We start from the raw sequence: 227,010 nt of genomic DNA, 5'->3' as shown, positions 1-227,010 counted from the left end.
GAGGTGGTGTGAGAATGCCCTAGCTATAATTACCCTAGACTGTAATCTCAAAGCTCTGTTGTCTATGTATGCATATGCAATTTCCAGAAATACTTTGCAAGTGAACTGTACCAGATTTACTCTACTATGTGTACAGGGTCTTCTTGGGGTTGGGATGTGTGGATATTCTGTCTAACCTTGAAGGCAAGCATTGTCAATTCTTGATTTATTTGAGCAAAAGTGTTAAGGAGCACTCACACACGTGAAAAAGTAACTTGCCTTGAGACTTTGTGCCCAATGAGAGCACAACACAATGTGTGCAGTTTTTGTTAACCATTAGCTCAAGCTCCTGAAAATAATGGGAGCCTTGGCCAACAAAAATAAAGGCTTTAAGGGAAGTACAAACCGCTGTACTAGGAATGTGTCCCTTTCTAGAGTGTTGCTCCCAAAAGGAACACTTTGTTCTGCAGAATCTGTGGCTGAAGCCTCAAAGTAAACTGTAGTTACCAAGTAAATAAATCTCTTGGCACCCAACTAAGCTTTTACATTCTAGGAAAATGAATATTAACATCCTTGCTTGTGGCAGCGTGCCTCTGATACAGCCTTGACCCATGCTAGAAAAGATTAAGTCAGAAGACTTTTCAGCATCTGCTAGCTAGACAACAGTGGTGCCAGGACTCTGGGCAGACGTCCAGGACCCCACTTGGCAAAATGAACAAGAGGGCTGGCTTACCACATGTTGAAGTAAAAGCCCATTAAGGACAGAGTCTAAAATTACCTAACCACCACTGTTCAACAAGTGCTGCCTTTTGCAAAACACAGGCCCAATCCTTCAGAATATGATTGAGCAAACCGTTATAAATTTGTGTCATTTGGGTAATAAGCTAATTATTTTGCATATCTATGTGGGTTGGGGAATTAGCTATGTCTTTCCTGCTATCAGGATCTCTTCCTTTATATTCCTCTTGATTCTAGTGAGTTTGTGAAGACTGCCTGCTACTCCTATCATCTTCCTAAACCTTTTGTCAGCTGCACTTCCCAGACATACCAAGATGATGATGGTGATATTTTGCCTCCTGCACATTTTCCTTGAAGTGTTAACACCTTACCCTACAACGCAACATTTTAGCACTTCTGCTTAGGTATTGTGTTCTGACACATCTTCTGTCGGCTAGAATTTATGTGCATGTAAATACTTTTTGGGACGCGGGTGGCACTGTGGGTAAAACCTCAGTGCCTAGGACTTGCTGATCGTATGGTCGGCGGTTCGAATCCCCACGGCAGGGTGAGCTCCCATCGTTCGGTCCCAGCTCCTGCCCACCTAGCAGTTCGAAAGCACCCTTAAGTGCAAGTAGATAAATAGGTACCGCTTTATAGTGGGAAGGTAAACAGCGTTTCCGTGTGCTGCGCTGGTGCTGGCTCGCCAGCTGCAGCTTCGTCACGCTGACCACGTGACCCGGAAGTGTCTTTGGATGGCGCCGGCTCACGGCCTCTAGAGCGAGATGAGCATGCAACCCTAGAGTCGGACACGACTGGCCTGTACGGGCAGGGGTACCTTTACCTTTACCTAAATACTTTTTAATTGATGTATTAGATTAATTTAGGGGAGGGCAACTTTTGTTGGGCCAAGGAACACATCTGGAAATCTAAGAAACTTGTGGACACCACACAATATTGCTTTCACAGAAGAGAAACTGACACTGCTCAGAACTCCCACTCCAAAACCAGGCAAATCACACAAACACACCAGTCAAAACACAAAAAGCAGGCAACAACAACCCCCTCCCCAGAGGCAAACCCCTGCAACCAAACAGCTGCCACAAATACACCAATACAATTCATTTAAAAAATTGACCAGGGGACTGGTGGACAGCAAGGGCAGTGCCATCATGGGACCCCAGATTTAATAGTTTGTTATATAGTGTAGGTCTTTGTTTATGGAATGATATTTTAGGTGAACTGGATTAATTCATTGTTCTAGTTGTAATTTGAAGCTGGTTTGAATAAGTTGTTGCTGAGCTGGTGAGACGACATGAAATTCTAGCTCACCCCAATGTGTGTACAATTTCCAAATCATCAAGACATACCACTGGTGCAGGAAGTATGTTCTAGCTGTAATTGGTTAGTTTATCCTTTGATCATAAAATATTACAAAGAACACAGGTGCAGTATATTTTGGCATATGATTATTTTGGTGAACAGGCATTTTTCCTTCAAATTTGAATAACACACTAAGTGGGAAAGAATTGTGTATTTAGGCTGCTTATGTGTGCTTTGAGTGAACTTGGGTTCAAAGAATGACTCCAAAATTCACTCTGAGTGAAATTGCATGGGACTATGAACATTCAGAATGTTGTAAACTAGATGTAAAATCTCACTTTTCTTCTGCTCCCTGTTGTCCTCTGAAGTGTTATTGCCTTCTATCACACGTTCATTATAACTGCTTTGAACTGATTTCTTTAGAGTGTATCGTATACAGGGAAAGAGAGCAGAGAAAAATAAATCAATCAAGATGAAGAATTGACAAATTGAAAGAAATGGATTACAAGTCCAAACTAATATTGAAGTGTATAAGTTAAGAAAGGAGGAAATCATCTTTTATCATAAAAATAAGATCTGTATTTAGATATTAAACTCAGGTTTCCTTCAATTGTTACTATGTATTATAGCCATGTATGATTACATCTTATAATTGCTGTTCATCATAGTGCCTGACAGCTGTAGGGCTTTGAAGGGTTCTGAGTTTCCCTGACGACTGAGGCAGGATCCTTCAAACCCAATGCTGGATTCTAAGAACATAGTCATAAAGGCAGTGTCTGTCCCAAGACAGACTCACTACAGATACCGGCTCCTTCAAGCACAGCACCCAGAATATTATGCTTCTCCAAGCTTCACTTTTCACCATATAACAGGCAGTTCCAAACTCACTTAAATCAGTTTTTGTTTGCAGCTCTATGACTTCCAGAAATGCTCAGTACTTCACATGTTGCTTGAACACATGAAATGACCCATTGTTCAGCTTGATGAATTTCCCATTAATTAGTGGGTCTAATCTTGAATAGCTTCGGGGAGATGACAATGACCCTATAGTATTTGCTTTGTGATTACTTTTCTCGGTTTCCATAGGAAAGGAAGTGTAAGTATGTAGCGTTTTACAGCAGATCGTGACTTTATAAAGAAAGCTCTTGTTAATGGCTTCAGTACCCTTTCTTAAGGGCTTAAACTACCCCTCTTTGTTCCAAAACAAGAACACTCTTACAAAGCATTGCTTGCACAATGGTAAGCCATGTCACTTTCTCAACCTCTTCGCCGCGGCACAGCTAGACTGTCATCAGCAGGCATGCACCAATCAAATTGGATCCTTGCTGTATACATAGTGAACATTTATTTTTGATACACACACAGAGTAAATGTCGCCATGTTTGCTCATAAGGAAAATTCCAAAGATCATATTAAGCCAACCCAAATGTCATGAAATAGCATGCAGGTTCTGGGAGACTTCAAAGCTTACGTGCCACTTTGATCGCCTTAATAAAAGTGTTGCTCTGATATAGACTTTGGAATTTATTCTAATATTTGCCATTAAAAATGCACACAGAGTTGCGGACAAGGCCAAATTATCCATGGTGCAACTGAAGCAATTTCACCAGGGCCCATGTCAGCAAAGGACCCCAGAGCCTGAGCTTTCATTAAAACATAAATAAAAGTAAGTGTCTAGCGCTCCCAGAAAGTTTTATGAATCAAAATGTGCAGGGTACCAACCTGACTGGAGATAAGATTTCCCTGAAGCTGGGGACACAGCTTGGTTGAGGTGACCAGCTAATTAAGAACAATCCAGCTGGATCAGACCAAAGCCCTATCAAGTGCAGCATCCTGCTCTGTGTGACCAACCAGATGCCTATGGGAAGTACGCAAGGAGGACATGAACAGAACAGCCCTCTCCCAGCAACTGGTATTCAGAGGCCTAGTGGCTCCAATTCTTGAGATAGTACACAGTCATCCTGGCCACTGATAGCCAAATCCTCCATGAAAAGTGGATTGCTATTACAACAGCTTGCGGGAGTGAATGCCATCATTTTAACTATGTGCTGTGTGAAGGAGCACTTTCTTCTGTATGTCCTGAATCTTTCAACACTCACCTTCTTTAGATGACACCAGGTTTTAGCATGATGTGAGGGAGGGGAAAAAAACCCTTATCCAGGCATGGCCAAACTTGGCCCTCCAGCTGTTTTGGGAGTACAACTCCCATCATCCCTGACCACTGGTCCTGTTAGCTAGGGATGAGTTTGGGAGTTGTACTCCCAAAACAGCTGGAGGGCCAAGTTTGGCCATGCCTGCTCTTATCCTTTCCCACACCTGTGTAATAGTATAGACCTCCATCATATACTCTCTTTACTAGGTTTTGTTTTTCTAAACTGAAAAGCTCCGAATGTTTTAACATTTCCTCATTTATTGGGCAAGGCGTTGGACCAGCTTGTTCTGATTGTTCTATGAAGAAGTTCTCAGATGTGGGATAAAAAAATGCAGGGAAATTAAACTATGCTTTCAGACAGGAGTTGCTTAGAGAAGTGCAAGGTCCTTGCTAGGGTAAATGTTACATGATATCTATTCCTTTGGGCTGTCCCGTCATTGTGTCAGAACGAATGTCATCCATTGAAGATTGTATTAGCGGATGAGATGCATTTGCTCTATGTGGTACTCACATTCATGGTACTTGCGAGACATTTGCAGTGAGCAACCCAGCACTTACTAGAGCCAATCTTTCCTTTCTTGTTGGGCAATAATGGTCCAGTTTAAGAAGATCTTACAGGGAAGGAATGTTAAAAACTGACCAAAGCTATAGGAATAATGAGAATGAACCATGCTTATCAGTCCCTTTTTGGTGGCCCTCCACAACATTTGATGCTCCCCCGCAGCCCTTGTCTACCTTCCCAAAGCTGGTAAGCCAGGTGCTGGGCTTTGGGAAGAAGGCGTGAGGGCTCTGTCAGGGTCCTTGAGTCCTCATGCCTCCTTCCTAAAGCCAAGTTAGTGCTTTCCCAGCTTTGGGAAGGAGGTGGGGAGGGCTCTAGGACCCTGCCAGAGCCTCACACCTCCTTCCCAAAGCCAAATGCTTCACTAGCTTAACTGGGAAGGCAGCCCAAGGGCTGAGGGGGGGGGTGTCAAATATTCACACTCCCCTCCCCACAAGGCAGTGTGCAGCCTGTGGGTTCTGTGTTGAAGTCCTCTTGCAACCCACTTGGTATGAAAAGTTGGGCCACCCAGCTCTAGACATTGCCCAAACATCAAACACTGATTTGCCTGAATGTAATTGATTTGGAAAGAGATTATAACCCAGAAAAGTTTGAAGTCAGAATATCACCAAGGACAAACAGGCTGCCTCAAGACATGTCATCTTTATTTATTTGTGCCTTACAGAAGAGGAGGAAAGAATGTGAGCAAAACAGTTTCTCTTAGTTCAGGAAACTATTGCAGTGAAACTGATAGGACACGATGGTTTTGTGTGATCAAACCTTGTGGCAGGATGCATTAATGCAAACACATCACAATAACACACAATCTTCAGCTTCTGCAGAAAGCAAATTCTGCTGGCAATTTTAAGGCATTGAAAGAAAATCCACACTAGTAAGTTCTATATAAAACTTGGCACATATTCAAATGGTAGACTGAAAAGGTACACTGAAGGTTAGCAGATCCAGATGGAGGATTGGATTCTATCTTATCACGATTCTTTTTTGAGAAAATAGTAGGTGTGAATCTTTCCTCCTGTGACTCTACTTGTTTGCAAACATGTGAATTTAGTCTGCCAGTGTCTTGAAATGGTCAGAATTTAATTAATCAGTCTACAGCACCAGTTTACCAAGCAGAAGTGATTCTGTGTATGTAGCTGCATCATTTCCAAGTCTGGCTGGCAAGGCTAACAAATATGCTCCTCTAAGTCTATTAGAGAAAAGTCAGAAGAACCACTACAATTCACTGGTGAGGTTATCATGTGGCAGTGAGTACATTTAAGAAAATACATTAAGAAAAAATACCTTAATAGTATGTTATTAACAAACTTTGTCTCTAATACAGCACATAGAACCCATATTGCTTTCCATAATAGAGAAATAAGCAGCTGGCATAATTCTACACTCCTTTTCTAATGGTGAATCAAAAGCCAGGATATCCATGGTTTGAGTTGCCGATTGTGGCAATAGGAAATAGCAGATATCTAAGCTTTTGAAACGACGTTAGGAATCTGTGCTCTAGAAAACTCAAGAGAGCGGATCTTTTTTCTTTTAGCCTTATTTTCATACAAGGCTAAAGCTAAAATCTAGGAACTGATTACAACACACCTGTTTCCTTTATTCTTAAATTGCTGGCACTACTGATTGTAAGCAATTACTATTTTAAATCTACAAATATGGCACAAAATGAAATGGACAGAACAATGGTTCACAATGTAATCACAGAAATGACTGTCCATGCTTCTAACAGAAAAACAGGGCTCTAATACTCCAAAAAAATTTATCATGTAGGTTTTTTTAAAAAAAGGAAGAATGCACCAGGTTTAGCTAGTGAGATAACAAAGATATATTTAAGTGCATCTTCACTATGTGCTATCATATGACAGAGAGCTCCCATGTGCATTGGTACAGAAAGTTGGTCCACAGTTATTGTGTGGCTTATTATTTATCTTCCTAAAGACATTTGCACCTTATAAATGTCAGTAGCTTCCACCAAGTATTTTTGAATGCATTGTGCTTCTTTCTAGAGTACACCAACCACACAGCAAGGCAAACAAAATGCCCTGTTTTCTCTACCCCTGTGGTCCAGAAGAACTGGAAACAGAATAAATCATCTAATTACTTGCCTTCAAGAGGCGGGTAACGAAGATTAATCTGCACTTCCCTGACAAGGTGCAATTGCTGGATATTTTGTATCTTACCTGTGAAGGAGGTTCACTTTTCAACTGATTCTGAATAGCAGGTTCAGCAATTAAGTCAGACATCATGAAGGAGCCCTGAGTCATTAACTATAATGTGTAGGTTTTAACTTTTTCTACTAGCTGCACTTCTGAGACTTCCCTCTTTGCTTAATTTAGAAATTGTGAGATCTGGCTATTACATAACTCTGCAGTTTGCCAACTAGTTTTCCTATAGAGTCCCTCCCCGCCCCCGGAAAATAATCAAACTTTGAGCCCCCTCCCCTTTCTTTCCTCCTAGTGATTCTGGATGTGGTGCTCTTACTAAACTAGTCTAGTGATGTGAAACATTAGAACTTTATGTGTACATGAGCTGGTAAGCACCTTAATTCAGGCATAGGCAATTTAAAGGTCTAAGCTATATTGTTCCCTCCTTAAAGGTTCATTGTACTTAAGGTGAAAGGTTACACTTTTTGGTTTGCAGCACCCCCCTCTTCCAGATTTGTTCGTTCAGTTTTCTTAGTGGATGTTATGGTCTCCTCAATCATTTCAGCAAAGGCTTCCCCTACTTGGCTTGATGAGATTTTTGAAGCCAATTTAGCCTCTTCTTTCTCCTCTTTCTTAAAAGAGAAAGTGGGGGATATTTTGGAACTGCTGGCCATAGAGGAACTGAAGAACCTGGGCTGGAAGGAGTAAGTGGGGTTGGAAGGGGGATTCATTGATGAAATGCTGATGCTTGAAGTGCTAAAACGTGTCTCCTCACCCTCCAGCAGTTTCCTGTAAACACCAGAGAAGGAGAGATTATTATTATTTGGGGTTCAATCCAGGATTAAGCACATTTATGAAGAGGTGGGACCATTTCTAGTCCCTATGTTGGTTAAAAGCAGGAGAAGACTAAAAGAGGGGTGAGTAACCAAGCATTTTTTCATGCCCCAAAGACCCACCGGAATTTGAAAATATTTGCAGATTTAAAAAAAATCCCCCATGTTGTTTAACATCTATATGAAATCACTAAGTAGGGTCACCTAGAATCTTGAGCATGTAGTCAGGAATATTCAGATGACCCAGAGCTCTACTTCTCATTGACATCTACAAGTGTGGCAGTAGATGTGTTGGACCAATGTCTTGCCTCAATAATGGACACTCAATTGAAGTTCATTGCAGATAAGACTGAGGAACTGTTAGTGCGTGGTTCCCTAGACTGGATGAATTAGAGCTGGCCTGCTCTTAATGGGGTTACACTCACTCTGAAGGAGCAGGTACATAACTTGGGATCCATCACTGGTGCTTGAAGCTCAGGTGACCTCAGTGATGTAGAATGCCTTCCATCAGCTTATGTAGGTGGCTCAGCTATGCTCCTATCTGTACATATGCTGTCCACACTTTGGTAACCTCTAGGTTAGATTACTGCAGTGCATTATATGTGGGGCTGCCTTTGAAAGGCAATTTATAAACTGCAGCTGCTGCCAAATTTAGTGGCAATCATGAAGAATACAACTCATAGGTGCAGTGTGGAGTTGGGTAAAAGACCTACTGTCAGGCATGATCAAATGAGAGGTGTCAGAGGCTGTGGCATCTGTACATATGCTATTTCCTCTACTTAAGGGATTCTGTAGGAAGACACAGCAGCTTTTAAGAGCATAAACTATACCCTGTTACTTACAACCACATCTTACAGAGGGGTGTTCTTTTATGCTGCAGCAGACTAAAAGTCTTGTAGCTGCTTAAAGACCAGCAAATGTATTATGATATAAACCACAGGTAGAGAACCTATGGCCCTCCAGGTATTGCTGGACTATAAGCCATGCTGGCTGGGGCTGATGGGAATTGGAACCAACTTCTAGGCGGCCACGGGTGCCTCACCTTTCGTATAAGCTATAAAAGCTTATCCCACAAAAAAATCCATTATTATTTTAGGTGTCACAATATGAACTAGAATATGTTAATTTGATTTATAAAATGTATACTGAAAACACCTAGTCTTACTATACTTTATCTACTTTAAATACATTGCATTACCATCAATGCAAAATGATGGTAAAGCTTCCTAGTGAGCAGCGCTAAATTGACTCCCACCAGCCACTGGGATAGGGTTGGTTTTCATCACAGCCTATTTTGGTGCTATGCTGTTTACATAACCAACAGGCAAGCAGGGCTTTGATAGTCACTGTTACCTGTATGCTGCTATCTCTATATCCAGGGCCATTTTGACATTGAGCAAATCTTGGTATTCTCTCAGATGCCGAGCCATTTCACTTTTTGTGTCTCTCAGGTCACTCTCCAGCTGATTGACAGTGTCCTGTAATTCAGACGGACAGATATAAAACTGATATTTTAAAGCCAAAGATGTTGCTGGGTAGCTTCTTTTCCTCTTAGAATGGAACTGTGGCAAAATCAGCAATATTGTATATGCATTTTCACAAAACAACATGCAAATTCAGGTCTACCATTAAAACATGTATAAGCCTGCATGACAGCTTTTTGGGTATGACCACCATGAAGCCCTATGTGGAAAACTGGATGGGATTTCTCTCAGTGTTCCAGAACACAGACACAACCCTCTCCTATATGAAGCTATTCAAGTATTATTATTTATCCTTGGAGGACTTTCTCTGGATTCTGCCGCCCCCTCCACAAGCACACACTGCTGGAGGAGAAGTGGGTGATGATCAGAGATAGCTACCCTTACAGCTATAGTGCACCAAATTTGTAAATTCAGATGAAGACCCCAGCCATTTGGGATCTGTTTAAGGAATAAGGTTCACACCAGCAATGTATAAAGGGCACCTTTATTTCACATATACCAAAAGCTCAGCAAGTTTGGAAAATTCAGCAGTGGCCAGAGGATTGGAGAAGATCAGTCTACATCCCAATCCCAAAGAAGGGCAGTGCCAAAGAATGCTCCAACTACCGCACAATTGCACTCATTTCACATGCTAGCAAGGTTATGCTTAAAATTCTAGAAGGAAGGCTCAAGCAGTATGTGGACCGAGAACTCCCAGAAGTGCAAGCTGGATTTAGAAGAGGCAGAGGAACCAGAGACCAAATTGCAAACATGCACTGGATTATGGAGAAAGCTAGAGAGTTCCAGAAAGACATCTACTTTTGCTTCATTGACTATGCAAAAGCCTTTGACTGTGTCGACCACAGCAAACTATGGCAAGTTCTTAAAGAAATGGGAGTGCCTGATCACCTCATCTGTCTCCTGAGAAATCTCTATGTGGAATAAGAAGCTACAGTTAGAACTGGATATGGAACAACTGATTGGTTCAAAACTGGGAAAGGAGTACGACAAGGCTGTATATTGTCTCCCTGCTTATTTAACTTATATGCAGAATTCATCATGCGAAAGGCTGGGCTGGATGAATCCCAAGCCGGAATTAAGATCGCCGGAAGAAATATCAACAACCTCAGATATGCAGATGATACAACCTTGATGGCAGAAAGTGAGGAGGAATTAAAGAACCTTTTAATGAGGGTGAAAGAGGAGAGCGCAAAATATGGTCTGAAGCTCAACATCAAAAAAACGAAGATCATGGCCACTGGGCCCATCACCTCCTGGCAAATAGAAGGGGAAGAAATGGAGGCAGTGAGAGATTTTACTTTCTTGGGCTCCATGATCACTGCAGATGGTGACAGCAGTCACGAAATTAAAAGACGCCTGCTCCTTGGGAGAAAGGCGATGGCAAACCTAGACAGCATCTTAAAAAACAGAGACATCACCTTGCCAACAAAGGTCCGTATAGTTAAAGCTATGGTTTTCCCAGTAGTGATGTATGGAAGTGAGAGCCTGACCATAAAGAATGCTAATCGCCGAAGAATTGATGCTTTTGAATTATGGTGCTGGAGGTGACTCTTGAGAGTCCCATGGACTGCAAGAAGATCCAACGCATCCATTCTTAAGGAAATTAGCCCTGAGTGCTCACTGGAAGGACAGATCATGAAGCTCCAATACTTTGGCCACCTCATGAGAAGAGAAGACTCCCTGGAAAAGACCCTGATGTTGGGAAAGATTGAGGGCAGAAGGAGAAGGGGATGACAGAGGACGAGATGGTTGGACAGTGTTCTCGAAGCTACAAACATGAGTCTGACCAAACTGCGGGAGGCAGTGGAAGACAGAAGTGCCTGGCGTGCTCTGGTCCATGGGGTCACGAAGAGCCAGACACGACTAAACGACTAAACAACAACAAAAAGCTCAGTGTCAAGTATTTGCAGCAATGATTCTGTATCTCTGATTGAATCAGAGGCTGCTTTTCTGCAATGCTTAAGTCACACATTTCCCCTAACAAATTTGCATTCAGAATCTTGGCCAAGTAAATGCTCCTGCTACACCTGTACAGTTGCTAACTAGGGCCGCCATTTGATTATAGAAATCTTAGTTGATTAATCATAGGACTTGTAAGTTATTAACTCGTTAAATTTGCTTATTAATATGGCAGTCTTTCTTATGAAGAAAGCTTCCCCCGTTTAAATGTATTACAGAAGATTGCCAAATAATTGGGGGGATTTTTTAATCATCACAATTTTCAGCCCTAATTCTAGCCCTAGCTGTTGATATGTATGCCTTTCAAACTAATCAACAGACTCACCTGCATAAGATTGCAATCCTAGAATTCCTCTTTTAATGCAATATAGCTTCAGTTTGCAATATGTTAAAGGAGGAGCGGTGCAAGCTTAACTTAGATCGTGTGTATCCTTTATGTAGCCAAAACATTACCTCCCATGCACAAGAAACTTATAGATGAAAAATTCCTAAAATTTCCCCCCAACAGCCCAATGATGACAGAGCATTTTCAGTTGCCAAGAAATGCTGACTGTCCAAGAGGGAAAAGCAAGGAGGAGTAAGAAAAGTAATGGACTATCCTGGAAGATCCAATGTCTGGCTGGCACCCTGAACAGAAGCATACCATATTTTACCATATTTTCTTACTGGCTCCACTGATTGCAATGCATCTTGTTCAGTACCATGGAGAGAGACATAGTTTCCTCCACTGTCTTTTAGCTTCAGTTCAGGCTGAGCCCTACTCTTCTTAAGAAGCAGGGAGATGTTAGTAGAGGTATAATTCCTCACAGATTAGAGAGAGGGATGTCCCAAGGCTGACACCACCCTTTTCACTATTCAAACCCAGGAACTGTGAAAACACTAAGCAGGCACAGTATCCAGATGTGGAAGTCTGTTATTCCTCAATATGAAACCAGTGCACAACCAGGGGTGTAGCCAGGATTTTTGGGTGGCTTTTGTTAGGGTGGGAGCAGAACCTCAGATTTGTTTTGATTTGGGGGCAGCTGCCTCCTGCCCCCTCTGGCTATGCCCATGTGCACAAAGAATTAACATGAGATTGGGGGGACGGATGGATACACAATCAAAACACTTCATGGATAAGAGATTCTGTTTATGGGCCCAACTGCACTACAGTCAGGAGCTCCATGGTAAGCTGTTAAGAGCTTTCAAGGTGCCCAGGGAAATAAGCATGCAAGTGATACCCTCGCACAGTGAATGGCTTTTCTAAAAGACTCCTGCACAAAAAGCAAAACTTCTAGCGTGTTTTAATACCCCACCCCGACGGAATGTGTTGACAGACTTTCCCCCCCTCTCCTAGCAGCCAGCTAGCAGATTTTTGGAAACGAGATTCTCAAACGTCTAAGGGCAGCCGGAGGCTTCCAACCACTGGACTTAAGTCTGCTGTGAATTCAGCACATGACAGGCGACAACTGTCATCCTGAGCCAACCCAGAGATCCGTTTCCTGCAGCTTTCTGCGGCTAGTGATCGGAAGCCACCGGGGGAGGGGTGGGTGGAGAAGCGGCGCTTACGTGCGCGATAGGGGGCGAGCGCGCTAAGGCGATCGACAGCGTCTGGCCACGAGGTGTGTCCTCGGACGCGGTGCGGAGAATGACGACGCGGCGCCTGCGCGGAAAGGCGACCCCCCCCCCTCCGCCCGCGCGCGCGCCCTCACCTGCAAGCCGACGGCCTCGGCGTGGTGGCGCTCCTCCATCTCGTGCAGCTGCCGCTCGAGGGACTCGTTGGCGCCGCGCAGGCTCTCCACCTCGAGGGTGCGCGCCTGCAGCTGGCGGCGGTACTCCCCGATCTCCTCGCGGCTGGCGCGGATGGCCTCGTTGCTGCGCGCCGCCTGCTCGCTCAGGTTGGCGAACTTGCCGCGGTACCACTCCTCGGCCGCCTGCAGGTTCTTGGCCGCCAGCACCTCGTACTGGCCGCGCAGCTCCTTGAGGGCCGCCGTCAGGTCGGCCTTGGGGGCGTCCGGCTCGACGGCGGCCAGCGCGGGCGCCTGCAGCGAGGCGCTCAGCTCGGCCAGCTCCTCCAAGTGCACTTTGCGCACGAAGGCCAGCTCGTCCAGCAGCGCCTCCACCTTCTTCTCCAGCGCCAGGCGCGCCAGCGTGGCGCCGTCCACCTCGCGCTGCTGCGCCCGCAGCGCCTGCTCGGCCTCGGCCCGGGCGCGGGCCTCGTCCTCGCAGTGCGCCCTCAGGCGCTGCACTTCCTCGGCCAGCCGCTCGCGGTCCAGCGCCGCCTGCGCCCGGGAGGCCTCGGTCTCCTCCAGCTGGGCGCGCAGCTCGCGCAGCTCGGCCTGGAACAGCTCGGCCAGCCGGCTGGGCTCGGCGTGGCGCTGCCGCAAGGCGCCCAGCTCGGTCTCCAGCAGCCGGTTGTGTTGCTCCAGCTGCCGCACTTTCTCGATGTAGCCGGCGAAGCGGTCGTTGAGGCCCTGCAGCTGCTCCTTCTCGTTGGTGCGCGTCAGGCGGAATTCGTCGTGCACCGCCGCCGCCTGGCTCAGGTCCAGGCTCTCCGCCTGCGCCAGCCGGTACGAGACGGCATGGCTGCTGCGGGACAGCGACTGCGAGCGGTAGCTGCTGCCCGCCGTCGAGCTGCCCAGGCGGGAGGAGTAGCGGGGAGGCTCCCCGAAGATCTTCCTGTAGGAAGAGGCCAAGTAGTGAGAATCCGATCCGAAATTCATCCTGGAGGCAGTAGAGAGGCTCCCTGCGCCGTCCGTGCTTTATATAGGGAGGCGGGTCGCCCGTCGCGCCGCAGAAAGGCGGGGGTGGGGGGAAGCTGCACTTTTAGGGCGCGGTCGAGGGGAGGAGATGGGGATGAGAGGGACAGGCGGGGGATGAGGATGCTGGGGCGCTCCGGCAGTCCCCTTGGGCGTAAGCGGGAAGGGAACGCAGCGGATTTGGGGGTGCGGGTGGGAGAAGGGCTGCTCCACTACAGGGTGATAGAGCTTGGTATATTTAGGAACGATGGTCATTGCTTTGCGGAGGTAAGCGGAGGTGAGAAACTTGGGCTCTCTCTGACTAAGACGGAAGAAGGCAGAACAGACAACGCCTATCGGGGAATGGGAAGCAGCTGGCGTTGCTGGCTGAAATCTTGGGGCGCACGTCTGAGGAAGGATAGAGGGCTTGGAGGGACCTGGTAGTGGTGACGGTGCATCTTTCCGGTCCTAGCTTCGCATTCCCAACTGACTTTGCTAGGAAGCATGACAGGGAGAAATGCTGATGGAGCTGTCCATTTTGCCGCAGTGCTGATGTCAGTTCTTCCCACCGGCTGCCGCTGAAGGTTGGGGACGGTTCCACCCAGCGCAAGCTGTTTTGGCTCTTGGAGATAGACAGTTATGATATACAGAACTGCTAGGCTCCGTCTCCCTTAACCAGCTTCCCAATGCTGTTGTTTCTCCGAACCATAGAGCCAGTTTCCTTCTCAGGGTAGGCCTGTGTGTGTTAAATAATGGAGCTCTGCAATTCAGTCAGAACGTTTGCTTTGTTGTACTGTGCACAAACAGTAAAGAAGACTGGAGGGTAACACTTACTGATTGCTGCAATGAGGAAGAAGAGAAAGACAGGAGTGTCCTAGATTTGCTAAGGGAGTGAATTTAGGGTGGGAAGATAAGAGTATATTAAACATACTGCAGTGTAGTAGGACCTTGAAGATCCTGCAAAACTGTAGTTGCATCCTGTTTTCATATTGCGATCTTAAACCAGGGGAATATGCTATTTCATTACAACAACTCAGTCTGATAAGAATATGTAAGTGTGGTTTTTAGAATGAATTTCAGCAGGACTGCAGGAGTGTTCTTAGGAGGAAGTGTTTTGCTGTAGATTACTTGTAGTACCAGTATTAACACATGCAGCCACAGTTTCCCTGATCACAGCACCAAGTAAAGAAGGTGAAAACATTTGCATCCATGACTCTGCATGACACATTGCCCCTGCCTAACATGAACAGTCTTTTACAAATATTGTTTGTGTTCAGAAAATACACTACTAAAATGTGTGATTTAAATCCTATCATCTCAACATGGTATTTAGTCTAGCATTTCTCTGTGGAGATGTACATATTCTCTAGGTGAGGCCATACCCCCAAACCTGGAATTCAGTTCTCTGTAGAAGGGTTGCAGGAACTTTTTCTGCCCCTGGGCCACACTCTCTTGTGAGCAACCTTTTACTGGACCACTGTAGTCAGGATGTCTTGGTCCAGAAAAGGTTGCAAGTGGCATACCAGCTGAAGCTGGCAAAAAGCACTCCTGGTCTCTTGGGTCTCTAGTGACAGAGATGGCTCAAGTAGTAGACCCAGTCTGCATACCTGCTGCTTCAGAGGGAGAGAAACCCCATCCAAAACAGGCAATTGACCACTCACCCACAAAATCTCCATTTTTATCCAGGATTTAAGCTCAGTTTTTTTACCTTTATCTAGTCCACCATTGCGAGACACTAGTCCAAGACTTGCACAGCCTCTCCTGACTCCATGTTGGCATTTAGGGCTTCCTACCAGAACATTCTGACTTTCTTTCAGTCACCTGGTTGGTTGCTATGTAGAATTGTCCTTGAGTTCCTTCCAGGATACTTGATTTCCTTGCTGTTTTGGCCTTTGATTTAGCTGCACTTCTTCCCTTATTCTGGATCTGGAGTTATGTGCTTTTGGCTGTGGGGTATTTTTGGTGCACAAGTGGCCGTATTCTTTCCAGCTTTTGAGACCTGATGGCTGTAGACCATAGGCATGTTCAGTGACATAGCTACTGACACCTTCCAGTCAAGGTGGAAGCAGAGGCTCACATGGAAGCCCCACCCCAACACCCTCAGGCATGTCCTCCTCCACCCTCATTCTAAACATCTGCATGGAACTTCTACTTGACTTCATTTGGATGTGGGTAGAACTTTTGTGCTTTCTGGGATCCTGATAAAGAAGGTTCCCTAATCATGTGAGGGATTCCACTCATGTCCAGGCAAACACAAGTAGAAGCTCCAGTGCAGGTTTGCCCCATGAAGACGTGGAAAGTTGACAGACAGGGAACTGATGTGCCCAAGGATGTGGGGAGGCTTGTGTGTGTGATTCTGCCCCTTGCCACACTTGCCTTTGTCAATTCAAGTTCTCCCATTGACTTTTAAGCCAAGTCATTCAGTGACCCCAGCAATTCTCCAGTCACCCTCTATTCTTTTCAGGTCTTCTTCCTTATTGCTGTCTACCAGGAACACCAACCAACATACCAACTAGCTAACTGCTGGTGGCCAGCACTTGGCCGTATATACACTTCTTACGGATCCCTATTCTAGTCCCAGTCAATCAACGCTATCTAACTATGAATTCTAAACATGCAGTTACCCATCAGAATATGAAATTCATCAGTAAAGCATTAATTGATTAACATCCTGTCCTGTCTGACATTCAACAAGGCAGCCCAGCATCACAGAATCCAGGGAAGCCCAAGTGAGCAACTTGTTCTAAAAATATCTGGAGCTTTGTCCTGGATAGCGCCAGATCACCCCTCCTAGGCTTCCACCACCCCACCACTTCTCAGAGGATAATAAGGCCTTAAAGCGGCAGTCCTGTGGTCTGGTTCTTAGCACTCTACCTGCTCTCTGTTAGTTCTCCCTAGGTTTGTTGTTGGCATTGACTGCCAGGCATGGGCTTCTGGCGTGAACTGGTTGGACACAGAAGAATGATGGGAGGAACCAGCTGGGGAACCCCCAGTAGAAGAAGGCTCAGAGCCATGGGATTGGTGGTGGGATGACGATGAGTGGTCAGAGGGAGAAGACTGGGAGGACGTGCTGGAAACAGAAGAGATAACAGTGCTTAGTGAGTGGAGGGAATCTGTGGCAGAGAGGAGTCCAGAAGTTGAAGCAGGAGAGGAGGGAGTCCAAGAGGAAGAGATGAATCTGGCTGGTGGAGGCATGGATGTCTCCCCCTCCTGCTGCAACAAGCTTTCCTCCCCTCCCCCCGATCTCCCAGAACCAGGATAGGCATGAAGAGGGTGGAGGAGAAGTTAGCTTCACATAGGTGCAGTCTCAGATTGTTTGGGGAAACCATGGAGAGGTGGGGACTTAAGCAGCTGTGGGAGATGAGGGCCTTCAGTCTCAGCAACTGCTTCATAGGGGCAAGACCTGCTTGAGTTGAATTGCTGTGCTCATTAGGCCTGACACTCCTGTGTGAATCCCATTTTTGGTAATAAACACCTGCTGGCTCGCTCCTGTCAGCTCTCCCCCCCCCCTCCGTGTGTGTGTGTAGATCACCACAACATACATTCTCAGGAGTTTCTTCATCTGGAGATTCAAATTCAGGAGTCCTTGTATTGATGGGTCCTGGCTTATGAGCTCTCTGGTGTAATGTTGCTGCCTGGGTTGGTGTGTGCCACCTCTGCCTCCTGTGCTGCTGTTCCACCTTACCTGGCTGGTCCCTCCTCACCTGTCAAAATTGGAAAACAGCTGTTGCTCAGGGTGAGGGTCATGACACCTACCAATTAAACTAAATAAAGCTGGCAATTCTGAAATATTTGTGATCAGCACTGCACACAGTCCACTTTCATGTGGAGCTTGGTAAAACCGTACATTACAACCCTCCTGGCTCTGCTTTTCTTGGTTTCCAAATGAAAAACGGAAGCTTTCTCTTAGCGTCTTTTACCGCAAATGGGCTCTGTAACGCTCATGCATTTTTCAGCATACTATTAAACCAGGGCTGTAGCTACATGTTTTACCATCTGACTTCATGCTGACCACTTACATCAGAATTCTCTAAAGGTGGTTTCCCTTTTGCTCAACTTGGAACACATTTCAGAATAATCGTGAGTACGATGATAATTATGAGGATCTATCTGGGATCCAGACTAGTCTTGGCAACTAAAAAGAGTCCACAGTGTAGAGAACAGGAAATTAATCTCACCCTTTGCTTCTCCACCTGGGTCAGATCTTGTTAGTTGCTACAGGTTTTCTTTATCTCCCCCCCCCCCCAGCTTTTTAAAGGGAGACTTAGAGGTGGCACAAGCTGGGGAGCACTGTCATGTCCTGCATCATCTGTTAGTTTGTGAACTGATTTCCAAATATCCTCTGGAAGTTACCGATTGCTGGGAAATACTACTGTTCTTCAGTATCTTCCCCTCTAATCTTGGGTAAGTGCTTCCTGTGTTGTGCATATTTACTCCTGATTTATGCCTGCAGCTGAGTACCTGAAAACAAATGCACTCATATGTGTAACCGATGGAACTGCATATGCAAGTAGTAAAAACTTTGATTTTTTAAAAACTTACATGGAACACATACAATTTCAAGAAATTAAAGAGAAGAAAAGAGCAACCAAAGCAACACTTAAGAGTTCAAGGACATAGGCTGGTTTTTCAAAATATGTACTGAAATAAATGTTGGATGTTGATTCCTAGAAGCCTCATACAAAGCATTGCTCTTTTGATTGTTAAAATAAAATGAAATATGTTATATTACCATTCTCTCTCTCTCTCTCTCTCTCTCTCTCTCTCTTTTAAATGTTGGATAAAGATTTGTAATTACTCACTAGTTTACTCCCTGGATGCATGTAAATATCTACCTCTAGACAATTGGACAAGCCTGCTTTGCTGTTGGAAAGCTTCCAAGTGCTGTGGAAGTTCCAGGGACACAGCACTTACCCAGATTTAGTTTTCTTTGGAATGAGGTCACTGGAGGCTTTTGCTGTTTTGTAATATTTTAATTTATTTGTAAGTACACAGATTGAGCAAGAGGGACAACTTAACATTCCAACAGTCAGCCAAATCCACTGTGCCACATCAGATCTCCAGATTCCCTCTCCAAATGGTACTTTCTGGAGCTTAACAAGTCCTCTGTTTATCTTTACCACTGTCTCCAAAAATTGCAACCTGCCTCCTTTATTCACCTTTATTCACACACGGAGGCCTAGAATACATCATTTGTAGCTAGACAAGGAAGCATTCTCCCATTGCTCCCTGTCTACCTCTCATAATTTCCCCCCTATTTGCAATATCCCAGGCTAGTCCTGTGTCACACAGTAATCTTTCATATGGCAATTAGCTCTCATAAAGACATGTCACCTGAACATCTCAAGCTATTTACACTCCTTTGTCAAGTCCAACCCACACTGGTAGTCCTATTACCAGAAATATGATAGAAAACCCATAAGGATATTGCAAGCTGCCTCCAGAAGTTAGGTTAGTAGGCAGGGAGTAAATACAGTATTCAAAACAACTCTGTACAGTGGTACCTCTGGTTAAGAACTTAATTTGTTCCGGAGGTCCGTTCTTAACCTGAAACTGTTTTTAACATGAGGTACCACTTTAGCTAATGGGGCCTCCTGCCGCCGCCACACGACTTCTGTTCTCATCCTGAAGCAAAGTTCTTAACAAGAGGTACTATTTCTGGGTTAGCGGAGTCTGTAACCTGAAGCGTCTGTACCCCGAGATACCACTGTATAACACTGCAGCCTTAAATCCAATAAAGGAGAGGTGACTAAACTGTAGCCTTCCAAATATTGTTGGACTCTAAATCCCATCAGCCCTAGCCAGCATGAACAATAGTCCTTTCAGGAATTCTACCTTCAAGTAGTTACACTTATGTGAGAAAGAGATTGCAACCATGCTTGCTGGGTTCTAAATCATATAGGAAACCTATGTTTATGTATAGCAAACCTCCCAATTCAGATATTCCCTGTTGAATGCATGAATGGCAGAAGACAGGACCAGTGAGGATGCAAACATTGGGGGTGGAATTGTGTGAGGGAAGAATGTCCCAAAAGAACATGTGATACACATTAAGGTGTAATGAGCACAGTACAATGGATGAGAAAAGGCAGAACACAATCACTTTGAAGTCTTAATTAACTGTATCTTTTAAATTCAGAACAGTTAATTTAATTATAACAAATGTATTGAAGAAGCAATTGTAAATGCTTTGCATGCAAAATGTCACAGGTTCAGCCTCTGGCATCTCCAGGCAGGGCTAGAAAATTCCAAAATAAAACATTGAAGAATTACTGGCAGGCAATGTAGAATAGACAGTACTGATCTAGATGGACCCATGATCTGACTCAGGAGAAAGCATGTTCCTGTTTCTGTCACAGTCTGTTGCCAATGTTCATGGTTCCTCTACTTTCTGACTCTTTGTCCATCTGCTTCCTTCTCTTCCTCAGCTTCTCAACTTAGTTGTTTCTCCTTATTCTCTTCAGCTGCTCTATTTTAAAAAGCTGCTCAGCTTTGTCAAGTATCTCCCAAACCATTTTTTACACACACACACACACACACACACACCATGCAATGTCCTTCACTAAGGCCACATTTTATATCCTTCTAGCATTACAAAGGCTTAGTAACATGTTTGGGATGCAGAACATCTCAAGTTCATTACCCAACATATCTATTTAGAAATGATCTCTACTAGCAGGGCTGGAAAAGGTTTGTGCTGGAGACCTTCCTTTAATCTGCCTTCAGAACCTGAACTTTCAAAATATATTTCAGGGACTACTCATTTTTTGAATGATGCAATTCTATGTAGCAGTGCCAGATTTTTTTATTTTAATATGTTTATTAATCTGAGGACTGTTGCAAGTCCGTCTACAGGGACCAGTATAAGGGATGTTCCTAACATTCTGCAGTCTCTGTCTAGTATTGTTGCAGTGTGAGGTTCTAAGGGTTCCAGACACTCACCCAGGATTCATGTTTTCCTTTTGCCAATGAGGCACAGCAGAGATTGTTGTGTGTTTATGATATATAGTTTATTTACACATGTATACAACCTGAGGCTACAATGGATGGGTTCACAGCATTAACACCCCAAAAGGATCTTGTTTCTGTTACAGCTGCAGCCTTGGATTCAAACAGAAATCAAACATCATGCTCTGCTTCTCTGGCTTTTCATCCAGCAGCTTTTACTTCTAGCTCATATTACACACAGACTCTAAACTCTGGCTTTTGTCCTTCTGACTATCTAAGAGCTGGAGGAGGGGCCCCTCCTCTTTGCTATTTGGCTCAGAGCTTTTGCCTTCTTAATGGCCTTTCCCTTTGTTCTCTTAACACTTCTTGAGTCCATGGATTAAGTGTCTGGCACCCACAAATGCATAAATGTACTGTTGGGTTTAATTTTGTGCCTCAAATTCCTCTTTAAAAAACAGAAACACTGCTTTGAGTAGTGTACTTCAAGTTATGTAATCTGCTTGGGGATATATTTATTTGTTTTCCTCAAAAGCAGGATTATAAATATAATAAATACATGTAATAAGGAAAGTGTTGCTTTTAAAAAATGAATGTGATGGAAACAGCTTTAACAAAAAAAGCTTTCGTAATATGAACATTTTTAACTGGAGGGTCCTAAGTATTTGCCAGTATTATCACACAAACCTGAACTTTATTCTGTTATTTCATAATAGCTACTAGTATGAGAAGCGCGTGGGAGGCTATTCATTGTAGAAACTGTCAGATCTGACTCTGTGATCCAGCTGGAGCGATACCAACTATACCAATGCCCAGTCAGTCAACTTCCTTCTTGTGTTTTCATTTGCTAGACCCTTCTCCTCCCCCTTGCGCATGGCATGTAGTCTTTAGTTTGTTCAGGGATGGTACACAAATTACCAGCATTTTTTCTTCCTTGCTCTTCGGCAAGGAAACTGCATGAGAAAACAGGTTCAATCACACATCCTGAAGAAACTGAAAGGGTTTGTTTGATCTACAGTGCTTTTGAGACAGGTTGAAGGAATATTGATTCTGGTTTTTTAACAATAGAAAACATAAATAAACCACTACAGCTAATGCAGTCCGATTTGTCCAAAAAAGTTTTAAATGCCTTTAAATAATCAATGGTTCCAAAATGGACAGCAATGGCCTACCTCACTGATTAGCTGCGGCACACATGCAACCAGAGCCACAGCTATGCTATAAGCAAGAGGACAGTACACTTGCCTAGCTAAACATTTTTCAAAAAGAAAAAAACCCTCCTTCCTGCCACTGTTTGGTGATCTGGATAAGTGGGAAGAATAATGGTGTGACCAAGATGGCAGGGGCCTGAGAGGGAGAGAGCAAGACAGCAGCAGTGGAGGAGTCAGAGGGACCTCTCGGGAAAAGACTTTTGCAACCCCATTTGCCATTGAACCCAATGTGTTTTGACTATATGTGATTTTGGCTTTAGGTGCAACCCCCGGAACGTAATCCCCTCATAAATTGCGGGCTTACTGTAATGCAACAGGTAGGTAGCCGTGTTGGTCTGCCGTAGGTCAAAACAAAAAAATTCCTTCCAGTAGCACCTTGGAGACCAACTAAGTTTGTTATTGGTATGAGCTTTCGTGTGCATGCACACTTCTTCAGATACCCTGAATATCTGAAGAGGTATCTGAAGGGTATCTGCATGCACACGAAAGCTCATACCAATAACAAACTTAGTTGATCTCTAAGGTGCTACTGGAAGGAATTTTTTTTTATTTTGTAATGCAACAATCTTTGATCACCTTTCTCAAATACAAAGCACACAAATCATTTTGAATAAGCTGTATAGAATTGTAAAACCCCTCAAAGGTCCCTTTGAGGTCTGTGCCCATGGCACCTGCCTAGTTGGCCTAATGATAGCCCTGGCCCTGCCTCTCCACCACCCTGGCTATGAGGACCAACTACTTCCAGCTGTCTCTTCCCCACCCAGAACTACCTCCTCCACTCCACCTGGTCATTCTTTTAAGAGTACAAAAGCCCTGGCGCTGAAATTTCCCTGGTTTTCCTCTTCACTTTCCAATCCTTTTCCCTTTTGTATCAGGGATATTATATCATCATCATCATCATCATCATCATCCCATCCTTCATCCTAAGGTTCGAGGGTGGGACTGACAACGACAGATGATGTTTGACACCTGTCGCTTCTATTGCGCCAACGTTTGGTAAAGGTTTGTCCGGCTGGTTCAGTGTTTTTCCTCGCTTGTTTCTAGTTACCCCCAGCTTCACTGTCAGGTGGTCGCCGATCCGTAAAACCTGAAAAATGTAAGCTAACTAATCAAGTAGAAGACAAAAAAACTTTGTCGCCCCCCTCCCGAATGCGTTCAGCCGCTGAGTGCGGCCTACCGGCTTCCTGGCGGCGTTTGCGGCATTGCTGTAAAGCGTCACGTTCTCCTCGGTCCCTAACCGCGGGAAGGGGGAGGCAACGAAAGGGCTAGTTCGCGCAGGCGCGGTGTGCGCGAGGTCCAGTGCTGCGGCAGTTCAGTTGTGCGATTTCTTTTTCGCGGAGAGCGAGGGGCGAGTGAGAGCCGCACGCGCGCTGGGAGAGGTGAGCGGGACGGAGGCCGGGAAGCAACGGACTGGCCTCTCGCGCCCCCGTGGCGGCGGGGGAGGGGGGTGGCGGGAAGAGAGGCGAACCCCCCCCGCCCCCACTCCTGAGGCAGGGGAAAGAGGAAGAGAGCGCGTCGTAGTTCTGTCACGAAACCCCCCAAATGACGCGGGAGACGGGTCTCTCTCTTTTCCCTCACGGAGGGAGGAAGGAAGGACCCCGTTCCCCACCTGGCGTCACTGCCGTTTTCCGCGCCGCGGGGAAATGAGCGATTGAAATCCCATCCTGTGGGAGAGGAGGGAGCTGGGGAAGGTGCCTCACGTTGGCCTGCTGGGTGGAAGCACTATACAGTAACTTTCTTTCTCTGTTTCTCTCTGTGTATGTATGTGTGTGTGTGTGTGTGTGTGTGTGTGAGAGAGAGAGTTTGTGAGTGTGTGAAGTATGAGTGATGGACTTGAGTAGAAAAAACCCCAAGCTCCCATTCCAGAAAGGGGCAGGATTTGAGTCGGGGGAGCACCCGCTCCCCATTTTTAAGTGATGCTTAAAGTTAATAGGGTTCTCCGCCCCCACGCCCCGTGAGTGGCTCTTGAGTATTTTCTCCTCTCTTCAGTATTTCTAGTGCAGTGGTGCTGCCTCATCTTCTTCTCCTTACTGAATGGTATCCATAACTCTTAACTAGTGCGGTGTTAATAACAGGAAACTGGAGACACGTAGCTTCTTCTTTTTCTTCCATTGGGGAGAGAGACAGAGTGAAATTGTGGTGCTTGCTTCCTATGTTCTGTTGAGGATTGAGTAGAAACACTCTCTCGTGGCAGCACAAAAATGATCTTAGTGAAAATTATTTTTTCATCCCACACACCCCCAGCCAGATGTTGACATAAAAATCATCTTTTGTGTAAGAAGGTGGGCAGTGATTGTGGAAATCAAATTTCTCTTTCTTGTCTCCACAAAGGCCTGTGATTTGTGCGGCTTTCTTTCCCTAGTTTGGCACCTGATAACTCTTGACAGGAACAACACTTTTAAAAGAAGATATTGCTGCACGATTCAGACACCAATGTCTGTCTTCATCAAATCCCTTCCATCTCATGCTGCAGCCTGAAAGAGGTTGCTGCGTCCAGCTGCATGGCACAGCAAGCCTTTACAGTAATTTGTACGTTTTGTTCTTCTTACTCCATCACTGCAGCTGTCTTTACTTACATTCTGTGAAACTTCCATTTCTCTTGCACAGTCACTGAAGGGCTGCATTTTCCAAAATTCGAAGAGGGGAAGTTCTTGAGGTGGGGGAAGTTCTTGAGGTGATTTTTTTTTTTTTTTGGTATGTAGAAATCACTTGGTGAGTATGTTTGACTCTGAGTGATCTGCAAAACTCGCTGAATAGAAAACATGCAGTCAAGATAGCTAATTGTAGGGGTAGAGATTGGCATTTTGTTAAAACCAAGGTTTTAGTAGTGCAGTTACTTACGTACCATGAAATCTATGCTAAAATCCACTACATTTGGCCCTTGTCCTGAGATTGAACAGCAGTTTGGAAAGACTGCTGACATTTTCTTCTTCATGTCACTTCATTATACACAATCATGAAATCTGGTGGATAAAGAGGGGGCAAATTCTGTATAGTGTTGGCCTGGCATTATGATAGAGGCAGTTGGTCTACCGTTATGTCATATATTTCAGGAAACCTTCCATAGGGATTGGGATTCTATTTTCTTTCACTTTATTTAAATTTTGTTCGCTTTGGCACCACCAACCAACAGCAGAGAAATGGCTGCCAAATTGGCAGATTTCTCTATCCATTCAAGCTTTTAAGAATATCAGTCATGAGTGTTTTGTTGCAACATTTAACAATTCTGCTGTAAGCATGCATTGGCCAAATGACCAAGTATGTCTTATTTGTATTTTTGTAATATTAACAGCCATTCCTGGAACTGCAAATAATTAAACTCTCAGATGTGCCAGTAGTTGAACTTAGTGCCCTCTGAAAATGCCATCTGGCCTGCTCACTTTTGGTATTGTGTTCACCTAGACAAAACAGTGTTTAATTGTTAGCAGAATATACCACAGAAACATGCATCTAGAACATTTTGAAAAAATGCTTAATTACCTGAGTATATACTGGTAGATTTAGAACCAGCCCAAACTTTCAGTACTTATGCAAGCTTGTGATCCACTGATAATTGGTGGATCAGTGTCTAAGAAGGTTAAAACTTTGGTATAAATGCTAGTTTGTTTGTTTTCCCCATGTTTCCTTTTTTATGATACTACCAGGAAAAAAGGATGAGCCATGGGGGATTATTGTGAAAGCCTGAAGCAGTTGTGTGTTGTGGTAGGGAATGCTTGGAGATACATGCTCTACCCACTGAGCTATCCCATGTATGTAGGAAAGAGAGAGGATAAGCAGGTCCAAGGATATCAGTTATCCTGCTGAATGTGGAGAGGCCATGGCATGGCGGGTGGGTTGTAGTAGTGTTTATAGATGCATGCATCCTGTCCTTTGCTGTGTCCACCCCATCTTTGATATCATCCACTGTGCCCAATAGCCTGGTTTTGTTCTTGAACAGCAGGTTTCTTCATAATAAGACTGTGTTGATCCATGCTGTTATCATGGATGAACAGGCTGACCTGGTGGGGGAGCTGGGTGGGTCTGACCTGACACAGCTTTACCCAGCTGGGTACTCACTGCAACACCAAACCAGACTAGAAGTCTGGCGGGGAGGCATTGCCATTGTTCATAGCAGCTCATTCTCTCACTAGGAAGCCTTTCCACTTAGGAGCTCGACTGGAGGGCCTGTTATGGGTCACGGATATAGTCTGGGGATGCTGTTGTACCACCTACCCTACTACCTCCCTGATCAAGCTGACTGAGGTTGTTTATGGTGTGGTGTTGGAGGAACTAAGGAACATTTTCCTCTGCTGGCTAACAGTTTTGTTAGCTCCTTAGGAGCCAGGGATAGCTGTCCCAGATAGTTCATGGAGCAGGGCATATCCTTGATTTAGTATTCACCCAGGTGGGGAAAAGGATGGTCTGGATATAGGAGTGGCGTTTGTAACCCTGTTGCTATGGTTAGACCACTTCCTAGTGAAGTTTGGACTTTGGGCAGCAGCCCCTTCAGGGGAGGGGACCAATTTGGATAGTCTGCCCTTGGAGACTAATGGAATTGTATAGGTTCCTGACTGCTCTGTGGGATTTCCCAGTGGATAGAGCCCAGTGATCCTGTTGAGGCCCTGTTGTCATTGTGGCATGGGGAGATGATGAGGGCTGTTGATGTGATTGTTCCTGAGGGTTCTGTCTGATGCTGCAGGGCCTAAACTGTGCCTTGCTTTACTGAGGAGTTGCAGTCAGTGAAGCAAGCTGGAAGACAACTGGAGCATGTATGGTGGAAAACCTGCTCCAAAGCTGATCAAACACTTCTTACATTACACAGTTCTGCCTACTAAAGTGGCAGTCAAAGAAAAAAGTTGCAGTGAATAATTACCTTTGCTGCCAGTATTGCTTCCTTGATGACCCATCCAGCAAAGTTATTTCAGGTTCAACTGTACTAGAAGTAGTAGATGCATCTTTGGAGCACTTGGTAACATGCTGTGAGCAGCTTTCATGGCACTTCAAGGATTAAGTTGCTCAGTTCCGTAGTGCCTTAGGTGCAGCAGTTTTTGCAAGTCCAGTCAAGGTGTCCAGTGCAGCACCTTCTATTTCATCATAATATATGAGTCAAGAGAGGCTGAGCATGGTCTGGAATATTGTCTGGATGCAGTTGTGGAATGGATGGTGGCTAATGAACAGATTTGTGAACTCTGAGAATATGGAGACGCTGTTGGTGGGTGGTTCCAGTGTCTGGGAGGCTGGCCATTTTCCATTCCTGAGTGGGGTTACTCTACCTCTGAAAGCACAGTTGCATAGTTTGGGGGGTATTCCTGAATTCATCTTTGTCACTTGAGGCTCAGTGGCTAGGCATGTAGTCACTACAGCTAGTGCACCAACTGTGGCCTTTTGTGGACAGGGATAGCCTGTCTACAGTAATTCATGCATTGGTAACTTCATGACTCAATTATTTCAATGAGCTCTATGTGGCCCTTGTGCCTGGTCCAGAAGCTCCAGCGGGTGGGAAATGCTGCAGCTGGACTACTGATGGGGAAAGATTACCGCCAGCACATAGCTCCAGTTCTTAAAAGCTTGCAATGTCTGCCCATATGTTACTAGGCCAGGTTCAAATTCTTTTATTAATTTACAAGATTCTTAACAACATGGGGCTAGGATATCTTAAGGACTGTCTGATATATGCCTGATCATTGAGATGTTTAGGGGAGTCCCTGTTGTTAGTCCCCCATGGCTCAGATGCATAGCTATACATTCAACATAGTGGGCCCAAACTTCAGTGGTTAGTCACCCCTGATGTAAGGAGTTACTGATCCCTCTCTGTTCTTTTCCCACTCTTATTACATATAACAGGATACATTTGCTTATTTATTAAATGTATTTCTAACACACCCCTTATTTCTACAAATAGCATGGTGGGATATAAAAAGGCATGAAATAAAATTAGACAATTTATCAGGTACATTTAGTTGCATTTTTATAGTTATTGATTTGTCTAAAAAAGAACACTCTTTGTTAATAAGCAGAAATATTTAAAAATAATGCTAAGACCTGTTTGTGAAACAGAAGCCCTAAACTTAGTGGTGCTTAGAACTGTTGGTTTCATTGAATTTTGCATGTTTTTTACTGTAAGCTTCTGTGAGAATCCTTTGTGTTAGTTGGCAGGGTATTATAGGAATATACTTTGAGGTTGTATCCTTTAATCAGTAAAATAATATTCAATATTTCTCAGTTCTGTTTTCATTTCTGCTGATGAAATGTTAAAATAAATTATCTGTGTTGGGATTATCTGTGAGCTAAGGAAGATAACATTTACTGCCCCCTATTGGTGCAATGAAGTTTCATTGATTGTAAGGTGCTGATCCCAATAAGATAAACAAATAAATTGAATGCCTTTTAGTGATGAATTTAATACAGGGACTTGGAAATACAGTACTCATAGAATGTTAGAAGCCTTCCGCTGTTTATCTATATATGTGTGTATATATGTGTGTGCTCTGGGTATTAAAACTTTGCTTTTTTTGTTATGCAAGCTTATTGTGAAGGAACTAGAAAAAGCAGGGTCATCACACATCTTTTGTTCTACCACCCAATTCTGTTAGCTGGTCAGGTCAAAGTACTGAAACCATGCTAACTGAAAGGAGGATGTATACAAAAACAAACAAAAAAACCAAAAACCACCCCATCCAATTATAACAAGCTGCAAAAATATTTGAGCTCTGTGTTCAAAAAATAAGAGAACTGTCTGGCAATTCCACCTCTCCACTTTTTAACTGTCAGATCTCTGTGGAAAGCTACTTAATTTGTCAGCATTTGCAATATTTAGTTCAGTGCTGTGTTAAAAAGGGGGGAAAAGAATAACCTATAGGTGTTGTGTTCTATTTTTGAAATGTGCATTGCTTGCATACAGACACCTTCTCATATGCATCATGTTAGCCTGAGAAAAGGCTTTATACCTTGAGCATGCAATATGGTAGAAGTTCTTTGAAATTATCTTTGGAGCAGAAACAGTCAGTTGCTTAGTTATAATAGTGTTAGGAGCACTGTAATTGAAATAAATTGCAGAAGGTTGTTTCTGATGTGCTTGGCATGTTTACAGGTTTCTATATTTATTTGAAGCTATTTACAGATGCTTGGCCTTTAAAATAAGTTTTTGTAATTTAAGAAAGGTGCCATAGACTTTATAGTTCAGAATTTTAGCTGGCTAGCCGCCTATGCTGTTAACATACTTATCCTACTGACTTACAAAAGTATGTCAGGGTTCAGCTCAACTTATTTTTAACTTGTACCCTTTGCATCATTTGAAAAGAAACATTTGTTAAAGTAAACAAAATCATTAACCCAAAGGAAGATCAGTACTGTACAAGGTTCCTGCATCCTCCTTTCTGATTCATCATAGCAGCTTGAAATCTGTATTGCGTTGTGTCAGTTGGTATGGACAGAGGTGAAAGCAGTAAAATAACTTGGAATGGAGTTACATTAAGGGATTGGATCCACTTTATTTACACTGGTACCTCGGGTTACAGACGCTTCAGGTTACAGACTCTGCTAACCCAGAAATAGTACCTCAGGTTAAGAACTTTGCTTCAGGATGAGAACAGAAATTGCGTGGCGGCGGCAGCGGGAGGCCCCATTAGCTAAAGTGGTTCCTCAGGTTAAGAACAGTTTCAGGTTAAGAACGGACCTCTGAATAAAAAATAAATAAAAAATGGACCTCCAGAACGAATTAAGTTCTTAACCCCAGGTACCACTGTACTGAAGTAAGAATTCAAGTATGACCCTATGGAATTTTTGGTAGAAGTCATAATCCATTTTCATCACTGGAATTAAACCTCTGTACTTATTGATCCACTTTGGTACTTCAAACTTAAAAGAGTGTTGCCATAGTTGAGGCACCAATTTATTTAATTGGCTAATACTATTTTCTTTTGCATCATTAAACACATTATTTTCCATCATGCCAAGCATTACAAGATTCATTGACGAATTTTAGGTCCAGTTCAGACACTTACCAGGGCTGAAGGGCTCTATGGTGAAGGAAAAAATGTGTGTAAACTTATAATATCTTACTCTGACACAAGGATTCATATCATGTAATTCTTTGAATTCACAATGGGAAGAGATTCAGCCTTCTGTGTGTTTGGGTATTTGCTATTTGGATCCCAGTGTCAGGTTTAAAGTTATGTTTGGAGGGGGAGAGGCACTTGCCAACTAATGTTCCATTAGTTGATGATTTTTGGCTGAAGTAAACTGCTTGTATGGAAAAACTGTGCTTCTAGGGAGCTGAAGGTTCTTGAAAAACATACATTTTTATTAATTTATGTATTGCTTGTAAACAAAAAAAGGGCTTCCTTACATATATGGAACTGATGTATGAATTTTAATTACTTCTGTTCGCTTCTCCCCATATGTATTCCTAACCATCTCTCTTACTGAAATGATGAATGGAAAGGAAATTTATCTCAGTCCTTTAATGCATTCATTCTCTCTGTTGGCTGGGGCTGCCCCCACCCCCAAGGAATTAACATGTCAGTTTAGGAAAGTTTTAAATGGCAAAATGCAAAGAGATTGAAAATTGAGCAATTTGGGCCACATTTGTCAGCACAGCTGACCTAAATTGATGGTTGTAAAAACTTTATACTTTAAGTCTTTCCTGTATTTAATGATTTACAAATCATAATTGTGATACCATAAGGATATTATCCTTTTATTAGTTGCTGCTGGAATGATGGTGGCTGGAGACTGGAAAATGTCCTCAGACTTTTCAAGAGGCAGTTGATGGAGAAGCCAAGTCACAATATCAAACAGGCCAAAGGCCAAGTCAAACCTGATACATTTGCAACTGATGGTTCCTGTTTCTCCCTTTCATCAACTCCTTGTCTGACAATTTAAGACCATTTCCTGCTTGTGCTGGTTTCTGGAGAAACTGCTTCAGTATGCCTTGTTTATAGTGCTTTATCTGCTTGCTCCTGTACTCCCTCCAAGTGTGTTGTTACATAGAATGAGACACGAGAGACCTGCAATTGTTGGTCTGTTGCTGTTGATTCTTTATTGTAAATGTTAAATTGTGTAAATAAGTTTGATATTCCATTAATAAATGGATGTAATTTAGGTAGGTTCTTTCTCTTTCCATAGTACTCATAGAAACATAGACTAGATGACTCCTGATGTACCTAAGCAGCTCTTGATGCAGGGTATGCACTACTACAGCATCCTTGTTAGGTGACAATCCAGTCTTTCCTTTGAAAATTCAAATGAAAAGGAGTCTATCACATCCCAGACAGTCTTTTCCACTGTCAAATGGCCCAAAAAGTCAAAAAGATCTTCCTAAAATTTAGTCTAAATCATTTTCCTTTTAATTTAAATGGCTTGCATCCTATCTTCTGGAGCAGCTATCATCATCTGTGTGATAGCTCCTCAGTTATTTGAAGATGGCTATTTTATTGCCTTTTAATAATCTTTTCTTCAGGCTAACCACATATTCAATCTTTTCTCCAATGGCTTGGTCTTCAGGCCTCCTCACCAACTTTATTGACCTCTGCATGCATTCCAGTTTGTTCATATCCTTCTTTAATGTTGGTTCCCAGAACTAGACATGAGCAGAAGAGAGCTGCACCATTGTTTACCATGATCTAGACCAGGCTTCCTCAAACTCGGCCCTTCAGATGTTTTTGGCCTGCAACTCCCATGATCCCTAGTTAGCAGGACCAGTGGTCACGGATGATGGGAATTGTAGTCTCAAAACATCTGGAGGGCCGAGGTTGAGGAAACCTGATCTAGACACTGTACTTCTGTTGATGCAATCTAGAAGCATTCATTCAGATTGCACAGCATTCTTGTTGAGGCAAGCTTGTTGAAGTATGCATACTGAAGTATATACCCCCACATGTATGCTAGAGTCTCTGTTTTGGGTTTTTTGTTTTTTTTTTACAACTAAGATAACTGTTTTTATCAGCCACTTGCTTTCCCCCAAGTATTTATGACTCTTTTTAAAATCAGGGAGTGGTGAGACATACATTACAAACTAAAAAAGTGTCTTCATTTGTTGTTTCAGAATTAAGTGACAATTGCACAAAGCAACAACAAAATGACAACTTCATGGAGTGACAGACTGCAAAATGCAGCAGATCTTCCTGCAAATATGGATGGCTATGCTATGAAGAAGTATCGTCGGGAAGCATATCACCGGTAAGCTCTTTATGTAAGGAAAGCATTTTACTGCAGGAAAAAGCAAAGTTCCAGAGCCCTAAGGACCACATTCAAATATCTTCACATGGTTGAGAGCCAGCTGGCATTGCTTTCCCTTCCACAGGCCCCTGCATCTCTTACTGCTGGTTTCTCTCCTCAACTCAGACGTGGCTTCTTCTTTTTTTACTATGCATGTCTCTGGCAGTGTCATTCAATCTGTCTATTTATATTGCATAACTTGATGTTTGCAGGATTGTGTTGCTTCCACCATTGTGTTATTCATTCTTAGGCAAAGAGGAGGTAGAAGGGATGCTTGTTTTTGTGAAAATAAAAAATATTCTTTCTAGTAGCACCTTAAAGACCAACTAAGTTAGTTCTTGGTACGAGCTTTCGTGTGCATGCACACTTCTTCAGATACACAGAAGTGTGCATGCACACGAAAGCTCATACCAAGAACTAACTTAGTTGGTCTTTAAGGTGCTACTAGAAAGAATATTTTTTATTTTGACTATGGCAGACCAACACGGCTACCTATCTGTAACTATCTGTAACTTGTTTTTGTGAGTTGTGGTATTGTTACCCCTGCTATATTGCAACAGTGTTATGACCCAAGATCTAAACAACTGTTTTATTTTTTTTATTTAACTGGCATATACTTAATATTTAAATTGATTTATGTAGGCTTTTTCTGCTTTTTAAGATTAGAAACAAATTTTTAAGGTTAAAAAGGAGAATTCCCTGTTACTTTACTCTCCACAAATGAGTGAATAACGTCAAAGTTGGCATAATTAGAGAGGGTTTGGGCTTGTAATGTTATGAAATAGAATTACCGTATTTTTCGCCCAATAGGGCGCACTTATTTTTTTTGGGGGGGGGGGAATAAAGAAAAAAAAATTATTTCCCCCCCAAGCCCCAAAGAGCAAAGAAGCCATGACAGCGAGCGGGATGGATCCCGCTAGCTGTCTTGGCTTTGTTTTTAGCCTCGGGGCTGGGGGTCCGGGAGTGATGGCGAGGTTGCGCTCAACCTCGCCATCGCTCCCGGAGCTTGCTGCTATCTGAAGCCCGGGGAGCGCGGCGCTATAGCCTGCTGCGCACCCCGGGCTTAGGGCAGCTATCCGCAAGCCTGCACCAACCCCTCTCGCTCTCCAGGCTTCAGCGAAAGCCTGCATTTGCCCCATAGGACGCACACACATTTCCCCTTCATTTTTGGAGGGGAAAAAGTGCATCCTATAGGGCGAAAAATACAGTAATTAACTTGGAGGGGAAAGTAGGAGAATTAAGAGAATGTGACAATAGATTAAACCTAAGTTTAATTCTTTGCTAGTATGGAGAAGAGACAATCAGTTGGTGTTGAACAAAGCCTAAAACTGTCAACAGGTGGTTAAGAGGAAATAGTTATACTTGGTTGTCATCCCTATATTATTTTTGGCTCATCTGAATATTAAAAATAGCCTGTCCCTACTTGTGCGGAGGAAAGATTGATGACAGACTTGGTGGATGTAATGGAAAATATTTTTTTTCCAGCTGTTGCTTTGCCAGTGCCAGTGGTGTCAAGACAACAATAATAGCCCTGCCACATTGCTACATATTCCATGGATGTTTCATAAATATAGATACACATATTGAGGACATGTGGTTTTTAACAGAAGAAATTAATTTTATATCAGTGGATGTCTTCTTGTGTCAGATACAGATATGTGCATATGGTATAAGAGAATTCTGAGTTTTAAAAGTTGGCAAGGAATGAAATAATTTCTATAGCTTTAAAAATGTCCACCTTGCGAGGTGGTCAAATGACCTGGATGGAGTCATGTTGAAAATCTCAATAATTCATATTTTTTAACACTATTTTCTAGCTCCTCCTCCTCTTTTCTTTCTTCCTTGTAGTTCATGTTACTTCTCTAGGTCTCATTGATCAGTTTCACGTTTGGAATCTTCTTGAAAACTGAGCTTGACATTTCTGAAGCCTCAGTGTTGTGACTAGCCTTAACAGTGCAGTTCTATACAGTGGTACCTCAGGTAAGTACTTAATTCGTCCTGGAGGTCCGTACTTAACCTGAAACTGTTCTTAACCTGAAGCACCACTTTAGCTAATGGGGCCTCCTGCTGCTGCCGCGCCGCCGGAGCACAATTTCTGTTCTCATCCTGAAGCAAAGTACTTAACCCGAGGTACTATTTCTGGGTTAGCGGAGTCTGTAACCTGAAGCGTATGTAACCTAAGGTACCACTGTACATACGTTCCCAGTAAGTCTCATTGACCTCATAAGTTTTTACTTTCAGGTTAGTATGTATAGGATTGCAGTCTGACAAAGCACTCCTAATCTCCAGATTTGTTGGCTGAAGGGGGTTAGGATGGAGCAGAGATACCTCTCTGCCGACTTTGTCATTGAAAGGGCTTGTCTGCCACAGATATCCCACTGACCGTGTCCAAGCTATAGTTTTCTCCAGGTATAGATTTTTCTGTTGGTGGTTCTTTTGCCTTCAGGGGCCAATGTTAGTCCCTGGTGTGATAATGATCTTGAACTTACCAGCCGCTGGCAAGCCTGAAGTGGATGTAACTAATGAGAGACTTTGAAAAATCTGCAGGGGAGAAAAAAAGTAAGACTTCCCTCCCACATCTCTTGCCCTGGTTGGTAAGTATTATTGCTTTTTGAAAAAGGCAACACACTCCTGTTTTTAGTGGTGATTTATGCATACTAGCAAAAGGCAATATGATTTTAAAAGTGGCGTTGTAATGGGTTTAGGGGTTGCTCGTGCGTAAGTTACCGCCACTCCTGGCGAGGTTACCTGGTTAAACCCTTTCTGACTGAACAGCCTCCAGCATCGTGACTGTCTCAGTCGCTGGCAGAATCCGTCAGTAGGCATTTCTTAAACTTCTTCCAGCACAAAAGTTCCTTGACGCCAAGTCTCCTCCTACTCTCCCTGCGCGGAAGTCTTCTGCGCAGGGAGGGTGTGGGCAGCGGAGTACCCGTACTCTCTCCGCTGGTCTCCGGCGAGGAGTCTTGGAGCCTCCTCTCCGATTCCCCCATCTGCCCCCCTTCTCTACTGGTGTTACGCTGATTTCCTTCCCCAGCGGACGGGCTGCCTCTCTCGCTACTGGGACCCTCTCCACCATCCCTCTGGAGCCTTCCCTCCGCCTCTAGCTCCGATGGCAGTTCCCTGACAGGCATGATTGTACAAATTAATTAAAATAGTAAAAATCAAAACAAATAAGGCTGCAATCTTATGTACACTTATTTTGGAATAAGCCCCATTGGATTTAGTGGGGCATACTTCTAAGTAGACATCCCAGAAGATTGCACTGTAACATTTTTGGAATAAAGAAGGAATGGCTTCCTCGCCTGAATCCACACAGCCCTGGGAATGGGAGCCCTGATTTACCATACTTTTCCATGTATAAGACTAGGATAGTGCATATGCCCATTTTCTAAATTTGGGGTCCCCAAAAATAGGGGGCATCTTATACATGGGGGCGTCTTACACACGGGAAAATATGGTACTTCAGTGTTAGACTGACTATCTGATAGGCTTTTGACAAGAGGTTATATTTAAATTAACTAGTTTTTACATAGAACTTTTGAGCATTCAAAGCACCTTTTTTATTTATATTTCACCATGCGTGGAATTCTCAACCAATAAGGTAGGTCACACAGATGATATGAGGCACTTAACACATTGCATCAAATTATGCCTCTTCTTAGGCCACCATTCAGCACCCAGGACAATTAGCTGTCCAAATAAACATAAGCAATCAGAGTCATTCTGGAGCCTGCTGTGGTAATGGTGTGTGAAAGAAATAATATAATTTTGATTAGTAAAAATAAAGTGAAGGTCAATTTTCTAAATATTTCTCTTTTCTATTAACAAAATGCAAGGAAAAGGTTAAATACTAAGGCCCCCAAGATGATAGCCTTTTCCAGGCCAAGTACAGTTGTACCTCGGGTTCCATACGCTTCAGGTTCCATACGCTTCAGGTTACAGACTCCGCTAACCCAGAAATAGTACCTCGGGTTAAGAACTTTGCTTCAGGATGAGAACAGAATTTGTTCTCTGTTGTTTTTTTTTAATAATATTTATTAAGAGTTTAAAAGTTACCAAAAGAAAAAGAAAAAGAGTTAAACAAAGCAAAGAAGCAAAAAGAAACAACAAACAAAAAACAACACAATACAATGCAAGACAAATAAAACAAAACAAAGACCATTTTAAACAATTTCAATGTCATATCTTTCATTCGCTTATTTCCACGACTTCCTCACACCTCCCTTTTTGTATTCCACATCAATTAATTATTTCAGCAATTCCTTTCCATCTTCCTCTGTTTTCTATCCTATAATTATCTTAACACATTCTAACAGAAATTGTTCTCTGGCAGCGCGGCGGCGGCAGGAGGGCCCATTAGCTAAAGTGGTGCTTCAGGTTAAGAACAGTTTCAGGTTAAGAACAGACCTCCAGAACGAATTACATACTTAACCCGAGGTACCACTGTACTGCATTAACCCATGGCCAACCCTCAAAGGGTCATATGACAAAGTGGGTGTGGCTAAAGTGTAAAAAGAGGGTGTAGCCATTCAAGGACTAATTTGGGGAAACCATTTGGCCTGACTGAAGTACTGCAGAGGATTTGTGCAAATGAGCATTAAAAAATGGGGGGGGGGGATTTGTGAAGCCTTGTGGACCTGCAATTTTTTTTCCATTTTAAAATTATATTAAATGAAATTTAATACAATCACCACAAAAATAATAAACACAGCATTACGATTGTAACATACTCTTACATAATCTTAGGGCATTAATGGTCAATATAGACTCTCCACGAACATGTTTGCAAAACTGGTGGGAGAAATTGCTACTTCCCTTATGAAAAGAAGGGGGGGGGTCATCAAAGTTGTCTCTCTTTATAACACTGTTTGCTACTCTTCTAAGCCCAGATAATCACTCTGAAATAGCCATGTCCTAGATATTGTTGTTCCATACCTCAAGAGGTAGCTCAGCCTGGGATTTCCAAAAATAGGCTATCACTAAACCTGCAAATAACTTGTTGGCATCAGAGTGAAGGTGCCTAAAGTATCTTGTTCTCACTCTGTCCTGCAACAGAAACTGAATGTTTCTACTGACCAATCTGAATGAGGATAATGTGACATCAGACTTGTCTCCTTCCGTGTATCCTCAAGTTTGCTTCATCCCAGGAGCTGGCAGAAGCTGCAGAGGAGCAGCTAGCTGACCTGGAGAAAAGTCAGTTTAGACCAACGTTGGCCTTCTGATCATCCCACTGAGAGAATGAGGTTTTGGAGTGTCCACGTTCACCGGGCCTTGCATCACTTCCTATTCAAGTGATTGACAGCATAGCTCATCACCCCAAGTTCTGTTGGTGGATCTAGCAGGTTTTGGTACAAGGAGTGGGGATTGGTCCCTCAGATAGCCTTTCTGGGGCCTGCTTTTTTCTCCTCAGCCATGGTCTGAGGCTTGGTCCCAGGCCTTACCTCAGGTTTTGGTGGGAGAGAGTGCACAATGTCTACTTTAGTGGTTTGTTGGGATCTCAGGGCTCCTCAGTGACTCCAGCCTCTCTTGCATAGATTCATTTCTGCTCCTCTAGGGGGCAGGAAACTGCCTTCTTTCCCCCCCTCCTCTCCTGGGTCTAGTGATGCAGCAGCTGTGGCAGAGTTCAGGGGCACTCTTGCCTTCACGGGCATTGGATCATCTCTGGGCAGCTGGAAGAGGAAGTCTTGATGCCACCAACATGTCAGGCCAGAAGGGAGGGGGCCAGTGCTGCTCAGAGGCCCAAAGGCAAACTGATTCCTCCACTCTCTGCCTCAGCCTCTGCCACAGGGTGGCAGTGCCAGGCAAGGGCTGCAAAGCAGGTGACAAGTTTGTGTGAAAGCTTATATTTGCACTAGGGTGGATCCAGATCTCTGACACTGCTGCGGGAGGTAACACATCTGTTCAACTGGGCGGAGAACCACCTTGCATCTATCACTGTGGAACATGTATCAGGTGCTTCAAATACCAGGGCAGATTGGCTGTGTCTCTCCAGGACACGTCTTAAGCAGAATTCAGTCATCTGCCCATGGTGTTAGAACAGATGGTGTTACACTTCAGTCAGCCCGGTATGGACCTATTCATGACTCAGCAGAATACCAATGTGAATAGTGCATAAGGAACACTGCGTTTTTTACCCGAATTCAATGATCCTGAAGTTGGACCCTATGTTTGTTCCTAAGGTTAACTCAAGTTTTGATAGGAACTAGGATGTCATGTTACCTGCTTTCTGCCCCCACCCTAGATTGGACAAGGAGAGGGAGAGGCACTCTCTTGGACTTAAGACGAGCACACTGCATGTCTGTCTAAAGGGAATGGAATCCTTCCACTTGTGTGATTCCCTGTTTCTCTCCTTCCAGCCCCAAACCATGGGAAAGAAGGTTTCAACTGCTACACTTTCCAGATGGCTGAGAGGATGCATTTCCAAGTGTTGTGAGGTTTCTGTTCTGACTTGTCTGCTGGGGTCACTGCTCACTCTACTAGGAGTACCTCTATTTTGGCTGCCTTCAGCATCTCTGGGGGATATTTGTAGGGAAGTCGTCTGGTCTTCTTTGTCTACCTTTGTGAGACATTACAGGATTGATATATGTGCGTCTGCCAAAGCTTCTTTTGGTTGGCAAGGACTACAGCCAGTGGTTCTCCAGTAGGGATAGGAGGTCCATAGCTGGTCCCGCCTCTCTGAGTAGCTGTGGTACATCCCATTGGATGATCCCCTCCACCCAGCAGGAAAATGTGACATTGGACCAACTATGAAGGTTCATTTTCTGCAGGGGATGGAGGAATACTACCTGTCGTAAGCTAGTTTTGGTTATTGGCTGTAAGTTGGACAAATCTTTTTTATATGTGGGTTTCTTTTGGGTGTTTGTTGTGTTTTGCTTTGCTTTTTACTGGATGTTCTTCTTCCTCAATAGTTGCAGTTCTTGCATTTTGTTCAGCTGGCATTTTGTATCCATGGGATGCACTGCTTTTCTCTGAGATTAACATGATATTTTCTTCTGAATTGGATTATCTTGTCAGTTGAAGGTGTTGTCCACCCACAGTGAGGTAATATTTGTCTAATTTGCATATTCCTGCCTGTGGAACAAGTGAGAGGGAAAACCCATCCAAGGATCTCCTCAATCCCCTGTAGAAAATGGACCTTCATGGAGGTCCAATGTCACATTATCCTCATTCAAATTGGTCAGTTGAAACATTCCATTTCTGTTTCAGGGCTGGCCCTGCCATTAGGCAGCGTGTGAGACAAGCCACTTTAGGCAGCTGATTTTGGGTGCCATGAAAGGGCAGCAAATTGCTAGATATTTAATTTATTACTGCAATTTTTCTCCCAGGGTGCAGAGATTGTGGAGTCTTTTTAAAGTTCCAGAACAACTGATTAGTTTTAGGTAGTTGTTATTCTGTCCCAAGACTTCAAAATGTCTTGTGCAGGTCCTGTTCTGGATTTCATATGTTAGATTATAACTACAGCATCACCACCACATCTGTAAAGACACTGTTTCAATCAAGAGAAAATAATTACTTTAAAAATCAAGAATACTTTACTGATACTAGATCTGTGGTATGTTGTTAGATCTTTGGTATGTTTTAATGCTATACAACTTCAGGGCTTAGATACTTGAGTATGTGTTAGCTATGATAGCTAAAACTTGGAGCTGAAGAATTCTGTTGATAAATGTTTTGTATTGAACCATACTGGGTGGAGTATTGTGTGTAATATTTTGAGACTTGTTTAACCAGTGTGGTGAATGCTGATTACTGACTTGGTGCCAGAGACTGAAACTGCATAGATACATACTTTTATATTTCCTCAAAGTTTTTGAAATATGTTTAACTGACTGTTGTTTTACAATAATTGTATTACTGTAGCAAGTTCTGTGTAATGCTTACTTATTGAATAAAAGATCATTTGGAAAACTAGCTTATAATTAGGATGGCAAATACTGACTGTAAATTCAAGGAAGATAAAACATGAGACCCAGGAAAACATTCATAGCCTGCATTTGTGTTTTATCTGTAGTGTGCACAGTACAAGGATTCCCCCTACCCCCCCATATCATGCATTAGTAGGCTTTAGACTAATAGCTGATGTCAACTGCACATCTTATTATATCTTCTTCTAGCCTATTTGTGGGAAATGCCTATGGTATAAACAAAAATAGGGACTGAATTACAGCTACTTTCTTACTGAAACATTTTGTAATAAGACGCTGCCTATCTATAAGCAGTTATTGATACCATAATCTTCAAAGTGGAAATAACATTGATATAACATTGTTAGGAAGCTCTTCTTCACTGTATACAAGCAGAGTGCTACTTCCTTACTTCCAGTCATTTATTTGGCTTGGTGATAATTGTGAGGCTGGTCCCATTGTAGGAGTACAGTCATGTACTGTGATTGTAGTTAGACAGGAAGGAGGTTGAGCATGAGACACCAAATTGCTATGATGTCTATTTTTTCACTCTGAGGGAATACTTCTAGTCACCCTTTGGACTATTGCATACAGTTCTTTGGTTAACAGCTGTGATTAGTAAAGGTTAAACAATGGAAAAAGTTGGATTTCCGTTCTCCCTTGATACTGGCAACTGCCAAGAAACAGAACTCAGGTATTTGCATTTATTTTATACAATATGTTTATAATTCATGAGTAGCAATTTTTCAAGGTAGTAGGAAAAAACTGTTCCCCCCCCCCTTAGAAATCCGTATCTTTTGTGGATCACTAAGACACAGGTGACATAAACCATGTTGAAGTGCTTCACCTTTCCCTGTTTTCAAAAGGCAGCTTTACCCATAGGGCAGGGGCAAAGGTCTAGAAGTTAGGCCTCTAGTTTAGAATTCTAATACTGTCTCTATATTTACTTCGGCTTTACTTTTGACATATAGTCTATATTTGTATCATAGGTTTCTCTGAACCAGTATGATGTTGTAAAGTGGTGTGTCCTGTTGGGGTCTAAATTAGGCACAAAAAGATATTATGAATTGATTAGTGCTTTGCTTTGCTTTGCTTTGCTTTGCTTTGCTTTGCTTTGCTTTGCTTTGCTTTGCTTTGCTTGTGAAGAGACTGTGAGGTGTGGAAACACAGGTGGATCAAGCTAATGTTTTAATTGAAATAGTTCTTGGATTGCAAAAAGAAGCAGGATGACTAAAAATAGATGATTAAGTCCCCCCCCCATCTGTTTAAAAATGTGTAAAATTGTAAATACATAGTTGTTCTTAAAAAAAACAACTAGATCAGTATTAAATATAGGCATGACAGTCCTATTGTTAGTCTGCCGTCCTCGGATCATAAATCAATTGGTCATAGCACTTACATTGGAAGGGCTAAAAAGTTAGTGCTCTGGGGCTTGCCAGAAAGCATTTGGAATCTAAAGGAAACATGAGAGCCAGTGTGTTGTGGTGGTAAGAGTGCTGGACCAAAACCTGGGAGATCATAGTTCAAATCCCCACTCAGCCATGAAGCTCACAGGGTGACCTTGGGCCAGTCACTGCCGCTCAACCTAACCTATTGCACAGGGTTGTTGTGGGGATTAAATGAGGTGGGAAAGAATCATGTCCGCCAGCTTGAGCTCCTTGGAGAAAGAAGCGGGATATAAATGCAAATAGCTCTCTAGGTTTCCTGTCACATCCCCAAACCACCAGAAAATTTTGCCACACTTCTGAGCATGTCTAAACCTCCCCTTCCCCCTTTCTTCCCTCAACCACATGTCTGCCCTTCAAGTTTGAGCCTGGCGGGAAGTGGCTGAAAGGCCTTTGGATTTCATGCATCCCTTATTTTAGGATTGCAGCCCTGGAGTTGTAGTTTGTGCTAGTCCTACTCAGAGTAGACCTTTTGAAGCTAATTAACATGTTTAACTTAGGCTCATTAATTTCAGTGAGTTTATTTTGAGTAAAATATAGATACAACCCTTAATCTCTAAACAGAACCATTGCTTCTGCTAGATACATCCAGGTAAAGGAGATTTATCAGATACGAATATTTAGGTGCCTGTGTATAGTAGGTAGAGGGTTTGGTAGGCAGAGTATACTTCATTGTCACCTGATAAAAACAAACTGATCTAGTCTACCCAATTAACTATTAAACCTTGCTTTGACCTATGAGTCATGGGTATTTTATTTTTGTTTGCTACTTTGTTTTGTAAGGGTGGAGCTAGCCCAGAATGAAGTAGAAAGGAGCAATACTGGAAAGAAGAAAAGACAAAATTGCCCAGTGTGTACATACCTATTCTCCTACATTTAGGCAGCAATCCTATACCTAACTGGTTGGGAGTAAGCCCTATTGAACTTAGTGGGATTTAATTCTCAGTGGATATGTATAGGACTATGCTGCTAACTTCACTGTTATGGGTGCTGGTTTTAATAGAGAGACCATATGGGATTTTTAAAAAGAAATTTCATTTCATAGGTTTAAAAAAGGAAAACATACATATGATGAACAGATACAAGGTGTGGTTATAAGCATGAAGCAGCAGTATAAATAATGTCAATAAAGATGAGGGTGAGAGTATTCTTTGTTTCTTCCTATATGTATCTTTCATTTCTGTGAAACATTTTTTTAAAGATGGCTTTAGTATTATAATTTGCACAATTATTTAAGAAAAACTTGAAGAAATGTTAGTAGGAAACTTGAAATGAATTAACCTTTTTCTTGATTTGAATCAGCTTTTGTTTCTTCGAACATTCTCCTTGTATTGCTAATACTAGAATTTGGGTTTGAATTTGGGAAATACAAACTAAAGAGATGCAGCAAAATCAAATTAAAATCTAGGATGTCAAGCAAAGATAGGCTGGGAAGTCTTCATATGACAGGACGTGACTAGAGATGTTCTATGGTTGTAATAGATGCTTACTATTGTATTAGATGTTGTACTAGATGTTTAAAAGAAGTGATCAGAAAAACTAGAAAGAAACAAATGTATGCAATGGAAAAATGCAGTTATTATTATTTTATTAAAAAGAAATATTTTCCCTTTCGTTTTAGCACTGCATCGCTGCTGATGAGGTGCTCTGAAGTCCTGACTTTGGGACTCCAAAACCCAGCCCGAACTAAGCACCTTTCAGTGCATTAGAGTTTCCTGCAGGGGACCAATGCTTGGGAGGTCACCTTCTTAGTGTGGCATTCAGTGCTGGGCTTCTTTAAAGAATACCTCTAGGGAGGAGAAGCCACTTTTGTCTCCCAGTGCTGCATATGGAAGCATTTGCAGCCTAAGCAAACAACAACTTTCTGACCCCAAACATTGGGGGTCAGAGTTGAGGGCAAAGTCAAAGTTTTCCCAAGTCTCTCTCCCCCCACCCCATTCTTGGAGAGGGGAGATGGAGTTGCTTGCTTTGGCTGTGCATTCCTGTTTTCAGGAGGGTACAGGCACTTACAGCCAAACTGATCTTTTTGCAAGCAGCTCCACACTGCTCCTTTCAATTTCTGATTTTGGAAGTTGAAAGGGGCTGCAGGCGCTGCTTCGAAAAGCAGCACAGGGAAGAAGATGCAGTTTCTACTTTCCCCTCCTTGAGCCAGAAGCACTCCCACTGCCTATCAGCTGATGGATCCTGATTGTCTGATGTAGTGTGTGTGAGTGTGGCTTCCCTACTGTGGCTTAGCAGTTGTAGACGCAAGGGTGGCGAATCTCCGGCCTGAGGGTCAATCTTGGTCAGCTAGGGGAGCCAAGATGACCTGCAAGACCATATCCGCCTAAATCACAGCCACCTGTCCATCAGCTGATGGCGCTGGTAAATGCCATAAGATTCCAGGGTGGGTTACAATATTAGAGTCTTCAATTATTTTTTAAAAATAAAACCATTAGAATTACATAAGACAGTTTCAAATGGTACAGAACAGTATAAATTCAGCAAAAGAGGTCGGTTCCACAAAAGAAAATACTTTAGACTGGCAGAGGCCTGAGTAAAGTGATGCCGTGAAAGCTGTACAGTGAAGATGCTAGGTGGTAGTAAAGAATTAATCACATTAAATAATCATGCCACATTATTACAGTGGTTAGAGTGTCGTTTGACTGCTGGCACCTGGGAGACCAGGATTCAGATCCCCACACAGCCCCACAAAGTTCACTGGGTGGCTTTGCACCAGTCACAGCCTCACAACCTAATCTACTTCACAGGGTTGTTGTGAGGATAAAATGGAAAGGAGGAGAAGTATGTATGCCACTTTGAGCTGCTGGGATTAAAGCTGGGATATGAATGTAATAATACACGGGGAGAAATATTGATTGATTGGTCGCCTTTTCTTACACAAACTAATATACTTCTGTATATCTGGAGAATCCTACAAGTATACAGAAGCCACCACTTAGTGACCCTCTTTTTCTGCCAAACTGAAAGGCACTAGATGATCCAAATTCTATGTGAGAAGAGGATGATTAAATATCTCTGCTTAATTTTAAAGCAGGATATTCAGTGATGCTGCTTTTCTCTCTATTTCCAGACAGTGTCTTCAGTGAATCATGAAATATTTGCAAGAATGTTTATTCTGTTTGTTTCCCCCCCTAATATAGTATGATGCTGGCTATTATGTAACTTTTAAGATTGTCAACTTTAATTCCCCGTCTGTTACTGCCCCCCCCCCGCTGTACTTTACATGCTTCACTGCCAAATAAGGCAGCTTGCCAGGAAACTGTGACTCCTGAAGAAGCATGGAAAGTTAAGGGTAAAACATGCTATAGCCAGAGAAACTCTATTCCAAATGGACTTGTGTAGAACAGTGATATCCAGTGACTTGTTAAATTAGCCACGGATGTTTATTATGTAACACTGGCTAAGGAGATATGTGGTACCTTCAGTCTTGTTTCAGACTTCGTGCTTCAAGTCAGACTGATGCAAAATTATGTATAGATGAAGAAAATTAGGTAATGTGATTAGGCAAGTTTCTGAATTGGATAGCTACGCATTTTACAAGAGGAGCATCCAAGTGAGATGAGGTAAGATTACTGGTGCAGAAATAGGATAGCGTGAGCTTGGATGTTAAGAGTTTGCTATACAAATATTCACTTTCTCAAATTTCGTTTTAGGGATGCTAATTGCTTTTTCAGTGCTTGGTTTTGGGAGGAAAAATATCTTAGAATATAAGTAATAGATAGCTCTCCCTTTTTATATGTATTTGCCTGCTTCCTTTTTACATCTGTTCTCTCAGTTCTGTGTGAATGAAAGGTTAGATTAATTATCCACATCATATTAGCAGTCTGAATGGAGCATCCAAGCAAAGCCTTAAGACGTAACGGTGCATGCTTATACTTATACTTGTATACCACCATTTTCTTATCAATGCTGAAGACATAAATTCAGAATGTACTGAATTTATCCATTCATCAGATATTAGAAATAATTGTAATTTGTTGCCTTGCAGCTCACTCTAAGTAGAGTATTAGACTCTTAATTTCAGGGTCGTGGGTTTGAGCCCCACATTGGGCAAAAGATTCCTGCATTGCAGGCTGTTGGACTAGATGACCCTCTTGGTCCCTTCCAACTCTGCAATTCTATGATTCTTCAATTTGTCAACTTTCCCTTAGTAAAGGATTTAAATTGTTGATGGCATTATGCGCAGCATTCCTATGTGCAGCCTGAAATTAAATCTGTATTTTGAAGTATGCAGCTAGGTGAATTCAATCTCCCCTTTTAGATATTAAAGACCTTTTAACATAAAGGGCATTGGTGGTTGTAATTTTGGTTTCTGGATTTTTTAGAGAGGATAAAAGTGACAGAACTACTACATTGAGTAGGCATCTAGCTGGTTGTCCAAGGGACAGCAGAGCATGAGGGAGAGGGACAAAAGCTCTACCTTCCAGCTACCCCATACTTGCTGTTTTCAGACAATTCATAGTTGAAAGTCCTAGACTGATGCACTGCTTACTCGAGATGGGGTACAAATTTGCTGTGATGTTGTGCACAGGTGAGTGGTGAGCCAGTCAGCATCTCTGTTGATAGTCCATGGTTCACTAATTGTCTACTGTTGAATTGTATGCATGAAAATACTTGGTGTAACCATATTCACAATCAAATATACCTGACTTTGTAGTTTTCTCTTTAACAAGTTAAGTTGAAGAGCAGCACTTGTTTGCAGGATCAAATCTCCTTCCTCCTCCTCTGTTGTGCCGTAAATCTTGGCTCGTTCTGAATCTGGATATCATCCAGATGTCATTAGGGTATGAGACGAAGAGGAAAGTCAAGAGCAAACCATGGATCAGAGCCATGAAATTAGAGATGCATTGCCAAAGAGCAGTTTTTAGAGTCCAATCAAATACAAGGACAGGTAGAAACACATGAAGACATTCTAAGGGAGACTGGTAGGAATGCACGAAGGCAGATGAAAACAAATGAGTTGTGATGTTAGGGACAGCACACAGAGTGTTGTTGGCAGAACAGATGTCTGGAGGAGGAAAAGGAAGAGCAGATAGTGGAATTTCTTTAACAAAAAAATTCCTAGCTTTGGCATGGTCCTCAGGGCCATCTGCTACCAGCTATCTTGTGGGTAGGATTTTAGGAGAAAGAGGGAAACAAATTCTGATATCAGAAGGTTTCCCCTCTCCCCCCAATAGGGCTACCTACCACCAACTGCTCTGTGGGAAGGGTCCTGATGGCTTGAGGTCCAGTGCAGAGGGCCTTCTGGTGGTTTCCTCACTGCCAAGTTACAGGGAACAAGGTAGAGGGCCTTCTCAGTAGTGGCACCCTCCCTGTGGAATGCCCTCCCACCAGATGTCAAAGAGAACAACAACTACCAGACTTTTAGAAGACATCTGAAGGCAGCCCTGTTTTAATGTTTGATGGACTACTGTATTTTAATATTTTGTTGGAAGCCGCCCAGAGTGCCTGGGGAAACCCAGCCAGATGGGTGGGGTATAAATAATAGATTATAATAATAATAATATATTATTATTGTCATGTTTTGATATTGTGGTGATTTTATTAATGTATCTTGCTTTTACTTGTAATCCTTGGAAGGATTTAGCATCCTGAAAGGTGGGATATAAATAGCAACAACAACTTGTCAAGTCATGTGGTCCATTGACAAACTCCTTAGCAATCCTTGGACACTTTAGGAACTTAATTATTACATAGGCTCCCTTCAGATTTCATGTCAAAAATGTTTACCATTGGGTTTCTTACTTTCCTTTTACAGGGTTTTTGTGAACAGAAGTCTAGCCATGGAAAAAATAAAGTGCTTTGGATTTGATATGGATTATACATTAGCCGGTGAGTGTATATGATGAATATGTATATTATCTATAATTGAACCTCACATCTACAGGAAGCAGAAATAGATTGGTATTCCTCATGGTAGCAGGTGTTTTTCTCAGTAGCATTCATTTTAGAGTAGGGAAGAGCTGAGTAGCGCACAGATGCTGGGGACATGTTGCTGTCCTGATAGTTTTGACAAACATCTGGAGAAAAGTTGGCTTGTCTTTGCCATAAGGCACATAGAAACGTCCATTAAGGGAGGTGTGTTGCCCATTTTTGCGAAAGTCTGTTCACTTTAATTGATGAACCCTGCCACTATAGATAAATGAAGTCCCTTAGGGCTGCCATCCTTTATATACATACCTGGGAGTAAGCCCCCCAGAATACAGTGGGAGTTACTTCTGAATATATGTGTATAGGATTGCGCTATAAATATCTTTAAAGTATTTCCTCCTAAAGCTTAATCGTATTTTCTTTTTCCTTTGTTCTGGGTAGTGTTGCTTCCCCTTGTTCCCAAATTTGCAATATTGGTGTAGTTTCCCCCCTCCCTCCAGATTAATTTTACCTAAGGTCTCATTATAATCCATTAAACATTTTAAAGATATGTCTTTTTTCCTTTCAGTTGATACCACTAAATTATTGCTCCACTCTCTTAATGTTTGCTATTGAATACTGCAGTTTCTTTGTTTCTTCTTTCAAGCCACTTTTGCCTGTGTTCCATGCCTTCTGTGTGTCACTTCAGTAATCGAATTTATTTACAATGTTTATTTCACTGGCTTCCTCTAGCTGTAGCTAACCTTTTTTGGGCTGGGGATCGCATTGAGACTGCATGTCAACATGGATGAGACCAAAGTGTAGAGCTGGGTGTGGTGAGAACTACAGTTCTCAAGGCTATCTTCCAAAAGACACTCCCATTCTACACTATTTTAAATAATTTTTTATCATTATTTATTGATCATTAAATTTAGTAATAAAAATTAAAAGACAAGTTGTGGGGATCTTGGAGGGTCACAAATTTATTGCATCACAGAATCACAGCAGAGGAACCTTGGAAACAGTTGGTAAAATGTTTAATTTTTCTAAAGGGACAAATGGTGAGCAGGGGCTTGGAACACAAAGATATTGGTATTACAGCCCTTGCAGAAGCAGTCAGCAAACTAAAAACAATAATGATTATAAAAAGGGCATATTTAGGGCAGTCCTTAGAGGGTGATACCTTTTGGTATCACAGTGGGTGTCAAATAAATTAACTTTTCCAAGACAAGCAGCAGTTTCAGACCTCCTCTTTCTGCAGGAATGCTTATCTCTAGGCCTGAAGCCCAACACCTTGCATTGTCAGACCTTGACACTTCCATCTATTGTCTCCAAAGACCCAGATCGACTTACTGTCTACTCACCCATTCCTCCCACATTTTCCTTCAAGCCCCGCCAGTGCAACATAGGTTCCTCATCTGGGGTTTGCATGCCACTCTATTGGCTCTACAATGACCTCCTTTTCATCCGCTCAAGTTGGTCCTGCTAGGCTTACTATCCTTTAAAGTCGTGTTCCTTGTAGCCATTACCTCTGCCAGATGCATTTCAGAACCACAGGCACTGTCAGTCATGTGTGATTTTTTTTTTAAGGCAACCTTTCCTAGTTTTTTGCTGGCTTTAAATAACCTAGGAAAGCTCATCCCAGCTATCTGCCATCTCCCATTCCTACCACCCTTCTGAGTAATACCCCTCCCCACCTTCTCACTATATAGAAGGATCTGGCAACTTCTGTTTCAGTGTATCTGAAGAAGTGTGCTTGCACACGAAAGCTCATACCAAGAACTAACTTAGTTGGTCTTAAAGGTGCTACTGGAAGGATTTTTTTTATTTTGACTATGGCAGACCAACACGGCTACCTATCTGTAACTAGGAAAGCTGGTCTGCCATGAGCAAAACAAAACTAAAAAACTAAAAAACCTAAGCTGATGCTTCGACTGGCTAGATTTGTATTCTGTGGAGCTATATGTAATAGTGGAGTATTCTTTTTACCCCTTCTCCAAAATTGGAGCTTAGACTAATTTACTGTGGCTCCTCAAGCTTCTCTGATAGGGTAGCACTGAAAACTAGGTATCTACAAGCTTCCTACACCTAGAAGTTAGCTTCTAAGTTATTACAGGATTTGGCTGCTAGCACACAAGGCCCTTAGTAATCTGAGCTGTTGCTTTAATTAAATAAATGGATATTGCTTTCTTGTGCTTTTCCTTAACACATTTTTATCTGGTGCAGAGATACTTTATCAACTAGGGCTCCCTGTAGCTCATAGGTGGCAACTTCATATTTCTATGGGTGAGATCTAGCATTGCATGAATAGCTTCTTCTAGTACAATGGGTCTTCTTCAAGCTCCCCAAATCTCCTCTGCAGATTTGAGGCACCCTCTGGAACAGTTTTGGGAGGCATGTGTGGACTGAAATATGGAGGAGAGAAACGGGAAGAGCCATTTTGCTATTGGAGTTCCTTTTGCACAAGTGGGCAGACATTCTGGGATCTTATCCCAGGAACCTGGCAAACCAGGCCTCTGGATTTTTTAAAAAAATATCTAACTAATTTTCTGTACTTGGGCATATTAGCCAAAAACAATAATTCTGTACCAGAGGATATTTCTACAAATACATAATAACTTCTGTTTTATTACATGGTAGTACTTTCATTGAAAGATTCTGAGTACAGTGGTACCTCGGGTTACAGATGCTTCGGGTTACAAACTCCTCTAACCAGGAAGTGGTTGCTCCAGGTTAAGAACTTTGCCCCAGGATAAGAACAGAAATCGCTTGCCAGTGGCATAGCGGCAGCAGGAGGCCCCATTAGCAAAAGCACGCTTCAGGTTAAGAACGTTTCAGGTTAAGAACGGACCTCTGGAACGAATTAAGTTCTTAACCTGAGGTACCACTGTACTTCTGTTTATGGTATCTTCTGTTCTGCAAGTATATTCTGTTAATGTGTCAAGGGCTGACTATACAGTTGTTCAAAGTCCATCAGGAAAAATGTTAATTAAAATAGTTTAGCATTCTGGCTTCCTAAATACATTCTCTTTATGACAGAAAAGCATCTAAGCCTGCATACTTCATAACTACTTATATTCCCTTGTTCTGTATTGCTATATTGTGCTTTGTTACTTGTGTTTAGAGATTTCCTCCTTCGTAGGGAAAGTTATTTAGGATGAGTGATTTGCATGAGTGATTTGCAGTTCTTCCCCAGCCAATGTTTTTGTTTTTCACCAAATGCAGCTGCAGTCTATAGAGGAAGATGAATTTGAGGACTTAGACATTTTCACCTGGGTGCTTTTCCATTAAATGTCTCTTGTACTAGAGACAACTGAGTGTTCAAAATTGGTCTGGGAAGAAGGGTTTAGCTACCCCTTCCACCATTCTTCCAACTGACATTGGAACCTTCAATAGCAGCATTTCATTATAAGACACACCAAAACAATCCAGGACTACTGAAAACATTTCTACTTCTAATGTTTCATTTGGTGCTTTAATACTGACAAACGAGAAAGGGATGTATATCAGTGAATTAATGTAAAAAGGAATTTTTTTGTAACTTCAACATTGTCAATATGAAAATATGTAACTACCTTGGGTGGGTTCATTTGGGAAGGTGTCCTTGTACATTAATTGCTCTCGTCACTTTGGATGGCAACTAGTTGCTGAAGTGTAACTCATTTGGAAGTCATATAAACACACAAGTGGGTAATTTAAAATTTAATCATTGTGTTATATTAGCTAGCTTCATGTTTCAGATGCTTTGCCTTGTGTTTAATTTTGTTACCCTACATCACTGGGTTAGTGATGTTGCTGTGTAAATTTCAGTTTGCCAACATTGTAGTAATAGCAGAGAGTTAAGTTGGAAATGGTGTTTCGATCTTGGTTAGTTTCTGCTTCTTAATGAAGAGCTGGATCATAGAGGAGAATTAACTTGTAGACAGATGCAGGCAGGACATTGTATTTAAGTTTATACATTATGGCACCAGTAGGATTTACTCATGAGGATTTACTTTTGAGTAAGGTTGCGTGGAAGCATACTTATAAGTTAGCTAATCTAGAAATATTTTAATATTTCCTCTCCTTCTACCCACAAGTTTATTCCATTAGCTTTTGGAAACAACTGTCTCAGATTCACCATGATATTCATTAGATAACCTTACATTAGTCACTTGATGAGCATATGTCACAGTGTTGTAGTGAGGGGGGAAATGGACTCCGCTCCATAAGCAACCTGGATGAAGGTGAGATACAGGCATGACTGATAAATACAATGTTTCCTTGTCACTCTGGACAACCTGATAAATTTTTGGTTAACCAGAAATTTGATTTCTTTGGAATAATGAACTGATTATCTATATGAGTTTCTACATATGTTCAAGCAAGTACAGATACAATTTCAAAGGTTTTGTACAGGATTTAATAATTTTGGTACAGGAGGACTTAATAATTTTGAATATCTCATTGCTCATTTTCTGTATTCTGCACGGTAAGACCAATGTATATGTAAACTTTCCAGGAGATGGAGCAAATGGAAGATAATTAGTGTGTGTATATTGTTAATAATTCTAATTATTAATTCTAATAACAATTCTAATAACAATTCTAATAACAACCTTGTATGGTATGCACAGTATTCTTTATTTAACCATGCTTCCTTCAGTATTCTTTATTTAACCATGCTTCCTTCAGAAATCAATTTAGCAGACTCGGCAAATTTGTAATGTAGAAATTATGTGTTTGGCAGTAGATGTTGGTGTCAACACATAGTTCACAGCGGAAATTATTTGCAAAAATGTAAGTATAGATTTTGGTGGGCAAGGGTAAAACAGGAGTCAAACACCGAAGAACACGACAAAATATGCTGTGGAATACGAACTGTCTAAATTTGGAGTCAATTAAGGAGATTGATCCCTTAATATAGCGGTGCCAAAGAAAAGGAAAGAGTATGTCATCTTGACAGTGTCAAATGTATCAAGTAAAATGTTTTTCTGATCTATTCCAAGTTTAGAAATATTGTCTGTTGTTGCTGTCAGATACCTGAATAGATGCTGGTAATATTTAGTGCTATATTTATAAGATACTTTGTGCCAGGGGAGTAGTGATTCCTTCTTAGCTGTCCTTAAGAAATCAGGAACACTGCCCCGCTCACCTTATTCTTTGAGTAATTCCCTGTGGCTGCCTTAATAGCAGTTAAGGAAAATGCTGAGATGAACCATAACCATTTTTATCCTAACCAGCAGTGGCTGCTGGTGCCCACTGAAGCCAATGGAGATGCTTGGAAATGATCTTTGGCGATCACTCGTTGCCAAGTAAGATTGTCTTCCATAAACACAGTTTTAACAGTGGGTTCGTAAGTGACTAGAGAGGCCAGTTTTGGATCCACACGTACTTCCACTGTGAGGACATAGGTTTCCAGGCAGGAGTTGATCATGGTGAGGGTTTGCCAAGCGTGCCTTCCTCTTAGTACGTTTCTCCCTTTCATCCTGAGTTCGAGCATCTTCAAAGCCCATGACACCTTTGGTAAAGGCTGTTCTCCAATTGGAGCGCTCGCAGGCCAGTGTTTCCCAGTTGTCGGTGCTACATTTTTAAAGATTTGCCTTGAGAACATCTTTAAACCTTTCCATTCTTGAGTTGGGAATAGAGTAGTTGCTTTGAAAGATGGTAATCTGAACAACATGACCAGTCCAACAAAGTTGTTTAAGAATCATTGCTTTGACACTGGTGATCTTTGCTTCTTCCGGTACAGTACACTGGCATTAATTCTCATTGGACCCATCCCCTGCAGCTTCTTTCTTTTTGTATCAGAGTTTTAAATTTTCCAAAGTGTGTTATAGTTTTTTGTCCTCGCAACAACTCTGTAAAAGTAGGACACAGTACAGTTTTAGTGGTTTTGCAGAGAAACAACTGGACATGCTGAACATTGAGGAATGATTCTGATTTGTCTTACTTGGGTTCAGAAGCAATGCCCAGTTTCCTTTGGGGGGGCACACATATGTGTTATGCTAATTTCTCTGCCCTGGTTGGCTGAATTGCTGGATTGCCTTTAAGGCTGCAAACGAAGAAGGGGGAAAGAGCAAAAGTGCCTGAGGGTGTCCTACCAGTTACTAGGTAAATATATTCTACTGCCTTGAGATGGGTTGGAGGGGTCTCCAGAGCACAGCAGTAGTTTTGGCTTGGGATTGGCTGAGCAGTGCAAATGGCGACATAAGTTCAAAACTGAGGAGTGTGGATGGAACAGAAAAAAATGTTTTATTTTGAGAAAATGTTTATTTCTTTGTGGACATATGGTCAAATAGTGGTACATCAAATCTTTTCTGAAGAAGTTGTTAATTTGCTATTTTTAGAAACTGTATTAGTTTACTTGGATGACAGATTTGGATGCATATATGTTTTTTATGATGCTGCTTTAAAAAAATAGTTCATTGATGGTAGTTTAAGCTGGAAACATGCTTAAAGTTTGTGATGGTGCCCAATGAATTTTGTACTGTCATTAGACAAGAGTGTATGTCTTACTGTTGCTTCTCATTAAATCATTAACTAACAGACTACTAATTTGTGAGACATGGTTTGCTGAGGAATTGGACCTGGACTGAAACTCCAAAAAACTGCAGAAAGCAAGCCTAACAGCAGAAAAAGCAGCAGGATTCTCTTTCCTTAATCTGCTTAATGATCATTGAGCACCTTAAAGTCAGTGGGTGATCTTCAATTGTTGCTCATTGGACTAGTGGAAACATCCCTTCTTGGGAAAGGCAATTTTGACCAATTACCCCTGCCCACTCTAGCCCAATGTAGCTCCATCACCCTCAGCTGGAGAGGTTATCAAATGAAAGATGCCGCATTGTCCAACAAAAGGGCCTTCCTCTCATACAGTAGCTACTAAAAATCTAACATGTTAGATTGCTTCTTCTGCCTGAATCAAAGCAATTAATAGTGATAAGTCTTGTTTATCCAGCTATTTATGCTGGTTATTGTCAAGAAACCTATGGTGCAAGAAAGAATAACTTCCCAGATTGGCTATCAAAATTGTGACTGTTGCAGAAAAGACATTTTTACAGGGTATGGGTGCTGCTGCAAATTTTGAATTGGTCAGTGGTCTGCAACAGAATATATGTATGTTTTTTTCTCATAATCTTTAGAACTCTGTTAAATAGATTTATGGGGGGAAAGCACATTTTCTTTTCTTTGTATCTTGCCTTCTGTCGTGGCATTGTATATGTCTTAGCTTCTGTAAGGCGGTGACCTCACATACACTCAGACTATACTTTGGAATAAATACCTAAATGCATGTGTACTAACATGTGGCAGGTATATAATTAGATTTTTTAGAATCACACAATGGAAAACATGGAGGTGTAAGAATAGCTGAAGGCTCCTTGTAATCTTTGAAGGGCCAGATGTGAGTATAAGACTAGATTATTTCAAACAAAGCAGAACCATCTCTAGAGTTCCCACATCTTGTGCTTTGTTGTGACCTTCCCAACTTTGTTAAGAAATATTTTCATCATATCATAGCTAATTCCCCAAAGGTAAAGTTAGAAGTATTCAAACCCCAACTCAAAGTTGCTTAATCATTGAATTTTATACTTACAGCAGTGTAAGTGTTACCTAGAGATTCTAAGTAAATAATTTATTTACTGACATGGAGATTTATTATGGGAATATTGGAATGTAGTTAATATTGCAAAAATGTGGTTCAAAATATAGTTTATAGCTGCATTTTAGTTAGTTACAGCATATAATCCATTGCATATTTACCAGAAGTAAGTCCCACTGTGTATCAAGAAGTAATGCCAGATACGCATTTCGCAAGATAGCTCAGTTAGTAGAGCATGAGTCTTTTAATGTCAGGGTTATGGTTTGAGCCCCATGGCATTGCAGGTGGTTGGACTAGATGACCCTCATGGTCTCTTCCAACTCTACAATTCTATGATTCTAATATTGCAGCCCTATTCGGGTCTACTTAGAAGTAGATTCCATTGAGTTAATTGGTGCTTACTCCCAGTTAGGTGGCATAAGATTGCAAGTGTTGCTCCTTTTCAAGCCATTTGTGCAGATTTGTAGACTTACTAGCTCAACTGAATCATACCCCATGAGACACGAATCTCGTATCTATCTTTCCTGCCTTTACTGTAACATGGATATTTGCCCATTAACAGACCAATCCTTTCTTTTAGAGGTTAAAGAATATGCCTTATAATATACATGACCCACATTACATGTTCAGGACTCTGGATGGATTATGTGGATGTGAGCCTGTTGCCTCCCCTTCACACTTTACCACCTTGGGGTTGCCAATGCGTAGACCTAAATCAACAAGTGTAAGGAAAAGGGCTGTCGCTCAATGGTAGAGCATCAGCTATGCTTGCAGTAGGTCCCAGGTTCAATTCCTGGCATCTCCAGGTAGGGCAGGGAGAGATCCTAGTCTGAAACCCTGGAGAGCTGCTGCCAGTCAGTGGTGACAGTACTGAGTTAGATGGACCAATGGCCATACTTGGTATAAGACAGCTCCTGTGTTCTTATATACTACTTAGAGCTATTAGTTGATACACTCTTTTGGAATAGCTTGGTGTATTTCGTTGTTATATTGGATGCTCATAGAAATGGTTCAAAAAGTTAGGTTTAAGTTTCAGTATTGATTTAAACACATTTCTTAGGAAATATGTGTTTACATTTTGTATTCAGTATTGATTTAAACACATTTCTTAGAAAATATGTGTCTAAATTTTGTTAATGTGCCATGTTTACTTCTTACACAATGCTGCTATCCTTGTTACCAGCCCTCACTAAAATAGTTATATTTTGGCAGGAAGAGCAAGGAGTACTTAAACATACCAGTTAAACCATAGCACATGAATAGATATTTGATACAGAATTTATAATCTAATATTGTAATTTGTAAGTATTTCTGTTTTTGCTAGAATAAGATTTCAAAAGATCCAGATTTTCATCAGAAGTCTAATTTCTGATCCACATTGTACCACTCCGTTCTTATATACAGACACAACAACCTCTGCCTGATACCTGCAGAATATCCATTTTGAAATCTTGATCTGAGAGATTTTTTGTGGATTTGTAGATAATGACAAACCATGTCTGGTAAACCAGTATTTGGTCTTTCTGAAGCCAATAGCACCAGCAAACGAGCACACCATTGTTAGCACACCACCACTGTTGCAGTTTTAAAGTCAGTTTGATTCTTTCTTTTTGACAGGGGAGTCCAGTGTAACTCCTTCAAGACTGGAGTGACACTCAGCATCTGCATCTGCCTCATGTGAGTTAAAATCTTGGCAGCAGCATTTTGCACTACCTGGCGTGGCTGCAGATTTTTTTTTTATCTTTTTCAGAAAGACTATAAAAATGGCTACTGTACCGGACTTGGCAGCAAAGGTAACACTAGCATGCATGGGTATTCTATACCTTACAATATAGCTTTCTGTGCAGAGTAGCTTCTCTAGTGACATGCTTATTTCTTAAGGAAACTCATACTTTTTGTAGGATGAAAGTAATTTTGAATGCAGTACATTTATTTTGGTATTGTAGTTGATTTGAACAAAAATTGTGTATGTTGTCGGCAGGTTTCTATCTTCAAGCTTTGCCCTGTTTGCCAAGGTACACACACACACCACCCCAAACTTGAGAACACAATTTGTTTCCATATGTACATGATGATTTCAGTACATCTCTCAGTAGCCTTACTGTCTTTCAGCTGTATTACACTTGTTTGAAAGTAGTACATTTAGGGTAACTGCACCAATCTGATTTACTTCACAACAGATTATGCATGGCAACATCTCACTTGCCTGTTGTTGTTGTTGTTGTTGTTGTTTAATGCAATACTGTAATTTAATTACTGTAACTAAGGGTTTGCAGTTATTCATCTCACTGTTAATTAGCTTTCTCAATAATCGAGCAGTTGAGAACTGATCATTTATTATCACCAGTGCTTTTTTTTCTGGGGGTACGCATATCCCTAAACATTTTGTGAATCTTTGTACTTTTGTCTATTTACTGTATTTATTTCCCCTGATTTGAACTATAAAATGGTGATTTCCTTGAGTCAAAATTAGAGTACCCCTAAACATTTTTTAAGGAAAAAAGCACTGTTTATCACTCAAATGTACAGTTTACCTGTACATTAGTTATGGATGCTTTTTCCGTTATGCTATTCCTATTTTGGTACTCAGTCATTCATACTGGCTGTAATTTGCTTGGTTGGGAGCTCATATTACCTAAATGAGCACTTGTACAGCTTGCAGGAAAATGTCAGGAGCTTGTAGTTCATCTTGATTAATCTAGACTGCTGTGCAGAGTGTTGTCAAGTAGGGACATGTGCTCTGTGAATTCCAGCTCCATTCCCAGTTGTCTAATTAAAGGAAAACTTATATTGAACTATGTCACAGTAACCAGAGTGTGATGTTTGTAATCTATTTTCATCTTCTTAGTTTAATGTACACTGCAGATTCATGTTATATGCATGAATAAAAAATGCTCACTCAAGTGGGTTACTTAAGTGAAGTAGGGAATTTTCCCAATTATGCTTCCTTCTCTTCATTAGTCATATATACAGTATTTGAGTAAATTTCAAAACTTGAGTAATCTAGAGGATGTCAAATATGAAGTACAAGTTCACAAAGTGGGCTTGAGAGATCACCTTGATGAAACATGGAATGGCTTCTCTAGGACTCAGGAAGAGGTAGGTCTTTTTTAAAAAAAAGTTTGCATTTTTGGAGTGGAATAACTCCATAATGTATATGCAAATTTTGTATGGCAAAATTTCAATTAAAAAAATAGTTCAATTTAAAAAAGGTCAGTTGGTTTGAGCATGGTGCTGATAATTCCAGGGTTGCAAGTTTGATCCCCGTATGGGATAGCTGATATTTCTGCGTTACAGGGAGTTGGACTAGAATGAGAGTCCCTTCCACCTCTACAATTTTATGATTCTATGGATTGAGTCAGAGAGCAGATCTCAACACCAGTAATTATTTGCCAGTTATTGGACTGTATTTTAGGTGGGTTAGCCTTAGGATTTTAAAAATATATGCATTCTCTTTTAAACCTGCCCCCCCCCCCCCATGCTGATAACTCCCTCTTGTTTCTCAACAGTCTATGGGCATTTAGAGGGGTGAGCAGCAGTGAGAGAATGTATTCCCTATCATTATAATGGGAATATCAACTCATGCCAGAAGTTGATGAAATTTGCAGGCACAGTAGCCCCATTTAAGGAGATGAAGTCTGCCAGATTTCAGATAAATAGGTGCTTTGAGTTTGTTTCAAAGGGTTGCCAAACTGGCTTCATGGACAATTTGCATTGACATGACATACTTTGTAGATGCGATCCAATATAAGTTTCTTTTAAAAATCTCAGAAAGCTAAGTGAGTAAGTTAATGAGTTACAATGGATTAAATAAGAGTATTTGAGGCTTTTAAATTTGTTTCCTTTTCAAAATTGGCACTGGAGTTTCTGTGCAAAGTTAATTAGGACAAAAGTAGATATACGGACATGTGACAGAGGTAGGACTTGAACATCCAGCGTTTCAAGTAAGCACCAAGCTCTCATGCACAAGAGTAAGGTGGGACGTATGTGCACCGCTATTGGTATCAGCCACTGTCACCTTATCAGAGAGGTGGTCTAAGTATTTCTGGAGATAGAGAAACCGAGGGTTGTATGTTTACTAGGCACAGTGGCTAGATCACTGTGGAGGAATAGAGCACTCACTGCAACATCAGGGTTGAGATACTGCATGGAAAAGAGTACAGGCAAACAATGACAGCAAGATGCAGCAGGAGTGCTAGATATGCCTGTGATTTGACATTCCCAATATACAGGAAAGGGTTTTTTTTAAAAAAAACCTCATGGTTGCCTCAACAGTTTGAAAGCCACTGTTTTAATGGGGAAGAGAATGCTGGGGGGGGGGGGGCGATACAGAATGCAAGCATTTAGAGGTGTGTTTTTGCAGTTGTAGTCAGCTTTTCATTTTCATGGCACTTTCTTAAGAGTGCTCATTTCTTTTGCAGCCAGAATAGTCTTTTCTCTTCTGACATTGTTAATAGTTGCACTGTTAATAGTCAGTTACAAGTTTTCTTGGTATTTTTGAGTGTTCAGCTTATTCTACCTACCTAAAGCTCATACATGCTCTTAATCTATTCAAATCAATGTGTCTTTTCTATTGTGATACAAAATAATTGTTGGTTTCACTTTGCAGTCATTTTCTCATTTATTTTTTTTTGAAACAGTGATTATTAACACAGTAAATTAACATAACCCACGAGTAAAGTGCAAATGTTTACAGAGGGTGCCTTCATGTAAACAGTTGCATGTGCAAATGTTTATTTGTTACCTGGAACCCAGCACAACTTGGGGCTCCAGGTTTCATCAAAGTCTCTACATGTACAGATGTACACAGATAGACTTCTTCCATACAGATATGCTGTATGTGTGGGTGTCAGGTGAAGGTTAGCTGACATGTGCAATGCAGATGTGGCCCTACTCACACATTAATCTCTGTAAATGTCTGAATAGGGCTATGGTTTCATGAATCTTCAGGTGAAATGACTTTAAAGGTGCTTTTAGTCTGTGAAACAAATCAGTGCCTTGGACAACAGGCCATGCTGGAGTCTTTGGGATCCCTGGTTTTTTGTGGGGGATCTATCTGAAGGAGACACTAGGAAGTTGGTAGTGGTGGGTCAAGGCCTTTTCTCCCAATTTCTTTCCTTGACTGGGTAAGGTGGAAGAATGCTAACCAACTTCCATATAATAGATACAGTGTTGGTGGCTATGTGGAATGGAATGCTTTATGCGGGTCCAGCTAACATGCGAAGGGGGTCTGGAACATATTCCCCACGCAAAATGAGGATTGCCTGTATTACCTTCAGCTACAAGGAAGAAGTAATAGGGTTTCTCCTCTTGAAAACTAGCAGAGCTGTGTTATGCATGTCTGCAGTCTCCTTGTGTCTGGAACAGAGACTGCTGTTCCTTAAAGTTCCATGACAGCTGCCCACATTACTAGGGGCCATATCCAGCCTTCCACGTCCACTAATGCAAGAACTCTTGCACCAGCAGAAGACAGAGTTTAAAGGTAATCAAATGCAACACTTACACTAGTGGAAAATTATTACACAATAGTGGATTCTTGTTGTGCATTCTGTTGCACAACATCTTATTATTATTGTGCAATCCATTGTACAACAGTCTTTGGTTATCTACCTGTGTTTTGTTTTGTGCAACAACTTTCCACCAGTACTACAATAACTTAGTACGTACTACATTTTGACAATAATTTCATACTACATTGGAAACAACTTTAGGATTGGATAATCAATTAACACTTTCCATTCGTTAAACAGGATGGCTTCATAATGGCAGTAAGTTGCAAATGATCAGTAATTTGACTGAATCTTAGATAAGGTGCAGATGTTTATACGGAATGAGGTGTAATTGGATAGTCATGTATGTTGCAAAAAAAGACCAAGGCGTAATAGTGAATCACATGTGGAACTGAACTACTGAAGGTATTTGGAATAAGACAAATGCACTATATGTATTTCTAATGTAAGCTTTATATCACTCTCTATACTATTTTTGCACTAGTTTGTTATTGTGCTGTTTTCAGTGGATCTTTCCCAAAGTTCTAAAGGCAGGGGTGGAAGCAGGAAGAAAAAAAGGGGACTTGTGTCTGTAGTAAATTATTTTGGGGGGGTTTGAGGCTGGGGGTGTGGGAAGGGTATCTCTGTGTGTGACAGTATTAGTCCTTTGGTGACAGACTGGGGAGAAGAGAGAGCCGGAACTGAGGATGGGGCAAGTGGAATTGGGGGTAAAGATCGCGTTCAGAGGAATAGGGAAGTGTATGGGCAGTAGGGAGGAAGGTAGGCTGGGTGCGTGTGAGAGAGAAAGAGACAGAGAATGTGTGTTTTAGGCAGTGGCAATACCAGAAAAAAATTATGGGGACAGGAGGGGCAAAGTAAATTTCCAGGTGGGTGAGTTGTGTCCTACATGTTAAGATACCTGAAAGAAAGATATCAGTTTATGTTAAAGAGAGGAGTCCAGCAATGGGTGGGAAGTAGAGGGAGGGAGAAACTAGTTTGGGGAAAGTCTTTTGCCCACTGACCCCCTCTGGCACTGCTCATGGTTTTAAGGATCTGGTAATAATAAGAATAACAACAACAATAATAATAATAATAATTTATTTATATCCCGCCCTCCCCAGCCAAAGCCGGGCTCAGGGCGGCTAACATCAATGGTAATAGGCAGATGGAAGCAAATTGGGTTGAAGAGGGCATTTTCAGTGCTGTGGAGGAGCAAGAGGATTGGGAAAAAAGAAGGGGAAAATGCTAGTGTCCCTCTCTTCTCACCATACTCATTTTTCTCCCTCTTCTATTACTCAGCAGCCTCATATGGGAGAGATAAAGGATGTGGAGCTCTTACGTATTCCACAGTACAGTGGTACCTCGGGTTACATACGCTTCAGGTTACATACGCTTCAGGTCACAGACTCCGCTAACCCAGAAATATTACCTCAGGTTAAGAACTTTGCTTTAGGATGGGAACAGAAATCATGCTTCAGCGGCGCGGCAGCAGTGGGAGGCCCAATTAGTTAAAGTGGTGCTTCAGGTTAAGAACAGTTTCAGGTTAAGAACGGACCTCCGGAACCAATTAAGTTCTTAACCCGAGGTACCACTGTACTCCCAAAATCTACCATGTGTTGTCTTCAACGTGAAATTCCAGATTCAGTGTAGTAAAACAGATGTTTTATTAACAAGCAAACACCCAGATAACGTAGAACATCCATTGACTGAAGTTAACTTTCTCTAACTGAACTAACTAACGGATATTAACATTAAAGAGACAGTAACATATATCATCCTAGGGTGTGTGTACAAAGGGGTCTGTAGAATAGAAGAAAGGAGGAGACATGGAAATGGGGGTAGTCTGTGTGCAAAGGACAGTTGGAAAAAGGTCGGTAGGAAAAAGGGGGTTAGGGTGTTAATGGAGTGTATGCAAAAGTAGTTGCAAATAGGGAATAGGAGGCATGGATGTGGGGGTGAAGATGAAAGGGGAACACACAAGGGGTTGCAAAATTGGAGAAGATGATGGCTTCATAATTGGTTAGAAGGTGAAGAGGGTGCTTAGTAGCTGCAGGTTACCATAAGGGTGGCAACCTATTACAAGCTAACCTGATAGCTGGCCTTTAGCAAACGGCAACTTAAATTATTATCTTAAACACCTCCTGACTAGATGCTTGATCTGAAATTAGGATTCATAATTGCATTCTGACTTTCACCAGTGGCCGTAAGTTTCATGCTCTTTTGATGTCTGTATGTAGAGGTGAAATAAGGTGAGTGTGTTAATGCTGTTTGGAATATATTTCCCCTGAGGCACTAACTAATGCTTTATTTGATGCATTCTGTCGCTGAAATATGAACTGTATTTCCACTCTGCAGAGCATTCCTGGTAGAATTAAATTTTAAAATCACTGGGTGGAATTCAACATCATCCTATTTTAAATGTTCCACTTGCGCAAGCCTATCAGCTTGTCAGATGGAACAACCTCCCCGTGCACACTGTTCTGGGGGGTTTTCTGATACCCCCCCAAGCCAATTTCAGGGAGAGAAAGGGGAAAACCCTGCTGTACAAGCAGAAGCCTTTCTGCTGATGGGGTTTGTTTGGTGAATCCTGGCAGCTATGTCTGTCAAAGGTCATGCTTGCCTAACATACTAAGCCAATGGTTCCCAATTAGCTAATTACTGAGGACCCCATTACTGCAAAACAATTTTTTTGAACAAAATGATATCTGGTTTTCAGCATCATGATATATCAGCAGCTAAACATTGCAATATTCCTATATATCACAATGTCTGAAATTGGAGATCAGGCGTGGGGATGAGGGAAGGAACAGTCACAGAGATCAGGTGTGAGGGGGGGAGAGAGAAAGTGAGACACCTCCACCACATGGTTTTAGTGAGAGGGGATGGGGATGGGGGATGCAAGTCTACTGTGGCTGCTGCTGCTTTCCTGCTGAGAAAAGCTGCTCCGCCTCAGTGCCAGGGGAAGATAGTGCCTTGAAGTGAGGGCGATCAGCTGCCCTGTTCTCCCTCAGCATGAAGAGAAGGCAGCGCTTTGCAATCGGCTGCCCTGTTCTCCCTTTATATTGCTATGTATTGCCTGCTCAAAATAGTTGTCGCAGTATGATTTCAAAATCGATTTTGGCCAATATATATTTAAAATTGCAGTGTGTTAAAACAGACCATAAAATTTGTGATATCACCATGCAAAATGACAAAAAAAAAAAGTTTTGGGGGGAGGAGGCAAGGGATGGGGACGCGCACCCCCTGGCTGTGTTCCGTGGACCCCTATTTGGGAACCACTGCTCTAAGCCAAACCACAGTGCAAATGTGCTGGCTCCTGAGGAGGAGATCAAGCAGTTTTGCTTTCCCCCAGGCATCATAGGTTAGTGCAGTAGCTTAGCATGTGTCCAAAACAAGGATTTTGGTAAAGGTTTCTGCATAACTCCAATCTGTAGCCAAGATTTGTCCTATGGTTATAGGTTGCCATTAAAGAGGAGGTAATGTAACCATGTTTCTGGATTCAGATGACACACCAAGCCAAACTTTAGCTTAGCTGCTGTCCCACATTGGCCTAAAATACCCAAAGAAGGCAAAGCAGGTGTGAACTCCTAGCTGTGAACCAGCATGTTTGCAAAGTCCCAGTATGTCATACTCTGGCTCGCTGTGAGATGTGAATCAGACCAGTGTTAAATACCACTCTCATTGTATGTCTGCTGAACTGTACATTTAACCAGAGGAGAATGGCAAAGTTAATATACATTTTCTGCCTTGCTTAGATAAGATGTGTGTGTTGCTTGTGTTTTCTAACCAAAATCTTCTTCACATCTTCTCACAGTATATAAATCTCCAGAGTATGAATCCCTTGGATTTGACTTGACAGTTGAACGGCTAGTATCAATTGGGTACCCTCAAGAGCTGCTTAGTTTTGTCTATGATCCTACATTCCCTACCAGGTAAATAATTGTACTGGTTTGTTTGTTTTTAAAGTGACCTATTTTTAGCATGCTGTTGTTCAGTAATACATAAGCAGATTTAATTGCACGAGGTTCTTGCTAGTTGAAGTGGATTTGTCAGCAGAGAATTTGTCTTAAGAAACCCAGTGGTAAATGTATTGGAAGTGAAATGCATACCAGGAAAACCTGAACATGGTTAGAAACTGGGGAAAACAACCCCTAATTTATGCAAACATGAATTTCAATTAAATTCTGGGTTGCTTAAAAAGTCCTGCATTAAACTATTTGAGGCAGAATATTTGTAGATACGTATAAAATATGTAAGGCTTGGCAGATTTTCTTTAGGCAGTTCCTTATATGTACTAAGATTTTCCTGTGTTTCTGCCCACAAGGCAGCACCTCTTCACATTTATGTTAGAGGGAGCTCCTAAGTTCCCCTTGAGTTTTGGGAGAAGCACACTTGCCAACCCTGGGATTCTTTTTAAAAAAGAGCCCACAGAAGTTGTGATGCATGTGTGGAGCTTTCCACACTTCTGTCTTGCATTCCGGCCAGTTTTTGCAACAGAAGCATTGTTGAAACATGCCAGTGAGTTTAGCAAAAGCTGAAAGGAATGCAGAACTATTTATGGAATGATTTAGGGAAAAAGTCAACAAATTTTGGCACCTTTAGTAGACTCAATTCACATGCTTACTTTTGAGAAGGCCACTTGTAGTGATCTTTGCAAGGCTTTTTCAGAAAGTTAAGCAACAGAGAAATTCATTCACAGTTCATTCTGTAACAGCACAAAATTAGCATGTGAATTGAGCTTTAGTAAGTGGGCCATTAAGGGGCAAAATGGCAAGCCCATTATGCTGATACATACACAAAATTTGTTGTATATTTTTGTTTTATCCAGTCATTGCAAATGCTTTTGAAAATTATTAGTGGTACAGTAGAATGTGGGCAAGGGTTGGGGGAAAAAGTGACCTAGGCTCATTGTGAAGCACTGGCACTACTATTTCACCACCTTGGACAGCTTAGGCTATCTTCACTGATGAACATGCTTAGAGCTGTTTATGTTTGCCCTTCCAAAACAGGCTAATAAATCTTGGTACAGGCAAACAGAGTCACTTTGAAGCTTGTTCTAAATCTACTTGGGTTTCTTCTTACTTGTAAGGGCATTTGCTGACTTTAGAACAATTAGCACAACATTTTATTTAACTACTTACACAGGAATGTGCATGGAATGAGTGGGCTGACAGAGGAGGGATAGATTGCGCTATCCCTTTCCTGCCATCTTGATCTGCTTCCATGCTGCTTCCTTCCTCCCTGGCCAGCAATGAAATCAAGTAATCTGGCAGGGAATGAGAACAAGTTATCTATCACTTCTCTGTTGGTTCATTGTGCTTCTGTGCTGGATGTGCAGAAGGCGAAACTGCTTGCATAGAAACAGTATGTGCTGGACGTGATAGGAGAGCGCAATTCATTCTTTCACTATCTGGCTGCTCTGCATCTGGAATGGGTGCACAGTGGGGGGGGGGGGACCCTTCTGCATGTTCAGCACAGAAATCAGGTATGCTGGAAGTAGTGACAGATTGATCCATCGCCCAGTCTTTAGTCCACTGTGCCGGACATGCAGGAGAAAAAGCATTTTCCTGCACTCTCAACATAGAAACTAATCAGGCTAGCAGAGTAGCCAGGAATCATTACACTTCTCATCTACCAGCCTGCTGTATTTCTTGCCAGCAACAGTTTTTACTGATAAGAAATGCTGGTGAAAGGGAAATCAGCCCCTCTTAGGAATAAAAACTTTTATAAGCTAGTAACTTTTGGAAATTTATGAACAAGGTTGTATTAGCATTTGAGGTTACTTGGTATGGCTGTTGCTTCCTTGCTGTCTCACATTCAGGGCCAAACTACACATTGCTGCAGACATGGGCCAACCGCCAAAAACTGTCTCCCTGAATCATGTTCTCACCTCTCTCCTCTGAATGTGCAGTTTCACTTACCTGAAAGTGAAACTAACAATGCCATGCATTTCCTCTCTGCTGTGCCAAGCAGCAGCTAGTGATGTGGAGTGGGGGCAGAGAAGCACACCATGTGACAATGTCACATTGTGGGTAAGTGGAAAAAATTATAAAGAAATGGGAGAGAGGGAAAATGTGACATGGAAAGCTCTTTCTAAGGAAGTACCCACTGTGCAAACTTGGTAGACGGGCAACTTTCCTCAAGGGAAAGGAGAAGTGGTGACTGAAAGTCTTAACTGCCACTTACTCACTGGCAAGAGGATTGCTTGGAGCCAAACTAAATAATCCCTATGTGAAAAGGGTGGTGATGTCTTAAGGTGTTAGAGGCATGAGTGATGAACTCTTCCTCCATTTGCCATTTGTGTTCCAGCAGTCCTTCTCCCCAAACTCTTTTCATATAGCTTAGCTGAGAAGTTCTACATTCCTCATCTCCTACATTCCACACCTCCTTTCCATGCAGTTAGGACATTCACACACAGAGAACTGCCTTAGTTATGTTTAGTTTTTCCTGTTTACTGTAGCGAAAGCACATCTCGTGTCAACTAACCTTTTATAAAGTTTAGTCCAAAAGGTTTTAGTCCTTTAAAGGAATAGTAATAAATATATAACACTTGTATTATACAGTTCACAGTGAGTTCACAGTGCTTCACAAACATTCTCTGAGTAGTCTTCTAACAAGCAGGTAGGGTGGACAATCTGATATTGAGGTGGTACTTAGTTTTAAACAAGACAAGTCTGATTTGACAGAATTTTTTGTCCAATGAGACTTCTGCCAGCTCCAGTTATGTAGTTACTCTTCTTGGTCAGTTGGGTAGGTGGGAGAACTAAGGTTTTTATTTTTTTTTAAGCTATGCACCTGTGCCTGCTGATTGTGTAATTCAGCCTTTTTGTTAAGATAAATGAGCTAATGATAAGAAAAGAGATCAATTGTACATTTGAACTGGGCAATGCAGACTATTTTTTCCTCTGCAGCTAAACAAAAGTTCAATGGGACTCTGTCAGCAAAGTGTCCTCCTTAGGGTCAGATTCTAGTTTGGACAGAACATGATAGAACTGGCTCAGGTATGCCATTCCAATAGACTATCTTTCAAAGTCTTGCTGTCCACTGCTTGGTATACCATGCTTATATCAATCAATGCACTTCTTTATTAATAGAGGCCTGGTATTTGATTCCCTTTATGGAAATTTGCTGAAAGTCGATGCCTATGGGAACATCCTAGTGTGTGCACATGGCTTTAACTTCATGAGAGGGTAAGTACTGTGAATATAGGCAGTTCACATAAGGAAGGCTGCAATCTGTATGTACAACAGGGGATGGTATGTTCCACTGAACTTGGTAGAAACTCTGAATTCATGTATAGAATTGGGGCTTTCAGGGATCACCTACGCTGTAACATTTCCAAATCCTTATGCAGGCCAGTTTTTCTTACTTTGGAGTCTTATAAATTCTAATGACTTCAGAAACTTGGTTAACCTTTGGAAACTAACTTAAGTGAAAATGGAAAAAATGCATACAAACCTGGTTCAGATGTAACAATCTCACCTCAGTGCATCAGTTTATTGGGCCAAGAACAAGCCTTGTGCCCACATATTTTCTTCTTGGCCCTTGAATGCACAACTTTGTTAAACTAATTTCTTGTGATATCCAAACGGGACAACTATGGTTTAAGTGTTGTTTACAAATCATAATATGAGCTGGGACTAGACCATTTTGAGCCCAGATATAGGAACATAGGAACCTATTATACTGTGGTCTATCTTGACTGGCAGTTGCTCTCCAGAATTTCAGGCAGAAGTTTTTCTCAGCACTACCTGAAAATGCTGGGGATTGAACCTGAGATTTTTTGCATGCAAACACATGCTCTACCACTGAGATGATGATGATGATGATGATGATTCTGCCTTTTATCAAAAGATCTAAGGGTGGTGTACAACATTAGAAACACATTACAGAACATCAGTGATAAAAACATAATAAAAAGCACAATCGGGGAGCCACCACAGAAGAGACCCATTCTCTTGTTGCCACCCTCTGAACCTTTCTGGGAGGGCAGACATAGAGAAGGGCCTCAGATGACAAGTGCAGGGTCCAGGCTGGTTTGTATGGGGAGAGGCAGTCCTTAAGGTATTGAGGTCCTGAGCTGTGTAAGGCTTTATAGGTAAACGGGATCCATTTCACTAGTCTGTCTTTGGCTGTATGATGACATGAAATCTTACTAAACATTGAAACATTGCTGCTGCTGCTACTTCTTTTTATGTAGAATATTATGTGTGAATTGTACAGAGTTGTTGATGGTTAGTTGCATGCTGTCCACATGAAACACAATTCTTGTTTTGTTTTGATCACCCCAGTTCTTGAATTCTTCTGCGATCAGTTGAGCAAGCAAGAGCTGGAGGGAATAGGCTCCTCTCTATGGATGAAGTTGTGTGAAGTACCGCATTTTGCTGTAGTAGAAAAGAAGCCATATTATATTTATTCCAGTGTTCTCATTGAAACCTTTCCTTGAATCCCAACATTTTAGGAGATCTTTCTCATTGGTCTCATTGGTCTTATTGACCCAGTAGGAGTTAACATAGCTGTTTAGAGAAACTATTACGATTAGACATCATTAATAGGCATATTCCCTTGTCCCTTACCTTTTTCAGGCCAGATATCCGAGAGCAGTACCCTAATAAATTCATCCAGAGAGATGACACTGACAGGTTTTACATTTTAAACACACTGTTCAACCTACCAGGTGAGACCTTAAACTCTAATGGGGATGGTGGGGATTGTGTCATGACAATCCTTAGGTATATTACTGTTAATTTCAAATGACAAATTAGGAATGTCATTTTGGTTTAGATTAATTACATGAGTGTCTCTTTATCCAGTTCTTCATTTAATGTATATTCTTTGCTTCTTTGCAGAGACTTATCTGTTGGCTTGTCTGGTTGATTTTTTTACGAACTGTGATAGGTATTCAAGGTGAGCATGTGTCTCATGTGTTATATGAAATCCAACATGTGACGCTATAGCCATCATTGTCTCTCATTGCAAGTGTACAAGGACAAATTCAAATCTTCTTATCTGTAGCTTGATGACAACAGCAACCACAAGTACTTTAGGGATTGTTTATGTTGGTAAAGTTGGTGATTTAAACCCTGGCAGGGCTCACAGGGTCCATCATACACAGGTGAATATGACCATTTAGCACAAGAGTGGGCTACCTTTTCAGGGATTAGAAGTTGGGGTGAAGGATACCGGCAAAGCCATAAAAGTGGGTGGAGCTACTCCTTTTCTCTGTTCATTTGTACATCCGTTCACATGTCCCTCTCCCACACCCAGCTCCCTTCTTCTGAATCTTCAGCTCCTCAACTTCATCTAGCCATCATCCGTGTATGTTCATTCTCTCTTGCATGCAGAAACACGTACCAACCTAGATTCAGACATACACACATCCTGCCTATACCTTTATCTCATCCCATTTCCTGCCTGGTTTGGCCTCTGAGAACAGATGCCATGCTGATTAGACAGGAAATGAGATGATATATCTATTCATGAACTGGCACAAAACATACAAGCAAGAATCCACCTAACATTAGTGGGATTAAGGTTTGGTTGCTTTCAATACTATCAATGTAGCTATCAATACTGTTGGTGTTTCCAGTTGTACAGTGATTCCCAGGCCTTATGCACCCTCCTTACTAGCTGTTAATCTACTTTTACAACAATTCCGTGCTTTTTTCCTTTTTTCTCACAGCTGTGAAACAGGGTTTAAAGATGGAGACCTCTTCATGTCCTTCAGAAGTATGTTCCAAGATGTGAGAGATGCTGTGGATTGGGTTCACTATAAGGTGACTTGCACTTTGGGATATTTTTTTAACTGTAGTCTGTTTAATTCTTAACATTTTGAATAAATTATAGTGTGAGTTGAACACTTATATTTGCTTTGGCAGCCAGTGAATAAGTATTAAATGCCAGCTAGCATGCCCATCAATATGATTGGAAACGGGGGAGTGGTAAACAAGGATGATAATTCCTTCTATCACCACCATCCTGCTGCTTACTTTCATTCCCCCCCCCACTCCTCCCCTCCCCTCTTGACAAGACAGGCTGCTGCTGCAAGCCACCTTAAAAGCCATCACTGTTTCACTTTATTATATTTATGCTATTGTTTTCCCTTCCAAGGAGCAGTTTCATGTGTTTTCAGGTGATAACTCATCCGCACATTGCACAGGAATCACACCACCCCTTTGCTTCAGCAACTGAACTCTGTCACCATGTGTTTTCTGAACTATTCTGTTTTGCACTTCAAGTTTACTTCAGAATATACTTAATTACAGTGCTTCAATGGCATCTTGTCCCATGTGTTTGTTTCTCATATGGTGAATGAGCCACAGGGTTCTCCACCCCCAGGTTGAACCTATCCAATGCTAATCTCATGACACATGAAACTCCACAAATAACTTTCTGCCTCTAGTGTCAGTGGTGCATCTTTCTACAGTACGATGACAGCATGGAAGCTGATACTATAAGGCGAAACCTGACTAAGATTGCTAGATCATTGCTTCTGCTGTGTCATGTGGTTTCTCCTGTTGTTTCAGGGATCACTGAAGGAGAAGACAGTTGAGAATCTGGGGAAGTATGTAGTGAAAGATGTAAGTACGTCAAGCCTTTCCTTATTGAAAGTGGACCAGTCGGTTTATTTCATGCAGTCTTAAAATGATAAAAAAACAGAATGGAAAGTTCAAACTCCCTTGTTCACAATTTTTTTTTTAAAAAATAGCCATTAAGTGATGTTATTGTTGCTTCAGCAAATTTTGCCTTTTTTGATGAAAAATAATTTAGTACTTCCTCTTTATCTCCCTTTTGTTAATGGAATTCTAAGCACCCGAACTTCAAGCAGGGGCAGTTGGTTTCCCCACCCCCACAATATATGGAGTAGTAAGAGAGTGCATGTCACAATAGAAATGTGAATATTCCAAAGCATCTTCCATGTCTTGATATCTTGAGGGGCATAAAGTTAAAATTGTGCATTTTGTATTTCTTTAGAGGGATTCCTTTGATTTTCACCTAGCATGGGATACTTTCTGTTTCCACATAATGCTCATGCTACGTACTCACAGCACATCAAAGTGGCATTTTGTTCTAAAATTAGTAAAGAGTCCTTGCTGCCTGCAGTCTCTCATTTTCAAATCATCAGGTTTCTGGTTACATATTATAGAACAGCTTTCAACATTTCAGTTTTTTTTAAAGTATATTTTAATACTTGGTCAAATAGGACGTTAGTACAAATTATAAGACATGACTAAGATGCAGAATTTCAGTTCACAGCTGAGGCATCTAGGATTTTAGAAGACATTTTAATCAGGCTGAAATATTCATTTGGCATTGTTCAAACTGGCAGTATGTACAGATAGCCTGAGATATTTATAGACCCCCCCCTGAAGGTATGGGCTTCAACTGAAAACTGTATTTTATGTAAATCTTTGCCATTTTAGGGGAAACTGCCTCTGCTTTTGAGCCGCATGAATGAGGTGGGAAAGGTGTTTCTTGCCACAAACAGTGATTATAAGTACACTGATGTAAGTACTCCTGTAACATAAGAATCTTCCTCCATCATTCATTCATTCATTTAGTGTTTCATATATGTTAGGTGTCATATTTTGAATTTCTATCTTGGATTAGGGTGAGCAACCTCAGTCCCAGGAGCTAAATGCAGCTCTGTAGGCCTCTCTGTCCAGCCTTCTGGCCTTTCTCCAGGCCATGCCTCCTTTCCTAGGTTATGCCCGCCCCCTTCCTCTGAACTCTCCTCAAGTGCTTTTGCCTGGCTGGAAGGTGCCCTTAAGCTGTGATGATGCCTCTTGCTTGTCTGGATGGATTCATATATGAGTGTTGAAATCTGTGTGACTGGAATGTGGCATGCATTACAACAGTAAGTTACATCCATTGTTTTTACTTCCGGCCACACCCACCACTGGTGTGAAGCCCTCAGAAGTTTCCAGATGAATGAATGTGGCACTCAGTCTGAAAAAGTCTTCCATCCCTGCCTCAAAGCAGAGCTGGGGAACCTTAGGCTCCTCAAGATGTTCTGGACTACTACAACTCACTGTTTCTTACCATTGGCCATGCTGGCTGGGGCTGATGTTCAACAACATCTACAGAGCCTTAGGTTCTCAAAGCCAGCTGTAGAGAATTAGATAAGCTCAGTATAATGAAAGCATGAGCTGGAGGCACCAAAGATTCTCCTTGAATCTTGGTTGCTAATTTAATGAGTCCTTGTACCTAGCAATGTGTCTGTAATTTAGTCTCCCCAAGTTTTTGGGTAGTGGGGGAAGAAATATTTTTTAAAGACCTTCTGTTTATCATAAAATGCATGTTTTTTTAGAAAGCCATGAACAAATATACTGGGAAATCCCCATGTTAATATGAATGCAGGATCCTCCTGTATTCTGTGACAATGAACTTTTGTTCTCCAATCCTATGAACACTTGCTTCAGAGTAAGTTCCACTGAACTCGCTTCCAAATTAACTGTACATAAAACTGAGGTGTGTATCTTGCAGAGCTGCATATCTGTCAGAGCTGGAGACATGCCTTTTGTTGTCATGAAAATCCTAAAAATAACATCATAGGGTTCTGGAATGTTACTTTAATTCTCACAATGCCTGTTCTAGATTTGTATATCTGAAGACTATTTGTATATTTAAATGTATTGTTTAAACATAATTAATAAAATAGTTAATTTATCCAGAAAGAAATTAAGTCTTGCTCCCAATTTGCGTTTCAGAAAATTATGACTTACCTGTTTGATTTTCCACATGGACCAAAGGTGAGTGATGAAAAGTGTTATTGCATTAATGATACCTCTGCCTTCCCCAACTTGGTGTTGACCAGATGTTTTTGACTACAACTCCCATCCAGGGTTGGATGAGAGCTGGATTCCAAAAATCTGGATGGCACCAGTTTGGGGAACGCTGTGTTAGATGGTGTATATTATTTCTTCCTAAATAAATCAAGAATAGGAGTCAAGTATTTGTTGATGGGGACTGAAGAAACCAGATAGTTATTTAATTTTCTATTTGTAAAATTCAGCCTTTGGAGGCATAGTGTCAAATGCCTTATTATTTTTATTGGAGAACAGGTGGAAATAATTAAAGTCGGCTTTGATATGCCTGATATGCAGCTTCTAGAGGTCACTAGTGATTAAAAAAAACCCACTGAATTTTCAAATCAAAGGCATTTACTTCCACCGGTGGTGTTTGCCTGTCTGCACTTGCTTGAGTAGAAGTTGCTTGCTCAGATACAAGGAATTGCCACTTAGCCACATATCCACTAATGCATTATAACAGTGCTGCTGAAATCCTTCCACGTATAATTAATAATTTTTCATAGCTACAAGAAAATGTACTTTTCAATTTTAAGGCTTGGTTATGGGTTCATGTACTTACTATGTGTAGTAGAAATCAAAAGTTTAATATAAATACACAGACTGTTCCCTTTTGTCCCTTTCTCAGTTGTGGCCTCTTCTTTGAAAGCCCTGGATGTTCTGCAGTAATTGATAAATGCCTGGATCTTTGTATTAATATTAGTAGTAGTGATATAATTGCTAACTTTTATTTAAATTATGATTAAACGGTATATAAATCCAGTTAAACAAAAACAAAATTTAAAATATCTGATAATTTTCCTTTCCTGCATTGTTAGGATTCTCAGGTATATTTACTGAATTGAAGTGTTGGGGAACTAAGATGTTTTGTATATGATGTCAGGCTACATATAGAAGACAGTTATCAATCTCTCCTGCAGAACTAAAATAAGCCAGTTTCAGTGTGAACAAGTAGAATTTGTACCTTTTAAAAAGATTTTCTTCTGCTTAACTTTTCTCTAGCCTGGCAATTCTCACCGGCCATGGCAATCATACTTTGACCTCATCCTTGTGGATGCGCGGAAACCTCTTTTCTTTGGAGAAGGCACAGTCTTGAGACAGGTGGATACGGTGAGTGATACATAGAATATATAGTTAGGCTTGACTGGAGGAAAACCTGGGACAGTTTATTTCAATAATTAGAACATTAGTGCTAAATTCATAAGCTCTTACTTTGAAATTCATTGAATACTTGGAATATGTGTTTCTAGCTATTTTTGGGTTACCTGAATCACATAGAAAGGAAATATGAGAAGGAGCTGTGTTCTTTAAATAAAAATACAGCATGTTTTTTGAGTGCATCATTAAATATTTCAGCTAGATGTACTGAGTGGAATTAAATTAAGAACAGCATCATATTGAAAATATATGGAGCCTAATAATGCTGTGTTTCATTAGATCAGTTTCACTGCAATTGCTGGTTATCTAAAAAATTCACTGTGGCTGCAACATAACCACCTGCTTTGTCATTCTGTGGGACTGGTCTTTATTGGGAATCTATTAGGGTTTTAGCTGAATCTGTGCTATTGATAACTTGTTGGCCCCAACAAAATTCTTAGCTTAAGCCTGACCTATAGGCAGATTCAACTGGCTCATAAAAGGCAACCAACACTTTAACTGTAAAATTTGGAAGTAAAGCTTTAAGCAGGTTTTTGTAGCATCTGTATGCAGGCCATGCAAAAGGGTTGTACGGAATATGCTTCTACCAGACTAACTTCACTGTTTTCACCTGGCACAGATACATTTGAGGCACGAAACAATTCCCAGTGTAAGAGTGTTTATAGCCTCTAGGAATAGGGGACCAGCTGCATGCCCCTATGTCATGCTGCTTTTAATAATTAAAGGGGCTGCTCAGGAAAAATATAGTGCATTTGGAGTATGCAAACACCAATTGTGCTTTTTCCTCTGAAGCATATATTGAACAGCCTTTCTACTGATTTATCAACCCATTGATCAATATTAAAACTGAAAATTGGGCTGGAGAGACCTACAGTTTCATTAAATGAATTTCTCTTTCTGTGCAGGTTACTGGCAAACTGAAGATTGGTACTTACACAGGCCCCTTGCAGCATGGTATTGTTTACTCTGGAGGTAAATTAGAAATGAGACTTGTTGTTTAGTCATTTAGTCTTGTCTGACTCTTCGTGACCCCATGGACCAGAGCACGCCAGGCACTCCTGTCTTCCACTGCCTCCCGCAGTTTGGTCAAACTCATGCTGGTAGCTTCGAGAACACTGTCCAACCATCTCATCCTCTGTCGTCCCCTTCTCCTTGTGCCCTCCATTTTTCCCAACATCAGGGTCTTTTCCAGGGAGTCTTCTTTTCTCATGAGGTGGCCAAAGTATTGGAGCCTCAGCTTCAGGATCTGTCCTTCCAGTGAGCACTCAGGGCTGATTTCCTTCAGAATGGATAGGTTTGATCTTCTTGCAGTCCATGGGACTCTCAAGAGTCTCTTCCAGCACCATAATTCAAAAGCATCAATTCTTTGGCACTCAGCCTTCTTTATAGTCCAGCTCTCACTTCCATACATCACTACTGGGGAAACCATAGCTTTAACTATACGGACTGTTGTTGGCAAGGTGATGTCTCTGCTTTTTAGGATGCTGCCTAGGTTAGAAATGAGACTAGTGAATCTTTATCAGGAGCTGGGACGGAGATTTTCACTTTATTCTACTTTAACATGGGGTTTGAATAACTTTTGATTTCTCCAAAACTGTTCTTCAGGCATGATGTTAAGAAAAAAAGCAGGGAGTGAGGGAGAAGACTGGATATGATTTTAAAGCCCCCCCCCCCCAATGTCTGAAGTTCAATTTGTCTTAAGTAGAGTGCCAGATATATTATGCAGATGTAACTAGATTAGAATGTTTTAGGTGCAAAATAGATTTCAGATAGTATCAAAACTTACTGGAGCAAGGGAACAACAGTGGTTGTACCATTTAAAAAAAAATGCATTAGCAGTTACTCAGATCTGTTTGTAAGTGGAACATAAGAGTCCCTTGTGAAGCAGAGTCTTTATATAAGTGAAGACGGAAATTTAATTGTAGGTGGTACATTAGGTAAAGAGTCAGCAGAAGCCAGAAGTGTAATATAATCTAGTAGCTGCAATGAATGTACCCACCTATCCAAAGTTTGTAACCCCAAAGGTTAAGTCCCATGGTGGTAGATGGGTAGATGGTAGATCTTCCTCAAGTTTTAAGATCCCTCTTGGTATTTTCCAAAACTATATACTAAAATAATATATAGCTGTGTTGGTACTTTTGTGTATGTGTGTGTATTTGGGATGGCATCTAAAATGCACGTCTCACATGCTACCTGATTTGTGTATTTTAGCAGCTTATCCCTTTTTTTAAAAGAAAGGAAAAAAGCAAGAGGTGATTTGATCATCACTTGCATTTTAAATAGATAGGTCTCAGACACCTGCAGCTCAAAAAATGTTCTGGCAGCACACAATATAGCAGGCTTTGCCTGAATGGAAGACCACCTGTGAACCATATATTTGTATGCTGTAGTGTATTTATTTTATACTCTGATATGTCTGAGTGTGCAAAAGCTGCATTATTTGAAAAAACCTTATATCTATCAGATTGGGAGGAGGTACATGATAATAATGGAAGTTTATGCACTGAACCCATGGTTTTTATGCTGAGAAACCTTTTCTGATTGGCCCTTCTGCCTTCCCCCTCCTCCTATTAGGCTCCTCTGATACAATCTGTGACCTTCTGGGGGCCAAGGGTAAAGACATCTTATACATAGGTGATCACATTTTTGGAGATATCCTGAAGTCTAAAAAACGCCAGGGTTGGAGGACCTTCCTAGTGATTCCAGAACTGGCACAGGAGCTTCATGTCTGGACAGACAAAAGCTGTAAGTACTGACTCTGTAGTTCAGTGGTTCCCAATTGATGGTATGCGGACCTCCCGGGGGGAGGGTCCACATAACCCACCCAGGTGGTTTGTGGCACCATTCACATAACAAAAACTACCATAGAGATATCATTTTTAAATTTTTTTTAAGTAGGGGGGTCCATGGTTTGGCTTTTGAAGAACAAGGTGTCTGTAATACTTAACTGGGAACCACTGGTCTAGTTCATTCTTCTTCACTTTTTAATTGATGTTGCTTGGCTTGACAGAGTAGCTGGAAAATCACTTGGCTTGTTTCCCATAGGTTATTTGCATTGCCTTTGTGCATCAGAGACTGGGAAAGCAGCAAGTGTCTGGATAGTTTGGTGACTTATTTGTAGATAGTTGGGTTTCTTTGCTTTGGACTGAGGCTTTTTTGGGGAGACTTACCACCACTGACTGCTGGTTTGAACAGTTTACAAACCTGTGGCTATGCTACCACTTGTCAATACGGTTGCTGACATCTGTCAGTTATTTATTTCTTTATACCCTTTTAATTAAAATGCTCAAGGCTGCCTACAAGAACTGTTAAAACAAATATTATAAAAGCAGTTGCACTGCACTAAGTGTGTAGAAGAGTGAGGTTGATATTTTCAGTTGCACTTTCCATGAATGTTTTAGGATCTACTGGAGAGCAAGAAATAGAAGCTGTAACCCTAGAGCAATTTCCCCCAGCTTCATGCCCTCCAGATGTTTTAGACTGCAACTTCTAGCAGTCTCAGCTAGCTTGGCCAATGTTCAGGGATGATGGGAGTTGTAGTCCAGCATGTGAAAGATACTCTGTTGGGGGAGCCTGTCCTAGACATTGAGAGGGCATTTGACACACTGCAAACATATTCAAAAGACTGTCTGCCGTGTTCCACTATAAGATTATAGATTCTGTTCTTTTTAGCCACATGGCTGCTCCCACCATTCACAAAGTTGAAATAAAGGGCTAGGTCTGAAACTTCTACACCATCTGAGTTGTCAGATGAGTTTTATCAAAGCATATATGGCAAAAAATGTAGGATTGTATTCTAAAGAGCTGTTTGACAGTGGAACAGACTCCCACAAGAGGTGGTGCACTCTCCTTGGAGGTTTTTAAGCAGAGATGGTCATCCATCATGTATGATCTAGTTGAGATTCTTGCATTGCGGGGTTTGGACTATATGACCTGGGGGTCCCTTCCAACTCTATAATTCTATAAATCAACAAATAATAATGCAATTTGGAAAGCAGATAGAATCCTCAGTCTGTTGCCAGATCTGTTTTCCCATATTGTAATATTGTGATAAGTAATAGTCTACGTAGTATTTGTTTCAGCTGATCCACTGCCATAATATCCTTTTACTTTGCCTTCCCTTTGCTGCTTAGGCCTTTTTGAAGAACTTCAGAGTTTAGACATCTTTCTTGCTGAGTTATACAAGTAAGTAATGGATTTTTCTCTTTAGAATATAACCCAATACTCCATCCACTAACTCATTAGAGGGAGTGCTTCCTTTTTAGTGGACAGCTGCACTCTGTCAAAGGGCTCCACATTAACTTAGAATTGGGGGTGGGGAAGAGAGTATTGTTGTGCGTATCAGTTTTGCCTGATATAATCAACTTTTCTCAATTAGTATTTGCTTTCCCACATCCACCCTCACATCTATCTTCCATGTGCTCTGTTGATATTGTTTTCTTTCCTATTTCAAACAGGCATTTGGATAGCAGCAGTAATGAGCGTCCTGACATCAGTTCCATCCAAAGACGTATTAAGGTAACTAGTAAATGGAATGCTGGGGAACGCGGGTGGCGCTGTGGTCTAAACCACTGAGCCTCTTGGGCTTGCTGATCAGAAGGTCGGCGGTTCAAATCCCCGCGACGGGGTGAACTCCCATTGCTCAGTCCTAGCTCCTGTCAACCTAGCAGTTCGAAAGCACGCAGTGCAAGTAGATAAATAGGCGGGAAGGTGAAAGGCATTTCCGTGCCCTGCTCTGGTTTCAGTGTTCCATTGCGCCAGAAGCGGCTAAGTCATGCTGGCCACATGACCCGGAAAAACTGTCTGCGACTGGACTTAACTGTCAGGGGTCATTTACCTTTACCTTTTTTAAAAAACAGAATGCTATTTTGCTCCCTTTTCCAGTGCAGCAATCTGTGCTAACTTCATTAGAGGGAGATTTGAGGGGACGGGGAGGTAAGGAGCTGGACAGGCAGTGGACCAAAAGAGGAACCTGAGAGAAGTTGGAAGAGAAAGATACAAGACGGGGAGCTGATAAAAGGAGGAGCTAATGAAGTGAGATGCTTGTTGGAAAACCTCCATAGGGCCTAATGGCTGAGTAAATCTGTACTGATAATAAATGAGGGGGGTGTTGGATAGTTGTATTAATCAAATAGACTTGAGTCAGAGAAACGTAAGATGATGAAACAGTAGGCAGAAGAAACACACTGAAGCTGCTTACATGGCAGATGCAGGTAGTAGTCTCCCAACCTATTTTAAAATGAAAAGCAGCCTTGGGGAGGTGCAGTCCTGAGCAGAGGAATTATATGGGTCATAGGGTTCATGCTGTTGGCTCAAACACAAAACCCACACCACCACTCATTCGCATACTCTCTTGCAGGTTTTTAAGGCATAAACCCCTGTATGCCTGGAGCCCTTTTGTGTTTTGTTTGCTTATCCTCCCTCCCCCCCCTTTTTTTGTCAAGTTCTATTTTTTCCCCCATCTGTCATGTTGCTAAGGAACACAAAAACTTATTCTATGGTGGAATGCTCCTGGAAGGCACTGTATATTGCTGGTGTTCTCACATTTGGGACTTCCAGTTTTTGCCTCTTTACAGTCAATGCCTCTGATTCAGAAACTTGTGTGTGCTCTAGTGTACACATGGTGCTCTTGCACCTGCAATAGTTTTTAAGTATGTAAAACTGCTCCTTCCCCGAAGTGACCAAATGTCTAATTTGCCTTCTCATTTTAGAAAGTGACTCATGACATGGACATGTGCTATGGAATGATGGGAAGCCTGTTTCGAAGCGGCTCCCGACAGACACTCTTTGCCAGCCAAGTGATGCGCTACGCAGACCTCTATGCAGCATCATTCATCAACCTTCTGTATTATCCCTTCAGTTACCTTTTCAGAGCTGCCCATGTGCTGGTGAGTTGAAATCCATGAAGCTGCAGATGAACAGTAACAACATTCAGAGAAGTACACGCACTATCCAAGTCTGAATAGAGCGAGGGACATTCTAATGTAGCTGGTAGCATTAGACTCAAAAACTTTTTAAATGGATGTGGCAGATGGCTACATTGGGAGACACTGGCTAGGGTTAAACAATTTTATAAATTTTCTGTGGGGTAACAGTATAATAAGTGGTAGAAGTCAGGCACTCACTGTACTAGCATACGCATGTGCTGTGAAAAATGTGAATTCCATACTAGGGATCATTAGGAAAGGAGCTGAAAATAAAATTGCCACTATCACAACATTATACAACTCTATGGTGCAATTGCACTTGGGTACCATGTACAGTTGTGGTTGCTTCACCTTGAAAAGAATATTGTAGAGTTGTTAAAAGTTACCAGAAAAAGTCAACCAGAAGGATCAAAGAGATAGTGCAAGTCCTAAGAGGAAAGGTTGCAGTATTTGGGCCTTTTTCGTTTCGAGAAAAGGAGAGTAAGAGGTGCCATGGTAGAAGTTTATAAAATTATGCATAGCAAGGAGAAAGTGGGTATAGAAGCATACCCCTCTCTTGTAATTCAGGGATATCCAATGGAGCTGAATGTTCTAAGATTCCTTTGTCCTGAAAATACTTTTTCACAAAATGCATAGTTAAACAGTAGCATTTGCTCCCACAATCTCACAGTGATAGCCACCAACTTGGATGGTTTTAAGAGAGGATTGACAAGTTTGTGGAGGATAAGGTGGGGCAATATATTTCTAAGTACCTGTTGTGGAAAATTGCAGGAGGGTAGCGTGCTGTTGTGGGCTTCCCATGGGCATCTAGTTGGCTACTGTGAGAACAGGATGGCTGGACTAGATGGGCCACTGGCCTAACTAAGCCAGCTCTTCTCATGTGACAATGCTAATCTTCTCTGAACAATGGTATGTATCTCTCCATGCAGATGCCACACGAGTCAACAGTAGAGCACACTCATGTGGATATCAATGAGACAGAGTCACCTATGGCCACCCGAAACCGCACATCAGTGGACTTCAAAGATTCTGACAAACGGCACCAGCTGACCCGTTCTGTGAGTGAGATTAAACCACCCAACCTCTTCCCTCAAACTCCCCAAGAAATCACACATTGCCATGATGAGGATGATGATGAAGAAGAAGAGGAGGAGGAGGAAGAGGAAGAAGAATAGAAATGAAATCTGAACACAACCTGCCAAAGCGTGGCTATAGCAGTGATTAGCAGGAACAGAATCCCACTAGTCCTGGGGTATGGGGTGGGGATGACAACAAAATTAACACTAATCAGAAACCCTTTATTCTTTACAGACTTATTCCAACTGTAAAGGATTTTGCACTGAGTGAGGGTAGGACCACATACAGATGCCTAACTGCGTTGCTTGCTCTACCTATAGAACATGGGAAGGAAGAGCTGCTTGTGGGTCCTTTGCTCCTCTTTCTTGTGCATTTCAAAACTGCCTCTAAGACATGGTTTGGAATTGGTGCAGTGAGCCTGCCATGGGTCCTGCAGCAATCACAGTAGCCCAATACCAGTTCCTCACAGCTGATACCCTTTGACCCTTTTGGGGGAAAGATGTATCCTAATATATAATACTGTATGCATGGAAATGGTGGCAATTCCAGGGTCAAATTGAACCCCATCAAGCACAAGTTTTGTTTTTGAAATGGTTTAATCCTCTAATCTCCTTCTAGTGCAGTTCTGCTTCTGCTCTTTCTGTTTGGGGCTGGTTCAAGAAAGACTATCATGCCACAAATTCTTGATCTGGCTGATAGCTAGTTCTTCTCCTGCTGAGATCCCAAAGCTTTTATCATCCCTAGTCTTGGCATGTGGTGCATGTATTATACGACCTTCAAATGGGTCCTTATGCCGTGTGCTTGTTCTACACTCTGAAATTATCTCTGCTAGTAAGAGATAATGTCATGCTGTATTTTGATTAGGTCTCAGTTAAAGATTAATACTGTATTTCTGTCTAACCCACAGTGATCAAGAGCTATACAGTTTGTGAAGAGAAAAGGTTTGTGTCACCTTTCCTAGCCTCTTCCTGTGGCTAACAATTTAGGCTCAAATTAGGAACAACAACCTGTAAGATGCAATGTTTCAGCTGGCAGCCGTTCTATTCTCTGATACAGAGTCATAGGAGATGGGGTATGTGTATATGCACAGGCCTAGAGCCTTCATGTAGAGGAAGAAGCCCCCTTCAGCAAAACATCCTTATTGCTGCCACTCTGTGTTACTGCCATTCCTAGAATGAAAATGGTTGAAGGGCTGATCCATATTGTTTGTAAATGGTTCTGAGGGCCTGGCATAGCATTCTGGCTGTAAGTGCAGGCTGTTAAGTTAAAGCACATTTTTCTCTTTCTTATTCATACAAGCAGGCAGTAAACTGTTTCCCAAGATATAGAGTTCCTTACTTCTGTGCCATTGAAGTTTGAAAGACTGAATAGAGGCCCTATTTTGAAGTATTAGAAGTTTTATTTTGAATCACTTGATTGTAATTAGTTCTATTCCATTATTAAAATACGGTGAACTGTAAATCAGCAGGAGAAGCTGGTGCTCCTGTGATGGACCTGCAAACTAAATAAATCATGAGGTTTCATAATAAGCTGTTTTAATGTCTGTCTAATACTGACGAATCTACTTCTCTTAACCCTCCCTTCATACTGCTTGCCTAACACTTGTTATAACTAGAAAAGCCTGTATGCAGCGTGGAATACAATGTGCTTTATAATCTTCTCCCAGCAATGATGGCTGGGAGGCAGACAGCAGCCTGACAGCATAGAATCTAGATATATGCATTAAATGTAGATATACTAGAGTAAGGTGATGCCATCAGAGTTGTATGGATAAGGTCCCCTGCCCAGAAAACGGGAGCAGAATTGGAGAGCATTAGTTAACTTGACAGTGGTCTAGCTGGTAACTCTATTAGTGATCTGGTGTTGAGCTGGATACATACTGGTAAAGAACAGCAAGAGCAAAATAGTGCTCTTCTCTTAATCAATACTGGAAGATATCCTGGCTATAGGCAAGAGATCAGTGTTCTCAGATGTCTACAAGTTCAGCCTTACAAATTGCACCCCCACAGCAGCCAGCCACAAGAACAAACATATGCTGTTTCATAAATGAGTAAAAGGCCTCCCTACCTGAAACCAACTTGGCCTTGGCTTTCCAAGCTAAGAAATAAGAAGACTTTTTTCCTGCTTTTATCCTTCTGTTGAAGCTAGTGAAAATGGACAGAAAAATGAGCACCGACAAGTGAGAGATAAGTGAGGAAAAGAACTGGAAAGTCAAGAAGCAAAATTAGACCATGAGAAGAGGCATTTGCATACTACATCAGAACAATACCCTAGTTCTTACATTTGTATCAGCAAAATTTTATTGTGTCAATCTTAAATTTCTAGCAGCACTTTTAGGGGAAATTTGGAAACAATCTGTAAAAGGGTTGCTGCTTTTCACAGAATTGGAGGAGACCCTGAGGGTCATTTAGTCCAACCCCATGAAGGTGCAGAAATCTCAACTAGATCATATAAGAAAGATTGCCCTCCAACCTCTGCTTAAAACCCTGCAAGGAAGCTGAGTCCACCACCTCTTGTAAGAGTCTGTTCCACTGTTGAACAGCTGTTACTGTCAAAGTTCTTCCAGATGTTTAGTCAGAATCTCCTTTCTTGTAAATTAAATCCATTGGTTAAAGTCCTAGCCTCCAGAGCAGGAGGAGAAAACAAGCTTTCTCCATGTGACAGCCCTTGAGATACTTGAAGACTGCTATCTCCTCTTAGTCTCCTCTTTACCAGGCTAAACATACCTAACTCCTTCAACTGCTTCTCATAAGGCTTTGTTTCCAGACCCTTGGTCATCTAAGTTGCCCTCTGCACACAATCCAACTTATCAACATCCTTCGTAAACTGTGGTGCCCAGAACTGGACACAGTACTCCAGGTGTGGTCTGACCAAGGCAGAATACAGTAATACTATTACTTCCCTTGATCTGAACACTGTACTTCTGTTGATGCAGCCTAGAATAGCATTAGCCATTTTTGCTGCTGCATCACAGTGTTGACACATGTTAAGCTTGTGGTCTACTCAGACCCATAGATCTTTTTCACATGTACTACCAGCAATCCAGGTGGTTGTGAGGATAAAAGGGGGAGATTATGTATGTATACCACTTCAATCTCCTTAGACAAGGAAGACAGAATACAAGTGTATTTTCAGGCTCTTGCAAAGGTGCCAAGCAAAGAGCCACACTTTCCCAAACACCTTAAGAAAATTGAATTCATTTATGACTGTGCAGAAGGAGCACTTGGAACATCGCAAAGACTGTTGACTACATTTTACTTCTTAAGCATAACATTATTTATCTGGCCTCTTTGACCATCCTTCCTTTGCCTTATTTTTAAGTGATACTAACTGCCACTGCTGCCGCCTTTAACTTAACTTTGTCAGCATACAATAATATTTGGGTCTGTGACATCAACTCCAGCTGAAACCCCTTCTGACTCCATTCTACCTCAAACATCTCCCTTCTTTGAGCTGTGCCAGAGGGCCAACACAGTGGCAATCCAAGTAAGCCTTTCGGGCAAAGTTGCCATCAGCATATTACCACCCTAGGCTACAACATGCTCAAAGAGTCTATGTATAAGACTAGTTTTATACATCTTTTGGAAACTGTTTGGTTGACTGAATATCACCAACTGTTTACTAATTTCTTAATGTGCCTTCCCAAATCCTGCTGCTATACTTGCATTCAGCGTATTAGGACCAAACTGTGGTAAGGACCCTTTACCATATATTATGGAGAACATGCTTTTTCAAGTAGTGTACAGACTATGCTTTGCTATTCTTTCAAACAAAGTAAACAGCTCTACCAGACAAGATTGTAAGCCTGAGAGCAGGGACTATCTTACTATAAACAGCAGGAGTTGGCTTTTTTTGCATGAACAGTGTGGCAAAAAATACTGTGACCCATTGGTGGGGAATCTTTTTTAGTCCGATCCAAGAGGCACATTCCTTCATAGGCAGTCTTCTCAGAGGGCTATATGCCAGCAGTGGACGGGCAACAGGTGCAATGCTTACATCCAATCATGAAGAAGTTAAGTTATGCTGCCTTCATATTTTCCCCTTCCCCCAACCCCATTTTATGATTCTGCTGTTATTTCTCAATTATCTCCCTGCATTCCCTTAGTCAGAGCACTCAGATTAGAAGAGTCAATAGATTGATGTTTTGGCAAAGGGGGGGGGGAGACACCTGAGAGTTACTCAAGAAATCACTGAGTAAGCTACAACACTCACAAAGCAGGTTTTTGGTGTGTGCAGAAGTTTTTTTGCTGTTCTCTACTTAGCTACATTCTAGCTAATTAGTAGTACGAATCTCAAAAGTTTACATCTTCCTTCCACAAACAAGCCTATTTTACAAATAGATGCCAGGCATGTTCTCCCATATACACTCCTCTACCCAAAAACAAACAAACAAAACCCATGTAAAATAAATAGAAACCATGCTAGTGTATATTTTGGATATGACACGTCAGGAACGAAACACTTGCACTGGTTATTCAAAGTTATTCAAGAAAAAATTAGTGCATATCCATCAGAATTCCTGCTCCCTACAACAGGAAAGTAAAATAGATAATCTACAAGGCCATTGCTAACAATTAATAAAGTCAAACCAAACATAAAGAACACATCCTTTCAGGGCTCCTTTACTCAAAACTGCTAATTAAAAAAAAAAAAATGTCACCAACGCACACCCCCTTGTAAATAAAAGAAAGATGAAGTATGCAGTGGGGGGACCACTTAAACATGAAAGTTAAACAAGAAAAAATCATTTATCTAAAGGAAATAAACTTCCCCAATAAAATCACAAAAATATACAAATTAATGAGGTTCAAAATAAATAGAAGAAACTGGAAATCTGCAACACCACTAAGTATTTATATACTCCAACAGGATATCAATTGGCTTATGAAATGTGTACATTTCATTTGTGCTTTTTCAGGGTTTATACAAACAGACAGTGTGGAATACTGTTGGCAGAATACTACAACTTTGGAAGAAATATGATACAATTTGACAAAGATCCCAGAAGACAAATCTATAGAAGCTTTGGAATGCAGCAATATATGGAGACAGATTGTAAGGCCTTAAAAAGGCATAGGATAAGTACTGGGAAAATTGTGCGGCATACAAATATTTACTGTAAAGGAAAGCTTGGCTTGAGACAAGATTCCAGGGTTCAGCTAATTCCCTTGGGCTGGTCTGACAGCAGAACAGAGAACTCTGTAGCCTTCCAGATAGAATATATTTTGTTCACTATTGGAGCTCTTCCGCACACTAAGCTTAAGCAGTATTTTATTGCTCTAAGAAATTAAGAGCTTCAAGTTTCAAGCCTCCAAACATCCTTCAACAGTTTGTGTAAACCTAAGTGTGTCACAGTTTATATCTTGATTTGATGGATTGTAGGTGTGTCGTCCTGTCCAAGTCAGTGAGTTACAGTGAGCAGTAAGTTCTTTAGATAGAAATATTGGATGGTATTCAAAGTAGTACTAAGGAGATTGCTTCATCAATGCAAGCAATTCTGATTGCTTGATGATCTCCCCCCAACCACATGTTGTTCGGGGGTGTGTCCTTCAACACCCCCCCAGAGCTTTTGGAGGGGAACTATTTTGTTGAATCTGTTCCAATACCACCGCTTATTAACTTGTCCAGGCAGTTAAAACAAGTGACAGTAGACTTCACCTAACTATGCACACGAGATAAACCAAATTTGCTGAGAGTCCCTTGCAAAACTATAGTCTCTCAGATTGTCATAACACACCCTACCCTCTCACTGTGAGATGTACCAAAGGAGAGAAAATGGTCAAGATTTCAGTAACAAGCTACTACTCACAGTGACACCACATCTGAGAGCATCAGTACAATCCTGTATGCAGGAGCAAAGAAACGAGAGAAAGGCGGCAAAAACTCAAGAGACAGCTGCCACCACTTCCCAGTTCATCCCAACATTTAAACAAGAATGACCCGAATTCCTGCATTCCTTATATCATTATCTTCAGGGCTTGAGGCTTTTTGCGTAAACCTAGTTCTGTAAAAATGTACTCTAGAAGATTATCTGTGCTTCAAGCACTTTGCTGAAATGCTGGTGTTAGCAGCACTGTCAAAGCAGCTACACAGGCACTTCTGCAGAAAGAATTTCAGCCTTCAGCATTGTGACAAGGTAAAGAGGACAATCATTTGAGGCATAGGTGGGAAAGGGTTAGAGGAAGACTATGTGGATGTAGAATAGCCTTGTGTACAAGCAAAATGAAATACACTTCTGGGGGACCCATTTCTTTGCAGTACAATGCCATTGGTAACTTGATTCATGCATGCATTTTAAGAAGCAACTGACTCACAAAACTACTGGCAGAAATTACAGTTGGTTAGGAGCCCAATTCAATAGCATATAATCAAGTCCATAGAAAGAAAAAACAAACAAGTCTGCAAATCACCAGGGATAGGGAACATGTGGCCTTCAAGATGTTGTTAAATGTTCATCAGCCCCAGTCACCATTGTAAATGATGGGAGTCTAACAACACCTGAATCCCATTGGTGTTGCAGACTATCCATGTGGCTGCTCATAATAAAAGACCTCAGTTGGAATAAGCCCAGGAGTGGGGAGAAGCTATATGAGGCTCATCATGTGCGCATTCCAGGAGAAGGTAAGAAGAGAACCGCAGTAGAAAAATGATAGGAGAAGGGGATGCAGTTCCGTGTGCCAGAATAAACAAACACCTATTTACCAGTTACTAAAGTTGTCCCAGTAGGATGTGGTGTTTTGAAGAACCCAGAAAGTGCTTTATCCCAGAGAGCAGGCATTCCTGAAAGCAGAGCATCAAGCAAATTGTTTTCAATCTTTGAAGCTCATTTTATCACAGCAGACCAAGGCACAGAGCAAACTATTTCACAGTGTTGTGAGTATCCTGCCAATTGGACATCAGAGCTAACAGAATAAAGCAATTATTATAGTCAAGTGCAACCACTCAGACGAGCTACTGTTCCTGTGCTCTTCAGTTCAATCAAGCCATGCCTGACACCAGAGAACTCTTCAGATAAAAAACAAACAAATCTTCATATGTTGACTGAGAATGTGAGGGAAATGCGATCATGTCCTCAAATCTTGATGTGCCGGCTAGCTACGCCCCACTGGCACCCACATACAAGCATTAGACGGAAAGGATTCTAGACATCTATAGTTTTAGGTGTATAATTCTCTTCTGAACAAATGTTCCAGGGGATAAATCAAAATACCCAGTCATGAGGAAGACTGCATATATATGGACAGCTTTCAGATTAATGCTGTATACATGACCATTGCAGGGTGTGGCCATTAAGTGAATTGGAATTAGGTTTATTTTGTCTGCACAACCCTCAGGTAACTAGCATATGGCATAACAATGCTAAATGCCCATGGAGTATTATCTGCAAGTCACCACCTCTGTGTCTTATTTCACACAAGAGCCACTGTGTGACAACTACTTGAAATTACATGGCATGTTGTTTCAAGCCCTCCAGGTTCAGTGGTGTACTATGTAGTTAATTATAACCTACAGCAGTGTTTTATAGCAGCATGCAGACAAACCATGTGGTCAGTGCACAAATGCAGCTCACCACATGGCAGGCACAAGTTTAGAGCATTTTCCATGCAGGAGGTCTTGTATGTGAGGTGGCACCCAATCGTACCTCAGCACATTCTCCAGTGCAATGACAGCAAAAGCAGAACACTTAATGCTCAGAGATCACATGGAGCCAAAGTTACTAAAGTAGAGCAAAACCGTTGTCTAGGTGACATTCGGGCAGACCCAATGACAATACATTTGTTTCCCTGGATTCCCCAATAAAGGTTCTGTCAACTTGCAATAGCCAAGTCCTGACTGAATGACATAGTCAAGATCTTTATTGCATGGAAGTGAAGAGCTCATCAGGTACATTATCACACATTTCCTGCCAATTAAAATATCAAGAGCTCCCTCTAGTGTTAGGCTGTGGCAAAGATTGGTGAGGGCATGGGAGAGGATGGGAAACAGGTAAACTCTTGCCACTTTCTCCATTCACCTGAAAGGGTCAAATAACTATATTTTTATCTGGATGCAATTCATAGATACCTAGGCATGAAGGTGCATTTAAAAAGAAAACTAGATAGGAAAAACAGGAAACATTAATGAATAATGTCAAACCCATTAAGAACCACTAACCACGTTGCACGTTACTTACCAGGAATTAACAGCTTCTCAGTGCATGGTCCTGAATCACTCGCATTTGTCTCCAACCTCCCTGGTGCCGGGAGCAACAAACCATGAGCCTTGATTTATTGTGACGTGCAAATGTTGGCTTACTTTCATGGTTTATTTGCTTGGCAGAAATCAAACCTCAAGTGCTAGTTCACATGTCCAAGGCTTCTGGTTATTGCTCCTGAGTGGGGTGCAGCAAAATGGGAGCGATTCAGCAGCAATCACCAGCACATTGCTTGTTCTTGGTGGGGCATAAAACATGGCTTCCTATGACATGTAACGGAGCCCATTCGTGCAAAGACACGTTTTGCATACTCAGGGTACCCAGCACTTCAATTCTGCACTACAAGCTCCTTCCCCAAATCATGACCTGTGCCACTTGGGACACTTCTCCAGTAATCCTCAGGATTACCTTTGGGACTTGGGAAAACAAATCTGTGAAGTGAATTGTACATTTTACTACTTCCATCTTCATTTGTTCAGCCTGAGCTCCAGCCATACTTTTTGATTAGTGCTTACCTATTCTAATGGGTCTGAGCTTTTTGGCTGGGCAGTTAAATAGCAGGTGGAAGAGTTCTCTGCAAATCCTAGGCCTCCTTGAGATAGCGAGCTTGGAAAAGGAGGAGGAGGTGCTACCTCCCTTGCTCCATCAGTGTACATGCTGTCTGGGCCAATGACACAACTCTTGTATTTGAAGACATAACAGTTATCAAGAACAAATTCTCTCTTTAGTAAGGCTTGGCAACACACAGGTACAAGGTCTCCAATTCACAACAAAGAGTACAAAATTAATTCAGACATTTAAAATATTGTCAAAAACCTCACCTCAAAATAAATTTTGTGTAAAAGCTGCATCTAATTTCACATTAGAACATGAAGATTGAATGGCTGCTACCAGCTACTAAATTGCTGACTACACTTGACAAAAGAAACAGAAACAGTGAAAGCAGGGTTCTTTCCAAGGTCACTTTCTCAAGTAATGCAAATAACATATTCCCCCACAAATGTACCTGTAAAAGCCAGTGAAACAGTTGTTCTAAAATATAACATGAGAAGCACAATTTTTAAATAAGATAAATAATATTTCTAGAGCCATGAAGAAGATCACCTGCCAGAAAGCAGAGGACAACTGCTATGTAGATGTTGACACCAAGGAACAGAGTTTCATAATGCTGTACAAATTAAGAGGCATATTTGAACTGAGAACAACTTCCTATGCCTTGACATGGGCTGGTGACCTTTAATTCACATGGCCTGGCCCTCATTTTTTTCTGTACTACAAAATGTTCAGGGAGAGATGTTGCCCTCCAACTTCTAGGCCGGGGTGCGGAACTTGGGGGTCTCCAGATGTTACTGGACTACAGCTCCTATTATCCCTGACCATTGAGCTTTCTGACTGAGGCTGATGGGGAAGTCTCCCCCACCCAAACAACATCTGGATGACCATGGGTTTTCTACCCCTGGGCTAGGCTATGGAAGATTGCCTTTACCCTGCAAGCTTTGTATGGTTTATATTAGGCCTAATTAATAATAATTACATGAATTTAAGATAAGCACTGAACCCTTTTAAGAAAACTAGTAAAGCCAATCATGATAAGCCAGGAAAATTAATTTGGGTCAGCACCAATGTGGTTGTAGAATCCAACATGTGTTATAGGGAATAAAACATTTTGCAAGACAAAGAGCTGCTGCTTGAAATGCAGAAACGAGCAATTGAGTATCCCATTCTTGATCAAGAACATTCTCCACTTCCCATCTGTTGAAGTGTGCTGGCTATAATGACATCATTTCATTCAAAAATTTGAGTTTATCTTTGTTCTACTGCTTTGGCAGGAAGCATAACACTTTGTGGGTTCTTTGTCTCAGAGGCCTGTCTGCCTTCCTTAAAGCTGGCTGTAAAGAGCAGCATGAATAAAACAACTACTTTTAAAAAGATGTATGCTAATAAATTAAAAGGTCCAAATTTTCTAATTATACTGAATGTCATAACTGGAGATGCCTCTTCACTTAGGCTCTTCATAAAGAACTGATAGGCTTAATGGGGATTTGGGGTGGGGTGGGGTAAACTAAATTTCCTCCTTACCATTCCTCTTTTTATGAGCAACCGTGGAACAAAGCAAGTATTCGCCTTACGCAGACTAAATTGCTGAATAAGAAACTTTCCCAAAAATAAAATGAAATATTTGTCTCCGTAAACTCATCCAGGAAGGTATTGGAGGGGTAAAGGGGGGGAGGGGAGCATACCTCTCCCCAGAGCATTTCCATAAGGGGAATTCCATAAGTGGGGAATTCACATTAAGCTCATCCCAGCATGCACAAAACTACTTCTGCGTCACAGAATCGGAGGCATCCCTATCGCCCAGGATTCTGGCAAAGCAGAAATAATGGGGGTGGAGCAGAAGAAGGGGGGAAATCGAGTAACGGAGTCTGGAAGTTAGCTCAGAGACTGTTGTGCAGAACAGGCCCATTCAGCAACCAATTAATATTGTTTTCACAGTCATATTTCTTATAAGCAAGAAGAACAGACAAAAGGCAACCCAGAGTCACAATGATGTCAAGGCAGGTTGTTCAAATTCAGAGAACCCCTAAAGGAACAGTCCTCCAAATACTCCCACAGTAAATATCAGCGTCCTGAGGTGTGGGAGCTGAGAATGTCCTGAAGGCATTCCTGGTCCATCTTCCATGCCCAAACAGCTGTCCCATAGAGCTTATTTAAAACAGTAGGTTAAAAGGGTGGCTCCTAAAAGGGAGAACCAGTAGAAGAATAGGAAAGCTTTCAGATGTGCCTCTCCAATACCTTCACTGAAACAGACACCATCATGGCCACACATACCATCAAATATAGGTTGATTTTATACGGAAAAGCTTTTGTTATAGGGAATAAAACATTTTGCCAAACCTAAAACAGGACAGCATTCATAGTGAAGTGCATCTTGCAGGAAGCAAAACTTTGGGACGATTTACTTTGGCTCTCAAGCATAGCAGCGTAACAGCAGCATCACATAAAAGGTTTGAAGTCACTGGTGGACTAACATCTCTTACATTCTATCCTGCTTATATTATGTCATCTCAAAGTAAGGAGCACATTGACTATGATGGCGCCCCATACTCTGAAAACATAAACAAGTTAAAGTACATACTCGGCTCAGGGGAGGTGGTAGGGATTGCTATCATTACTCCCCCATAATAAATAAAAACTCTATGTAATTCTCCGGGGGAAATTATTACCTCTGAAAAATCAATCATCTTCATATGGCACACACATCATTTTCTGACATTTATGAACTCTAAAACATGGCCTTTGGGGGAAAAAAAATTTACATTCACAACCCCAAAATACCTCCTTCCTTAAAGGTTAGACAAGAGAGAATACCACCTTTTCCCCAGTCTCCCAACTGAGATATGCCAGAAATTCTTTAAGTTTCATTCATTCTTTGTTCTTTAGAAAACAAATACATTCTAGTACCAGTCTCTCATTTCAACAAGGGGAAAACAGAACAATATGGGGAAAATGGGAGCACTGGAGCAAATTCAAGAAAAATACAAAAGAACTTAACTGGGAAGGTCCTGCAACACTTAAAACTGCAAAATACTTCTTTTTTAAAAACAAAACAAAAACCATGATCTCTCTTTTGAAAAAATAAAACGCAGCTTTAGGTTTAAACTGTTGCATACATTAGAAGGATCATCAATACAGCTGGAAAAATAAACGTGATTCTACTCCACTAGGAAGAATTTTGCCATTCACCCCAGAAGGGTGGCTCACCGTTCCCAAGTTTTGCTTCGGTGTTGGTTGCTTTTCCCTCTTTGCATCCACCTCTCACTCTGAGCTCCTTGTTCTTGCTTCTTTTTCTGCCCTCAGGATCAGCATAAAGTCTTTGGTCTCAGAGCATTGGATGCAGCACAGCTTAGTAAGCACATACTAATGGTGTTTGCAGTCAGGTAGAAGGCAAGGGGAAGGAATGAGGCCTGGTCCTGATGAAGATAAGGATTGGGATGGAGGGCAGAGGAAGAGGAAGATGCTATGTGTCAGCTCCTAGATGGCGCCTTCACTGTGCATACTGTGGTTGGACTTGTTGTGAGTTACACAGTTCTGTTCGTTCAGAAGATTTGCCGTCTCATCCGGCAAACCATCATGCAGTTCTGTAAGAGTCAGTTCTATTTTAGTGGTTTCACTGTCCGAGGACTGAGGTGTTTTATCCATCCGGGATGCCATTAGGGCATTTTGGTACTGCTGCCTTGAGATCTATGCCAAGCACATGAAAGATACAAAGTCCATAATTAAATTAATATTTGTTGATACAGAGAACAACTGTATCTACTGTAATGTACAGTAATATCTACTGTAATGTTTTCATACATCTCAGCCCAACCCGACTTGTCCTTGTTACTTCAAAATCAAGTGTAGCAACAGTAAATTGTTTCATAATGCATAAGAACAGTAAAGATATGTTTGACAGGATGCATTTTCTAAAAGGCTCCAAGTAATCCAATCCCCCTAGTTCATAGTGCTTACTATGCAGTTTTTAAGAGACTCGTCTTCATTTTAGCCAGGGTCTTCAGCAAGTGGCACAGAAGTATTCGGAAACCAGAAGTGAGCAATAATTCTCATATAAACAGAGCTCAAAGTTTATCACTCTAAATTAAATCAATGAGTTGCATCTGAATCTTTACACTATACGACAAATTACCACCTGAAATGACCTCATTTACAATTTACAAAAATGCCCATTTCACACATAATGCTCAGCCTAACAAAAATTGAGTAAAAGTTGTGGCTATTTAACTCCTCACCTGGTCCTGCTGCTGTTGCCAGGAGGCTTGTCTCATTCCAGACAAAACATGAGCTGTAAGCAAGATTTGTGGCTTGTTTGAAGGAGACAAGCCATGAGCATGGGATCAGACATAGTACTAAACCAAACCAAGTCTTAGCTCTGGTTGGCATGGCAGCAGAAGGACCAGGACAAGAGCAAAGTGGACACAAATTTTAATGTGAGTTACCCAGACAGTTGTGCGGTCACACTTAGCCCTGGTGCATACATAACACTAAGGCAAACCATGGTTAAGTGCAAGGAAAACAACAAGTTCTTATTAACTTATTGAATTTGGATGCTGGGGATGGCAAGGTAAAGACAGCAAGGAGATTCTTTATCTTATCAATTTCTTGAGTAATACGATTTTTAAAAACTGGTGAATTTGGTCAATTTAGTATATACTGTGGACAGCAGCCTTTAAAAAGGCGAATAACCATTCTAGAGATATTTTCTGCTATTATTGTTATTACAGTGGTACCTCGAGTTACATACGATTCAGGTTACAGACTCCGCTAACCCAGCAATAGTACCTCGGGTTAAGAATTTTGCTTCAGGATGAGAACAGAAATCATGCTCCCACGGCACGGTGGCAGCAGGAGGCCCCATTAGCTAAAGTGGTGCTTCAGGTTAAGCACAGTTTCAGGTTAAGAACGGACCTCCGGAACAAATTAAGTTCTTAACCAGAGGTACCACTGTATTAAGTTATTATTATTATTATTAAGCTATTATTATTATTATGTAATAGTGGCTAGGGAAACCCAGGCAGATGGGCAGGGTATAAATAATAAATTAGTAGTGTAGTAGTAGTAGTAGTGGTAGACACATTTCATGTTCCTTTGCACGGATGTGGTCTGCAAAATTCTACCGTATTTACTCAAGTCTAATGTGCCATCGAATCTAATGCACACCTCAATTTTCAAAACCTTGAAACCAAAAAAAGTACTTGCTGGCGAATGTAAATGTGCCATCAAATCTAATGTACACCTTAATTTTTGCAACATAACTTGGCCAAAAAAGGTGAGCATTGGATTCGAGTAAATACGGTAGTTGCCGAGAATAGATTCCTTGGGGAGTTTTCATTAAACAAATGCATACAAGCAATCTAAGTTATACTGCAGTACAAAAACACCTATTTATGGAACCCCCTTTTTCAGTGGCCCCTCCCCCCACCCCATTGTGGAATGTTCTCTTGAGGAAAGTTTGCTTAGTGCCAATGTTGTCAGTTTTTCAGCAAAGGCATTTGGTCCTTGAGGTGGTTTGGTTTATTCACTATTATAGTTTTGGTAGTTGGGTGGGGAAGGATATTATCCTTGTTATTTTATTACTGAGAATGAACACTATTAGTATTTTTTCATGATTTGATATTTGTTGCATTTTTGTATTTTACCTATTTTCTTAGTTGCTTTGAGACATTTTTGTTGCAAAGAGCAACAAATTGAATAAATACATGCAGGTTCTGCACAATGTATTCCCAGGAAATCATTAGGAGAGTGTTTGCATAATGAGCTGATGATGTCCATTATTTCCTATGGGAACATTTCTATACTGTGATCCCTCTCCTCCTCCTGCCATAAAATGGCTGCAACCAAACAGCAAAAGAGAGACAAAGGAAAAACTTATTTGTCCAATCTCTCCTGCTGTCTGATTTGTCCCTTCCCTCCCTGTGATTTCCCTCTACACTCCTACTCCCTATTATTTGTCCAAAAATGGCTGCTGCTGACCAGCAAAGCACAAACAAGGGAAAATGGGCAAACTGATTGTTAAGATATCTGAATCTGCACTGTGTATAGTGAGGTTTGGGTAGAAATCTTTGTGTTCAGATTAAGTGATTTTTTTGCTGAATGAGCGAGCAGATAGTGGGACCTGCGTCTACACATTGTTGAACCTTTTTGAGAGAGGGCCACAATCCATAAATACTAGATACTGAGATGAATACAGAGTTTCTCTTTTACTTGGGAGATAAGAACAAGCTGGAGCAGCACAATATCCAAGAATCTATGTATTTGAAAGAGCCTTAAGTTTCATTTGCTCCATTAGCATGTTCCGGAGAAATGAGAAGTGAACAGATGTCCTTATTCATTTGTGTAATATTCCCTAGGCTATGCAGCACTACCTCTCTCAACTTTAATATGCATGTTTGTTGGCTTCCATCTGTCTCGAGCGATAATGGAGTGGGGGCCTCTGGGGATGGTCAAACTGCTGGATTAGCAGCACCAGAGTGATCTCCTGGGGGGCCTGGGCAGTGTGTGTGGAGGTCCTGGGCTTCCTAGATGACAAGACCCCCTCTCGTGAAGGCAAACTAACTGATGCTCCATCTCATAATATGAATGGGACATGCATTTAGATGGGTGCCATTAGAACATACAAAATTGAAGGCTATCAATTCATTCAAGATCTCAAATTCATAACTGCCCAAAGTCAATTAACAATGTATTGTATAATTTAAAAGCACATCAGAAGCCCAAAAAATCAACAGCTGCTGAACTTTAGAATGGAAATACATATTAAGAAGCATAAATATTAATTCCCAATTGTGTGATGAATGTGGGCAGGGAGCATGTGACTGCTGACCCTTCTTTATAACAGCATCCACACGTCATTCATGAGCAAATACAGTTGAGGAATATGCCTTGGGTGGGGTGCAGAATAGATCCTCCCTGGGAGAGGTGGAATAATATGGTACCTCACAATGAAGAAAAAAAAGAAGAGTTTCAGCAGTCCAAAACAGCTCCTTCCAAATTCTGAATGCTTTATCAAAGTAGCATTAGGACCAGTTGCCAACTATTGGCTATGGGCAGCCAACCAACCAAAAATATATTTTGCTGGTAGAAGATAGCTACCCATTCCCCTTTTTCCTACCTTGACATATTGAATGTCTGAGATAGCTCTCACTGAGTAGTCTGGAACATAAACTTGAAGAAATGAGTTCAACTGGTTGTTGCTATTTCCTATCGTTGGTGTCACCGCATCAATGCGATCCCCTCTGTTAAGAGAGTCTGAATGATTCAAGCCACAAGGACGAGGTGGTGACTTGTTTTCAGCTGGGGAAAAAGGAAAAGAAAAGATGCTTCAGAAAAAATCATATATTAAGAGACTCACATCTGTTCATGCAGATCCATGTTAAATTTTCCTATTGAAACAGCTTTTTGCTAGAGCTATAATACTACAGTGTACACTTTCAAACAGATCTCACTACTAAAATCCCAACTCTGAGGTTTCTTATCTTCATCTGTCTAGCTTCAGACCCATTACAGGTGACTTTGTATATAAAGGCCAATTGAGACATAGCAATTCTGTTCTGGTACCTATAATACGCGGGTGGCGCTGTGGGTTAAACCACCAAGCCTCTTGGGCTTGCTGATCAGAAGGTCGGCGGTTCGAATCCCTGCCACGGGGTGAGCCCCCGTTGCTCAGTCCCAGCTCCTGCCAACCTAGCAGTTCGAAAGCATGTCTAAATGCAAGTAGATAAATAGGTACCACTCCGGCGGGAAGGTAAACGGCGTTTCCATGCACTGCTCTGGTTCGCCAGAAGTAGCTTAGTCATGCTGGCCACATGACCGGAAGCTGTATGCCGGCTCCCCCGGCCAATAAAGCGAGATGAGCGCCGCAACCCCAGAGTCGGTCACGATTGGACCTAATGGTCAGGGGTTCCTTTACCTTTACCTTTACCTATAATAAGTAGCATATCCTGATTTACAATCAAGAATCAAAGAGATTGTGGCAATAGGGCCAAAGACCAAGAAGTCAATTTAAGAGGATAATATTAAAGTCTGACCAGATAAAAAAATAGTTTTCACTTTACGAGAGTCTAAGAAAAGTGCAGCTTTCATTTCAATTCAATTATAGCCAGTTGCAAATTAATAGCATACTACAAAATACTCATAACACATTGTATTTAATACCACTTCTCAAACCTTTCTCTTTAGCCAATTATGACCATTCCCTGACATTTCCCATCTTACGTTTTGAAAATACATGAAGGAAGGTGTTTAGTAAATAGGCACAGTTACACATTTTTGTACAGTGGAATAGATCTGAAGCTTTGCAGATGCCAATTTCTTCTGCTATGTTCAAACATCTTAAACATCTGAATATTCCCATGTTACAACATACCTGTGGAAATGTTAACTATTTCCCTATGCACATTTTAAGAATATGATATCAGAAGTGTAACACTGAACAGTTTCTACAAACTTATATGCTCACACAAAGATGATTTCAAGGCACCATTGTGCAATATTGTGAACAGGCAGCAAACAAGGTGGTGGTGGGTATACCAGGAATTTTTTAACACACAAACAGAGCACAGTACGAAAGACTGCTATTGTGCTGGCCATGCAGCAAGACTGCTTTATTTAAGAACGAGGAGTCCGAGTTGTAATGTTTCTGGGCCCAACAGAAGGCACCAACAATATTTATGAAAGAAGCCAAAACTAGAAACAACCAATTCAGATGTTCAAAATACTGAGCATCACTGAGCTATCAAGCAAAAGCTCCTCTTGTAACCTTTTCCTCACTAAGGTCCTATCTAGCCTGTGCATTACAGTATCAATCAGAACAATTGTGTTTATTTGCAGAATAGCCAGTTCATGTAACAATGCAAATAAACAAGTGGCTGCAGCAAGGAATGCATATATGATAAAAGGAGGTGAAGACGGCAAGGAGAAATATCCAGGCTCTATCACATTTATGCCACAACAGCTCAGTGTCTAAAAATACCATTATATGGGGATCCTTCATTTCCTTACAACAGCATGCAATAATACAAATTAAGTACATTTATTTCTGCCACCAATAATATAGACAATTTCCTTCTCCCACTTTGATACCCTATGCTGATCAGATAAATGTTAATTAATGGAAACAATTCAAGCTGATCATGGGGTATTTAATTCAGATAATGGGCCTTCTAAACCTACTTGGTTTCACTTGCATTGAATGAACATGGTTTCCTGAAAAATAACAGCTGGTCCACAAATCTAGGTACTGGCACCCAAAAGCAAGGGCTGATTAGAAGTAATTTAGAGCAGGGGTTGCCAAACAGTGATCTGAGGACCACCAGTGATCCACAAGCTACATTCAGGTGGTTCACAGTGGTGTGTCTGATAAAATACAATTAAAAACCATAAGGTGTCTGGTGCAGCACATATCAATTGCTACAATAGGCAGAAAAGTTATTCAGTGGCCTGCCAAGACAATAAGCAATTTTCAAGTAGTCAGTGAGAAAAATAAGTTTGGGAACCACTAGCTTGAGCACCTTCAACTTTTTCAGCACTGAGGTCAATACTTACTTTACTTCATGACTGCCTGCCTCAAACATGCTTTATGTTTAAGCATGCTAATCTACTAAAAGACAGCAAGACTTGAAAAGCTAATACGTTGCAGTTGAAAATGTGCTTAATTTTAATTTCAAGGCAGTATACTAAACACAGGTGTGGGGGTACTAAATCCTCAAATGACTGCAAGACAAACAGCAGGCAATTAAAACCTGTAGTGAGAATCTCCTTGTAGTTTGTAAAGCAAAAAATCAGGAGGTAAGAAGACAGGAAGTATATTTGAAAAATAAGCAAAACAAGCACACATTTTTCCTCCTGCTGATTAATTACAAAAAGAAAATTGTCAATATTGGGGGAAATGGGTTCCTCCAGAGAATAAACTATACAGAAGCTTTAACTGCACTATCAAGGCAGAGCACATGGTTTTAAGAGAATTCTAACTGCAAATTATCTCGAGTCAAATACATCTAACAAATATATAATTCAAAATATTCACTTTCTTAATTGTTATCCCTGACAGATGTTATATAAATATCATCTTTTTATTAAAAAAAAAACCCCAATACCTCAATGTCCCTGTACACAAATCTAAGGATACATAGCAATGAGAATTTTACTTACAAACATTGTGCAATTTAAATCTGTTCTGCTGTAACTTAAACTCATTGATTTCTTTATCCTTCACTCAGTCCTGGTTACAGTTGTACTTCTCCCCCTTCTTCATGACTATGTTTTAGCTATTGGGCAATTGCTATCACCTGTGTAGCTTTCTAAGCAACACACCCATCTCCCATTAGAAGCATGACACACAGAATGAATACAGAGTTACTGTAGAATGGGGGGGGGGGGGAATCTAAAACAAATGACAATATTGTAAATATAAAAATCAGTTGTTTTCAAATCTAAGGTTGATGCCTAGTGTCAAATTTGAGGGAGCTTTGAGCAAACTGTCCTCTACCCCTGAGTGTCTTCCACACCAAGGAAAAGAAAGATAGTAGCTGGAGCTGCCAATATTTCACTTGCTGCTTCTCTGTCCTTGCTGCTGCCTACGCCTGCACCTTACCCTGACCCCCAATCATATTTACCAGACCAGGCAATGCATGCCTCTGGCAGATCAGCTTCTGGGGTAGTAAAAATGGCAGTCGCTGCTGCAGCATCTATAGGCCCCAGCATTTGTCTCAGCATTCAGAGTGGTGCTGCTGGGTCTGCTACAATGTCTCTATCTTGTTCTTAGCCAACAATTAAAGTTTTAAAGGTGAAAGAATTTGAATGAAAATTCTTCATCTACATATTATTAAATAACAATAAGCATGAAGTTGTATCCCAAAGGTTACAAAGGTTGAGCAAGAGGAAAGAAGATCAAGCAACCAATTTCCCCCTTGGTCTTCTCCCCCTCTACAGCCCCCTGGACCCCCTAAAACCCACCTCAGAGGGCAACTGTTTCTATTGAAAAATATTGTTTTAGGTGATGTGAAAGAAAACTGCTGAAAATTCCCCTCAGCCAGACATAGTATTGAAGAAACAAAGCCAGCGCTTTGCTGCTCATGTTCAAACCGCTGACCTTAGCACAAAGATGGCATAAAAAGTGGCATATGGGCAGGACTATAACATTTAGACAGATTAAATGAATTAACAATATTTAATTAAAAGGTGTCATTAATTGAGCAAGTTATTTTTTTAAAAAAAAGACTGTTGAACATATTTACTAGAAGAACTTACAAAATCTATAGGTAGAAGGCACAATCTTAAAAAAACAACCTATTCCCCCTTTTCCTCACACATCAGGAAATGTCACTTCCAAGATGGTGCCTGCTATAACATAGAATCATAGAATTGTCCCATATGGGGATCAAACCTGCAACCCTGGCATAATCAGCACCACACTCTAATCAACTGAGCTATCCAGGCTAGCTAACACCTAACATGTAGGAACATCGTGGATCATAAGTACTGTTTTATTCATATGCAAATTAATGTAAATGTAAATGGTTTCATTTACTGACATATGATTAATCAACTAAAATTTCTTTGAATATATAGGAGAGAAAACCTTCAGGACCCACAACTGCAGGGAGCATAGCTGCAACCTGAAATTCATATCAACGATGTGGAAGAGCCCATCAGGCCCAAGAGCCTCTCAAACAGTACTGCTGGCTAAGGCAGATAGGGACACACCAGGCCTGGTGCTGTGAAGAAAGCACATCAAGACCACAGCTGCTCCTATCAAAGTGACTGAATAAATTCAAGTCAGATTGGATTTCTTCCCCAGGTTGGAGCTGCAATACTATGTAATTTCTTCCATTCTGTAAGGAAGTGAGAGGTCAAATTCCTACTAGTTATATAGGAACAGAAAAATCTGGACGATTCTGTAGACATGCATTATGTAAAATATTTTAGGACTCTTTTTGTGGGGAGGGGGATGGATGCCCATTCAAACGGGTTACAATATAAAGCAGAGGAAATGAGGGGGGAAATGTTTTAAACTAGAAACAACAAAACAACACTCCTCATATAATTTAAAAGAGCCCCTAAAAATCATATTTCAACCAACCAGCCAGTAAAGCATCATGCCTTGAAGGCTAGTTGAAAGAGATAAGGCTTTCAAGGCCTTCTAAAAACCCTGTAGTGTGATGATGTCAGTCCAAGAGAATGGAATTCCAAATCTTTGGGCCACCACAGAGAAGAACTTCTCCCTGGCCACTGACCTTTCAGCTCTAGTGGGAAGACACACCAGAAGAGATTCCAAAGCAGATCTTTAAAGTGTGGGCAAGATGGTACAGGAACCTGCAGCTGGGTACAAACAATTTAGGACTTTTAAAGGTCAAAACCAGCACCTTAAATTGAGCCTTGAAACACTGGTAATTAGTACAACTAATATAATTAAGCTGTCACAGACACCAACTGTCTAGACCCTTGTAGGATTCTTGGACCAGAAGAAGTTTCTGAACCATCTTTAAAGGCAACCCCATGTAGAGCACATTTCAGGTGTCTAGTCTGGACATGACCAGAGCATGGATCACTGTGGCAAAGTCACAGTGGGGTGGAGCTGAATCTTGGGGAAAACTCTCCTGGCCGCTGACACCACCATTACTAATTACCACTGTGCACTTTCAAAAACCTCAAGCTGTTCTGAGACAATAAAGGGTGTTATATTGCTGAACAAAACTGGATTCCAATTTGCAGAACTCTGTCTTGGTAACAATTCATTTTGCTCACCTTCCAAAATGCCTACCTTTGCACAACCAATACAGAAAGACAATCACAATACAGAAAGATAATCTTAGCTTCTACCTCATAGATGATCGCTATTAATACAGAGAAGGGGACTGTATCACATTGAGCGAGACAAGGTAGATCCCAAGGAATTGGTCCTTCATTATTGAAGGCTGTTATGTCTCTAATCAGGCTGGTTGTCCTGCTTCTTGGGAAGCATCTCTGCTGTGACTGAAGTGGTATGTTGTACAGGATTAGGAGATGCTTAGAGAAAGGTGGTTTTGGGATTTGGAAGTTCTTTGAGTGCCCCAAAGTCCACTTCAGTTATGATGCCTTAGAAGCCAGACACAACTGGAAGAACTAGATGCTGACATGTTTGAGACTGACAGTGGCAGACGCTGGTGAAATGTCAGCAGGCATCTTGGGAGGCCTGGAAGCCTTAACAAGGAAACACCTGGAGAAGGGGAACAAGAGAAGGCTGCAGGAGTTGGAACTTGGGAGGTCAGAGCAACTTCCACTGGTAGCATGGATAGGGATTGCTTGCCTCAAACAACAATACCTGTAGCTGCAAAAGCATGTTTCCACATGATGAATTGGAATTCTCTAGCTATTTAAGAAGGTTTTTGACCGGGCTTGCAGATATGGCCTGTATGACAGACTGAGGATCAGATTAGAGATGTTTATCATGTTATTTCCTTCACAAATACCCAGTACATGGGTGTGGGATAGTGGGTCATACTGGGATGGTGATAAGAGGGGCCTTTAACCCTTTGCCCCCGCTGTGATCCTAGGTTGGATTGGCCTTCGCTTTACCTGCTATTAATAATGGAAGGAAAGCCCCCTTTGGAGCCCATGGGGGATGGTGTGGGGTGTGTAGATATTGAACGCAGTGGGGGTGGGTTAAATGCTCCCTTTCCTCATCTCATGGTTCTGATCAAGCCTGGGGCCTCCTGTGTGAGCTATTTGTGAAAGAAAAAACAACTATACAAAGGCAATAGTCACATCTAGTTTGGCCCATTCCTGACTCTTTTTGTAGAGTGCCTTACTTGTCAGAGGTGGCTGTGCAAAGGACTGGCAAAGACATCTTTCAGAGCCCTTTACAAAGGAGATCTCTGTCTCCTGTGTGCAATCAGAAAGAAACTGGGCAGGGAGTGATCTCCTTCAACAATATCTTTAATTGTTTTAATTGTTGTTAATTGTTGTTTTAAAAAGTCTTCAATGTTAGCAGTCAAGGAAAGATTCTCCATGACTGAATATATTATGTGGACTTCCCACAGGCATCTGGTTGGTCACTGGGAGAGCAGGATGCTGGACTAGATGGGCCACTGGCCTGATCCAGCAAGCTCTTCTTACGTTCTTATAAAAGAAGCACTGATTTTTGTTTCAGTGTCCTTTTGCTATTAACTAATCGCAAACATAAGCTCAAGCACCTACCTGTCAGGCATGATCTTGCCTGCATTTCTCCAACAAAATGGGCATCTGGTAAATGAAAGCTGTTGCTGATTCAATAGAGGGTAAGTGCAGTGACAAAAGGGTGAAGAAGAAACGTGCAAGTTTACCTGGAGTACCTGCTGCTAATAATTCTGTTCTGCTGACAACAAAGGTACGAGACAGGGACAAGGGAACTAGACGAAGGAGGGAAAGAAAAAAAAACCAGATGAGGTCAGGATCAATGAGGGTGCTGGTATCTATAATCAACAGGAGAGAGGATCAGTTGACACATAATAGAGAACTAAAATACAATTCAAAATTAGAGGAAAAAATAAAGGGGTAGAAAATAATGAAGGGACATAAAGCAATGAAAAGCTGATCAGAAACTTACTAAAATAGTACAAGAAATCAGGAGTTGTGCAACTATACATGTTCCCTGTTTATTAACCATAAACATATGAACAGCTTTTCATTTAGGAACAATAGTTCATTAGTCCTCTTGGGGACCCAGCACTTACTAACAATGATATAAAGCAATGTTTTAGTAATATATTGTTTGTTTGTTAGACTGTACACAACTCAGAGATTTTTTTGAAATATTAATCAGTATGTTAATGCTTTTAAATAAAACTATATGACAAAAAATAAGGTGTGTGTAGCACAAGGCGTCAAGATATGTAATATAAAGTAGTAGTATTTTCACAAGCTTATCCATTTTGATCGTATGTTATAAAATGCAATGGTAAGTCCAGCTCATCCCACTTCTTTAGTCAACATGGGCCTCATAAAATTCAAAACACCACATTGCCATCATTTTTTCCAGACAAGAACAACGTTTCGTTCTGTAAAGTCTTTTGGCTGTCATCAAAGACAGCTGTTGCAGAGTGAGCTGCAACTTTTATTTCTTACAACTATGAATTCCTTTAAGATTTCATCCTATTCCAGGCAGTCTGGAAGATATCCGGCATCAAGACAGTATAGAGATTGAAATGGTTTAATAGGAAAATACAGCAGCAATACAACAAGGATCAGCACCACACCTCCTCCAAGATGTAAAAGGCATTGCTCTGGAGAAGTGATTATTGCAAGCGAAAGGCTCAAATGGCATCTGGAAGAGGGATTATTCCCTCAAATGCAGAAACATGGAAAGAAGTGGGTGAGAATGCAGCACCAGCATGCGATACTAAATCAATCTGAAATGGAACATATTGCAAGAGCAATACTTTCTTTTCCAGTAGAACAGTTGCATAAGAGCAATGCCACAGAAGAAACCAGGGCTTGTCTCACCTTGTCTACCTTCAGAGGGTAGGAAACCCTCTGGAGCAGATTGAGGGGGCACTCAGAAGACAGGAGAGGGGAGAAGAGAAACTGGAAGTCCCATTGTGCAAGTAGATTTCTGTTACACAAGTGGGCAGACACCACTTGGATTTTGCCCTATACAGTGGTACCTCGGTTTTCGAACAGCTTAGTTCACAAACAACTTGGAATTTGAGCACCACAAACCCAGAAGTAGGTGTTCCGCTTTGTGAATTTTTTTTTTTTTTTTGAATCTGAACTGTTCCGTTTTGAGTGTTACACTCCTTTTTCAGTGCCACACTTCCGCTTTGAGTGCCCTGACTCCTGCCTGCACGGGAGTAGAAGCAGAATCAGGGCAGCTCAGCTGGGGAGCACAAAGCCTCCGCTTCCCAGCTAAGACATCCCCACCCCCACTCCTGCTTGCACAGGAGTAGGAGCTGGATCGGGGCTGCTCACCTGGAGAGGTGCAGGCTCCTTCACACTTTTCCACTAAGGAGTGTGTGGCTGTGTTAATGATGATGATGATAATAATAATAATAATAATAATAATAATAATAATTTATTATTTATACCCCGCCCATCTGGCTGGGTTTCCTCAGCAACTCTGGGCAGCTTCCCACAAAATATTAAAATACAATAGTCCTTCAGATATTAAAAGGTTCCCTAAACAGGGCTGCCTTCAGAGTAGAGAAGTTTAAAGGAGTGTATAGGGTAGCAATGCGGAGACAGCCCGACAGCTGCCTCAGGAGCAGTTTAGGGGCTCTCAGATGCAGCTGCCGGGCTGCCTCCACCTTCACCACCCCAGCAATTATTCTGCTTGGCTGCCTTCAGGTGGTGCAGGGGCTCTGATGCTGAGCTGGGGGCTCGTTTAATCTTCTCCCTTGAGGAGAAGGAGCCCCCAGCTGTGATCTCTCAGCTGGGAAGCAGAGGCTTCCCACTCCCCAGCTGAGCTGCCCAATCCAGCTCCTACTCGCATGCAAGCAGGAGCAGGGGTGTGGATCTCTCAGCTGGGGTGGAGGCTTCGCACTCCCCTGAGCATTTAAAATTAAAAATGAAACTATCCAGAAAATAACAAAGCCAACAAACTTGCAACTCATGAAAAAGCAGCAACACAACAAAATGGAAAAAAGCAAACAAACTGCAAATGAATCAAAATCACAAGAAAACATAAAACAACACTGACCCTAACCCTAATTCCAATCCTTACCCTAACACTAACCCAATCCTAATCCAGAAATGGTCTTGTTAGATATTAAAATTCATGTTAAATTGCTGTTTTAGAGGTTGTTTTTAAAAGTCTGGAAAGGATTAATCCATTTTGCATTACTTTGTATGGGAAAGCGCGCCTTCGTTTTGGAAAGCTTTGGTTTTAGAACTGACTTCTGGAATGGATTAAGTTTGAGAACCAAGGTACCACTGTAACTCTAGGCAGTTGTAAATATGTATCTTAGCAGAAATACAAATAAATCGCTACAGCTACTGTACACCTTAGCCTACAGAAAGAATGCATTGTCTCCCACAGATGAAACGCATAGCAAGTACTCTAAAACAAAGCAAGTTTTCCAACAGGGAACAGGCATAGACATGCTCACATAATCCCAGTGGAGGCTGATCCATTTGGGCCAAAGGGGCACTGCCCCTCCAAACTCAGTCTGCCTTCATCCAGCCCCCACTGGCTGGCCTTCTTACTTATAATTTATATACTTTTATATTGCACGTCATCTTCCTCCTCCTTGGGATCAACACTGCCCTTGCAGAACTCAGCAGGGAGAGCCATGGGACAAAACTAGAATTACTTGGCTCTGCCCAACATTGGCTCCACCTACTGTTCCATCTCCCTATCTTCCAGCCACCACTGCATAATTCCACAGCATGGTGGAGAAAAGCTTTATTATAAAGACAAATATGAACTAATCAAACTCTGGCAAAGGCCTTCTAACAATCTGAACTTCAGAAAATCTGAAGTTCTGTTACCCAGGAAGTTTTCATTAACCAATGTGACAGTCATTCCACTAGGCTGCATAACAAAGGGAGAGAAGTAAAAAAGTGCTGTTGCACTCTTGTTGAGAGATCAGCTGCCTGTGGCTCTCCCCGGCTGTCATCAAGCAGTCATTCCATCAGGCTACCTGAACTGTTCTCATCCCAGCTGTTATATGAACTGTAACAGTGCCCAAGTGTTTTTATCCTTGTTCCTTTCCCCCTTGTCTGTCATGTCTTTCAGATTGTCTGAGGGTAGGGACGATCTTTCTGATTTTGAAAATGAGTTGGGAGCCTTTCTGGTGAAAAAAAACAGATTAAAAATGCTTTAAACAATAAAATAAAATAAAAACCAACTGTCAATACCACCTGATAGGAGCGAGATCAAACTTATGATAGCCTACATCATTATTGAAGAGTTGTACCCCTCACATAATGCAAACCTCTTATTTATATGTTGAAGTGTCAACTACTTGACTACAATTGTTCTGACACCTTAACAAGACATCATTGCTGTTTCTTCTACCCCTTAACCTTGAAGCAATCTGATACTGGCATAGAACCTGAAAGAGACTTATTTGAATGTCTGCTACATCTCCCACATTCTTCCTTAACACTCTTACTAAATAAGATTCATGGTACTCCTGTCAGCCAAGTTTTTTTTCTCTCCCCACACTGCTTTGCCATCTAACTGAAGAGGAGTTATTGAGAACTTGAAGGCTTGCACACTATTTTGTGATGTTTTGGTTGGCCTAATAAAAGGTATTGCTCTAGTATGGATTTCTGAATTTTTAAAAGATTAATTTATTGATTTGAAAAAAAGATTTGCAATGGTAGGCAGACCTGATCTCCAAGCAGCTTATTTTCTTCTTTTGTCCCGACAATTTTTCAGTACAAAAATTAACAAGAAATGTTAAGCTACCAAATCTAAATACTGTGCTAGATTCGTGCCAATAAACATTCTGCGGCATTCTAATTAAACACTTCTGATGGCTTAAGGTTTCCTCCATGTCAAGCTGTTTATGTTGACAGGGCACTGTTATGAACTGCTTCATCAGATTTAATCAAAAACTAAATTTGTTCCTCTAGCCCTCAACACCCCAGCAGTAGGGGATGTTTGTTCTGGAAGGAATTTCAAACAGAGAAATTAAGAAATTACCTGGTGATGCTGTGAGAGCCATCACTCCATAGTAAGAGAAAGCACCAGCCTCAAACTTCATTCCCTCTTTCCCAGCCTCCACTTCCACTTTCCCCTGTGGAGAAAAGATGACAATGTTCCTAGTGGGTTCAAAAGTATTCCTGCTTTGAGTTAATGTTCATCCCTCATTTGAAGTTCAATAAGATCAACATGTGAGGCAGATAAAGCTTTTTTTTTTAAAAAACCACAATTTCTTTTTCCATTCATAGTCAGTGTTCTAGATACCGCAGTTTCTCAATCATGCACAAATAAATCACAAATATATGGGTAAAAATAATTCTTCAAGATTCTGAATACTTGAAGAAGGCTACACTACATGTATAATATAATCTTTTCAGGGCCTCTGTATAGTTTCATTGCGCAACATATTGTCATAGAATATTTCAGGTAGCATTTCATGGAAGAGCCCCGACACACACACACATTGCAGATCCATCATCTCAACTTAGTACTAGATGGTTCCCTGTTCTGCTGCCTTATCACCCCATTTTATATGAATGACTAGCAAGAATGTACACATGCGGCACTGGTGTGGTTAGAATTGCTATCCTATAAAATATCCTGTAACATAACAACAGGTGAACAGGAATTTTGAACTAATGCCAACATTCTGCTACTGTAGGAGCCATTGTAGGTGGACAGAACAGATCCTACTGTCATCCAGCTGTGTATTTTTCTTATATTATCTCCAAATTAAAACTGTACTGCATATAACTATGCATTGATTTGCATTTTTTCTCATGCAACATCATAATATTTTCATACTCAGATAACAATGCAACTTCCTGAAAGCTGTAGCAATGCAACTCTTGCCAGATATATTATTTCTAAGAAAGACTAGATGGGTGAGAGAAACAAGCAAGTACCACTCATGCATGCCAAGTCCAGTTACCTAACCCAAGTGAGGAGGGTGAATATTAGATAAAGGGGCATGCTATTCAGCAGCTGACAAAAAGCACAATTCTAATGAATTAAACCTGCCCAATTTATTTTCAGAAATATGCATTGCATCCTATGCCAACAGTAAGGACAGGTCTACACAGGTACATCCCACGCTACTGGTTCAACATACTGTAAAGCCCATGGTGTGAGAAGGAGTACCCAAAAGAGGCAGCAAAACATTATGCACAATTCTGCAAACATTATAGGCTTTGCCACTTATCCCCACAGCACACCATTTAGGGAATGGTTGATTTCAGTGTGAATGAGGACAGATACTATTGGCCTTGTAGAAAATCAGCTAATCTGGGTTCTAACATTATTCTCCAAGTAAAAGCAACCTGCATCATGCAGACAGCCATTTCTATATTGCCCTACATATAGGGATCCAGAAGAAAAATGCTATTAACTAACCAGTTTACCTTATTTGTTTCAGTAATTGCTACTCATTATACTCACAGTAATGCTATAACAACTTTTGTAGTGTTAATCAGGAAATTATTCAAAGCAAAAACAGACAATGCTACACCAGGTGTGGCTACTCAAAATGGGTACAATTCTCTCTCTCCCACCCAACAATTCTCTCTAATGCTTTGGCAGTCTAACTTTTGCCATGACATCATCTTGTTGCGTGTTCCCAGTCCTACATCACTGGCTGTTGCTGGTGGGGGCAACAGTGATAAGTCTGGCAAAAAGCTGCCCTTTTGGACATATGCTCCCTTTCAATAATCATTTCTAATTTGTCTCCAAGAACATTTAGGGCCTTAACAGTTCTTAACTGACTAGTAGAAAAGAAAATCAAGGCCATCTGTGCTATCTCACATACAAGTTCTGCAGCAACCCAGCTTGATGAATGTTTGAATGCTCTAGTAAAGAAGCAGATACTTGTTCCCCTCTCCCCTAATAGAATATTTTGAGTGTGTGTGTGTGTCCATCTCCACCTCCCCACTAAGTACCAAAGAAATCAGTAGGAAGGGGAGACTGACACAGAAAGCAGGAAAGTGAGATGGATTGTATGACTGAACAGCAACACATAATTCACCATTGGGGCGGGTTTGAACTATTGCTATCCTGACAAATTCTTTTTATGTTACGCATCACATTCCAAGAGAAAGTTGCTATTGTTGGAGAATGCCCACCTATTAGCTGATGTAAAGAAAAGTGGAAGAAGTGTTTTTCACATGAGAAAAAAAGTAATATACTAACTGACTAAACAAAGTATCCGAAAGGAACAAAGGATGCATTCCTCATTTTAACTTTTGTGACCTTGCCCCCAAGAAGCTTGCGGAAAAGTAGGCTAGACATACACCACATTCCACAAGATTCACATAAGATGCTACACAAATCACCTCCTTCCATGAAGCAAAGCTACACAAAGTAACTATCCATATAGTTATAAGTGCACAGGATGACTCCTATAGTTAAGGTGAGTCTGTCATTATAAGCCTCAATATTCTTTAGCTTATAAAATGGGGTATATCTGGCTGATAACTTCAAACTTGCCATACATGATATAGCTATGAAAGTGCCAAATTTCAAACCGATAAGATTCAAATTGCCACAGACATAGCAAGTTTTAAAAGTGCTGAAAACTGAACTTTGACCGTTATTACCAGTTAACAATAAATCACCACCCCACCCCCCAATTTTGCTGAAAGCCATGACTGATTTAGTCAGGCTTGTTCAACATCCCACACTTTTGTTGGTTTGGCAAAGTTCTAATCAGTGCAAATGTTATTACAGTTTTCCTGACCCACTGAAATCTATGGAAAACAAATACTGGCAAACTATTACCCTGCACGACAAAGCAAAAGTGAAGCTAAGATTTTGCCAGAAGTGCAGTGTCTGCAGAGGGAGCCACCTAATTTTAATAGGCATAGCACCTACTTTGGCACCACCTGCAATGCCTATTCATATAATTATAAAATATAACATCGGGGTACAGATGATAGATGAGGGCTTGTCAATTCATGTTGGATCTCTGGGTGCATTTGAAAGCATGGGTGACTACATACCACAATCATGCAGACAGCCCCCACAGCTCCCCCTTCCTATATGACAGTGTGGTGCAGTGGTCAGGAATCATCAACCTTTGGGGGTCCACAGACATATTTAGAAACCCCACAAATGCACACACTTCACTGTAATCCAATCACACTGCAACTCTATATATACTTGAGCCCACAGTGAACGCCACACACTGAATCTCCCCTCACAAATATCCTCGAAAACACACTGAACCCCCATTCCCACAGGAGGTTTGCCAGGACAGTGACCCACCCCCAATATTGAATCTCACAACAACCGTGTGAGGTCGACCATGTGCAAAAATAGTGATTGCATCAATGCGACACACATGCCAGCTACTAGAGGGGACCACATGCCACAACCACACATGTATTCTGCACTGCAACCCTGAAGAGCGCGGACCCTCCAGTCCAAGAGCTGGATGCAAATTCCCTGCTTAACCCTGCTTTTTTGCTTTATAAACGTTATTGGAAATTTTAAAAACATGTACCAAACACAAAACGTTTTCCAAGAGAAATATATGTACAGATGTTAAGACTTTTATCCAGCCATCCACATGGCATCAAAACAAACTTGGAAAACCGTTTTACATTACAAATTCAGCTCACATTTACGATGTTAAGATAATTTCTGAATAGTAGCTGCTCCAACTGAGACAGAAGGCAGATTACTGTACTGCAGTTAATAAACAATAAAACTTAACCCTACTTAATTTTATCCAGCCTGAGAACTTCCATGGATTCTTCACCACTGAAATGGTGAGCAAAGCAGTGGCTCAGGGAAAATGCCAACATTGCGCGAAAGAACCACCACACATGGAGCCTGGAGGAGGAGGGTGGCTATAGATCAGACCTGGACCACCAATACAGGAAGCAAAACAAAGAAAGAGCAGATGTGGAGGAGGAGGAGGAGGAATAGACTGAGAGCTGCAACTCCTGTGGGAGTGGAAGAAGAAAGCCCAGGACAAGAGGACTGAAGAGCCATCAAGGCTACCTGCTGCTGCATCAAGCAGGGCACCAGCTTCCCATTCCTTCCTACAGCTGTGAGGGGCAGGGTGAGATGATCAGTCTTCTATAGTAATCATTCACATGTAAAGCAAAGTGACCTTTGCTTCAGATGTGAATACATTTAAGGGCAACTTATACTCCAAGGGCAAAGCAGAACAAGACATTAGCAAGTCAGTAGGTGGTGCTGTTCTCTTAGTAAATATAATCATCCAGAAATGATGGTAAAAGGCAATGCTAGGCTTCAGCGCTGACCACACGTAGCAAACCACCCAAAAAACCTTTTGCCCAGCCTATATGGTAATATACCTTTTGGGTAGGGAGCATATTTTGCAAAACCTCCCTTTGAGCTTGTTTGCTTCTTGCTTATTTCCAATCTCTTCCCTGCTTTGGTGCCATTTTCATTGTCTAGTAGGACTTCACTCTCTGGCTGGGATCATGCAAGGAAAATCAAGGATCATGCAATGAATCCAGTTACAGATAGGTAGCCGTGTTGGTCTGCCATAGTAAAAATAAAAAAAATTCCTTCCAGTAGCACCTTTAAGACCAACTAAGTTAGTTCTTGGTATGAGCTTTCGTGTGCAAGCACACTTCTTCAGATACCTGAAGATATCTGAAGAAGTGTGCTTGCACACGAAAGCTCATACCAAGAACTAACTTAGTTGGTCTTAAAGGTGCTACTGGAAGGAATTTTTTTTATTCATGCAATGAATGTAATTACAAGCCAATCAGATTTGGTTACATGATGATGTCATTAACAGTAACCAAAGACAATTAAAAGTACAGTTTGTACATCCTCACGATCAACCAACTCGATAACTATTAGCCTTTACTTCATTTGGACCAACAACCCTTTTCCAGTGCACTCCCTAAAATTGCCAAAAGATGGAGCTAATTTTTGCCACTGCTGGAACAATTCACAAAAGCACCTTGTATCTACCTTGTCCCTAGTAAATACTATTTGTTTGCTTTCCATTATTTCCTTAGAAATTTTAATTACACATATATCCTTTTTCACTTCAGAACTTACTAATATTTAATACATGCCTTCACTAATTTTCATCAGAAACTCCAAGCAAAAGAATTTGAACATAAATACTACTGTACTAAAGGAAAGTTGAAGTGCTTCACTTGATGGCTAAGTGGAAAGCTAGAAAGCACACTAATAATATAATCAGCAGTTGTTTGAATGGCTTTTAAAATGTAAATCGTAGACACAGGCTGTTGTGTAAACTCTGATTCACGCAAATAGCAAAAAAAATGCTACAAGAGTCCCAATCCAAGTCAGAGGTTCTGCACTGGCTACTTGTTTTTGGTTTTTTTAAGCCATTCACGTTTCTAATTTTACCCTAGTGTACTTCATCTAGTTTTGTCCTGACATGCATATCGCAGTCAGGCAGAAAAAAGCAAGCCAAGCTAGGAACCCTGGCTCCCTTCCCATTACAAGCTCTAAGCCAGCCTTTACCAACCCATGGTTCTTTAGATGTTGAACTACAACTCCCATTATCCCCAACTATTGGCCCAGCTGGTTGGAGCTGACAGGAACTGTAGTCCAACAACATCCAGAGAGCTGAAAAAGGCTACTCTAGGTAGTATATAGAATATAGTCACTGTTGCTGAGATGTTGCTCAATTTTGCTGCAGGAGAGAAAGATGCTTATATATTCATAGACCTGACCTGTAAAATTAGAACGAAGTAATCAACAGGCTTGTTTCGCTGATAGAGGTAGCATTCAGGGGCTTTCTTGTTCTTCTCATCATACTTCAACTCCTGAATCACATTGGGATGCTTCAGTAGCCTTAGGAGAATCTTTTCAGACATCTGGGATGGGCCAAATGCTTCAACCTCTGAAGACATAAACACAACTTGACATTTACCCCACGGTGCATTAGATGACTCACGTGGATCACTACTTTGTATCCATTACACAAAATACATTTGCAGACCTAATTTTCGGGTTTTGAAGGCAAAAGTGATCCCCTTATTAAACTGCTCGGTAATCCCACAGTTAGTCTAGTGACCACCTCAGAACATATCCTAATATTATTTTTATCATGAAGCAAATAATCACAAAATCAGCCCAGAGACCAATTTTGTGATGCACATCCAGTTCAAAAAAACACATAGTTAATTTTAGCCCCAGAAATGCAGACTTTCTCTTTCAATTAAGTTAATTTCCAGATTGTGGTAACAGCAGTTTCAATTTAGAGAGATGCAACAATATGAAAATGGTATTAAGGCTATTTAGAAAGCCGGAATCACTAAAGCTTCTTCTTGAATTGTGAATGAAAGTATTTTCTGCAGTTACTGGAGGCTTTTAATATTTGCTTTTTATAGGCCTAGAAGTCCTATATGTGTTTACTTCAGCTCAGTCACCACACAAAATAGAAAAAGGGGCCAGTGAGCCTGATCCAAATAGGTCTGTGATCCAAACAGAATAGCAAAAGTGAGACCATTTTCAAATAACTAGGATTACAGTGGCTGTCGCACAATGCTTTCTCCAGTTTTTAAATCTTACTATTTGACACTTCCACAAGGATAAAAACTAAAATATTCTCAACATGGGGCATAGTTAATAGTTAATATATTGAAATGCAAAGCACCAATCTCAACATTTCTGCTATATATTTATTCATATTGCTCAAACAGTCTAAATATACTATCTTAAATGGCTCTGAGCAGAATTAATATTTCAAGTCTAATACATCATATCTTCTTACAAAAGCATACAAGCACTAGAATCATAAAGACTGCTTTTGGAATCCGTGTGTAAGGCACGGACCATTCTGTGCAAATTAGTTTAAGAAAGATATTGTACATTTATTCTCTGTAAATGCAACACTCCCTCTCTGGGGAGTCTTCCTCTTGAAGTTGCATTAGCAAATGGGTCCCAACTACAAGATTCCTAGAACATAACTGATACATAACTTCAGCCAACATACTCTCATGTGAATTGCTCTCTAGAGCACAATTTTCTAGAATGAAAGTGATATTCAGAGACAAAAGCTCTTCTAATCCCTAGACTCACTGCTAAGGCTGCCCAAGAATCAGCCAAACTTCTGGACAATGTTAGACTGCAGACAACTGCCCATTCAAAAGAGGGTCAGGATTCCTTTTTTAGTCTAATAGGCTACTATCATACCCACTGATAGGAATTACAAACTAATATTACAAATCTCCTGAACAGTAGGCATTTAAAAACACCTATAAATCCAGGAACAGCTTGTAGATAGAAGGTTGCATTCTCACTCTTGATTCCAGATGCTCTTCCAATAAAAGACACTTAGCATCACAAACTATTTAATGAAGGGTCCACGATTATATCATTTCCTGAGCTATTTCTTCTGAGAATCTATTTGCTAGAAGTTAGGGCCTGTGTGTGTGTGTTACTTGTAGTTCTGGGTAACTCATGGCCAACTTTTTTATTTAATGAACAAAAGAAGAGGAAGGACAGGAAAGGATGCTTAATTCCCTTCCCATTGGGCATTTTATTTCTCTAAATTCCTCAACAAACTCCTTTTGTCCTGCAGGATAAGAGAGAGACGCAGAAACAGAGATTTTGAAAGGAAAAACAGCCAGTAGGGAAGGGGTTAAGTACCCCTTTCCTACCCACCCTCCGCTTCTGTTTACAATACCCAGTAACAGCTTCTCATTAAATTGGTTCTGTTGCCAGTTTTACTTGTGATTGCTGTTAATTTTATGATGCCGATTGGTTTATTTTGTTTCAATTTTTTATTGTTAATGGTGATTTTAATGTTATTGTTTGCTGCTCCGGTATTCTTGGCTGTAGGGTTGTTGGCATCTGTCTGTCTCGAGAGACAATGGAGTGTGGGGGTGAAGTCAAACTGCTGCACTAGCAGCACTAAAATGACTCCCACCAGAGGTACTACCCCTCCCCTAACACTCCATACATACCCAACTGACTAAAGGGGGGGACTGCAAATAATACAGTAAATAAATAAAAGTCACAGAAAACTTCCACAGATTTATATAATTGCAGGGTTGGAAGGGACCCCAAGGGTCATCTAGTCCAATGCCCTGCATTGCAGGAATCATGGCTAAAGAATCCCTGACAGATGGTTCTATGTAACATGAAACTTGGCCTTCAGTCTGTTGGAGTCAAAACATGTACAATGTGGCACTTCTACATATCCCCACCTTCCAGATCCATTTTTAATTTAAGTTACTGACCCTCCTTCTCATTAGTGTCCTGGAGAGCAAGTGTCAAAACCGAATAATGAAGGGAATTAAAACCGGGGGGGGGGGGGGGGAGAGAGAGAGACACAACAATGGCATGGTTTATCACTCTCTAGGACCCATCCTTTATGTCAGCTTGCACTGTCCCACCCACCGTATCAGCACACTCTACTAGCAATCAGCTCTTGGACCCCGGAGTGATCAAACTGTGATAAGCCACACTTGCCTGTTGCTAGGAAACGGTGCATTGCCAACAGCAACTGTGGTGATATTTTAACCTTCATTTCGCTGTCTGTCTGTTTGAAGGCAGAGAAGTCCTGCTTTCTCTCTCGATGGGCTACTTTCTTTTTGGTCTTGTTATCAGCTGGAGATGGAGAAATAAAACAATAATTCAATCAGGGTCCAACATGAACACTGGGTGACACTGTTTAGAAACAGGAATAAGCACACATACATTACGCCATTCTCATAAAATAAAAACTCTTGAAGTTACGAGCACAATCACTGCAAACTGCAATCAACAGCACAGGAAGAATCACATGCACCTATGTGAAGATCCATTCATCTACTTACAAGATTTTGGGGTTATTTAGCTCCTAACACCTGAATAATTGCAAGCATTTAAGTTCAAGTTATAGAGTGAACAAACTTATGACTCTGTTTTCATGCTGTGCTCAGAACATAAAAATCAGCCAAAAGACTTCCTGTATCAGCACAAAGGGACACCCTGTGCCAGAAGTCATCAGTGTTGCTCTATAAGCAGCACTGTAATGTCCTTATACATTACACAATAACTCTACAATGGAAGTATTTTGGGAAAGAGTTGATGTGAAAGAAACAACTCACAGAGCCTGAAGATCATCAGAAGTGGATTTATTGCTCTCATACTTATAAATATTTAGTGCGGACAAGAAAACTGTATCAGGTTAGGTGAATTTAATAGATTTTATGAACCAACTGGAGGAAAGTTGGCCCTGCTGCCTATTAGATTAGCTGTGGAACTAGTAGAAGTGTCTACAACAGCAGTGAAATGGCTAGCCGGGACTGAGATATTTACAGCAATATAGGAATGCTTAGTAGCCAAGTATTGTAAAAGTCCTATGATTTTATTTTTTAAAAATGTTGTTGGCATCCATTGATAAGACAGTGGGGCGCACCTTGGGGAGGTGAAGCCAAACTGCTGCATTAGCAGCACTGAAGTGACCTCCCTGGGGCGCAAGCTTAGACAGTGTGTATGGAGGTCCTGGGCTGCCTATACGACAAGACCTCCTCCCCTTTCAGCCTCACTGATGTGATACAAAGGAAAGAAAAGCAATGTGCTTGGCAACAGGATTTGCCAGACGGCGGAATACAAGGCCCCATCCAACCATCTTAGGGACTCCACTCTGGATTTGTGTGGGGTTCACTCCTTAGCATTTCTTCTCCCAAAGATATCCTGCAAAGCAGTGGAGGTTTAGGATCAGAGTTTTCCTTCTCCTAGATGGGCTACCTTCCCCTACAGCACGTGCAGAAAATGCATTCTTGACCATTGGACCTACTATTGGTCTTGTCCGCTCAATCCACCAGAGCCTGTCTTCATATGCAGGGATGTCCCTAACTTATTGAGGGTTTGAGACCCATTGGTTACCCTCACCTGGTTTAGCCACAAGTCGAAGCCTTTTCATAGTGCTGCTGTCACATGCTGACAGCTTTTAGGAGTCACAGGTGAGAGCTGAGTGCAGGATGAGGACCAAAGATGGACAAACTATCCCAGAAGGAGCATGACATGTCCTCCACCAGAGGTACCACCTCTCTCCTAACACCCCATAGGAAATGAAGAATGAACCAAACAGGAAATGAAGAAAGTTGTAATGGACAAATGTTTAAAAATCAAAATAGTTACAGAATAATTGCTTTCTCTTTATGGTAAAATCAAACCTAACATTTTTAAGTGGAAACCCATGATAATTCACAGAAGGGCTTCCATCTTTTCCTGCATCCTACACACACAGGAATTATGTATCATACAGATAGTGAAGTTCCATTTATGCTTTTTCCACTTCCCCTGTAAAGAGTTCTGCTGAATGACTGGAACTCAGATATAGCAAATGAACAATTCCTCTCCTTATACCCTCACTTTTTCCTTCTTTTTAAAGTTACAGTGGGGTGAGGGACAAGAGATCATGCCAATAAGAATGAACCTTCTTCCCACCCATCCCCTTGTCTTCCAAGGGGAACAGGCAAAAGATGGAAGAGGAGTGATGGATCTCTTGTCTTATTTCAACATTCTTTATTAAGGGAAATGTCTGTAAAAATAACACAAAATTATATATGCTAAAAAGATAACACCCAATGTGATTATATTTAAAAACACTACAATATTTAGCCACAGTATACACACAGTGCATGCAAATTAAAACAGTCACTTTAAACAATACTTAACATCCAGTACAATAAAATACACACAAAAATATAAAGAAAAAAACATAAAAATATCACAACCATAGGAAAACTTACTAAATGCTGTTTGGTACTTTTCTACCACTGCTTACCTAAACAGATTAAAAAGTGATATACCCAACAGGGTATATATCTGGTTATCCCCTAAACCAGCTGTCTCTAACTAAATTAAATTTTAAGAGACCAAATTACAACTCCACCGTTTTAAAGCAAGTTTTAGGTTTTATTACAAATAGATGTATATATGCTTAAAAAGTGATAAAGCAAAAGGGGAGATATTCTGTGCTTTTCCCAAGTAATGGTTTTCATGTAATAATGATGTTTTGAGTACCAACAGTTTTTATTATTTATAATCGTGTACATAGTTTCTTATAGTGAGTTTTAATGCTGTCTAGAGTATAGGGATGGAGGATAAGTTCAACTAGTCAGCATTTTCAGCAAAGTGACACAATTTACTTCTCCAGGAGTAATATACAGATTGCAGCATAATTATTATTTAGATTTTGTATGTCTCTGACTTTGGCAAAGGGGTTTTTGGCTCAAGAAACACATCAAAATGCATTAGAAACAAAAACGGTGTATTTTAGGATAAAATACATTTAGAAATGTAGGTTCACATTTAAATAAAAAAAAATTATGCAGATTCATGTAGAAATGGGCTGGAAGAGACTTATGAAAAAACATATGCAAAATTGACACAGATCAGATATCCATTAATGTGTCCATCCCAATTTGAGGGTTTACACTGTATACATTGGCTTTGTGTATATTACAGTTAAATGCTGTACTATTTGTTTAAATAAAATTTTTAAGCACTGAGTTTTTTCTTTTTATAGTGTATTATTTTTACAGGCACTTTCCTTCATTTACTTGAAGTGTGATAGGAACTATATATTGGGCAATTGCCCTATTTTGGTGCTGTATTTTTCTAATGTTGTTATTGATTCTCTCTATTTGTGTTTCTGAATCGATCTCCTTCCTATGCTGCGGATAGATTCTTCTTCCCCCAAATAATTGAAGGTTGCTTAAAAGAGAGGTTGCTGTTGGGGTGTTTACACTCACTCCACTTTTGCCTCTAGTAATGAGACTTTGGAATTGTTTCAAATACGGGCAAAATTTGTTTCACCAGAGGTAACAGTGCAACAACACTCTTGTCTGTCTCTAGCCTATAGTATAGAAGTTTGGAAGAAATTGTTAAGATTGCTGAGTGGAGCACTATTCACCCCAGAGAATGCCTGTCAGTAGTAAAATGTTCTGATAGGCTAAAAGAAAATGTTAGAAAAGACTGCCTGTCTTGACAGAGGGGTCTGTGGATGACAAGCACTTTTAATTGGAGTGAAGTTCCAATTCTACTTCATAGATCTTAAGCAATTTATCTCAAAAATAAACAAGATAGGGAACTTTATTTGAAGGAAGGCTCCAAACTATTTTGAGGGGGGAAATCATGGGGATTAATACTCACTGTACAGATCTGTTTCATCTAGAATCTCAGATTTGATGATCTCTTCAATTACATCTTCCAATGTAACAATGCCCAAGACTTCATAAAAAGGATCCCCTTCCCCTTCATTGTTCACCCGCTGCACTATTGCCAAGTGAGATTTACCTGCACAGAGTAGTAGACCAAGAAATTAGAAATTATAGCAGAATCACTAGCCAGCCGCTGTCAAAATGACATGGATGGATCCTGCAATGAAACAGCAGATGGTTAAAGGGATACTGTCAATCTAAAATACAGTTATATCTGAAAGTTCATAACGATTATTAGAATCAGCATAAAGCTGTTTACAGGTATAACTTGTATGTAGTTGGTCCAAAAATTATAACAGGTGATATTTATAAAAACTCAACCATTCTACGACAACCTTGTATTGCGTTAAGCCTCCAGGCTGTCAGCTGGGAAGAGCCCTAGCCAGGGGTGAAATACTGGCCCCTGGACTAGCAGGTCTTGACACAGTGGCAATGGCCACCAGCCAGGCGCAGTCATAGTCACCAGATCCAGAAATCATGGACCCCATGGCCAATGGGGGCCACCAGAATCAGCTCAATTGTGAGTCTCTGACCCTTCTTCACCATTTGTTGGAACTCGCAAAATGGCTGGGAGGCATATAGTAGGCTAGCTAGTGAAATGGATTTTAAGACATCTGTTCCCCTGGGTAGCTGCACATGGCAGACACATGAGATAGACCTGCAGCTGAGTATTTTCAGGTGTGGCAAAGAGAACCACCACTGACTGTATGCCCCAAACTATCCAGCAGCATCTAAAATGCCCTCAGATTCTGTTGCCACTATGCTTCATTTATGATTCTGCAACTCAACCAATCTGCCATGGTGTACTTCAGGCCTGCTAACTGTTCAGCTTTCAAGGAGAGCAGGTTGTATTCAGCACAACTGAAAAGGCTGTTGGCCTCAGTACCCAAGTCCCACCAGTTCGTTTACATATGCGTTTGCCAATGTTTTGTCTGTGTGAACCAGCAAGTGCATGCCCCTGATCTCCAACATCAAGAGACTTAGACTGAGCTGAACTGCACAAAGTTCACCAAGTTCCAAGACACTGATATTCAGCAGGGACTTGTCCACATTTCCTGAACCACTTGACGGCTGATGCGAGCCCCCACCCCATCCATAAACAGAAGGGAATGAATAGTCAGACTCTCTCACATACTCCCTAACACCATAGCCAACAAAGATGAGAAACAGAGCATAAAAGCGCATGAAAGGAGAGTAAAAGGGATGGTAATACATGGGGCAGCTGAATACCCAAGAGGACCCTAACTGTCTTTGACCGCAGGCAGGTTCAGACTAGGAAGGAGGCAAAAAAAATTCTGGGCTCTTCCTGTCAAGTACAGCAAGAGGAGTCATCCTCATTCACTGCCAACAGGTAAATTTCCAATTTGCTTTGGGAAATTTTCTGATGGCCCCTGTGATCTGAATTAGCGTGTTTATTTTACTTGTATTTAGTAAATAGAGGTAGAAATCTTGAAACTGCCAAGCTTGACTAATATTACATTTCCAGCTGCAATCCATTCATTATCACTAATGAACTTATGAAATAGAAAATGTTTCACCTCACCTCACTGACTGTAGCTAAGATGATAATTATTCCTAGTTTACTGACATTCCACATTAGCAAACACCAGATGTATTGTATTATACTGTTCATTTGCAAACAGATGAATTCAATCATATGCAGAATTAAAAGCAGCGCAATAACTTATTTTAACACAGGCAAGTGACAGCCAGTATACTGTCAACTACCATAATCGAACAAATAAGCTTAGATATGCCACTCTCAGACATTTTTTGTTAGACCTATTTTTTATACTACAAATAAATCTATTGATTATACAAATGGTGGGAATTTTAATGCCACAGTTTTACAAGGGGGAATCTTCATTACAACAAACATAGAATCATATAATTGCGGAGTTGGAAGGGACCACAAGGGTCATCTAGTCCAACCCTCTGCAATGCAGGAATCTTTTGCCCAATGTGGGCCTCAAACCCATGACTCTGAGTCTCAGGCTCTACTGATTGAGCTATCCTAGCTGTCAATGATCACTGGTAAACCAAAGACAATCCAAAGCTTATTAACCATGCAGCAAATTGCACTAAACTATAGTGTCAGAGAGTTCACTAAAGAACAGTTAAACTACCAATTAAAGTCTAGCTAGTCTCACTTCAGATGATTCATTTTCCTAGATACTAAAGGACTAAAAAAGAAGCAAACAAACAAAACATCTGCACATCATTGTGTAAAGAATTGCAGGGCTGTAAGGCTGTAATCCTGCACATACTTAACCAAGGAGTAAGTCTCACTGAACTCAGCGGTACTTCTGAGAAAATACCCATAGTCTGGGAAGTAATCAAAACAGTCTGATTGACTTTTATTAAGCTCATTTGTAGACAAGGGAAATTGGTGGAAGAAGCTGAGATTTACTAAACTAACAAGCATTCAAAGTATTCCATCCAAACTCACTCATGGTCAAAGAATGAAGCTATCTTGGAAAAAATAGACCAGGGAGGGGACCCTAACAACTGACATGAACACTGCATCAGGTCAAACCAATTCAGCTTGGTAAGCTTCACATCTGCTTTCCCAGGGACTAACATAATCAGTTAAAAACAAATTCTTTGTGAATGCTGTCTGTCGAAAGCTAAATACTTTTGCTATTCCCAGCTTGTGATCATTTAAAAGGAATTTTCCAAAGCAAGGTCTAATATTAGACTCAAAATGAAGTTTCCATTCCACTTACGCGATATTCTCACCAAAGTAACTACTACATAATCTGATTGTCTTGGAGCTACTCGTTTAGATGCAGATGGACATACTTCAAATACCAACTCCACAGCACCAGCAAGACTTATCTTGAAGAGACCTTGTTTTTCAATGAAGATCATTATTAGAACAATGATTTGTATTTTTAATTATGCACATGCTAATAAACAGTTCCAAAGTATGGAGGATGGACAAATTACTTCCTTGCTCAATTATAATATTACCAATCTACATTCCAAGTACTGAAAGTTCTAATCAAAGTTTGTTATGTGACTGTAGATCTAATTTTTACCAGCCTGATCATACACCACCAAAGTCAGAAAATATTTTACCACCAGAAGACTAAATGACAGTTGTGGTAGTTTTGAATATCAACTGCATTTTGGTTTTCACATGGCTAGATAATATATAATATGTAAAGTAAGTACAGTATGTCAGACAAGCTCTATTAAGTTTAACCAGTCCTAAGATCTTCCATATTAAATATGAACATTTCAGCATGACACTTCTGTGGGTTTTTTACCAGCATAAAAAGGCAAAGTAAGGAAGACCAAACATTTATATTTTATTCTAACCCACAATCTCCAATAATAATCACTTCATTTTGTTACTGTGTGAGCTTCAGCTCTTTCTATATCAGCTACAACTTATACATAGCTCTGTCAGTAGAGAATGAGATACTTAATCTCATGGGTCGTGGGTTTGAGCCCCATGTTGGGCAAAAGAGTCGCGCATTGCAAGGGGCAGGACTAGATGACCATTGTGGTCTCATCCAACTCCACAATTCTATGATAGCTTTCTAGGAATCAAAACACAATGTGTGTTAAGATACCATTGTCTTTTCCATTTAATTACAAATATATTATTTTTGTAAGAATTACAGGATTATCAGAACCAAAGGTCACAAAATATATTGCCATGCTAATAATTGTGTGTTGAGGTTATTGCTACAGTTTGTGTATGTTGTACACTGGTACCTTGGTTTACGAACTTAATCCATTCCAAAAGTCTGTTCTTAAACCAAAACCATTCTTAAACTGAGATGCGCTTTCCCTAATGAGGCCTCCCGCCACCGGTGCCCTTCCACCATTCGGATTCTGTTCTTAGACCAAGGTAAAGTTCTCAAACCGGGACATTATTTCCGGTTTTGCGGAGTTTGTAAACCAAATTGTTCTTAAACCGACTGTTCTTAAACCAAGATACCACTGTAACTGGTTAGTGAGCTAACAGGAGAGTGGTGACTTTAGATGACTACACCTGATACAACAATGTACACAGCAGGAATTCTCTGCACACTTGAAACCAGTGGGGCTTAATTTACAAGTTCTTATGCATATGATAGGATGCTCATAATGTAATTCAAAGACTCAAGAACAGCAAAATTATGTGTGTGTGAATGTAGCTGAATTTCAACGTGACTATGTAGGATTAATTTTGGTTTACAACTTTTAATTGATTACTATCTTAGACGTCTTTAGGAGAAACAGCAAATTTTGTTCACAGGACTGAATTATCTGCTACTACAGGATATCTGATAGGAATCCTACCATCATGGATCTGAATGGATGGTTTCAAGTATTATCTGAATATTAACTGACAACTTCCAAGTTCCTTTTCTTTCAATTTTTTTAGAGTCCCTCATATTTATCTAAGTTAATGAGTTTTATAAATTATTTATTATAATTATATTTATTTTTGTGTAAAGGACCCACCAGGCCAGTGCCTGTTGGTCTGTATAAACAGAGGCACAATTTAGAGACTAGCAAAGAAAAAGACAACATTCCTGATTATTTTCCAGAAACAAAGACACCAAAAACCAAAAAGAACCTAGGCCACTAAAACTACCAGTATCTAAGTGCAACACGAGAAGCTCCAGTTATTTAAATATGTTTACATATGGACTATTTCCCCCCCCCCTTCCATTTTTTTTATCCTGTACATGAAGAAAGCATAATTCATTCCTTTATTATAAGATGTCATCTCTTCTGGGCATATAGTCACTGGATTTAGATGCGTGTTTCACTAAGATGTGGGAAACTGCAAAATGAATGCAGATACCACTTTCAGCTTCGATAGAAAAGCCTTTCATAACTGATACAAGCATTCACATTACTGATTTATATTCTTTTGGTAGAACAAACAATACCAAAAATTCTGCACCACTGAAAACAGTAACTGAGGAGAAAATATGGTTCAGAAAGCATTGGTCAAATTATTTTTATGTAACTGCAACAGCCTGTGGAAAGCTTCTAATTTAACAGAGCAATCCTAGACATCTGCTCAGAAGAAAGTTCAATGGTGTTTACTCCCAACAACTTAAGCAGCACAAGATTTCAGTCTAAAAGACATAGTTGATAATGTAGGTTGCTTAAATGACCAACTGCTTTAAACACAACAGATTTCCTACATGGATAGCAGTTCTAGATATGAAAAGCATTCAAATCAAACTACTTGTTGATCTTAACTTACAATCTACATAAGGTTTTCAATACAGGAGTACTTTCAAAGTAGCAAAAGTGTCACATATGAACCAACCTTAGCCTGCTAGGTAGGCAAATAAATATACACAAGACATACATTGAAAACCAAGGGAAAAAGAGAGGCAAATGTACAAATGAGTGTTATATGGATAATTTATTTGTTAGAATGCAAATGCCACAAAGTGTTGTCACAAATATTTCTTCAAGAACAGATGTTCATGGAAACCGATGTTCAACACAAATCATGCAATCACAATGCAGTTCATTACTGTCATGAATTGTGCTCATGAAAAAGAACTTCAACATTCAAAGTAAATGAAAATAATGCTACATAACACATCACTCATTTCATCAGAAGATCAACAGAACATGCAAATCCTTTATTATAAATAATACATTTACATTTGCCTTCAAATATAATGTAACTGTAATTTGCATTCTAATAAATGATCCACACATTTTGAAGTTTGTCACATTGCTTTCTATTGACACTCTCTGAGGTCTGCCTCCCTCTTCCTTTTAGTGTTGCACTTCTTTCCTTCTAATTTTTACATAAACCAACATAGCTTTCCTGCAATAGCATAAGGGGGAAAGTAGTGTGGGTCCATAGATCATCACAATATTAAAGGAATCTTCACCAGGTCTTCTACATTAATCAATGATAATTATCATTTTGAAGCTAGATAAAAAGCTGTTCACCACTGTTAATCACCAAGGAAGGACAGCTGCATGTTATTGCCTTGCAGGGGTTGGACTAGTTGATACTCAGGATACCTTGCAACTCTACAATTCTATGAAGTCAGCTTCAAATCTTTGCAAGTTCTGAATACTTGTCAAACGTAGGTTTGGCTGACTATAGATTCATCCAGATTTGTCTGGATGAAGCCACGCAAAGTATGCCAGCAATCACAAGTATTTGATATATGTTCCACTAGACAAAGGCATCAATTTAACTCCTGCATCACATGCTACAAACAACAGTGAGACAAATGGAATTTGATGCTACTTTATTTGTCATGCTTAATAACAGTGCACTGAACAGTATAGTACGACACAGAACAATGGAGATTGCTCCAGTGGATAAAGTTACCACTGCAATGGATCTTTAGTAAAGGTAAAGGGACCCCTGACCATTAGGTCCAGTCGTTGCCGACTCTGGGGTTGCAGCGCTCATCTCGCTTTATTGGCCGAGGGAGCCGGCGTACAGCTTCCGGGTCATGTAGCCAGCATGACGAAGCCGCTTCTGGCGAACCAGAGCAGCGCACGGAAACGCCGATTACCTTCCCGCCGGAGCAGTACCTATTTATCTACTATCACTTTGACATGCTTTCGAACTGCTAGGTTGGCAGGAGCAGGGACCAAGCAACGGGAGCTCACTCCGTCGCGGGGATTCGAACTGCCGACCTTCTGATCGGCAAGTACTAGGCTCTGTGGTTTAACCCACAGCGCCACCCGCATCCCTCAATGGATATTTAGCAGTGTTTCAAACAGTAACTGCCAGCCACAGCAAAAGGGATTTGTCTCTTTTCCTACTGGTCTTTGGACTGAATTCAAAATATAGCCTGCATTTTCAAGAACCATAGCAAAGTAGAGTAAATTATCAGTACCAGTTGTTGCACCCAGGATGTTATCCTATTTGAAACATCTGTAGAATTTTAGCGCAAATTAAGAACTCTCTATCACACTACCCATAAACTTTCGCATCCATTTCTGGACAGCTGTCCTGTTTGCCAGGACACAGGCCTGATATTTGTTTCATCATTTCTTTTGAGTTCAGGCTGAAGAGTCACTTTGGTGTTTCATGAACCACATCTCTGGCAGGGAGACAATGTAAAATTTCTTTCCTCTGCCTTTCCTTCTCTTGCCATATTTCTTGAGTGATGGGTTGTAATCCTCAAGTCAGACACTTTGCTGGAAAAAAGCACAGAGAAAGTTAAGTGACAAAGAACAGTAGATATTGTCTCACATACTCCTAAAAAGTAAGGAAAAACTAAAGATGTCAACATGACAGCAAGTAGATGAACCCAAGGGACACCTTCTGCAACTCATATGCATACTTCTGTTCAAGGACAGAGATGGAAGAAGCAGGAATGGGTGGGGGGGGGGAGTGAGGTGAAAGTGGAAGAACAAGGCAAGGAGAGCCAAGTAGAAAAGAAACTCAGCTTTGTGAAGAAATAAATGGTGAGGGTATATCAATGAGACACAAAAACAAGTAGGATAAATGTGGAATTATGGTTATTCTGATTCAGATATCATCTGCTATCATATTGTGATATCATTATGATTCCTCCCTCCCTTCCTCTCCTTTAATTATTTCATCCCAAAGCCATATATTATATGTGGTCAAATGTCCCTTTCCAACTGAACATTTGGTACAATGGAACATTTGGAACAAAATGGTAGTTCATGACAAATATAGAAGGTTAAACAGCACAACATAGTTTTGCTTACCAGGAGTTAAATATCATGAGCAGTGCTGTCTCTTGTGCTGGCCTTCTCTGTCTTGTTGCCACCTGTAAAGAAGTACAATGCTAGCTGTCCAGGTCTTAGGGTTCTGATCTCTCAGGAACATCAAAGAGGTAGGTTCTTTGAAGAAATGGTCTCCATGCTTACACTAAAAAGATGCTCAGAAAAAGTATTTGTACTTGGCTTCAGAAGTTACAATGATGGCTGTCCCCGGTGGCTATGCAGTGGTAGACAGTACTTTCAGTGCTCATGCTTATACAGTTTCTATGAACTTGCAGACAAAATTAGTATATCATAGTCTAGCAGAAGCTAGGAACCCTTCTAAAGAGGAGCTGCTGCCTGCCTGACAGGCATTGTTACAGGGGAGAGCCTGCAGGAACCATTAAGGACATGCTTTTCCACCTGCTTTGCCCACCCACCTCCAACCAGGCAGAGCCAGCACAGCCATTGGGCAGGGTAAGGCACCAATACCACCAGCACCAATTTCAGGCAAGATCACATCTCACCCAAAATGGCATGATCTTGCCTCAAACTGGCGCCACCTGACAGAGCACATAGCAGCAGCAGATCAGGTGGTATTGGCAGCAGCAGGCATGGTGGTGGAGTGAGTAGTGACAGTCACAGCAGCAGTTTCCATTTCACCTGAAATAGCAAAACAGGATGCGCTGCCCCTGCATCCTTCAGTATTCTTGCTTTCTCTTAATATTTTTGTAGGCAATGTTCTTTGCCTTTTCGGCAGGAACACAGATGTGTTTGGTATTTGTATCATTTGTATTGTGCCACACAGCAGTAGCACAATGACTCCCCTTGTGACATTCCCAAATCCTAGACACACAGTGTAGTCCCAGCCTTTATCACCTTCCCTCAGGAGACTGTAATACCTCATGGACTGCCTCTCCCCATATGAACCAACCCAGACCCAGAGCATCATCTGAGACCTTTCATCGTGTGCCTCCTCCACAAGAGGTCTGGAGGGTGGCAACACCATCTTTAGTGAGGGAAGGGGAAGGAATTGACTATTGACGAGATTGGGCAAAGAATTCAAAGTGTTCCATGCCCTTGTCCTTCCAGCCAGACAAAGGAAAGGGCATGGTGACACAAGTCTCAAATAAGGAGTATGAAGGAGGGAAATGAAAGAAGCCAAGGTTTGTTGATTGTTTCGGGGGCAACTTGTGGTTTATGTGCGGTGTGTTTGCAGAATACACTATGTAACCTTTGGTTTGGTATGATGTGCAAACCAACCCACAGTCAAACACTGCTTCATATAAAGAAAGACTTACAGATTTCTGCTCCGTAACAAGTGATCAGAAAAATAAAATAAAAATACAACCAGTCTGGCAAGATAGGTATAGGAGAGGGTTGCATTTGCATTTATGTATATGAAATTACTGGAACTATTAACAAAGCAGAAACCACTAAGATAGAATTCAGAATGACAAACATACATACATTAGTGGAGACACACAGTAACTCCAGGAAAATACAGAAGGCTATTGTTGTTGTTGTTTAGTCATTTAGTCGTGTCTGACTCTTTGTGACACCATGGACCAGAGCACGCCAGACACTCCTGTCTTCCACTGCCTCCCGCAGTTTGGTCAAACTCATGCTGGTAGCTTCGAGAACACTGTCCAACCATCTCGTCCTCTCTCGTCCCTTCTCCTTGTGCCCTCCATCTTTCCCAACATCAGGGTCTTTTCCAGGGAGTCTTTTCTTCTTCATGAGGTGGCCAAAATATTGAGCCTCAGCTTCAAGATCTGTCCTTCCAGTATGCGCTCAGGGCTGATTTCCTTCAGAATGGATAGGTCTGATCTTCTTGCAATCCATGGGACTCTCAAGAGTCTCTTCCAGCACCATAATTCAAAAGCATCAATTCTTCAGCGATTAGCATTCTTTATGGTCAGGCTCTCACTTCCATACATCACTACTGGGAAAACCATAGCTTTAACTATACGGACCTTTGTCGGCAAGGTGATGTCTCTGCTTTTTAAGATGCTCTCTAGGTTTGTCATTGCTTTTCTCCCAAGAAGCAGGCGTCTTTTAATTTTGTGACTGCTGTCACCATCTGCAGTGATCATGGAGCCCAAGAAAGTAAAAGCTCTCACTGCCTCCATTTCTTCCCCTTCTATTTGCCAGGAGGTGATGGGCCCAGTGGCCATGATCTTAGCTTTTTTGATGTTGAGCTTCAGACTATATTTTGTGTTCTCCTCTTTCACCCTCATTAAGAGGTTCTTTAATTCCTCCTGACTTTCTCCCATCAAAGTTGTGTCATCTGAATATCTGAGGTTGTTGATATTTCTTCCGGCAATCTTAATTCTGGCTTGGGGTTCATCCAGCCCAGCTTGTCGCATGATGAATTCTGAATGTAAGTTAAATAAGCAGGGAGACAATATACAGCCTTGTCATACTCCAATCAGTTGTTCCATATCCAGTTCTAACTGTAGCTTCTTGTCCCACATAGAGATTTCTCAGGAGACAGATGACGTGACCAGGCACTCCCATTTCTTTAAGAACTTGCCATAGTTTGCTGTGGTCGACACAGTCAAAGGCTTTTGCATAGTCAATGAAGCAGAAGTAGATGTTTTTCTGGAACTCTCTAGTTTTCTGCATAATCCATACTGCTTAAGCATGCCTTGGAGAATTTTAAGCATAACCTTGCTAGCATGTGAAAGGAGCGCAATTGTGCAGTAGTTGGAGCATTTTTTGGCACTGCCCTTCTTTGGGATTGGGATGTAGACTGGTCTTCTCCATTCCTCTGGCTGCTGCTGAGTTTTCCAAACTTGCTGGCTATTACTACTGCTCTAATCTTCCCACATGGCCTTCAATTTCCAAGATAAATTAAACTGTTTGGTAAGTTCAGAAAAGATGCATTTCTCCCCACTGGGAATTTACATGTTAGTACTTCCATATTTGTACAAGTTGTTCTTCACTTATCAGCCATCAATTTACCAAGTGAAACAAAGCTAAAAATCAAGACCATCACCAGTAGAGGGAGTAGGAAGCTTTCTTTTGATTTTTTTCAATACAAAAAAAGTGCTGTAACGTCTAAAGCTGACATCAGGAACTTGAATTGAATGTGAGTCCAACAACAATTAGTTAGAATACTACATGTTCAAAACTTTAGCTACAAATAAAAGCAAATGAGATAAGGAAGTGTTTATCAAGGACTGAAAAGAACCAAGCGCTGGATTCTAACTGTGTATCTGGTCAAGGGTAACCACAATAAAGTTAATCAGAGGAGCACTAAACAACAAATATAGTACTGTTTTTGATAAATGTAAGACTAACAAACTAAATGGAGAACAAGGAAATAATCAGATATAAACGTATATAAATAAATTGTCATCTATGTCTCAAAACTGCTCAGCATATTCATTTAATATGGTTACATTTTTCTGCTCTTCATATATGATGGTGATGATTTAGAATACTGTATAGAGTTCTGGTCACCTCACCATAAAAAGGATATTGTAGAGCTGGGAAAAGGTCATAAAATAGCAACCAAAATTGATATTTCCCAACAAAATTAGAATTCCCCTAAAGGGAAAGGTTGTAATATTTGGGACCTTTTAGTTTAGGAAAAAGGTGACTAAAGAGAGACATGACAGAGATGTATAAAATTCTGTATTATATAGAATTCATTTCCACAAAGTGTTGGGACAGTCACCAAATTGGATGGCTTTAAAAGCAGATTAGACAAATTCATGGGTGATGAAACTATATTAGGCTACTAGCCACTGGTTATGTTCTACATCCACTTGGAGGTTTATGTCTCTGAATACCTAGGACTGTTGGTGGATTCTTTTAGAAATAGAAATGGGAGCAGAAATTGCCACAATTGCTTGTTTGGAGGTCAGGAATAGAAATCATTCAAGCAAATACAAGCAATATTCACTACATTATTATTATTATTGATCTGCAAGCATGTAAATAATTATATGATTTTCTGCATTATCTTTTAAATTTCTTGTCCACTGAGCTGTATTTATATTTATTCCATAATTGATTCCACAATTAATTACAGCAGTTTAGGCCATAGCAGATAGGAAGATAGACAACATAGGTTTTAGCAGAATCCGAACTGTAGTGGAATGAAAACAACACCAACTGCAATGAACGACCAAATACAAAGTGCTGCTTAATTGCATCTGTATGAATACCAGTGCCTAGGAATCACAAATGGGGAGAGTGCTGTTGCTCTCAGGTCCTGCTTGCCAGCTTCGTATAAGCATTTGGGTGGCCACAGTGAGAACAGGATGATGGATTAGATGGGTCAAGGTTAAATGAGCCTTTGGCCTGATCCAGCAGGGCTCCTCTGACATTCATTATGTATTGTTTAATATTTGTCAGTCAAGTCAAGGCATACTGAAGGATTGGTGAAGCAACATCAGTTCCTTAATACGGGTCACACAAACAGGCCAAGTAATTCTAACAAATAGGAAATATTTCTCAAGTCCACAGTGGGGCTATGGTTTATTTCTGCACTAAAAAAAGGATTCAGATTACACAGATAGCTATTTTACCTTAGTGTCCCAGCAGAACAAAACACATATTTTCCACTCATATTTTCCCCACCACTAGAAAATGTGACAAATATTTCTAACTGTTTCTATAAAAGTAATTGCAAAGTACGCTTGGTCATTTACAGAAATATGAAGACAGAAAGAAAGAGAATGTGTTTCCAATTTGTAATTTATTTCTTGAGCTTAATTATGTGATTGTGAACTTAAATAAATTCTATTATGCCTTACTCAAGTGATTTTTGAGGCAAAAGCACATTTTTCTACTTTGTATCACACAATACTCAAATTATGAAAGGCAGGTACTCCTAAATAAAGTCCACAAGTCCCTACACCTGCTCCTCATTTTTAGCTAGATAATGCCCCCCTGCTGTATAAAAACAGTAGCTAAGAAGGGCAGGGACAAAAGTGAAGGTCTGGGGGCTACATCTCTGTAATTTGAGCCTGACATAATACCTTGTTAGCCAGAGCTTTCCAAACTTTTCATGTTCGTGACACATTTTTTTTCACGACACAGTAATTCAGTTTTACTAGCAAACCAGAGGTTAAACTAACCCATTTCCAGCCCTGGGAGGAGCGTTTGCATTACACATCTACACACTGTAGCAGACACACTAACACGCTGCAACACAGAGTTTGGAAAGCTCCGCTGTTAGCAATGCAATTTCCTCCTCCTATGGAATTCAGTGGATTTTAAAATTGAAGAGCAGAACTATTAAAATTTTACAGAAAATGAGTCCACATTATTATGTGATAAGGGATTTCTACTATGCGGCTGCTAGTCATATTACTACAAATGCGGTCAACTTTTCTATCATGTGTTCAAAGGTATCATAAAGGCCAATAACATCACCATATGATATTCACCATATGAAGTAGTAAGGCTTTGCCATATTTCAAACACTGTTAGATGGTTATCTGTGCTAGTAGCCTAATCCTTTCAGTGATGAATGGAGAATAGGCTTCTGCCATTGCTAGCAAGACTGCTGTTGCAGAGGGATGGTACGGTGGTACCTCGGGTTAAGAACTTAATACGTTCTGGAGGTCCGTTCTTAACCTGAAACTGTTCTTAACCTGAGGTACCACTTTAGCTAATGGGGCCTCCCACTGCTGCCGTGCCGCCGGAGCACAATTTCTGTTCTCATTCTGAAGCAAAGTTCTTAACCTGAGGTAATATTTTTGGGTTAGCGGAGTCTGTAACCTGAAGCGTATGTAACCTGAAGCGTATGTAACCTGAGGTACCACTGTATTCTCTTCCCAGGCTTTCTCTTCCCAGACACAAGGCTGAGGCACTATACTAGAAATAAATTCTACCTTCCAAAAGCTGGGAGGGAAAGCACAGGGGAAAGCAAAATTCCAAAATTTGAAACAGATTGAAACCAATTATTCAGTTTCTAACTCTCCTTTCTTAATTTGAGTCAACACATAATGACAGCATAATAGAAATAGGTAAGCAGGGTACTTAAATTATAGCTGGTCACATTGAACTATAACCATGGAAAGATGGTAGATATATGCTTGAAAAACTGAGCAATCAACGTAGTTGAAATGCAGAAGCATAATGCAGAAAATAGTGTCCGATAAAGTTTAACACCATTTAAAGACAACATTTTACATTCAAGAATGGTTTGAATTTGATAGAAATAACTACCCACTGGGTTCCTACAAGCTGTTCATGAGAAAGTCTCCTGAACCCTGGGGACAATGCAAGCCACCCATTTTCCATCATTCCCAGAGTATTTAAAGACTTGCATTTTCCCATCTTATTTTGGTTCATCTCCATTTTCCTATAAATAAAGATTCTACATAGGACATCAATCTTTCCATCTTTTCTGGTGCTAACATACACATGCTGGAATGTTTTTCTAGTAAATGATAAGCAGTTTGAGACAAAGGATTATAAGGCCTCGAGCCCAGACAGATAGAGGAGATGGGAGCCTTCTCATCTTTCCCAAGAGACAGGTATCTTTTCTCTAGACCAAAAGGTTGTGTTTTGGAAACAAATGTATCTATTTCTGTCATTTCCTTTAGACTTGCAGTCTTTGTGGGGTAGATAAGCAAGCCTGACTACACTGTCTGAGAATGGCTCTTGGGCCCCCCAAAAGTATTCTTAATCTAAATATGAGGCTTTCAAAAGGAAAATGTGTGTTGCTTATAAACTTACCACAGTGGAATAACGCTACAATATACAAGTTTTACTCTCGAGGGTCTTATAATCAAGTTTCTGTGGAGGATCAAGTCCTTCTTGACCTCAGTTCAACAGATAATTCATAAGGAATCCAAGAACTAAACAGTGAAGAAACAATGGTAGTTCAAGATTCAGGTAGGTAGCCGTGTTGGTCTGATGCACTCAAAATATATAAAATATATTAAAAAAAATTGTCCAGTAGCACCTGAAGAAGTGTGCATGCACACAAAAGCTTATACCAAGGACAAACATAGTTGGTCTCTAAGGTGCTACTGGACATTGTGTGTGTGTGTGTGTGTGTGTGTGTGTGTCTTTCGAATGGTAGTTCAGTTGGATAGAGCATGGTGTTGATAATGTCAAGGTTGCAGCATATTCCTGCATTGCAGGGGGTAGGAAAAGATGATCCTCAGTGTCTCTTCCGACTCTACAATTCTATGAAGTGTAGACATTCAAGTATGGCAACAATGATTATCTACCATCTAAATATTATAGGAAATGCCTATATGAACCGGTGGTGCACCTTTATTGATTGGGCAAACCCCAATCTCCTAGATATTTATGTTAAGTTCTTATGGAAGACCCTTCTCAGCATCTCACCTCTGTAAGTTATCATGTGGGACATGTGAGAGACCCTTCTTTGTGCTGGATTCTTCAAGTTTATGGAATGCACTCCCCTCTGAGGTAGGGCTGGCACAGCCACCATTCTCATTTTGGCACCAAATAAAAACATGCTTGCTTACTCAAGCATTTGGGAGTTGTTATTAGCTGCTCAGCTTAAATTTGAAAGAGAGACTGTTCTACAGTTCTAACATTGGCGTTATTTGTTGGTTTTATATGTTCTCTCCATTATTATTAACAACTTAAATGTTGGGTTTTATTGTACCCCACCCCAAGATTATTATGATTAAGTGCATGCAATAAATATTTTTAACTAAATGAATCAATAAAATTTGCTAGAACAAATTCTTTCTGAGGTTTCTGATTCTTGTACAGCTAAGCTGTCACACTTAGCTGTAGTATACACATTGGGACTTAAACAAAATTAAATATAGTGGTATGGCAAAAGACCACCATCAGAATTTCAATATAGCTAAATATCAGTCTTGCAGAAGACCTTTGCATTAATTCTTTTCTTAAAAACAATAAAACAGGAATAGATGTTTGCCCTACCACCACCAAAAGCACAAAGTTCCACTTTGTCCATAGTGAAGCATAATAACTAGGAGCCGACAACTTTTGTTCTTGTTTATATCCTAGGAGGGAAAGTGGATTGTTTTAAGGTGTGTACACAAAGGCACAAAGATCTCACATGAGAATGAAAAAAGTGATGAAAGGTGGGGGAAACGACCCCAAAACATAGCATGGAAACATTCCATCAAGGACTGTCCATTGGTGTGAATAGGAAACAACAGAATGCCTATGAAAGATCAAAGATTAAAAGGATTAAATGTAAATATAATACTAAAAAAATGAGTGTGTGGACCACATGCCAATTGTACATCACATGAAAAAAATTGATCTAGATGACCTGCATCATTGCAGAGTAGCAGTTTTTGCAGTTTGAACAGCAAAAGTTCAAAAAGGCATTCAAAAAAATAGTTTGTTGTACAAAATGGTATAACCAAGGTGGGGCACTGGAGCACTGATCTGTCATTTGTGCATGTGTGAAAGAGGCTTTTAAAACTTTGACATATCAGCTTCAATTTAAAGACTTTATTTTTTAGTGTAAGTAGTGCTCCCCCAAGGGGATGCGGGTGGCACTGTGGGTAAACCACAGAGCCTAGGGCTTGCCAATCAAAAGGTCGGCAGTTCAAATCCCCGCAACGGGGTGAGCTCCCATTGCTCGGTCCCTGCTCCTGCCAACCTAGCAGTTCGAAAGAACGTCAAAGTGCAAGTAGATAAATAGGTACCGCTGTGGCAGGAAGGTAAACAGGGTTTCCGTGTGCTGCTCTGGTTCACCAGAAGCAGCTTAGTCATGCTGGCCACATGACCTGGAAGCTGTACGCCGGCTCCCTCGGCCCGTAAAGCGAGATGAGCGTTGCAACCCTAGAGTCATCCGCGTCTGTACCTAACGGTCAGGTGTCCCTTTACCTTTACCTAGTGCTCCCCCAAAGTGCTAGTAGTCTAGATTCTACCCACCTCATCTGCCCAGCACTGACAACAATTCTAAGATTTCTCATGCCACAGGGTAGAGATTACCATTATATCCATGGAAACATGGACTTAAAAGTCCCCTTTTAAATACTATGACATTGAGCATGGGTAGGTGTGGGTAACAGAGCTTAAGGAAGTTATCCTTTATTTAAGGAAGATGTTTATTGTAAGTAGGTAAAAAGTCTTACTTGACTTGATTCCCACAATTCAGAGATACTGAAAGGGGAAAAAAATACTTGGGCTTGGTAAGACAGTTACAGAAATGTGCTTGTTATGAGGGAATAAGTGATTTTGCATTCATTTGTTGGAAGCCCTACCTGGAAGTGTCATTGCCTTACCTATGGAGAAAGATTGGCTATACCTCTAACTGTTCCAGAGATGAAAAATAATGTTCATGTATTATTATTTGGAAATCAATTATCAAAACAAAAATATATAATCTAAATTCTCTTTCTGAACAAAGGATGATAAGACAAGAGTATCTGGGGAACAATTGCAGCTTTTCCTTATGGAGGAACTCTTCCAATGAGCAAGCATGCAACTATCCATTCTAAATGATCCTTTAGTATTTCTACTATGCAACTATTAACCTGCTTTTAAAACCAGCTCTAAACCATATAGATTGCCACTGGTGACTGCACTGCCTCTCCTTCTGCCCCAAGCAATATTGCATTTCAGGAACGAGAACAATTCTACAAATCTTCAGCATTAAGCCAAAAAATGCACCAGTAGAGTCATACCTCGGGTTACAAATGCTGCAGGTTGTGTGTTTTTGGGTTGGGGACCGCGCCAAACCCAGAAGTACCAGAACGGGTTACTTCCTGGTTTTGGTACTTGCGCATGCGCTGAAGTGCAAAATGATGTCATGCACATGCGCAGAAGCACCAAATCGCATCACACGCGTGCGCAGACACAGCGCTTCAGGCTGCGAACGCTGCAGGTTGTGAATGTGCTTCCCGCACGGATCACGTTCGCAACTAGAGGTATGACTGTATTGATTTGGTCTTTCTATTATATTCCACCATTAATTAATTGCCATGCAAAAAGCTAACTGTCATCCTAGTGTCATCACCATTTGCAACATCTCCTGAGCCAACACTACAAAACTTAGTCTAGAATCCTTTCAGTATTTTACTTTTATCAGCACTGAAGCCACACAAATTCATAAAACCATTAAAAAAAATTTTTTACAAGGCCAGGAAAGGATTTGTGTGAAATAAGAAAAGGAAAAACGTATGTGCTATTAGTAATCTCAGGTTACATGTGAAGAAAACAGTAGCTGATAGCATGTTTCTGGTAGCATCCCACAAGGCAAACTAGAAGAACAAAGGATTTGTGTTCAAAGTTGAGTGAACCTCTGATATTTGTTAATTCTCACCTCCAACTCCATCTCACATCATTCTGGACCAGAGCTTTCCAAACTGTGTGTCGTGACACATTAGTGTGTTGGCTGCAGTATGTAGGTGTACCGTGTCAACACTCCCCGCGCTCCTCCCTGAGCTAGAAAGGGAGCAGGCAGATCATGAGATGTGTTGTGTCCCCATACATTTTGTTATTACAATTTATGCATGTGTCCAAATCTCTTATAAGAGGTTAGTTTAACCTCTAGTTTGCTAGTAAAACTGAATTACTATGTCACAGTGCATGTCTAAAACTTGTGTCACCAATGTGAAAAGTTTGAGCAGCTCTTCACTAGATGCAAGGAGCAGCATAGCAGAAGCAAGAAAGTTCAGTTGCACAAACAGAAACATATGGAAACATCTCATTTAAAGATAGTGTAACTGAAACATATGTAGAATATGTTACAAAGCAATATTAGATAATATATGAAGTTTAAAACTATTTATAATAAAAGCACCCAAGTGTCAAATAAGCAGTTTACCTGTTAACCCCTGAAATTCGCACTGACCTTTTTCTTTTCCACTGCTGTTGCAATTTTCCAGCAGTTTAAGTTCATTTGGCTTAATGGCTTCAACATGAAGCTGCAGGTGGAAAAAGCTGCTTGCAAGTTTGTTCCATTCAGAGCAATTTAGGCAGCACTGCTTGCGTCAGGCTCTACCTGTTTTACACCATGGACTCCATGAACAAGTATTGCTGACCTTCCATTTGAAATGTTTCACTAGGTATGCCTATGTACAAAATCATTATAGCATACTGCATGCTTGTAGGTAAGTGACAAGAAGTTTGCCATGAGGAAAACTGCTATGTAGCAGAATGGACTTCTTGACCCCTTTCTAAGCTTCTTGTAGTTAAGTGCAGATGTTTCAGAATCAAGAAAAAAAGGACAATGTTAAGTTGCTAACCAGTTTTTCTTTTAACATACCTACTGCAAAGAAGCTTGTTACAAGGAAGTTTAGGTTTATAGTTATAATGTGTTTCTAAAGTTTAGTAAGTGAGCAGTAACTTATGAAGGTAATTCTCTAACACAATAGTAAGATTTCCTGTAAGTACTCTGAATGCTATTTAACTGGACTAGGGCTGGGACAAAGGGAGGGATGGAGGCTGAAGTTTTTAGGAATAAAATTACATGTCTCACACTATCACAGCAGAAGTATCATATGCAGAAAGGCCATAGCACAGTGGTAGAATACATGTTTTGCATATAGAAGTCAAATCAAGCTTTGATATCTACAGGTGGAGCTGAGAAAGTCTCCTGTAAAATCTTGGAGAGTAGCCAACTGTTAGTGTAGGCAAAGTTAAGGTATATGGACCCATGGTATGACTCAGTAGCAGCTTCCTATGTTCCAATATTTATGTAGTAAGAACTAGTTCATACATGCATGCCACTCAATGACTACAGCATCAAGTGGCAAATTGAGTGTGAGAAAGAGCCAGCGAAGACTGAACAAGAAGTGTTTACATGAGAAAATTCTATCTTTGCTAGATAATAGTATGTGATGGTTTGTTCACACAACAGATTTTTTTTTAGTCGGCCCTAACTATCCTCATATGTTTACTAAGTCATCAGGTTGCCAAGAGATAAATGAACTTTCCCCACATGCCTTAATGTGTCTGATCATCAAGGTTTCCTGCTTTAGTTGGTTTTATAGTATTTCCTAATTGGATACAGCCCACATAAAATGGGAACGCCACCCTAGTACAGACAACACTGAAGGTCTAAGCTATGATTGTACACAAGCAGAACATTTATGTTTTCATGTGAGATAAATGACAGAAGTACATATCAGATCTCTCCAGTCTATATCAATGCTGTAGATAGCACCAAAAGCCATGTTGGAGACTTGAAATGTATTGGAGGAGTGGGAAGGGGGTTCGACTTTCAGAGAGGCAGCTCTGTTAGCCTTGTGCCACCTTAAAGACTAACAGGTTTATTGTGGCACAAATGTTTGTGGACTAGAGTCCATTTCATCAGACTATCAGTTGGCAAGGTGTGTGTATGCATAAATACGTTTTCATTCTTTCAAAACCAAGAGCTGTAAATGGCCATAAAATGCAGAAGTACAGTCTGTGACAATTCTCCGTAAAGCTTAAGTGCATACAACACAAGCTGTATAGTCAAAGAGGTCATTGCAATGCCACTGGCAGCAAAAATGCAACAGCTAACAATCCTGAGAGAGCCAGAAGTGACATATAGGAGTGAGTGAACTGAAATAGAAGACTCACCAGGGCTGAGGCTGAGAGAGACAGCAGCACCAGCCACCCAGGAAGGGTGTCCTAGCCTACATGGGTTTAAGATCTAGCTCAGGGTAGTCCAACATTTCATACAAAGTGGGCCACAAGAGAACTTCAATGTAGAACCCATGGGCCGCACACTGATGTTGTACCGGGCAGGGAAAGGGGGGCAAAATTTGACAAACACACACACCATCCCTCTGCTGCCTCCCCAAAGCTGGCTAAGTGAGGCACTAGGGTTTGGGAAGGGGGCATGACGCTTTGGCCGAAACCTAGAGCCCTCCCACCTCCTTCCCAAAGCTGTGAAAGCCCTAACTAGGATGTCAGAGCCCTCTGAAAACCCATCACCTTGCTTACCTGGCTTAAGGAAGAGAACACAAGGTCTTCAGGGGCTTCAGGAGGAAGTTCCATGGCCTAAGTCCAGTCACAGGAAAGTCCCAATCAAGCATATTCCAGAGTATGTTGGGACACACAGAAGGACCTCTGAAGGTGATTTCAACAGGTGGAAATCATCTTCTTCCAGGTCTTCCAGGTAACTCAGTTGTAAATCATGCATGAATTTAAAGGTCATCACCAGCATTGTGCCCAGAAACCAATAAGCAGCTTGTGTAGCTTTATCAATAAGGGAGCTTACACTTCCTATATGCTTCCTGTATGCAACCCTTGTTTATCTCCCCACTGCATTATGATCAACTGAAGTTTCCAAGTACGCAAAGGCAGACCTACACAAAACACATTGCAATGATCTAGACATGATTAGACATACAACTATGGCATGGATCACCATAGCCAGATTTACATTATCTAAAAATGGGCACAGGTGGCATACGATCAGCTGGTCATCATTGTCTGCATTGTCATACCAGTGACTTATAATCTCTTCTGATCTTTTGGGGAAAGCATCAGAGTTTCTCTTTCTAAAGCAAACACTGAGAACAAAGTGCTCTAGAACCAGAATTATTAATACTTGAATCAATCCCCCAGCGAAAATGCTGAAATGGGTCTCATTTGTCTAAATATTTAATCATAATTGTCATCAGTTAACAAACAATCCAGAAAATGTTCCTAATGATGTGCATGTCTGTATGGAAAATAGTTTCGAGCTGATTATACAATTCACAGTAGTATAATAAAATTATTTTCTCTTTTGTTCAGTGCTCTCATTGGTGCAATCATCCCTGCTCTATGTCATGCCTGGCCATTTTCCTGGCAATAAGGACTCATTCTGTGGGCTAGACAGAATCACCCGTCAAAAGCCCTTAAAATAGGACTGTTGCTGACATTCTTTGGTACTCTTGATCCCATTCAACTGGCAACTGGCAGCCAGAAGCTGCCAACCCCAGAGGCGACCAATGAGAGTAAGTTTTTTTGTGTTAATTTTGCCTAATGTAAGAACAGTTAGACCAACATTCTTGTACAGGGTTTTGTTACTATTTTTTCTGCATGCTCTGTTCCTTCCTCCTTTCCCTACTGTATATACTTTTAAATTTAAAATAAGGGATTGCATGGGATCTTGGAGCTATGGGGCTAATCCAACGAACATTATAGGTATCAATAATGTCATTGTATTCATTAACATCAGTAATTAAATTATGTGCATTCAACCTCTTAATGCCTAGCCCACATCACTGTTTAAAAATGATTCCAAAGGATACAGTGAATTATCTGAAAATCAGATCATCTAAAACAAATTATTTATGTGCTAGAAACCAGGCAAGTCTCCAATTTGTACATATGACCTTGAAAGACCTACATCTTGAAAGACCTACATTGGCTCCCAGTACGTTTCCGAGCACAATTCAAAGTGTTGGTGCTGACCTTTAAAGCCCTAAATGGCCTCGGCCCAGAATACCTGAACGAGCATCTCCACCCCCATCGTTCACTGAGGTCCAGCTCCGAGGGCCTTCTGGCGGTTCCCTCACTGCGAGAAGGTAAGTTACAGGGAACCAGGCAGAGGGCTTCTCGGTAGTGGCGGCCTCCCTGTGGAAAGCCCTCCCACTAGATGGCAAAAATAACAACAACTACCAGACTTTTAGAAGACACCTGAAGGCAGCCCCGTTTAGGGAAGCTTTTAATGTTTGATGTATTACAGTATTTTAATTTTTTTTGGAAGCCGCCCAGAGTGGCTGGGGAAGCCCAGCCGGATGGGCGGGGTATAAATAATTATTATTATTGTTGTTGTTGTTGACTTACATATAGGGTGCTACATTAAGGTATAATTCGTTTAAATCTCTGCTGTTTAATTTTGACTGCATTCTTTCTAAGTTACTATAATAATGAAAAGCCTCAGTTAGACTATACTGCACAAAAAATTCAATGAAATGAAAAGGTGGCTGTAATTAAGGATTTCTTGAACCATATAATTAGAAAGCCCTTATACAAAGTATGGGCAAATTATCAATGGCTACTGGAACCAAAGATACCCTGGTGGGTGTCTCCACTAGAGGTATTAGTGGTAAAAAAAAAATATATGCAAAAGAAATGGCCAACATACCAACAATTATTAATAAAAGAGCATGGTGTTGTAAAACTAAAACCATATGAAGAGATTAAGGATTACAGTAATAGTTGGCTACAATATAATCAAATAGTCCATTTGTTTAACGAAGATAAAAAACAGGTTTTGAACAGAAAACTTCTAAATTGCAAAACGAACTATTGCAGTCAAATAAAAAAAAAATATCGAAAATGTACAATCTACTCCTTGAGTGGGAATTGAAAGATGAAATAATAAAAGAAACAACGTTAAAGTGGTCACAAGATCTGGGCAAGACAATATGTTTAGATAGGTGGGAAAAATTATGGAGTGTTGACATAAATTTCACATCTTGTTATTTGATAAGAGAAAATATAATGAAAATGTGTTATCGTTGGTACCTTACCCCAGTAAAATTGGCAAAGATCTATAAAAAATATTCAAACCTTTGTTGGAGATGTAAAGCGGAGGTGGGAACAATGCACCATATGTGGTGGGGGTGTAAGGTGATTAAACAATTTTGGACCAAGATATATGAAGAGTTGAAAAGAATATTTAAGAGCAGACTTCTCAAAAAGCCAGAAGCATATCTGTTAGGCTTAATAACCAACAATATCCCCAAAGATAAAAAGAATATATTCCTCTATGTGACAGCAACGGCATCAATTAGCGACTGCCCCAAGCAAAAAATTGAGAGTGGGAGTGTGTAGAGATATACAGTGGTACCTTGGGTTACATATGCTTCAGGTTACATACGCTTCAGGTTACAGACTCCGCTAACCCAGAAATAGTACCTCGGGTTAAGAACTTTGCTTCAGGATGAGAACAGAAATTGTGCTCCGGCAGCGCGGCAGCAGCGGGAGGCCCCATTAGCTAAAGTGGTGCTTCAGGTTAAGAGCAGTTTCAGGTTAAGAACAGACCTCCGGAACGAATTAAGTACTTAACCCGAGGTACCATTGTATATGAAAAAATATGGATATGGAAATTAAGTTTAACATAAATGTAAAAGGAAAGACTCGCAAGAATGCAGTATGATATTATAAAGGATATGACTATTAAGTATAAATAACTGCTAACACAACAAGAAACAATAATACAAATGCCAATAAGATCTCACATGGGTGAGGGGAAGTTGGGGGGGTATTTGGAAAATTATTGATAATGTAATATAAAAGTAAAATGATTATAATTTGAATTATTTTGAATGATTGTGGTTGTAAGTTTTTTCTAGTTTTTACTTCTTTTTCTGTCACAAAAACTTTAAATAAAATTTAAAAAAAGAAGAAATGCAAAGAGCCAGCCACAAAATTATAGTCAGTTGCCTAATAGTTACTTTGTTTTCTTAGCTGTTCCAATGGATTCAAAGGGGTTCATTGAGAAATTACAAACAGTTTCAATTTGATGAACAAATATTTCTCTCTCTCTCTCTCTTACACACACACACATACACAGAGGCAAGGCAGAAACTGAGAAAATACTAAGCCACATAGTACACACCATCCATCACCTTCGCCAGGAAAGGATTGTTCATACCCTGCAGCGTGTTCTAGGCTTTGCCTAGTCTAATTTTAAGTGACCCAAGCAACAAGGGAAAATATTTCCAAGTTACATAACTGTTTTTAATGAACTGCCAAAGAAGCCTACTTAACACTTTTTATTCAAGAATTTTTATTGATCAAGGGTGTTAAGAATAGCAAAAGCAAAAATACAGAAATCGTTTACTATACAAACACCCATCCTAACCTAGAATTTTTCACCAAAACAAGAGCAAGAAAAAGTTACAAGGGGGGAAATCATATTTCAGCTACATAAGGAAGGTGGCTCAAAAAACGAAACAAAACATATATACACATGCAAATCAGGAGCAAGCAAACATCTAAAACCAAACAAATCCCAAAGAGAAATTAAGAAATAATGATAGGAAAAGTGCTGGGGTAATGGGTAAGAAGAGGCAATGAGGGAATTCCAATCCTAAACCAAAATACATGTCCAAATCTCAGTGCTGAAACAAATCAACACAATGTTGTTGTGTTGTCAGAAGTCTAGTGTCTATTTTAAGTCCTTTTTTCTTTCACAGTTATTTCCAACACACCCTGTACCCCTAGTAATGAATGCCCTCATATTAAACAGTGTAATATGCTTTGTTTTAGGGCAGGTAGGCTTGATGGAATCAGAGGCAGCTATGTTTTTAAGGCTCTTAGAAAGACAAAATATAAGCAAGATATAAGATATTGGCCCTGTTTGGGTGACACATATTCCATAATGGCTTACCAAAAAAAGGCAGAATGCTTCCAACTTAATTCCACTGTACTCTTGCCCTAGGCATTGCTGGTGGCAAGGGGAAAATATATAGGTATATAAAGAAGAATTCCCTGGATGCCAAGATCAAGGTTTGAAGCAAGTACTCTTTGGTGAGAAAACCCCAGCAGAGATTTAAAATCACAAAATATGCAGCAAAGTAAAGAACTTGGCCCTCCAGCTGTTTTGGGAGTACAATTCCCATCATCCCTGACCACTGGTCCTGTTAGCTAGGGATAATGGGAGCTGTAGTCCCAAAACATCTGGAGGGATGAGTTTGGGGATGCCTAAGTTAAGAACTCATTACAAGCTGAGCTTTTCAGGCAGTCTGAGGAAACAAAGTCTTGATTATCTAGTCCCTCCCAAGGTGAGCTAAGCTTGGCAGGACAGCTTACTATATGGTATTAACCTCTTCATGCATTAATTAAACTTAAGCACATTGGTTACATGAGGCTGATTATCCCACAGGTATGGCCAGGAGTAACAAGCAAGGAACCTTGGTTCACCATGACATTTGTGGCTAGTTTCTCTCAAAACAAACTCCCATCTGAAAGCATTATCAAAATACCGTATTTTTCTCCCTATAGGACGCACTTTTCCCCCTCCAAAAATGAAGGGGAAATGTGTGTGCGTCCTATGGGGCGAATGCAGGCTTTCGCTGAAGCCTGGAGAGCGAGAGGGGTCGGTGCGCACCGACCCCTCTCGCTCTCCAGGCTTCAGGAAGCTATCCACAAGCCTTGGGAGCCCGGCGTGACTTCCTACCGGGCTCCCAAGGCTTGCGGACAGCAGCCTGCAACCCGAAACCTGGGTAGCGCAGCGGAGCGCGCCACGGGCTTTGGGAAGATATCCGCAAGCCTGGGGAGACCGGCGGGAGTTCCCACCGGGCTCCCAAGGCTTGCGGATAGCAGCCTGTTCTGGGGTTGGGGGAAGCTCGGGCCTGGGGGGGAAATATTTTTTTTTCTTTAAAAATATTTTTTTTCTTCCCCCCCCCAAAAAAAACACCTAGGTACGCCCTATGGGCCAGTGCGCCCTCTAGGGCGAAAAATACGGTAGTTAATGAAGCACTGCCAAAAAGCTATGACCTTAGGGCAACACCAAAAGTACAGTACAAGAAGATCTGTCTTCTTGTACACCTCAAGTACTTGGTTTCCAAGTACAAACCCTTTTTAAGTGACCCAATCTTTTATTGAATTAGATGTTCTATGAGGCTGAGATGCCCTCCTCAAAGACAATGCCATTTATCACTGAAGAATGCATGCCTCATTTAGTACTCCTAGCAAGTCACAGAGTATCTATGCTGAATAAGGATATACAGCTGAATAAGGATATACTGTCAGCATTTGTAAAAAGCAAAAAAAAAAAAAAAAAAAAAAGGAAGGAAAGGGTTCTGACCTCCCTTTGCTCTTCAGCCTGGTCCTCGGACCCTTGTCTGCATAAAAGAGTCCACGAGAATATCCTTGCAGAGTTTTATTCTTAAACGTCTTTGTGCAAAACACGACTGAATAACTATACACACCAGCACTAATCAACCCAAACACCAGCCTCAGCACAAACTAACATTTCTCACTTATATATACAACCTGCTGCAGGCCGCTGAGTCATGCTGACCCAGCTTTATTCGCATTAAAGAAACAGCGGCCATTTTAGCCGTGACATATACAACAAATAACTGAAGCAACAACAGACAACTTACACAAAATATTACAAAAATACACAGTTACAAGTAGAAATGTTACATTAATACAAAGTTCCTAATATTCTAATATACTGGTATATAAGTCAATACCAATTAATTTTCCTTCTGACACACCCTCCCTCTCAGCCCCAGTTTCTCACCCAAGGTCCAAGCAAAGTCTCACCTTACCCAAAAAGTCTCACAAGGAGAGGAGTTCCTGGAAATAGCAGGTATCACTCTAGACTTGCTTTTTATGGGCAGGTAGATAGTACTTCCTCAAGCTGCCCCCATTCAGCTGCACTCTCCACACCCAGATCCAGGTAAAGCAGGAAAAGAGACTGAACACAGTAGAATAATATCAAGGAAGTATCCATAATAAATCCAACATGCCTTTGTTTTTTTGTTTTTTTTTATAAATATTTTATTAGATTTTCTTATACAAAATCAATAATGTAATACAAAAGAAAGAAAATAAAAAAAGAAAAGAAAAAAAGATATAAGAAGAACCAACTTTCCAAACCATTTTTGCCAATCTAATCGGACTTCCCCACATCTTCCAGACCCTGCGTTCTTTACAATAAAAACATCAGCAATTTGTTACCTTGTTTTATACCTTGCTGTATCTTTCAGTTATTATGTTTCTAAATTCAAAATGCTGTTTCCCAATTACTTATACCTTTAAATAAACATAATAAAGTTACTTCACGTTTCTACCTTGTCTTTCTTATAACTTAATTTCCAATTCATCAAATCTAGTTGCTGAAGCTATAATTTCCAAATCATGCACATTCTTAACATTCATATACTTTAAAATGTTTTTGCAAATAATCCTTAAATTTTTTCCAGTCCTCTTCCATTGTTTCTTCTCCCAGATCACGGATTCTGCCAGTCATTTCTGCCAATTCCATATAGTCCATCAATTGCGTCTGCCACTCTTCCAGTGTGGGTAGATCTTGTGTCTTCCAGTACTTTGCAATTAAGATTCTTGCTGCTGTAGTTGCATACATAAAAAAGGTTTTGTCCTTCTTTGACACTTTCTGGTCCACAATGCCCAGAAGGAAGGCCTCTGGTTTCTTAGGAAAGGTATATCTAAATACCTTTTTAACTCATTGTAAATCACTTCCCAGAAGGTCTTCACTTTTGGGCAGGTCCACCAGAGGTGAAAGAATGTCCCTTCAACCTCCTTACATTTCCAACATTTATTATCAGACAGGTGATATATCTTAGCAAGCTTGACTGGGGTCATGTACCACCTATATATCATTTTCATAATGTTTTCCTTCAAGGCATTACATGCCGTGAATTTCATTCCGGTGGTCCATAACCTTTCCCAGTCCTCAAACATAATGTTATGCCCAATATCCTGAGCCCATTTTATCATGGCTGATTTAACTGTCTCATCCTGTGTGTTCCATTTAAGCAGCAAGTTATACATTCTTGAAAGTACCTTAGTCCTAGGTTCCAACAACTCTGTCTCTAATTTCGATTTTTCCACCTGGAATCCTGTTTTTTTATCCAATTTAAAAAGCTCTTGAATTTGAGCATAATGAAACCAGTCTTGCACCCTATTCTTTAATTTTTCAAAGCTCTGCAACTTCCAATTGTCTCCAATTTTTTCAATTATTTCCCAATACTTCGGCCAATTGGCCTCTGTATTGAGTCTTTTTCGAGCCTTGGCCTCCACTGGTGATAGCCACCTCGGGGTCTTACCCTCTAGTAGGTCTTTGTATTTTATCCAGACCATAAATATTGCTCTTCTGACAATATGGTTTTTAAACATTTTATGGATTTTTACCTTGTCGTACCACAAATATGCATGCCACCCAAAAGCATTATCAAACCCTTCCAGATCTAGGACATCAATCAATAGATTTTATTGCATTAGCCGTGTGGCCATAGCATGATATACATTGAAATAACAACATGAAATGGGGGTGGGGAGGTAAAGGTAGATATCTTCCTGGGCGAATACTTAAAGAAAGAGGGGGGGAAAGGGGGGGTTACTAAAGCGACAGGGGATTTAAAACATTGAGCGACAGATAGTACAGAAACAAACAAACAAAAAAACTGCTGAAGCTGGAGGAGGACCGTTAAAGGGTCCTTCAGCTCCTCAGATTTATCCTAACTCCATTGTCCTTGTACAATAAGACTACTTGGAACTTCGTTCGATTGTGCGGCGTATCGACTGCAGCTGTGGTGTTAAGGAAGAAGTTAGTGCCGCTTTCCTCTTCATCACACTAAGCAGGAAGTTAGCTGTCATCTCGGTAATCCAACAATCAGAATCCTGCAAAAGGAGGGACACTATCCAAGGCTGGATTGGGAGATGAAGCTTATTCACGAGGGGAGTTAAAAACCGAGATCTTTCATCTGTCCAGTTAGGACAGAAGAGCATTACATGTTCCATAGTCTCCAGGGCCGTGTTGTTACAGGTGCATGTTCTATTTGCGATGGGAACTCTGGAATAACGACCTGACAGAACTGCTGTAGGAAAACAGTTGAGACGGGCACAGGTAAAGGCCCTTCGCTTAGCCTCCGAAGAAATTGTGAAGCAGTATAGAGGGATCCCTTCAGGGGGTGGAATAGCTAGGGCTAGGCCTGAACACGGCCCTCTTGCATAGGAAGATCTAGGACATCAGTGTTCTCAAGGAGCAACCAATCTTTCATCCAGCAGAAGGCCGCTGCTTCATAATATAACCTCAGGTCTGGCAGGGCAAACCCCCCTCTTTCTTTTGAATCAGTTAGTATTTTAAACTTTATCCGGGGCTTTTTGCCCTGCCAAACAAACTTAGAGATATCCTTCTGCCACTTTCCAAAACATTCCACTCTGTCCACAACCTGTAGAGTTTGAAACAGAAATAACATTTTCGGCAATACATTCATTTTTATAGCTGCAATTCGACCCAACAAGGAAAGTTTCAGTCTTGACCAAATTTCCAAATCTTTTTTGATTTCCAACCAACATTTTTCATAATTATCTTTAAATAAATTCAAATTTTTAGCAGACAAATGAACCCCTAGGTATTTCACTTTTTTAACCATATTAAATTCTGTCTCTTTCTGAAACCCATCTATTTCTATAGATGTCAAGTTTTTTGCCAAAACCTTAGTTTTTTGCTTGTTCAACTTAAAACCCGCCACCCGACCAAATTCATGGATCAGTTCTAAAGCTCTTTTTGTACTAGATTCTGGCTCCTGTAATGTTAAAACCAAGTCATCTGCAAAAGCTTTCAGTTTATATTGTTTCACTCCGACCTGTATTCCTTGCACCAACCGGTCCTCTCTAATTGTGTTCAAAAGCACCTCCAGGACTGAGATAAATAAAAGAGGGGATAGTGGGCACCCCTGTCGTGTCCCTTTTTCAATTTTGAACTCCTCTGTCACCACATTGTTCACTATCAACTTAGCTTTTTGCTCTGAATAAATTGCTTCTATTCCATTTTCAAACCCCCGTCCCACTCCCATCCCTTCCAAGTTTCTCTTCATAAACTTCCAAGAAATATTATCAAAGGCCTTCTCCGCATCAATAAAAATTAGCACAGCTTTCGTATTGATATTAGTTTGTAAAAGTTCCAAAATATCAATAATGTTCCTAGTATTATCAAACAAATGTCTCCCTGGGAGAAAGCCTGCCTGGTCCTTATGAATTACTTCATTAAGTACTTTTTTAAGTCTACTTGCCAAAATATCCGCAAAAATTTTGTAATCCACATTTAGGAGTGAGATGGGACGGTAGTTCTTAAGTTGAGTCTTTTCAGTTTCTAATTTAGGTATCAGTGTGATGAAAGCTTCTTTCCACGTTTCCGGTGCCCTCTTCCCCTCCATAATCTGATTACAAACCTCCATTAGCGGTAATATCAAATAGTCTTTTAATGTCTTATAGTATTTGGAGGTAAGTCCATCTGGGCCTGGAGATTTACCTAGTTGCATATTCTGAATGGCACCCTCAATTTCCTGTTGTGTTATTTTACAATTCAGGATTGTTCTTTTTTCCTGTGTTAGTTTTGATAGTCCATTAATTTTTAAAAATTGGTCTATCTCAGTTTCTTTCTGTGGCCCCTGTGTATAAAGTTCTCTAAAATATCTCTGGAAACACTTTCTAATTTCTTCTGGTTTCTGAACATTTCTCCCTTCAATCTCTAGGTTAGTAACTGTATTCAATTTTTGTCTCTTTTTCAACTGCCATGCTAGCAGTTTCCCACATTTATTTGCTGATTCAAATGATCTTTGCTTCATTTGTTTAATTTTCCATTCAATCTCTTGATTTATCAATTTCGAATATTGTGCTTGATGGAATTTGATTTCTCTCAGCACCTCTCTCGACTTTGGTTTTGTTCTCAGTTTTTTCTCTCCATCTCTTATCTTCTCTAAAATTTTATCCTTTTTTTCACTCCAGAGTCTTTTCTTAATCGTATTCTGTTGTATCAGAAACCCTCTCATAACTGCCTTACTTGCGTCCCAGACTGTTCTTTTTTCCACCGTAGTGTTCAAGTTTATTTCAAAATAGTCTTTTAAAGTTTTTTGGGCCTTCTTCACAATCTCCTGATCTCTTAATAGGGTGTCATTCATTCTCCATCTAAAGGAACCGGTTGGAGTTAGTCTCAATTCCACTTTCAAAGCATTATGGTCGGAGCAGGTTTTTGGGCAGATTTCCACTTTTCTAGTCTTCGGTGCCAGCCCTCTAGTTGTCCATATTTGGTCGATTCTTGTCCATGACAAATGGGCCTCAGAAAAGAAAGTTCCTTCTTTACCTAGGGGATTCTTTGTCCTCCATATATCAATCAAATCCATATTGTCGGTTAATTCAAAGAAAGTTTTAGGTAGTCTGCCATCTTTTGTTAAGTTTTGATTTTGTGACTTATCCATGTTTGTAGATACCACCCCATTCATGTCTCCCATCATAATGATGTTAGTATAATCCATATAGTCCAGCATCGTCTCATGCAGCTTCTTATAAAATTCAGATTTCCCTTCATTTGGTGCATATATTCCTAATATCAAAAATTTTTCTCCTTGTGTCTGTATTTCAATCGCCAAAATTCTTCCTTGCTCGTCTTTAAATAAGAATTTTGGTGACAGGCTCTCCTTTGCATAGATGACCACTCCTCTTTTCTTAACTTTATCCGAAGAAATAAATTCCTGGCCTAATCTTTTATTAATTAGCACTTTCCTGTGGAGCCTAGTCACATGGGTTTCTTGCAAACATATAATGTCTAATTGTTCTTTTTTCAAAATATGAAAGATTCTTCTTCTTTTTTCCGGGGAATTCCCACCATGTATATTCCAACTAAGTAGCTGCAGAGACATCCTGGATCAATTTGGTAGGTCTATAGTGGCGTATCTTCTTTTTCCTCTATTCCCGAGGGTCTAGGAGTTGGTCCAACTCCAGGCGGTAGTGGTGGCCAAGATGCTGCTGCCCCTTTTTGAAGGTCTTCTCCGTGGTCGTTCAGGAACTTTTGATGGTCTTCTGGTGTTTTAATTTTAATCTTCTTTCCTTTGAAATTAAAAGATAGTCCTTGAGGAAACTCCCACCTGTAAGGAATTGTGTTGTCTCTCAGTAATTTTGCTAAATCTTTGTAGGTAACTCTAAGATCCAAGAGTTGTTTCGGAATATCTCTATAAATTTCTGCTCTTTTATCTTGTATAACAAGTGATTTTCCAAAATGAAGGCCTAATATCTTGTCTCTCTCCTCTTTAGATCTCAGTGTAATCAGACAATCTCTAAGTCTGTCCTTCCTTACCACTCTTCCCAATCTAAATGCAGTTGTGATTTTAAAGTCCTTATCTTCTGCTATACCCCAGAACTTTGAAAATTCTGATGTCAAATAGCCAATCAAGTCTTCTTGTTCAAGTTCTGGAATAGCTCTCAATCTAAGATTATTTTCCCTATTTTTCAATTCGACCATAGACAGGTAGGCCTGTTGTTCACCAATCTGTTTGTGCAGTGGCTTCACTTCTACCTTAATCTCCTCAACCTTCTTATATGCTTCCTCTGCTTTTTGACTGGCTTCCTCAGCCAGTTTTCTATTTTCTGCCGTTGCTCCTTGCAGACTCCCAATAGCTTGTGTATGCTGGGCAACCTGGTCAGTCAATTTATTAATCGAGGATGTGGCTTGGTCAATTTTTGTTGATTGATCATCCACCTTTTGATTTAGAATTGCCAGTTGATCCAATATTTGTTTTAAGACTGTTTCTGATCCTCCTGATGCCATATCTTCTGTTACTGGCTGCCCAACTCCCCCCTCCTGTGTTCCCAGTACAGCTGGGACAGATGATCTGCGTGGTTGGGAAGTCAAAGTTGTTTGAACCAATTGTACTGTTTGCTTTGCTTTCGTTTTGGCTGCTCTTGTTCTCCCTGAGCCACTCATTCCACACCTGCCTATGTGTCAAGGTCAAATTGTCTACTGTCCCATGGGAACCACAGTTCCAAAATGTAAACAGTCAAACGACAGAGAGTCAAAATAAAATTTAGTTCTCATACAATTATATCTCCCAAATCCTCTAGGGGGAGTATCACTGTAGTTCCAAAGAAAGAAGAAACTTTTTCCGCCATTAAAGTCCCTGTAGTTCCATGTAATTTAAAATAAGGGTTCTTCTTACCTTCTTTAAAGTGTAGAGCTCTCTCTAAGTTAAACAAAGTCTTTAAAAAGGATGCAGGAAACAGTTTCCCTGTTTGTATCCAATTTATAACACTCCAAAGTAGCACTTTTCAGTTTAGTTACAGTTTCCGCAATTTGACAGTTCTCTTACGTCTGGCAGCCTGTAGATCGGGTTTTCTCAGACCTTTGTAATCCACAAAGAGGAAAGTCCCAATTAAATCCCAGTAAGTTTAAAACAATTCTTAACTTTCTTCCTTCAAAGTCAGTTCAGTTAGTGCACGGTAGTCCCAACTTTTTACAGTCCCTTTTAAAGCGCTTCCCGCTTGTCAAAATCTTTGCTTTGATCTTGTAAGCAAAATCGGAAGACGGACTTCCTGTTTCTCGTCTCCCGTTTTCAGCCAAATTTAAAACTTTAGTCCCAAAAATTTTATAATCCCTACTCACGGGTATGTTGTTTTGAATCTGATGTTTCAAGAAGAAAGGTCGGCGCTCATCAGCAGCAGCTGCGCGGCTTCGCTTCCGCAGAAAGAGCGATGAACTCACAGCACCGCTCCCCCTTCTACGTTCCGGAGCCCCTTACGGGGTTCCTTCTTCGTTTCTGGGGGGGCTTCTGGTGCCCGCTGAGTCCCACGGCCACGGGCTCACTCTGCCCGCGGTTTTTCTTGATGGGTCACCGCTATGCCGCAGCGGGTAACCCTTTTCTGCGGAGCCCCTCTTCAGAGCCTGAGGAGGACCGCCATTGCTGTTTCGCGCCGCCTCCGGAAGTCATAAATCCAACATGCCTTTGGAGGCATGCTAACACTCTTCTTAGTGCCCCAAGTAAAAAAAAATAACCAACAGAACATAATAATCATAAACACTGTATAATCCCAGCCACCTATTTTTTTCTATATAAAAAAGGCATATATATGTATGTGTATCTATAATTGTACATATTAAACAGAAACAGCTATAAACTCAGCCATCTATTAGCATGAGTTAATGTACATTGGCTAACATGCAAAAGATCCATTTACTCATTCTACTATGCAAAAAAAAGTATTGCAATTAACTCTGTCTCATAAGGCACATTGAAGATATTGCTCAACTTGAACTTGGTTCAAATTGCTTCCTAAAACAACATTAACAGCGCCCTTAGGAGCTATATATGCTTGCCAAAAATCAAGACCCTGGGGTCCATCTTATAGCCAGCCTCGATAACGGACTGGATGAGAGCCAACAAACTGAAACTCAATCCTGATAAGACTGAAACATTGTTAGTGTGCGATTCCCTAGACCAGATGGCTGCTCTTGATGGGGTTACACTTCCTCTGAAGGAGCGGGTACATTGCTTGGGGGTCCTCCTAAGACCCTTTGCTATAACTTTTGGATTACTACTACTACTATTATTATTATTATTATTACTACTACTACTACTATTATACGCACAGGTCTCAGGGTGGTTCACAAGATTAAACGGCTCAGGACCACAATACCCCAAGGACTGCCTCTTTCCATATGAACCTACCCGGACCCTGAGATCATCTTCTGAGGCTCTCCTTCATGTGTCGCCTCCTCAAGAGGTCCAGAGAGTGACAACACAAGAACGGGCCTTCTCTGCAGTGGCTCCCCATCTGTGGAATGCTCTCCCCAGGGAAGTTTGCCTGGCGCCTTCATTATACACCTTTTGGCGCCAGGCAAAAATGTTCCTTTTTAACCAGACCTTTGGTTGACCTGATCAACATCCCATACTCTTTTAAAACGTGGCTCTTTGGGGGGGTATCATTTGGGTTATTGCTTTTATTTTAATTTTATATACTGTGATCTTTTCATGTGACCTCCAGGTATAGGGTGGCATATAAATTCAATAAATAAAATAAAATCACAATATAGAAACACAAAATACATAATCAAAATAAAAACAAAAATAATGCAATAACACCCTCCCAATACATTTTAATAAGATGATTCTACAACAATATTCCTCATTTTTACATTTATGATTCCCAGTAATGGTGACTGATGATTTGAAAAAGTTGATTATATATTGATATTTCTTGACTTTATTTCTTTTATATTCCTAAGAATTTGGGTTGGTGACAACTTTATAAGCTCATCAAGGGGTCAATTAGGTTTGGAAAACCCTGAGTTAAAGAAACTCATCTGATTTCACCTTGGTCTTAGGATGTGTCCTTTTCTCTCATCAACAGGACTACACAAGGCTGTAAAGTAGGGGTGGGGAACTTCTGCCCTGCAGGTCAACCTGGCCCATTTGGCTTTCTCGTCTGACCTGCCAGGCTGCTTTCCCCAAGCACACCTAAGTAAAGTCAGGTATGAGATAGGTAGAAACACGGCAACAGAAAACAGGCTTGAACCCCACGTACAACCATACAGTTCAATCTGTTTGGTTTTGGTGCACCAGTCAGTTTTCACATGCAGAAAGCAGGACTGAATTACCCATGCAGAAGCTGGTACACAGGAGTTCAATCCTGCTAATTCAGTATCTCCCCCCCCCCCCGCCGCCGTGGGAAGACTTTGACAGGTGGGCAGTATGTTCCATCTGACATGCGCATGATCCTGCCCACCTATCAAAGTTAGTCTATGGAGTTGAGGGAGATTAAGATTTGGCTCCTGAGACAAAAAGTGTAAAGATGTGGTTTCAGCACTGGAAGTGTATACATCTGGACTGAATGCTTGCGCATTGTTGTTTCTATCCTGTTCCTTTTTCTCTCTCTGTACATTACCTCCACCCATTAAAAGGGGATGTAGAAAGGGATTTAAGAAATGCAGGTTTGAGTCATATGAGTAAAAACAATTTTGCACTGAGGCAAAGAGGGGAATGATGGTGAAGACTGCTGCTTTGGATTTTCTGTGGTGAAACCTACAAAAATGTAGTGGGGAAAAGGCATTACTGTAATGAGCTTGTTGGACGGTGAATGCCACACATTCCTTTAATGGGAAAAATGAGGAAACTGTGGAATGTTGTGCTGTTGCTGACAGTGCTTCAAGGAGCTCTGAAGATGTTTCCCTGCCCCATTCATACAGCTGGGTAATGGTAAGGGCACTGCTATTGGCCATGAAAGCATTTGGGATATCAGGTGGAAAGGTGTGGAGGAAGCTGTGAGGAGAAAAATGAAACTGTAACATAACAAGCTATCATTTACTTGATTGTCTATGGGACAACTTGCGCTGCAATTATGGTTTATTAACAGAACCATGGCTTAGTGTTTCCTGCAAGCCAGTCCAATATATCAGCACCAATGCTAGCTGCATAACAAAGGCTGCACTACTTTAGCAAGCAGAACCAGCAAGACCTGTGAAGCACAATTCCAGAAAATCAGAACTCATATAAAGGAAAATACTTGCATATAACCCTTGACTAAAACAGAACTAGTCTACACCAAATCATAGTGTGCTGGGGAATTAGATACTGTGAAAACTAGAAGATTTTATCATGTCACAGTTTATGAGGAGAAACTTTGAACTGTCCATTGAAAAAATAAAATTGTGTGCATACAATTGTGCCTGAAGGAACGTGGCTGGCTATGTTTTACAGGGCTCCAAATATCAGTGTGACTGCCTGACTAACTCACATGGAAAAGAACTTCTGCAACCCCCATATCAAAAATGTTATTTCACTGGCAAGATAAAAATTTAAATTGAGATAATTGGTCCATTGGATAGAGGCACTTCCCTAACATTTACTGTCAAGTTTATTTGTAAATTATCAATGCAAAATAGCTTCTATCCTGCTAATTTTTTCTCAGTACAATTATGTAGTACTCATGTCACAAGCAATAATTATTGGCATCAATTTAACATAGTCAAAAGAATCCAATACTGAAGTGGTATTTCTATTATTCCTTATAGTCAGTAATTGAAATTTACTAAATATCGTATATGTATGTAATTGTTAAAAGTACAATTCACATCAATTAGTGGATTGACACTAAGCATCTCAACTAGAGAGTGCCAACCTGAGCCCACAAATGATCTGTAAAAGTTATATCCCCAATTGAATCATTACTTGTTTTAAATAATCTGAGAACTGTAATAAGATTAGAAACGATTGGGTTGAGCAATGTGAGTAAATCCACCTACTAATCCTCAGAATCTACTATTCACAGCTCAAGTACATCAGCCTTCCCAAGCAGAATGAGCTCCAAACACCTTTTGCAAGATGCCTTGCTACAAAGACTCTTTATTCCATTCTCAGTGGTTTCCCATTTCTTTCTACGACCAATTTTAAAGTGCCAATGCTAACCTTTAAAGCCTTAAACAGTTTAGGACCAAGTTATCTCAGAAACCAGCTGCTCCCCCATATGAACCAGCCTCTGATGTCCCACCCTCTTTCTCATCTGTAAGAGATCAGGCAGATTTGGCACAAGAGAAGACCTTTTCAGTGGTGGCACAGAGATTGTAGAAATGCTTCCCAGTGGAGAGCCATCAGACTCCATCTTTCCCCATCTTTATACAGTTACCAAAAGTTTCTTATTCCAGTCAGTTTTTATGTAATGTATACTCTGCTATTTACCATTTTTTTATTTAAATCTGCTATCTCCTGGGGTAAACTAAGGAGCCAGAAAAGCTCTATAATGCAAGAGGGCAACTGTATTGAGAACTCTTTTAATCTCACTATTTCAAAGTGAGACCAGAGTTTTGGCAAGAACACATGCCAGGCAGAAAATCCTCAAAAACATTCAGGAATTCAAGGGGAAAACCAACTAAAAGAGATCCATCACCTCTGCAGAGGGAAACAACTGCTGTCAATCTAAACCTCACCAAAAAGTAGACTATGCAACAGGGTTACTAGAAATCCCCTATTTCCAGACCACCAACCTCCCTCCAGTCACAAACACCAGGCCCAGAGTCTTGCAAAATGCACTGGGCAAATGATATATTGAGATAGCCTCAAGGTGGACCCAGCATGAATACTGTAATTCCCCAGGATGAAAATCCTGGGGTTTTCCAACATCATCACTGTAATCACCAGTTCAGCCATGATGATGGATAACAGGGTGCTCAATACACAAATATAATCCCTAATCTGTCGCTGTGGTCCAGCACAAGGTACAAACACTCAAATCCAACAGTTGACATTGATGCCAAAATCCAGCATCATCTGAGTTCTGTGAGTGCAGCTTTCTCCTGATTGAAGTGCAGAGTGTTTGAGGACCAGGATATTCACAGGGAAACCAAAATGCTTGTTTACAAAGCTATTGTACTACCAACCTTACTGTATGCTTGTGAAACATGGACAATTTATAAACTCTTCGAAAGATTCCATCAATGGTGTCTAAGAAATTTTTTACACATCACTTGGGAAGACAGGCAAACTAATACTGGTGTACTGGAAGAAGCAAAGATCACCAGTGTTGAAGCGATGATTCTTCAACATCAACTTCGTTGGACTAGTTACAGATAGGTAGCCGTGTTGGTCTGCCATAGTCAAAATAAGAAAAATCCTTCCAGTAGCACCTTTAAGATCAACTAAGTTAGTTCTTGGTATGAGCTTTCGTGTGCAAGCACACTTCTTCAGATACACTGAAACAGAAGTTGCCAGATCCTTCTATATAGTGAGAAGGTGGGGAGGGGTATTACTCAGAAGGGTGGTAGGAATGGGAGATTGGCAGATAGCTGAGATGAGCCTGCTGACGACTCTTAACGACTGTAATAGGTCTTACAGGAAAAGGCAAGGGGTGAGAAGGTGAGAAATGGCTTAGTCATGTATAATGGGATAAGAATCCAATGTCTTTGTTCAAACCAGGTCTCTCCATGGTTTTAAGTTTGGTAATGAGTTGCAATTCAGCAGCTTCTCTTTCCAGTCTATTTCTGAAATTCCTTTGTAGTAAAACAGCTACTTTGAGATCTTGTATAGAATGTCCTGGGAGATTGAAGTGTTCTCCTACAGTGTTCTCCTACAGTAGGAGAACACTTCAATCTCCCAGGACATTCTATACAAGATCTCAAAGTAGCTGTTTTACTACAAAGGAATTTCAGAAATGGAAAGAGAAGACTGGAAAGAGAAGCTGCTGAATTGCAACTCATTACCAAACTTAAAACCATGGAGAGACCTGGTTTGAACAAAGACATTGGATTCTTATCCCATTATACATGACTAAGCCATTTCTCACCTTCTCACCCCTTGCCTTTTCCTGTAAGACCTATTACAGTCGTTAAGAGTCGTCAGCAGGCTCATCTCAGCTATCTGCCAATCTCCCATTCCCACCACCCTTCTGAGTAATACCCCTCCCCACCTTCTCACTATATAGAAGGATCTGGCAACTTCTGTTTCAGTGTATCTGAAGAAGTGTGCTTGCACACGAAAGCTCATACCAAGAACTAACTTAGTTGGTCTTAAAGGTGCTACTGGAAGGAATTTTCGTTGGACTAGTCATGTTGTGCGGATGCCCGATTATCGTCTTCCAAAGCAACTACTCTATTCCAAACTTAAAAATGGAAAGAGTAATGCTGGTGGTCAACAAAAGAGGTTTAAAGACTGTCTCAAGGCAAATCTTTAAAAATGTAGTATAAACACTAACAACTGGGAAACATTTGCCTGCAAGCACTCCAATTGGAGAATAGCCTTTACCAAAGGTGTCATGGGCTTTGAAGACACTCAAACTCAGGACGCAAGGGGAAAACGTGCTAAGAGGAAGGCACGCTTGGCAAATCCACACCATGATCAACTCCCACCCACAAACCAATGTCCCCACTGTGGAAGGACATGTGGATCCAGAATTGGCCTCCACAGTCACTTACGGACTCATTGTTAAAACCATGTTTATGGAAGACAATCTTACTTGGCTACGAGTGATCACCAAAGAAGAAGACAAACACTCAAACCCAACTGTTGAATGAACTGGTTTCCTGGTGGGAGATGGATTTCTTACAGATGGCAATTCGATAGCAACCCCACCCTCATCTCTCCTGGTGCTGGTGCTCCAAGGCAGGAAAGTTTTCCTCTTATGCCCCACAGGCAGATCAGATTTGGAGCATGTGACAGTGTCCAAGCCAAAAGGGCAGTGCTGCTCTTACCACATAGGCCTTTACTCAGCTCACTTCACACAATACCTTTATATAATAACATGTGTAGTGTTATTGATGTTGTTTTGAACTCTTCCCAGTTTTATAAAAAATGACAGATACAATATTGACCACTGTCTGTCCAAAATCATTCTCCCCCCCCCAATAAATTGCTAGTGCTTGTTTATATCATCCTCAGTCATCCACCCAAATAAGTAACATATTTCACAGTGAAGTGTTTGCACAAACATTTCTCTCCAAATTGCCATTTCAGCTGTCCCTGACTTTTATTCCATAAATGTGTGAAAGTTGGTAGTCGGTCAAGTGCCATCAAGCTTTTATGAAATGGACCAAAGAAAAGAAAAAAGAAAAAAACTCACTATATATATAATTGACCTATAGTGATTAGAATTTTATAATTTAAACAAGTAGCCGCTGACCCATAATTTTCAAGGACACTAACACAGCCTAGAATTGGCAGAGAATGAGTCCAAAAAGCTGGAGCAAAGCAATCAGACTTTTTTTGTTCTGAGAGCTATCAGTCAGCAGGCCTTCTAGCATAATTACTGCTGAGGGAGAAAATTTAGGGAACATAATCAGCATGCAAGCTTTCTACCCTCAAGCACACTCTTCTAGCTTAAATGTTGAACATGTCTTCAGGATCCTGATTTCTCAAGTCTGGGGGAGGGGGTGGAGAGGAGACCAGGAAAAGGATCACATCAAGAGGAATTATTATCAAAGTTGATGTAGCTAGTAGCAAACAAATCTTATTGCAACATACTGGACTACAAGATGGAGAGCAAGTAACATACTAATGAACAGCGGCTATTATGGAAGTGTTCACATAGACACTGTGGAGCTCTATTTATAACTAACTGCAATCAAAGAGTTGCTGGCATCCGTCCGTCTCAAGAGACAATGGAGTGCACCTCCTGGGATGAAGTCAAACTGCTGGAGAATCACAGCACCTGCTGTGGCTGTAGAGACCAGTAACTCATAACTGCTGCCTTCAAATTTGTTTTTGCTGCGTTGGCAGCACCGAAGTGACCTCTCTGGTGTGCTAGCTTAGGCAGTGTGTGTAAAGGCCCTGGGCTGCCCAGATGACAAGACCCCCTTCTCAGCCTCAGTGATGTGGCCCAAAGGAAAGCAGAGCAATACATTTGGCAGCAGGGGTTTGCTAGAAGGAGGCTTGCAAGACACCATCCAATCATCTTAGGGACTCCACTCCGGATTTGTGTAAGGTTTACTCCTTGGCCTTTTCTTCTCACGAAGATGTCCTGCAAAGCAGCAGGTATGGATTTTTGCTTGCATTTTCTCCCAAAGCCTTTCTCACAAATGAATATAGCCGTAAGGCAGCACAGGTTTAGGATCAGAGTGTTCCTTCACCGAGATGGGCTACCTTCCCAGTTTGACAAGCCCCATCTACCCCTCATTTCCCTCTACACCACATGCAGTAACCGCCTTCTTAACCGTAGCAGCCACTATTGGTCTGACCTGCTCCATGTGCCAGAGCCTGTCTTTGCACGCAGGGAAAGTCTACATAACTGATACAGTGGACAATGGCTAAAGCAAACATCATTTGCTGTACTGCTGGATAAGTGTTTGGTGGTTATTGTATTTGTATAAAAACCAATAAAAATTGTTTTTTTAAAAATAGCTGATACAGTGTAGTGATGTTCTTATTGCTTTTTCCATAGAGCTACAGTTACTTGGAGAAGGATGAAGAAAAATACCAGAGAGAGGGCAATATGGTCAGGCAAAACTTCATATTCTGCTTCATCATTGATCTAAAACAGGCACCCGCAACCTTTTCAGATCCAGGACCCACTTTTAACCCAACATGCCCATTCCTTAATCTTTTGCCATATATTTGCATGGTGGCAGTGCTCCTGTTGCAACCCACCTTGGATCAGGCTGCGACCCAATAGTGAAGCCCAACCCACTAGTTGAAGACTGGTGGACTAAAAGAAAAACAGCAAATTACTGGATAAGTTGTCATTCTTTTGTTTGAAATTTGCCCAGAATAATTTTTAGTTCAATTTAGTTCAATTCTGCACAAATTGAGTGATAGCCAATGACCAGCTAACTCTCCCTTCCACCAGTCTAAACTTTCGGAACTTACTTCGAGGGTTAAATTGACATTACAAACAAAGGCAGAGAGGCTCAAGAGGATTCTACTGTAATAACTTTTAACCAACATGCAATTGTTTTTCAAAAGTACCAATAATTCTGTCAGGTATTGAAGATACAGTTCACCACTCGGTAAAAATCATCATCCTGAATCTTAAAGAACAATGGAAACCCAGTCATGACAATTTCTCCTCAGTGAAAGAGAACCAGTTGGAAGAACCAGCTTTTTCCCCTGTTATATTTTGTTTTTCAACAAAGTAAAGATATGGCCGTAGAAGAAAAACCCTATGTAGCTGTATACAGGGCATATACAGTTACTTGGGAAAGAGCGAGTGCTTATTGTTGACCTGAAAGTGTAAGGTGCATAAGACATCAATTATATACTCCAATTTATATTATCCAAATGGCTTATACCTTAGGCATTATGTTCTGCAAATTAACTCCTACTTAGTCATCACTTACTTTAAAAGAAAATTGCACTACACCTGCACTATGATCCATCCCGCTGGCTTAGATTGCACATGTATGCTAATTTTTTGCACAGCAGATTTTAAAAATAAAATGCAAAACTGCTTTTGAATTTGTAGAGGAAGAAACAGATTAGGTTTGTAATACCATAGGCACAATCCTCACAAACAGATTTTCTCCATTTAAACTCCAGAATTTATCTTGTATAAAGTACACTTTGGAACAGAAGCTGTTAATCTGCTTACAAAGCAGCAGCATTCTCTATGCCACTCTTGCTATGCTAATTTTGTTCACTCCCTTCAAGTATTGCTCTGGTAGATTTTACATGAAAGATTTCCCCTCTCAAACACAAAGCTTTGGACAGTTCCTGAAGGGTCACATTTCTCTCACAGTGGCAATGTGAATAATTCATCCTGACACAGAAGACTGCAATGGCACTAGGATGTAATCCTTAGTGCTTTGCTTAGCTTTATGCTTTGGGAACTAGAACATATTTCAATTTTTGTATCACATGTCCCAATTGCTTTGTGTAGATTTTAAGCTACACATGGATGTGGTCAACGAAAAACAATCTCCATTTACATTTTGTTAATTGAAGACTTTCAAATATTTTAAAACAAGAAGATAATCTCAATTCATCACAAATTTGAATTTAACAACAGGGTACATGTGCCATAGATGAGAAATTAGTTTCCACTCTCCAAAGAACACACAGTACGGAATATACGCATTTACCTTCTCACAGCATTTCAACACACCCTGAGGGCCACGTGTATGAGTTTAAGTAAAATAAACAGTAAGAGAATGAACAGATAAACAGTGAGAAGACAGTGCTTAGCACCCTCTCTTGACATTTGTATACTCACTAGCAGCAGCAGCAGAAGCAGCACACACAGAGACACACACACACAGCTGTCTTCCACACCATACAGGTGATTCCTGGGAAGAAGAACCATGGAACTACAAATCATATGCAGTGTAGTATCCACTCACTTGCATACATGAAATATACATTTAAATGAAAAGAGCAAGTTTGCTATGAGAAAGAAGAAATTATCTAAAGAGAGTCAGCTCTCTTATAAAGGAAGGTGCTGAGAGATTTGCATGCTATTAATACATCATTGAAATGAATACATTTGAAGGGGACAAATTAATTTAGACCTTGACTAAACTAAGGACTATAATATGTGCCATCACACTAAAGGGTCAGTTATTATGCTGATATATTCAGATAAAGCCCTAGGGAAAATTAAGTTGGGGCATACTATGGATAGTGTCCTCGAAGCTACCAGCATGAATTTGACCAAACTGCGGGAGGCAGTGGAAGACAGAAGTGTCTGGCGTGCTCTGGTCCATGGGGTCACGAAGAGTCGGACAAGACTAAATGACTAAACAACAACAAGATGCCATCAGACTTTGCTTTAGACCAAGATGCTAGGATTCTTCAGCCATTAAAATTAAAAATCCTTCCAATATTTAACTTCTTATTCCAAACCTACAATAATAATCAATAACAACAAAAACAACAACATTTCTATATCACCCTTGACATCCACTCTCAGCATTTTAAAAAGTGGCAAGCATTAACGGATACCTATATTATAACAAAATACTAAACTAGGTGGCCTGGGAGTGTGGAATCTGAAGCATTACAGTGGTGCCTCGCAAGACGAAATTAATCCGTTCCGCGAGTGTCTTCGTCTAGCGGTTTTTTCGTCTTGCGAAGCAACCCTATTAGCGGCTTAGCGGATTAGCGCTATTAGCGGTTTAGCGGCTATTAAAGGCTTATCGGCTTAGCTGCTAAAAGGCTATTAGCGGCTTTGCGGCTTAGAAAAAGGGGGGGGGGCGGAAAAAAAATCTCAAGACTCGCAAGACATTTTCGTCTTGCGAAGCAAGCCCATAGGGAAATTCGTCCTGCGAAGCAACTCAAAAACGGAAAACCCTTTCGTCTAGCAGGTTTTCCGTCTTGCGGGGCACCACTGTATTACGAAATCTTTCAAATGAGGCAACTAATGCACTAATGCACTATGGAAGTGAGAGTTGGACCATAAAGAAGGCTGATCGCCGAAGAATTGATGCTTTTGAATGATGGTGCTGGAGGAGACTCTTGAGAGTCCCACGGACTGCAAGAAGATCAAACCTATCCATTCTTAAGGAAATCAGCCCTGAGTGCTCACTGGAAGGACAGATACTGAAGCTGAGGCTCCAATACTTTGGCCACCTCATGAGAAGAGGAGACTCCCTGGAAAAGACCCTGATGTTGGGAAAGATGGAGGGCACAAGGAGAAGGGGACGACAGAGGATGAGATGGTTGGACAGTGTTATCAAAGCTACCAGCATGAGTCTGACCAAACTGCGGGAAGCAGTGGAAGACAAGAGTGCCTGGCGTGCTCTGGTCCATGGGGTCACGAAGAGTCGGACATGACTAAATGACTAAACAACAACAAAATGCACTATTACAAGTAAATATCTTGCAACTTGGTTCACTATGGAACACAAAAAGGTAGCCTCCCTTCCCTTCTTACAGAGGAGAAGTAGAGAACTTGTGGTTCTCCCAATGTTGCTGAACTAAAACTTCCATGGTGGTTGGGGCTGATGGAAGTTGGATTCAAGCATCGTCTGGAGGGATGCAGGTTCTCCATCTCTGCTAGAGAGAAATACCATTTCTTCTGGATCTGCTCTGTAAAATTAGAGAAATAGAAATTTTATTTCACAGAGTTTATAGCATAAGTTATGTGCTATTAAAAACAGGGCATAAAAAACTAGTCTTTTTAGTGTCTTCAATCATACTAATGCAGGCTACATTTGATCAAATCTCATCTTAATAAGATGAGATATAAATTAGTTCCATGCACCTGCATGCAGATGCTTCTCATGAGTGGGAATTACCATTACCCATCTCTCCGGAAGTGATCTTTGTGGTTCAGCAGAATGGTTGCCATTTCTGACATCTGGTGCAGTAGGGGAGATGAACAGGAGGCTAGAAATTCTCACAAGAACCTTGGAGACAATCAGCAACCACACTAGGCTCTCAAGGGGTGGGGCTTCAGCGTGAACCTGGGATATAACCCAACCAGGTCCATTCCAGGGAACACAGTGGAACCTCAGTTTTCATGCATCTCGGAAGCCGAATGATTCGGGACCCAAACGCCGAAAACCCGGAAGTGAATGCTTACATTTTCAAATGCTCCTCAGAAGTCAAACAGCTTCTGAGGCATGTTTTTTCATTTTCTCCATTGAAATTGCCAACTGCGCATTGCACCTCAGCTGTAGAATGTTTCAGAAGTAGAACGGTCTTCTGGAATGGATGATGTTCGACAACAGAGGTTACACTGTATAAAATATGTCTGGCAAAACAGATTTTAGTCTTCACCATCTTTTTCTGTATGATACCAATACTTCATCTGAAGCAGGATGGTGTGGCAGCTTTGCCACTTTTGCTGGTTTCAGGATTGGGTAGGAATTTTGCCAACAGACAGATTGGCTAGATCTGTGGGGTTTTGCCTACCTCATAGCAATTGTCACAACTTTTAGGGTGGAAGAGGCATTGGGTTGGATCCTTAGTAGTGATCCCTTTAAGGGATCTTGGAGGGCAGCGTTTGGTGTCTGGAAACCCAGTTGTGGGCTAATAGGCCCCAGCACCAACTACCAGTGGCTGAACAAGGTTCACCTAGAAGCAATTCGTTCCATGAAGGTCCTCAACATCAGTCAACCCCTTTCTTTCAAACAACAGCATATCAACCAGCAGGTGGGCTAGCTGATCAATGGAAACTTGCCCAGTGGCTACGCCAAACCTATTCATCTGTAACCAATAAAGATGTGACCTAATTACAACCACCTGTCTCACTGTCTTTGTTTGCTGCTTGAGCCCCCTGCCACAGCTTCACTGTGCCTGGGTCCACAAAACAGACCAGAAAGCTGCAGTCAACCATAGCTTACTGTTGCATCCAAACAAGGCAGAATATGAAGTCACTGACTTCCCCACCCTATCTTGTTTAGAAGTCATTAACCATAGTGCCCGATTCAGACATAACAAGAAGCTATTGTTAATTTCAGCTTGTATGAAGGGAGGACTAAGGCAGACCCATGCTGCTGTGTGAAATGCATTCATATCTCAGTTTATTAAGCTAAGTTCTGATCATCTAGATGAAACTACTGGATCACCCTGTTTTCTGCAAGGCACAAAAATATGCTCAATTTCTGTTATGTGAGACACAGGGAATATACCAACTTTAGGATCTGTTCAAAGGAGCCACAGTTACCATGTAAATAACTTTCTGCACAAGTTCAGAATACTGATCCAAATTTGCTTCAGATACTTCAAGCACAGTATCCAATCTTAACCATAACAGAATCCCAACAAGCTAAACTCCTACTCACAAAGTTCTTAGTAAGCAGTAGCCATACAGCTCATTGTATCCAGCAGCAAATCTGGCTGACTCATGCAATATTACTTAAAGGTACCGAAAGCGGCATGGAAAGCTGACATACGACCAGGTTCTGCCAGCATGAGCTTAAGTGAAAAAGGATGAATTTCCTAATTTCTAAAATCCATTTTCAACTTATGTCAAACAGGGGTGTCAAACCACCAGATTCCAAGAGCCGTTTCTGGGGGGATACACTAACATAAAATAGAATATGAAAACTTCTATACTGTATTATTATGTGTGCTGTCTGGCATACGAACCATTGCTTTCCTAAAAAAAAATAAAAAATAAGAAGTTCAGAAAGAAAAAATGAGAAGTTGACATAAGAAAAAACAAATTGAGAGGAATGGGTAGCATTTAGAAGAAGCAACTCTCAGTAATGTCTCAGCTTAAATTGAAATTCTTTAAAACTCTTCTACCAATAGCATCTAGTTGCATAATTTTATGTTACTACAAATTTGCACAGTACAGCATTACTCCACCCAATATATATCATTCCACAATGAACTGACTAGTACATGCTACTTGCATTCTGTGTCTGTTTATCAAGTAAATGCAATCCCCTTACTTGCCAAAGTTAAACCCCTACCTTCTGTGATTAAGCAGATTAAGCACCAGACTTAATCACATTTAAGGTATGCTTAAGATAAGCAAGTCTCTCTTGGCCTCAGTTCCACATCTGTAAAATTATAACTTCTCAAAGTGGCTGTTACAAAGACTGAAATAAAAACAATGCACCTCAAAGCACTTTCAAAGTAATACAAATAATAAAATCAATAATGTTCCTTCTGCCGCTGAATGACTTAAGATTAAAGAAATATGCTATTTTTGCATACTCTAGAGACTTATTAACCAGTAATGTAGTAATGAATATTTGTACAGTGACAGGTTACCCAGGCAACACGGTATTTACCAGGCATAAAATTAGCATTATAAAGTAGCTCCCCAGGGACATTAAATTAAAGTTAGTAGTACACTTGATTTTGCTGTTGGTTCTCAACGAATAGCCAAAGATAAGGTAAATCTTTATTGGCTCCTCCTAGTTATGTCACAGAGATTACTATATATATATATCACACCTTTCCTCCAAGAAGCTCAAAGTAGCATTCATTATTTTCCCCCTTTCCAGTTTGTTCTAAAAACTACGTGAAGTTAGGCTGAGAGGCAGTAATTGGCTCCCAAGGTCACCCCAGGGAACTTCCTGGTGACCTGGGGAAGCCTTGAAGAAAACAAGTCTTGAGGGGAAAGGCTCAAGCTAGAGGGAACTTTTTGTCCTAAGGGCACTTGTGTTATAATTCATTGGTCCCTCTGATAGCAGTTTCACTGTGTGTGAGCTTGAGCTCCTTCTATATCAGCTACAACTTATACATAGCTCTGTCAGTAGAGTGTGAGACTCAGGGTCATGGGTTCGAGCCCCACATTGGCCAAACAATTCCTGCATTGCCCCTTCCAACTCCACAATTCTATGATTTTATGATCTCTGTGAGGTGCTACTATCACGGTCCTTGGGGCTCCTTGCCTCGGATACCATCTCATCCTCTTCTTGGGGTGGGAAAAGTGTTTTTGCAGGTTTCCCAGCCCCTACTCTCTTCCCCAGAATTTGGACCACATATACCAAAGCTCCCCAGATTGGGGGAAGGAGCCCTTCCCCTTCATCCTATTACCCTTGCCCAGCCCCTTGGAGTCTCCAACTTAGGCCAAGCATTTTCCCTTTGCTACTGCCGTGTTTCTTACTCTTCCTAGGATGTCCTTGCCCTCTTCTTTCCTTCTGAGATGGTCCATGCCCCTTGGGCTACCACATCAGGCTGTTTAAATAGTTCAACAGCATTGGCTGACCATAACTCAATTCCCTGCCCAGCTCCTCCCTAGGCTCCAAACAGCTTTCAGGCAGGCTTGCAAATTCCTGGCACCCAAGAATGGCACCAGGAACAGGTGCTAGGGCTTGCAAGTGTCCTGGCCTGGCTTCTGCAGCACTTCTGTGAGAAATATCAGAGTAGTAAAAATATAATCAATAAAATCCAATTTAAAAATCATATCAAAACTGACATCAATATTTATGAATTTGAATAACCCAACATGGATTAAGAACTAGACAAAATGGTCTTCTGGAAGTATAGAATCAAGAATGTGGGGAGATGAATCTTGATCAGGAGTGCCAACAAAGCCCAAAAACCAACAAATAAGGAAAGTAATGTGAACATCCTATACTAGTCATACTGCTACTTAGTATAGGTGTGAGAACAATGGTTACATCAGAATCGCCTATATTAAGCATTTAAGATTTAGACTTCAAGATGAGTAAAAGAGAGAGAATAATAAGAAATTGCCTGAGAGAAAGCTGTGAGAACGGGAGTGTGAACGGACTCATGCAAGACTTTCATGATGACAGAACAGACCCAGGAGATCCTGCTTCCCATGATGCTGTACATGCCTTTGCTGACTGATAGAATAATAGAATCATAGAACTGCAGAGCTGGAAAGAACCCCTAGTCCAACCCCCTGCAATGCAAAAATCGCAACTAAAGAATCCCTTAAGAATGGCCATCCAACCTCTGCTTAAAGACTTCCAATGAAGGAGTCCTCCAATCCAAGTTTATGGCACACGTCAAATCCTTACACCTGCACAGAAGACCCTCAGTGCCTGAACCAACTCACCCACACCATACTTCTTGATTGGGAAATGGCAGAACATCTCTCCTGTGTTTGGAGGAAGAGCTCCCTGGACTCTCCAATTCAGTTTCCAGTGATAATGAATGTCCCAGGAGAGTCTATTTACTTAAAAGATCATAATGATTGTTCTCAGTACTTTTCAAAGCATAGATATGTCAGATTTCAAAAGACCAGAATTCAGTTCTATTTGGCAAAACATTTTGACGTGACAAACAAAATGTAAGCAAGGAAGAATTTCTTTTGCTCCCATTCTGCTGGTGAATATATTAAGCTCCATAAACTGATGAAGGGCTTCCATATAATGTGAAAAGGGAGATAATGTAGTTCCTTTGAAAGAGAAGACAGTGCCCTGGCTGTTTTCCAAATGCACAAAGAAATGATTTATCAGTTTAAACATATTAGCTATATTTCCAGCTTTTATCAGACAGTCCTGTTTTATTTGCAAGGTATATTTTTTACATTTAGTGGACACTAACTATGGACACCATTTTAAAAGTAATTTTTAAAGTAAGTTTTAAAATAAATTTTAATTTTTACATTTTTTGTGGATGGCTCTGACTAAGTAAAACAACTTGTGACATGGAAGCCATTTTCAAACAATCTGCTCATATGACAAAATCTTGGTTTGAGAACTTTACCTCGGTCTAAGCACGGAATCTGAACTGTGGAAGGGCACCGGCAGCAGGAGGCCTCATTAGGGAAAGTGCGCCTCGGTTTAAGAATTGTTTTGGTTTAAGAACAGACTTCTGGGATGGATTAAGTTCGTAAACCAAGGTACCACTGTATCTGAAAGCAGAATTTACCCTTGCCATTAGTCATCCACTTGACCAAGGTGAGCAAATTCCTCCAAGGCATATATCTTGGCAGAGACACTGCGAGTCACCTTGTGTCAAACAGGCAAATGGGTAAGTGTGAAATAGTAAACATTTAGTGGAAGTACTTATCTATGAAGCTGGTGAGTGATTAAAAACCATGGTCTCCAAACTATTTTTAAGTCTTCACCTTGTATCAATTCTATCAGTTCCTGTTCTGAAAACAGCGCACAAAGTCAAAGTGCTTATACAGCAACTGGATAACTTGTTTCTCTATAGTTTCCTAGACCACAACTGAGGTTAAAAACATGTTTTCCATACACTTCAGTATAACAACAATGAGAGCAATGTGGTGTTAGCCCCGAGCTGAACAGCAACACAGTCATATCTGCAGACGTGCACATTCTTGACGATAGCCCTTTACAGGTTTGTAATTCATAATTAATGCCCCCAATGAGAAACAATCACTTTTGTCAAAGCCCTAAAGCCACAACTAGCTAATTACCAATAAAAGCTCTACAGTCTCAGTTAAGCTTTGGGAATGTCGCTATGCACAGCAAATAGCCCAATGGTGAGCAATGTTTAAATCCTCTGGACTTTTTTTGGGTAAATATTCTATAGTTTTATATTTTCCCTTCCCCTTGCAATCCTCACAAGCCCTTGTGTTAGACACATAAGCTAAAAGCACAGTGGCAGAGACACAACAATTAGAGCCACCCCACACACCACAAAAGCAGCTATTTGTTTAACAAAAATTAGGTATGCAACACCAAGCTACATCTATTTTGGCCCTGGTTCATAAAATGAAGGCAATTTGTTATTTATTATAAGTCCTCACTCACTCTCACAAAATGATGGTTGTCACAAATGATAGTATTACTAAACCATACAGTTTGTTCTTGTTTTTTGAATAATTTTTATCGATATTCTTTCTTACAACAAATATCCATCATCATTACTAAGCATTCATTTTCCGATTTCTCCCCTCCCTGTTAACTTCCCTCAGCTTCCATTTCTGGTTTGTTACATCAAATAGTACAATCTGCTGTTTGTATTTAATACTATGTTGTCACACTGTTATACTACTTGTTCTCTTTAAATAAAGTTGTAAATGTTTATTTAAATTTAAATTTATTTAAATCCTGCCAGTGACTTCATGGTTTTTTTTGTTTCTGCAAATATGTTATAAAAGTTTCCCATTCTTTTTCAAAGTCACTATTGTCCGTTAATTTTGCTAACTCTGCATAATTCATCAACTTTTCTTGCCATTGTCCTTTGAATGGTACTTCTCCAATCTTCCAATTTTATGCTATTAAAATTCTTGCTGCTGTTGTAGCATACATAAATGTCTGCTTTTCTTTCGAAAGCTCTTGTCCTAAAATACCCAACAAAAAAGCTTCTGGTTTTTTAACAAATGCTATTTTAAACATTTTTTTTCAATTCATTGTATATCATTTCCCATTTATTTTTTAATAATCGTGTAATCCCATCACATATGGTTAAATGTACCTTCCCTTTCTTCCCCAGTTTGAAGTCATTATTGAGACCGATTAAATGACATTTCCTCTTCTGAATAGTCAGTGGATAGTGGTACAAAAGCAGAAACTAGAGCAAAATACCATTGAAAAAGGATACGTATTTATCAGTAATAACTGGAAAGGTAAACCATGATATCCTAATCCTGTCAGCCAATCATTGGGGTTTTTTTTTTTTAAATCTACACAGTTGTGAGGTTAACTTTAAAGGACTGTAATGATTCTTGTTCCTCTGCCTGCAAGTATATAACTGAGTACAAATATGAGACCAGTTCTGAAATCGGAGCAAGAGAAATCCCTGAAAGGTTTTCCTTTCTGCTTTCATAGCATGACCAACACATCCGCCATGTATGTCTTCAGAAGCTCATGTTGGTGCAGATGCATTTTTTAAACCTGGGGTATGCACCACAGTTAATTAGCTTTTTCTACCATGGGTCTGCCAAGAATAGTGCAGGAAAAGAAGTTAAAAGAGTTTTGCTCAAGGCAATGAGAATGCAGTGAACCACCAACACAAAGTTACAGGTAGGTAGCCGTGTTGGTCTGCCGTAGTCGAAACAAGATACTGTAAAAAAAATCCTTCCAGTAGCACCTTAGAGACCAACTAAGTTTGTTATTGGTATGAGCTTTTGTGTGCATGTATCTGAAGAAGTGTGCATGCACATGAAAGCTCATACCAGTAACAAATTTAGTTGGTCTCTAAGGTGCTACTGGAAGGAATGTTTTTATTGTGTTTCCACCAATACAAACATACTGCAATAATTCAAAATTATATGATGCAGTGTCTATATTATTAAGGGGGCCAAAAATCTACAGATAGCATTTGATTTTATTCTTATCCCACTAGATAAACTAGTTCATCGCTGTGTTCCTATGCAAAGGCTTATTTTTTTTTGTTCCAGCCAGTTGCTGGCATTAGCAACTATGACTTCAACTCAGCCAGAACAAGTTTGCTTGCATAGTCAGACTTGAGCCAAAGAATGGTCTGGTGCCACTTGTTAAATGTTTGCCTTGTAAAACATTGTGTGAGTCAGCTACATTCGACTTGCAGGTGACTCTGCACTTGTGCATTTGTTGGAAGCCGCCCAGAGTGGCTGGGGAAACCCAACCAGATGGCCGGGTATAAATAAATAAATAAATAAATAAGCGCCATTGATTCACATGACCAGGTGTATGCGTGATGCTGAGAAATAATTAAATAATTTTATTCATACCACGAAATGGAGGGAGAGATCCGGACAGTCCTTGTGGCTTGTGAGGATACCATCCCTGGAGCCTGAAGAGGACTTCAGAGAGGGCAGAGAAGAGACTGGAGGCACAGTGGGACTTTGTTTAGGCTGCTTACTTAGCCTTCCTCTCTAACAGCTGATGCACATGGTAGCACAGCAGCAGCTGCTACTTTTCAGCAAGTCCTCCAGCCTCAAGCCAGCCCCAGAGCTTCAATTCCAGTTGTGGATATTTTTGGTACAATGTTTTATATCTGGGTTGGAAAGAGAGCAGCAGAGAGGGTATTTAAAGGGTGCTCCTCACTTGTGTGATTTTCACTTATGCGTTCAGGGCGCCGGAAGATAACCCCCGTGAAAGTGGGGAGTTGCCTGTAATCCAGGGATGGGAAACCTGTGGTCCTGCAGATGTTGTTGGACTCCCATATGCCCCAGCCAGCATGGGCAATGGTCAAGGATGATGGGAGTGCAGTCCATCATCTGATGGGCTACAGGTTCCTCACCAATCCATAATCCTTCCCCAGAGTACAATGTATTAACTTACTTTCATTCAGTTTGAACTGTATGTCCCAATGTCTGCAATAAAGAAATGCAGCCATTATACATTGTGGGCTTCTGCCTGTGACCATAGCATAAACATTAGAAATTCTGATAAATCTTTTCAGAAGGCAATTAAAAAATCCCATTCTTAATATACTGCATGCCACCCTAATCTCAGAGTAGTGCAGATTACAGGTGCTTACCCAGGGTTCGTGTTTTTTGTTTTTTTTTAAATGAGGCACAGCAGACTGTCTTTATTATATTTAGTTTACAGGCATACCTCGGGTTACAGACACTTCAGGTTTTTTCAGGTTATCGATGTGCCGAAACCCAAAAGTACCGGAACGGGTTACTTCTGGGTTTCGGCGGTCGTGCATGCGCAGAAGCGCCGAATCACAACCTGTGCATGCACACACGTGGCACTGTGGGTTGCAAACGTGCTTCCCACACGGATCACATTCGCAACCCGAACGTCCACTGTAATTACATATATATACAAAATGAGCCTAAGATGGAGGCATTCACAGCATTAACAGGGGCTTGTTTCTCCTATAGCTGAAGCCTTGGATTGAAATAGAAATTAACCATCATGCTCTAACCTTCTCTTCAGCTTGCTGCCTTTACCCAGCCTGCAATTTTTCTTTCTCTAGGTCACATCACAGTCAACCCTGAAGACTCTGGCTCTGTCTTCTAACTAACTCTGAGCTGGAGGAGGGGCCTCATCCATTTTCCATTTGGCACAGAGCCCCCCCTCCTCCTTGGTTTTCTTAATGGTCTATTACCATCCCTTTGTTTTAATGACTCACCTCCCAGGCAATTACCTCATCAGGCTTATATTTTAACCCTCGCTGGATCCAGAGGTTCAGGAAGCTTGATTAAGTTCTCGCACTTCCAGGATCCAGAAATTTAGGGGAGTCTGGCAGCCCCAAACTCATAACAATATTAACTTACTTTAATTCAGTTTCAGTTTTAATTATATTTATCACTTATGTCAGTGGTTTTCAACCAGTGTGCAGTGTCACCCTGGAGTACCCTGAATGATGGTCAGAGTGCCGCGGGCAACATCGGTCTCTGTCCCTCTTTCCTTCCCTCCCTCCTCTGAAGCCTTCTTGTGTCTCTGCATCCTAAAGGCTCCCACAACTGTTTGTTGAAGCAGCCCTGGCTACAAGCTTCACAGGCAAATTGTGTTTCTGGGGCTAGTAAGGTGGTGCTGGCTGCTAGAAGCTGAGGTGGCCTCGGGGCAAGCAAGCAAGCAGGCAAGGCAACTGAGAGAACAGGAGTGGCAGCAGCGGCTGCCCTGGGGACCCTCAAGGAGAGGAGGCTGAGGAAATACTCCACAAGGGAAAGTGTTCGAAAATGGGTGAGAGGCTGCCAGCTCTGCAGACAAGGGGTGACATAACTGGGCTCCTGAGCCCCACACAGGGGTGCCACAGAAAGAATGCAGTTAGCCAAGGGAGCCATGGACTCAAAAAGCTTGAAAACCTCTGACTTACACATAAGAATACCAGATGAAATAATGTAAAACACTGTAGTTTTTGTTGTGAAATTGTCTTATGATGATATTGTCACATTCCAATTTCTGCAGATAAGTTTTGAAACTAGAATAAATGTATATGTATGCAAATAGAGCTAGCTTGCAGATAATTCCAAACAGAAAAAGTATAACAGCATTTGGAGTATATAGTACACGGTCCTAATTTAAGCATTAAGGAACTGAACCCTCCAAGTCCTAAACCAGGCGAAGTGCCAGTTCAATTTGGAAAATTAGATCCTGATCCAGATCTCTTCAGCAGAAGGTCTGAAGTTACATCTCCATTACTGTTTAGAGCATGACAATTTTGTTACTGTCTCCAGTTAGTTCATAGTTTAGTTTATGAATAAATATCCTGCCTTTCTGCATAAAATATATTAGAGGCAGATTACAAAGAACAATACACATAATAAAACAAACAACAAATGGCAGAAAAGCAGTAGGATGAACCCAAAACTTCAAAGAGGCAATCATTATAAGGAAGTCTAAAAGTTTGCTGGAATAATACTGCCTTTGCTGTTTCAATCATGGAACCGGGAAAGAATCTGAGATATACAAGAATCCCAGTTTGTGTGCCCTGTTCATAAGGCACCAACTCCTATGATACCTCAAGTAAGACTACAGAGCATCATATGAAAGCCCATAGACTAACTGCACAGCACCATCTGCAAGGTGTTTAGTGATCTATTCCAAAACGAGCAAAGTTTTTCAATCCCCCTGCCACGCTATGCATATCAGAATTTATGAGGCAAGGGTATGCATGTGGCAGCCATACACTAGCTTCCAGCTTGACAATAGCTGCAACGACTCATTACACTAGAGTATCTTACACAAATAATTTTCCTATTTCATTTCTGCAGAGAATTGACAAACCATGGCTTGTAATGGATCAACTAAACAAAATGAGACAGATTCACCTATATGACGCCTACAGCAATCTCCTTTGAAAATCCATTTTCTGCACCAATCATCTGATTAGCTCAGGGCATATGTCTTTCAAAGAGGCTCTCTTAAACTGCCAATCAGCTGATCTTTGGTTACAGGGTGCCTCTTTGAAGACACTGCAGATGGGAAAATGCTCTTAAAAATTGACTACGGTATTTTCCCCTCTGCAGAAAAAAACCAATTTGTATTCAAAATACGAACTACATTAATGCCCTGGAAGAAAAAAAGACTTCATTTTTAAATGGAGCATTTTTCTCTCTATCAAGAGGAAGCACTTTGAATCCAAGTCACTCCCTCCAGTCCATTTGGCTGTACTAGGGAGTTCCCAAAATTAATACTGACTGTCAGGACTTTGGCAGCGCAGGGTTCTCTTCAAGCCCTGACAATCAGTTAAGAAGTGCTTTGCAAGTACCACTGATCAGCTGATTGACATTGCCTGCAACCCCCTTTTTGTTACCTGCCATACACCTGAGATGTTATATATATAACATCAGGTGTAGGGCAGGTAGGAATGGCTCAGCCAACATGGCCTGGTAGACCAAATGGGCCTGGCAAACCTGATTAAACCAGTTTGCTGGAGTTTCCCCACCCTTTAATTTGCTAACTGTGGTTTGGTGTGATGTCCATATCGACAAACCATAGTTACAACTGTTCCAGAAACCACTGCACCTAGAGGCAGGAAGGCTGAACAGATAGGAGAAGAAAGGGTCTTTTTCAGCAGGATGCTACAATTGATCATGAGTCCCTGGCATGTATCCACCACATATTTAAGCAATCTTTAAAGTGTTTGCATGATAAACATGTATGATGCATAAAGTATAAATCAAATATTACATTGCAAAACTAGGAATGTTCATGTGACATCTGTCCTGAAAAGTTAGAGAATACTTCACTATTGACTGCTAAACTAAGAATTTCTTTTGCTGCAAATATTTTGTAAAATTCCATGAGAACATCTAGAATGAAGATATATTTGGATTCCCAAATAATTCAGCAGTGAGCAAAGATCACAGTAACAGTGATGTGAGAAGCAGCTCATAAATCAGAAACTCCTACTTTCTAGCTCTCTCTAGGGACTTGTGACACAAAGTACTTGATGCAAGCAATAGTTTGCCGATTTATTTCAGCCAATTAGGTCATTACATCTTCTAAGAGAGCTTAACAGGACTTTAAACATGAGCTAATCTTGTGTGAAATGTACACAGTACTACAAAACAGTCAGAAACTGCATAGGAACAGAAGCTTCCCCTCACCCCTATTCTTCAAAAGTGATGTTTTGTTTTTTTTAATTTAAAATACTATGAAGAATTTTCTAGAACAATAGAGTTGAAATACAATATATCACATGGCATAGTTCTTGAATCTACTCCTGTATCTCATATATGCAGAATCTGCTTGCACCCTCCACCATCTAGATAAAACCCCTACACTCTTCAAATGCCCTTTGGTGGATCAGAAAGTGATTTTTAAGGGTAGATATTTATGACAATTAATTCATGAAGGATTTGAAATATTTCCTATAGATGCATTTGTCAGAATTTCAAGAGCATCTTTAAAATGCTGGTGCTTAGAGGACAGGAGCCAATGTACTTCATGGTAAACTCAAGAACAGAGCATATCATGCACACAGTTTCACATTCACACAGAAAGATGCAAGTATTTTGTAACAAAGGAATGAATGTGCTAGTCACTGGTGGAGGAAGAGGGGGGCAGGGGAGCACCCCACCCCCAGCAGCACGATCCCGGTGGGGTTCCATCACGGCTGCCCCCCCCCACGCTGGGCACCCCGCCCCCGCAGGCGGCGTGCCACACCCCCAGGATGCACACCACGCCCTTCGGGCAGCGCACCATGCCCCCAGGACACACACCACGCCCCTTTGGGTGGCGCGCCATGCCCCAGGGCGCACGCCAGCCTCGCCTCTGCCTGCTCTCTGCTCTCGGTGCCGGAGCATGAAGCTCTGCCACTGGTGCTAGTACATTTTCTCATCTCAATGTACCCTTCAAGAAGCATGGCAAATATATATAGGCACCATGACTTACCTGCATAGCTCAGTAGAAATTAATAGCCAACAGGCTTGGAAACCACTTGTTAAGAAGGTTTGTAAAGATAAATCAGAGCAAATATGAAATTAACTCCGAACAACACAGATGGAAAACTAACAACAAATTCTGTTGTACTAAATCCTAATTCAGATGTTATTGGATTACCATGGTTGCTTCTTCCTTGTTGTTGGATTACATGCCATTTTAAGTAATGTTTAAATAATGGGAATACCAGGATGGTGTTGGTATGTATAATACCCACATCATTACTGGATAGGAAGTGGGGGAAATGCTCACATAATTAGAATCCACATGATCAGCTTATCCTTAGCAATTCCGTTCTTCAAATGTTACCAGGGCAGCATAAGATCCAGCCACAAAGAAGTACAAGCCATACTTCTGGTAAAGTATGAATCAGACGAAACAGAGGAAAAGGTGCTAAGCAGGTCACACAAACACCAACTAAAAATGTCATGAGACACAGAGGGAACAAAAGCCCTAACTGCTCTACTGCACAACTGAAGAATCCATTAGGAAGTGGCATGGCTGTTTCAAGTCATGAGGTATGCAGAGTCACTTCCTAAATTACATTTTCCTAAACACACACAAATATGTCTGTGGAGAGGGAAAACATGTACATTGTTTATTTGCCATGAGTACACTGGATGGGAAAGAGAAAGTAGAAGCCGAGAGGAATATACAGTCATTGCCGTGGATCCTCCAAAGACAAAATATTAAGCACAGGTTACAGAGGACTCCATTCTATCTGAAGAGACCACTAGTTTACAAGTTTATATTTAACTGTGTTAGAGGACATAGCTTGAAGCAGGAAAAAACACTGGCAAAAGGCAAAAGAAAACACTATAAAATCCAGCAGAGTATCTGAACTCAAATCAATTAAAAGATAAACAATAAGAAAAACAGAAAAATAATGTAAGCCTAACACTACACCAATAGATATGCAAGTATAATACAGTGATACCTCAGGTTACATACGCTTCAGGTTACAGATACTTCAGGTTAGACTCCGCTAACCCAGAAATATTACCTCGGGTTAAGAACTCTGCTTCAGGATGAGAACAGAAATCGTGCTCCGGCGGCGCGGCAGCAGCGGGAGGCCCCATTAGCTAAAGTGGTGCTAGAGGTTAAGAACAGTTTCAGGTTAAGAATGGACCTCCAGAACAAATTAAGTTCTTAACCCAAGGTACCACTGTAATGAACTATGGTAAATGCCATATAGAAAGCAGTTACTATCACTTTAGGGACATTTATCTACCAGAACTCAGCCAAAACAGACCGAAGGTGTATGAGATTGCTACAACATTGCCTTCCAAATCTCAAAATGCTACACAGTTCAGTATGAAATACAGTGGTGCCTCATTTAAGAACAACCCTGTTTATGAACTATTCAGTTTAAGAACTCCACAAAACCGGAAGGAGTGTCCAGGTTTGCGAACTTTACCTCAGTCTAAGAACGGAATCCGAATGGTGGAAGGGCACCAGTGGTAGGAGGCCTCATTAGGGAAAGCGTGCCTTGGTTTTAAGAGTGGTTTCGGTTTAAGAACGGACTCCCGGAAAGGATTAAGTTCGTAAACTGAGGTACCACTGTATACAAAATACACACTTGAAGTCTTTCTTAATGACAACATAGCATACATTATCTGTCTTTGCGATCAAATAGGCCTTTCCACTAAACCAGCTGACTATAGTAAGAAAAATGAAGTTTATCTTGATAAGAACCACTGTTATGATATAAACCCACCACTGAGAAATCCCTTCAATTAAAAAAAATATTACGTACATACTTGAGTATAAGCCAACTTTTTCAGCACATTTTTAATGCTGAAAAAGCCCCCCTAGGCTTATACTCGAGTGAGGGTCCTTTCGGGCTGCTCCTTCCTCCTCCGCCGCCTTTGCCGTTGTCGGCGGCAGAGGCGGAGGAAGGAGCAGCCCAAAAGCAGCCCTTTTGGGCTGCTTGTTCTTCCTCCACCGCTGCCGCTGTCACCAGCCTCTGCCTCACGGCAGCACCCTAGGTAGACAGGGGGGCGGGAGGGGCTGGGGGGGAGAGAGAAGCGCCCTCTGCGCACACACACACACACACACACACACACACTCCGGCCCACCAGGAGGTTTGTGGTGTGGTAAACCGGCTTATACTCGAGTCAATAAGTTTTCCCAGATTTTTGTGGTAAAATTAGGTGCCTCAGCTTTTGTTCGGGTCAGCTTATACTTGAGTATATACGGTAAATTGAACTAAACAAAAAAATGCTGTTTAGTAAAAACTGTACGTTTAAGTTGTATCTTAATAAGAAGGTTGGAGAAAAGCAACAGACTTTCCTCCCTTATCATGGTTTTATTTATTTACTTATTAATTAAATTCCTATACCACACTTCATCCAAGCGTCACAGGGCAGTTTAAAATATAAAAACATAAAAATACATACATACCATAGTACCAAACAATAACCCTCCAACACACAAATATTTTATTCTTTTCATTTGGAGCCAGGAAAAATATTCTTTTCTAACACAAAATTGCAGCAATTTAAAGTCTTGCACAACAGGAACAAAAATGAATTTGGGGGGAAAGGAGTGGGAGTTAGCTGTCTGGAGCCAAGAGGTCTGCATGTGGTCAAGTTAAATATCAAGTTTTAATTTTGCTCTCATGGGTTTTAGAAACAGCAAGAGTCAGGATTTGCTTTAATTGGGATTTCTAAAAATAACACTCACCTATACAACTAATGCTATTCAAACAGTTCTGCCAGATCAAAAGCTAGTTAAGTAATAAAGCAAACAGAGCCTGTAATTAGAGCACAGAAGTAAAGGCAGGAGATCAAGTTCTCTTCTGAGGCAGCTCACATTTTTTGGCGAATGTCTGAGAAGCGTCTTAAATGTTGTTGTTGTTTTTTTATTCAAGACATTTATACCCTACTTATCATGGACACAGGGTCCAGGTCTTGCAACAATCCCACCTGTTTACATACCTTCAAACCATGGATAACACTTCATGTAGCTGATGAAATAGGACTATTATGCCATAATAAATTTCCAGTCTTTTAAAGGGGCAGCAATACTCTTGTTTTAGGCGCAAAAGATTATGGCTACCGCTCTGGCACTTTCCTAGTGAGGGCATTGTTGAGACCTAAGCAGACCATACTAGTTCACAAGTGTTACAGGTTCTACTGCTGCAAAAATATTTGCATAGAGAACTTCACAGTTTAACCCAGATGATGACCTAAACTGCTTTGACAAAGTTAAGGGGAAATATATATATGAGAAACTGGGACAAGAGCTATAAAAACCTAACCTGATGTTTAAACAAACCTATAAATGTGTGAACAGAGTCATCACTCTGAGAATATACAGATGAGCCAACTAGGCTAAAGAACTGCTCTTGTTTTGCCCATAATCCTAAAAAAACTAGGAAGCTCTCAAAGTTAGAGACACAGAATTGTGTTGCAAGATACCTGGATTCAACTGGAGTATGCACCCTGTGTTACTTCAAATCAGAAACAATCCAATCTGAAACACAACTGATTTCAACATAATGTGGTAACCATTTTAATATACAGTCATAACTTGAGTTGCGTTTGCTTCACATTGTGTTTTTTCAGGTTATGAACACGGCAAACCTGGAAGTGTTTACTTCCAGGTTCACCACTTTGCGCATGCGCAGGAGCGATCTGCGCGCTTTGCACATGCGCAGGAGCGCTCTATCACATCACGCACATGTGCAAAAGCGGCGCTCTACTTACGGACTTTTTGGGGTGCGAACGGCACCCTGAAACGGATCACGTCCATAAGTAGAGGTACCACTGTATGTATTTCTCATTTGGAAAAAAATGAACTGACAGCTTCTCCCAGATTCAGTATTGGAATGCTTGCTGTTATGCAGAAGGTAACTAACAACAAAATCATGAAAAGTGATTGGATGGGTCAAATGGCCAAGTGAATTAAAAGTATTCTTAAGAAGGAGAGCACTTAGTCGGTAGAGCATGAGACTCTAAATTTCAGTCTCATAGGTTCGAGCGCCACTCTAAGCAAAAAGATTCCTGCTTTGCTGGAAATTAGACTAGATGGCCCTCATGGTCCCTTCCATCTCTATGATTCTATGAATCCAAGCCATTAGATACTGTATGGAAGTGAAAGCTGGACCATAAAGAAGGCTGATCGCTGAAGAATTGATGCTTCTGAATTATGGTGCTGGAGGAGACTCTTGAGAGTCCCATGGACTGCAAGAAGATCAAACCTATCCATTCTTAAGGAAATCAGCCCTGAGTGCTCACTGGACAGATTGTGAAGCTGAGACTCCAGTACTTTGACCACCTCATGAGAAGAGAAGACTCCCTGGAAAAGACCCTGATGTTGGGAAAGATTGAGGGCACAAGGAGAAGGGGACGACAGAGGAAGAGATGGTTGGACAGTGTTCTCGAAGCTACCAGAATGAGTTTGACCAAACTGCGGGAGGCAGTGGCAGACAGGAGTGCCTGGAGTGCTCTGGTCCATGGGGTCACGAAGAGTAAGACACGACTAAACGACTAAACGACTAAACGACTAAACAACAACAACAACAACAACAACACCACCACTATAGTCTAGTTATTTCTATAGAGGTTTGAGATCTTTCTCAGAGTCAGTATGAAGATACAACACACATCTGATGTGCAAGCAACATGCTTGACACTATTTTTACTGTCTGTCTAAGGCTCTCAAAGGTAGATATTTGGATTTGTACCACATTGTGTACAATGTATATCATAAATTAGTCCTATATCCCTGTTTGTTCTTCTCAGCAAGCACTGCAATATTATGTAGCTGGAAAATCAGAGAACACAAACATAACAATTAAAATTTCAAAGTATCTAGAAATCCTTTTAAACTGAGCATAAAGCATGAATGTTAAGCATTCAAACACTGTTTAACTGCGAAGGAAGAAGGTTCAGTTTACCAACTATTGTGACACTGGGGATAATCTCCTGGAATGACCAGGGCCTGACATACAGTGGTGGAGGAAGCGGGGGGCGGGGGGTGTGGTCCGCCCTGGGTGTCATCACTGACGTGGGTGACAAAATGAGGGAGGGTTGTTTTTTTAAAGGGCTCTCAAAACTTTTTAGGAGTGATGTGGTGGCTTAGGCGCCTGCAGGTTCTGCTCTGCCTGAAACGGCAGCGTGGGACTTGCATCTGCCTACTGCCTCTCCCTCAGCTGCCCTATAGCTGAGGGGGAGGTGGCGGAGAGGCTCCAAGCGTCAGAGAGGCTCACCCCGCTCCCATGGGTGGATTGCAGGACATGTGCCCGCACCAGGCACCTGAGCGGCTAGCTACACCACTCTGGCATGGCCATGGTTTGCCATCTTTCTCCCTATCAAAGGAATACGCATGCTTAGTTGTTTTGGGAATAAGCCTCTACAATATTGTCGGTTGACTTTCACTGCTCTAAGGGTGTCCAAGTCAAAATTTGCATGGCTCTGCGCCTTTAACAGCTGCATTGAATTTCACAAGATCTGGGGTTTTTTTTATAAAGTGCTCTGGTAATACAGTGTTTCCCCAGCAGAACATGCAGCTGTTTGAGACATACAGCTGCCCTGTCATGGACTGGAGCTGGCAACATAGCTCAGTAGGCCACTATCTTTTTTCTCTAAACATATCTGACCATTCCCCTTTATTCCCAACAGTTCATTTTTTTTCTCATCCTTGCTGGGGTTTCCCCCCAGCACTTATTTCTTTTTTGGCCCTTTTTTATCCAGTACTATGCTTTTACCAGACATAATTTCCCCCAAAGCCCTGCTTTTCAGCTCTGTCAAAGGGCCAAGTATTCTCATCTTGGTCATGTCCATTCTTTAAATAGTATACAGCTTTTCCTTGTCTTTGGAGCCACACCTGACCCACCCCAATTCCACACATCCACTTCTCTTTTCATTAGTTCTCCTTGCTGCACTTTTCTTTTCTGCCCTCCCCCACAACTGACATTTGACTTAGGTTCCGGCTTCCTGGTCTGCCCCTTCCTCTTCTGCCCCTTTTCCTTTACCTACCTCTCCCTTGGCCTCCCCATTTTCTTACATCTTGAACCTTCTCATCTTGGCAAACTTTCTACCGATAACAGTTTCATTTTCACAGCAATTATAATACCTGTGAATATTCCATGACATCACAGCAATTCAGCCAAATAGCTAGAAAGTATTGTTTCCAAAATATTTTTGCTTATGTTGTAACACTGAAAGGCAACCACACAAGGGTCAAAGAGTTATACATTTCGAAGGCACAATAAGACTCCCTGTACCATATTCTGAAAGCTATCATGCATTCACTTGTATGAAAGGATTTGTAGAATTTATTCAGCTTCAGCAAAGATGGTGCTAGAGATACTGGTCAGGATATTTGTGAACCTAAGAGTTTTAACCTTCAAATAGCAATCAGGTAAAGATCTAGGCAGATCCTCACTCTGTCCCAACAAGTCAAAAGTACTTAGAGAACAGAAAACAATTTGCAATCAGCCATGACCATTATGAGGAGGAAAAAGATATGCAAAACAAGAAATAGGACCTGCAAGAAGAGTTCTATATTAAATGTTTCCATAAATAAACCCAGGCCATCCATATAAGTTACAATTACAATGGATGGTATACATTAATCACATCCAAAGGAAACCCAAGGTACTTAAGTCCATTGATTTCAATGAGTCTATTCTAAGCTAAAATTAGGTAACATCTACTATTTATTAAATATGTATCTAAATTATTAGTAGCCAGTGCTTTCTTTTTCTGGGGGGACGCAGGGGGATGCATACCCCTAAACATTTTGTGAGTCTAAGTTTGGCCTCACTGAGGGGCAGTATTTCAATATGAGTAAGAAAATAAGAGTACCCCTAAACATTTTTTTTTAAAAAAGGACTGTCAGTAGCATTTATTTATGCTTTGTAACACAATGTAAGACTATGAAAGACTTCTCTTTGTAAACCATTTTGGGGATTTTTACAATCAAGCAATGTATAAATGTTAAGAAATTAAAATAAATGAAACATTCATTTTTACTTCAATTATTATCTCATTTTGTAGTTAAAAACCAGAGGTACTATTGTAGTTTGCTGTAAGATATGTAGAATTTACTAGGCCAGTGGGGTGGGGAGAAGAGAAAGAAGAACATTTATCGGAATACTGCTTCCTCTCATAGAATTTCTAGTTAAACAATTGGATAGAAGAGTTCAACACACTTGAAGGAGTCACCAAGACAGAGAAAAAAATTACAAACAATTAAATCTTATTAACATGAAATGTGTAAATATGTCAATGTGCCAATTTACACAAAATGTGCAAGATACAAAACTTCTTCCAAAAAGTGTCTAGGCATGTGAGGTAAAGGTAAAGGGACCCCTGACCATTAGGTCCAGTCGTGGCCGACTCTGGGGTTGCGGCGCTCATCTCGCTTTATTGGCCAAGGGAGCCGGCATACAGCTTCCGGGTCATGTGGCCAGAATGACTAAGCCGCTTCAGGCGAACCAGAGCGGCGCACGGAAACGCCGTTTACCTTCCCGCTGGAGCGGTACCTATTTATCTACTTACTTTGATGTGCTTTCGAACTGCTAGGTGGGCAGGAGCAGGGACCGAGCAACAGGAGCTCACCCCGTTGCGGGGATTTGAACTGCCGACCTGCTGATCGGCAAGCCCTAGGCTCTGTGGTTTAACCCACAGTGCCACCCGCGCCTCGCGCATGTGAGGTAGAGGCATGTAATAGATTCTAGTTGGAGTTTGGCATGCTTAAAGAACTGAGTTTTCAAAGAATAAACAGTAAAAAAAAATCCTTACATTTGGAAAGATTAGCTAGAAAGAATCATGTTACGCTCAAGGACACTGTTTCACAGACCAACACATTTTTTAAATCATACATGCCCAAACTTTCTTGTTTCTAGAAGGCTACATAATGATTAACTTGAAGTCAAACGAGTTGGACATCTTTTGTCATTTTTGAAAAAATTGCAACCTTTGTCAAAAGTCAGTCACATGAGTTGAGAGACCAAAAGAATATGTGGCTAAACCACAGAAGGTACTGTCAAAAGAAATCCTGTAAAACTGTTTGCTGTACCGCCTTCACTCTGAGCCTTCACACATTGCATTTTCAATCATGATAACTTGAGAAGATAAGGCAATTATTTCCAAACGTTTTTCTATTGCTATTCACTTATTTTCTCTCACTGCATCTGGCATGAACCACTGCATGCTGGGAATATGTGAGTAAACATGTGTGAGCAGCAACACATAGACATGGCCCACCAGGAAACCCATTACACTGAGAATTCTACACTCACTCAGGGTCAAATTAGACAAAATGCAATTCATGCAATTAACTATTGTGTGAGTGTGTGTGTGCAGAATGCAGAACAATACAGATGATGACATAGAAATAAAGGTGATAAATCAAACACCAGTTAACAAATTCACAATTTGTTCATTTGAAAATATTCTTATTAGTTATATTACATAGATGACTTCGATAAATTGTTTCTGATCCAATCCAATACCAGATCATTTAACTCTTTATTTTTAATTTTAATTAATATCCTCTAATATGACTATATTTTGTCATTTTGTCTATGTATATGTATGCATGCGCACACACACTCACAAATACGCTATATTTATCACATCTGCTATGCAAGCTATCAGTAAAACTTATTAGTTAGACACAAGGCTCATTATTAAACTAAACCAAGCCAGCTACTTCATTTAAGTGCAAGAATTTTAAGCCTCATCTATATTTTAACTTATACTCTGGAAAAAGGCTGTAATCCTATACCCACTTACCTAGGAGTAAGGCCTATTGAATTCAATTCAAGGATGCTTGACTGTATCAGTGTTTTTACTATATCTGATGAAAATAGTGGGGATGCCTCCCTACAAGGCATTTATGCATCTTGAACCCTTTGAGTTCTAATATCATTTATCTGCTGCTTTTATTTCTGCACACACAAACCAAGTGTGGCAGTTGTGAAAAGAACTCTAGGCTTAAAAAGGTACCAAATCACAATGGGACACTTCTGAAGAATTAGCATGATGTTATTCTGGATGCTTAAATAGACAAGCAACCTTATAAAGAGGAAAGCAATCTACTATATTGTAGTAAAATAAGCCTAAGTGGCCATAGGCATAAAAAAATATTTCTCCTATGTCATCTTCTGTTGTCTGCGCACTGGTAACCTCCAGGATGAACTATTGCAGTGTACTATATATCACAGAACAATAAAGGGTACCAGGTATCAGAATTGTAGAGTTGGGCCCACAAGGATCACCTAGTCCAACTTGCAACACAGGAATCTTTTGCCTAACGTAGGGCTCATACCCACACCTCTGAGATGAAGCCTTATTCACTACCGACTATTGGGCTGCGATGGACATGTCAGAAACCGTGTGCAACATTTGGAAACCACAATTGTTGACTGGGGCAGGGCAGACTAAACAAATAACACCAATTCTGACATGATTATACTGACTACCAGTTAAGTTTCAAGGCTCAATTCAAATGGTGATTTTAAAACTTTATACAGCTCAGGACCCCAGTTCCTCAAGGACTGCCTCTCTCACATGAACCATCCTGGTCCATGCAATCATCATCTGAGGCCCTACTTGGTTTGTCCCCTTCACAGGAGGTTTGAAAGACAGCAATACAAGAATGAGCCTTTTCATAGCAGTGGCCTACCACCTGTGGAATACTCTCTCCAGGCAGGCATGTTATGTATTTTTAGGCACCATGCAAAAACTCTTCTCTTTACTCAGGCTGTTACTGCTTATTTTGAAGGGTGGCACTGTGGCCTCCTTCCTTCCTTCCTTTCACCTGCATTTCAGCTCCCCCTCTTCTCCACCTTTGCACTGTTCTGGGAGTTCTCCTGACACCCCAGAGCAAATTAGGGGGCAGTGTGCACAAAGGGGAGAGGAGAAAGGGCAAAGCCCCTCTGCTGATGGGGATGGCTAGGTGAATCCCACCCACTATTTTTAAAATATTAATATTAGACATGTTTCACTAGCAAATGACATTTTTTCATGCATTTAAAGCAGCCAGGAATACATTTAAGATATCCCCCTCTCTTTTCCTTCAAGGACCCAGTTTTGAGCAGGATTGTTATTCTTAGTAGCTGTACTTGCATTTCAGCCTGGCGAAAAACATGAGGGTGATGATTTAGATTTAGAAGGGAGCAATGTAGCAAAGCCTTTTCAACTGGACCTTGTTCAAAACATCAGCTTAGCAACAAGTTCAAACTTAACACTTCAGGCTATTGTCAACAGTGAAAACATCAAAACTATTCAAACTATACTACTTTACTTCTAAGAAAAGAACAAATATTTTGAAGTAGAACAAAAATGCACACATCTAATAAAAAGCCCCAGAAAGCAAAGTACACACGCAGTTACTATATGTCCATTTTCATGGCAAAGCTCTAAAGCAAAAAAAAAAACCTCTTCTCTAGTAAAAGAATATTGTTCTAGGATTTGGGACTGGTTTGGATGATGCCTGTAGGTCCCAACCAAGCCTGAGATGCAGCATCTGTGAGATAGTGGTTTGCAGTAGAGAGGGCCTGCAGAACTGGTCAAATTAGTCTCTTTGTAAGATGATGTCCCAGATAAGCACATTACCATCCTAAAGAGTGGACCATGTTGCTATGGAGCCTAGGGAGGGATGAGGTTCTCCAGGAGGAGATAGCATTTTCCTCAACCCATCACCTGTCCGAAGGCTGTATCTTCTTATAATCAAGATAACCATAGCCAGGGCTAGCTAGTGTGTGGGTTGGGCTTAAGGGGAAAAGGAGCACATTGCCTTTTCTTGCTGTGTGCATGATCCAAAGCTATGAAGCCTAATAAGGAAACCATACTGAATTGTTAATGCTGTGAGCCCTTCCAGTCGGTGCTCAGGTTGTATATAGAGTGGTACCTCAGTTTAAGAACAGCCCTGTTTACGAACTATTCAGTTTAAGAACTCCGCAAAACCGGAAGTAGTGTCCCAGCTTGCAAACTTTACCTCAGTCTATGAACGGAAGCCAAATGGTGGAAGGGCACTGGCGGCAGGAGGCCTCATTAGGGAAAGCACACCTCAGTTTAAGAACGGCTTTGGTTTAAGAACGGACTTCTGGAATGGATTAAGTTCGTAAACCGAGGTACCACTGTATGTTTAAATAAAACCATATATCCTAAAGAAACCAGTATCCATTGACCTTCAATCCAAGGAAACTGAACCACGCGTGGTGCATGTAACACTATGTTTCCAATAACATTCATTTATATTTTCAGCTTAACCCCTAAACATGGACGCAGAAAAAACAAAGAGGTATGTGCAAAATACATTCCTTTCCATGCCAAAAATCATCAGTAAGTTTAAGAACTACATAGTCATTGAAGTACCTTTACTGTGTTAAATACTGGAATCCTCTCTAAATGCAGCCCAAGCAGCTAGCAGCATGGAAAGCACTCTGCTATCAGCAGATTATCAAAAAACTTCTGGTATATGAAGGGACTCCATCTAGAGAAAACAATACAGTTCCAGTTGTCATTTACAATTTGCAAGTGATTTAATGAAGTAGTAAATAGCATTTCAAGCTTCAGTGAAAAAGAAGATAGCCTACCACAGGATGGGTTTGAGTCCATACTGGCTGAAATTGGGGCAAATTTATGTAACAATTTTTGGTTTTATTCTTCATATCTAGGGATTTGTAGCAGGTGGTGTATCTGACGAACTTGTATTGAATATGAAGATGAAGTGATCATCTGAGCCCTCCAACCTGCCAAGATCCCAGTTTACAGTATGATTACAAAAGCCTAAGGGGTAGGGGGGAAGATCAGTAATGCATTCACATAAATATTGTCACATTCTGTTTGGTCCTTTAAAGTAGCTATTTGAGCAATGAACCATATTTGCATTCAATATATGCTGGCAAAATGTTACTATGGTTGAAAAGTAAACTCAAAGAACAGGCTGGCATTATTTATTTATTAAAATGTTTATATAGCACTGTATCATAAAAATATATCACAGCTGTTTACAACAATATAAAAACATAAAACCACAGAATAAAATCACAGAAAATTAAAAACAAACACCAATAGACCATTGTGGGAGGTGTGCTCTTAATTGCTGGCATAGGCCTAGTGGAATAGAAAAGTTTTCAGCCAGTGTTTGAAAGTTGGCACAGAAGGCACCCAACTATATTAAAAAAGAACTCAGTAGCAGTTTCGACCCCTATACATTGTGTCCAGGGTACGATTCCAAGTTTTATTCAAAAACAATATGGCACCTAGTTCTTTGTGCTTCTGAGCATGTGCAGGGTGCCTTTTGCAAATACACACATTCTATGAAATCAAGTGTTATCTACCTTTCCCTTTTCTTTCTTCCAACTCCCTCCATTCCTAGGTCCCTCTCTCACATCTGCCCCTCACTTTTTAAATTAAGTTTGTCTTGTTTACAACAAAATATATAAGAGGTGCATGGTTACGAGGGAAGGCCCAGAAAAACAGCTTGAAGCAAAAGCTTCTGCTGTCTAAAAAAACCCCCAGCAACCCTAACCTTGAAAAGGAGAGGGGAATGCAGAAGGATTCAGAAAAGATGAAAATAAAAGACCTCACTCAATTCTTCCTGCTCTGAGACAGATTGCTCATTTCAACAAGGACACTAATGCAGGACGCAGCAAGATGACACTGCCCTCAAAAGAAGCCTCTTCCTCGCTGGAGAAAGAAAATGGTAACATTATCTTAAGAGAAGAATTTGCAGCACAAAAAGAAGCCATAAAGGAGCTTATTGAATTCTGTTTTTCTGTCCTTCAAACCATACTATGCTATACTGTACTATAATGCACTACAGTACAGTGGTACCTCGGGTAACAAACACTTCGGGTTACAGACTCCGCTAACCCAGAAGTAGTACCTTGGGTTAAGAACTTTACCTCAGGATGAGAACAGAAATCACGCAGTGGCGGTGCAGCAGCAGCAGGAGGCCCCATTAGCTAAAGTGGTACCTCAGGTTAAGAACGGTTTCAGGTTAAGAACCGACCTCCGGAATGAATTAAGTTCATAACCAGAGGTACCACTGTATATTACATCACACCAATACTCTTAACTCTGAAATAAGTACATGTCCCACAGTGGAAATGTGCTTTCTCCAGCCAAAACCATATAAAGTGTAATGTGAAATGGGCAACAGTGGAGCCCAGATATCTTTAATTCTAACATTATTCTTATAACCCACACCCACCCCAGCTTTATATTGTATGTAGAATGTTGAAATGTAAGTTTTTGCTGATTTTCCCCTACCACAGTTGGCAGGGTCAGAGGTCTGCCCAAACATCAGAGCAAATGTGGAAGAATGTGTTAGTCCAAGTGGAAGTCAGATATTTGTTTTTATATCATTTGTTTTTATATCATTTATTATATATTATAATTTACTAATTGTTAGTAGCTCCAAAGGGAAAACATTAGCATTGCCCAAACAGGTTGTGGCATATATGTATTACAGTAATAACTTTTGGATATGTCTAAAAGCCATAACCCTGAACATGAGGGGAATTAGTGATCCTATAAAAAAGAAACACATTGATTCATACATACATGCAATGAAGCCAAAATTGCCTTTTTACAAGAAATGCATAAACCTCCTAGGGGTAAAATCCTCAGTGGCAACTGGTTTCAACAGCAAGCGGAAGCACCAGATTCAAGTAAAGGCCGGGGGATAGAAGTCATTTTTGGCAAAGGAATAAACTTTAAAATCCAATCAGTACTTAAAGACAAAAATAGTAGATAGGTTTTATTAAACAGACAATGAATGAATTAACTGTAGGATCCATGCATCAAACTTGAAGCAACTTGACATTATTAAAAATATATTAGGTAAATTCAATAAATTTGCTGAGGGACGCCACCTGGAGGAACTTTTTAAAAGATAAAGACAAGAAATGCATATTATAACTCTTTGAAAAATGGGGCTTATACCATATATGAAGTGAAGAAAATTCAAAAGATTTCAGTTCTATATTTCTTTCAAGCCGGTATGGCTCCCAATCCAGATTAGATTTTTTACTTTTCACCCCACAATTAATTCCTTTCACACAATCAGTGAACACCAAATGTCCCCTTAAACCTGGGTTGCAGAAAATTTTAAAAGCATAAGGTAGTGTTTTCAAACTTTTTTTGCTGCTATTTTGATTCCCTTGGGTTATTTTCAGGTGTCTTTTGTGGCTTTTTGAAAAAGCATCCAAAATAAAAAGAGCACCCCAAACCATACCTTTGTATTTTGAGCAAATTAATCCATAGTAACTACCATTTCCTGATTCTGTACTAACAACAACTTTAAAAAGCTACACTGCAGACTGCACAAGACAGCAAAACCATTTTCTATAACATTTTAATTGAAGTCACTTTCTTGGGTAAATTGGATGTACTGTAGATTCCTTCTTTCTCCCTCGACTCATTTGCTTGGAAGTACAGTAAGTCCCATGCAAGATATCATGGCTCTGATGCCAAAGGATTGAAAATAAGCAGAATGAAAGGGGCTGCTTGGGGGGCTTCTGCCCACCCCCAAGAAGAAACGAGAGATGAAGAGTGGGGGGGGCAATCCAAGAAGGGCGAAGGGGGGGTAGTGAAGAGAAAAATAAACCAACCTTTTCCCTACAAAAACAAACTGGGGAGGAGGAAGGAGATGATGGCTGTCTGCTGCTCTGGTTTCGCCAGAAGCAGCTTAGTCATGTGGCCACATGACCCGGAAAAACTGTCTGCGGACAAATGCCGGCTCCCTCAGCCAGTAAAGCGAGATGGGCACCGCAACCCCAGAGTCATTCGCGACTGGACTTAACTGTCAGGGGTCCTTTACCTTTACCATATTATAAGGCCAACAGGGAGAGCTAGGGTAGGGTCAAAGAGAGAGAATGGGGAAATGGATCAGGCTAGCTGGCTTTTTTTGTGTGTGCCCGCCTTCCTGCCTTCCTTCCTTCCTTCCTCCCTCCCTCCCTCCTCATCCTCCTTGGTGAGGCCAGTTACAACCACAAGAGGTGGTGAGGAGCAGGAGTTGCACTGACCTCCAAGGGACCCTTCTGTGCTCCAGCAAGGGGCCATAATATTGCCACAGGGGGGTGAAGAGGAAGAAGAGTCAAGAGTGGCCACTGAAAGCCACCACAACAAAAGTTCCTGCTGCGGGACCTGCCCAACACTGCCTCTCCAGCGAAGACTCAGCAGCCAACCTGCCCCTCACACTTGCTCCCTACCGCCCCAGCTCTCTCTCAGTCTCTCGCCTCAGAATAGACCCCCACTGATGTGGGAGACCACTGGTCTCCAGCCTCCTCTCCTGTCCAGTCTTGGGCAGCATGCCACCACACAAGTCACCTGGCTCGTGCATGAGGCAGCAGAAACCGCTGCTGTTTGCTAGCCAGATGGTGGAGATGTCAGGTGCCAAACCTGCAACAAGACTTCTCCATTTGGGTGTAACTGGACCTGCACCAGTCACAAAATGTGCCTGGCACACAGGGAATTTCGAACATTGGCTGTTACTGAGGAAGAGATTGAACAGAAAACAGATTAGAATAACTAGTGAAGAAGGGTACTTGGGTCCTGTTCCCAGGCCCACTGGGGCAAATATAGCTGTGGAACTAGGGAAGAGTACTCTACTGAAGAGCAGGCAGAAACAAAGCAGGTTTCTTTAAATGCCTTTGTATGTGAGAACCAACATAAGCACAGTGTAGAATAGTTTTAACATGCTTATATATTTAGTTCAGTCTTGCATTTAACAACTCACTTGATTAGACAACCAAAAATTCCATGCAGGTGAAAGAGCCGGCTGAACAAGGAAGGACAGATCATTCCATCCCCCATCCACAGTGTTTGATACTAGCTTGCCAAGAGCAGCTTAGTAACTTTTATGAGCTTTTTTTATAAGACTAAATTAGACTGCAATTTTGAACTATTAACACAGCAGCATGGAGAGAAATAACTAGATATGAGCTGTTCATTAAAGTTATGTCATTCCCTCCCAAAAAAAGGGCCAAACTAAAATGCAACAAACAAGATCTGTGATCAGATCTCTCTTTTTTTCCAAATATTTGAAAGCATTATGGGGGACATGAACTGGATGGAATTATGACAACAGAGGAACAATGAACATCCCCCCAGCTGCTATTAACCGAGAGGAGGACAGGTACAGTACACGTAATGTTCTCAATACAGTGGTGCCTCAGGTTACACACGCTTCAGGTTACATACGCTTCAGGTTACACACTCCGCTAACCCAGAAATAGTGCTTCAGGTTAAGAACTTTGCTTCAGGATAAGAACAGAAATCGGGCTCTGGCGGCGCGGCAGCAGCAGGAGGCCCCATTAGCTAAAGTGGTGCTTCAGGTTAAGAATGGACCTCCGGAACGAATTAAGTACTTAACCCAAGGTACCACTGTACTAGATTCAGCTCCACTTTGAGATCTTTCCCTCATATAACCCTTAGGTTATCTCTTAGCAGTTTATACTGAGGAAGGCTGCTAATTGTTTGTCCCAGTTATGGTTTCATTTCCAGCAATACTTGAGATAATATTTCTTGTTATTAAAATTATAGTCCTTAACATTATCCATGGTCTTTGGGCAAATGCTTCACATTCTCTTCAAAGGTAACATTCCTTTTCCATCATTATTTTGGTTTTTTCCACCCTGCAAACCAGATTGGGGCATACAAGGATGTGTACATGATTTTAACTTTTCCCTTCCATCTCACACAACTCCAGCTATTTTACAATGGTAAAATAGTGGTTACAGTGGTGGGTAACGCGTGGCCCTCTCCTGTTGTTGGTCTCCAATTCCCATCCCCAGCCAGCTTGGGCAACTGTCAAGAAGACGATGGGAATGGGAATGTAGCAACAGCTGGAGGGCCACAGGTTTCCTGTCCCTGATCTAAGACATTTCTCATGTTTCAGTTATTATAATAATAGTAATAATTTATTATTCTTTATAGACACCCACCTTCCAACAAATAAAACACAGTAAAACATCAAATATTAAAAACCCTTATTCCCACAAAACTAGCAGTGTTTATAGAAGTATACTTTATGTGAACATTTAACTTTTTAAAAGAAGTTAAGCTTACCCAAAAATACAGAGAAATGCCCATTACAGGAAAAAGCCATTTTTTACAGTAAACTACAAGACACTGCATGTGAAAAACAAATAGGAATTTTTAGAACCCTTAACAGCTGCAACAAAAGCATGCTGATGCAAACAAAACATAACATAAGAATGGGTGTTCAAAATTAACTTCTAATTACTAGAAGAGTAATATTCAGGAACAGTCTCAGATTTACACAGAAATCTTGATTCTTTTTCAGAACTTATATTGCAAACTACAAATTTTAAATAGCCTGCTAGCAGCTAGCTGACTAGTTTTAGCCTGAGACTGCTGCCATCAGAAAACTGGGACAATAGTACCTCTAGAATATAGCCTAGCGTTAACTCTGTGGGTGCAAAGGTTAAACAGAATACATTCTCTCCGACTACTTAAAGTATAGGAGGAGGGGCAGATGGGAAAGAACACCATAGGAAGCAAAAAAACAGCAACCTTAGATTGCTTTGACATTCTCAAATCTGTTCACAGCCAGCGCAGTCCAGTTAAGAATCAGAGCACTCTCAGCAATTTCCTACTGACTGCTGACAGACAAATTGATAAAGTTTTGCATGATCTTTATAAAAGCTAATGACGACAGCAAACAACTATCTCTTCACATTCTGTAAAATATTATACCAGCATTTTTTAAAAAGTTAATAGCTCATTTAAATCTTGATTTCCTGTCCCCACAAAGGGATGTAGACAATCAAACTATGCATTCAGCCTTTTAAAAAGGAACACACAGGTTATAAACTAACGATGACAGTGTTTTTTTCTGGGGGGATGCATACCCCTAAACATTTTGTGAATCTTTGTACTTTTGCCAATTTACTGTATTCTTTTCCCCGATTTGAACTATAAAATGGTGATCTTCTTGAGTCAAAATGAGAGTACCCCTAAAAATTATTTTTTTTAAAAAAAAGCACTGAAAGATGACTGGATCAATTCTGAAGAATTGCCTGGGAATAATATTAATAATGCACCTTTTAACCCTTTCTCATTTTTATATATACTTTTTGATCATATTCTGACTTCTATAGAATTACCTATCAGGTTTTATGTAAAGTGGGTGAGTGTTCACTCATAATTCCCATTTCACTACCCATATAGGAGCTCCACCACTCAAAAATTGGCTAGTCACTGTTGGGTTGGTTAACATGCAACACTAAACTTGTTTGAGCATCCTTGGGTTTGCGTGTGTGTGTCCAAGCAAATCATATAGTCCAGGCATAGGCAAACTCGGCCCTCCAGATGTTTTGGAACTACAACTCCCATCATCCCTAGCTAGCAGGACCAGTGGTCAGGGATGAAGGGAATTGTAGTCCAAAACATCTGAAGGGCCGAAGGTTGGGGATGCCTGGTTTAACAGTTGCCAAGACAGAGACTAATTTCTAAGTTTATGTTTCTACATTACTAAGATAAAACCTTATAGACATAAAAAGCTATAGAGGGCATGCGGGCAGGAACCTTTTGGTTTATCATTACTGGTCATTTTAGAATTACATACAGTATTTAGAAAAACCACAATATTCTAGAAAAATAAAGTTGTTTGGCAGCATTTTTACACGCTCAAAACACTATCAAACTAAAAAAAACTATCAAAAAAAGAAAAGAAAAAAGGGGGTAGGGGAAGAATTAAAAAAAGAAAAAGAAAAAAGAATTTAAATAAGAATTAAATAAGAATTTTTAAAGAAGAATTCATATAATTACATACAGCCTTTCATGTTGTGTATGTTGTTCAGCATTTTTACACAGCTGAAAAGTGAACAGCTGCCATAGTGGAGCTTAACCTCGGCACTGCCTCTTACATAAACACATCGCACATAGTTCAAGGAAGAAAGCAATCTAAGCTATTGAAGTTAGATATGCAGCATGTAATTAGCTGGTTGGCATTCAGCCAGCATGGAATGAACTACAAGTATCACCTCTATTATACTGTAAACTGCCCTGTGATCCGTGGATGACGGGTGGTATAGAAATTTAATAAATATAATATATATGAAATATTCAATTAGATCCTCCAACTGAAAGAACAGAGAAATTTTACTCTTCTGGGGAGTCATGCTTTATTTATTTAAGGGACATCCTTATACATACATTTCCATGAAGTGCTGCATTTGATTTATTTGCACGTATCACCCAATCCTGGACACTTAAGAACCACCACTTCTCAAGTGGTTTTCTTTTATCTCTCTTTATAAAAAAAACACACTTCAAATTTCACTTTTTCTCCTTTTTGTGACAAGACTGCGATCAAGTTTTATCTTTATTACTCCATCACTGATTTAAAGATGCATAGATTTAATGTTACACCACTTCTATAAGGTACAATCAACATGAACTAAGTTTTAATAGGTTTGACTATCTACCATACCTATTCTACTCTGTACACGTTCATTTGTTTCAAATACATTGGGCTTTCAGAAAATTGAGCATGCTGGGAGCAATTTTCCTTCCTTCCATCTACCTACCCTTAAACAATTCCTCCATCCATACACAAGAATTCCTACACAACCATATGTTATGCATTCCATTATGGAACTTGCAAGATTAACCTTTTGGATAGTCAGTGTCAAACGGCATGCCTATGACCACATATATAGTCTTTTAACATCATTACCACATTCCACCTGTTCTATACTCTGGAAAGCATAGTGCTAGATAACATGAGGCTGTATACTGGCATCAAATGGCCATGATACAATCAGATACCTTGTAGAAATGGCAGGTCCAAGGGGTATGAACAAAGGTGGCATTATTGTATTTTGCAATGTGCAGGTAACCTGAGGCAAACATTTCTGTCGTGACTTCAAAGATCTGCTGGTACTCATCAACTGCTACTCTGTTCATTGTTTGCCCTTAACAGCCGAAGTGGCCTGATACTAACAGTTTCCACAAAACAGGCATTCTGTGATGTCACTAGGTTGCCATGTTGGTGCCATGCCACAAAGAACAAAAGGGCAAAAAGATGTATGTAATGGATACGCTATTATCTTTTAAATAGGTAACAAGTGTTCATAGGTAGCTACAGGGGGTTATGAGCACTTCTCATCACTATAGCAAGGAAACAAAAAATAGAATCACAGTATCCAATAACAAGTGAAGTGTCAGTAGTTTTGTGGTTTACAACTACAAGGTATCTATTCCTCTGCAACAAAAATGAACGCTATAAAATCTACAAACGATTGCCACCTTCGTAGTATGAAATATGGTAGAAAAAGCTATGAATACTATTACATCTTTATCCCACTTTTGTCCCATTTTTATCCCACTTTCTGCCAATAACTAAGCATAGTACACACGGTCTACCACCACACTATCCTTACATTATCCTGAGAGACAGTATAAGTCCAAGGTCACCAAGGAGCTTCAGGACTGTTTAAAGCAGGCATCCTCAACCTGTGGTCCTCCGGATGTTTTGGCCTACAAATCCCATGATCCCTAGCTAACAGGACCAGTGGTCAGGGATGATGGGAATTGTAGTCCAAAACATCTGGAGGGCCAAAGGTTGGGGTTGCCTGGTTTAGAGGTTCCTACCAGCTTTCCTAGACCCTAGTATAACAGTTACTTTAACCACTACCCTATTGTTACACCTTGAGATGCAATTCAGGGTGCACACAACACAAATTGTGTTAAATCTATGTTAAAAATATACCTGTTCACTCAAGCATTTTCTGGTGCTTGATGTTATTATTTAAATTGGGTTATCACTTGTATTTTATTAATAGTACTGTGCTTTTATTGTTTTATCATTTTAACACTGCCTTAAGACAGATTGTAATACACAATTTGGTTAATCTGAAAGACTGAGTTTAGACATTCAACCAAACCAAAATTAGGCTAAACAAACAACTATCTAATCTCAGTATTCATGATCATTCATTATTTTTTAGGCAAACTTATTTCAGCAAAACAATTTTCCCTCTCTCAGGTTATGGCCTTTTCATTCCTTTTTTCTTTCGATTTACCTACAAATAGTCAACAACTCAGCTAAACAAACTGCCCTATACACTAAGTAGGTTACCTATAATTCCCATACAGAACAAGATATTTATTCTTGTATTCATATTGTAGAGCATTTAACTTACCATTTTATCTCAGAGCTGAAGTGTTCCCTGTCAAAGTTAAAGGAGAAATTGCAATTCACAGCAACATTCCACACCCCTTAAACAGCATCAAAATAATAAAACACACATCACCAAATGCACCTGAGCTGGTCAGATGACCTTGACTGTAGCTAGGCTGCAGTGGCCAGCTGATCTGAGGCCATTAGCCATGTGCTGGTACCTGCAGCTCATTAGTGTTTAGCATTTACGCTACTGTTTGTAGCTGGCAGGCTGCAGTTTGGGACCTTGTCAAATCACTGTGTGTGTGCCAGGTCATGCTCACTAGACATGGCATGGTTCACAGCACTGCAGTCCTCCAGTGTCAAGGGCTAGTTTTATGAGCTCAATTAGTGGAACTGGGAGAGACTCAAAATTAAAAGTTTAATCAGCGGGTTGTAGACCAAGAATTGCAACACTTTGGAAGTGCCTATCAAAGCACTATATTTTTTTTAAGCTTATATATTAAAGGACCAAACATTTCAGGGTCTCAATTTCAGCTTAAATTACACAATGCTATGAATCAATCTATTTTGTTCTGATTGCTAAAAATGCATTTAAATACCAATTGTTTTGAATGCATCCTTATGTCTATACCTTTCTACCAAAGATTTAACTTGCATTCCTGTAAGTCAGCTTCCTAGAGTGACCTCCAGGTGCTTTGGACTACAACACCTATCATCCCTGACCAGTGAGCACTGATCCACTAGCATGATCCCTACTAGTGTGTATATTTCATTGATAATTATTCGCTGATGAAGACTTTATTCCGAAACAGTTGAACTATTCCGGATACACTGTCCTTTTGAGACTTCGGAGAGGCATCTTCCTTTGAGACTTTTGTGAAACGTCTTCCTTTGAGAGATGGCTTGGCGTTCCTCACTATTCATTGATTTGTTTGATTCTTTGTTTGACTTTGATACATATTAACAACTTGTAGTTACTCGTATATTTTGTGAGATGTTTTGTATGATATATACATCATTTTGAAGTGGCTTATTCGTTTATTTTGAATGACATCATAACCAATTATATATTCACTAACAGTTATTAGCCAGTGTGTTGCATTTGCATTTTTTGTAGCTTGTTACATTTTGCAACACAGGGGTTTGTGTTTGTAGTGTTATTCCCAGCAGGCCATTTTCAACGAGGAACATTGCCAGGATACTACTTGTTCCAGTTCCACCACTGCCTTGAAGCAGAGGCTAAGCTTTTTTAAAAAAACAAAAACCCTAGTTAAAAAGAAGGCTGCTTGCAACATTCTCCCATGTCATATCTATCTTGGTAAGCCCCATTCAAAAAGTATAAGAAATCCTCCTTTCCCCAAAACTCTCTAAAATTGTAACCACGCTATAATTTGAGACCAATGGCCTCACAAAAGGAGTGGGCACTTTTTTGGCCCAATTTCACCTACGCTCCTTCAAAGTTCCAAGTTACAAATGATGCTATGCCATATGGAAATCCAACCTCTGAAGGGAGAAAGGGGGGAAGCAGCAAAGGCTCTGATGGGAAGATGTCATTTAAATGTGTTTTCCAGCCTCTATTTTCCCGTGATGTGTATTCCATCAGAAGTTAACAGTGAGGTGGTGGTGGTGGTTTTAACGAGTGAGTGTTGATAATAATTTAATATGTTATTTGTGTTAAGTTTTGCTTCCATTTTGCACAAATACTTTAAATGTATTTAAATGTATTATCTGAATCCCAATTACAAGTAGGCTATTCAAATTATTTAGTTTTCATTCTTCTGATGGAAACAAAGGGAGGATGTTTAATTTTTGCCCTCCAGCACTCACCCCATGCCACCAAGTGCTATTTAAGAGCAACCCACATCCCCATTCTATGAACTGTGGAAACCAGCAGACATTAAGGGTGGTTGCACAAAGAGAAAGACTGGAGACAAAGTACAGTGGTACCTCTGTTTGCAAACGGGATCCGTTCCAGAGGCCCGTTCACAACATGCAAAGAGCGCAACCCGCAGCAGCACACGCACGGGTTGTCTGCACACGCACGGGTTGCGATGCACCGCTTCTGTGCATGCGTGTGACGTCATTTTGCACTTCTGTGCATGCGCAAGCGGCGAAACCCGGAAGTAACCCTTTCCGGTACTTCTGGGTCACCACGGGATGTAACCTGAAAGAACGTAACATGAAGCGGATGTAACATGAGGTATGACTGTATCAGAAAGCATTTACTGCATTGCTACAGCCAAGAGAGAACATAGAATTACACCTGCCTTGGCAGAAACTACACAGCAGCTTAGATTAGAATAATAATTTCCAAGTCTCTAGACCATGTGCTTTTCCCAATAAAACAAAGTTATATACCTGCTTCTCAATCTCAACACAGAGGAACCGCTTATTAATGTTAAAATACTTCAGTTTCAATAAATTCTTTTACAGAGCTCTCAAATCTTCAGAAGAGGTTTATTAATATTCTTCTCTATAGGTCTGGTAAACTATCAAATTATATCATGAGACTAAATGCTGTTGGGGAAGTGAGGGAGAGGAAATTGCTTATATGGCAGAAACTGGACATTTCTCATTTATTAGACTACAAGGCAAAATAAGACAAAATATTACTTGTTGTGGCTAGGCCTGACAGGGCTAAAGTGAAAAGTAATTAATTTAATGGCATCCTTGACATAATTTCTCTGTCATCTTTTGAAAGAGTCACTGCACTAGCAGCATAGCATCTGTTTAAGGCTCCCAATTGTTTGTAGAAATATAGCTGCCTATGCACAAACCAAAACAAAGGAGAATAAATTCAAGGCAAAGCATAAACTACAAGGGCAAGGACACAAGTAGAAATTGTATGAACATATATTACTCAAATCTTAAGAAGAAATAAATGTAGGATTTTAAAACTGAAATGGACTAAAATTATCTATCCATATGAGTAACAGGCCAACAAACTTGTGATAAACGATATATATCAAAACCACAGAGGTCTTCCTCAGTGGTTTAAAGAAGTACCAAATAATTAGTCACATGAATCTGGTCTCTTAGCCAATATGCCCAAGTGATGTGGTCAAATTACCTATGAAAAATGAAATACACAGTAATACAAAGTAAAATATTCACTACGTATAACAAGTTGCTGTAAAAACAAATTGCTGTCAATATTTTTACAGCAACTTGATTGTTATCAGTAGTGAGTAGTAAGTCTCTTTTGATGATATTAATGTTTATGGTTGGTCCAGGAGAGATTATAAGTGAATATTAAGCCTAGATATTTAAAGGCTTTTACCTTTTCTAAGTAGCCACCTGTGATCTTAAGCGGCTCCAACTTGAGTTTGCGGGAACAAGTGAAGTGGAGGACTTTCGATTTTTTATAATTAATATTAAGAGCTTCCGCCTTACAATAGGCGATAAATGCATTAACTGCATTTGCTAGGTCCGCAGCTGTGCTGGATAAGATGACGGCATCATCAGCATAGAAAAGGGAAGCAACGGGGTGGCCTGCTAAGTGAGGAGGATACTTAGATGCTAGCTTCAAAGTGGAAATTGCATCATGAAGATAGAGATTAAACAGTAAAGGGGCCAAGAGACAACCTTGTCGGACGCCCTTGGCCGTTGGAAATGGAGTAGTGAGGGAGCCGTTAGGACCAGTTCGGACGCGAGCTGTGGTGTTTGAATAAAGGGAGATAATTAGGGAGAGGAGGTGCGGATCAATTCCCAGATGGGCAAGTTTGGACCATAATCTACAATCTGCCTTTCTCGCTGCAACCACGACCTCTAACGCCATTGTCCGATTTTACCACCAGAAGGGCGGCAAACACCTTCCAGCAGCAATTCAAATATTTAATGCCAAAGTTGTCCCTAAATTATTATATGGATGCGAAGTATGGACTACAGCAATATCAGGTAACTTGGATCGCCCACTTCATATGTTTCTGAGATCTCTTTCCGGCGTCCCGAGATGTGTCTCAGGTGCAGCCCTACGACTCGAGTTCGCCCAGCCTTCAATTGTTAGACGAGCATGGAGTCGAGCCATTTCCTACACCTTCCACCTATTAGCATCGGATGCTCGAATTAGAGGTGGCTTTTCCAATCTGATCCTAAGAGATATTCATAATTCCCCTTGGAAAACTACAATTAACCTCAAATTCCGCTCTCTTCTCAATTTGAATTGTAAAACTGTTCTTAACTTAGAGTGTATCAGCCCGGTGGCCCTACCCCCAATTAAAAAGAAACTACAGCAACTTGACTTCTCTAACACAGCTTCTTGTGCAAGAGGACCGTGTTCAGGCCTAGCCCTAGCTATTCCACCCCCTGAAGGGATCCCTCTATACTGCTTCACAATTTCTTCGGAGGCTAAGCGAAGGGCCTTTACCTGTGCCCGTCTCAACTGTTTTCCTACAGCAGTTCTGTCGGGTCGTTATTCCAGAGTTCCCATCGCAAACAGAACATGCTCCTGTAATGACACGGCCCTGGAGACTATGGAACATGTAATGCTCTTCTGTCCCAACTGGACAGATGAAAGATCTCGGTTTTTAACTCCCCTCGTGAATAAGTTCCATCTCCCAATCCAGCCTTGGATAGTGTCCCTCTTTTTGCAGGATTCTGATTGTTGGATTACCGAGATGACAGCTAACTTCCTGCTTAGTGTGATGAAGAGGAAAGCGGCACTAACTTCTTCCTTAACACCACAGCTGCAGTCGATACGCCGCACAACCGAACGAAGTTCCAAGTAGCCTTATTGTACAAGGACAATCGAGTTAGGACTAATCTGAGGAGCTGAAGGACCCTTCAACGGTCCTCCTCCAGCCTCAGCAGTTTTTGTTTTTTTTTCTCTTTCTTTAAGTATTCGCCCAGGACGATATCTACCTCTACCTCCCCACCCCCATTTTATGTTGTTATTTCAATGTATATCATGCTATGGCCACACGGCTAATGCAATAAATCTATTATTAATGTTTATGGTTATGTTTACAATATTTTACTGATTATGTAAAATATGATTATTTATATGATTGTTTTACAATTTCCTCAACCCTCTAGAGCTGTTTTAGAAGGGACACAGAGAAAAGAGAGAGTAAGTTATGTTGCACAGCTAAAAGTTGTGGCAGTAGCGCAACTATTTAGTTGAATACCACTCCAGCACTGATGTTCCCTGGGAACACTTTCCAAAGGAGCAGATTCCACCACACTAAAGGCCCTGGCTTTGGTATACATAGGACAAACCTCAGAAGCAAACAGCACCACCAAGAGTGCCTCTCATAAGGACCAAAGCAACTGGCAGGGGTATACAAGGCAAGGCATTCCCAGAGCTGTCCCAAGCTGTTCAGGGCTTTATATGTCAATAGCAAGTGGCCCAGTAGGATACTGACAGCATCTATCATATCTGAAGCCAGAAGAACTCAGTAGATTGCAAAGACCATTGAGAAAAATATCTATCAACTTAGCAGATTGCAAAGACACAATAGCTACAAATCATAAACTAGAGTAGAGTATATTTTGTAGCCATTTTATATGTTTGTAGCCGTTTTTTTTTAAATGACCATATCAACCAAACAGCATGGACGTTTATATTCTGTGTCATAGAGAAATACTACTGTGCACAGCTACTCTGTCTTTGCTTGTGAAAAGTTTGAAATATTTTGCCCAAAATGCAATATGTACATCTAAGTCTGTCTTCATGTAAGTGATCTTATTTAGTGTATTTGCATAGCTAGAGAGAGAACTGAACTAATTAATTTGTTTCATAATTACCTCCCTGGTCACTAAGGAAGCAATCCTATAGTCCATTAGAAGGCATCCCAGGAACAACAGAATGCTGTGGTTCTTCCCCTTTGCTGGAAAAGTAAAAAGTTCACTCTCAGGGGGCTCCTCTTGTAGCTGCAGAATCTTCACAGCTTGCCTTCTTTTGCCATTGGTGCTTCAACAGTTGTCCCGTTGTTACTCCATTCTTATCAGCTTCACATTTGGCAGCACATATGACATCAAGTGTGGGACAAGTGGACATGGGTTTGGGAGAAAATGGTCTCACAGGCCAAACTGGAAGCCATGTCAGGCCGAATTAAACCAATAGCCTGGAAGCTCCTCACAATAACTGTAAAGGGTTAAATGAGGCATACCAAAGGCATGTTAGGCCCAAAGTCCACTCTCAAAGCTCCCCAAGAATGGAGAAAAACTGGCATACTATTGCTTCTTTCCACTGGGGTCAATGAGAAAGAATCTTTTTTTAAGCCAAAGGAGTCAGCAGGGGTTTGGAATTGGTGGCTCCCACAACTACAACACTTTCTCCAGAACCAGAATAATTGCTCTGCTATTTTGAAGTATAAAAGGTAAGCACACAGCATAATAAAAGGTTTTAGATCATGCTAATGGGCAAGCCTCTATTTACAAAGCAAAATGCTAACTGGCTGTTGAAACAATTGGTATGCTTTCTTGTTCATGAAACAGATAAATTACAAAATGGAAAACTTGGTTTGATTAAGATGAATGCACCTCACCATGCAGAAACCACAACACAGAGAATAAATTAAATGTGTAAACAAGAACACAGTTTGCAATAACTAACACACACCAAAATAAGAAACAGATGAATTTAAATAGTTTCCATAGCTGAACTCCAAGATTAACAGAGGCACAGGAGGATCAAGAAACTCACTTCTCCTACAACATGAAAAAACTGAGAAACAGGGAACCCATCCAATAATAGTTACATCCAATGAAAGCACATTTTCTGAGCAACCAACAGGTACCATTTCTTCAAAGGCCAACACCTTAGACAAAACACAGACATGGGAATGACAGTAATCTACACTAACTAACAATCTCTGCCATCACACAACTTTATAAACATTTAAGTCTTGAAACTACTCTGACCAGATCTGAGCAGAGCCCAAAGGAAAAGAAACTTTAGTGCACTCAAATGATCACGAAAGCAGAATGATGCAGGCGCATTTTCTGTGAAACAGGTTATTAATTCAAACTCAGCAATCTTGTAGTGTAATACAGTAGCAAACAGAAAGATTTTAAAAAGAACACGAAGCAAAACTCAACTTCTCCAGGTCTACTATTGTAGCAGATAAGGAATAACTCACAGAAACTCCTGAACTGTAGGGCTGTAAAGGGCACTGGGAAAGCTGCTGTACAATGAACGGTCTGTGCTAAGTGTGCCAGCTTTACAATATTAGTGTCACAACACAAGGCATTTCAAGCTGAATTCTTGCAGTAAGCTAGAAATAGAAGGCTTTGGATTTAGGATCATACATGCTGAGAACAGCCAGTGAAGAAAAACGACAAGAAGGAATGCCAGCGGTTTTAGCCAAGGCTCAAGCAAACAGGATCATTAAAAACACACTTGTCAATTGGAAGAGAGGCAAGCAAAGAACTGCCCACAAGTTTCTTTCCAAACCAAAGCTTTTATGCACTCCATGCTGTCGACCTTAAGCCAAGTCACTCAGCTTTTTGCAAATGAACACACCTTGCCTCTTTCTAGAGATAAAACTAAGTTATTTACACAGAACTTAGTCCTATGGCTGCATTATGTATGGTGTTACAGGGTGCTAATAACCTAATAACCCATGTCCACAGTTCCTCTAGAAGTCACAACAAAAAAGAAGTTCAAACCAAGGCAATAGTCTTTATTCTATCCTTTCTGAAGGATCATTTTCTGCACCTCTGCCAGAGCATCACATAGAATTAGAGAGGAGAAACAAAACCCAACAGAGAAAAGTTTTGGAAGACGCATTGAAGGCAGTTGGACTAGGTGACCCTTGGGGTCCCTTCCAACTCTACAATTCTATGATTCTATGTTTCCTATCTCTGTTAAGGGTTCAAAGCCAGGAAGAGGGCGAGAAAGGCTTTCAATGGGCAATGCATGGAGCTTCTGGGTAGTGGATAGACTAAATGGACAGGATGTGCAATGCTTTTGTGACATTTTAGCTCCTACCATGAAAATACATTAAGTTACAGTCAAATTATTAGAGTTAAAGCAACACCACAGCCTCAGGCTGTAAAGTACAAAGACAGTAATTCATCTTTCCAAACTAGTCAGGGTCACATACTCAGCAACTCTAAATGTCAATCAGTTTTTAATGTACTTTAAATGGCTCTTATTATTAATCCTTGAAGCACTGAATGTTAAACTTGCAGTCTGATTAAACTTTCCAGTCTGATAAAAATCAAAATGTGCCCTTTCATCATTTCCAAAATCTACCCTGTAGGGCCAGCCCAACACTCTGTATTCCTCAAATAATTTGAAGTGGGGGAAAGTATAGACATCAGCATATTTCTACTGTTGGGGGGGGGGAGAATCATGATACCTTATTAGCATGTTGGGATAAAATAGTAAAGGGAATTTGCTATTTTACAAAGATATTATATATCAGAGAACTATTGCTCAACCAACTAGCTCAAAGCTAATAAGGCATCACTAATGAAGAAGTACAGTTGCTATAATACAGATACAATAGCAAAAATGAGGTATGTTAATACACAAGTCCAAGTACATTTTGGTGCAAGAACCAGGAACATCTATGGTTCCCATAAAAGGTTTGGAAGTTATGTGGAAACAATATGATTTAAATCATATCCTAAACAATTTTGGTATGGGCTCCCTCCATACAATACCACACTACTAACCTACCAGATTCAAGAAGGCTTTGTTTTACAATGGAATAAGGCCCTTACTACAGCTTTTCAGAGTAGTTCTCTCTCACACACACCAGATCAGATCAAGGCAGGTTCCCATCTCCAGTCGAAACAAATGTGTACAAATCATTATTTAGACAGGCTTGCAGATTACTACAAAGAAACCTTTAATATAGTACCAGCATTTTCATAGCAACATACAGTCGTACCTTGGTTTTCGAACAGCTTAGTTCTTGAACGTTTTGGCTCCCAAACGCCGCAAAGTGACTGTTCCAGTTTGCAAACTATTTTTGGAAGCCAAACGTCCAACGGGGCTTCCGTAGCTTCCGATTGGCTGCAGTAGCTTCCTGCAGCCAATCAGAAGCTGTACTTTGGTTTCCAAACGTTTTGGAAGTCAAACGGACTTCCAGAATGGATTCCGTTTGACTTCCAAGGTATGACCATATTTCACTTCTACACTACCACTAAAAGCAAGCCTATACATTTTTACTCAGAAATCAGTCATGCAGTGTTCAACATGGCTTACATTCTTATAACCCTGTGATTTTATGCATGGCTAGTTGGGAATAAGCTATTGAGTTCATAAAATCATAGAATTGTAGAGTTGGAAGGTACCCCAAGGGTTACCTAGTCCAATCCCCTGCAACGAAGGTATCTCAACAAGTGGTTCCCCCATCCAGTCTGAAACCATATCAGACCTTGTTTAGCTTTGCAAATGTGCTAACAGTTTTATTGCTGCTGGCCATACTCTCAGGTAAATTGATATAGGATTGCAGCCTAAAAGCATCTACTACAACAGGGCTGGAAAACAAGCATTTGCTTTAGTTACATTTTAAGTTATTCCATTCTGGGTTTTTCCATCATAGTCCTCTTGTTCTTGTTGCTTTTAGTGACATTGTAGAAATGGAAGCTTTTGCTATAAAAATAGGAAAGCCATAGTAAAAAGAAATAGCTTCAGAATTCATAATTTATCATTCAATCTCTCCAAATGTACTGCTCTGAAGTTATAATTCAGGTGACCATAAAACATCCTTTTCATTTTCACCTTATTTAGAAAATGGTTACCTAAAATACATAAAGATACAGCAGGCATGTAAATGGTTAAGAGAATATTTAACCATAAAGGTCTCTCATTAATTTGTGTGAATCAAAATATTTCAGAACTTATAGTCAACTCATACATGGGTTACTATTAAATGGAAAAACTAAAGCTTAGAACAAAATGTTAAGTGTGCTGATTAGATAGAATCATAGAATTGTAGAGTTGGAAGGGACTCTGAGGGTCATCTAGCCTGAAATGAAATGAAGACATCTCAACTACATCATACAAGACAAATGGCCATCCAAACTCTGCTTTAAAACCTCCAAGGAAGGAGAGTCCACCACCTGCCTAGGAAGTCTGTTCTACTGCTGAATAGCTCTTACTGTCAGAAAGTTCTTTCAGAATCTCCTTTCTCATAACTCAAATCCATTGATACGGGTCCTAGCCTCTGGAGGAGAAAAGAAGCTTCCTCCATCATCCATGCGGCAGCCCCTTAGATATTTGAAGATGGCTACCATATCTTCTCTCAGTCTCCTCTTTACCGGGCTAATGATACAGAGTTCCCTCAACCGTTCCTTATAAGGCTTGGTGCCCTTGATCATCTTTTTTGCTGCTGTTGACTCATGTTCAGATAGTGGTCCACTAAGACCCGTAGATCCTTTTCACATGTACTACTGGCAAGCCAGGTGCCCCCCATATTATATTTGTGCAGCTGGTTCTTCCTGTCTAAGTGTAGAACCTTACATTTGTCCCTTTTGAATTTCATTTTGGTAGTTTGGGCCCAGTTCGCCAATCTGTTAAGGTTATCTAGAATCCCAATTCTGTCTTGAGCAGCATTGCCTACCCCTCCCAGTTTGGTGTCATCTGCAAATTGTATGAGCATCCCCTCAATACCTTCATCCAAGTGGTTTATAAAGATGTTAAACAACAACAGGCCCAGGACAGAACTCTGTAGCACCCCTTGTAACTTTTTTTCCAGGATGATAAGGAACCGTTAGTGAGCACTCTTTGGGTTCCGTCAGTCAACCAGCTACAAAATCACCTAACAGTTATCTTGTCCAGTCCACATTTTACCAGTTTCTGTTCAAAATTATCATGGGAGACTTTGTCAAAAACCTTACTGAAATCAAGATAAGCTATGTCCACAGCATTCTCCTGATCCAACAAATTTGCAACTCTATATAAAAAAAAAGATTTGTCTGCATGACTTGTTTTTGAGAAAACCATGTTGGGTTTTAGTAATCACAGCATCCTTTTCTAAGAGCTCACAGGCTGTTTCAATATCTGTTCTAGGACCTTTCCCAGTATTGATGTCGAGCTCACGGGTCAGTAGTTACCTGGGTCTTCTTTTTTCTCCCTTTTAGAAGATGGGGACAACATTTGCCCACCTCCAGTCCGCAGGGACCTCACTTGTTCTCTAAAAATTCTCAAGAGATTATAGATAGAGGCTCTGAGATGACACCCACAAGTTCCTTTAGTACCTTGGGAGCAGCTCATCTGACCCTGGAGATTTGAATTCATTTAAAATAACCAGGTGTTCCCTTACCACCTCTTTTCCTATCTTGGCTTCAGCTTCCTCCCTTGCATCCTTTATTCTGTTATCACCAGGTTGGGCACTGCTTTACTTTTAGATGGAGACAGAAGCAAAGTAGGTGTTGAGTGGTTCCATCTTCTCTCTGTCACTCAATAGCATTTCTCAGTCTTCACACAAGGGATCTACTACTTGCCTGCTCTTTCTGTTGCATCAAGCATAGAAACCTTTATTATTATTATTATTAACCTCTCCTGCAAGCCTTGCAAGATAGTGCTCTGTAATTTAACTAGCAAAGTTTACTGTCTACCAATCAGAAACTGAGCGCAAAAGTTCAGTCACAGTGCAGGAATTACCTTGAGAAAAGGTTAACACTAGCAGTAACCTGTTTGCCCAGCTGTATAGCAAATGCAACTCTTAAAGATGGTCCACTGGGCCACAGGTCACTAAATTTGATCTGTGGACTTTTAATCAATAATTTGTTTCTTTAGATTTCTAGACTGCTCCAACTTGAAGACTCAGGGTGCTTAACAAAAAAATGAATGAATGAAACAGAACAATGTGCATCTTTTGCTATACCTTCCCAATATATCTGATGCTAAAGACCAGCTCGAACAGGTGGGTCATACTGTTTTTCCAAACGGTGCTCATGCTTGGTTAAGTTTGCAGTGAGGAGTTCCACAACTGATGGGTAATCATCAAAGATAAGCCTTTGTGCCCTTGCTTATTGAACTTGAGAAACAGATAGAGTAAGAGAGTTTTCTAAGTGTTTTTTCTAATCATCGTAAGACTAAAGGAGATATATTGCAGAATTCAGAAATCATAGAACTCATATGGTCCAAGCTGCCCATTAAGTGTTCATTATTAGAGTCGGCACTGACCATGCATGTACCAGTAGTAGGAAACACAGAGTGACTGTAAATACCAATAATATTTTATAGTGTAGCCTTCACTGAAGGACCACTTCCCGTTACGGGAGAATTAGCATACAAAAGACACTTCTGTGCAAGACCTAATGGAAAACCTACACATTGATCATAATGTGACCTTATTGTACACGTTTTTACTCCAAATTCGTAGGGTGTGAAAGTGGGAGAACACAACCAATTGCAGCTTCTCAGTATGTGTATAAGGAGTGAAAAACACCAATCTAGACCACATGTTATAATCTTCATCCAGCCTTTATATTGATTCCCACACAAATGTCTTCCAGGTAAGAATCTTGCAACATATGACAACTTTAGTTCAGAATTAATTCTTAACTATCTATAAATAATACTTCGCTTAGCTTTAAACACAGAACTCAGTTTTAGAGTTATTCAAAGGCTCACTTTGCACGTAATACTAAGCCAACCATGGCTAAGCATGAATGTGCAACCATGCAGCTACTCACCCAAAAAATCACAGCTGCTTCACTCCTCCCCAGATTCTCCTGCTGCCACAGTACCCAGAGCAAATATGAACTCGTCATAGGTCTCTCTCAGACAAACCATGAATGGTAAGCCAAGAACACTGCTACAAATCTTGTGATCCATCATTTTGTGCTTACATATTTGTACATGCTCTTTTACACAAACACATGACTTTGGCCCATAAAACTACCGTACTTTTGTGTCATGAGAAACACTTTTTTCAGAAAAGTGAGATGTACATATAAAAAAACAAAGTGTGGACACATAAAATATACCGTATGTAACAAGGTAAATAAGAACGATGCATAGAGGAGGGAGCAAGGATTCCATATCATATGCTTATACACATTGTCTGCTGAAAAAATGTTAAATAACCTCTTTAGTAATATAATAATACTCAACAAAGTGTGCAGACTCAAAAATGAATAGGGCAGTAGACGAAACCCTATTACCAGGGGGGAAGTGAGGGCGAAAGAAACTGTTTGCTACTCTACAACTGCACCATGCAAGCATCAAATTTGTTTTGAGTAATATTCAGCATCCCAAGAATCTCTGTTCTCATTTCTTTTAAAAATTAAAAATAAACAAAATTCCAGCCCTTAAAGCTCCTTTTTGCATTCATCTTCCCCACTCCCATCACCAACCACCACCATCCCACCTTTTTTGAATTCCTCAAGCATGGCGTCAAGCTTGGTGTCATTGAAGACAAAGTGCAGCGGGTGGTTATAGAAACGGGTTATGGTCTTGAGCGGAGTGCAGTCATCAGGATCCACAAAGGCCAAGTCCTTGACAAAAAGGAGGTCCACAATGTTGGAGCGTTCCCCTTCGAATACAGGAATACGGGTATAACCACTTTCCATGATTTCAGACATAGTGTTGAAATCAAGCACAGCCTCAGCAGTAATCATGAAGCAGTCCCGTAGTGGAGTCATTACATCCTCCACTGTCTTTGTGCGCAGTTCCAGCGCCCCTTGAATTATATTCAGCTCCTCCTTAACTAGGTCATTGTAGGGGTCAGTAACCCTCAACATTTCAAGTAGTTTCTCACGGTTGTAGACAGTACCTATCTCCTGCCCTAAGACACAGTCTAGAAGCTTGCTGACTGGGTAAGAGGCCGGGAAGGTCATCATCATGAAAAACTTGGTGAGGAAGATGGTGTTGGCGCCTACGGCAAGGCCGTGCCGGGAACAAATAGCTTGCGGCACAATCTCACCGAAGATGACGATACCGATAGTGGAGGCCACCACGGCCACCAGTCCAGAACCAGCAATATCATCGAGCAGGATGGTCAGAGTGGTGTTGACCAATACATTGCCCAACAGCAGGGAGCAGAGCAAGTAATTCCCCTGGCGGCGCACGGGCTCAATACGCTTAGCGTAATTCTTCTCTTTTTCTGTCCCACAGTTCTGCACAATACGCAACTCCATAGGGTCGAGGGCCATAAGTCCCAGGTTGAGTCCACTGAACATGCCAGAGAGGCACAGTAAGAGGGAGATGAAAATCACCTGAAGCCAGAAGGGCAACAAGAATTTCTTCTCCTCTCCCACGATCATCCTGGTATCCTCACCATCATGGTAGATCCAGGTGGTCTCGGTCCACGGGCCCCCATCGGGGCCAATGATGCTCCCTCCCCCACCGCTGCCCCCGGCTGAGCTCCCTGGGCCCCCCAGGATAGCCGGGGAGGACACAGAGGTGCACAGGTAATAGCACTTGCTCTTCTCCGTTTTTCGCAACGGCTTGATATCGATCTCGATGACCCCCGACGTGCGGCGGTTGAGGGTGATGTGCGGCCGGATGATGATGTCCGAGGTGCGGATGCCGCAGCGTTGCGGGGCCGGGGAGGAAGAGCCCACGGGGGCCGGGCCGTCCTCTTGCTCCGCCGGCGGCCGCCTGCCATCGCCATCCCTCCACCGGACATGCTCGGTGAAGGCGATGCGGGACCAGGTCTCGTTGTTGATGTTCTGCCCGTAGACCCGCAGCTTGACCCGGCTCCTCTCGCTCACTCGCAGCACGCCCTTCTCCATGAACGACACGTCGTTCGTGTCCTCCAGCCGCAGCCCGATGATCACCGTCTCCTCAGAGTCGGAGGCGCCGGGCAGTAAGGAGGCTGCGGCGGCGGCTGAGGCGGAGGCGGCGCGCGGCGGCTGCTCTCCCAGGCAGCGGCTGAGGAGGATGCCCAGCAGCAGCGGCAGCAGCAGCGGCGACCGCAGCGCGACCCGCGTCTCCCTCTCGCCGCCTCCCCCCGGCCCGGCCAGGAGCCAGGCGGCAGCCGCGGGCAGCGGCGCGGCCATATTCCCACGGCCACAGTAGCACTACCACGGCCACAGTAAGCGGGGCAGCTCCATCGCGACGACGCTCAACGGCCACGGCCAGCTGCGAATCCCTCGAGGGATGCCAAGCGACTGCCGGGCCTCGGCCAGGAGCTACTCCAACCCCTACCCCTGAGGGGGACGGGGGGAGGGGGGCGCGGAGCCCGCGCGTGCGCGGCAGCCAATCAGGTGAGTACAAGCGGGGCGACGAGCTGGAGTAGGGAGGGGAAGGAAAAACAACCGTCCAATCGGAGAGCGCGCATGCGATAGGGGAGCGGGGGGGGGGGAGGCGAAAGCCACCGAGCCGGCCGGCGGCCGCTTGCCTTGCGCACACGAGCCACAGTGGGAGGAGGAGAGCTTCGCTCGGCTTACGGGACAGGGAAGGAGGCCTGAGGCGCGTGTTGCAGGGAATGAACAAGGCGAGCGAGACTCCGCTTGCGCGCTCCGTCCTCATCCAGTAACTCTTATTACGGCCGCGAAAGGGGGGCGGGTTCGTTCGTGGTGCGCCCCGCCCCCTTCCCCCAAATTAAAGAAGCGCATGACTGCTGTGTGTATGTATGTGAGCGCTAGCCGGGCTGAACGACGAGCCAATGGGAAGGGAGGAGAGCGCCAATTGGTGGGAAGGGTGGCCAATAGAGGCGAGAGCTTTGTGCCGGCTCCTCTTGAGATGTTAAGCGCGAAACTACTCGTGCGTGAAGGATGCGCTCCTTCCCTCAGGTCCGCCCTCCTCGACCTCGCTGTCACAGAGGCACGTTTCCCCTGTCGGCATTTTCTTTTGTTGCGCACATTTACCGCCTTTGACGGTTTTTTCCTCTTTTAAGGCTGTTGTTCTTGTCGGGCTATTAAAACTCGTAAAAATTTCACATTCATAGGTTGCAGAGACAATGGGTCTGCGAAACCCTGCTCTCCCAATTGTCCATGTAATAAATGCATCATCACTGCATTTAGATCCCACCTTTTTCTCCAAGGAACTCGAGGTGGCTTGCATCATGGTTCTCCCCCTCCTCATTTAATCCCCCCACAAGACCCCTGTGAGGTAGGCTAGGGCTGAGAGTGACTGGCTCAATATGCACAACAGTAATACTGATATTAGTCTTAAAAGCAAAACATTTCAGATCCCTAAACATTTTGCTTTAGAGTTTCATATCTCTGTTTTGTTAGTCACTGCAATAAATATATTGCTTCAGCGATTAATTGCATCCTTCTGGGATCCATACTGTCGTTTGATACCTTGGCTTAAAAATAGGTAGATTTAGCTTGCAAGCCATCTTCTTGTGACTCAGTTTTTGTTTTTGCAGCTTTCTCCTCATCCTGCACTTTTCCCTAAATTCAGTTTTTCCTGATCCACATTTCATTCAATAATGGGAAGAAAATCCAATATAAAAATCACATAGTACCTGACTGGGAACACTATGGAGCACATTTGTGTAGCTGTAGGCATGTGGGATTTTGTTTGTTTTTTAAAAAAAGGTATGGTGATATTTGGCTGAGTGTCATCCATTGCCACATCCCCTACTTCTGTTTGCTCCTTGCCTGAGCAACAAGTTCCAATAGTAAATTATATGAGAAACACTCATGAGTTACACTGAAAAGAGCAATTTTTTTCCCATGTTCTGTGATCTCTTTAATAGCATAGTGTTTTGAGACAACTGTTCTTTAAGTACATTTTTATATAATCTCATTCCCTCTACGTAGAATACTTTTTCCTAATAGAGGACCAACATTTGTGAAATAGAAAGATTGCAACCTAATCTATAGACACTACATATTATACAGGGAGGCTGAGAGGGGGTCTCATCATCAGGGCTTCCCAGGACCTCTATACACACTGCACAGGTCTGCTGCCTCGGAAGGTCACTTCAATGCTGATAATGCAGCGGTTTGCAAATCAAGCATAAAATGCACTCTTCAGTAAAATTAGTTTCTGATCAAGGACCTTTAGAATTATAGTTCAAAACATTCTGATTACTTTGGAAAAAAATAAAATGGTGTATAGGTATAGATACAGATATCTGAGGACTAGATGTCTATCCCAAAATGGCTGAAGTACTTCCAGATCATTTACAAAATTAAAATTGACATACAATGATCCCAAGACTGGCTACTAGAAAATCCTAAGACTGGCTACTAGAAAACTCTGTAAGTCCGTCATCTGTACATCTCTCAGAATGGAATGGAGGCAAGAAGTACCTAAATAGTTATTTGAAGCTAAATGGAAAGCTGAAAGTTAGGATGTGATTATTATTGCATGTTTTTACATTTCTGTATCAAAACATGACTCAGTTGTGCGCATACACACACACACACACACACACACACACACACAGTTAAGCTATTCTGACAACATCTAGAAAGTGGAAATGTATAGTTAAAGACACCTAGTTTACTAGGATAGTCTAAAACGGGACATTTTCACACACAAAGGGCACAAAGTTTACGGTATCATGGAAGCCAACACTCCAACACAGAGCAAACAAAACTGCACATGGAATGGAATATATATATATATATATATATATATATATATATATTCATTTGATTTTTAAACTGAGTGATTTTTATCCCAGGGCAGTTTACAAACAAAAAGAGCTACATATTATAACTATAACACAGAACATGACAGTTTAAAGCTTGTCTAAAATACTACCATATTATGTAGCAAACACATTCATCAGATCACAGCTAGCCTTGAAGAAATCACACTTCCTCAAAGGCCTAGGGGACATCTTCGGCTGTGCTGGAAACCAAATAAGAATGGCAGCAAGAAATACCTGAAAGCAAATCTCATAGTTGAGAGTGTGACTATCCCAAATAGGGGGGGTATAAGGAAACTATTTGGATCCTATGTCATTTAAGGCTTTGTAAGTTAACATTAACACATAGAACTGGGCTCAGTAGAATACAGGCAATTGGTGCAGCTGCTGAAGAACCAGTATTATATGGTTTCAATGAGCTGTACTGCTTAGCATTTAGCACTTTAACAACTGAATTCCGCAAAAGTTGTAGCTTCCAAACCATCTTCAAGGCTAGCATCTTTCCAGAAGCACAGAGGTGAAAAACATGTGGCCCTCCAGATGTTGTTGGTCTCCCAGCTCCTGACAGCCCCAGCCAATATGGAAATGCCTAGGAGTGATGGGAGATGTAGTCCAATGACATCTGGTGGGCCAAAGATTGCAGTCAAGATCTACCAGGCCTGTTGGGGGCAACTGTGCCATTTATTTCAGTGGGGTTTAGATTATATCATTGCACATTCCTATTTCATATCTATATACACTTATAGCCCAACTATGTTGACATAGAAACGCCCCATTGTCTTCACTGATAAATAGGCTTAGCACTGCCTAGTAAGTCTGTTTTTATTTTCTTTATTTGTATATTAAACATTTATGTAGCACCTTCCATTCCAATCTTTTGGCAGTTTACAACCTTATATGGTATGATATATATTGCCATATATGCTGCCCCTCCATACATTTAGCCACAGAAATGTACTTGTATGGAGCTTAATATTGTTTTTCCCTGTGGTTTAGATCGGATACTTTACCTCTTCAGTCTTCTTTTTATTGCAGTGCAGCTCCCTCTGGTGCCAAAATCAAACACCAAACTAATCACAAGACAATCCTATATTTGTCTACTCAAAAGGAAGTACCACCAAGATATGTGGGATTTACTCCTAGATAAGTGGGTATAGGAAAGATAAGTAAAGTTGTACAAACATGTACACCAAGGATGGCTAACCAGTGGACCTCCAGATGTCCACATTCCATTAGCCCCAGCCAGCACAGCCAATTGAAAAGGATAATGAGACCTGAAGTCCAGCAAAATCTGGCAGGCCACTGGTTTGTCATTCCTGATTCACTCTCAGCTCCTTTCGCTTTGCCAGCCATATAAAAACATTCTCTAAGTGGGTCGTGTAACCTGCGTTTGCAAGGCATTTGTAACAGGTAAGTTATGTTAAAGTTGGATTTTATGGTGTTTTTGTATTTAGATTTTCTATCTTGACCAGGATCAGGGCAGTTGGCTGTCCCATAATCTTTTGCCTAGTGCCTCTAGCATTGAATGCCTTAGTTGTACACACCCCACTCCTCTGAGCAGTGAGAATTTCCCTTTCAGTTTTTGTTTCTTTTGGATGTGGGAGGGGGCACTGGACACTTTTGCAGCATTTGTAGTCACAAAATTAGACAGCACAGGGATTGGAGGGTTACACTTGAATAGTCGGGGGCAGGAGCTGTAACTGGGGAGATACCGTGGTGATAATTTCTTGAGGTTTGTTTCTCCCTGATTTTTACTTAAAGCAGGTGGTGTGGCATCACTCCTCAGACTCTCCTTTCCACTGTAGGCAGTATGAGGAAGGGGAAATGTTTGGAACATCAACCCAATTTAAAACAATGCTCTCATGAATCAGATTTGAGTGATAAACACCTCAATCAGTTTCACTATGCTCATCAGCTCTATCCATCTGTCATGTATGAGTTTATCCAGGGCTTATCTTATTCCGTCTAGTTCCACTCCATTTAATTCCTTCCTTCCTCAGAATCGTAGAATTGTAGAGTTGGAAGGGACCACAAGGGCCATCTATTCCAACCCCTGCAGAATCTTTTGCTATCCCAACAGTTGTTCATTCGTTCATTTGTTAGTTCCTTCCAAGACTGAAGAGGGTTAAGCTGCTCTCTTGATACACAATTGTGCAAACAAGCCCTTGGTTTCAAAATGCAATCAGACTGGTTTACTGCTTGGTGCTTTTTAAGAACAGAACAGTACTAAAAATATGGAGCACCTTTGCTGCTTTCTTATCCGAGTTTTTATGAGGCCCTACAATAAAGCAATTAAAAATTAACCTGACAGGCTTCAGTCTCAATGGCTCCCTGCTGTATATATGGCCCCCTGCTCCTGATTTGACATTTATTTATTTTTCTTGCTTGCTGGGGAATTGGACATTTAATATTGATAAGGTCAATTCACTTAACAGCAACTTCTTAGCATATGGCAGCCCCAGGGTTCTAACCAGATCAAAACAGCATCTTAAAAGCAATATGCAAAGAATTACCATAAATAATACTTGCTGTTTTATCTCCCAGTAAGAGGCCATGAAAGCCATCATTTGTTTTCTAAAGGTAGCATTTGGCTTAATTAATGTACAAATTGGAGGAAGCTACAGATTTAGGTGCGAAATCTGAAAAGGCTTTAAACAGGGGTGGTGGGGAGTAAGGAAGAGCAGCCAGTGGCCTTCCATATGTTGTTGAACTCCAATTCCTATCAGCCCTAGCCAGAATGACAAATGGACTGGCATTCTGGGAACTGTAGTCCAGCAACATCTGCGGGGCCACAGGTTTGCCACCCAGTTTAAAAGATGGCCAAGATGCTCTGGCCAAGAAAACACCTAATTCTAGGGTTAGCTGAAATATGGATGGATTTTCTATAAACATAGTTTCAGAGTGAATATCATTCTTCATAATTCATAGTTAAACATCAGTTTTCAATTTTTTGTGTTATAATGCATCTTTATTAATCTACTATTCTCAAAGGGAGAAGAATAGCCTTCCAGAGCGGGCTGTTCAAACATGCTTCACATCTGGGTTTTTCGAACATCAGTGAAGCAACATAAGAATGCCAGGATTTCCCTTGCTGGATCAGGTTAAAGGTCCACGAAACAACAGTGAACAGCCACTTGCTGCATGAAAGCTCACCAGCAAGGCATAATGGAGCAATCTGTCCCTGGCTTCTCCAAACCATCTTGTACAGTACTCATATCCTCTATCCAGTCATGTGGTACCCATGCAAAAGACCTTCCAATAAAGTGCCTCTCTAGCCCCTCAAATACCAACATGTGTGTCAGATACTCCCTGCCTCCAACAATGCACAATCCACATTATTCTGGGAGCCCCGCCCCCCAGGGTTCTGGGGAGGTTGGTGTGAGTAAATTCCCCATTTGATCCCTGCTAATTCCAATCCATAATATCAAACTGCTGTTGCAAACATATAATTCAAATCTGTCACATAAATTTAAGCAGCATTACTGATTTCTGGAATTGTTAGATGATGTTACTCGATTTGTAATTCTCAGTTTAGGAATAAATCATTCACAGGCTACAAGTTATGAGTTCAAGGGCTATGTAAGTTTTTTTTTTTTTTAGAATGCAGCTTGTTGTCTTTACTACCAAAGCAGCAGGAACAACTGCTTCGATTTCATTGAGGGGCCAAAGAGCAAAGTATTGCGAACCTGTTCAGATGTTTGGAGATACCACAAGATTTCTTACCCAGCAGTTTGTAATCTGTTGTTGCTAACCTGTTTGGTTGCTTCCTTCCCCCTCTTGCAATCTCTCCATCTTTTGCTGCTCTCAGGCCAATTGTGAAAAACATGCAACTCACTTCAAAGCAAAGGTGTCACAAAAGTTAACTAAGCTGCCAGTTTCCACAGTAGCAATGAGTTTACAGGTCTCAAATCAATGTATGTCAGCCCAATATATGAGGGAATCAGGCTTAGGCTGTGTTTACCATGCATTCCAGGCATTTCCAGTGCTGGGTTTTCAATCCTGGTTCACGCTATGCAATCCAAAATATGCATATATACCCTGCCCTTTGTCATAAAATACTACTGTCTGATGCATTGTTCCTCAAACCAGCTTCATGAGTCCTTAAACTGTTCTTATTTTGTCTCTAAGGTAAAGGTAAAGGGACCCCTAACCATTAGGTCCAGTCGTGACCGACTCTGGAGTTGCGGAGCTCACCTTGCTTTATTGGCCGAGGGAGCCGGCGTACAGCTTCCGGGTCATGTGGCCAGCATGACTAAGCCACTTCTGGCAAACCAGAGCAGCGCACGGAAACGCCATTTACCTTCCCGTCGGAGCGGTATCTATTTATCTACTTGCACTTTAATGTGCTAGGTTGGTAGGAACAGGGACCGAGCAACGGGAGTTCACCCCGTCGCGGGGATTCGAACCGGCAACCTTCTGATCAGCAAGTCCTAGGCTCTGTGGTTTAACCCACAGCGCCTCCCGCGTCCATTTTGACACTAGCCAAGGTGTAAAGATATCCCTGCCCCGTTAGCACTCCTTGATGTGCACAGAAACAAATCTGACACTAATGAAGCCTTGTTGATGTAAACAGCTAGGTGGTGAAAACAGTTGTGAACCACATTAAAGAAAACAACTTCATGGTTCTCTAAGGCAGGCTTCCTCAACCTCGGCCCTCCAGATGTTTTGAGACTACAATTCCCGTCATCCCTGACCACTGGTCCTGCTAGCTAGGGATCATGGGAGTTGTAGGCCAAAAACATCTGGAGGGTCGAGGTTGAGGAAGCCTGCTCTAAGGCATAATATTAACCTTTAACCTGTTTATTCTTCCAAAAGTAAAGACTGATGCTGCATACAAATTTAAAGGCACATTTAAAGCACATCTCTACCTGCTCCTCCACAAATTCTGAGAACTGTAGTTTGTTAAGGGTTCCAGAACTGTAGCTCTGTGGTTAAACTACAGTTCCCAGGATTCTTGTGGAGGGTGTCTTTAAATGTATGGTGAGAACAGAGCCTGAGTCACACATGCATGGCTGCAAGCTGACTTAATTGAAATGCACCACATTTGAAGTTATATCAGATAATGCAAAACTTCAACTTGGGGTGCTGGATCCACACATGCAAGCAATGATTACATGGTAATACAGTGATTGTGGATAAGGCTGTATGCGTGAACCAGCCAGTAGCCGTCAAGAAATCTAAGGCCATGTTTATAGAATCAGTGCTAAGCTTCAATGCCAGGAAAGATGCAGGAAGTTTTAAAACTTTTTGGCCCTTGCTGACATGCCAAGTGCTAATAGAATAGGAAAGCAAAGCAAAATGTCCTGGCATTTAACAATGGCCTTTTAACAAATGCGCGCTTGAAAGGGGAGTCATACTGATGAAACTCTCTAGTAGCCTCCACAGGGGTTTTGAAAAGCTGCGGTTAAGATTTCATGTCTTTTTAATGAAGACAGTTTTCACAGCCATCAGCACTTTCATTCTTACTCTAAAGATCATCTTTGATACCAAAATTAATTAGAGAAAATATCCCAGCAGGAATGTTTTCAAAAAGTATTTATGAATAATAGCAAAGGGGGGGGGCTGAAGAGGTCTATTTAGACAACTACATTCTTCAAGTTTCTTTTTAGCCAAACCCCTAAACAGGGGAGGCTGGTCCCTAGGGCAAATGTGGCAGAGTCGTACCATTGCTTTTTCTGCACCCTAAAATCCAGTGCTAGAACTCAGAAGTCCTGTGTCCTATAACCTCACATTCATAATTTTTCTACCATTTAGAGACTCCCAGGAGTCTTTTCTGTCTGTCTTGTTATATGCAGAACTGAAAAATCACAGGTAAATCTAGGCGTTTGATGCAGACTTGGAGAAACGTAACATTTCTAGGTGTCCAACTTTTCTCCTTGGCCACAGTTGCCCATATACTGGTAACTTCACAGTTGGATTACTGCATTATATGTGTGGCTACCCTTGAGGTTGAGGGATACGGGTGGCGCTGTGGGTTAAACCACAAAGTCTAGGGCTTACTGATCAGAAGGTTGGCGGTTCGAATCCCCACAACGGGGTGAGCTCCTGTTGTTCAGTCCCAGCTCCTGCCAACCTAGCAGCTTGAAAGCATGCAGTGCAAGTAGATAAATAGGTACCGCCCTGGCGGGAAGGTAAACGGCATTTCCGTGCACTGCTCTGGTTTGCCAGAAACGGCTTAGTCATGCTGGCCACATGGCCCGGAAGCTGTACACCAGCTCCCTCGGCCAGTAAAGCGAGATGAGTGCCGCAACCCCAAAGTCATCCGTGACTGGACCTAACAGTCAGGGGTCCCTTTACCTTTACCCTTGAGGTTGGTCTGGAGACTGCAGCTGGTGCAGAATACAGTGGCTGGGCTGCTTGTGGGGTCAAACTACTGCTGGCATATAACACCTTGCTCTGAGGATTTGCACCGTTTGCCAATCTGCTATCAGACAAAGCTCATGGTGTTGCTGCTAGCATAAAAGGCCCTATCCAGCTCAGAACTAGGTAACTTGAGACACTGCCTTACCCCTTATTCATCCTGTGGGTCTCTGCAGCCTATGGTAGAGCTTGTCCTGCAAGTTCCAAAGTTCTCAGAAGTCCACTCCACAATAACTCAGAGCTGGCTTTCAGGAGCACAGAATTGCCCTTGTTCTGTGGAACAGCGTTCCTGTCAAAATATAGTAGACATCTACTGTCTGCACTTTCTGGAAACAACCAAAGACATTTTTGTTCTGATGTGTCTTTAGTCTTTTTAGTGTTTTTTTCAAACACACATACACCTGCTCATTTGTGTGGTTTAACTGTTTTTTGTTGTTATGTATTGCCATGAGACATTTGTGCAGATGATTAATAAATTAATAACACTAACAAAAGAAATGCTAACATCTGATGCTTGTGTCTGAGAACTGCCTAAGTGTTCACTGTATATTTTCAAGGGAGGATGGGGAGAAAACCAGAATTAGTTGTCTGAAGCCGAATGTTGGAAGATTCAGGACAGATAAAACAAAGTACTTCACACAGCACACAGATTATGGAACTCACTCCCACAGGAGGCAGTGATGGTTGCCAACATTCTTTCAAAGAGGGTTGGCCAAATTCATGGAGGATAAGGCTATCAGTGGCTTCTGGCCCTGATGGGTATGCTCTGCCTACACGTACCAAGGCAGCAATACTTCTGAAAACTAGTTGCTCAGAAGCCACAGGAGGGGAGACTTTTCTTGTGCTCTGGTCCTGCTTGTTGGTTTCCCAAAGGCATCTGTGAGAACAGGATGCTGGACTAGGATGGGCCATTGGCCTGATCCAGCAGACTCTTCTTACGTTTGTATGACTGACTCCAGGGACTGCCTGCCTCTGCCTCCCATTAGTTGCCCTGGTCACCATCTCACCAACTTGAATACTTACCAGCCGCCGCCACTAACGAATGCTTAAATAAAATCAGCTGATATATGTGAACTTGTTCTTCTATCTGCCACTTGGTTTCTCAGTGATCCGCAAACAGACCTTGACATAAGCTCTGGCTAGAAATTAAAACATTTAAATATGGTGAAACTGTGCACTCTCACACACACAATTTTATGGTAGGATTACTGCATTTCTACAGAATTACCAAACACCGTAAGCCTAAACATTCTCAGATTATAAAAATGGCATCTCAAGCTTGTTTAAGAGACTACTAAAATCCTAGCCAAGACACTTGCATTACCAATCAAACTAGATATATGTTTTCACTGAACTGGGAAACGATAATATTTACATGAGGACAAAAGGCAACTGCTGCTTTTCGCATTGGATATTCCCAAAGAGGAGGAACCAAAATGAAAACCAAGAAGGATGTTTCCTGGCAGCGACCTGATGTTAGCATTATCACTTGATTATTGTGGAAGTTGCTGGGCCTCCCACTAGTGTCTGCTCTGCCCTATATATCCAGTTGGTCTTTTGTGGAAGAAAAGGGGGCATCTCCAAGAGAGCGTCTTCCTAGAGCATGGGTAGGCAAACTAAGGCCTGGGAGCCGGATCCGGCCCAATTGCCTTCTAAATCTGGCCCACAGATGGTCCAGGAATCAGTGTTTTTTCCATGAGTAGAATGTGTCCTTTTATTTAAAATGCATCTCTGGGTTATTTGTGGGGCCTGCCTGGTGTTTTTACATGCGTAGAATGTGTGCTTTTATTTAAAATGCATCTCTGGGTTATTTGTGGGGCATAGGAATTCATTCATTTCCCCCCCAAAATATAGTCCGGCCCCCAACAAGGTCTGAGGGACAGCGGACCGGCCCCCTGCTGAAAAAGTTTGCTGGCCCTAATCCTAGAGCAACTGGTCTAGATTGCCCTGCAGGCAATATGTGTGTTTGACACCATCTTGAACAAGACCTGTCAGTGGCCCCCAGAACTATCTGCCTACACTTTTGGTTCCATAATTTAGTGCTAAACTGCAACATTCATCATTCATTATTGTCTCTCTCCCCCCCCCCCCCATTCCCAATAAAAGGGTAAAAAACTGGTTATAGGAATTTGCAAAGTACAGTCCCTGTTCATCTTGGAATACTAAATCCAGTTCAACATTCAAAAGCCTTACAGCTCCCCCTAGTGTTCATACTACATACCTTTTCGAATGCCTTTCCTCCTGGTGCTTGTTTAATCAAACCCTGCCACAGTTATCTCAGTTCATACAGATCGAGTTTAGAAATATGTTGGTTCAAAGTCCTAATGTTGAAGCCTAGAACGATCTATTGCTATCTGTAGCTCCTGTTTTGTCAGCTCAGCAGCTCCCTACAGTTTAGAAAGAGGACAAAGCTGGCTGTAATAGAGCATAGGGAGATTACTTAATATATATAACCCCTTCTAAAAGATCAGG

General features: G+C 41.0%; 3 protein-coding genes and 1 long non-coding RNA gene across 14 annotated transcripts; 2 read left to right on the top strand and 2 right to left on the bottom strand.

Moving 5' to 3' along the window:
• Positions 1 to 5,353: 5,353 nt before the first annotated feature.
• On the bottom strand, positions 5,354 to 16,350 carry INA (internexin neuronal intermediate filament protein alpha). Its single transcript, XM_081006578.1, has 3 exons — positions 12,839 to 16,350; positions 9,058 to 9,182; positions 5,354 to 7,660 (listed from the first exon to the last, which is right to left on the bottom strand). Exons 1-3 carry the CDS (start codon positions 13,847 to 13,849, stop codon positions 7,348 to 7,350), a joined length of 1,449 nt encoding a protein of 482 aa, XP_080862704.1. The 5' UTR covers positions 13,850 to 16,350; the 3' UTR covers positions 5,354 to 7,347.
• On the top strand, positions 7,669 to 16,531 carry LOC308477733. Its single transcript, XR_013986689.1, has 2 exons — positions 7,669 to 7,788; positions 16,329 to 16,531. It is a non-coding gene; the product is annotated as an uncharacterized lncRNA (long non-coding RNA).
• A 6,742-nt stretch (positions 16,532 to 23,273) lies between these two features.
• Positions 23,274 to 102,205, top strand: NT5C2 (5'-nucleotidase, cytosolic II). Of its 11 annotated transcripts, none has more exons than XM_081006181.1 (20): positions 23,274 to 23,399; positions 32,045 to 32,178; positions 47,328 to 47,401; positions 64,302 to 64,419; positions 67,582 to 67,677; positions 69,073 to 69,164; positions 69,337 to 69,394; positions 70,170 to 70,263; positions 71,014 to 71,067; positions 71,911 to 71,994; positions 73,198 to 73,239; positions 74,299 to 74,406; positions 75,360 to 75,426; positions 77,029 to 77,199; positions 78,588 to 78,639; positions 78,912 to 78,972; positions 80,166 to 80,342; positions 81,311 to 81,439; positions 82,366 to 82,399; positions 101,779 to 102,205. In XM_081006181.1, the coding sequence occupies exons 2-19, from the start codon at positions 32,078 to 32,080 to the stop codon at positions 82,366 to 82,368; spliced, it is 1,581 nt and encodes a 526-aa protein (XP_080862307.1). In that variant the 5' UTR covers positions 23,274 to 23,399; positions 32,045 to 32,077; the 3' UTR covers positions 82,369 to 82,399; positions 101,779 to 102,205. The 11 variants fall into 11 exon arrangements, 10 of the variants coding, with proteins under 10 accessions (XP_080862307.1, XP_080862308.1, XP_080862305.1 ...); XM_081006182.1 differs by lacking the exon at positions 101,779 to 102,205 and adding an exon at positions 86,377 to 86,709; XM_081006179.1 differs by lacking the exon at positions 82,366 to 82,399.
• Positions 89,293 to 216,636, bottom strand: CNNM2 (cyclin and CBS domain divalent metal cation transport mediator 2). The gene is given in 9 exon segments (XM_081006156.1): positions 89,293 to 93,894; positions 97,322 to 97,503; positions 104,511 to 104,576; positions 108,815 to 108,908; positions 114,502 to 114,671; positions 117,248 to 117,385; positions 120,923 to 121,066; positions 213,994 to 215,638; positions 215,640 to 216,636. Coding segments are annotated over 9 exon segments (3,108 nt in total). The 5' UTR covers positions 216,099 to 216,636; the 3' UTR covers positions 89,293 to 93,684.
• Positions 216,637 to 227,010: the final 10,374 nt, after the last annotated feature.

The sequence above is a fragment of the Podarcis pityusensis genome (genome assembly GCF_964106645.2).
Source record: "Podarcis pityusensis genome assembly, chromosome: 5".
Lineage (NCBI taxonomy): Eukaryota > Metazoa > Chordata > Lepidosauria > Squamata > Lacertidae > Podarcis > Podarcis pityusensis.
The sequence above is the reverse complement of the archived record's forward strand: the minus strand, read 5'-3'. Positions and strand labels throughout refer to the sequence as shown.

Excerpts from the sequence above, each read along its gene's own strand:
- INA (XM_081006578.1), bottom strand. The coding sequence starts at position 13,849 with ATGAATTTCGGATCGGATTCTCACTACTTGGCCTCTTCCTACAGGAAG. Across the intron at positions 9,183-12,838 it reads CCGAGGCCGTCGGCTTGCAG|GACACTGTCAATCAGCTGGA; the intron begins GTGAGGGCGCGC and ends TCTGAATTACAG. Across the intron at positions 7,661-9,057 it reads ATAGAGATAGCAGCATACAG|GAAACTGCTGGAGGGTGAGG; the intron begins GTAACAGTGACT and ends TGGTGTTTACAG.
- NT5C2 (XM_081006175.1), top strand. The coding sequence starts at position 32,078 with ATGACAACTTCATGGAGTGACAGACTGCAAAATGCAGCAGATCTTCCT. Across the intron at positions 64,420-67,581 it reads GATCCTACATTCCCTACCAG|AGGCCTGGTATTTGATTCCC; the intron begins GTAAATAATTGT and ends CTTTATTAATAG. Across the intron at positions 71,995-73,197 it reads GTGATTATAAGTACACTGAT|AAAATTATGACTTACCTGTT; the intron begins GTAAGTACTCCT and ends TTTGCGTTTCAG.